This window comes from Oculina patagonica, chromosome 14 (assembly GCF_052425735.1).
Source record: "Oculina patagonica isolate OP01 chromosome 14, crgOcupat, whole genome shotgun sequence".
NCBI classification, from domain to species: domain Eukaryota; kingdom Metazoa; phylum Cnidaria; class Anthozoa; order Scleractinia; family Oculinidae; genus Oculina; species Oculina patagonica.
The window spans coordinates 1,319,413-1,604,192 of NC_135771.1; the positions used below are offsets into that span (position 1 = coordinate 1,319,413).

Sequence of the window (284,780 nt, forward strand, 5' to 3'; positions counted from 1 at the left end):
TTTTTATTCCGCTTATAAGCCCTCCTGGATATAAGCCCCTCCGCTTAAAAGCCCACACAAAACCCCTTACGAAGTTGTACCAGATAAGCCCAGGGCTTGAAATTGGGGCCGGAATCTTACGGTATACCAGTTGGAGTATTTAAAACTTTACTCAGTAAAATATTAACGATTTATACGCCAGTAGATATCATGTATCAAGTGTTACCTTAATAACTCGTTGCGATAAATAAATGTTGAGCTTGGCTTGTTTCACATGCACGTGTACTTGACGTTCAAACTGTTGTTAGTGTCGTCTCAATCCTATTGCAACAAAACTGGACATGTTGGCGAATCTGTCCACTCCATGGCAAGCTTTCCAACTGCTGTGTGTCTTCAAGGGAACGTTTGTAAACTCTCAGTTTTTGTAATATTCCGACCATAGCTTGGAGCACTTCGTCGCAACGTTCTTCAGTCTCGAGTGAAGGCAAGGTGAGATAAAAAGTTGCATGCATAATTAACCGATAATTTACAAATCTAAAACTCATAAATACTAATCAAATTCAATGCATCACCCCTGGGACGTATGAGAGGAAAACAAAGAAACAGCTTGGAAATAAAAATACTAAATTATCAAAAAAGGAAAGAACATAAAAAAATTGTAACTGTTACAGTTTTTGTGAAATAAAATAAATTCGATGAAAAAAAGGTTGGGTGGTATCACGATCACAGTAAACATGTTAAATTGTACCATTTTGAATTGTACCAATTCAAAATGGTTCACTAGTTTTTTGGATAATTTCGAAACAGGTATTAAACATAGCGGAAAATAAAATGATTCTATTGAAATCCTGTGTCGAATTATATGTCTGATATATCACGTTCTGTAAATCGAAGATACCTTTTAAAAAAAGACCGCACTGGTAAAATTTCGGGATGTTTCTTTGCAGTGAAGAAGTCAGGTGCATTTTCAGTTTTTTGAAACATTTTTATAAGTTAAGGTTCGAGTAAATCTTGAAACAACTCCTTTTTATATTTTCCCCGACTAACCTTTACTCTTCATATTCCTGGATGGTCCTTACAGGGGGGGGGGGGCAGGGGGGTCTGAACCTCCCGCCTCCCGTACCTTTTACTCCCGCTTCCCGCCCCTTTTCGTAGCTGTTCTCTCCTGTTTGCTTCATGTCTATTGCGAAATATACGGAACTGATCCCGCTTCCCGCCCTCTCTCCTCCCGCTTCCCACCCCTTTTCTCCCGGGCTCCCGCCCCCTGTCCCCCTCCACTTACAGTTGCTATACTAGACCTCCTTGGTACTCCTTTGGAAACCTAGCTTCAACTGTACTTAAATGTGACAGGGACAGCTTGTGTCACTTGTTAGAAAATGAATTGCTATGTTTAAGGGGTGAAAAGGAATTGGAGCTATACTCACAAAACAAGAATTTGATACCTCTCAGGGCTTCCTTTTAAGACTTCCAAGGAGCATTCGATTTCCCATAACTTATGCATTCAAGTACATGTGCACAATACCAATGTCTCAGTAGCCTGTGTACCCAGGGGGGGGGGGGGTGGGGTGGGGTACTCCGGCTTGTAAATGACGGGAATGATCGAAGGGTTTTTCTTTTGGGTTTGAAATTTTCGATTCTGGGATTTTTTTAGGTTGAAAAATTTGGCAAGTATTTTTTGGGTGACTTAATTTAAATAGGGGATTTTTTGGGGTATTAAAAACAAACTAAAGTGCCTTGGCGCGGCCTTGGCGCATTTATGGTATGATGAATAAACAAACCCGAGCATTCAATTTTTTATGGTTTTCTTTGTGTTATTTTATTGCCCCTCCTGGCAATTTAGGGGTAATGTAGGAAGACTTAGGGATTTTTTAGGGTCCTGAGTTTTGCCTGAGCTGGAGTACCCCCCGGGCCTGTGTACAGCTGTCTCCTTTTAAATTTCTCTGCCTGAGAAAATAGATGACCTTACAATGGCTAGTGCCTTGGTTTCCTTGGTCTCACCATCTGGCCAAAGTTGGGACACTGCCAGAGCTTATCTCATTTTCTGTAGAATAAAGGAACTAACAGTATTATCCCCAAACCCCCTCCCCCCCCCCGCCCGACCTACATCGCAGGGGTTGCTTTCAGCTAGGACCCACTAATACGGCCGGGTGGAGAGGGGAAGTGTAAGAGCTAAGTGTCTTGCCAAATGCAATTATGACAATGGCCATGGCTTGAACCAGAACATCTGAATCCAGAGTCCAACACACTATCCATTAGGCCCAACTTGCCACGTTCCCAAATTTATTGAATGCTTCCGGCCACCTGTGGCTGTCATGTCAGAAGCTGTAAATGTGTTACATAGTTGCCACACATGTCAGTTTTCAACGTTTTCTGACTTTCCCTGATCAGAATAAAATTTCCCTGACCAAATAAATACAAAATATCACACATAATAGTAGTCGCCTCCACTTCAAAAAAAGAAAATATTGCAAAGATCACATATTTGACCCGAAATGTTTCTTCCAGCCTTCGCAGGTTTTAAAACAGCTGAGTTATAATTTCAAGTTTCTCTGACTTTTCTTCAAAAGGTCATTTTTTCCTGACTCAAAATAAATTCCCTGCTTTTCCCTGACCTTCAAGAAATTTATTTGTCCCTGACTGTTTCCTGGCCTGTGGCAACCCTGTTGTTACTATAACATGTAAATCAAAACAACAAAACCACAGAGCTTCCAGTTAGAAATTTATTTACCTAACTTAAGAAATAAAGCATAGTTTGTTCACAAGTTGAAATGACAGAATCTAACAGGGCAGCAAGGCTTAAGTTATTTTAAGCCATTCCTCTTTAGATTATAATATTAACAGAAAAAAAAAACTTTCTAAACCCTGTAAAAGGGTTTGTTAATTTTGTGAATTTTAAATCTATCTAGACCTGCAGATTCCCACCATATTTCAACATTTCTTGATCAAAAACCCTTTAGTACATTGCAACCTAATAACATGCTCAGTTTCAATTTTTTTGTTAAATACAGTGTTTATTATATAATATAAATTTTCTATATACAATGTACAATAATTATTATAAAGGTCCATGCTTTGTATAATATCTAGGTTATACTGACACTTGTCCAAAAGTTAATTTGCAAAACAGCATGTTATCCAGAAACATTTTATGCAACTTAGAAGCTTGCTTAAATTAATGTTTTGCTTAAAAGCTCGGTTTCACTTGATGCACAACACTACAAGTAAATTTTGACTGAATATTTTTCCGCAAGCTTATGTCAATCATACACTGTGCAGAAGAGGATTTCAAGACATGTGACCTTAAGGATAGCTCTAAGAGACGCTGGGGGGGGGGGGGGGTGAATGGGACAGAGATGCTCATTGTCTTGCTTAATGGTGTCAATTCAAGATTTCAGTTTTACTCAGGGTGCTCATTAGCTCGCAGCCATTTTTAGTGTCGACACACAACATTCCTGACACTAAAAACGGCTGCAAGGGAGACAAGATGCTCATGACAGAACGCCAATTATTTTAGCCATCAAGACTCATTTACAGTTGCACATTAAGTAATAAAAAACACCACCATACTGTTTTTGCAGGTTAGACCGACCAAGCATGAAAAATATTTTTTTTAGGGTCAAAAAGCTCAAGCCATGCCCAGATTAGTTTCCTTGAGGGATTTAATTCAAATTTTTTGATGAGCATTCCCATCCCATTCATACAAGATAAATTATAGAGAAACAAAACTAAAAAATTTTACTATACCATCTAATGATTCCAATAGAACCACAAAAAAAAACAGAACGAAATTTTACAAAGATCGCGTTCATGAAAACCTCCTCATGCAGAACATATGATTGACATATAAGCCTATTATAGACTTCACAGTAAAGATATACCTTTGATGGTCATATTACAAAGAGAACAGTGCTTTTTGCTTTGAAAATGAAGGATTAGATGTATCAATCTGACATAAAAAAAAAAAAAATTAAAATCTGACCTAATATCCTACACATACAACCAGATAAGGATTGTGTATGGTGCAAAATATATTTTGTGACAAGATTTTGCCATAAAAACTTGGCTGCTGTCGAGGGTAATAACACTACTTACAAGCAGATATATTAGTTGGTTTACAAATTTTATTGAAAACTTGTGAAATGTTTCATTCTACTTTATCCTGTTTTTCTTACATCTAATCCTGGCAGCAGTGACAACTCCAATAAACAATGCTTGAGTGATACAATGTACTGACAAGAAAGTAACATTCCTATATATTATTTTCAAGATTTCCAAATACCAAGTCTCTTGATTTCTGGCACTCCAAGATAAATTCATATTCTTGGCAAAAATATCCTTTTCTCCCAAATATTTTATATATATAATGACAAACCACAAAAGGAGACCAATTTGGGCATGATTCAAGCTTTTTCTGACTCCTAAATAACCTATTTTTATGCCTAATAATTGGTCTAGACCAACAACACAGTGCAAAAGCGTTGTTTTTTTCTTTTTTCACATTGCCAACTGCTTCTAAGAATTTTGATTATAAAGGTCATGTTTCACTGAAATTCATGATGAAAATTCATAAATATCTTTGTCAGAAAAAAAATACAAAAATTATTTGCAATAGATCCTACTACTTAAACACTAAGTTTTTGTTTCTTATTATTTTGTCCTGATTATCTGTAATTCCCATTGTGCATAAAGTGGTAAAATGGGGTGTTTCTTTTTAATAAGTAATTAATGTACTTGTAAGTAAAATGACAAGTACCAAGCACTGTTCTCATTCTCTAGGGAATTAACGCCACATATTTTAAATTTAAAACAAACCTTTTAAGACCACTGTATGTCAGAGTGGGGCAAAATCCCTCTGGCCTCATTCACGTCCTTTTCTGTAATACCACCGCACCCTGTAAGGTCCAAAACTTTAAGTTTTTTACATTTGTCAGTTATTTCATGAAGGCCTACATTTGTCACCTCCTTACAGGATGATAAGTTCAAATATTCCAACTCTGTGAGACTGTGAACAAGAGAAAGGATTCCGGCATCTGTAATTCTCCAACTTGACAACAAATTTAGGTTCTTTAGTCCTGTCAGATGCCGTCCAATGTGATGGAGTCCTAAGTCTGTTATCTTGGGACAATTTGAAAGATCAAGCTCTGTAAGATTGCTCAGGTTGTTAGCAATGTGCTGAACACCCTCATCGCCCACTCGGTAACAGTAACTTAGTTTTAAACGTTCTAACGTTTTTAATTTCATTATACTGAGAAGATCAGAGTTTTCCACTCGAGTGCAATAAGTTAGATTCAGTTCTAACAGATTGGGGAAAAACTTCTCACATTGTAATCCCTCAAACCAGCCAAGGGGGACAATGGAGTGATCAAGATGCAGAGTTTTTAAATTTCGTGGTAAACATTGTGCCGGCACATTCCTCATGTCGCAATAACACAACCCCAGAGTCTCCAAACTGGGGCATTTTGTCTTGATTTCTTCTAGCAAAGAAGGCGAAATATTTTCATTCTTTTTCGTGGTTCCAATAAATCCTTTTATCAGCAGCTCCAGGACTGAATCGGACAATCGGTTCCTAACAATTTTCCACAATGTTCGTAAAGAAAGCGGCCATGATCGAAGGTCGACGAACTTCCACAAGGTTCGATCACAAACAAGATGATACCACAAGCGACACACAGTAGATGAAGCACAAAGAGTTTTCACATCAAGAAATTTGAACACATGTAGCATGATATTGGCAGGAAGTTTACATATCGGAGCAGTCTGTACAATATTATTTGCCGCTTTCTGTCGCGAGGCTCGTCTTTTGGCTGCTGTGCAAGACGCCATGTTGGTCAGATGGCAGCAGCGCGGGCTCTCACCCCGCCTTCTTCGTCCCCAGGGTCTGCTCCGCTTTCAAGATGGCTGCTGAACTTGTATTCAAACTCTATGAACTTGTATCTGAAAAGGAGGACCATGAGGTTATCCCTATTTAGGTCCCCAAACTAAAATTACAATCTAAAATTTAAAAATTTCTATTGGGAAGAAATTTCTATTTTTCCTCTACTTTCTGGTGATTTTATGTGTATTTCGACAGCAGCTTAATTTTAAAATTTCATAACAAAGAACTGTGCAAATTTTCACTCAGTCCCATTAACATAAACGCACTTGTCTGTGGATGTAAAAAAGGCACATACTTTTGTGTTTTAGCCTGTTACCTGGCTAGTGAGCCCCCAGTCCGCCCCCTCCTAAATCAGCAGATTTCACATTCCTTGGGCAAATTCAATGTACCCCCCCCCCCCCCACGTGAACTTTTTGTCAACAGCTGCTTGGAAGTTGAAAGACGCTTGCTTTCACTTAAAATGGGCTTTTGGCGTAGTTTAACAAAAATGGGGAGTCTATTTATCTTGGTCGATATTGTCTACTTTATTCGTCCCCATTTGCGCTTGAATTTGGAGAGAACAGCGAATTTCTACTATTATTTTGTAAAGCCCCACGAGCATTTAGGTCATTTAGGCATGACGCTATATAAAGGAAGTTATTATTGATAATATTATTATCTAATTTTTCTCATATTTGCAGCATATTATAGATTATACGGATTTTGAGACAAACAATATTGCTAACGATGTTACGAAATTAACAATAAGCGATTGCATAATGCGACACCGAGAAACTAACTTGCACAAAAAAGACATAATAATGAACTACGCTGAACAAAGAACTATAAACTAAAGAAAAAACTGACGAGAATAAATGACTAATTACAGCGCAAACGAGATCACGGAAAAAATGAACGTTTATCCGGGCTACAATGGTACTTGGCAAAACTGAATATTCAAACTCTCTGAAAGCGCGCTACACGTTTTTAACTCTTATGAGTTTTCTGGCTGTATATTTTGGACGGCCATGGCTGAGGGTGGTTTGAAAACCGCAGGGTCCCCGAAATTAGACTTGTCCGTGCAGAAAACACTAGGAAAGAACTGGCCAATGCATCACAAAGAAAGATGCAAATATATGTTTAACAACCAGATACTTAGTGATGTAACATTCGTCATACAAGCGTTACATCTACACCGATGAAGTTTGCTTGAATGGAAAATAACGTGATGCAAGTGTTGTATCTGGCCGAGAAATACATGATTCCTTGCTTAACCGATAAATGTACGGAGTACTTAGCAAAGAATCTGGATTTATCAAACGTGTTTTTTGTCTTACAACGCGCTCAGCAGTATGAAAATAAAAATCTTTTGTGTCATTGCTGGAATTTGATCGATAAAAAGACGGAAGAGGTCTTAAAATCAAATGAATTTCAGAGCATGGACAGATCTTTTTTAAGACAGTTAGTGGAAAGAAACACACTAAGTATCAGAGAAGTAAAGCTGTTCAAGGCTGTCGATTGCTGGGCAGAAGAAGAATGCAAGAGGCAACAACTTAAAGCGGATGGCTCTGTCAAAAGACAAATCCTTGGTGAAGAGATTGTTAAAAATGTACGATTTCCAATCATGAAGCAAGAAGAATTGAGAGATGTTGTTCTTCCAAGCAAAATTCTATCGCAGGAGGAGGCAAGAGAGGTCATGAAATATTTCTTTTCCCATCGGACTCCAACAGGTGCTTTTAATTTCCTGGAGGGCCATAGACTCGGTTCTCTTTTACGATGCTGTAGATTTGAAAGTGTTGCCCCTCATGGCACAATCATTGATTATGAGGATGACGAGGGCGACTGGTTTTTTCTTAAAGTCGACAAAGACATACTGTTACATGGCGTCTCTCTGTTAGGAAATGATGGCAGTACATTTACAGTTACATTAGAAGTACGCCGCTTCGATGATGATGATGATGATGATGACTACGAAGACGGAATAGTTGTTCTATCCCAAACTGGGACCTTTACATCTAGAAGGAAGGAGTGTAGCAATGGATATTACTATGGCTTTGATGTTATATTTGATGAATCTTTTGCTGTTAAAAAGAACATTCTTTATTCCATTCATATATCAGTAGATGGCCCTGGCTATTATCCTGTAATATCTCGAATTGATGCAGTTAACTTTTCGGGGGTGGAATTTCTCTTTGATAACATCACCGATGGAGTAGTCAACCAAAGTTTGTGTGTAGAGCTGATATTCCAATTAGTGAATGATGCTGAATGTGGCACAAGGATCATTTAATATTATCCTGCAATTTTATTGCAGAGAAGGCTAGGGTTAACAAACTTAGAACTTGATTGCATTTTAGCTTCTTTTTAAGCGATGTCAGGTTTTAAACATCATAATTATTAAAGTCTCATGTCATCTGCAAAGGAAAATGCTCATGCGGAGAAAACTACGATGTAAAACCTTGAAGTGCGAATAACTGAACATTTGAATATCTGCCACACCTCGGAACCAGCACGTCACCTTTTGGAAAACCCAAGCCACTCATTCCAGTGGAGAGTCCTTTGCTCGGCAAGATCGTACTTTAAGAGAAAGATCATCGAGGGGCTAATCATTCAACTTAAGAGCCCAACTTTGAACCCCGGGCGTGCTTTTAACTAGCATGATGATGTATTATGCCCCTTACCGGGTACCTTTTATTCGAATTCTGAGATGGTCGCTAGCGGTGAATGTCTGTGTAGTGTTGCACAACAGAATATCCTATCACAAAGGAAACCGCTGCCCAAACTAAAAAAAAATTCGTTTTTAATTCGGTTTGCTCAAAGAACCTTGTTTCCACATGTTTGTATAGAAGGAATACGTAGAAAATCATGTCTGACATCAAGTCGTCATGTCTCATTACAGTATCATTCAACGGATGAAGTAGTTTTCCTCTACCCATACAGCCTTTCGGTCTCGTCGTGTGAGCTTAAAGCTTTGATGTGACAACGTCAACTGAAAAAGCTGTATGTAGACTGCAGAGAAGAAAGAGCAGTTTTCATCTGCGAGTTATAGCTATAGGTACGGCCAAAAGAATTTACATTTTGACACGAGGACTACCTTTTTATGAAAGACATTAAAACGCTAACCTGTCGTTTGGACTTCGCTTAGTAAAACCATTCTCTGCACTCAAAGTACATACCAAGTAACAACTGATAAACTCAATAAAAAAACCGATAGATCAACTTTAATATATAACAAAATAAACTTTTTATACACTATGTACAAGCTTGAATTACCGTATTTTCTCGATTAAACGCCGGGCCCCGAATAAACGCCGGGTCTCCAAGTGGTATTTGAAAATCAACCCCGTAGACAATTATTAAAGGTTGAATATGCTTTAAAAATAATGTCTAATTATACAGTTGTCAAAAATAATGAATAAAAATCATTTCTTAGAAACATAGGGCTTGAAAAAACTCCTGAATTCAAATAAACGCCGGCCCTATAGGGCCAAGTTTGAAATAAACGCCGGGGGCGTTTAATCGAGAAAATACGGTATGTTTATTGTAATGTTGCTAAATAATTTTGCATGTTGCTAAGTTTATTTTTCGGTCCATAACTCTCCGTGAGCCCCGGCAATTGAACAATCATGCAGCGCAAAATCACTAAGCCAAACGATTTAACTTCGTTTGCTCGGTTCGTACCGTATTAAAGTTATGAATTCCTGTTTTTTTTTTCCAGCCACTTAGCGCTTTAGAAAAGAAAACAAGATCCACAACTTACAGTGTAGAACTATTATTAAGTCTACAAATCACCTTTAGCAGAAATATGACCAGCTTGCACAGACTAAGGGCCTGTTTACATGATTCCGGAATGACTTTCATTCCGGAACGAGTTCATTCCATCCCCATACATTTCTCTGTATCTGTTTACATGATACCGAGACGAAAGTCAAGTCATTCCGGAATGAGTTCGTTCCGGTTTTCATTCCGGAATGAAAGTTTCGTTCTGGAATGACATTTCATTCTGGTATCATGTAAACACAGAACGAATTTCGTTCCGAGATGAAATCGCAACTCATGAAACCGCATACGGACTCCACAGTTTGAATTCAAAGCGAGAAAACGTAATAGCATTTACTGTTTAGCCCAAAGGAGCAGCTCTATGGTCAAATTACTCGTTAAAATCGCAGATACGGCCATTAATGGGCACAAAAACATGTTTGCGCGAAACATGCGCCATGTTGTTTTGATCTCGCGCGAAACATGCGCCACCTTGTTTTGATCTCGCGCGAAAACCGCGCACGTGAAAATGCCTTTGGTTGAACCGGCCGACGCTGTCATGTGAATGCAGAACGAACTTCATTCCGGAACGAGTTTCGTTCCGGAATGAAAGTCATTCCGGAATCATGTAAACAGGCCCTAAGTCCCCCGCCCCCCCGACTAAAGCAGTACAATGGCACACGCAAAATTGGAAGGAAACCAAAAATAATGAGAAACTTGAGGAAATGCTCATTCAAAGTTATTTACATGTATATACAACTACCTTGTACTCGGTTAATATGGACAGACTATTACACAGGGTAGAATGATAAATCAATGATTAGGTAATCTGATGCATCTGCGATTGATTCGTCTGCTAACAAGGCTCGAGGCTCTAAATTGAAATGTTTAACAAATAAAACGACGAGACCAACAACACGACAGAACCTATGTCCCATTGTATAACTTCTTTCAAATAGAGAATGCGTCTTGATGAAGAGACCATCACATAATAGGTCCATGTCTGATGAAGCTACTCTTAACAGAAATTGAGAAGGCCTATTACTGGATATAGCAAACGTTTCTCGTTTTGGACTCCCTTTTAAGTCTGTTTTCATATTGGCCATAAGCACTGTACAGGCCCGCAAATGATCCCGGGACCGCAAATGATCCCAAATTGGACCGCAAATGATCCCAGTACCGGAAATTATTTGTTTAAATGATACAACAGAATACTTGGAATGGCGTGGACTTTATGAATCGTCTATGGATGTATTTTTTATAAAAGACCAAGTGCCTCAGGCATAATAAAACGCAACGATTAAAAGCGGTGAAAATAACGCGCGAAATAACAAAATTAACCAGTGTGACTATCTAAGTTTTTCATTTAGAAAACGCACCTAAAAAATAAACATGAATCTTCGAAGACGCCTCTGCTGTCTAATTAGCCACTTCCTGTACAATGCTGCCTTGGTAGACACGAGCCTCCTTTTCCTTGGAAGCGCACAAAATTTCTACGTACGAATTTTGGAGTTTATGACAAATTTTGAAACCGTTATTTGAAAACACATTTTCCTTCACAATTCGTTCTTGCAAATATAAAATGAAATACAGTAAACGGTTACAGCGTCTCTGGGTAAATTTATTTGCATACCGCACGCATAGAGCTGTCAACTTTTGCACGTGCAAATTTCTTACTGTCAATTAATCTGTACTGAAAGCTACGCGAAAATGAAGTCAGTTTTTGAGAGAATTTTTAGTTGCCTGTGTCAGAATTTATTTCAGTGACTTGATGAAGACATTCAAAAAAAAATAACCACAGATTTCGAAAGAGAGTAGCTCGATAACAAGAGTCGGAGATCGATATGATAGAAATCAGCAACAAAACTCAACTTTCTTCCAGACTTTACGTCTAGACATTTATAATGTCGCTATGAACGCTGCGTGACTGCGTCTGAATGGCTATCAGCTTAAAGCATTTCGCCGCAAATAAATCATCCCTTGATTGGAGAGAGTTCATATTTCTGTTGGTTGGATTGTTAAACTTTATGTCACGTTTTAGGTTACTAATCGGAGCATATTTATCAGCTATATTGATACAGTTGTGGTTTTGAATTTACTTTAGTAAATCGTTCAAATACGGTACATTCTCTCGCATTAATTGTTTTTCTAATTCTTGTATTATTAATAAAGAAATGGATTAAATAAATTTAAATCCCCTGTCCAAATTCTTTAGTCCACGCATATCCAACTTTTACGGTTAGGCGACTGTTTCCGGTCGGAGGATCATTTGCGGTTCAATTTTGGGATCATTTGCGGTCCCGGGATCATTTGCGGTCCAATTTGGGGATCATTTGCAGTCCCGGGATCATTTGCGGGTCGGGATCATTTGCGGGCCTGTACAGCACTTATATAGTTAATAAAAGTATTCTGTAAGCTGTTGATTTTCCAGTGGCAAACACCAACTTCTGGTATATAACAGTTAGTTCCATAAATGTATCAATTTATTCGTTGGTAAAACTGTCTGGAATATAAATCTCATTATCATCATTAGACACTTTTCTTTTCGTGGAGACTTGGGCTGCGCTCCCTCTGTTTCCAGGCTGATCTATCGTTCTCTGCTGTCGCTGGCTCTATCCAGGTTCTTAAACCTCTCTCTTTGAGATGAAGTATATATTTCCTCAGTGTAATACCTTAACTCTGAGGTGAATAATGATGATGAACTTTGGCATCGTCCCCGACAACTGTCACTCCGCCATGTTGCTCCACCTCCACTTTGGTCACGTAAACCACCACACCTCGCGGCGACTAGAGAAAAGAAATGTCGGCAAGTCAACAACAACAACAAAAACAAATTGCAGGACAAGAAAGAAGAGGAAATATTTCACTTGAACATCAGGGCTCGAAACTAACGGTAGCCAAGCAGCCACAGGCTAGAAGAAGTGCAGTTTTTCAGGGGTTTTTTTTTCAGGAATTTGATTGGAAGAAAACCATACGTCGAAATCGACTCCGAGAGAACAGATCTTATCAAAGACTGTGGACATGGTGAAATTTCCAAAAAGTAACCTAAAATTAACTCTAAAGATAATGACAACAGAGCCAGTGAAGAGGGCAAAGTGCCTCTGCCCAAACCTAAGTTAGCTTGAGAATTCTGGCTAGTAGAAAATTGGTATCGGCTAGTGAAATCAAAGCTTTCACTAAGGCTAGCTATAGCAAAAATGTAAGTCTCGAGCCCTGGACATGGTTGAACGGGATAGTTGTTGACAGTCACACAAACAGTGCCATTTTGGTAGGAAAAAGTTACTTTCTCCGCCTAAACTCTCGAAATAACCTGGAGGCGTTCCATTGGTTCGTCACGCAATATGAAGAGTGAACTAAAGCAATGCATGACCGTGACGACTATGGGATGTATGCATTTATCACGGCCGTCAGGTGACGCCAGGAGGTAACGTCAGGTGCAAATTCGTTTGTGGGCAGTTGTTGGTATTCTTGTCTTCAGTTTATCTTTGCGCTTCAAAGGCCATCTAACTGAGGGCCATTTTAACCATTCAGTTTCGCATCAAAGTACTTAGTAGAGTACAAATAGAGTTGTTTTATCGTACTTACTGTGACAAGTGAATTCTCACGTGCAGCCGCTGAACCCGAGGGCTCGCTGCTCTCTTGTCCAATCAAATTCGACGGTTCAGCTGGCTCACTATTGACATGTTGGACGGTGCGCCCGAGCTCTGTTTGGTCAGTAAGTTCAAGTGACTCTTCGTCGTCTTCTATATCGTCAGGACTTGTCATGCGCGGTAGGTCTTGTGTCATTTGGCAAGGACAGCGTTTCTTTATTAAGAAAATGACTAAACCTACCACCAGTAATAAGATGGAAATTAACAAGATCACTACCAGGGAGGGCTCTGCTGGGGTGTTTGGGCTTGACTTGTTTCTGCTCTCTCCTAAAAAAGGAATGTGATAAATCAATCAGTCAATTAGTCAATCAATCCACCAGCCCGTCTGTCCATACGTTCGTCAGCCCGTCCGCCAGCCAGCAAGTGAGTTAGCCAGATAATTAGTTAGTCGGCAAGTAGAAGTAAATCCATCAAAAGGAACTGATAAGATTTTCATGCAAGAACAGATCGAGAAAGCAATTATAGCTCAGTAGTATATAAAGAGCCAGTAATCCCAGGTCCATGAATCTTTGATCCCACTGGTTTGTTTAGACTTCTGACATTCACCTGTTCCTTACCCCTGTAAGAAATAGAGAGAACCTACCCCGAAATTCTACTTTTTCACACGTTTTTCCATTTTCGTTCAGTTTGAAGTTCTCTTCACAAAAGCATCTCCTTCTTCCAAGAAATGGCAGGTAAACGCACAAATATTCACATTCACCATTTCCTTTATCACAGGGATTTACGCCTGAGAAGAAAAGAAGTATTATAGAAAGGAAAATATTCTTTACTGAATTAGTTTATCTTCTGTAAAAGGGAGCCTGAATAATTAAGATGATAAGGAAAATATGACATTATCAAAGACAGCGATACGTGTACCTATTCACTGAGAAGGTCCGCGGGTAAACTAACTGTTCCGCTCCCCCGCACTAATTTTCTTAAAAACAGTTTTAGCTATAGAGGTGCGGTGCTGTGGAACAGTTTACCTGTCGACCTTCGGCAAGCACAAACTCTCACTAGCTTTAAATCCGGCTGCAGCAGTTTCGTTTTTGGCTAGAATCAATGTAAATATTAACATCACACGGCATTCATGGAAAGCAGGCATTTCTTTTATTATAACTAATTAATATCATTGTAGACGACTAATGTAATTTAAATTTATTATGTAAAATAGGTATTAAGTAATTTTAAATAAGTATTATGTATTTTAAGTCCTGATGATTTTTACCGTGTTGAAATAAAGATTAATATTATTATTTATTTTATTATTATTAGCTAAGAATTGTAAAGTTTGGTTTGCAAAATGACCCTCAATCAGCTAAAAAAAAGTCGTTGATAAGCTGTGCTAAAAGCTCACGTTTTACAGAACTATTAAAGTAAACTTGCTTAACCATGTTAAAACATGCGTTTTAAAACTCCATCCATTATCATGACTTATTTTCCCTTATGCATCTCCCTCTTCTTTTAGCAGTCAAGTTATGAAGGCCCTTTAGAAAGACCGAACGTAACAGTGTGTTTGGAGAGCGTATTTCTGAAAGGCCTCTATGGACTTTAAGCCCGGGCCACACGAGGTTGAAGAGTTGATGAGAGTTGACTCTCATGAGAGTTTTCGTCAACTATCATCAACTTGGGCCAAACGAGAGAAAACTCTCATCAACTCTCATGGAAAATTTAAACATGTTCAAAGTCGATGAGAGCGCAAGAGAGTCGCTGAGAGTGCATGAGAGTTCCATGCCAAACGAGAGTGAGAGTTTCAACTCTCAACTCTCATCCTCGTTTCGCCCGGGCTTTAGACCATTAGTTGATTAAAAACAAAGAAGGAAACATAAACGAAAAAAACCTGTTTCTAACTGGTATTTCTTTACCCCTTCCTTTTTTCTTTCTTTATCCCAATTTTGGAAAAGCTTACCCAGACTTTTGTCCGTTGCTTAAAATTGAAAACAAATGAGAAGAAAGAAAAGACATTAACAAGAATGGGAAATTGTTTTCGAATTCTTATTTTTTTACCTTTCTTTTCCTTATGTCGATGAAGAATCTTTAATCCCATTGGCTGGTTTAAACCACTGACAAGCACCTCCTCCCCACCCCCGTCAGTTTTGTTGATGCGCAACACTGCACCCTTCTCCCAGTCACTCCAGTAAACAATGTCTTGGAAAGTGTCCAAACCAAACGGCAGATACCCTGAACGGTAAAAAATCACGGTTCGGTTTAAGCCATCCAGTGCAACAGCTTCTATTATCCCGTATTCATTCGCGTCCGTTCCTGCCCAGTAAAGTTTGTTGTCTGATTCATCGAGCGCCAGGCCGTTGGGGATCTGGATGCCACTGGTAATGACCACTTTTCTTTCGGTACCATCCAGTCTAGCTCGCTCGATTTTGGGCGTTCGGCCCCAGTCTGTCCAGTATATGTAACTGTAAAGAGAAATCGCGTGGTTTTGTTAGAGGGAGGCTTAGCCGACCTGTGATTCCACGGCCCCCAAACCAAATTAATTACAAGACTGCCACTATGGCTAAAGAGCAAAGTAGTATTATTTGGCCTATGATTCAACTAGTAGAGCTATATTTTATATTGGCTTGGTCTATAATAAAATGTAAATGCGTTTTCTTCTTTCTTTGGGCTCCAACAGTCATCTGTTTTAAATGGTTTGATATTGTTTTGGTGTTAAAATAAATCTGAATCAACAGTCTACTGAACACAAGGCATCACAAGTAGGAGTCAAACAAAGTCAAACAAGTAAACCTTTTTGTTATGTCGGGTTTTACCGCCAAGAACTATCCACTAAGGAAATCAGAATCATTGCCGCTCTCGCAGTCACTATTGCGTGACGACGCTTGTTGCGTGACGACTGGTCATACACGTAACGCTTTCAGGGACAAATGTTGCGTGACAAACTCAAGGAATAGCTCGATAAATGCCAGCAGTCTGTATGCTTACCCTGCAGAGTGGCTTACGACAATTGCTCTCGGTGAATCAAGATTTTTCTCAATAATTTTCACTTTCCTTCCACTTCGTAAATCGCCAATGTAGATCGTAGATCGCCAATGCATCGCGTCAATCCAGTATAACTTATCTCCGATCCAATCAACAGCCAGACCTTCCACAGAGCTGACGTCATCGTGACGAAAGGGCATTTCTTTACTGACGCCATTATGTATGGAAAACAAGTTTATTTTTTTCCCGTCTGACCAGTATACAAGGTTTGGGTCCAAGCCAAAGTCCAGTGACACGATGTTGTTGGCTCCGACGCGTCTCGATTTTGACGTGTTGACAAGGTCTGTTGTGTAAAGTCCGTTTTGTGTCCCAACCATTAACATGGGTGGCTCTGAATCTGAATTGAAAGCAACAGATTTAAAACTTAAGGATATTGCCTTGATGTACCACCAATTTCTCAGAACTAACTTTAAAAGAAATGTATGGGAATCAGTAAGGAGAATTGACATTCTAAACATGTTTTCTGGCCAGGACTTCCTGCATGTCGTGATATAAAAATTGTCAAACTTGTCAAACTAGTAGTATGTATACATACCACAAGTCGATGTGTTGCTTTTGTTTTTACACTCTGGTTTTGACTGACTGGTGCACGGCCATTGGTTCTCATTACAAACAGGAATGGAGATGTTCTCTGACGAAAAAAGAAAAGAAAAATATTGGCAATGAATTTATGCACACTACTTATGTGTAATATTTAGCCAGGGTAGAACAGAGGTAAAGCTCTCTACACAAATTTTAGCTATTGCACAGTCTCATTTGCAGATTTCCGTACTCAAGTCTTTCTTGCCTTGTCAACATGCTCTGGTAAACTTCTAGGCAAGTTGTTAAATTCTAAAAGTATTTTACGTGAACTACGATCTCACAAGAACATTCTACGGAATGGAATACCCGATTCCCTCTATAGTCATGGCGCGCCTGCAGGGAATCACGGTAGTTGTATTCATCAAATCTTACGCGAGACTTAGCAATATGCATCGTTGCTAAGTCTCGCGCGTCGTCTCGCGCATGAATTCATGAATACAACTACCGTGCTTCCCAGCAGGCGCGCGCTATAGAGGGAATCGGCTATTAACGTCATGAAAATGTATCCACCCTTTTTAAAACGGGGAAAAAAATCCGCGAAACAGTGATCAATTATTAGTGATAATCATTGGTCCTGCCGTTACCTTTGTAATTAGGTTTCTCGGCCTTCTATTAAAAAGCTACTTTCGGTGAAAGAACAAACCTCGAACATCAAGTTTCATCACCGGGCCCACTCGTCTGGCCGCCATGTTCCTCGCAACACACCAATACTCGCCCGAGTCCCCCATCCTAACGCGCTTGATAACCAAATCTTTCTTTGAACGTAAACGAACTCGTCTGCCAGAACCAAGCAAGAACAATGGTTTGCCAATCTTGTGCCACGTGATGTTTGGTCGAGGTGAGCCGACTGGAGGCCGGCACTGAAGGACCACTGTTGTGTTGGGAGTTACCACGCGGTATGACTGAACTGCGCCGAAATTACGGCGAAGAACTACAAGACATTACAAAGATTATGATCGATGTCAGTGACCAGGAACAGAACAATCGACCAGAGACAATGGGAACAGGAACATTGTGTTCTAAGCAAAGGCCTGGGTCACTGTAATTTAGGCAATTTTGTTGCACAGAAAATGGTCCGAGAAAACGAATAAAAACCAATTCAAAATAAAGGAACAAAAAAGAAATAGTAAAAAGCCCTAAAGTATTATGGATGGGTTACTGTATAAAAGCGATGGTTGAGATCGTTGGAAATTTTACTACAAAGGAAATTCTTATCTCTTTTTGTGGGCGCTTCTCAAATTCACTTTCCTCCATTAAAGGAGCTACGTCACGGACAACACCATGAACTTGAAAAAATTGGCAATTTTTTTTCATGTTTGGCGTTTCTAATCCGTCTTAATCTTCGTCAGTCGAAACTATCCTCAATTATTTTCGGTTTCTTATTACTCCGTTTTTGTTTTTCTACACCAGAAAACTACTATTTTGAGGTATCCTTAAATTTAAAAGTAATCAGAAAAAATGGCTTAAAATACCGCGACAATTCTAAAATGGCAAGTAGTTCCTGTCACACTCCCTTAAAAGGAACCGGAATAAACATGCATCTTGCAGTGATCATTTCAGCTTTATACACCCTAATTGGTAAAGACGATCGTCCCTGTTACTCTTATGTGGAAGAGACCCCCCACCCTCCTCCTCCTCAGGGCAACAGAACTGGACGAAACGTATTGCACTGGCCGGGGTAAACTTGTTTTTCATCGGGCCGACAGGGTGCAAGCGGTTAGCCGATGAACCAAGAGCCAAATTAACCATGACCCAAAGTTTAACCATTTTGAAGTAGGTTGCAGGCTGATCTTCAATCAATACTTACAAGCCTTTTCTATGATTATTTTATCAGACCGCACAGCAATCTTTCCCCACACTTTACACTGACACGTTATACTCCTGGTGTTCTTCGGAAAATCAGCGACTGTTACGATCTTTGTCTTCTTCCTTGTCCTACAGTTTCGACAAGACTTTCCACATACTCTAGTGAGTCCATCTTGAAATTTCCTGCCGTTACATTTGATCTGAATCTTGCAGACGTTCTTTGCCACCCAGGTTAGATTAGCTGACTGATTGCGCGTCACGTAATGGTGTATAAACCGTGGTGTTTGAAGAAAAACCGGAGATCGATTGTCACGAGCTTTTGGTGCAACGTTTCCTGAAAGTCAACATCATACAGAAATAGTTCACAGATTTTTCAAAAGGAGTCGGCTTGTTACAGATCTTCTTTCTGTGCATTTAGCAAAGATTAAAGGTATGTTCATTTTAAGGTGGTACTCAACACAAAATTGGCCTTTTCTAGCGAAAGCGAACGGGTCTGACCGAAAAACATTTCAGCTAAAAATCCAGCCTGCAAAGCAGCCAGTGAAATAAAATAAGAAAATTAAAACACGCCTCATCCTCGGAGACCCAGGGGCAGTTAGCCAACTTAGTGGGGCGAAACGAAGGAATAAATCGGGCAGAAATCGTGGCGACGAAAGGTCTCCGAGGATAAACACGCCTGTGTTCTCAGGATTTACCGGCGAGGATTAAATTGTTTCTTTATTAAATTGAATTGACGAAAACAGAGAGAAATAAGCCTTTTCGATTCCCCCAGCAGACGTTTGCGTGACTTACGTGATAAACATTCCACAAGCACGCGAAGCGCAAAACAATTTGTCACGTGAGTCACGCAAACGGAAGACTTAACCCGTGCAAAAAAAGATTTGGAAGACAAGAAATTTGTAACTGTTTTCTGACTATGCCTTTCTCGTTTTCTAACCTTTTTGGGAAAAATCGCTGTACATTTGGGAAATCCAAACAGAGTAACTGTAATGCTTTCTAAAACGTTATACCTAAATAAAAACTTAGCAAATGTTTTCCATGTATTATAACAAAACAGATTCGCTTGATCCTCTGTGACCTTTGAATTGAAAATGCAACTCAAGCACTTTCTCGAGGTGATGCCTTCTGTCCTTCTGCAGATTTTTCTCGGCAGTTTCTCCTATTAAACCAGTTTGTTTCTACACATTTCAGTCATGAAATAGTTCAAGATTGAATTTGTACCCGTCCTACAAAGATCTAGTGGAATGTATAACAAAACATTGTCATTACCCCGTACAAACTACAATGCTTGAAAGTTGGCGTAGAGCCACGTGGTTGTCGATTTAAAAGCGGTAACATAAATTTATAACTGAAAGCAAACAAGCCCTTAAAAACACCTTCACTCACTCACTCACTGCCCATTGTGCCCACTGGCACGTAGGGCAGCAAAAACACCTTAAGGACTGTTTTTTCTCCTAATATAAACCGCCTTATGGCCGACTGAGAGTAGGACAACGTACGTATACTTTTTAGAAAAATGTTGCATCAGCCCGGAATATCATGTGATAAATATGTGATTCATCAGCATAAAATATGTATTTTATTCACTGACCGCAAATAAATCCCGGGCAGAGCTAAAAAGGCTTAACTAAGCTTCCTGACTACAGTAAAAGAAAGTCTTAGCTATCGTTTACCTGGTGATGCGAGACAAACTGCAATTCCTGTTGCGAAGAGAGTCAGCCTCGTGAACACACTCAAAATGTCGCGGCCTGTCATGCTGCAGTGCGCACACAAGCGTCATAAAATATAGTTTCTGCTCGCCTTTTGCAGATGTCGCTCACAAGGCGAGCTTCTTGTTTGGTCGAAACGCAGTATTATGACAATACACGACGAAACCTTCTCATTATATTTGTAAAATCCGCCTGGTGATATTTACGTCTTGAGAAGTAATGCTCAAGGTATTGCTTCTCCATAGTTCATAGAGCACAGGAATGCGATATATTCGGGGATTCCCCTTACATCATCAAAATAAACAAATATGACACTTACTGAATACCTGAGCACAAACAAGAGTAATCGAACCAAGTTCAAATTAAATTTCCCATGTGTATGAAAATGCTTGTTTATAAGATAAATGTCTAAAACGTTAGATACCGTGTCGCGCGATTAATGCTGTCATTTTCATGCGAGAAAGGATTGTAACATCGCATTTAGGTCGATCGACATGTCAGTCAGTCCTTTTCTTTTCAAACTTGTCAAAGGCACCGATACAAATAGCCTCCCACAGAGAAGCCTTTTGCGCTCGTCATGCGTGTCCTCGGAGCTATAAAATGGGGCGGGTAGCCATGGTTAACCCTCGTGGGGGAGGAACGCGTGACGAACCCAACGAACGTCTGCGTAGGAGTCTAATTGTAGCTACACTACAAAGAGAAACGTTTTCCAATGACTGTGAATGCTCTATACCTGTCACTTAGGTCACTTTATGTTTCCTTGTTAACCACGCAAAAAGAAATCTATTCTTTTCCCATCTTGTGAGTTCAATATAACAAATTAGCAAGTACAAGAAATTATTTCGGGATAAAAAAAGCATGGTCATTCTCGTATGGTAATTTATGCATAGGGCTTCAAATATGAAATTGATGATTTAGACTATTAAGTGCATTTTTTATTTCTTGACTTTGGTCATCCCTTATAACAATAAAAACGTGGTATCGACCAAGATTAGAGTCAAATACATATCCAGGGTTCTTACTCTTTTGAGCATTTGAAATTCCATGACTTTCCATGACCTTTTCCATGACTTTTCAATGTTGTCCATGACCTAAATTTGACCATTTTTCTTGTAAATTTTCAAACATTATGGTGATTTCTGGTACGTTTTCACCCTTTTCTTCACAAAAAATAACCTGCCTAATTTATTTTGTACAATCAATACCATTTTCCATGACTTTCCATAACCCAAACTTAAATTCCATGACTTTCCAGGCCTGGAAAAAGAAATTCTAATATTCCATGACTTTCCACATTTTCCATGACTTGTACGAACCCTGAATTATCTAATCATGGAAAACACATTCCGATTTGTAATTATCCTTAAAATTCGACTCTGTTAATTACAATTGCACTTGAACAATGTCACAATGATTAAAAATCGTGCTGTCCTTTTCATGTCTTAAATTCCATTACAGCAAGTTAGAGCAGAGGCAAAACAATTCCAACAGTTTAAGTTCCAAGCGTAACGGAAGATATCTTCGCAACCCTACCCTCCCACGGTCAGCGATGCGCACTCAGGCATGTCACGTGGGTATGCGATCTCTCAGATAAGCAAGAAGAGCCTGGGTTCCTTTAGAAAGTATAGCTGCCCTTGGATTTCTGAACGGGTTCCCTTCCAACTGCAGAGACCTGAAAGAGAGCCAGTATGAAGGAATATGTTAGGTGTCTTTCTTGGTGTAAAGTATCTTGTGTAGCAATATATATTCTTAAAGAAATAAAAAACGCGCCCGTATGCATTGTTCAGTAGATTAAAGATATCGTGCGCGGAAAAATCCGCTCTTTTAAGCTCTATCAAGCACGTGCGTGACGTTAACCGCGTGCTTTAGAGCAGTTTTCAATTGAGTGTCGTAAAACCAAAACCAAAGTAATTACTCTGGCCAATCACAATTTGTGGTGTACTGTTTTCCGAGAGCAGAGTTCGAGAAAAAAACTTTGATCTTCAAACTCGAACTAACCAACCAGAGCGTGGGAAATTTCTTGAACATTACATAAAAAATGCCCGTTAGAATTATATTGCACGTTTACAGCGGCTATATTCTAAACCTTAATACAAAACATTCCTCTAGAGGGACAGTCTTACCTTAACTGGGTAACATTTCCTAGTTGAGGTGGAACCTGGGCAATGTTGTTGTTTTGTAAGTCCAATGTGGAAAGACAAGTCAACGGCAGCAAGTTATCCACATCAATTACTTGAATCTAAAATGATGAATAAAATAGATCAATATACAGTAAAGAAGTTACACTTGTGACCTGCTCTGACCTACAGCCTTAAAGAGATATTTTTGCCTCAGAGAGATGTCGGCTTCAGAGAGAAGTTTAGCTTACAGAGGTGCTCACCTTTCCGTCTTTAAGATTCGATACAGATGTCTTCCTTAAAGAGGTGTTTTCCTAAAAAAGGTATCACCTCAGAGAGAAGTCGCCTAAGAGAGGTGAAGTCTCGGAGAAGTGACCACCTTTGAGAAATAGAATTTTGCTGGAAAGGTGCCAACCTAAAGAGGTGTGTCTGTTTTTTTTTTTGGAGGACGAGGACGCAAATGATTGAAGTACGGTGGGAACCTGCTACAGGGCCCTGCTCTAAAAAGGACTGTTAACACGAAGTTCACTGTAAGAATTAAAATTTCGGTTATTTTTATTTCAAATTTGAAAACACTAGTGTTTAGAAAAACAGACAAGCAAGGCAATGCAAATGTGCAGCACTGTCAAAATATTTAACAATTATCCTGCGAAATCGCGCGGAATATCGCCTGATACTTAGCCGACGAGGCCGTAGGCCGAGTTGGCTAAAATCAGACGATATTCCGCAAGATTGAGCAGGATAATTGTTTTATTATTCAACAAATTGTCAACGAAAAACATTTCGTAGTTTGAAAAACTGTAATTATGCAGCGCTTTACAAGATTTCGGACGAATTTTCGCAACCTACATATATCGCAGGATATCTGTTATGTACGGATGACAGATAACGTTAACATTTTGACCATATATGGGCAGCGCGCGCATCTGTTGAATAATAAGTGACATTAGTAGAAACTCAGCTGTGTTCTATTGGAAATCCGCGAATCTGATTGGTTCTCCCACTGTTTTCTATTCGCCGATAGAAAACAGTCGCGCGCGCGAGTAGCTTTTTAAGTGGTAAATTTTCTTGATTTTTGTCTTCAAAGTGCACAATATTGTAGGTTTTGGACTACAATCCTATAGAGTTTCTACTAAAACAATTAGACTACTCGCCCTCGTTTTCTATGAGCGATAGTCAACTCGGCTGCGCCTCGTTGACTATTTGCTCATAGAAAACTTGGGCTCGTAATCTAATTGTTAAATATATGGAATTTTACCACCACAAGAAGCGGCCTTTCAATAGAAGGCGTGAAATTTACAGTCACTTTACTGATTTTTGTAAATACAAAATTCGATTCTTAATAAAAGAAAAGAATGGGCAGAGTGCTTGACTTGTTTTATGATACAAGTGATAAAATTGGAAGTCAATAAGTATTTGCACAAATAACACCTGATCCCAAAACTGACGCACACCACCCCTACACAAGTCTCACCTGGTTATCACGCGCCAAGATGATCTCCAAGCTCTTCAACGAGTATAGAACAGATGGTAAGCTGGTAAATCTAGTAAATACAAACAGAAATGGTATTCAACAATTCTGCAAGTTTTGACAGACATTAAACGAAACCAGAATTTAATACCAGTTTACTCTAGGTCAGTCATCAAGTATTTCTCTACATTTTGAAATTAGCTGTTTTCAAAATCCGTATAATACCATTGGGTTAGTTGGTACATTGGTCTATCTGTCAGACAGAAAATAGATTGGCTTGTCTGCCTGTCCACCTGTCAGTCCGTCCGTCCGTCCGTCCGTCCGTCCGTCCGTCCATCCATCCATCAGTCAGACAGAAAGACAGTATCTTTCCATTATCACATTTTACCCCAGTCAAAGGGAATTTAACAGACCGTTTAATCCTGCTAAGGGTTAGTAATACATTCCACTAAAAGCTTTCTTGCTTCGTGACAGATACATGTAACAACTAACCGGTTGTTGGAGATATTTATTTCCCTGAGACTGGTCAGCCTGGAACAATTAGCAGGCAAATCACTCAGCTGGTTGATGCTGTAAAAACAGATAGAGGACAGTACAAAGTGAAAATCTACATTCAAACCTAGTGGACAATCAAGCATCAAGGTCTCGTTTATTGAGGGTTGAACGCACAAAAAAATGTATACAAATATAACTTCTATTTTAAGTATTTTGGTATCTTTTTTGGGTTCAAAAAAGCTTGGGCCACGCCCAGATTTGTCTCTTTTCGGGGTTCTTTTTCAAAATTTCTGACGAGCATCCCCACCCCTTTCATATATGGGAGTCCCCCTCATGCTACAAAACTCCAATCAAGCCTGAGGCACAAATAAGCTCATTACCAAATCGATTTTTTCTTTTACCAAAATTAACATCAAGGATTTTGAAGTACCTGAGATCTAATGATGAAAGTTTCGTCAAGCAGCCAAAATCTGAAGGCAGACTGGTAATTTTGTTTAATGACATGTTTAAGTCCGTAAGAGATTTTCCTAAAGAGAGCAACCTAGGAAGGAAAGGAAAGAGAAAACAAAATGCAGTTAAAGACAATCCAACTTAGCTAACGACAAAGACCATCAGTGTTTTTCTGTGATGCATGCTATGATTGGTTTATTTAATGGCCTACAGTATGTCCTGCTTCTCTTGCAGTTGACTTGAAATGTTTTCCTTTCTCCAGAGTGAAAGATATAACAAACACTTTATTAATTAACCTCATGTTCCCAGTCTGTGCTGCAAGATCCAGGTCCTTTTTTTCCTGTTGATTTATGGTAGTTCCATTTGATGATTGGGCCACAAATCAACATAAATAAACCCCATACCTATCTTACAGTGCTGACTTTGAACTTGATTAATAAACGCCTATCTCACCTGGCTGGCACTTCAGTCAGTGTATTCTTGCTGAGGTTAACAGTGGTCACATCTGCTGACATGGCTGCATCCCACACATCATCAGGAATGTTACTTGCCTTTTTATTACTGAAATACATAAACAACAGTCTCCATTTGGCCCAAATTATGTACTGATATTTGTCTGCGGACGGTTAGATTCTGCTGGCTGTCCATAAAGACCTTCGTCTTAGCTCAAATAATTACCTTAAGCAGGGCCATTAAGCCAATGGCTTTGTCTTCTTCACCTCCATAAATAAACTCAAAAGTGGTGTTAAAGAACCCACAACAAAGTTCAGTAAGTGAAAGGCACGAAGTTTCTGATGTCATGGTCTGATCTGATCATTCTCTGGTTATCTTGGGTTGCATGAATGAGGGGATATCACAAGTGGACCAGGAATGGCAGCCAGATCTGACTTTACAAGCAAATGTCATATCTGACTTACACAAATGTATCATAAGGAATCCAGTGATGTGGCTGTTCTGGACACAAGAAGGAAAGCAAGAACAGGGAAGGCCTAGAACAACTTTGAGAAGGTCAGCAATGGTTCTTGTATAGCACATTTACAAAGTTCAATGTGCTTCACAGGTAGAGTTACGGGAAGAGATTGGACATCAGCATATCAGGTGCCTTTGGCAGCCGCTATCCGTCCATGTATATGATCTTGTACCACCACCCAACCCATGGATACATGTGAATAGGCCAGACCACAACACCAGGAACTCTGTGCCTTACTCTTTGCTGTCATACACCTGTCCTGGAATGAGATCAGAGAGGCAGCACAAGACTGCTCTTGCTGCAGAGAGACTGTGGAGGCCTTATGCATCCCACTGGAGTAAAACGAACAGTATGTAACAGCCCTTATCATTCAGTACAGTCATGTGATGGTGTGTGGTAACTGACCTGTAGTTGAGTGTCTTTGTGCTGCTGATTGTGTGTGTATCCAATCCAGTTGGTGTAGCTGGTACCGCTGAACTAACTGGTATTGATGTCACTGCAGGGGCATCTGTCGTATCTTCTTGTTTTTCTTCCTCTGATTAAAAAAAGAGAATGCTAAGCATTAAAGTAAACTTGCATTTATCTGAAGAAACACTTTTGGTTGTGATTGACATTTCAGAAACTTGGGAAGTAGTCAGTTGTTGTCAAAGTCAGATGAAACAAGTAATTCTTGCCAGCTGACATAGTTACATGTCTGGCTTTTGAATCAATTGTTTGGTCAGCTTTAAGTTATCTAAAGACAAATTAAAGTGAATATTGCAAAGATATGAAAGGTCATAAATAAAGGACTTGACTGTCCAGTTATTTTCAATTTTCATCTTTTTTCCATCAACTGTTATTTAGTCAGCTCCAGTTTTGACACCAATTATACAAAACATGTCCCTGATGCTTATTTTTCAATATACTGACCTGGAATTCGACTTCTGAGATGTTTCATAATGGCTTGAGTACCCCTCTAGAGTCAAGACAAGAATAACAAAATAGTTTTGTTGAATATATTCAAAATGTGTATCAAGAAAGTCCTTTATTGGCAACATGCACTGAGAGATGCAGGTTACACTGTATAAGGAAATTTCTAACCTTGTCTGGACTAGCTGTAACAGTTTCAAAAGGTAACAATGGGCATCTACTAGTGTGCATTTGAGCCTTGTGGCCTATATATGACCAGCACTTATCTTTGTTGTCAACTGCAAGAAGTGACTTCATTGTAGAAGGGGCACTGTGACAGTAAAGTGTAATGCCCAAGAACACAACACAGTGACCCTGACCTAGGCTTTAACCCAGTGAAGGCTCATTCCTAAGTCCAGCAAACTTAATGTTAGGCCACCGTGCCTTCCATTACCCACCATTTACTGTATAATAATATATTGCAAAGAAATGCAAACCTTACCATAACAACATCCCGTCGCAAACTCCTCAAAGGGTTTCCATCCAGAACCAGTGATTTAAGATGTTCCATCGCACCCATAGTAAATGGAAGACTGAAAGAAGAAATTGAATGAAAAAGTATACTATGCAATTACATTGTTTCATGTTGCTTAAAAATAACTCCTTCAGAAACATTAGTGGAAACAGTTCTTCATTCAAAGACCGGTGAAATACAGTAAAAACCTGCGAGTAAGAACCTAATTGCAGGGTTCCCCCTCCAACATTAAATTTGCCGGTACATATTTATACACCTGGGTGAAGAGTGGCACTATTACAGTAAAGCATCTAGCAGAAGAACACAATGCAGTGCCCCTGGCCAGAGCTTGAACCTGGACTGCTCGACCCAGAGTCCAGCGCACTACTGTAGATCTTTTAATGTCATTATGTAAATGTTCATTTTTCATTTTCTTCTTCACCCCCGGCTCGAGCAGCCACGCTAATTGCAGGAGGTGAAACACATTGTAAAAATCATTGTGTAAAATAAAGTTTATTATTGTTGTTGTTGTTGTTACTAACCATTAGGCCGCTGTGCATCCCAGATGACATGTAATACTCACCCAGAAATATCATTATTGGCCAAGTCAAGTCTTTCTAGCTTTGTCAGCACAGTGATTTCATCTGGAATACTAAAACATGAAAACATTCAATGTCATTAGTGAAAAAAAAGTTATTCTCATTCAAATAAAAAAGTGTGACTTAAAAACAGTGGTGTTTACTTACCTGTTGATTTTGTTGTCTCTAAAATCAAATATTGACAGTGAACGGATGTAAGAAAAACTTTCCCCATTTAAACTGCTTATTTTGTTGTTGCCAAGATAAAGTTCCTGTTGAAGTAATAATGGAAAAGCACTGGTTTGAATTCCTTGATCAATGGTCAGCACCTTGGGTGCTCAAAATAATTGATGCATCTTTACTTATTGATTGTGATATATTCCTTGTAATGCCAGTTTGTATACAATTCATTTACTGCACCCACACAACGTAATTAATTCATAAATTCATTTTATAGTTGATGATTTTTTGCATTTTAATCATCTAACTGCTCGATAATGTTTCTGTTATGAGGTTGAAATTACATGTAGATGTTGATTTATTTTAATTAATTGTTCAAGTAATGCTCCTTGTCACAGCTGTTTTGTTAGTTTGATGACCTTGTTTTAGCCTTGCAAATATTATGCACCAAAATCCAGTGATAATTCTACAATGTGGCACTGCCAGCCTGTGGGTAGATCCCTTACAAGTGAATTGTGCCATAAAGTTGCAAAAGCAAACAAAGCAACATAAAACCATAGCCATCCATAAAACAACCAACAGCCACCCAAGCCTTGGGATGATCTAACTTGGATGATACAGTGAAGTTGGGATCTGCTTAATATAGACACCTATGTATGTTGGTTAAATTTTCATACCTTCAGGGACTGACAAGAAGTCAGTATTGGTACACCAGTGAGCTGATTGTGACGGCAATCCAATCTTTCAAGATTACTCAGCCTTCCAAGATCTGAACAATAAAATTGTTTCCCCTAAATCACGATACAGCAGTAATAATGGATCCATGTATTGAGGCCTTCTAAGGGGTTTTTGCAACAGGCAACATTGCTCCAAAATAGCTAAAAATGTAGCGACAATCTTGTTCCAGAGCACCAACAGCCAACAGAAACTAGCACTGAAAGGGTGCAATCTTGGGACAGCTACAATGTTACCATCACGAAATAGGCAACGGGTGGGTTGGAAACAAGTGACAAAGCGACATCAGAAACCCCCTTGGAAGGCCTCACATTTCAGCACCCATTTTGCTATCTTCATCATTTCCTATAATGTAGATTTACTTTATTAACACTTGAAACATTGGTCTTAAGGAATGTTTGTTATGCTATTAGCCTTTGGTCCTTTTCATTGTCAACAAATGCCTGATACACTTTTCAGTGTAATAGGGGCAGAAAAATACTTACCTTTAGGAAGTTCACAAAACTTGTTATTGCTAAGGTTCAAGTCTCTTAATGCTGGAGAAAAAAGAAATTATAAATCAGACTCACAAAATAAGTAAAACTGGGTGTGGTCATTCCAATGACATAATTGCGATGGCATTAAGTGACTAGGAGTAGTTCTACTTTTCCCTGGATGGAATGCTAGTTCATCACAGGGTTACCCCCTAGCATTATATTTGCCGGAACCCATTTATATACACCTGGGTGGAGGGAGGCACTATGAGAGTAAAGTGTCTTGCCCAAGAACACAACACAGTGAACCCAGCCAGGACTAAGGGTTAAGCCACTGTGCCTCACATACCTACATTATACCTGAGCAATATTTGGAAACCTTTTACATTGCATCTTCTTTCAGACTAGAAATAGAAGATTATCAATCCTGTGTACCTTGATCTGTAGTTTATTAACAGTTAAGGAAATTAGCACCTGCAAATGCAAGATGAGTCTCAATCTTTTTGGTTTAGTTCAGACTGAAATTTTATTTGTAGGTCTTTTTCTTTACATCATTTTACTTTTTAGTTCTTACCACGCAAGTGGCCAGTCTCAGAAGGAAGCCGCTCCAAGGCATTTTCAGACAAGTCCAAATGCCGCAAACTTTGACAGTTACCAACAGATGGAGGGAGATCCCTGAGCGAGTTGTGTGACAAATCCTACATGAATGAAAAAATATTAATAAATTCATCTTATTTATGTTATGAGTTTTTTTAAAACAGTTGTAAACTTGATTGTATTCACAGCATGGATGAAAAAACTTTTAAAAATACACTGAAACATTTTGGTCAGGACAAGCAAAACAGCTTTCCAACTGCTTTAATTTGTAAGTCTGCATTCAGGCCTAGAGGCCCATCAGGCCGAACTTATCCCAGTTTCTGTGGCATTAAGTGACTAGGAGTACAATGCATTTCTACTCCGACCTCCTCGGACAGCATCCTAGTACATCACAGGGTTACCCCACAGCATAAATTTTGCTAGTACCCATTAATACACCTAGGTTTAGAGAGGCACAATGCCATGTCGAAGAACACAACAAAGTGACCTGGCAAGGGCTAAGACAACTCAATCCAGAGTAGAGTCCAGTTACTAACCATTAGGTCACTGTACCTGGTATTTGTGTAATATAACACTGCCGGCAGGTAATACAGGCAAAACTTTGAAAGACACAGGAAAATAAAAACATTGCATTATGAAAGAACACAGTGTAAATGAGATCAGTAGAGTTCTCCTCACCATTTCTTCTAATTGTCTCATCTGTCCCAGTTCTGTTCCTAAAGTTGTGAGACTATTGTGATCCAACTTTAAAGATGATAAACTGACAAGACTTCCAAAGGACACAGGGAGGGAAGACAACTTATTATGACTAGGGAAAGAAGAGTGAACAGTAACAGAATCAGTTGAATTTGTCTACATTGACATAATTTGAGGGAATTAATATGCTATAAATAAAAGCAACTTTGTTTTTGCAGTTTGTTGTATTTTGTTAGATTAATCTTTTTTAAATATCTCAGTTCTATTATATGTTGCGGCTTAAATTTATCTTTCGTTTAAATTGTTCAAAATGGTTTGATTTAAATTATTTTTCATTTTCTCATAGTCATTATCATTACCTGAAACAAAAGGAAATAAACATCAAACTGGTTTCAAAAATTCAAATCAAAGAAAATTTTAAAGAGAAAGAGAAACTGCTTAATCTAAACTTAATCTTAGAGCGGTTTTCAATTGAGTGTCGAAAGTAAATTGCGTTTGCTTTGGTTTTGCATTACTACGCTTAGTGATTGGCTTGAAAATCTCGCGCCACTTTCTCCGCCAATCAGAACTAAAACCAAAACCAATCGTGACTCGCTCACACACGTTTTTCCCTTGCTTTCGTCGGCACCGTGCATTTCCTTCGAGTTTTAATTGGTTCACTGGATTGTCTGTGTCCTTTGTGATTGGCCGGAGTAATTACTTTGGTTTTGGTTTTACGACACTCAATTGAAAACTGCTCTAACTTTCTTAATCTGCTTAATCTCTGTTCACCACTGAGTACATCCTGGATAGAGAGAGGCACTGCAAGAGTTTTACTTAAAAGTATAAAATGCGGTGTAAATGAGCAAATAATTTTTTTTCCCACCACCATACTCCTTTTCAAAGTTGTTGCATAAATGTTTGAATGTAATTTTGAAATTCACACAACACTGATCAGGGAGAGAAGGAGGAACACAAGGTTTCATTGTTAAAATGTCTAAAATAACTTTTTAACCATGATTGTATCAACTTTTCTTGTAAATGATTGTTCCTACATGTATGTGTAACATTATTGTAATTAAACAGGGGTTTCAAAATGTTTTGAAGTAGGTGTCAGCAACTGAGTAGGTGGCTGTGACAATATGTGACTTGTTTGTTGTGATCTGATTGTTATGACCCGAGTTTTAACTGGCAACATAAATTATAATCAAGTAGCCTGAAGAACCTGGGCAGTTGCCGGCTTGTTTTGAAAACCCTGTTAATGGAAGAATGTACATGTAATGTAAGCACCTCAAATTGAGTCTTTTAAGATTCACAAGCTGCCCAATCTCGTCAGGTAAAGATGTCAAACCATTATCGTGGATCTGAAATAATAACAAAGTAATACAAATATTCAACATTCATTTATAATCCAACTTTACTTACTTGGGTGCAAGTAGTGTGCAATATTTGTATTGTCTGTAATTATTATTTTAATTCAGTTATTCAGCTGCATGACATTCCTTATTCTATAATTTTAAAGGTCTTAAATCAGCTGGATAACAAAATGTCAGAAGCATTTTTTGTCTGAGATTTCAGAAGCTTTTTTTTGGAGGGGGGGGGTGGTACTTTCGGAAATTCACATTATGTTTGCATATTTTGGTTTTTATCAAAATTATTCAGAAATATCAATTTAACTGTTACAACAAAAAACAAAATTTTACTTTAGACATGGGTTAATATTTAATCCAAGTGCCTCAACAGGGGGTAATGAGGCATAAAAACAGGTGAAGTTTTACATTCATTATGAGTGAAGCTTCCAGGATATTCAGAGACATATTTGAGCATCATTTTATGACAAAAATGACCCGAATTACCCTTTTCCTTACAAGTACATGAATTTGCACTTTTCTTTTATTGTGGCTCAAAATGAAGCATGAATACTGTTTATACTCACATCCAAAACCGCCAGGGCTGGCAACTGCACGATCTCTGATGAAATCTCAGTTAACTTGTTCGAAGCCAAGATAAGCTTGGTGAGGTCCACTTGCTCCCACCATTTATCCTCCTCAGTATAATCCAGAGACACGCTCCTGGCCTCAGGCGGTACATCCAGGTTCACTCTCCATACTTTGTCTGGCACCGTTGTCAGACCTCGGTTGGAAAGATTCAGTTGTCCTGATTTCCTTGCTTGGCGCAGCAACGCATCGGAAACATCAGCTGTTTTAGTCGCGGCTGATTCTCGTCCAAATCCAGGATTTCTTGGTCGCCTTTGCATGGCTGAGCTGATACTAAGCCTTAGCAGAAAACTCAAATTTTTCTGGTTCTCTAAGTACCCTTATTTTCTTCGCAAAAGCATTTTATCGACAGTGATAGAGTTCTTCCGCCATTTTGTTTGATGGTCGCCAAGCCCGGAAAGACTAGGACCGAGTGTTTTTAGAAACCAATCAGAAAGCACTTCTACGACAGCGGAAAAACTTTCAAAATTTCAATTTTGTAAATAAAGTTTTACGAAGTCTGCACAAAAACACACCCAAATGGCAAGAACAAAGTGAAACGCGATGAAACTTTGTGTTTAGCATATTTCCTATTAAATTTGCAATCTTAATAAATATCTTGAATTGCCATATGTCTTTAATACTTCAAAAACTTGATTCATTTCTGGAGCAACTTTTTTCCTTTCGAACAACTTTTCGCAAATTCTAGACCGAAGATTTCTGAAGATTGTGCGAGTATTGTTTAAAAGCATGCCAAACGAACGTTTCTGTGCATTTTTCCAACTTTTCTGAAGATTAACGAAATTTAGGGAAATTAGCATATATTTGGGTAATTTTCTTATTTGAAAGTAAGAAAGTGGATTTTGGAGCAACTCTTTTAAAGGTCAGCAACAAGAATCACGATTAGGCATAAATAGATTGTGCTCGGCAACGTTTGAGCAACTTTTAGCGTTTTGAGCAACTTTCTGTAGTACCAGCACCCTAGGGCATCTTTTGCCTTTCTTGGCAACGTTTGAGCAACAAATTGACATAAAACCGATCCAAACCATAAAAGGTCGTTTCATTTCAAAGGATTTTTATCTTTTTTAACTTTTTTTATCTTATTTTTATTATTTTTTATTATTTTTTTTATTTTTTATCTATTATTGAAGTTATGTTGAGTTTAAAGAGTATATTGATTACAACAAAGTATTTATATTTCTCATATTACAACGGATTTTTGGCCTCTTTTAACGATTGTTAGAATATTTAATGAAAATGTTTTAATGACAACAAACAAACAAACACGTTTTGAGTATTTATCTAAAACAAAACGACTCTAGAGAGCAACTTTTCTAACTTTTGGTGGCAACTTTTTGATATTTAAGCAACTTTAGAGCAACTTTTGGGTATGTTGTGAAGCAACTTTTCCTGAATTTACTAGCACAATCTATTCATGCCTAATCACGATTCCGATTTAAATTCACCAGTTCTTGTTCACAAAGCCCGCGCCCCCCTAGAGCAGTGGTCCGCTGGTTTTAAATTTTTAAAATCCGCGATTCCCGGTCATCCTGCGCAGACTCCGAGCCTTGCATTTTATCTTCGTTCAAAACTTGGAGCCGGCCAGAGGTCGTGGTTCTTATTGCAACCCAAAGAGGTCGCAGCTTTTGGGGGCGAAAACGTGATCACGGTAATGGATGAAATAGACAGTGATAACTCATGACGTCAACACACGAAATTGGAAAATCGATTTTTTTGTTATTATTTTGTAAAGCGTCCGACATACTAACTTTTTTTCATCTGCATGTCATTTTTCTCGATTGTGTGTGCACGGAACAGACCAAAGCGATTTATTTAAGTAATCTTCTTTCAACAAGGTAAACAGTTAAAAGTTACACATGGTAAGTACATTTTGTTTAGCTCTACGACGAAATCATGAGTCGATTAAGAGTTGAATCCGTCTTGACAAGCATCTCTTTTTGTTTGTCAATGTTATGACTGGATTTTTTTTTTGCTTTCCTTTTACTGTTCTAAAAGTTTTTTTGTCACTGATGATTTTTTTTAATATGAATGTTGATGAAACTAAAAATAATTCAAAAAAATCACAAATTAAGTTTTGGGGAAAGATTTTGTTGCAGTTGAAGCCCTTAAACTAATAAAAAAACAGACTTTTATTTATTTAACGTCTTGGCGAGTTCGAGAATTGTGGTTGCAATCCACATCCTCGATCTTCTTTGGATAATGAATAATTACTCATTATTCCCACGGAGTCCTTGCTGGTTGTTAAGGTGTATTCATCCGGTGATGACAAGTTCATAATCATACAATCACGAAACATAGCTCAACTGCTCGGTTTTCCGGCTGCCCCAAATTCATTCTCATTGAAGATGATCGTGGAAACATTCCAGCCTGCTCGTTACTTCATAAACCTACCCTCATACCATTTAAAAAACCATTACGTTTCTTTGAATTGGGTGCGAGCTGTACCGGATTAGTAAAACGTTGTTTGCGTCTAGATAAATGGATAGATAAGACGTCAGCGGCTAATTAAAGTTCCCAAATGATATGATAGGTATCAGAGGCGAGGGGCGTAATTTGCGCATCTGTTTATGCGCTTCACGGCACTTTTCGCTTACAAACGTCACACGTTTCATTTCCCGCAGAACAGCTCCGTTCTTTTGCTAAGGTTTCTTCCTTTTCCTTTTGCGCAAGCAAGCAAGGAGGTGTATAGCAGTGAGGTATGTGTATTATTTCTAAGTGGATCAACAGGTGAACTGCTTGCATGCGCTAAAAAAAGTTGTAAAGCTCGCAGCATTGTCTTAAATCCTACAAATCACAAAGAACGCACAAAACCTGAATATCCTGCAAAGACAACTGAGAAAGTGTGCTGGAAATGTTCCAACTGTTTATGTTTCTGATTTGTCCTGCATTCTTATTCACGTTGGCAGCGTACTGAAATAGAGATATTTGCTTTCGCAGCTTTCAAGAAGTTGTTTACTGATTGCCGTATCACCCCACCGTACAAAAGCATTATTAAAAATCGCCCGAAGGCAAAAACACTTAAATCAGGCGAGCAGGATTGCATGCGGCAAACATTACTTATGTATTCGGCAGTGGTGGAAGATTCGATTTTCCTTGTTTTTTCTCGGCTAACAGCTACCCCCAACCCCAAATGTAAACTGAAATGAAAGTTAAAGCAATAAAACGAGAATACTTTTAACTACACAATGCTATAAGCAGCATGTGTCTCAAATTCCAAGGATCTAAAAAAAAACTTGAACTGTGAATTGTCTTCTAACACTGTAGACTTTCACTCACGGAACTGGAGTCGAGATTTCAACACAAAATTCGCGACATTTTTTTGTGGTAAGGGCGAGCTTACGGTAGTTTATCCTATTTTATAGTCGTCAGAAACAAGGATTTATCAGCTGATCACATAAGCTTAAAGCAACGACTTACTGTAGGAATTTTAAGCAAGGATTAGCTCGTTTGGAAATTGTCCTGTTACTGACGGGAGCTCGCAGTTTGAATGAGAATGTTCCGAAGTCTTGGGATACCTCGTGGATATTCAGCTAGGCGTATTATTTATACACAGGATTAACTAATTGACAGTAAAATCAAACAATATCTTTATGTTGTTATTTCAACACGCTGCGGGAATTTAAGTAGTTTGATTTCGAAGCTTTAGGGCAGCACACGACTTAAAATTGCCTCATATGCCCAAGATGTCCTGCTCAGTTGAGATCAATTGCTCTCAGCAAGACAGCTAATTATTGAGCCCCTGTCAGTTATTTGCAGTATTAAGAACATTTTTTCCCAGGATAGTTCAAAAGTAACAGTTTTCTTGGCAACGATTTGTGATAATAGCTAGAGCGGAGAGGTTCGCGTGTCCATAAGATATAATGTTAACTATACCATAAGCATTGGCTTGAAACGAGAAAAAAATGTTCAACTTCATGGTGCCTGACTTCATACTAATAGTGAATAAGAACAAATACGGCAAAAAGCACGATAGATCTTTGTTCGTTTAATGGGAATTCCATAACTGCTCAGAATTTGTCAGCAGTTTGCAAACTTTAAATAACTATTTAATAGAGATTAGCTTCACTCTTTTTGTCATTGACAATATAGTATACTGAATACAAAGACAACTGGAAAATGTTTTAGAATGAACTCACACCAAGAGTATATAAAGTAAGATACTCTCCTATTCTCCTCGATCTACTCATACTCATTCCATGTAAGTTCTTTACGAGACCAGAGAAACTGTGCTGCAGTTTTAAGCTCTTGTATTCATTAGTTGTTAGCCTGAATCTATCCGCTCTATTTTTAGACAAATACCTTTCAAACAACGCCGTCTTTGTTAACTCTACCTTATTGCATTGCCATTTTGCCGTAAGGGGGTTCAGAAATAGTGCATGAAAAGATCTATTTTTAGTGCAGAATGCACTATTGTGATGGTTTGGTGGGTTGGCGTTTGCTAAACCCCTAAACCACTAAACCACTAAACCACTAAGCCACTAAACCGCTAACGCGGTGTAAACTTTTAATCACCAATTAATTAATTAATATCAATTAATTAATTATTTCTGTAAAGGGGGGAGGGGATGGAGAGCACCTGACCGTGTGCCCTTGGTAAATCGGGGAGTCCATTACGATACTTACAATTGAAGAACTCAAGGTATATATTTGTTTCAGAAAGCACTATGCTCTCCTTGTGGTACAATTCTTTCTGGAAAAAATACTTTGTGCTAAACGCATGCGCAGATCAGTCTTCATCACGAACATTGCGTTTTTCTTCTGCAGAAGGATTCGTGTAGACTCCGTGGCCCCAAGTTAAAACCACAAATTAATTGAATTAGACAGTAAGGCGTCATAGCAGATCATGTGAAATATTTCTTGATATGGCAATGCTGTTTTCTTAGAAAAGGTGATCTAGCATCTCATAATTAATTGATAACCTGATAACATCTGTGTTATAATCAATGTCGCCTTCTTTGCAGAAAATAAATCACGTTACCATAAACATCATGTTACATCCGTTTTTGACAAAAACAAAAGTATGTTACATGTTTTTGACAAAAACAAAAGTATCTCGTTTGCTGTTTCAATAACAAACTGAAATTCAAGCTATCGAAAATTAAAATAACAGTGACGTGTTTAGAAATTTTGTATTAAAGCCTAACGTGGTGTGCTTTTCAATGCGGTTGAATTCCTGTAGAATCCGTGGCGTTAATTTAATTAGACTTAAAAGGCATCACAGCGATCTGCGAGAAAAAAACAACAATATCATGTTACATCCGTCACTTCCTTTCCTTTTATTTGTTCTCCATCGGTTGAACTAACCTCCGTTTTATTTTGTAAAACCTCTGCCGCTTTAGTGTTTGAACATGCTTTCGTGACGGTTCCGACATTTCTTGAAAGAAATCTTCACACTACGTGCTTCTCGGCTTCATGCTTGAGTGAGCGTGTGACGTGTTCACAGCGCTTTCGTAAATCGTAATTAGGTATGCAAAAACTTGCACCGGGATTTTCGGCGTGAACACCTGATAACCAGGAAACAAATATCCTAGCTGTACTGCGTTTTAAAAACCCTTTCGAAAAAGATGTTTTTTGATTAGATTTGTTCTTTAGTTTTGAGAATCGTCTTTCGTGCAGTTTAAACCGTAACTTAATTAAATTAAACAAATGTCATCGATGTCGCCGTAAAACAAACAAAAAACAAGAGTTTCATGTTACGGCATTTTCAAGGAAAACAAAAGTATTTTGTTACAAACGAACGAAAGTGTCGTGTTACGTTTGCAAAGATTAACGTAAGGAACACCTAGGAAAGAATACATGTAGCCTGTGAACAGTTTTTCCGAAAGTAAAGTAAAGCAAATAAACACGAACATATATAAAACATCATACTTTCAATTGTTCCATATTGCATTCTGCACTTACCAAATCATCGAGATTTTTAAGTCTTCGAGTAATGCTATATGCAGTGCCTTATCTTGTAAACACTTATAGTCAGAGATTCGGAGATAAACAACGACATTCTCCTAATTGATTATCATATATTTCTTTTTCTTTAAGTTCTGAGAATTTGGTTTTCATCAACACAATTTTCCGTACTGTAGCTCACACTATTTGCATCCTCTCGCCTCAACATTTTCGTATTAAATTTTAATAAAATGTTCACCTTCTACCACCAAGGTTTTTTACTTTATTTTTGACTTTAACAGACTTCGTGGACATCATGGGATTCTAATTTGAAAAATTTCATGGCGATACGAGGACACAAATTGAATTCGGTGAACAACACAGGGCCGTGTAATTTTGACTCAGTATATTGGACTTACATTAAATAAATTCTTGAAGAGCAAACATGCGAAACCTCGTAACGTTTATAGGTCAATGCTTGATTGACAGCTTCCTGTTGGTTTTCTACACTTCTTAGCCAATCAAATAGCCAACAAAGGACTAAATTGATTTTCGATTGATGAAGCAATGGAAAAACCATAAGATGTCAAAAAATAACCAAATAAGGGAGAATAAAGTGATAGCGATGCAACTGGCGAGAGACAAGGAACTGAATAGGCATTTGTTTCTAAAAGTGTTTTGTTCATTAGCTCGAAACACTTCTGAATCAATGGCAATATAGAAAATAATCACCGCAGGGCAAAAGCACTTTAATCGACGAGCAAAGACGCGATCAGTATGTAGCCGGCTGTAGGCATCAAGATTATCGACTGAATGTCTTTTATGTCGTGTAAGCAGCACAAAATGTAACAGCAAAAAGGAGCAAGAACCCTTTACTGACCAAAGACGAAAGTTGTTTAACCTTTTTTTTTTGTTTCATATACGAGCTTTCATTAGGGGTGAACAGAAATAAGAAATAAGAATGCCTTATCTTTCATTTAGTGGTCTCTTATCAACCGCCCTTAACGCACCATGAATAAAGCACAAAAGCTGGGCTCAAGTCTATATCTAAAGCTTGTAATTAGCTTTAAAGAAAAATTGAAAGAAAAAACAATAAAAATTGGTATGCCTAATGTAAAATAAAGGATAACCAAAAATAGACTCTTGAATGTCAGTGGAATGATCAAGCGCCTTGAGAATGACTTCCAAGCCATTTGTGGATACACATGAAGCAGTATGAACAATACAGTGACAATAATTAGGGCGGTACTCTGTAACAGTAGAGCCACAATCATATTTACCACAACTTTGTATTTTTAGTGATATTTACTCGTTATAAAACCACAGAACAAACCACAAGTTGTAAACCACTTACTCAGCCTGCTATTTAGTGAGGTTTCAAGTGCCGTTATGTGATTAAGAGGCAAAGCAAAGCATTGCAAAGCACGCTATTTGGCCTAGTTACAAGTGACACTTGAAAATAAAAATGTAAAATATTTATTGAATGTTAAAATGTTACTTCGATTTACAAACAAGAATGATTTCTGAGTGAATATATTGGACTACATCCTTATGTAAAGTGACTTAAAGCGTGATATCCGTATACCTGACAAAAGTGATAGTCTCGATTTTTGCGACCTCTGTTAACGGATGTTATTCAGTTTTATCTGATCAATAGTCTTATGACTTCCAAGCATTACTTTTGTGTTTTTCTTTGATCGTTTTAAACCATTTTTTATTTTTCAGTAAAGTCTTTTTTACTTTTAGTCAAGTTTCACTCGGCGGTGACAGAGTTAGCGGTAAACTTGCCTCCTAAAGATTCTGACTCAGTACTAATGCTATCGTCGCTGCTAAGTAAATGATTGTTCAGTGACTCACAAGAGTCACTTCCTGTAAAACACCAGTGATGCGTTTCCAGCATTTTTGAACCTTGTCATGACTCAATGAACATTATGGTTTCACAGACTTTTAGTCAAGTTTCACTTGCCTGTGCCAGAGTTAGTTACTTGCCTCCTAAAGATTCCGAGTCAGTACTAACGCTATTTTGCTGCTGAGTAAATGATTGCTGACTCACGAGTCACTTCCAATAACTTGAAAACGCCAGTGTTGCATTTCCAGCAGTTTTGAAACTTGTCATGACTGAATGAAAATTATGGTAACTTTAAAAGCGTCCATTGCCTGTGCCGTTTTCAAATTTGCTACAATTTCAAAAAGCATTTCATACTTTGCTTTGATTCCCTTCGGTCGACTCTTTTGAGATAGCTTACAAGTTCTCATCCGACGCGAAATAAGTCTTTACATTGTTGAGTAGTTGCGGACTTTTGCACAACGTGATCACCAATCACGGTTTGGGGAGCAAGTTATCAAAGTGATAATACTTTATTTCCACACGTATAATAAGCCCGCTTATATCAATAAAAAGTTTACATTATGTCAAGTATTTTCGCCGTTTTAAACTCCCTATTCCGCAGAGTTTGCGCAACTGTTAAACCTCACTGAGTTGCAGTAGAGTTTTAAAGCTTTCCAATGTTTCATAGCTTTTTAATAACAAGAGCAAATTAAATTCATTGAACTTTATCCATTACACTCTCTTAGCCCACTAACATCTGTTGGACGTTTGTGTCATGTGAGCTTGACGAAAAGTAAAAAAATAAAAAGAGTGTTAGAGTTTGTTTGTCACATGGTCAAGTTTGAGCACTCATAGAGCACTGAATTATCTCTTGAATAAGTTTTTTTTTATCATTTTAATTTAGCTTTCCTTGTTTTCTGTTTTATCCACCCGCCTTAGCCTTGATGATCCCTCCGTGACGATGCACTATCGATGCAGCACACAAACAATACCTTCTAAGTATATAACGGAAGTTTGTTGTTGTACACTTGAACTAGATATAACCTTGGCATGTTAGTTATACAGTCAAAAACAACCGAAAATAAACCACTGAATGCCAGTGGGTTAATAAAGCGCTTTTAAAATGAGTTCCGATTACGCTATTTGTGGATACACCACACTACTATGTAAAGCGCAGCATTATGAATGATATTGATAGGGGCGGTGTTCTTTGAGAGAAGAGGTACAATAATGTTTATTTGTCTTTGTTTTTTTTTTTGGATAGAGCGGTTTTCACTTGAGTGTCGAAAGTATTTCTCGTTTGCATTGGTTTTGCATTACTACGCTTAGTGATTGGCTCAAAAATCTCGCGCCACTTTCTCAGCCAATCAGAACTAAAACCCAAACCAATCATGACTCCATCGCGCACGTTTTCCCGCGCTTAGTGCCGGCTACCTGTATTTGCTTCGAGTTTTCATTGGTTGACTGGATTGTCTGTGTCCTTTGTGATTGGCCAGAGTGATTACCTTGGTTTTGGTTTTAAGAAACTCAATTGAAAACTGCTCTATTTACTTGTAATAAAACCATAGAAAAAACAAGATTCTGAGCCACTTCACTGAAGTGTTACGTACCGTAAGAATGCTGTTATCTGCTTAGTTCTGCTTTCTACTCAAGTGTACTTAAAACAACAAACAAATCTTACAGCCTTGCACGCTATAGGGTGGGCTTAAAGTCAGATAGCTTTTGGCAAGTTTTGCAGCTTCGTACTTTAAACAAAGGATGAAATATGTTTCAATCAATAAAAGATGTTTTATTCAATGCCTTATCCTTAGTTACATGACAACTGAACAAAGATGATTTATTGCAAACGTTGTGCACAAGTACCGCGTTTATTAATCAAACTGAATTTCAGTTGGCCCAACAGCCCAGGCTCAACGGAAATTCAAAGTTTCTCAACGGAAATTCAAGTTTCTGACTGACCGTGCTTTACGCTTTTCAACTTTTTTGCGTTTCTCTAATGTTTCAAAAGAACAATTTTTGATTTTTTTTTCCAGTTTGCATGTGACAGATTCGCGCGGTCTAATATAAGATTACAAGCGCCATTAACAAACAACTGATATTGCTCAATCGAGGAAACTGTTCAGTCATATCGTAAGGATACAAGTATACTTGTAACCTGAAGCAATTTCCACGTTGCTTTGTACTTGCGGTCGGAGCCGGTGAAGCGTTTCATTTTCAAGAGAACAAGCAACATCACTTAAACATGTTCATTAGATGATCATTTGTTCTCAATCAGCTTAGATGGTCGAAGAACAAGAGTTTGTACGATCATTAGGCCTAATTAACTACAGAGCAGGACGCGGTTCAGTTCAGTTGGCATTTATGAATTGTTTCTGTACGGTTTTGAAAAAACCCGTTTTGATATCCTTCCAAGAATAATTAATTCTTCAGTTTGATCCACTGCACTCAGTGAGCACAAATAGCAGCAAAACGACTACAAATATCTCACTGGATATTTGTACTAAAAAACCGCAACAGGTTAGTCGTAGTGCACTTAGTTCTTGCAGGTAAAGACGTAAAAGAAGTTACGCGATCGAGTAATTCTACCTTTACTTTAGTTTACACGGGGATTTACATTTACCTTAAAAATTTTGAGAATCATTAAAGGGGCTATACGTCAGGAAGTTTTCGCAGATATTTGGTCTAGACTGTTCTGAAATTAGTGGTAGGCAACTTAACCTATGAAAAACGTTTGCTTCAGTTAGGAAGATATAGCCTTAATTTGTGGATAGAAATCAAACTTCGGCTACAAATATCGATTATTTTTGAAGACGTCCGAAAACAACTTGAAAGTTTAGCCTTAATTTTTCAAGTTGCATTTCGTTTCCATCCGCGCCATCCGCAGCCAAAAACGCTCGTCAACAGTTTCAGTGCTCTAATACTGATAGCAATTTTTAATAATAATGAACCAGTATTTTTAGGTTTCCTACAACACAAATATAAATTTTGGCTGTTCAAAAATCTGTTAAAATTCGTGACAAAGCCCCAGGCCCGTAATATTGCTTCTAGTGACTGAAAAAGACGCCGCTTGGTCAAGATGATTTACAATACTGTGAATATTGACGTAGCACTAATTCCTGAAATATAATATAAAAGAAATTGATAATTTAAGTTACATAAAACGCTATTGAGGGCTTAAAGTCTCAAGATCAAAGGCTCAGGGCCGCCAGTTCATTTCGTCAAAGTTCAGTAAGTTCAGAAAAGTGCGGAGCGCTAAACCTTCGCGTGTGCCAGCTATCAAGTTAGCAACCAATACACCTGTATATAGCCCAGTACTGAAGTGCGTCAGGGCTAAATCGACATCTTTCAACTTTACTGTTATAAGTCTCTCTCGCTCTCTTAGCATCTGACAAAAAAGTACATTCTGGTAGATTGGAATGACCATTTAACAACCGGGAGACACATTTGATTGCAGTGAAGCTATGATTTTGTCTTTTAGATCCATGAAGTTATTTCTTTGAAAATTTTGCTTTAAGTTTCATAGCGAGTATTTGGCAAAACTTTATAAAATAAACTTAACTCAGCCGTGACACAGTTCCTTTGATTTCGACAAGAAAAGTCTGAAAGGTCAATTAGTGCAGTTCTCAATATTTCTATCTTTATACAACTATCAGACAAACCGGAGCTAACCTCTGATCCGCGTAGGCGGCGGGACTGAACTGAAAGTCAGACGAATTAGTATATTAAGTTTTTGTATGATTCGTTTTTCGAAGAGGATAATAGAAACCACTAAGAATGTATGATTTCATATCGCGAAAAAACACATGGGTAGTTTTAATGCGGTGAGACAATCCATTCAGTTATTTCAGCGAATCCTGTTTTTGTAGCCCTTTCATTTTCAAAGAGAATACGCCTTTTATTTTCCTTATATAAAGTTCTGAGAATTTGCTGCCGGTGCACACGAAACAACTTCCACTCTACTGATGATTTTCTTTTTTCTCATCACCTATTCGTTTTACAATATATTCATTTTAATGAAGAGAAATTAAATGCTGGTCATTCTGAAATTAAAGTGTTGTACTGTCAAAGAGAGGTTTTAAAATGAGACTTCTATTATTGGCATTATTGAAATCTTGACACAACCGAAAATTACTATGTAAGCGTCTAATGTTCTAAACTCGGAGCATTATTTGATGTAACTGAAAGCTTGTGAATACTGTACACAAAAACAATATACGTTTATAATGTCACACTGATAGCCCTCTTTTCTCCTGTTTCAATTCAAGGAATGATATTTTTTCAACCTGTCTTTATTTAGTAATTTCCTGCGCCACAACAACATGCATTTACATTTCAACATGTACTTAAAAACAGACAATCACGAGTTCCGTAGAATGGGAATTCAATGTATGACCTAGACCAAAAAAAACAAAACATATGTACTGAATGCCTTGATACACCATTTTAAATTAAAACTTGCCTCGACTCGTTTATTCAGGTTTAGTAGTGACTGAAACTTTCAACAACTCTTAGTCCACTGAGAAACGCGATTCGCATTTGTCCTAGAGAAACACATGAACGGAGAACATTCCAAGCTACATAGTTCAGAAGTGGCGAAATTTATCTCAAAATTAATCTGTGATAAGGTTATTTTTTGCCAAGTTCGTTTCAGACCCGGGGGGGACCTCTTTTTGTTTAGGTTATTGTTTTCGTGCGCTTTTTGTCTGAAATAAGGTATAGATTTTGACCATTTTGGACTGAAATAGAAGACAGCAGTCTGGCTGTCGAAAGCTAATAATTTTTAAAATATTTTACCAGAGAACGCTTTTTATCTTCTTTGAAATAGATATAATAAAAATTTGCAATATCACAGCGACAAACCGATGAGTGGCGCCGGATCTCTTGAAGACCTCAATTAATTTTTTTAGAAAAAACGCCCATCCAGATCAACACAGATGCTGCAAACTGTTCAAGTATATTACTGCTTCTCATAAGTTCTTTTCATTAGTTTAGTCCAAACTTTACAAAACCCACCATGTTTCAAATTTCATATTGATCTTTTCTTAGCACATTGTTTTAACCTTTGGCACTGGGCCCAGATGTGTGAAAATTGAATTCGATCATGAAATAGTTACGCTAAAATCAGTAAAGTATCTTTCGTCAGTTTAAATCGTAAGCCATAACTCGGCGATAAAGGGTTAGCATTCCAGAGGATAAATGTTGCAGATTAAAATAAAAGAAACACAAAATACAAGTAAACTACACAAATGCTAAAGTAATCTCGGTTCTACTGACTGTGTCAGTGTATTGTTTGTGACAAGTTTTGCCGAAGGGTGAGGTCATTCAAGCTGTTCACAGTTGCGGTTTTCTCAGCTTGGCATTATTGATTGAGGCTATGGCTATTTATCAACTGTACGAAGTCCAATGTTGGATTGTCAAAGATTTCGCACGAAAGGATATCAAGCGGTGTCTCTCCGCGGATGTAGGTATATATTGCGCTTTGCTTGGCATCACACAGAAACTGTAAACAGGTTATTTATATAGCAGTTTTGTTTCGTTCGGCATTCATGCGTAGGTATTCTGGAATGATCACTGTTTTTGATCTGATGTAGAAGATTCAATCTGCCATTCATAGAGTGTCAAATCTATTAATTAAGGGGAAAGCAACTCCATCTAGCCACCTGATTGGTGCAGCGAGATTTTGATTGACAGTTATCGGGTGACCTCAGCTAAGGTGAGCTACAGCCTTCCGCTGTGGTACAGTACTGAAACTTGATTGCTCGATATTAGTAAATCCGAAGTTTATAATCATAAAAACATGCCCGCAACTTTGCAGAATTCACTGACACACCTAATGACAGATTGACACGTCGCTGTTTGCGTCAACCAATTGGTCTTCTAGTAATAAGGCAGACAGTATAGGGTTTCGTTAATCCAGACAGGCTTATCCATTCGGTTTTGGTAAAATCTCAAGTTGAGATTGAAGACTCTTCAATTGAAACTGCGCGACAGACTTTCGCCAGAGGTTTGCTGAAGAAGAAACTTAGCCAAGGTGAGAGAGAACGCACATACTCCATACTATCAGAATTAACTACTAAAGCCTCTGTTTACTAAAATGATTTAAGAATCCCGCCGCGATTCTTGTACTTATGAATTTGCGTGCAGCTATGAAATGCGGTGTACACCCATGCTTACGACGAAAGATATGGCTAGCTGAGGAAAAGGATTTAACTCGCAATTTAAATTAAAGCACCAAATCAAGCAAACTTACAGCTTTGAATTCGCCTCTATGGCAAGACAACGCAAAAGAGAAATAACATCTACGGGACTTTGTTTATTCGTGTAATAGGTTAATGATTTCCGCGGAGTAAAGTAGATTTTCAGGCCTTCTTAGTCGAACTTTATTATCAAAGAGCCCGGTCAAAGAGTCGTACCGTCCAAACACTATATACCGCGGTGGAGTGTAAGTTTTCCTATAAACAACTTGAACTCGCGTGTTTTATTGAAGTTTCAAGGATAGAAGATACTTAAATGTAGATAGCATCTTAAAATTGGATAATCGAGATAATAGATATGCAAACAAATAAACAAATCCCTGATCAAGTTTGATAGATAATCGGTGGCGGGAGAAATGACAACTATTTGGCCTGCACGCGTGAAATAATTAGCCTAAATTTACATCTTCAGCGCTGCCGCGTTTGAAAATATTAGTTGTGTATCAGTGATTTTCAAACGGACCCGACAGCGTTAAACATCAGACCTTATAAGACCATGTGTATTAATCACAAAACTACACAGGGACGAGGGTGTTTCAGCTAGACGCGTAAAATGATTCGATAAGCTGACTTCAAGTGCTGCTTGAGAGAAAACGTGATGCTATGAGGGTACGTTTGACTAACGCTCCTTTTTGAAAAATATAGTTCTCAATTGAGTGAACATTATCGCGCACGATTTCTCAGTTTAGTTAAACAAAAGAAGCTTCAATTAACATCAAATATCTTTTACAACTCCCTCGGGCTGCTAACGACAGACTAATCCAGAAATAACCAAAGTCTTGTGTCGTTAAGGGAATGGCCACTCAATGGAACGGCGTAACAGAATCACGACTTTAATGAGTCCTTTCCGTTCACAATTTAAAGTTGCAATTCTTTTCAATATGGAAACAAAATTAAACATTTCATTCTTGGGAGTTGGGCTTTGTCAATCAACTTGCGGATACAGAATAAAATTGACGGAATGAGAAATGAGAAAGGCAATCGAACTATCAAGTGTATTTTGACAGCTTAGCGACACTTTTATTATTAACCTTCAGCATATCAAAGGTTTTTGAAATTTGGAAATTTTTTACTTTTAACCAGTGTCTCATGTATACTATTGAAAGATATTTTAACCTCCCCAAACTAATTTCATCACTTCGTTTCTTTTGCTTTCTTTAGTTCCTTTTTTATTAACTTGGCAGAATTGCTTGAACTGTCAACATAAAAGTCGCTAAGGTAAAAAAATCACGAAAGAGGTGATATTAAACCAGTCAAGAATCATTGAGAAGAATTAAATACGACGATCTTAAAAAAATTAGTCAAATTCTTTCATCTGTAAATCCTTCATCCTTTCCATACAAGTTATATGTCTTTTATTTATCGATCATTCATCAGCTGGATAGCCCTTGGCATTATGGCATTAATTCGTTTTTATGTGCCATTTTTATTGCCAATAGATTTCTTCATCCAGTCCGCACCGCTTAACTTATCCATATCAAATCTAGAAAGTCATTTCTTAATATTAATCCACACCAAAAAGAAAGAAAATAAGCTGAAGCCCATTCAGCGGTAATACCCGGTCACACCAATGTGTAAGGACACTCGCTCTGCTTAAGGAGAATGTTTTTCTGCATTATCTTGTGAATTTTCTTACCAATTTACCCATTTTACACAGGCAGTAAAATATCGTGCTTGAGGAGTAGCACGAAACAACGACCATAATCGGATCTCGGGAAAACGATATATTCCCAGCGTCTGCTTGTGAAACGCTGATTGGCTAGAATGGTATCAGATTCATGACTTTTTTTTGTAAAATAAACAGCTTATCGACCCCTGACTCGTGCACTCTATTTTTGTATCTCTGCAGCAACAGAAAGCTCCAAGTTCATGGTGTGCGTGAATGTTATAAACCTCTTATATTTGGGACCAAATTGGATTCGTACCTTTTCTTTTCAGCATTCCAGTTCGTAATCTAATTTTTCGTAGTTTCTACGAACTAAGCTGTATTAAAAATTGCAAAATACCATCGCAGAATACCTGAAAAATAACTTTTCCTTCCGTCCGAGAATTTCCTATTTTGGTTCTTAAAAAGACTAAACAAATTAATTCCATTCACTTCAGTTTCTGAATGTCTCATCCTCAATCTATAATAAGCATTGCTTCAAGGTATAAATCAATTTCATTTCTGGATCTATAATAAGGGCGGGACTCGGCACTGACTTGTATTTCCGTTCGTTTCTGTGTAGCTTCCGTCATGCTCAGCCAGTATTCAACCGCAGGGAGGAGGCGGTTGATATTCGTGCTCCCGCTTGGTTTTTTGGCCAAGCAACAAAGCAACGCAAAATATTTTCCGATTAGAAGCAGGAATTTCCTTTTGGCTCCATACTTTATCCGGAAACGTTTTCAGTTACCATTAAGTTAGTTAGTAGGGTTTTCCGCTTTTTAAGGCAAATCATCTATCTTAGTTGGAGAAACTTGTCAGATTTTGCGGTAAAGAGCTAAAATTATAGTGGAAATCCTTATTATTTTGGGAGTTTTACAACGAGATTAGCCTCGCTTAAATTCGGTGCCGCGCAAGTTAGGTAATTTATTACAAATTGTCTTTGCTCGCTAACAAGACGTTCTTTAGTAGTACCTTATATATCTTGTTATCACCGGTAAAAGGCTGGCTAAAAGTTTAAGAGGTAAGTTAGCAAGTCATTGTTGCTAATGAATATCCTTCAAAACTTCGTTGTGTTGTGTTCTTGGGCAAGACACTTTACTCTCTGCTCACAATGCCTCTACATCCAGGTGTATAAATAGGTAATGCGATGCTTGGGGCTACTTGCGAAGGGTAACTGATGCCATTCAAGGGGGGGGGGGGGGGGGATTAGTCCTGCTAGCTGCTTCAGGATCCAAAAAATGCATCAAAGAGGCATCCGAAAGGCAGGTGGTGCCGGAGAGAAGTTCATTTCAAAGATCCATATTCCGCCTCTACACAAAAGAAGATCGGGCGGTACTTGTTCAGCGCAGCGGTGATATGAGCAAAGAAATGTCCAGCGCAAATCCGCGGTTATTTTGAACATCTTATGTCGGCTAAAAAAGGATCATTTTTGTGATATTTCAAACAAAAAGAAAATGCAATATTTGATTGGACCAAAAGCATAAGACCCTCCTGTTTGAACATAAAAATAGTCTCAGCCCCCTAGGACCTCTAGTCCTTTGCCTTTTCAAACAGTGCAACCAAGCTTGTTGGTGCCACGCCATACTCGACAGAAGAATATCCTTGATACCAGAAGTTTTTCGAGGGATAGCCTTTAAGCAGGAAACGGAAATCGCTCCAAAAGAGCCTCTGATACCCAGGGTAGGCAAAAAACTGATCTATATAAACGCCCTTGACCCACTAAAATTATAACTTCTAACAGAAACCATAATGGGTTTCTGCTTCTAAGAAACAGTATTGGAGGAACTTGCAATTGTTAGAGGATTAACACAGATAGATTGCATTTGAACGCGTTTGAATATTCATTTGTAACACTTAACTGAAGAGAAAATTCTGCTTAATTTTATTGAGTTACATAGTTACTGTAAAGTTTGATCTTTTGCTGAGCATTTTTTGATTTTTCAAAATTAAAGTAGTTTCTCGGAGTGTGATCAAAACTCTGTTTTCTCCTTACACCGTACTGTCAATACGTTGTCTTGGAGACACGAAATGAGAATAAAGAGAATCATATCTTAAATCTAATATCTAAAAAATCAGTAACCGAATTAGCAACCAGTAAAGAGAGAGAATTAACATATAAAGCTCAGAAGACGATGGAAACATGATATATTATTACTGACGATAAAAACTACATTAGACACACGTGGGCTTACTCGCTACACCACGTTTCATGATGAGGGAAAGCACTTTCTTGTTTATAAAACATCATTTGTTACAACGTCCTTTACCAATGCAGTTTTAGCTGAGCTTCACATTCAATTTGCATGTTCTAATTTTAGCTCTTCATCCTTTTCATCCCAAACTAGTGTTTTCCTGTAACGATCACTGTCACTGATTCAGAACAGTTTTAGAATAATGACGTACTTCCTTTCAGTTTTTCATTTTTTTCTCCGCGCTGAACACACGTGCTTTAAACGTTTGCAGTTTCATCCGGAATTCCTCTTTTCTTTACTTTTCTCCCTTTTTTGGAATAGATAAGCTGACTTTTCAACCAATTTCAATCTTATGCAGTTTGCCTTTTCATAAAAGCAAAACTGATGTTGGCTGTTGGTATTAATTGGAAATCCACAAATAGTGGCCTGTCCTTGCTAAAATGGTCAAGAAACTGTCAAACAGTAGTGTGGTTACTGACTGGTAGGAAAGAAGTAGCCTAAAACGTGAAAAAGTCGGGCCGACGCTTTCAGGTTTGACTGATTTGACACTTACTTGGAAGAAAATTTCCTAAAACCCATTGATATGCCAGTTAGTCCATATCTTGGAGAACGAATTTATCCCTTTCCTTTGTTGTTCAAGGGACATTTTGTTGATAAGTTATTCTAACATAGTTTACACAAAAACTTAGAAAACCTCTCGTGACACTGCTTCTGTCACATTGGGTAAACTCATTACTGAGACCAGTGCAGGTAAAGTACAACATATCATTCTTTGAAGAGAAAAGAGAAAAAAAGCATCCGTTGATTCCGTGAGATGCTCTGAGAATGCACACGTCAACAGAAATCGAAGAAAGAGCTGACCGAGAATAAGAGAAAAGCCCGAAAAGTCGAGAGCTAAATTGTCCGGTTTTTGGGTTATTCTAAGCCGTCAAACAGCGTTCCCAACATAGCCATCAACTTAAAAATTTCAGAGATATATTTCTTTTTCTTTGTACACCTGATATACAGTTAGAAAAGGTGCATTTTTTTGGAAAATTTTAGTAGCAAAACACTATCGGTATCAATGTTCTCATAAGCGTCTTCGATTTCATTATTTTGTTGTAGCCAGTTGCGGTCAGAGAAGGCAACAAGATGGTTTAGAAACTTTTTTTATTGTACTTAATCAGTGACCTTATTTTTTCACTAATTAGAGAGAATCCGCGACCCCCGGGGTTTATCATTTTTCTAAAACTGGTTAAAGACCCATGAACACAGTAGCACAATATGTTACATTGTTAATAACCCCCTGATTATAAGATACCATTGAGAGGCAGTAATTAAGAAGGCAATAATGACAATAAACCATAAAAGGAAAACCACATCTCCCGCAAGGCGAAATAACGGATAGCAAATTTGACAAGGAAACTTCCAGAGGAAAAGATTGTTAGGAATACTGTCTGACTGTCAGATTTCATGGATTTTGTTTCTGTCTGTTTGTCGGATAGCAAGCAGAAGCGTGTGTATTTTTGTTATTTTAAACTTAAAACTTTTTTAAAAATAGAGTTCACTGATTGTTCTTTTCACTGGATTATTATTTTTTATAGTAGTATGCCCTGAAAGAATCATAAGTTATTTATTTAAATTGAACTTTTCCAATTAAAATACCGCACACACACGCTAATAAGAAATGGAATTATCAAAATGATATTATTCTCGGTTATTGCGCAGATTTTAATTAGTTTCCCACTAAGCTCGGGCCGCTTCTTTGTGTCTTCAAAGGTTCCGAACTCCGTCGGTTATGAGCCATTATTTTTTAGTCTTTTAATGCTTGATGTATTTTGACATTGTTAGACTAAAACGTTTGAACTCTATCGAGTCGAACGAGAAACGGTGCGATGTAGAAAGATGACCGTGTTTCTATGCTATTTTACCGTCTCGTTTGTTGTTTTTTACGGGATGTCGAGCACTTCTTGTGACATGATTGAACATTGTTTTTTATTTGTCATGAAGGCAATGCCTCGTAAGCTTTATGTCGTGTGCAAATAGTGACATCTGGTTAAGTACTTGATTGTTTGTTTATAAACTTGCTCATTAAGATACGGCACTCGGCAAGAAACATCCTCAGGCTATAAGCACTCAAAAATTTGAGTACCACCACCTATTTCCCCTCTATGTTTTACACATTAACATCTGTACTCCGAATTTTGTACACCCGTTCAAAAGAACTCTTCTACTAAGAACTTTAACAGTTCTTACAAGTCAGCGGACAGCTGGTTGATTAAGCAGGAAAGAAAAATACAGAGTAAATGTTTTCTTTTAGGAACTGAGATTTCGATTATAAAAAAACCAGACCAGCGCGCGGTAAACACAGAAAATTCGGATGAAATTACAGTCGAGTAAATTCCTCAAAGACTACCCTCGGGGTTTGACCCATGCTTTGGCATTTGGGACATTTTAATGTTTCCTAAATTGTTCCATAAGTCTAAAGGCAGGACTGTTATTTTTCACAAGGTAACAAGCCCTAGCCGGGGTGTAACCGCGCGGGGAAAAGCTCTTTAAACACAAGCAACATCGTCGAACAAACGCGCGTTTTTCTTCGAAAATTTCTAGTCTAACCTTCGATTTTGTATGGTCTGCTCCATTTTTTCAAATGATTAATGATTATTAAGGTGAACTCCCAGTTGTAACAGTTAGCTCTGTACGTGATGGTTTGTCCATCCGCTCGTGAGAACAATACAAACTATTTAAGCACTGAAGCGCTGATAGACATGTGATGGGCTGTCACATTGATGTGCTTATCTCCAACAAGATATCAATTTATTGCTGGCTTTTACTCGAACGCTGGCTGGCTTACAGACACGCAATTGTATTGAGGAATAAGCTGTAGTGGGATTCGCCTCTACGAAGTGCATATTCAAGTGAGTTTTACGATTTCAGAGAGCGTAGTTCGCTGTCGCTCTCTCTTATCTCAATTATTCCACCGTCTTAAGATTGTCGCCTTGGTAGCGGCCTTCAATTACATGAATGTTTGTATAACGCTCCGGTCTCACTCAACCCCGACTACAACAAAACTTCAATGTGACATTTGTTTGATTCCTCGCAAATTTTTCGCCACAAATCAGGGATTTGCAAGCTTTTGAGCGTTGTTTCAGTATTGAAGCGTTGAATGAAAGCCGTATGGTTTTACATAGCCGAAATTCCATCTTTATAATCCATGAAATACGATCTAATTTAATTATTTGTTGACCAATGCAATCAAACAATTTGATGCAATTAATTTCAAGGAGAAATAAGAGAGCCGTTCGGTGAAGCGCTGGGGGCAGACTCGTGACGTCACGCATACCGCCAAATGTCCTTTTCTGCGAACAATCACAGATAGAGCGAATGCGCTTTGTCAGAAATGGGATTGAATAGCTCGCCAATGGTGAAATAACAGTGCATCTGTTCTCTCCCAGGCTTGACCAGGAGAATCAATGAAGTTTGTGGCGTTGTTGGTGTGTGTGTTTCTGGTTGTGGACTTGTATTATGTACCAGGTAGGTGAATATTTGTGATCTGCTCGACACCGTTGTGGCCTTTAGGGTTTGATTTGATCATGTTGTCTGTTCACCGTGTTTACTTATAACATGAAAGATGGTTTTAGGTGACAAAACATCTACGAGGAGTGAAATCTCTAAAAATGCCTTGAGCTACTGTCTAAGGCATTTCTTAGCGGATTTCTGCTTCTTGCGGTCGTATTTTTGATCAATTTAAATCCACGGTAAACATGAGCTGTTTGCCTGGTCCCTTTTGAGCATGTTTCGCACTGTGCTTCGGAATTACTTCAATTTGTGGGATTAAATCAAATCCACGGTCAAGAGAACTGTATTTTTATGATAGTAGGTTGTTTATTAAGCCTTTATTCATGCCTTAGAAGCAATAGTTCGTGCGAGAAACACTCCTCTTCGCTTTGTTCAGCATGTGTTTCTCGATGTGTCTGCCATTAGAAACTGTATATGTCCGTGTTTATGCTGATTATATTCAATCTATTCTGACAGCCGAAGCTCAGAGAAAAACTTCAAGAAAAGGATCTCGTACAAGAACCCGAGGACGAAACTCCAAGTAAGTGAACACTGTTAGTCTAATCTCTCTTAACAATGCTGTTTCTCTCGTTAAACTTGTCTTACTATGAACACGATTTTTGGCTTGCGTACAGCTCAGAGAATTTAATGTCGGTAATTCTATACCGCGACAGCATGGCCTTCGAGATTACTAGATCTCATGGAGGGGCAATGATTATTTTCTGGCCATCAAACCGAACCGGTAGTTCATTTGAAATCGACAAGTTTTGATTTCGTTGTTCGTTTCAGGGTCTTTTAAATTCTATGCAGTGTGCTTCGTGCTGTTGCGTTTTTGTGCAGTGCCTCCAAAGATTGTGTTATACACTCGGCTGGCTATCTTTCAACTTACTTCATTTGTCAGATGCTTGACACAGAAGTTCTTTGTGTGTGAAATCGCCGCTTTACGAGGCATATTTCATGGTCATTGTTCATTAACAGTTTTTCTTTCAAACACGGTTCAGTTCATTTTCATTCAAACTTCATGCAAATGAGGTCAATATTTTCCATGGTTGCCGTCTCGGATTTTGGAAAAGGGCTTCCAGTTGACGAGCGATGTCAAGCTACATTGTTTGCTGTTTATCTGTTTTGCTCGATACGGCTATATTTAGAAGACCACCATCAGCTTCCATTGTGGAAGCGAAATATCGCATCTTTTATCTTCGTTAGTGCGTTATGTTCATTTCAAACCTTTGCAATTGAGTCAAGTATGGATTTAATATTCAACACAATAGTTAATTGTATATGTTTTGTTCGTCTCCTTTGAAGTCATTGTCACTTACTGCGAGAAAAGCGAATAAAGCTGTCGAGCAAAATTCATTTAGGCTTTGTCAAGTGTGACTGAAAAACACTTTCCTACACGTAGAATAACATGCAACAGAAGTTCGAAGATCGAATCAATTTGGTGTCAAATTTGCTCTGAAACTTTCCTGAAATACGCCAACGTTTGCACGAAGCATAACTAATAAGCTGTCCTTTATCACTACTTGCTAAGGCCATCAAAGGGAAAATCTTTCAAGTGTTTTGCAAAGGAGCCGCATTCATTTTACTGAAGAAATGTGAAGTGGGTTTTGCTTGGGTACAAAATGCGCGCAAGCGGAACGGGAACGGTTTGAAAACGAGCATAACATCTAAATTGCAGTTTTACATCCGTTTTGGCAAAGCAGTTCATCCCTCTAACAAAAACACGTTCATCACGACATTTTTTGTTTACTGCGGAAAATGAGGAAAAAACACCCTTTTTGCTCGCAGCTTGGACTTTTAAAGTAGATCGATTCGAAATGCGTTTTCACTTATTTGAAATTTAACACTGTACTATATCACTGAGGTTTTCATGTGCTATTGTTCACGTAAAACCACTGCTAATGAAGGGAAATCAATATTGTGTGAAAATTTGATGAGAAAAAAGCTGTAAATAAAATTATAATGCTATTTAGGTCTGTTGAGGATAACAAGAGTTTGTTTGTGTTGAAGTTGAGTGGTAAGAGATTGAAACAATTTTAACAAAAATCACTGACTGCAACATTTGTCAGAATCTCATCGGACTCTTTCCCTTGAATACCGCTGTATAAAATTTGATTCTTGCAGAACTGAACAGAACAGAACATTAATTATTAAAATGCCATATTGCAAAAGCTAAAATTCCGATGTATGTTAATTTTTAAGTCATGTATGTTATAAAAAAAGCTCCGATTTTGGAGCGCGCGAAATTCGCGCGTTAAAAATCTGAAAGGCGAATATTTTTGTGTGTAATTCACTTCGTCCAAAGTAAATCATTTTTTAGCTCTGATATTAAGGTTATACGATATGTTGACATTATGGATGAGCCACACACACAAAGCACAAAGATTTTCATCAGTTAAGATAAAATTCAATGTCAATTTTCGACCTTGAAAGATGGGCATCGAAAATGAACTGGAATTTTTTCATGTCATGTTGATTCCTCCGTAGGCCATAAAGTGAATTCCAACAGGGATCAAACATAAACTTACATCTAAAAGCATGATGAAGCAGTTAAAGACCGGAAGACAAAGATTCAAACTTCCTTGTTTAAAAATTTCCAGTTTGTTTTCGTCCTCCTCATTTAAGTTTTTTACGGGATCTTTTTAAACATCCTGTGCTGCAGTGAACTTTATAATTATACAAAGCGTTTTTACTGAAATATCCGGTGCTGGTTATTCACTCACCTATACTCTGCGCTCGCAAGCCTAATTAACAGAATAATTGCTATCTTATATACAAATCTGATAACTTTCTTGTAGCGGCTTCGATTCATCTGCTCAGCAATTATCATTTCAGCTACAAGAAAGCTAGAGATTGGGGGCAAAACACCTTGCTGTATTTTCTTTGTGGTATTTATACTGTTCTTAGGCGGGACGTGACCTGATTACCACAAAGTAAAGTCTGAATCCACAAAAACCTTAATTGTTTTTCTTTTTTTAAGCCTGACTCCGGTTACAACATTAGATTAGTTTAGTCTACGTGTTCTTGCCTTTATGAAGACTTTTTTTACGCCTTTACATAAACGAGCATTGAATATGTCATAAAGCACTGACGACCCAGCTAGCGTGGAAGTACAAACTGTGTTCCTATATTGGGCGTGGTAATAGCATTTTATTTTAGTATTTTAACACGTAATTGTTTTCCTTCAAGCTTCACTCAGTTTTCGAGCCTAATGGAAAATTTTAATAGATCAAACTGAGTGTTTTTTCTCATCTCATACCGTTTGGCATGCTGTTTTATTGCCAGTAAGTAATGACAAATTATATGGAGCTTAAAATATATTAATGCCCATAGTACTTGAGTCGTAGCGTGGTTGTAATTTTTTTAGTCTGTGGATGAAATCCTTTAGTGTGACCATCCATATGAAAGCTATTGAGACATACTTTTATGTAATACCTTTTGTTTTTCGCTTTTTTGTCACTGAAAATTTCCAAAAATCTGTTAAAACTTCACTTTGGCACCGTAAGATTTTCTATAAATGGAGTTGTACTTTAGGAAGAACTCTTCGGGTCAAGGATGAAGTCAAATGAATCTTATCTCTCAGTGGAGCTCTCGGATGTGTAGGATTTGATAATTTATTATTAATTTGACCACAAACTTAGTTTATCCTTCCCGCATCCTAATGCAAGGCATCCCGACTGATCCCGCAAAATACCGATAAAGTAACCGCCGGCCATCCGCTACTAGCCAAGTCACGTAGCGCTGTGTAGCTCAGAATAACAGTTAAATACTCGGTAGAATAGCTACCAGTCTGGTAACTGGCGAAAATGTAAGTTGTCGTTTGACTATTAAAGCTATACTGATCATTTAAATGAACCAAATGTTTCAGCAGATATGATTTCATAGATTTTTCCTGTAGATGTGGTCCACTCTTTGTAAAACGCTAAAACAACAGCCTAAACATCGTCAATTTTGCCTTTGTTTTGTTGGCGAAGATAGAATGAAAATATTTTCTTAAAGATCTTGAGTCTGTGATGAAAATGTCGTCGGGTTTCCGTCTTGTATTGCGCGGGAAGGCAAACACCCGAAGTGTTTCCGTTCTTCTTGTTATCCAATCAGGAAAGTTTACGAGCAATTTCCGAACACACGACAGTTGTCACGTCATTTTGGCGTCATAACGATACGTCTGTTGCTTAGCAACTTCCCTGACAAAATTGAATAATAAGTGAATCATGTGAGACAGATTCCGACTAAACAAAAAATCTTTCCAGACTGTTTGGATTAAATTTTCGCAGCTAACCTTTGCTAATCTGGAAAAAACAGAAGTATGACAATTACATTTTTCCGTTTAGAAACTGAGGCAATAAAACTGTCATCTTTTCCCATCTCAAGTTGTACATAGTTTTAGCCGCGTCATTTCTCGGAATGTGTCTGGAACATTAGATTTGCGCTATTTTGTAAATCCCTTAAGACACAAGGTTTCAATTGTCATTATTTTCGAGTAAATTTACAGTAACTTTTTTATGCTGTATGGGGGATTTTATTGTGTCAGAGTTCGTTATACATGCATAAGTGAGCAAGACAAGTCAATCATGTGTTTTTGATGTTTTTCTTGGAAACAATTCCGCTAAAAGTTGTCGTTACAAAATCCCTTGCTAGAGGAAACTCCACTGAAGAAATACCAAGAAAACAAAAGGAGCCTTGCTCCTCTCCAGTGAACTTAAAATCGAGTACATGTATTTGTAGTCTTTCATAGAATAAAAAAAAGACTGAACGAAAATGTTTCTTGGGTGTGTGTTGCTAGATTTTTAGATAAAATATCGTTTAAAAAGAAAAAAAAAATAGTTTCCCATTACGACTTATGTACAGTTGAAGCCTTTGTTGTTCAATGGATGGATAACGCAATCCAAACGGGACTTAAAAAACCTGCCATGTATGCTCTCCTCTGGATCATGGATAGTGATTTATCCAGCTAATGGCGTTATTGCTCCTTTGAAAAACCGGAGAGGACAACCGGGTCCATTGGGTTTCAATGGGAATTACAATTTAGAATTTAAACAAGAGTGAGAGTGCTTTGAAACGAAAATGACAAAGTGCAATTTTGGAAAATCTTGGAAAGTGCAATAGTACGACATGAAAGTACTGCTTAGTAGCTTATATTTAAATTTAAATGGTCACACACTGGGGTTTTATCCACAGACGTAAGAGTAAGAACCACCTTGTACAGCACAATAAACAGTACCACATGAAAGTACTGCTCAATAGCTTTCATTTGAATGGTCACACACTAGGGTTTTATTCAGAGACATATAAAGAGTAAGAACCACCTTGTACAGCACAATAAACAGTACCACAAGAAAGTACTGCTCAATAGCTTTCATTTGAATGGTCACACACTAGGGTTTATCCAGAAACATAAGAGTAAGAACCACCTTGTACAGCACAATAATAACAGCCGAGTACCACATGAAAGTACTGCTCAGTAGCTTTCATTTGAATGGTCACACACTAGGGTTTATCCAGAAACATAAGAGTAAGAACCACCTTGTACAGCACACTAAGCACTACCATGAAAGTACTACTCAAGAGCTTTCATTTGAATGGTCACACACAGGGTTTATCCAGAAACAAACCCCACAGTATCACATGAAAGTACTACTCAATAGCTTACATGTGATTGGTCGCACACTAACTTGAAAAGGGTTAAGAGTATAAACTCGTACTCGAACGTGCCTTAAAACACGAGTTCACTGTTTGCCTTGTTATGAAGTTTAACAAAGGAAAAACGCTTCTGTTTCTATCACTGTACTGATTTGTGGGAATTTGCACGGGAAATTTCTCCAAGAAAAATGCAAGTTAAAGAAAGACAGCACTCGGACAATTTGCCTGGTTTTAATTTGTATTAGTGGGTATCTTGATTACTAACCTACAATAGAACCTGAAGAAATAAAAAAGCTCTTGAGTAAAATATAATTAATGACCTTAAAATGTAACGAGAGCGGAGAGAACAGTGAAAATTGTGGTAACTTGGAATGATAGGGGGAAGCAATCAATTTTCACTTCACAAAGGAAATTGCAAGTGTTTTTTATTACAAGACAAAGCAGTTCACTTTAATTAATTTCCCCCATATGTTTTTCTTCGTCTTTGAGTAAAGCTCAATTTTAAGAGTTGTACGCTTTACGAAGAAAATCGAGACTCCACAAATGTTTCTCGTATGTCTTTATATCAAATCCATTGGGCGGGAAATACGCGAATTGTAGACTCAATGAACGTTTAAACACAGAAACGACTGATAACCTTTAATAGAAGAGTTTTACGGTTTATTCGACTGTTTTGAGGTCTTTTGATAATCCTCTTCCGTCCTTTGGCGGTCAAATTGACCGGCAACTTCAACCTCCTTCGTATCACGCGGCCAAGGTAATCTGGCGATACACAAGCAAATAACAACTAAATTGTAACAAACAGACGAAGAGGCAGCTGTAAGGGAAACAGTATGTTGAGGTTTATTTTAGGTTACATTTAACCGCACTGCCTTAACGCAGGCAAAGACCACAAATAACCCAAAGAGATTTGGAAAGACTACCACGTCAAGTTTGCAATGGTTTTTCGTTTATTGCACAGTTTTTGTGCTATATCGTGCGTAATTTCAAAGTATCTGTCCATTAAAAGCGACAAAAATATTTTCAGACTGTTTTAAAATTACTTAAAACAAACTCTTCCGTGTATAGAAAACAATCCAGTTTGTTTGTTTTTGAAGTCTAAATTGTCTTCGAACCAGGTGATTAAAAACGCATATAAAACGATTAACGCTTGATCTGTACAGCTCTGGAACATTCTCAAAACAACTTTCAATCTTTATCTCGACTAAGATCTGATGCAGCAATAATTATCTTATACACTGTGAAACTCTAGTCTCACAACTAAAGTGGATTTTACACACAAGTCTGTTTTAACTTAAAGGAAATCTGTCACCTTGACACTTTAAGCATCCGTTATTACTTAAGGATGCCAAATTCGCGGCAAATTTTCTTTGAATCGCGTAAAAAATTTCTATTGTCTTTAGATTACTGAGTATCCTCTTCATTTCCGTTGGAGGAAAGAGTTGTTATCTCTCATGGACCACACTGTAATGGTTAATGTACGAAGAATCTTGCTCGAAGCGATAAGAAATCTTCTCAGCTTTCATCTGAAGTGTTTACGTGTACAAAGACCACAGACGTAGAATTGAAACAGAAGAAGAACGTAGAAACGTAGAATTCTTTCGTCCTAGCGGCGCAGCTCTCGGGAACAGCCTACTATACCCTGTAATCTTAGAGCAGAAACAAAATCGCTTAATCAATTTAAGAGATTACTTACTCTTTATTTTACAAATTTGAGACACGGCATTCACGGAAAGCAGGTTTAGGTATTGTAGTTAAGTAATGTTTAGTTAAGTTTGCCTGAAGAATTTTAACCGTGTATTAATAAGTGAAATAAAATAAGTAAATTAAAAACAGACAAGCAAATAAACAAACAAACAGACAAATAATTTGAGTAAATTTTTTGGAGAGGCTATCTTTCTTGCGTGCACATATGAACAAATTCTTCGTTTCGTAACGTTCAAAGAGTTTCTAAGCCGTCTGTTTCATGTTTTGTCTGTAAAAACCTTTTTCACTGCTAATGCTTCTATCGACTGTATATGCGTGCAGTTTCGTTTTTTGGCAAAACACAAATCTGCACAATCAAATTTGAGAAAATTCTCGTCGCGCCGCAAAACTGATCCTGTTAGCTAAAAAATAATTTTTTTTTTTTGACAAAAAGCAGTGCTCGGCTTTGCTTTGTCGTCTTTCTTTCGCAAGCGTGATTCGCATCTCTTTTCTCCTGATATAATCAATACATAATCAAGTTAAGGGGCATATGGGCCATAGGAAACAAGGTAGTGATTACCAAGATGAAATTACCTTCATCATGATATTTGAAGAAAGTTTTTCCCGTCTGTTCTGAAGGAAACGTATTGAGACCTGCTTCGTACCCAGACGCCTCTCTCTTGTTTGGGGAAATGGGCGCACAAGGGAGGAAGGGAAGGCGAATGGAAGAGAGACCTCATCCTTCTCCTTCCCGTGGTCCCTCGCGCTTCGCGCTCGCTTTGTTATTGCAGCAAAAATGCGAGGCGCCTGAGGAGGCGGCTGTATTGAGACCATAAAGGAGAAATTGTATGTCGACGTTGGGGTTTTTGATCTTATCAGTCCAAAAAAATGTCACTGTTTAGAATAGTGATAACAAAACAATGGTACGTAACAGTACCTCGGGTATTTGAATTGAGGTGAGGCAGAGGGTTGGGTAATAGTCGTGGAAAGGGTAACTTAGCCGGCAGGGGCTGGCGCGAGAAACGAAAGGATCTGGTCTTCATGTATGCAGTCCATTCTCGTTCCCATAGCCCTTTCGTTTCTCTTAGCCGGCTGGGCCCTTGGCAGGAGAAAACGAAGGGCTCTGGGGACACAGGATTTCCCGTCCAAGATTCTAGGACTTCCGGTCTTCATGTATGCAGTCATGACGTTTCAAAAGAATGTATGGAAGAGTCGTTACGTTTAAAAAATCGAATTAATTTAAAAATCCTGTGTTCCCAGAGCCTTTCGTTTTCTTGTGCCAAGGCCCAGTCGGCTAAGAGAAACGAAAGGGGACGAGAATGGTATACAGTCGTGATGTTTTTTTTAATGTGTGAGAGAGTCATGGCGTTTTTGACTTCCGTTCAAGACTTTTTTGTTTCAAACAACCGATACAAAATGTCGAATTTGTTCAATGAACCTACTGCTAAGAGCCCTTCGTTTCTTGTGCCGAAGCCTCCCCAGCTAAGAGAAACGAAAAGGGCTCTGGGGACGAGAATGAAGGAAATATAAAGCTGAGTGTAAATTCTCCATTCTAGGTACCCGGTGTGTGAGCTGTACTCTGGTGGTGAGCTATGCAAGCCTTATCTCGACGGTCAGCAGGTTTATGTCAGCTTAAAGACTGTGTCCCAGGCTGCGCAGGGCTCCAAGGTGAAAAGCAACTATGACATGTTGGCAGAGTTCGTTTCCCAGGGATGCCGGGATTACGTGTTGCCAACGTTGTGTAATTACGCTTTTCCGCCGTGTGATATGTCCCATTCTAAAGCCAAGCCGAGGAAGTTTTGTCAAGATGATTGCCTGGTTTTGAAGAATAACATCTGTAAGTTCGATTTCGAGCGCGCTCGTAAAATCGCGCGTAAATTTCCGTACGTGTCCAAGCTGTTGCCTGACTGCGCCAGTATGCCGGCTGTGGGGGATCCTGATTATAAGAGCTGTATCAGAGTGGTCTCTCAAGGTACGTATTACAGTTTATTGTTATAAAAAGAAACTCTTTAAAAAAATTGGGTGGGATCGGGATTCGGGCGTAAAGAAGGGTGAGATAGCGAGGTTAAAGGGACATCGTCAGCGTTCTTACCGTGCTGACCTGGACACTACTTTTCACGTTTTGAAAAAAGTCCACCGTGGACTTTTTCAAAACGAACCTTCAAAATACGCGTAGAGAACCTTGAGAAATCTGCTTCAATCTTCTCAGTGTTTTTTTTTTCTTCTAAACTTTCCCATTAAGTGAAACACTGAGAAGATTGAAGCAGATTTCTCAAGGTTCTCTACGCGTATTTTTGATTTCGGGTTAAAATTTCAAAACGTGAAAACTAGTGTCCAGGTCAGCGCGGTCTGAACGCTGACCATGTCCCTTTAAAGGGGCTGTGTTACGCAATTCTAGGTAATTTCGGCACTGTCCAACTGGTCATAGAATTAACTGAAATGTCACGATAACGGCTTAAAACTGTAGAAGAACTTAAAAGAAACACAGAAAGGCCAAAAACGGTAGGATGGGCAAAATTCGAGAAGATTAAAATGGATTGCTTTCGGGTAAACGTGAAAAACGTCGGCCCGACATTTTTCAAGTTTATCTAAATCTGTATGAAAATGTCATTTACAATGCTCGAAAATCATCCTTGTTTGTTATGTGGCCGTGATTTTGCTAATAAAAGACTTTTGTTCTGCCACTTTAAAGTTAAGTGCTCTTAAGTAACGAAAATAAATAGAATTACCTAAAATACCGTGACCTAGCCCCTTTAACCCTTTCAGTGCTGAATTTCTCCAAAAACTGGGTTTTTTTCTACCGTTAAACTGAATTTTTGATGGTACGATCCTGAATTTCCCTTAACTTTGCTTAAAAAGCACTTTTCCACAATGCAGCAAGATTTTGAGGAAGATTCCATTAAAAATTGTACAAAAATGTACTTTAGTGCATGCGCATAAGCCAAAATTTGGACAAAAGTCGACTTTACTTTAACAAGAGAAAAAGGCGAGCCCTATTGTGGACCCACGTTAAACTCATTGACTCCTGAGACTAAATATTGGAAACAACATCAAAACTAAAACTGCCACTCGGTAGCTTTCATTTGAATGGTCACACACTAGGGTTTTGTCTGCAGTTACAAGCACCTTGTACAGTGCCACACGAAAGTACTGCTTATAAGGTTTCATTTGAATGGTCACACACTAGGGTTTCATCCACAGACTTAACAGTTAGAACCAACTTGTACAGCATAATAAACAGTACCACATGAAAGTACTGCTCAATAGCTTTCATTTGAATGGTTACACGTTAGGGTTTCATCTACAGACTAGAGCTAAGCCTGGTTTTCACTAGCGACGCAAGCAAAAGCGCAATCACGTAAAAAGGACAGCACAAGCATAAAACTGCAATGCGCTTATGCTTTTGCTTGACTCGAAGCCGTTTTCACGGTGAAATAAGAGCTGTTATTCTTGCACTTGTGCTTACGTCGCTAGTGAAAACCAGGCTTTAGAACCACCTTGTACAGCGTAACAAGTAGTACCACACGAACATATTGTTCAAATGCTTCCAGAGACAGGAGGTTTTATTCGTGGAGTGAAGGCCGAAGAGAGGACTTCATAACGCTAATTGACGTTGTTTTTTGCTCATGAACAGTACCCAAGTTCAAAGTGAGTCTGGATAACAACATAACAATGTTTGAAAACAAGCCGGTTATCTTCAAATGCAGACTGAGCAGTAAAAAGGTACAGGTTAACATCACGTGGTACAAAGACGGCCGGCCTGTCAGTGAGGCGCATCCAACTTACAAGGTAACCGCTTTCCGTTGGGGATCGCGGCTCAGGATTCGACGGGCTAAAGCGAAGGATGCTGGGATATTTCAGTGCAGGGCGAAAGGTCCCGGAGGAACAGCTACCGCGCAGGCGTGGTTGAAAATCAATGGATATCTCAACACTCCTCCCATCTCAAGTACAGTTTTTTCGATTATTTACCTTTTCTTTTTGCTGCTTACGATTTCCAGTCAAATTCTCCTTGTCTCCTACACAGACGTTCTTTTCGCTAGTCACGCGTTCCTCCGCAACGTTCGATTACGTGACAAGCACAAAGAGCGTTCGCGTGGAAGGCTACAAAATTGTTATACAGTTGAATCTCGATAACTCGAACCCTCAATAACCCGGACCTCCCGCTAACTCGACCTTTTCCGATTCCCATCCAGGTCGTTTTGTTTCTAATTTTACCTTCGATAACTCGAACTCCCGATATCTCGAACCTTTTTCGATTTCCCTTAAAGGTTCGAGCTATCGGGGTCAACAATATTTTGTTCAGTTGGAGTCGCAGTTAACCCTGTTGTTGCGCTGCTTGGAATTTTTTTCTAACTTCCGTCGGGAATTAAGTGAGTTTTTCAAAGCAAACGTTCGTGAAAGGACTTGAAGGGTTCCAGATCATCAATAACCAATCAACAAACTTCATGCTCCAAAAGTTATCACGTCAGTATGACGTCATAAGGATTCGATGTCACTTAGCAACCTCTCTTACGAAACTGCGGACTCATCTTAACTTTCAGAAAAGGAATTCGTTATTTGAGATTTTGCCCAAATAGTTTACAGTCCAAATCCCATCTTTAAGAATTTCTATTGTGTTGTTATTTTTCGTCTTCTAATAAAGTTATCATTCTCTTAAAACCATTTGTTTTTTTATTATTTTCACAGTTAAAAGTGATCCGAACTCTGAGAAACCAGGTAGTGTATTTTAAAGAACATATCAATATTGTAAATGATAAATGGCAACAGCAGAACGCTGGAGATGAGAAATGAAAGTTTGATAGTATGATAGAGGTCCCAGGGAAGTATGCCAAGTCATTTTTTCTGATTTTTTTTTTTCAACTTAATAGGAAACCTCAAAATAATATATTTCTTATATAGAAAAACACCAATAAAGAAAAAAAAAAACCAAAATGATTAAGGATGGTTTCGGCTGACGAAGGTTAAGATGGATTACAAACGAGAAACTTTCGTCCCACCGCTTAATAGATTTTGAAATTAAATCGCGCTATTAACAGATGGCAGTGATCATTTAAGATCCAGTGTTTCCTTGTTTTGTTTTATTCATTTGTTTTGTCTTTTCTTGTTACAGACATTAGCCGACCAGCCACAGGATCTTTGAGGTAAGTGTTACAACAAACAGTACAGTAACAAAAAAACAAAAGCTCTAAAATATCGTCAACCGCAACAGCAACTAAAAATTACAATAGAACAGCAACGCGATGATTAGAAAAAAGTTTTTAATTTGCGCAAAATCATCGTGAAGTAGAAAGTAAGTGGTGTCCATTTTTGAAGAGACTAAACTTGCACTTACAATTTTAAAGGAAGTTTTCTTCGACGCATTCCGATTCTTATCAAACAATCAATCAATCAATCAATCAATCAAGCGATCAATCAATCAATCAAAACTCGCTAGCATCCCGAAAACTGTGACGTCAGCCCGTTGTCATCCTCGCAGTTTGAACACCGTCTCAGACAACTTGAGCAGTTGCGTAAAGAAAGACTGAAAAAAGTCAGGCTTGCCGGGACTCGAACCCTGACTTCTGCGATACCGGTGCAGCGCTCTAACCAATTGAGATAACAAGCCAATTGGGAGTTGGTCATTAAATTGGTTCGTAATATACCCGGTGAAGATAAAGATTAAATTATGAATATATGAAATCATATATTTGAACTGCGGATGAAGAATAAATGAAGGGAAGACCCTCGCAGTTATGAACACAACTTAAGCAGTTGCGAAAAGAAAGCCTGAAAAAATCAGGCTTGCCGGGACTCAGGCTTGCGAGGATTTTCCCTTCATTTATTCTTCATTCGCAGTTCAAATATATGATTTCATACATTCATTATCTCATTTAGCAACCTCTCTTATGAAAACCACGGGCTCACTAAACTTTTTCGGGAAAGAGCGCTCAACAAAAAAGGTTCTTGTTATTGTAAGTAACGAGTATTTAGCATTGTGGACCACTGAACAGGATGTAATCGATTCTTGTTCTTTTACAGGACCCTTCCACCATTCCAAGGCGCGTGTGAGTCTTATCGTGGAGAAGCGTGTGCAAATTTCATTGGTAATCAAAGCATCTGGGTTCCTTTCAAAGGACGACATCAGCAAGACATTGAAAAGAAACTGTCAATGGCACTTACGGTGATTCGAGCTGCCAATCAGATGTCTGAAAGGTAAGCGGCACTCACAACGGATAGACAGACAGACAGACAGACAGACAGACAGAGAGGCAAACAGGCAGACAGACAGACAAACAGACAGGTGGGCAGACAGACAGACAAATGATAATAATATTTAAGATTTCTATGGCGCAAATTATCATGTAAATATGACCAAATGCGCCTTACAAATATATAGAGGCATATATATAGGCAGGCAGACAGATAGACAGACAGGCAGGCATACCAACAGGCAGGCAGGTAGGCAGACAGACAGACAGACAAGCAGACACAGACAGACAGACAGACAGGCAGGCAGGCAGACAGACAAACAGGCAGGCAGACATTTGTTGAAACTCCACGTGTTCTAGTGCAAATTCATGAATTCGTTTGGTTCTTTTGTCGTTAACTGTTCGTTTATTGACCAAGAAGTGCGCGCGTTGTCTTTGAGAGGGAAATTATTCAAGATTTTTGGCTTAAAATACCTTAACGCGTATGTTCTGTGTAGTTGCAAATTGAATACTGTACGCAGTTTATCATCAATTAGAAGTTGATAAAATAAATTAACCGCCTAACGATTTTGGAAAGCTGACGTTTCGAGCGTTATTCCTTTGTAAGTGCAAAGGATTTGCGCTCGAATCGCCGTCAGCTTTCCATTTCACCACGGCTATCCTGTCCCTGGCGTTCGGTTAGTTGGGAAACAGCGCGAAGAACGGCAAGTGAAAAAAGGAGGAGGGTTTGCCTCTTAGCTTAACGAACGCCTGGCCGTGAACAGCCTTCACCACGGGTCCACGGCGGTTTACCTTGTCAAGTTGATAATAAACAAAGTGGCTTTAATCAGGCATTATTTTTTTACTGTGCGAAGGTTGACATTAGCAACTAATCAGGTTATTCCGGTTTGACAGGTGCATGCAATTTGGCATACCCGCCATGTGTTTTCATATCTTCCCAACGTGCGATGCTCGTACCCAGGACTCCAAGCCTCGTCTGTGCCGTGAGGACTGTTTTGCTCTGTTTGAAGACGTTTGTTTGTCGGAGCTGCAGTTCGCGCAGATGGATCCAATGTTCAGCGCTTTACTGCCAAACTGCTCCGCCCTCCCCAAACGTGACAACAAAGACCATTCTTACTGCACTTCGCTTGGAATACCGGGTAAGTGGAGCGCAAATGTTATTACAGTCGGAGATGGACAAGTCTCCTTCACACGTTTTTTTGAGGGGATGTGTCTCCAATAAGCCTAACAGCTAAACACTATGTAACTCAACGCGCGTTGCGTGACATCCAAGAAAACGTCTGCGAAGGAGACTAATGCTGGATTTCCACTGATGCGTAATTTTTTACGCGCGTGAAAAATTTAGAGACAATGTATGAACGATTTGCGTTCACGTTAACGCAAGTCGTTCATACATTGTCTCTAAATTTTTTCACGCACGTAAAAAATTACGCGTCAGTGGAAATCCACCTTAAGGATGGACAGGAGTAAGCCATGCATTGTTTGTTTTGGCAAGTCTTCTTAGAAACACAGAAAAGTTTGTTCAGTATTGTTCAGTGGAAACACAGTGGAATCAAGACTTCTCGAACACGTCACGTCATGTTGCTTAGCAACTACAGTGAAACCTCGATATAACGAAGGGCCAAGGGACTGGCAAAATTTGTTCGCTATAACGAGGTTTCGTTATATCGAGGTTCTTTCTCATACAGTTTACTATTACTGGAGCGAAGAATGTCATTCGTTATATCGAGGACTTCGCTATATAGAGGTTCGTTAAACGAGGTTCCACTGTAGTAAGATGTAAATTGTTAGACTTTCTGAAAGTCGTTTGCTTCTCGTTTCCGGTTTGGTGTTAGAAGACCCTCGCGCTCGCTGTTCGCGCCTCAACTTGTAGGAAGTCTATTAAATTGCGGACTCATCCAAGTCTCAGTTTTGACATTTCTACAAGATAGCGGTGGGAATCCACGACAACAATCTGTAAAGTGTTCTCAACACCCTGCAAGGCCGCATCCTTAGAACATGGCCAATCCAAACGTACCAGTATTATATATTTTCCTTGCCGCGGCGAACAGTTCATTTTGTAATGCTGTTTTCCCTTTATTTTTCAGGATTGTCAACTCCAGCCACTCCTTCACTTCCAGTTCTGCCTCGTCCTGGGATTCAAGGTGAGTAAAACCTTACACTGCTGAACTGTTCTGTCTCAGAAAAATAGAAATAAACCTAAACCTAAAAATCTGTTTAAAAGCGCGTTTGGCTGCGGCTGGCTTGGATGGAAATGGATTGGAATTTGAAAACGTTAGCCAATGTTTTCAAGTTGTTCCGCGCGCCTTAAAAAAAATCGATATTTATAGCCGAAGTTTAATTTCTATTCACAAATAACAGGAGCCCATTGGGCTCCTGCAAATAAATAATGTCATATCTTCCGTTAAATGTTCAAAGATAATGTTTTTCATAGGTAAAGTTGCCTACCACTTATATCAGAACAGTTTAGACCCCCAAAACTCCGAAATCCCCGTGACATAGTCCCTTTAATATTGTCATTCTTGTGATTTGGATTATTGTTGGGTACTTTTCAACTACGTGTATTTTTAAAGTTCCAGATTGTTATAACGGCACCGGAGAAACATATGCTGGCCGACAGAACGCTACCAAATCGGGACGCCCCTGCCGTACGTGGCCGTACATGGACCCCCCTCACAACTTCTGCCGCAATCCAAAAGGACATGGTGCGATGCCGTGGTGTTATGTTGGTCCGGGTTACGAGAAGGAGACTTGTGACATTAAAAAATGTTCTGCGACTGGTAAGTTTAAATCTGATTTCTTTCCATATATCGCAATAGCTATTTTCTGCTTTCAAGGGTATGGTTTTGGAGTATTAATGAGTTAATACTACAGTTAATCTGGACCAGTTTAAATAAGTCTGTATATTTTGTTCTGTAACATGGTATCCATTTTAGTTATTCGGAAAGGAGATACAGTGGAACCTCGAAATAACAAAAGGCCAAGGGACTGGCAAAATATGTTCGCTATAATGAGGTTTCGTTATATCGAGGTTCTTTTCCACATGTTTTACTATTAGAGGGGGGTGAATAGAAAAACGGATCGACGGATTTTGACTATATTTTGGCCCGGATTTCGGATTCAGAGCATATTTTTAAATGGATTTTCGGATCCTTCAATAGAATTTGGTCATTAAATTACAACGGATCGACGGATTCGGTCATTAAATTGTGACGGATCGGCGGATTTAAATTACCCCTATTCACTCCCCTCCTATTACTGGGGCGAAGAATATCGTTCGTTAAATCGAGGTTCCACTGTATATCAGTTTTAACAGTTTGGTATGGGATACAGTTTTACAAATTGCATCAATGAAATTTAGTTCATTTGGTGATTTTGTGTAACAGCGACAAAGTTACTGTACAATTTAACCACCGCGAAGTTAGAAATATGGTTTTGAAAATTAAATATAGCATTTCATGGTTTGGTACAGCGTGAAAGTTTCCAATTGCCCAACGGTACAAGTTACCCAGTTCTCCTGGGGTTACTCCCTCCCCTCTCCATCCCCACCTACCCACCCAGGTAAAAGTATTGTTTGACAACCCATTTGAAAACAAACCGTTACTGACTGTCACATTGTACCCTGTTTAGGCCCTTCAGGGAACACAGGTAAAAAACAGGCGCAAAAACAAGTACGAACCATCTATAATCTACGAACCATCTACGTCATTTCCATTATCATGGCAGTTTTGATTGTGGCGTTCCTGTCAATCATCGTGTACTTGAAGGTTCAGCACAGAAAGAGCGCACTGCCGCAGAAGGACCACAACTCTTCCGGTTCTATCTCCAAGAGTACCCAGAGTACCTTGCAGCATCCGAGCTTTGATTTGAAGCAAAGTATAAGTGAGATCAAGTCGTGCGTCTTTAATCAGGTCAGTTGTGCTGCGGTGTTCTTTATAACATGCGATCAGGTGTTCTTTTTTTCGCGGGTAAAAGAGAACGCCTGATCGCAGGTTGCGTTAAAGGGTCTATGTCACGGGGATTTCGCAGATTTTTGGTCTAAACTGTTCTGAAATTAGTGGTAGGCAGCTTTACCCATAAAAAACATTATCTTTAAAAATCTAAAAGAAGATGTAACCTTGATTTGGGGATAGAAATCAAACTTTGGCTACAAATACCGAATTTTTTAAAGACGGGCGGAAAGAACTTGGAAACGTTAGCCTCACTTTTTCAAGTTGCAATCCATTTCCATCCGAGCCATCCAGAGCCAAAGACGCTTGTTAACAGTTTCAGTGTCCTAATATAGCAATTGTTAATATAAATGGACTATTATTTTTAAGTTTCCTACGACACAAATTTAAATTTTGGCTGTTCATTATTTTTTTCCGTGACATAATTTAAGTTCCCAGTTGCGTTAAGTCGTATCGTGCATGGGTAAGCAGTTAATAGATTCGTTGGTACGTTAGGAATAGTTCGTAAAGTGTTATCGATCGGGTAAGGGTAGTTTTGAAAAGAACTGTTGCTGGTGACTGTGGACGTTTCGACAACCTGAGTGGAAGTCATCTTGACTCTAAGAGGAAGTCAGGTTGTCGAAACGTCACCAACAAAAGTTATTTTAGGTTGCGCACAGCATCAACTTTTTATCAAGAGACACCGTACATAGTAGATATATTTTATTGTCCAATATAACAGAAACATTTGATTCCATCTTTAACAGAACCACGAAGTAAACCACGGCAAAGTGAAGTTTCTTGAAAGTCTTGGTGAAGGAGGATTCTCTAAGGTCTGCAAAGGTGCGCTGATAAAAGTCGACTCTAACGACGCAGACGTGGAAATCGCCATCAAACGCCTCAAAAGCGATGTGCCAACGGCTGCCTTAGAGAACTTCAAGAAGGAGACGTCCATTTTGGCCAATTTACAGGACATTAACATCCTGAGTTTGATTGGTGTGTCTGCTGGAGAGGAGCCACGGTTCATGGTATTCGAGTATTGTACTGATATGGACCTTCATCGATTCTTAGTGGACAACGCGTCCAAGCTATCGGGCTTGATACCGTCTGATATCTCCGAGTACGATCTGTTATTGGACTTCTCGTTACAAGCCGCGTCCGGCATGGACTTCCTTGTGGAGAATCACTTCGTTCACTGCGATATTGCCGCCAGAAACTGCTACGTGACCGAAGGCAACATCTTAAAAATATCAAATCTTGGCATCGGAAGCTACAAATACCCCTCGGATTACTCCTGGGTACACAGTAGTGCGTTACTTCCGGTGAGATGGATGGCACCGGAAGCGCTCAACACTCTGCAGTTTAGTCACATGACAGACGTGTGGTCATACGGGGTCTTACTATGGGAAATGTACTCCTTCGGTTGCCAGCCGTACAACGGGTCCACAAATCAGGAAGCTATTGAGCAAATACGTAATCTGCAACTTCTGTCATGTCCGGACAGTTGCCCCGCCCGGATGTTCGGGTTGATGCGGGAGTGTTGGGAAGAAAACCCCTCGGATAGACCGCAGTTTACCGAGACTTGCTCCCGACTCCGTGAATGGGCGGGTGACTCGATTGCAGAGAGCCATTAGTGTCAGGAAAACGCGTCATCAATTGGAATGGCAGCAAGGAGAGAACGTTCAACAGGGAGCCCATCTTGTGACGAGCGACATGTGGCTGGCGGTCAGACCGGTGGACATGTACAGCGCAATATTACTGTTGGAATCATTTAAGCTCTCGGGTATTATCAAAGCAAGAGAGCCAAGTATTTAACAATATTTGCCGCCATGGCAAAAATTTGACACCGAAAGCAGCATGGGTGCACTAGTGAAAAGATAGACTGAAAGGTGTACAGGAATCTAATGTCCAATTTAATTTTATACTCTTCTGCGAGGAAAGAATATTTACCAAAAATGTTCAGTTTTCACATCGAATTCATAAAGGATCTAAAAAAATTAGTTCGCACACCGTGACTAAGTCTCCTGCACAGCAATTGTTTGAGTTGTCACGCGATCTTTTCGTCACGCGATCTTCCTAATTGAGGGGATTGCGTGATGAACCAAATCACGGCTGCGTGTGAGACTTAGCGTGACTGTGAATAACGTTTTTTCAGGGAAAAAAGCAAATGCTCGAGCTTATTTCCAAGATATATTTATTTATACTATTGTAAACACAAGGTCACCAAGACGCATGTTATTTTAACTTAAATACAAAAAATATTACCGTATTCGCAAATTGTTTTGAGGTGGAGTGAGAATTTCTACAAAGAGGTAACATTGCCGCTAGAAAAAAGAATGCGTGATTTATGTCCGTGATTAGAAGTTATATTAATAAGTCAATTTAATCAATAAGCATGAAGCTGTCAATTATACATGATTGACAAGTCTGTTGCATAAATTTGTATCATTGGTATGAATGATAAGCGAGTAGTGAGAGGTAGTTGTTCATATATCGAACAGTTTAGTCAGTATTGTATTATATTGTTGTTGTATTTAATTGCAAGAGAAGTTCACTTGTTCGAGGTTTTTAGTAACCAGTGCTCGTTACACATTCCTTAATTAGTTGATAAAAGGGCCCGTGGTTATCATGAAGTATTAGTTTTAATGATCTAGACGATTAGATGTACTCAAAGCTGCTCTTTCTTCTTGAAAATTTACTGCAGTAACAAGTTAATTTCTGAGACTATGTTGTATTCATATAGTAATATCAGAATGGGGTTAGAGCGGTTTTCACTTGAGTGTCGAAAGTAATTCGCGTTTGCATTGGTTTTGCATTACTACGCTTAGTGATTGGTTTAAAAATCTCTCGCCACTTTCTCAGCCAATCAGAACTAAAACTAAAACCCATCATGACTCACTCGCGCATGTTTCCCGCGCTTCGTGCCGGCTACAACTATTTGCTTCGAGTTTTGATTGGTTCACTGGATTGTCCGTGTTCTTTGTGATTGGCTAGAGTGATTATTTTGGTTTTACGACACTCAGTTGAAAACTGCTCTAAGCGTTTCTTATTTTTTTTATTTTTTATTTTTTTCAACTTTTTTCTCCTTTGGTTTAAAAGTATGATACTCTGGCAGGTCCAAAGTAACATGCCGCCAAGAAGTGCACTAAAAGAGGAACTGGCTGAGGGTAAATTTTGAAGAAGAACAAAGCAGCTACAAGTCTCAACCAATTGTAACGTGAAAAAAACATTAACTACTGTACAAATGTATAACTGCATGTGAAGATGTATATCTGGTTTCATACATGTTATAAATAAACCAACATTAATACAATCCACGATGTTGTCATTTGCGCAGTTTTGTTAGAAAGCGCAAGTTCGCCCAAGTTCTCGTTTATTCTCGAAAAACCCACATACAAGTTACTCCCGTCACCGAGCTAAAAAAAAACGTAGAAGAGAACAACGCGCTTGAAGTTCTCCTGATTTCTTCGAAGGAGCTTCGACCACCCCCCTTCTCCATCCACTCCCATTCTGGAAGAATTCTCTAGTTGGCACTACAAAAATTTAATAACAACAAATTCAAAATAACAAAACAAAATGCCTGCTTTCCATAGCCTGCAGAACAGGCGGTTTATTTTGCGGGTCGAAGCGCGAAGTGCGAGTTTCTATTTTGCGGGTCGCGTGGGGGCGATTTTTTTTCCCTCGCGCTCCGCGCTCGTGGGGTCGCGCTTCGCGCGATCTCGCAATAACCCCGCAAAAAATAAACCGCCTGTTCTGCAGGCTAGCTTTCCATGGAGGCCGTGTCTAAAATTTACTTAAAATTTAGATATTACTTTAAACTGTGCCGACTTCATTTAGCTTTGAAATCGGCCAGTGAAGATGCCTGTCTTAGGTCTACAGGTAAGTTGTTCCACAACTGAGCTCCACTGTATTGCTCTAGTTACATTGTCTCGACAGTCGAGCGCCTCTTTTCAATGAAACGTAATCAAGTGCATTTGAATTTTCGACTCACGGTCCTTCTCTTTGCCGATTTTCGGTCTCGTTACTTATTGTGGCTGGACAAGTTTTAATTGAATTCGTATGCTTGTAATGAAATTATGTAACAAAACTGTTATTCAAAAGCTGGCGGAGTTGGTGAATTTCAGTCATATCAATAAAAGTTGGATTGATTTGATTTGAATTTTTTTTTTAAAAAACAAAATTTATAAGAAATAAAAAACTGGAACAGATGATAGCAAAATGGCTTGGCTGCCAAATTTTTCACCAACTTTTTGCTCGTTCTTTTTTTATGTGAAAATAAGCCCGGGGAAATAGTTTATTTTATCCCGGAACAAACTAAATTCTGCTACTTGATTTCTGACGGTATTCATAGTTTGTAAATAAAGTAACATACTTTAGTTGCCAAAGATCTCACTGAGAGCAAAATTGTTGAATACTCAGCAGATTGCTTTTGCTTGCCATACATACATATACACACTGATTTTTTCAAGTAAAGTACCGGTAAGGAGTTGTAAGGGACGGACCAATTTTTTTGGAGGCGGGGGAGATCAATTTTTTTTTCCGGCTGCATCTTCTTGCAGACAACGTTTTTTATGTCTGCAAACAATTTATTTGGGCTTTTAACAATTTTTTTCAGGATTTTTGATCCCCTCCGCCCTCCTGGTCCGTCCCCAGGCTAAGTTTTTTTTTACAATTTTTCCTATTTCCTTGCGCTTATCAGAATTTCCTTGTCAACTAAGGACTGCTTGTCTTTTGCTCAAGGTAAAGCTTGTCGTTACGGCTGCTGTTGTACTCATTCCTTTGGAACTCCAACCGACAAATAATGCATCCCGCAGAAAGGCTAGAGAGGCCTACCTGATACACAGAGGCCAAACACTTGCGCCTAATGGTATTAACCGTAGAAATGAACATTGACAATTTCATCATTTTTGGTTTTTTCAATTTTATTATTATTATTATTATTATATATCTTGTCACCGTATATCTTTATATAGCCTGTATTAGTTAAACATTAACCCACACTGTATTATCCAAATTCAAATTTTAGAGCCGTTATTTTCCTTATACTATAGTACTGGCCCTGAAGAAGACTAGCTCTGCTAGTTGAAATATTGGCCAATAAATCTTGCCGGCTCCTGCCGTTGTACCAGCCTTGCAATCAATTTGGTATTTCGAGGATATAGAAGTGTCGAGAAAGTGTCTAAAAAACGATTTTCAATTTCTATACACATTTCTATAAAAAACTGATTTAAAATTCCCGAGAAAATTTGGCAAATTTACGGAAAATTGAAAACGTGCAGTACTAAAAATCGATTCTGCTGCTGAAAACTTTGCTTGTAATAAATTTGGAAAACAAAACACTTCCGTGGATGTCAGCCAGCTCTGGGAGCATTTCGAAGTGGTGAATAATTTATCATTTATTTGCTCGTATAAAAAAGACGAGGCACGTCAAGTCCTTTTGAAAGGCTTCACTGCCAAGGTCACAGATCTCGGACGGGCGAGCACTTTTGCTTTTGCAAATAAGTAGCGCTAAGATCGATTCTTTAAGTTTATTTATCGATTCTTTGATAATTTTATGGAAACGCTAAAATGTATCCTGTTGCATCAATAGAAAGCAAGTTATCTCGATATATCACAGTCAAATATAAGAAATAACTAGATTGCCATTAGTCGACAAGTGCCGTATGGAACAGGTGCACGGTAGATAAATATTTGATAAATTGGAGAAATAATCACTAATGAACGGAGAAACGTGGAAACGAAATAAAAACGTCAAGAATTGTCATGCCCGGGGGAAATAACTTGTCAGGACAAATAATGTTTATTTAATACACAGCCTACTGTCAGAAATTGGAAACAGGTAAAATGACAATTTTGGTTTTTGTGAATTATAATGATATATCGCAGAAAAAATAAAAACAGTTAAAGGAAGAAACACGACGGAAACGATAAAACAAACAGTAAGAGCACAGGCGATCGAAATTTAAGGACTTCAGTCTCGTTATATCTAGTCTGAAGAAGTGAAAGCAGTTTTTGTAGAGAAAAGATCAGAAAAGCAAGAGTTTTGTCAAATTTCTTTGTTATGTACTTTGCTATCGGTTTGGGCCAGCGATGGAAAACAAAAATGAACGTATCGACTGATTTTCAAACAAATTTCTATAGCCTGCGAACAAGTGCGATATAGAGCGAAACAAAATCGGCAAGGATGCTTTTTTTTCGGCCCGCTTCACTCGCCGATTTCTTTCGCCATACACCCCTCTCTAGGAAGCCTATTTGAATGCTTTTGTAGGTCAGGTCGGGATCAGAACGTATTGATTTCTCAACAAGGATCTGGTAAATGTTAATATTCAAAGCTTAATTAATGCAAAAATGTTTTTTTTTTTTTTTCAACCGGATGTGGTATCATGCCCAGGAAATCACCGACTTCCCTCCCACAATGGTGCTTGTTTCAAGAATTTCAAGATATTTCGTTGAGATTTAAAAAATCTTCATCGCAGACTTACAGGCGCCTAATATAAATTGGAAATCATGCAACAAGGGCACATGGACAAGAAATTGATACGCGCCAGACGCAATTTCGGAAACTTAAAAGCGGCCCAAAAGCCTGAGGGCACACACTTTATCTTGTCACTTGTGATGCAAAATAACGATCCATTTAGAGAAGGCTTTTTGTTTGCAGAAATGTTACGCTAAAGTGCGGCCAGAGACAAAGCAAACTGCACTTTGCGTCAACTTGGAGACGTTGAAAAGATAAACATAAGCTGATTAGCAAGGAATCCTATTCATTCACTCCGGTAAAGGGGCGTTGCAACTCCACTCTCACTCGCCGAAAAGGAATATTTCAAAACGCTAATTAAAAAAATATTCTTCAAAGTTTGTTTTTAAAAGTTTGCTCGTCTCGTTTTTCAATAACAGCGTTTACGACAACTGTCACTCAAAAAACTGCAATCTTCGCGGAAACAAAGTAATTTTACGTTTGGCAAACTTATTCCCTGTAAAAACCTTTTTACACAGTTAAGTAAAAACAGACCATTTTCACCGCATTCTGACACGTAGAAACCCAAACTTCCACAGGCATAAGGCTGGAACATTTGATACTTGTCGCTATATTTTCCGACAATTTTATGGCTGTTTGTCGTAAACTTTGACAGTGCTGACAGATTGGACCGGTTACTATGCCAACCTGTCAGATGTCTCTCGGCTTGGGTGAGCGCCTTTTATTCTCGTTGTTGACTCAGGAGATAAAGCAAGGGAAATATGGAAAAACAAAATGGGTTTGGTAGTGCTAATGGACTAAATAGACAAAATATTTCAATGTAAATGAACGGAAATTTCGCCTTTGTCTCGTTGTTTGCTGAAGCAGCCAATGATATGCAAGTGACAGAGTGAATTTGACCTTTCAGTCTGTCACAAGATCATGTTTTCAGTAGCTAGCACTAATCCCATAATAATCCATTGGCGCTTTGCTAAAGATCACATGCGCTCCTTTGTTTCTGCAAAGTTCGGTGTATAATAAGGCGGGCTGTTAGGCATCGAGACTTGTGCGTATAATGGCTCTGCCTTGAAGGGTCCAGAATGGGTTTTCGAACGTTCAACTACCTATTTTGGGGATTTCATCTGTGGATTTTGTCTGGTAAGTCGAAATTGGCCAGGCCATGTACTGTACGCGGTGGAAATGTGTTTGTTTGATTTTGTTCGTTCGTCAATTTACAATGCAATTACAGGAGTATGAATATTTCACCACCTATTTCGAAAATACTGCATTACTGGTTTGGAAAGTCGCTTTTTGGCGTTCAGCGCGTGTTTGAATGGAAGGATTTAGAGCATAGTAGTGTCTTAGTGCTTCTTAGTGCTTTGTTTATCACGTTAAAAAGCATGATCAGTGCTTTTACCCCAACATGAACGTACATCTGTTATGGCGATCAACATACATGCTAATCATATCGTCTTCCTCTTTTACGCTTTGTAGGAAGCCTTCTCTCGGGACTACAACACAAGCGATCGCTCGATTCTTCTAGGTAGGGTCTGTGGAGTGCAAACCGTTGTTTTGTTTTTATATTAGTTCTCTGTTTGCTTGTTTAATGTAAGAAATAATTAGACTTGACGTGGTATGCGCCTCTTGTGAATGAACCATGCAAATTTCGCTTTGTGTGAAACAAGTATGGCGAGAAAAGTATTCAGAACACGCTATCAAGAATAGGCTTTCACGCGCGCGGTAATCAAAGTGAATGTGGTGCTCTATTGAAATGTCTTCGCTGAATGAAACTTTTATTAATATCCAACCCCTTGGTCGCGATTTCCTATCGCATTTCTTTTCACTCGTGCAGAGAAACAGCGGCGAAGCTTTGAAAGTTAATAGCGGCTTACAATTCGCTCGAGGCCAGCTGGGTTCATGCACTGATTGAAAAAGTTCAGACGGTGTGTTTGAAATTTTAGATAACCGTGCTAATGGCTAGCTGCTGAGAGTCGTAAAACAGCAAAAAGCGACTACAATGGTGCGGTATCTGGATTGTGTTGATTCGAAGTTTGTTCATTTCGCATTGTTTTCATTGATGGACTCTGTGTTCCTTTCATTCTCTTCTAATCGGCGCTGGATAATCCTTCTTATATACATTTTCCATTTTGTTTTGACCTCAGTAAATTAGAAGGTCAGAAGAGAGGTGGAAATGAGTATTCCACGTGAAAAAATTGTGTGTGTTTAAAATTTAGATCCTTAGTTAGTTGATTGTATTGTTTGATTCAGCTCTCTGAAGCATTGAGCAGTTTGTTTTAGAATGTGCCGCTCGGAAGACTTCATTGTTCTCCTTTGAAGTGTAAATGCGAAGAACAAAGACAAAAATTAACGTATAAGTCGATCGGGACAAGAAATTTGCATGTGATAGTTGGTCTGTCCATTGTTTACATGTTTAGTTCTTGTTCGAGAAGGTTAAATCGAGAACTTTGCTCTTAAATCGTCATTTTCGCGTCGGTATTGCGTGGCTCTTGGGCCGATCTAAAGCAAAAACGTAAATTGCACTTAAAAGGTTAAATAAATATCGATGCTTCGAACTTAGTTTGAAGCCCTTAGAACAACACAATGTCTGGATCGTTGTATTAAATTCACGCACGTATTAAGTCGGGTCTTTTTTTGCTTGTTAATTTAGACGCAGCAGAGCTTAAAATGAAAATTCGTGACATGATGATAAATGTTCATTTCACTTAACAGCAGGGAGCGCGATTTGGAACATCCAAGAATCATTTGCGGCTGTTTGGACTTTGTCATGTTACCATATAATTTCATGAAATGTAGACGTGATATTCCAAAATGGTGTTGATATGAATACCTTTCACACTGAGACATTCTGTCTGGGTATCAAAATTAAAAGCAGTTTTGATGCTATGTTCTTGTCGGAAACTAATTATTTTTTGTAAAAAAAACTGTACAGTTCAAGGAATTACTGGTGTTATGTTGAATTTATCCCCTTACTTTCACATGCATGTACCATAAAGTTTTGCAGTGTAGTGCATAATATTAATGTCTGTTAGGAGAACAACATCCTACAAGTGGCCTGTCAAATTGCATCAGTTCATGATATCCAACTTCGATTGCAATACAGTTGAACCTTACTATATCGAACTCTTCGCTATCTGGAACTCAAAAAATCCATTTCCCTTGGATTTGCTTTTCTGTCATTTAATTACTATCAGCTATCTTTCCTGCTTTCTCGAACTATTTTTCGTTTCCGTGAGAGTTCCAGATACAGTTGAATCCTGATAACTTGACCCTTCAAGGAAAATGATTCAAGAGGTTTGAGTTATTGGGGGTTTAATTTATGGAGGGTAAAATTAGTAAGAACATGCATGACCTGGAGGGGAATCTAAAAAGGTTTGAGATAGCTGGTTATTCGAGTTATAGTGGGTTTCAACTGCATGTATTCGTAGTCTAGGAGACTAGTCAAGCAGGTTTTTCTGTAAACCTCTCAATCATTCTCACTTCTGACATTGCAAGAGCAGCAAACACTGTTCAGAGTCAGGATTGCAGAAAAAAAAACATTGGATAAAGAATTTCTTATAAGTCATTTTAGTGTGTAATATCGCGGTACATTTTACACATGATTTGCATTTTGACTCACTGGCCGTTCCCCTTCTTGCTATCCAAAACACAAAAAAATATACAGCAAAGTACACACTGAAATGTCTAATAAGATGTTTATTTTACTTTTTTATGATGAGTTACATATTGCTTTTAAAAACCTTCTTAACAACCTTGTGTTGCTTGCAGCTCTCAGTTGTCAAACCACTCAAAGTCATGTCCAGGTTGCAAAGGTATGAATTTCTAAACTTTGTATATACCACACAAGTGAATAATGCTTTTCCTGTGTGCTGTTTGGTTAACTCGAAGGTGATAAGCAAAGTACTATTTACTTCTAAGCAGCTAAAGAGAAACAAACTGCCTTCCCGCGTCACTTTCTTTACCGAAAGTGGTGTTTTGGTCCGCTAGTTATTCAACTTGTGTGGTAAATACTAAAACAATTATTCACCATATTTTTACGTAACGTGTATCTGCCACTAAGGAGAATTGTGCTGTTCCAGAAAATGTCCATTAACCCCTGAGTCCCAGGGAAGGTTTTTTAGTTTGAATTCCTCACCCCTTTGGTCATTCCAGTTAAGCCCCATACTTTCGTTTAAATTTTTGGTTTTTTAGACCCCCACTCCCTAAGAATTTCCAATTATTATGACCTTTCATGGGGCGGGTATAGATATATTTTCTTGAGCTGCACTTAAATAGTTTAATCTTGTGACTGGTTGTTATACAGTGTTAATATTATCTGCTGTGTTTTCTGTCCATTCATGTAAAATTTGTTATTGTAGACTCAGTGTTCAGCATTAAGTTTGTTTTTCATTTTTGTGGCTTCATTTTTGTCATCCTTGAAAAACCCCAAGCATCGTGCTTAACATATTTCATTGTAAATTTATGAGCCCACATTTACCACATTTAATGATATCAGGGAAAGATATCTTAATAAACTGAGTTAAAAGTCACAGTAATAGTAACTTTATAAATCAGTAAATCTCCCAGCACACATCCATTATACATGTACATAGGGGGTGGGGCAGGTGCCGAAAATATCATAAGCGCAGCATAAAATTGGTTCCTCAAGATATTCCGTCTTGTGAGTGAGTTCAAACATCTTCGAAACTTCCTTGGAAGTCTTTGGGAAATTTTGTTTATCTTCGGAAAAGTTTGAAAAATGATCGGAAATATTCGGCCCCTCAAACAACAATCGGAGAATCTTCGGTCTGGAAACTGCTCAGAAAACAAAAAGTTGCTAGAACAGAAAAAAAGTTGAGTGTCATGTAGAATAATATTCTTCACTATTTATCACCGAGCTTAAAATCTACCATCTTTATTATTTACTACAAATTTGATGATTTCGACATTGCTGATCCTAGCAGTATGCAGGACGCGTGTCACTTATCAACCTAGTAAATGGCCTAGCTCACAGCGAGTCTCACGTAGCTCAGTTGGTTAGAGCGCCCAACCGATATCTGGGAGGCCATGGGTTCGATTCCCGTCGGGGACTCAGATTTTTTTCTTTTTCCCACGCTCGTGTCATGTAGAATAATATTCTTCACTATTTATCACCAAGCTTAAAATCTACCATCTTTATTATTTACTAGAAAAAAAGTTGCTCCAAATATGAAAACTTGCCAGGTATTTTGGGGACAGTCTTACATGTAGCCCCTCCACGTTCCAAAACGCTCGGCTGCCTCTGATGTAGTGTTCAAAATGGTTCAAATGTTGAAGCAGCTACTTGATTTTTTTAATACTTTGCCGTAGCAGTTTCTTTTCCCAGTGAAACACCAGTCAATGTTTGGTTTCTATTCTAACCCAACACATGGACTGCTGCTTTCCTGTTATTTTCCATTTCTTGCTGAAATGTTTTGAAAGTTACCAGCAGAAGATTACTTAAGTTCTTAACACCAGACATTCCCAGATATTCAGTAGCCTCTACCAAACATTAATGAACTAAGTTTTGATGAAGATCACAAAGCATGTTACAAGACTATATTTTTCCTTCTGTTTTACAGCACCAGTATTTGACAAACCTCTTCAAAATCAAACAGCAGTGGAAGAAGACAGAGCACAATTCAAATGTTATGTGAGTGGTTCTCCCAAACCAGATATTACATGGTACAAGAATGGAAGTATAATAAGAAACAAGAGTGGATCGTTTATCATTATTCCCAGGTATGTACTGTACCCTTGTGGGATGTGGCTGAAGTTGTGTCTGACAGATCCAAGGCAGTAGATTTAAACCCCCACAGAAGGCCATGTTTTGAGAATATAATTCACTGAAGAATTATGAAATGAATTTTAATCAGCGATTTTTAAACTGTAAATTTAATTTTCTTCTTGCTCAGTGAATAAGTGCTAGGCATGCCTGGCCCCTGTTGTTGCATAATTTGTTGACTGACCAGGAGGGCCGCGATGGAAATGTTTTAGTTGAAGTTGATAATGATCCTAACCCAACACTACACTTGGTCAATTTACCTATATTGTTATATACAGTATTTACTCGAATAAGCGCCGCCCCCGAATAAGCGCCGTAGTCATGATGCGGCGCTTATTCGATGAATTCCGTTTAACTAAAAACACTCCTACAAAGCCACTCTAAAACATACTTGGACATTTCTCTCCATCAAAAGCGATGTATTTTAGTTCAAAGTGACTGTTTTACCGCTCGCCCATTAGTTTTTCTATCCAACATTCTATCTTACGATAGGTAGTTCTGTAAATGTTGCGAAGTTTGCCAGGATAGCTAGGGCCACTTTTCTCTTCAGCAAGAGACGAATACTGACAACCAAAAACGTTATTTTCAATTACTGTAAAAGATTGGATTCTTTGTGGCGTCCAAATTTTAAATAAGTGCCGCCCTCAAATAAGCGCCGCCCCCGAATAAGCGCTGCACTTGAGGCGCTGAAAATTTAATAAGCGCCGCGGCGCTTATTCGAGTAAATACAGTAACTTTTTTCCGGCTTAATTTGGTTGGATAGTTGCGAAATTTCATTTGTGATTAATAGATAATCAGTAGTGAGATATATAATGTGACAAAATGGCTGACTTGGTTAGAACAACCTGTCCGGCCCTACACCCATAGCTTGCTGTACTATTTTTGAAAAAAACTACATAAGTGGAACTGTATGGTGATATGATAGCTAGAAGGCATACCTCTCTCTCTGCCCTCACTTGCCATAAAAATACAGTTGAATCCTGATAACTCGATCCTCAACAACTTGAACCTCCCGCTAACTCGGACCTTGTTTAATTCCCCTTTAGGTCATTGTCTTACTAATCTTACCCTCTTACCGAACCTTTTTTGATTTCCCTTGAATTTTCAAGTTAACGAGATTCAATAGTAAAGGGAAATTGGTGAATCCTTGGGGCAATCCAACACTGCTTGGGATAACATGCGATGGACTAACATCGCATCGCTAAAGTTACTTGCCAACATACATACATACGTACATAAACTTTATTTAGGTGTCAGGGTGTTTAGCTAAATAGCTATTTGGGGACACTAACATAAATATACAAACCTGATTAGCTGCTAGAATAAAATATACTGTATGGGTTTGTGAGTCATATTTGTTTGCTGTTCTGCATATTAGAGATTGGGGTTCAAGGCTTAAGGTTCGCTATGTGAAGTTGAGTGATGCTGGAGCTTACACCTGTGTGGCAAACAATTCACTTGGAACAGTGAGAATGCAAGCTTTCCTTGTTGTGAATGGTATGTTTACCTCTAGTACGCTTAGTCCTTAATTATTTTATTAAAGAGAAATGATATTTTATTATAAAATCGCTCATCTTTTATTTTATCAAAATATTCTGTCAACAGTCTATCTTACACTGACGTTCACACTGCGAAACTTTCCTTTGGTAGACAGAGAAAATAACTAAAGTGTAAATTGAAAAAACTATGATCAATGTAAACGTTCAGACAAGGATTTACATTGTGATTTATATCTTGATTATCAATTTACAAACTGTTATAAAAAGTAAATGCCTACTTAAAATGCCTAAAATTTTATTTTTTTAGAAAGTGTTAAACCTACAACACCCCAAGACAAATCAACACTTGGTAAGTTTACTCAGCTCATAAGCTCTGATATCAACAAGCACATTCTCCCTAGTTTATTGTTTATTTTTTATAGTGTGAGTTACGAGAATTTGATAAAACATCAGCTGAGACTGTCTTCCTTTAGTAGATATACACAACATCATATATTTGAACTGCATTGAAAAGATTTAGTACATGAAAGACCCCTTTTTCCACTTTATTACCCAGAATGTCAGGATTATTACAAATTGATTCTTAAGTGTCTGTCAAATGCTTTATTTTACTTTAGTAAAATTAAACTCCAAAATAAACAAACAGGAGACAGCATGACGCCGTCTGTAACCCAAAAGCCCAAGCAAATCTTCTTGGCCACACAAATAGCCAGCACGCCATCCCAAGTTCTTCTTTTGTGTTATGTTAGTGGTTTATAATAAGAACAGTAGTGGTATATTAGTGTTATTGGTAGTGATTTCAACTTAGCTAGCAGATTAAAGCCTTCTCATCACGCTAGAGAAGCACCATTTTTACAATTCTGCATGTTTTTGACTGCAGTCAGTTTAACAAAGGTCAAGTTCTGAATTCCCTTATTGTGCATAATCCCTGTTTTCAAGTAGGGAGCGCACGAAACAAATGAATCTTTCATTCCTTTATAAACGGTAAAAATACACTAAAATATTTATGTTCAGTTTATTGTTCAACATATATCATAAGCAGTATGTTTGCTGCTGGTCTGACACATTATTGAGAGAATTTTATATTTTGACTGTAGAAAACAGATCACCTTTGCCCTCTGATCCACCTTCCAGGAGGACAACTACTTCATTTTCTACACAAGGTACAATGTGACATAGTGATAATTGGTGTCAATAATAAATTGTTACATTCTCTGTTGAGTATGTACTGTGGAACCGCCATCCCATTAATAGTAAAATTTATGGAAAAGAACCCCGATATGATGAAACCTCATCATAGCAGACATATTTTGCCAGTTCCTTGGGCCTTAGTTATATCCAGGTTCCAATGTGTTTGTGTTTTTGACCAAGTGCGAGGTCAACAATAGCTGTTTTATTGCAGTCATGTAGAGAAAGAATGAGGCCAATATCCAGCCATCTTGACTGATTGTTAACCAATCAGTCGTGCCATCACATCAATTTAACAAAGAACTTGTCCAGCAGTGTGTTTCATTTCTTTACTAATCATGGATCTTTTTTGCAGATGTTTTGCCTAAATATTCAAAACAATCTAATCCCCAACACAGTGGGCTTGATCAGGGAAAGGAAAAACCAACAACGAATGATTTGTAAGTGAATGTCAAAAATATTATACCCTTGCACTTGCAGTAAAGAAGGCGAGGGTTAGTGGTGCTACTTGGTGTGGGTATCGTGTTTTTTGAAGGTTAACCAATGGGCAAGCAGTTTAGGGGTTTTTTTCATATCATGTTCTTTTGAGGAATTGTTGTGGACGTTATTTGAGAATGAGCTGTTATTTAAATTTTGGGCTAGCTTCTGTTGAACTGGGTAAGAAAGTTGAAGTAACAGCTAAATTTTTATGTTATGATATCTGGAAAGTTTGAGTGTGAGAGGTTTAGTTAAGTTTAGTTAGCTCTGTAAAATCTGTTGAAAATTTTGTTAATCATGTTTAGTAAATTTAGTTGGAATTGCTGCCAGTGCTATGAAGACGTTATCTGAATAATCAGTCCAGTGCATTATTGGATTTCATTTTTGGGGAATTTTTTCAGATGGTTTTTACATAACAATAGTCTTTATTATACATTGTAGTCACTAGCTGTCTTCTCATTGGCTAAGAGCCTACAGCTAATTCTGGGAATCCGCGCAACCTACAGATTTGTGAATAATCTGCTAGCAGATTATTCACTAATCTGTAGGTTGCGCGCGCAATGCATGATTTCCAAGAGCAATGTGTCAGGCAACTGGCGGCGAAGGAAATTTATAGTTCGTCGATTCACTTCTTCAACCGAGAAATAGTTTGACCAAAGTTCTAAAATTGCTGACAATAAAGTCTCGGAAAACATCGCAAAATGACTAACAAAAATTGGGAAGTAACTATTCCACGATTTAGTAGGACGACCAGCCGGAATTAGCACAAGTTTTGAAACAGGTTGAAATCGTTTGTCATTGCTTCCTTTTCCAGAAAAACAATGTATAATAAAACAATTATTAGATTCGGTTTATGTGATATTCGGAATAATCAAGGTCTCTGTAAGTGTTATCAGCCTCAGCCTTCGGCTTCGGCTGATAACACTTACCTCGACCTTGATTATTCCGGATATCACAAAAACCTCATCCAATAATTGTTTAAAATGTAAACAATAAATGAAGGACTCGGTGCAAAAAGGGAGGCCGTGATTTTGGCTTGAAATGAACATTGCCAAAACAACTCCAAAATTCGCGTGTGCGTTTGTTGACATAAGTGAACAACCCTCCAAGTTAAGACCATTTTAGTCGCCATGGCGACTAAAATTTTGGAGCTGGCGACTAAATTTGAACCAAGGTCGCCGGCCTGGCGACTAAAATTGAGAGGAATGATTGAAAGCATCAGCTTAAATTGGGGACTAAAATTTTTCACTGGCGACCAAAACTTGAGTAGTTGGTGGCCAGTGGCCACTAAGGAAAAAAGTAAACTTGGAGGGTTGGTGAAACATTGTAATGAATTTATTTTCTGTGGCTTTTGCTCTGTTTCCGAGAAATAACTCGTGCAAAAACTAGGTTTTTCCAGTCGACATCTTTAGTACTTTCTTTGTTCAAATGGAACAAAGAGACTTCTAAAAACGCCGACTTGAAAAACCGAGCTTTCTGCATACCTGTATGTTATTCCTGTAAAACAGAGCAAACACCATGGACAATAAATACAGTACAATGTTTTGCATACATAAACAAACTCACATGAGAAATTTGGAGTCGTTTTATCGATGTTCTTTTTTCGGCCAAAATCACTGCCACCCTTTTTGCACTGAACCCTTCAAATTCTGTTTCGATTTGTGTTAATTTTGTTTTATGCTTTTCTTTCTCAGGGAAATACCCACACCTCCTGCTCTTCCAGAAAATGGCACTTGTGTCTTTTATAATGGAACTGTTTGCTCAAAGTACTTGAGGGGACAACTCATCTACATACCAAGTTATGAAAAACTTGAAAACTTTGAGATCAAACTCAGCACTGCTTATAACAACTTACGGGGCTTTAAAGAAATCAGCGAGCATTGTCGACCTTTTGTAAAACCCTTATTGTGTCATTATCAGTTTAAGAGTTGTGACAAAACATCACCAGTTCCAAAGCCACGACATATTTGCTATGAGGAGTGTGAAACGCTTCGTACCAAGATTTGTAGAAAAGAGTACATTAAAGCAGAAAGGCATTTACTGCTGGAAGTCTTGTTCCCACAGTGCTCGAGCTTGCCTCGCAGAAGTTCAAAGGAGGGCAGGAATTGTATAAAACTGGGAGTTAATGAACCGAGGACTCCAAAACCAGTTGCTGAACCACCTAGGAAAGGTTAGTATTGCTGTTCTTCTACCTTCTTTCTCTGAGAGTCAAATTTTGAGTCAATGTGGTTCAAACTTTTGAGTATGTGGTTGAAACCTTAATGTGCGACCATTCTAATTCCATGTGGTACTGCTTGTTACGCCAGCAGTACAAGGTGGTTCAAACTTTTTTGTCTTTCGATGAGACTCAGTGTGTGACAATTCAATTGCGCAGTACTTTTTATTTTGTACTGTTTGTTGTGCTGTACATTGTTCTAACTTAATAGTCTGTGGGTCAGTGGTTGACACCCTAGTGTGTGTGACCATTTAAATGAAAGCTTTCGAGCAGTACAATTGTGTGGTACTGTTTACTTTCTGTACAAGGTGGTTCTAACTTTAAGTGAATAAAATGCTAGTGTGACCATTCAAATAAAAGCTATTGAGCAGTACAGTGGAACCCCGATATAACGATCTTCGATATAACGATATTACCGATATAACGATAAATATGTTATGTCCCGGCAATAGTAAAATGTATGGGACGGAACCCCGATATAACGATTCCTCGATATAACGATATAATTTTACTGCTCCCTTGGCATAGCGTTATATCGGGGTTCCACTGTACTTCCATTTGGTACTGTTTGTTATGCTTTGCAAGATGGTTCTAATTAACATTTAGTCTGTGAATGAAACACTAGAAAAAGTGTGTGACCATTCAAGTGAAAGCTACAATAATGTGTATTGAGCAGTGTTTTCATGGTGCGTCTGTGAAATGAAACCATAGAGCCTTTTTGGAAAGAAAGTCAGAAGTAACTTCAATTTCTACCTGTTGTGTAAAACAAGTACAGTGTAGTAATTCTTGAACTAGAGTCTCACCAATTTTGATTTTGTTTTACAATTTCAGCTTCACCATTTACTGGTTGCTACACTGATAAAGGAGAAAATTTCCGTGCAAACGTGAGCGTCACAGAAAAAGGCCTTGTGTGTCAGCGGTGGAATTCTTCAGATCCTCATCACCACATTTTATCAACAGAAGATTACCCAGAGCTTGCAGGCGGACACAATTTTTGTCGGAATCCTGGAGGAAAAAAGAAGAAACCTTGGTGTTTCACTACTGATGCTGACACCAAGTTTGATTTTTGTGATGTTCCAAGTTGTGGTGAGTCAACTTGTTATTAACCCTGGCCACACCATGCTAGAGCAGTTTTCAATTGAGTGTCGTAAAACCAAAACCAAAGTAAACACTCTAGCCAATCACAAAGAACACAGACAATACAGTAAACCAATCAGAACTCGAAAACGTGTGTGAGTGAGTCACGATTGGTTTTGGTTTTACTTCTGATTGGCTGAGAAAGTGGCGCGAGATTTTTAAACCAATCACAACGCGTAGCAATGCAAAACCAATGCAAACGCACACCAAGTGAAAACCGCTCAGATAAGTAATTGTGATTTCACCCAATATAATTTTCCAGTGGTAAAACAGCCAGGGTTTCAATTAGAACAAGAATAAAAGTATATTGAAAGTGCCAAAAAGTTCATAACAAACCAAACGTTTCGGCGAACGAAGATTTATTCTTTTAAACTAGGGTTTCAATTAACCCAGTTAATTTAGGTTTCACCTACACTGGGAGTTCAAGGGGGTGAACTTTGCCAATTAATTCAATGCAATATAGATATACGGAACATAAGGAAATATTAATATTACCGTAGAGGTTTCCTTTAACTTTGGAAGTAGAAATGGCTAAACTGTAGAATACCGGGCCACTAATTTGTATCTCATTGAATTTGAATGGTTCCTTTTGTTTCTACTATGCTTCGTTCTTAAAGCGTTCAGAGATATGTAAATAAGTGGCCCGGTATTGTAAAATCGCTCCCTAATAGACGGAAATTTGTTATTTAGGCGAAGGTACTCACCACGTTTTTAGTTTGCTTTCCTGAAATTCACGTCGCACCAGCTGATATCACGTGACTTACCTTATTTACTCGAAGAATACGAAAAGGACTGGGAGCTAGTATGTCGAAGATTGAGCTCGGAGGTGTTCGCGCCAGTTTTTGTTTGGATAATAAAAGTCGGAAATTTTCCGAGTGCTTCTACGAAGAGCTTATCAAACTTCAGAAGCTACTTTATAGAAGTAATTGTTAATAAAAACAGTTAACCTTGAGCTCGCTGGTAACAATATGATTTGATTTTTCAGATGATCCGTCCGCCATGTCGCAGCCAGTACAGGTAGTGAGCATCTTGTACACAATCATTCCATGCATGTTGTTCGCCATTGTGTTCTCTTCAGTTGTGATCTTCGTCTGCTGGCGATACCACAAACAGATAATCTACCAAGCCAGCCAGTCAGCGGCAACTCCTCTTGTACCTGTTGTTGGTAAACCGACTTATCCAAAGGTAGGCTCTGCGTTATAATAATCCTTATGAAGGAACGTATAACTCCGATGGCCATGAAGTTTCCAGTCTTTTCCTTACCAACTAATGCAATGCAATATAGGAATCCGCAACACGAAAAATATCCATATCTCAAAGTTTGCACGAAACTTTTTTTACTGCAGTAGAAGCCTACAGAACAGGCGGTTTAGCAGGCAGTTCGCGCTCGCCCTCGCGCAACGTGTTCGTGTTCAGTCGCGTTCGCGCTCTGCTCTGTTAAAACCGTCTGTTCTTTAGGCTGCTGCAGAAGTAAAAACATAACGAAGTCTTACCGTTCCATGATGCCCTCTCGACTTACAACTGTCTTAGGAGCTTTGTCACGTTACTTAAAGACATTTTTTGGCGAAGTACAAAATTGCCTTCGACTCAAAATGATATTTTACTAAGGATCAGTAAACACCAAAGAGGTGATATTAAACCAAGAAGAAACAAGAATGATTCAAGATCGGAAAGATTCAGGTGAATTACCTACAACAAACGTGAGAATTTGCTGCGATTACGTCTTTTTAGTATGTGCCCTCAGTGAGGAAGCTCCTTTAAATCTAAACCAGCTGTTAATTATATTCCGTTTTTAATTTGCGTTCTTGTTTTAGATCAAAGAAATGCGCCGAGAGACTGTGAGATTTCTCAAAGATTTGGGTGAAGGGGAATTTGGCAAACTGTACAAAGGCGAAGTTGTGGAAAAAGTTGAAGGCGTAGAAACAACAAGACCAATCTTGGCAAAAGTCCTGCGAAACAGCTCGGCCGCGAGTAACCGGGAATGTTTCTTTCGCCAAGCGGAGACTTGGTCCAAGTTTAGCCATCCTAACATCATAAGCATCATTGGCATGTGCTATAGTGGGCCTCCCACGTGTACACTGTATGAGTGCGTGGAATATGGCACTTTATACGAGTACCTCGTTGAGAACTCGCCTCTGGAGAGCCCTGTCGACGATGACGACGATCCAGAAACTTTAAGTTACTACGATCAGTTACAAATTGCAATTCAAGTAGCTGCGGGCATGAATTACTTGTCTCAACATAATTACATTCATGGAGACTTAGCCGCTCGGAACTGTATGGTAGGGCCTCGTATGACTGTTAAAATTACGGACGTGGCGTTAGCGCGGAACCCTTTTTCAAACGATTATCATCGTACTCCTAATAGGCCGCCAATGCCCCTTCGTTGGATGTCGCCTGAAGGGATACTTAATTACAGATTCACTGTAGAGACAGATATATGGTCGTACGGAGTGGTGCTCTGGGAAATATTTTCATTCGGTTGCAGGCCTCATCACGGGTGCACGGACGAAGAAGTCATGGAGCGAATAAGAGAACATGTTTTGTTACCGTGCCCAGGAGACTGTCCGCCCAGAATTTTCGTTTTAATGAAAGAATGTTGGGACATATTGCCTCCAAGCAGACCGCGGTTTAGTACGATTTATACACATCTATGCACGCTAAGATGGGATACGAACGGACCACACCCAACACACGATACATACGATACAGAATGCTTTCATGTCGACGTATGATTACAGAACGCTGTACCTTAGCGCTAGTCTTCATATGGATGTATTGTGTATTGTGGATACGTATGGCCAATGGAACGCGTTAAGTTTTAGACCTTATTGGATATATGGACGTGTATGAAAGGACAGACCGTTACATGGTAGCGCGAATCCAGTGATCTTAACGAGATTTTGGTGTTTACAAATAAGGCAATTGTGCGCGTTTTTCGTGCGGTCAGATGTAAAGGGTTTTTTGCATTATCGTGAACAAATCGTGTCCCAGTAACTACTAGAAAGTTTTTGAAAGGAAATAAAGTGTTAACACGGATAATACTGAACAAATAAATATCAAGTTCACACGCAGTGAGCGCAAATAAATTCAAAGAATGTATCAGAAATTTAGTAATTCACAGTAGAGGAACGAAGCTTCCTCGATAAAATACAAACAACATTCTGACTCTTAGGGACTGACCATTATTTTTTGGGAGGGGGGATGAAAAATATTGAAAAAAATTGTTTGCAGGGCCTAAAAAGACAAAATAAATTGTTTGCAAACACGATACGTATAACAAAAGATAGTAAGAATTTCGAAAATAATTGTTTGCAGAGGTGCATAAACTAAAACAAAAAGTTTGCAGAGGAAAATTTTTCATCCCCCCCCCCTCCAAGAAAATAATGGTCCGTCCCTTATGCGGTCTGGAAAAGTGCCATTTATTGCAAATCCTCGGAATCGCTTTGGAATATTTTCCGAATATTTTTGTTCAATCAGAATATAACATAAGGACTCATCTCTAATTGCCTTAGCTTTCTTATTTTGCTCTATAGAAACATTGTGACAAAACCTAACAAAGGTGTTCTAGTACCCAGATCTCACTCTTCGTGTAGCCTGCGTCGGAGGCACCTGTGTATTTTTTGGGCGCGCATTTGGAAATGCGAAGTCGCGAGATCGCCTTTCAAATTCCCAAAAACTACACAGGCGCCTGCTACTCTGCTATTCTTCGAGAAAAAAAATGAGGAAATCTGGATACCACATTAGCCGCCATCCAGACTATTGTAGCTTAATATTGTGCTGACATTTAGTTTAGTATCCTTGAACCGCGAAAAATCTACAAAGTCTTGACGATTTGCAATTTATTAGAGCGGTTTTCACTTGAGTGTCGAAAGTAAATTGCGTTTGCTTTGGTTTTGCATTACTACGCTTAGTGATTGGCTAAAAAATCTCGCGCCACTTTCTCAGCCAATCAGAACTAAAACCAAAACCAATCGTGACTCGCTCGCGCACGTTTTCCCGCGCTTGGTGCCAGCTACATGTATTTGCTTCGAGTTTTGATTGGCTCACTGGATTGTCTGTGTCCTTTGTGATTGGCCAGAGTGATTACTTTGGTTTTGGTTTTACGACACTGAATTGAAAACTGCTCTAAAGTTGGGAAAGACAGAGTAGTTAGACTATCAGATTATGTTGTAGTTCTTCAAATATCAAAGTAATTTCTTTAATACATGTATAAAGCATAACAAGAACGAATGAAAATAAATAGAATGTTACTGTTGAGTTGAGTTTTGCTGACTGACCGTGTTTCCGTTGTCTAGTAAGACATCGCCCGGCAGTACCAGGGACGGATCCAGACGTTGGACTAAGGGGTGGGGAGAGAGAAGGAACACTTTTGAGTGTGTACTTCCCAAAAAATTAGCGAGGGGGCCGAAGTCCATTCTTGTCCCCATAGCCCTTTCGTTTCTCTTAGCCCGATTGGCACGAGAAAACGGAGGACTCTGGGGACACAGGATTTTTGAATTAAATTTGAATTTTTTTGATTGGCTGTTTAGAATAAAGAATTCCTAAACGGAAGTCGAAAACGTAACGACTCTCTTATGCATTCTTTTGAAACTTCATGACTGCATACATGATGACCGGAAGTCCTAGAATCTAGGACTGGAAATCCTGTGTCCCCAGAGCCCTTTGTTTCCTCGTGCCAAGGCCCAGCCGGCTAAGAGAAACGAAAGGGCTATGGGACGAGAATGGCCGGAGTCATTAAAAAATGTCTTTTACGTTTTCTTTTACTATAAATAAGGAGGGGACCTGGACCCTTCCCTAGATCCGCCACTGAGTACGTTTATCCTCGTTCCTCATTTCAGGAATACGGAGACGAAGATTGCATGACGAGTCCAAAGAACGTCTGGGAAGGAGGCCGGGATAGTAATGGTTTGCCATCTTTGATCTCGTGTGGCGTGAAACTCCGAAATTCAAAATGCTCTATCTTAAAGACGGCGAATGCTATCGAGCTAAAAACCTTCAACAAGATAGGGTATATATTTTAAGGACCTCTCATAGCCAGTCAAGGAGGAAAACTCGGGGGTCTTACAATTCAGTGACGTCACGTGAAACCAAGAATAGATCAGAAGCCCCTCATCCGAAAGACGTAATATGCATTGTACAGTACTAACCAGTAATGCAGCACCTCCGAGGGTGATTTTGGTATTTTCTCGTTTTCTTGGTACTGTAAGGTTAAGAAGATTTCCAGCTACCGCGGGCAGACAGACAAATGAAGGCCTCTCAATCCGGAGTTGTGGGAGTGAGGTGGAGGAGCATAATCTCTTAAAAATTTTAATTTTTTCGCGCCAAGCTAGCAGAAGAGAAAGCCCATGTGTCCTTAAAATAATCCAATATCTCTCATTCCTTTGAAATAAACTTTGTCCTCCCAAATCCTGCAAGTGGATGCCTCCCCATGCAAGCCTAACTGGACACCTTCCACATGGAAATTTGTTTCATTTTATTTGATGTCTGATGTCGACAAAGCATCTAAATACTTCTCAAGAATTCTACATGTTCAGCGTCACGCTATACAATTAACGTTGTTAGTATATACCACACAAGTAAAAAGTGCTTTTCGCGCACGCTGATTGGCTAACTCGGAGGTGATTAGGAAAGTGCTATTCACCTCCGAGCAGCTAAAGAGAAACAAATTGCCTTCGCGTGTCGCTTTGTTTATCGAAAATGTTTTAGTCCGCTAGTTATTGAACTTGTGTGGTTATACAAAAACAATTATTTACCTCAGTGTCTGTGAACGTGGTGGATATCAACACACAAATTCTCCTCGCTAATCTCCTTGAATTAATTTTAACAAAGTGGGAAGATTTGAAAACAGCGTAAAGTTCATTTTCCCTCCAGTTATCAGTTCTATTATTGCTAATCTGTTTTGATACTGCGAGGAGAAATTGGATGTTATCACTATTAGAGACGGTCCATTTTGTTTTTGAGAAGAGCCGGGGGGGGGGGGGGGGATTGGGCAATTTCCCCACCTGTCACACCCTCCTCCACCCAAAAAATAACAACTACATGTATATAAGCACAGTGGAGGAAAATAAGTAAACAAATCGCGCACGACGAACAGAAGGAAAAAATAATATACCAAACAAGCCTCTTGCGATCCTGTGACTGAAAATGTTCTCGCAGTAACGTGAAGAAATCAAATTATCGGCAGAGGTGACGAAACAAATTCTTGCAACAAAGCATTGCACACTCCCCTTCCCCTTAAAATAAAATGATCTGTCTCTTAGAGTAGGTCTACACAGACCCGTTTTGATTTGTTATATCTCAGAAGGGCCCTAAACCACAGTTGCTCTAAGGGCCCTTCGAGTGACTGTGCCTACACAAAATGAAAACGTCTACATGCAGACATCTCCTATTTAAACAGAAGACGTCAGCAAGCAGGCTAGTGTACCAGGTGCAATCAGGAACAGAAAAGCCCCAGGGGTACTATCCGAACATATCCGTGCGGATGCGTTGTGCACTTCCTGAAACCCTTACCCTATTTTAGATGAAAAGATGTGATTTTCTCTAGCCCATTTCAGACCTGAATAAAAACCTACATTTATATTTCAAGACCAGGCCCTACCCATGTACTGCTTCAGTTTGCGTAAGCATTTCACAAGGGCTTCAAATTCCCAACGTTTCGTCTCAGGGGATAAATAATAACAATTAAAAAATAGTTTCTTTCATAAATTATACCTAATTGCTGATCAGAGTGCACAAACTCTACCCCATTTCAGACAAAAATGTTCAAAATCTATACTCTATTTCAGACCAAAATGGCTCGAAAAGCACTCTCTTGCGCCGCACATTCCTATATAGCTTATACGAGGGAGTACTCCATGGGGGAGGTCATGTTCTTTTTTATTATTTTGTCTCTCCCCCCCCCCCCCTTACTCCCTGATTACACCTGCTATGCTGGCTACCAGTCTATTCCACTTGTGTAGAAATTAAAAAAAACAACAACAATTGTTTGCGCTGATTTGTGGCAGTGTGCACTGCCTTATTGTGAAGCACAGACATACTAGTTATGCAACGCTTTCGAGTGGTATACTATGGAATATCCCACGAGTCACTTGTATTTTCTCGGTATACACACGAGCCTTTAGGCGAGTGTGTATACCAAGAAAATACAAGTGACAAGTGGGATATTCCATATTATTATTCAACGGCGCCGCGCCCATATGGTCAAAATGTTAACGATATTTGTCATCCGTACATAACAGATATCCTGCGATATACGTAGGTTGCGAAGACGCCCGAACTGTAAAGCGCTGCATAATTGCAGTTTTTCTATGTGCAAAATGTTCTGATATTTGTTGAATAATAAAACATATCCTGCCTCGGGAATATCGTTGATTTAGCCAACTCGGCCTACGGCCTCGTCGGTAAGTATCAGGCGATATTCCGCGCGATCGCAGGATAATTGTTAAGTATACCACGAGAAAGTGTTGTGTAACTATTTTATACCATGCCATAGAAAATACGCCTTCTAAATTTCGTCCAGAATACAATCGCAGCGCACGATGGGAAGGTTGGGTTGAATACCGTCGAATATACAACGGCTTTCCTGTATTCTGATTGGCTGTATTTTCTATGGCATGGTATAAAAGATAATATATGTCTACCTTGAAGTACATTTATGTCGTACGGCAGTAGAACAAACATAATGAAAGAGTCACCTCGTTTTTTCCTGGATTAACCCAGGAAAGATTGATTAAAAGTTGACTCTGCTAGGAAGGTAGTAAGGAAGCTGACTACATAACAATATTACTCATTGTTTAAATACCAGGCATAATAAAATTATTACACTTAATAATTTATGCATTTCAAAACAGGCCCTCCACATATTCTCCTGATAAGACAACGATTTTGCAATTAATATTATTGGTTTCACTTTGGAGTTACTTAGATTTCACTTACAGATGTAACTGTCTAACACTTGAAAAATTTAAAACTGCACTAAAATTTTTGCTTGCCTTTTGCGACTGCAATAAAACACTGGTCACATTTGAGTGGTCATTAAAAGTTTAAATGCTTTACCACGAAACTGTATCAGCATGAGAATTCACCAGCATATTAGTATTATTGATGTCTAGAATAAATTATGTCAAAACAGCATCTTTGACAGATAATTAATAACTTTGATGTAGGACGGGGGGGGGGGGCAAAGGGCAGGGGGGTGGAAACCCACGAATAAAGGGGGCAAGAACTCAATGGGAATTTGGGAATTAACTTATGGGAAATGGGAACTTTAGCTCCCCCCTCATTTAAAATTGTCAGAATTGGCTGCCTACTTACAAACAATTTACTGAAGTATGTGTTGTTCTGAGGATATTAAAAAATCATTGTTTAAAATCAGTTCTTACTACACTACTCTGGATTATTTTTGAACTCAACTTGCAAATCACATTAAGATTATTTTGCTCAGTGCAGGCACCTCTCGCGAACAGACGGTTTTTTCTGGTACCAAAAAGTATCTAGATGAATTGCCATTTTACTGTTCAATTATTCCCACTCAAGATTCATTCTATGTACAGTTTGTACATCATGTGCACTGCACTACTATTTCCTTTACGGTTACTTCAAAGTATCTTCAAATCATTGTTCTAATATAATGGTTTGGATCCTTCCTTCTCAAATATCGCCCAGGCATCATTTAACTCCATAAAAATTGCCTGTGCTAGTGGCTCCTCTGGTTGGCCAACCAACTGAAAAGGAGAACAGGAATAAAATGTTGAGCCAGGATATCTTTTTTCTTATAATAACAATACACATGTACAAGCACAAGGGCCATGCTGGGGAGACAGCTGCCCCTGGTCTTAATAGATTTGGAGAGCGTCGAAATTGTTGACAGGTCAACGGTGTGGAAACAACATTCTGTGCGAGATAGGAACGCTATAAACGAACACATAGCGTTACCAAACGTTTACAATAGCATTAAGAATTCATAGACTCATTAAGAATGCTCTAGAGACTTTTGTTACACTCAGAAAGTTCATTTAGTTTTTATCACACATTCGTTACATATTTTAACAGGACGCCGTTGAACATTTGCATTTTTATCTTGCTGAAGAAGGCAACAGTAGTGACCGAAACGTCCAAAACAATATTTTTAGCCAGCGTCAACTTGTTAATTCGAATTTTTTAACATGCCTGGCTACAACCCGAACATTTTTAAAAAAGGTAAGCCTCAAGCCAAGTGGCCCATACTTAAAGAGCTTATCCTGGTTTCGGTAGAATAAAGTGGATAGGAGATTTCTACTTCCCCCTGGATGGGATGCTAGTCCATTGCAGGATTAGCCTTATTTTGCCGGTACCCATTTATAACCTCAGTATATAAGTAGGTTTATAAAATAAACATAATAATACACGGTTGCTTGGAGATCTCCATGCAACCTTTATACCCAGATGGGTGACAAAAAATGAATGTCATTAATTAATTAATGCCTTTCGCAAAAGCAAATTGTTAGAACAGACATCAAAAAAATTAATGCACATTATTAATGAGGAAAATTTCAATTTTGATAAATAGCTACCTTGTCAGGATGAACTGAGAGCACAGCTTTTCTGAACCATTTCTTCACCTAAAATAAACAATTCTCTTGTTAACATGCGTAGTTCTATTAGGCGGTGAGGTAACAAACTATAGGGAAGTTTACAATATAGTGGCTTGCATGCAAACTTCTTAGAACATTTTTCTTGCGATATGTTACAGGTTCTAAATTTTAAACAAATTCTTTCTATAAATTGGAGCTAAAATTTTTGGTGAAAATGGCCTCAAAGGGTTAGTATATAATCTTACTAGTAACAGATTATAGCCCACTGAACCCTGAATTAAATCTGAATTCGTTCTGATAAACCCTTCTTTCAGTCATTAAAATAAAAATTAATAAAGCCCCATCCCTGATCATGTTCAAATTCATGTTTCAGTCTGAATGGTGTTGTGCTACCAGTGATAACCCATCAGTATAGCACTTTGAAACAAACACAAAACTTTAACCATCTTCCCCCTCCCCCTTGTCATGACATAGATGAAGTACAGTTTGTACGAGCAAATGAATATGTTACCTGTTCCGGCTGAACAAGATTGTGCATTCCACATGGTTTCCATCTATCTTCCTCTTCCCACAAAATAAGATGAAGAGAGCAAAGTAATGCCCGGATGTTGCCTCTTTTACCTTCAGCCCACTCATTTACCTTAAACGAAAAAAGAATTATTTGTTAACTTTGATTCTTTAATGTAAAACTGTTTGGGAACAAATTTCATACTCCTTCAAGATGTATTGAAATCCACCAATCACGGCTCACTAGCATGACAACTTGTGGGCTCATTTGCATGAAACCAACACTAGCATGCATCGGTTTTGATTAGCTTATTTCAAACAGCACGTCGAAGACAATGTCGAAAGATGGAGGCAACACATGTAACACTGAGAGCAGGTGTTAAGTACCCGGTAAGTTGTTGTACAATGTAAAAAACTCAGATGCATACAACACTTTATATCACCTTTATATCAAAAGAGACTTAGCCAATAATAAACATGCCAAGATATAGGTACATTATAAAGAACACAGACATTGTATTTGGCCAGTGACAAAGAAGGTCGGACAGTATTTTAGACAGTTTCAAAGAAAGACCAGAAAAAAAAGACAGGGGTGATTTTTAATTAGCAGGACCCCGTTGATAACAGTACGCAAGTACTGAAGGGCTATCCTGGATAAACATTCGATTATTATTATTATTATTATTATTATTATTATTATTAGATGGGGCTGTGTTCACAAGCTAAGGAAATTAGCTTGGCAACCATTTTGTCACTGTCTGTCACACCATTTTTATTCCCAGGAAGATTGTGTGAGAAAGGCAGTGTTACCTTAGCCTTGATGGGGTCATCAGGCTTGTTCTGTTCCTTCTTCAGTGAGCTTAGTGTTTGTGACTCTGTCTCTTGATCACTTGTAGCTTTAAAGCCGTGTGCATTGAGAATGTCGCTAAATTCATGTTTGCCAACAGGTTTAGGTGCTGCAAAATGAATTCAATGCATAATTTAAATGTTTGCCATGTAGTGCCACATTATGTCATTAACTAGCAGTTCTACATTAGATAGAAACTTGAGTTTGTGGCCTCTTGAGCATACTGTTATTAGTAGAATGTTGACTGTAAGTCATCCAACTAACCAAAATGGTCTTGGAAATAATAATGTGCTCATTGTGTAAAGTTGAAACCCACTTCCACGTGATTTAATTGACCACCCCTGTGTGGCCTACAACATGATCATCTGATGTTAACAAGTGCACTGAGAGCTGTAGGTTGAGCTGAAGGGATCACCTATCGTCACTTGCATCTAAGCGTGAACACGAGCCGCCGAAACATAATCTTATTAAACATAGCATGATTGGTCATTAAAACGTTTGAAGTTTGGCAGACCATAACAGCAACTTTCCCGCCAAAAGTTCAACACATTCCGGTTTTGAAATGGTAGCAAGATTGGATCTAGAGACTTCTTTTAAAACATAGGCACGCTAAGCGTGCAGGAGTTATTTTTTTCAATTTATGGGGTGGCTTGGGGTGAAACTGGGTGATTGTCCTGTTGGGATGGTTTATGCCATGGGTTGAGCTATTTGTGTATGGCGCCCCACAGAGTCACTTTTTTGCACAAAATTTGCTTGCAAACAAAATAATTTTTACATGCATTTTGATACATCAGAACTGTTTTATTTAATACGGAAATTGTCATCATTTAATTAAAAAACAAAACTAATTCAATTGTCAAAATGTCACAAAATGGCACGTTCTTATTCTGTTTAAAGCGGTTATTTTGTTGCTAGCTTTGTAGCAACCGTAACGGGTTACTTTTGTTTGTTACGGAATACTTTTGGCTTTTTGCCAAACACTGTAACATAATACCGTTGTTTTTCTCACTTTTGTAACATGATACCTTTGTTTTTTTTTAAAACGAACGTAACACGATACCCTTGTTTTTCTCGAAAAAGCCACGTCTTCATATAGACATTGAACGAAAAGTACTATAATAAACGAAGTAATAAACGAATCAAATAAAAAAAAAAACACTCTCTTCGGAAAAGTTCTTTAAAGCGCAGTACACCTGGAGTATTTGTTTCCTGTCAAAACTGTTCAACAAAGATTTTCGTTCATTCACAACGTAAATTCTATTCAACAAACAAGAACTAATTGAGTTATCAAGTTGTCACGAAATGGCACGCTCTTATTCTGTTTTTGCTATCGATCGTAGTTGCTTTTAACAGTAAAGTTACTTGTACCGGTTCATTAAATGTTTGAACAAAATCTTTTACAGTTGATTTCAGTTTACTTTGGCCGCCCGCTTTGCGAAGTTTGTATGGAAATTGGAAACTTTGTTATGAAGTTGCCAATTACGGTGCGAGTTTGCGAATCAAATTGCAAACATCGATACAAATTTCCCGACTTCGGCCCGCAGGGTTGGAAACTAAAATTCCGGAGCACTCGCCATCTGGGCGAGTGACCTTCAAATTGCACTCGCCCAGATCAGTTTTCACTCGCCCAGCCACCGTAGTGGTCGATCACGATACAGACTACAATAAAAAGACGCTGAAAATAGACCTTACTCCACAATAAAAACACGAGCACACTTCCATTAAAAGTTGAAACACAGTTTAATCTGATATGTATTCCTAAATACCTGTAGTTTGCAAGCAAATAGCTTTGATGGAGATTTCAAAATGTTGGTAAGCTATCGACTTATGGACAGTGTAGATTATTTTAAATTGGAAAGTAAAAGTTCCGCTTATTTTGAATAATATATTGAAAATCGTACTCGCCAAACCGGGCGAGTGATCCGTGATTTGAACTCGCCCGACAGTTTTCACACTCGCCTGGGCGAGCGGGCGAGCGCTTATTTCCAACCCTGGGCCCGACTGAACTTTCCAAGTTTGGTAGTTGAGGAGAAACAAGACATGTTGCTCGAAAGTCATGGCGATTTCTGAACTCGAAGATTTTAGAACTTGTCAAGGAAAGTAGCTTGAAGTGCAAGACAACGTTTCGCATCAGCGATCACGCAAGTGATTTGCCGATAAATAAATATCATGCATGTAAAAATATGGTCAAATTTTAACTTTTTTGTATGAAAACACATATTTAACGATTTCTGTGAGGCATAATCTTCACTGTCTTCAATTTCAAGTCTTCTGCGTTTGTAAACCGGATGAAACTGGATGGTTTACCCATATGTAAAATTGATTTTAATCGAAGCCGACGCGACGCGACGCGACAGGGAAAAACTAATTTGTTCGAGATAACATGTTTACGGCTCGCTGAACATAAACGTTTTTTTATTTTTATGACATTTGTTTCCAACAGTTTAGCGTAGCAAAGCCCTTTTTGATAACATAACTACAGCAGGATTTAATAAATTCGGGCCGAAGTTGGGAACTTTGTATCGAAGCTCACAATTTGATTCGCAAACTACGAATACGTTTCAAATCCATGATAATTCACAACCTACCAATTAATCTTTCAACGAAAACGAACTGCGACACATAATTTCGTCAGGTTACTTCGCCTTTATAAACTGCAATTTGATTGGTTCTGATAGTACCTGAAATCTGATTGGTGTGACAAACAAACATACTTCACTGACCCACTGACCCACTGAGTCACGGAACATCGCGACGACTAAAGAGCTATTTTGAAAAAATAACTCAAAAATTGATCCTGATCTGTGTCGATATTCATATTTCGCAGGTTTGCTTGAATCACTTCTGGTGTAAAGTTTTGCCTGTACTCTTGCAGTGTTAAAGGTGGGCATTTTCAGTGCGAAAGTTTGCATTACTGTCTGCTAAACTTGAAATGTTTGACGACCAATCATGCCACGTTTAACACCCAATAAGATCATGTTTTGGCAGCACATGTTCATGCTTAGATGCAAGCGAGGGTAATATTTTATATGAAGGTGAAGGTTTGTAGATTTAGGAATATGAGAGAAGTACTGTACATTAATGTGAAATTTATTATACTTACCACTCCATTTTGGTCCGTAATTGCCAAAGACCCCAGAAGAACCTGACATTGTGTAAGAGGGTGTGTAGTTTGGCTTCTTTTGTACCTTGGGTGACCCATTTGGTTTAGCCCCAGACTGCCATGAGGGCTGCTGGGCTGGGCGAGACCAAGAAGGATTGGCACTAGTACCAGGCCCAGGCTTTTTCTGTGGTTTTGGTGAAGTTGATGCTGCAGTAGCAGAAGCCTTTGGTAAACTGGAGCCCAAATTTCCAAAGTCTGAGAAAGGATCACTTGGTGTGACCTTCACCTTGTTCTGTGGCGCAGGGCTGTAAGGCTTTCTTGGGGGAGTGGGTGAGGGGACTTTGGCTGGTTGAAGCGTCGCTGCTGGAGAGTTACCCCAGTCCCCAAATAAGTCAGTGTTACTCGTTGTCTGGGGCTGTGATGTGGCGTTAGGAACCTGGGAACTGCCAACTCCAAAAAGGTCTTTGCTTGTGTCTGAGGAGTTTGTTCCAAATGGATCAAATGTGCCCAAGTTCGTTCCACTGCCTTTAGAACCAAAAGGTTGGAATGTTTCTGTACTGCTACTTCCCTGAGCCGATTTAGCACCAAAAGGATCAAATGTTTCAGTTTTACCCCCAGCCTGGTTACCAGCAAAAGGATCAAACTCGTTCGATGACTTCTTACCTGGGGTTTTAGAGCTAAATGGATCAAACAAATCTGGGGAAGTGGGTTTTACTCCTGCATGATGATCAGGAGAAGGAGATTTAGTCCTTGTAGTTTGGAATGGATCAAATGTTGGAGCATCTACACCAGTGACAGTGAATGAAGTCACATTCTCCCTGCTTGAGCTAGAGCTTCGACTTCCCATCTGATTGAAAAACTCTTCATCCTCATGTAGTCCTGGACTAAGAACATCATCAGCACTTTTATTTCGTTTCATTCTTCGCTGAGGGCTTTTTTCTGTCCCGCTGAACAGGTCCACGTTTTGACTGTCCTTACTCCCACCGGGTGATAAATTGAGCAGATCAACTCCCATATCGTCCACCACTGCTACATGTGAAGCAGGATCTGTAGTCATTCCTTGGCTTTCTTGACCACTTCCTAAGTTAAGCAGGTCTAAATTGTTCGATGAGCGTGGACTGTGTTCACCAGAGACAGGTTCATCCGAATCGGAATCGTCATCCAAATGAAACAGATGAACATTAGGATCATCTTCAGACTTGAGGTTAAACAAGTCTTCATTGAATTCATCGCTCGAAGGTGATTTCAAATTAAACAAGTCTAAATCATTCTCCACATTATTTCCAACTCCTTCTCTCTCAGAGAAGAAATCATGAGTCTGTGCTGCTGATTGAGCGACAGAGGAGTGCTCTTTATTGCGCAGATTCTCAAACTCATCGTCGCTGCCACCAATGGTTCCTTTGTTTGCTGTTGATTTAGCACCTTCTTCCTGCCAGTTAATTGATGACAGGAAGTTTTTGTTTGGTTTACTAGCTGTTATCCCATCTGAGCTTTCAGACGCTGAACTCTCAGGTGGTACTTGAAGTACTTCATTCTCACCATCCTCTTCTACTTCATTTGATTTTGCATTGAAAACCATGTTTGATTCTCGATCATCTGCATTTACTGTGAAAAGGAAAAAAAACATAAACCTTCAAGCAAATGTGACATAGAGGTATAGTTGAAGATGACATTGTCACCTGGTAGTAAGAAGCGTTAACTTACAGAGTGCTACATCAAGGTTATACAAGGCTTGAATTCCAGTCTGCCCTTTAGACGAGCAGCTCTCAAATATTGTTTAACCTGAGGGCGCAGTTGCATTCCTGTTTTATTTTACTTAGTTATCCCACCTCCCCCCCCTCCCCCCACCCACCCCGCTTGCTGGTAGGAAAATCTAGGTACTTGTCCTGGACACATGACAGGAATTTCTTCGAGCTCTGTTGTATAGAAGAACTTTTAAAAATATTGTGCCAGTTATGAATATGTGACAGATAACTTCTCAAACTCATTGATAATTCATCTTGAAAGTTAAAACAAAGGAAATCATAACCATGACAGTGGTTTGGATAGCCAGTCTTAATAAGCATAAATTTTTACGATTTTATTTCTCTGTTTACTCCCAAGTTTTTGTTCTGATTGAGAAGATACATCAAACACTTGAGATTGTTTTATCAGCCGTCCAAACACCTCAAATTTTGTCAAAAATACTTGTATTTTCAACTGTCTTCTCAATGTTTGGATATCTGATGAAAAACTGATGCTTGTGTTTGACCTATTACATGAAACAGAAATCAAACAACACAAAACTAACCTAGAATAGAATAATAATTACTTGATATATAAAGAGTGGTGTGCGGACAATTTTTAAAAGTACTTTTGTAAATAGTTATTTTAACAAAAAGCGAACAGTATGGACAATAACACATGTAATATATTTCTTTTTACTAACCAAATTCCTCCTGGCATTCCAGGTACTCTTCTTTAGTAGAGAAGCAAACTTGTGGAAAGAGTTTTTCCACCTTGAGTGTGTCCCACGTGTGAGTTGTACTGTTCACTTCCTCTGCGTCAACACTGATATCCAGTGTAACATTGAACCGTGCAGTGAACTTACTTTCATCATCTTTATTGATGTCCAACTCTTCTCTGTACAGATTAACAAAAGAATGTTTTGTTTTTACAGATGAATCCCTATAACTCGAACCTTCAAGGGAAATCGAAAAGGTTTGACGTATCAGGAGTTTGAGTTATCGAGGGTAAAATTGGTAAGAAAACAACCTGGAGGGGAATCGGAAAAGGTTCGAGTTAGCAGGAGGTGCGAGTTATTAAGGAATCGAGTTGTCGAGACTCAACTGTATTTATTTAGTATTTAAACAAGCTTTTGGGAAAGATATAGACAATAATTTTGTCTGACAGGTATGTGCTGATATCACTGGGCAAGGCAACAGGTTGCACTAGCATGGAAATAGTTAAATCCTAAGATAAATTATATAATTATATTTTAATTTAATTAGTGTCCCCGATTAGTAGGCCCTATGGCCAGCTAGAAGACTTGACACTGAAATAAAGTTGTTGTTGTTGTTATTATTATTATTATTATTATTATTATTATTATTATTATTATTATTATTATTATTATTATTATTATAGACCTTATGCAAAAATGGTTGTCATTCATTTCTGTTGTTTGGTCAGGTTTCTTAAAACGCTGATGGTGGCACTTAAATATATATGAAATATTATGTTATTCTGAGAAGTTTCAGTGTTTTTGGTTAAATGGCTGCAAAGTTAAGACTCATTCAAATTTAAGAGATTTGTATGGAAAAAGTCAACACGGCCTGCCTAGCCTCGTTTTCATGTTTTTGGCAATAAAAATCCTTATCAAAGTTAAAGTTTGTAAATATGTTTTTTTAAGTTCCTGTTATTGTCAACATTATTATTGTATTTAGTTTTTTATGTTTAATACTTACTTTTTAGGCGAGGACGTAGTCTCGAGCCTAATGTTATAAAGCGGATTTCGCGGTTTGGGTTTACAACGGGCGATGGGCGATGGGCGATGGGCCATGTGATGATTCAAACCGAGGGGGATTGGTAACTAAGAATATGGTTTGAGATTTATTTTCGTCCGCCATCTTGGTTGCTCGGTCGTGCATGTGAGAATTATTCGCAGCCAGAAGCCTTGACTTGAAGAAAGATTAGTAGCTGATATTTTTTGTGCTCTGCACTTACAAACATATTGAGATATCATAGTACACAAAAACCTTATCGACACACCGATAGGTCGAGGGACTAAACTAAATTGTGGTTTACGAGCTGGTGAGTGCTGCTTTGCCTTTCAAGATTGAAGTTGAACTGAATATAAAACATTGAAAGCACTATAAGCACGGCTAAACATCAGAATTGAAATACTTGTGATCTGAACTACTGGCGGCATTGTAACCTGAGCTTTAACTGAACTCGAGAAGTGCAGAAGAAGTATACTGCCATAACTGCTGAGGTGAGCTATCTAAAGTTTATATTTGCTTGTACTTCATTGAATACCGTATTGATGAATAACATAATAGTCAAAGTGTTTATGGAATCGAAATAACGATTTTAAAAGATTAAATATCTGCCAGATGTTGTTACATTTAATTTGCTGGAATTTATAGATCACTAAGCATTGAGAGTCAGCTTCCTTCGCGATCCCTTCTGTCAACAGAATGTTTTCATACAATACTAGTTGATTTTAACATTGATTTTAAAGATGGTGTTCAAAGCAGCAGTAGATATAAACAAATGATTGTAAAATATGGATACTAACAAACTTATTTCAGGCTTTACTACTGATAACAGAACTACAATTGATCACATTTATACAAATCTATAAAAAATTAAGAGTCCAAACTGGTTTTCCTGAGACACATTCAAGTGACCTTAAAGCGGTGTGGTTAGCAACCAAAAAAGAGTATATACATTTGTGTAGGCTATAATAACTAGTAAATGATTTAAGAAGCGTAATGTACATGTAGAAAGATGTACATGTAGAAAAAATTGAGTGAATTCAGTACCTAACTACTTATGTTGCATTATTTAAATTGTTGTAGTTAATCAGTCTTGGTATCTAAAAAAATATGTGTATAACAATTATTAAATTTTTAACTATGGATTCTTTCTTTTATTATGTTTACAGAACAGAAATAAAAAACAACAGAAAACATCCAAAATACAGTTTTCAAAGAATCCACTGACTGCTTTGTTTTGTCCTAATTGCTTCAATATGTTTAATCTGCACTTTGTCAAGAAGCAGCATGAATGTGTGAATGTGGCTATTGCATTGGAACTGGTTACACTGGAACTGGTTATTAGCCTCTATTCTGCCTCTATGCAATACGTACATAATAAAAAGCCCAATCCTCACTATGAATGGCAGATATATTTAAACAAAACACAGCGAAAACCATGTAGCAATAACACCAAAGTTAAAAAAAACTGTGTAAAACATCTCTGGATTTGTTACAGAAAGATCATCAAATTTCATCACTGGCAAACCACTGTATCAACTCTACTTCCTAGACTCCACACGTACTGTATCAAGATTTTGGACTTATTGGACTACAGTAAGTCCAACAAACAAACGAAGCCCCAAAGGTCTATTCTCAGTTCTTTGTCTGGAATTTTTAACATACATGTACTGACTTGCTTTATTGGAACATCCTCGCCTTAGTATGCATTGCATACCGGTTATTTAAGTATTTAGCAATATTATACCTAGAATTTCTAGTTTATAACAACTAAGTTTATCCTTTTTTATCATTTTCTTTTTGATGGAGAGTCACCCAGAAACACTGAAAACCACGGCACATGAGGAGCCTGGGGCTAGTGGATTTTGTGGTACGGCAAGTGGACTCAATCCAGTTTTACTTCCACGATGGGCAAGTGAAGCATCATAAACATTGAGCTTTTTTTTTTTTTTGAGATTTTTGGGGGCTAGTGAAAATGATGTTTGTCTAGTGTATCCTGGCTGTAGCTTGCCTGAAGGGCAAGCTGGAAAATTCAATTTCTTTGCACCCTGAATAGCCAATCAGAATATAAGATTTTTAAAGCACTGTGATTTTAGCTGTTAATTACATAAGCATTCCACTTTTTTAGCATCTCCTATAATTGATGTTCCTACCGTGAGTATTTGAGTTTCTGTGCTGATGTTTTGATGAATCCAGTATGGAACTGTAACATGAACACTCTCATGGACGTCATTTTGCCCTGAACTTTTCCTCCCAGTGTAGATCGGCCATGATACACCACAATTGTAACGTCACCTTGTAATGTCAGATTCACAGGAAACGACACCTTACCATCACCAAGACTGTACTCCCTGAATACAATGAAACAATATGGATTTGTAATAACTTTATTACCTTATTGTTACTTATTTTCGCGGGAACTTAATTTTGCGAAACTGGAACGGGCATATTTTGCGAGACTAATTTTTCGCGATTTGGCCAAAAATACGTAATTAACATAAAACATACAATAGAACATGTTTGAAATTATTTTTCGCAGGTCTTTAATTTCAAAATTTTCAACAAAATCGCGAAAATTAGTAACAATAAGGAACCGGTATTAGTTTCTCTTTGGGAGGACGTTTTCTGTAAAAACTGCCTTAAGTAGTTGCGTGTCTCCAAATACCCCCCCCCCCCCCCCAACCTAGATTGGATGCTAGTCCATCACAGGGTTACTCTCTACCATTTGCCAGAACCTATTTATACACCTGGGTGGAGGGCACTGTGAGCGTTAAGTGTCTTGCCCCTGGGCTTGAGCCTGGACTGCTTAATATGAAGACCAGGCTGCCACAGAAAAAAAAAGGAATCTGTATTTATTTAATTTAGTCACTGCATTAATTAGTGTAATTTAAAATATCCTACCTCATCTTTTCAATCTCTTTAACTGTTGTAAGAACTCTCTGCTCTCCATGATATACCTCAATAAATGGACGACAACCATTCCTGAAACAATACAAGATATATGAGGTGGTGTATATAACTGTCATTGAAAAAAACAATCCAAATTAATCACCGGCATGAACCTTTTGCTTCGCAATCCAACAAATTAACCATTAGGCAACCACACTCGCCCTTAATTTAAAAACCATAATTTGGAAAATTCAGCATGCACATAATTTACAAGCGAATCCCTACTATAAAGCGACCACCTTTGGGGAAATGGTTAAAGTCCACTTAATAGAGGTTGGCTGCTTAATAGGGGTTAATCAGAATGTAGTGTAAGGCGTGATAGGAACATCACTTTATTTCGAGGAAATCAAAGATCATCACTTAGCTAAGTATCAACGGAATCACATCAAGACGGTAACAAGTATGTGTTTGAATGTTCTTTATCAGTCTTAACGTCTTATTTTGGACTCCTTCCTGTCAACCTCATTGGGACAGCCAAAAGGTCACTACAGCCACTTAAAACAAGGTGTCTGCTAAATAAGGGTTTTATTTACAGAATTTAACTGGCAAGACTTTCAGGATTTTAATAACTAGCCGCTTAATAAGGGGTGATTGCTTAATGGGAGTCTGATTAATAGGGGTTTGACTGTTTGTAGACTTTAGACAGTATTTGTTCTCAAGATTGAGTAAGAGACTTATCATACCTTGCTTTGTTGAATGCTGGGACTGGGTGCATAGTAACAGACTTGATATACACTGAATACTTGTGAGGTTTCAAGTCCTGGTTATTGATCAGTTGTGTCACATATAGCAAGTAGCTAAAGACAAAAAAATATGAATTAATCAAAGATCAAGTACAATTTTTTGGTCCAACTGCACGTATAAAGTTAAAATTGATAATACAGTGTAGACGAGGTTTGTAAAAGAAATTTACCAATGCCATGCAAACTAATGTTATGTCTTAAGTTTAATCATTATAATACTATACACTGAACTCAGCAAATTAAATTTACTTCTTACAATATGACTTAATTGTCATGCAGACAGGCTACAAAGATTAAAGAAAATTTAATCATAAACTTCTGGAATTTTCTAAGTACCGGTAATAGACAAAACACCTCGCAGAACTAAAATCAACCAGTAACAAGAACTAACAAATTTTGAGCTTGGAAATATTGCAAAAATAGTTCCCTTGTGAGTAAAGAACATACCGCTCTTGTGATGCAGTGAGTGATACTTTGTGCCCAATACCACAGCGACGAATACTGAACATGTCGGCTGCCCCATTTGGATTTTTAAACAATTTGCAGAAAACAAAAAAAGCAGCTACAACAACACCAGATGCCTCTCTACCATCCTGTCACAAAAGAAAAGTTTAAAGTAAATAAAAAGCCAATCTATTAGACAGACAGCAGATAGTCAATGAGGTGCAGCCAAGTTGGCTACTGCTCATAGAAAACAGGAGTGAAACATTTTTTGTTTTAGTAGACACTCTAAAGGATTGCATCCAAAAACCTACATTTTTATGTACCAGTATTTTAAAGCCACAAATTGCAATAATTTTCCTATTAAGAGCAACCAGCACACGATTGTGTTCTATCAGGGAAAAGAAAACAGTGCAAGAATCAATCAGATTTGTGGATTTCCAGTAGAACATGAGTGAGTGTCTTCTAATACAGGCTAATACAGGATACACAAGGCAGAAAGGAAAACCTTTGGGACTATAAACAACTTAAATAAAAGAGTTCAACCGCAAGAGCAAAGAAAAATGTGCCAAAACGTCAAATGGAGACATAAATCTTCCAATGTTTTAGCTGTCACTTGCTCCTGACCATTAACACCTTAACTTACAATGTGCTGATCAAATCTGCTAACTCTATGCTTTAACAATTTGACTATAATATTTAATTTTTCCAGAACTTCAAAATTTTGTACCTGACAGTGTATGACCACCACATGTTTCCTGTCTGTTTTTAACCAAGAATTGATTTTTCTACACAGGGATATCAGCTTCTCCAGTGGCGGCAGCCTGTGACCCACCAGGCAGCAGTTTATCACCTTAAAAAGAGTGTTGACAATCAATACACTACTCATCCAAAAGAAGCTATAACATGTCACAGTATTTTTCATCAGTTCTGACAAACATTAAACTAGTTAAAACTGATAGAAAACCAAAACTGAAAGACAGAGAAACTACCAATGAAATGTACATGTCAAAATATTAGAGGATATTTTAACACGATAAAAATTTAAAGCTGAGTAGGTTGTGAGGTCGTGTATAAAATAAGCAAAAAAAAATGAATTAAAATACTAAAATATATAAAATACAATAAAAGTATTATAAAAATCAATCATATATAAAACTCCAATCTCTGCGGCGCACGCTCGAGGCGGTTATGGTGTCGAATTTAAATTCTTTAAAGGATAAAAGTGAAAATTGGAAATTACTTTGATATGATCAGTTGAGGGCTTGCCACGGGGCAAATTGACTGGCTGTAAACACAACTTTGCCTGGCTGTTCACTGATACTTTGCCCAGGTGCAAAACCCTGATGCCCACCTGCTCCAAACCTTAATGAATTCCCTGTAAGGTTATTAATTTTTTTTTTCATTAAAAATCTTTTTAATTAATGCACCAATGTGTCCACTGTGGCTATGTCTTTTGTGTTTTTCTATTAGGTCTATGCATTCAAATCATTTCTGATCATCAATGCATGCATACAACTGTACAATGGCATACCCTATCACCAAGCTTCTCTGTCCTGTAGGTTCTGGGTGATACATTGACCACAAGGTAGTTCTCAGGGTATTTTGCTTCCAAGAAATCTCGTACATCATCAATGTTGTTCTTATAGGCTGATTCAATCCCGTCTGCTGGGAAAGACATCACTGAAACAAGAACAAAAACCACCAAAAATGAGATCACTAAATGCAATAATGACAAAAAATAACACAAAACAAAGACCTGTTGGGAAAACATTACATACCCATGATTTTGGATGTGATGTATGACAAGTCCAAGTCATTCTTAACATACCTAATGGAAGACCAAGGATTCAGAATATAAATTTAAGAGTAAACCTTGTACTGAAAATATAGCTTCATTTACATTTAAATGCAAAGTTTTGAAAATATTAATCATTCCTACCACATATGTTGTAACCCAAGGTTAACTCTATGTTGTAGTTCAAAAGGCATTTCAGGTCAAATGAAAGATATTTCAACTCAACTTTTTTTTTTCAATTATTTGGTTAAAGGGCAGTATCAAGAGAAGTCTTCTAAGTTTTTGTGTAAACTATGCTAGAACTGTAAGGGTACACTCACTGTTCATCAAAAAAACTCTTGCACAATAAAAGAAAGTCATAAATTCATTCTCCAAGATGTGAGTAAAATGAAATCAATGGTTTTTATGCAATTTTCGTCCAATTAACACTGTCAAACTTAAAAATGTTGGCCCGACTTTTTCAAGTTTTCAGCCGCTTCATTGCTATCCACCCGTAGCCACACTAATTTTTAACAATTTTTATGACAAGTACAGTGTGTTTTACCAAGGCCAGGCCACTATCAGTGGATTCCCGATTAATACCAACACCTTCACTGGATTTTCAAGTAGCACTAAATGTTGGTGACACTGCCCCTTCAATGACGACAAAGTTAGACTGTTGCATTAGTACCAAGTAGAGTTCACAAGCTGTTGAAATGTTTATCAGCCTTACCCCGCAACTGACTGCATGACTTTGTTGGACATGTCCTTAATGTTGCTGAAAAGGCTGTTGGCACCTTTAACAACTCCACCAAGTAATGCAGAATTTCCAGCTGAAGATGGTGCAGGAGGACCACTAGTGCTGCCTGAAAATTCATCAAAATGTTTTAACACCTAAACCTCTCAGTGATAACAGACAGACACCTCCATTAAGCAGCAATTCCCTAGTGGTCAAGGATCATTTCTTTAAGGGGTAAATCTTGGTGTTGTGGAAAGTATTGTTAGTTACTATGCCATGGTTGCTGAAGGTATTGTTTTTTGTCTTTTAATTGCTTTGTTTTACGTCATTTGGTGATTGTGCCATCCACAACACCAAGAAACTGCCCCTTCAACTGAGTCTAGTCATGGATGATACAAGAAAAGTTTGACCTAAATGTTTTGAATTTGTAGTTTGTCATTCGTCTCATTCTACCACAGTGTTAACCATCCTTGTGTTCCTTATTAGCATTACCACACTGACCTACTATTGGTAATCGCGCAATCTGATTGGCTACACAGGTGCCTACTATCGATCCGTAGAAGGCTCTCGGAGCGCGCGCTTAGTCTTCGCTGAATTTTATCAATCAAAACCTTCAATAAATCAATTCTAGCAATATTCTGAGTTTAATAGATCGGTCAGTGGGTTATGCTAACACAATTAGACGGCTCGCTCTCGGTTTCTATCGGCTGATAGTTGACTCGGGGCTTCGTCCCTCGCCAACTATCAGCCGATAGAAACCTTGAGCTCGCCGTCTAATTGTTAATTAGTGTTATTCTACCTATGTACATGCACAGCCTAAAAAGTACCTAGTATAAATTATGATGACGTGAGTACTTTAAAGAATGCTGGAAAAAATTTCCTCAAACAAAAGAGCTCTTTTAAATGATGCCAACTTTGAAGAAACACGTTCTTAATACCACAACAGGTCCTCAACATCATGATTATTTGTGACACTGTCATGTACATGTAAGGGATGAATTCTAGCACAAAAATACCAATTACCCACCTTGAGGGGATCTTTCACCAGAAGCTTGTGGCATGTCATCTCTCTGTAAATGCAATTAAGCAACCAGTCAGTTTCCAACAAAGAGCAGTGTGTCAGTGTGTGTAGTGATCAGCTAAATAAGTTTGTTGTCTTTTCCAGCATCGATTTGAACAATGCTGTATTGACTGTCTGTTGTAGTGGTTCCGATTAGAGCAAGCACACAGTACCGCTCAAAAGTAAGTTGACAGTCTCGACTCAATCCACGAAACTCAATTCTTGTGTCACAAAGAAGCAAGGATCAATATGCGAAGGGGTGTTAACTTAGTTTTAACTGGTACTGTAATAACCATTGGCAATTATTGTTCATTTGGATTTTGTTTTCTTATCTACCATCCCTCTTTTCCCTTTGTAAGGTTCATTCAGTGTGGCAGGTGCCTGTAGGACCTGCATGGGGCTGTAATGGCTGCAGGGCTCGACTTTCAGAAAAAAACCTTGGGGCCAGCTGGCCCCTAAGTCTTCAGCTTTGGTCGCCAGCACACATTTTCTAGTCGCCAAAAATTTTTCAACAATAAAAGCAGTATTATTTCAAGGGCAGATAAAATACACTATCTTCATCTTGAGAAATATAAATTTGCCGTCTCCCGCTAGATTTCTTTTTTTAAAAAAAAATGAATGAGAGAATGTATAGTGTATATAAGAAAAACCGTTTATCGTGCAAGCTTTGAGTCATTTTTTTTCTTTAAACAACAAATATTTTTCAGAAAAAACGGAAGAAATTACGTGCGCCACAGGGTTTTCGTGCTCATTGATGTGTAACGACTACGCGCCAGAGTTACGTGTGTTGAGACTTACTCAATTTGCATGCCGTGGGAATTGGAGGTTTTTCCCTGATTTGTTTGATTATTGTTACAGGCTACAAATTTTTGTTATCGATAAAGCAGTTTCATTGAGCTAGAAATCAACTCCGAGCAGTCCGATAGCTTTTCATGATCTTTCATGAGCCGGGCCGAGCCGAATATCGGCAATGAATGAACAGGCAGCGATGCGTAAAAACCACGGGAATGCCTCAAAACTGAAGCGGGTTGTTTTCATTCGAAATTGAAGTGCGTTGCACGAAAGACAAACATAACTTTAGTCTTTAAGTCCATTGACCTTTAATATCCTGAACATGGAAAACTTAAGAATAGCGATGACAAGAATATAATATTTCGTTTGTGTTCGGGCCAGACAAGGCGAAATCCGATATTCAAATGCAAATATGCTAATGCGTGTGTTGTTTACGATTCAACAGCACACTCCATTATTCTTAAATTCCCATATTCTTCGGAACCACTGTTGCCAACCACAATATAAAGCTAAAAACAAAATAAAAGAACATCGTGACTCATTATGAGAAGACACGCGCGGTCAGTGTAATTATCCAAAACGCGACATTCCAAAATGGACTTTAATTTCCAATCTTGTTTAACAACTTACGGAAAGCTTGTAATGTTAAATCCAACGTGAGAATTCTTGAATACACTAAGACCATAGTTCACACTTTCGAACGGTAAATTTGTTTATTTAGCAGAACATTTCATTTTAGAAACTATTTTTTAAAAATGTGGCTTCCGGCTGGCTTCCTGAATGTACTCAATGCGAGGAAAGATGTCGATTTCACTTTGCGTTTCGCCACTGCTTGTAATTTTAATAAGTAAGTAAATAATCAGTTTAAGATAAAGGGCAGTTTCAATGGATTTATACGTAAAATACGTAATGAAATTCTTCGCCGGTTTGAATGAACATTCAATCTGTTCATTAGGGTTCTAAGGAAATAACAAAAACCTAAAAATCTTAGTGGCCAGATTGGCGACCAAGCATTGGAAGTTAGTCGCCACCGGATCGAATCCAGTCGCATTGGCGACCCCACAGGTCGCAACGTCGAGCCCTGGGCTGGCTTGTGGGATTACTCACTGCGGGAGTTGCATTCTGTCTAAGGGCTGGCTGAATTGACATCATTTAAATCCCATTTAAACTTTTATTATCATATGGCCAACAAATAGCACCAGAAATTTTTACACAAACATTCTCATGCCACACTTAGTTATCACTCTTCACTTTTTTCTTCTCTCGTGTGAGATAATATAACTTACCACCTTTCCCTTGAGATCGACATCCATAGCAATTGCAATGGCTTCAAGCCCTGTAAGTACTTCCTTGATATCTGGTCTGTTAACTGGGTTCACTTGAAGCATGTATTCTATGTATTATAACAAAAACATAGGTTCATTCAGCACTGTATAAAATTCTGCAATAGACCTGTTTCATCCCTTCTAAGAGGGTTTGCTATACTCTTAATAGTACAGCACTAGCATGGATAATTAAAAAACTCTCCAGATCCCTACCACTAGGGTAGACCTAACCTTTAGGATTACCGGTAATTGAACCAATTTTCGTTCCCTTGGAGCTGTGAGAAATTAGAATTCTATTGTAATTCCTGGTTACTAACAGTTAGTAAAATATATTTATGTCAACTGTTAGATAATGTTCACTTACTGATAAGGTCATGGAACACTGTGTACTTGGTGTCACTTTCTGGGATTGTGTATTTTGCATTCAGTATTCTCAGCTTGGCAGAGTCTTCAAATGGGTGTTCCATAAAACACAGAAAAAATAAAATACAGCCAAGAGCCTAAAAGAGAAAATAACAACATATTTACACATTATGTTACATCTTAAATATAAGATCAAAGGGCAATCCTTCAAATTAAAACTACATTATTGTATAGGATATGGGCTTGGATAGGCCATGCGCTGCAAAAATCAGGCACTGACACCACCAAGCAGGCCTTTAAGTGGAATCCACAGGGTAAAAGAAAGGTGGGAAGACCTGCTAAGACCTGGAGAAGATCAACTGAGGAAGAGTTGAAAAGCTAACATCAGCTGGAGCGCAGCAGAGAAGGCGGCAGCAAATAGAGCTTGATGGCAAAGCATTATCGATGCCCTTTGCTCCACGAGGAGCCTAAAGGAATAAAGGAAAGGAAAGAATTGTATAGGATATACATTTTGTAAACTTACCCAAATGTCAACTTTTTCAGTGACTGGCATGTTACTGTACAAGTCGACCATTTCTGGTGCACGGTACATGGGTGTTGTGTTCCGCTGGAGCTAAACATACAATCACATGAAAAACAGTAGCTTTAACTAAATGTGACTAAAAACTATTTTAGGTTAAGATCATGTTTGTAAAAAAATATATATTTATCTTGTGATTTCTAGCCATTTGAAAAGTTGAAGTAGCAGGGAAAGTGTTCACGTAAATGTTTGTTTGCCCAGAACGAATGATCAGTGGCCTAGATAGTGAATATAAGTTCAAGATGTTCACGCTATTTTCCGGCTGCCACATTGGTGTACCACCGAGGAACACCAATACAGCAGCTCCATACTGGGCTCTGTAAATTTGTGTTAATTGTTATGGAGAATATGTTTGGGATAATGTACTGACCTAAAACAGGAAAAATGACTTTTGTTTATTTCCTACAATATCCCATTTTCTTGACTTCATTCACTAATTGGTTTTTTGTTTTGTATTTTTGTTGCGTGACAGTGAAAATGATCTATAGGGTCACACCTAGATTGGTCTCCTTTAGGGGCAAAATGGAACAAGCTGACGAAATGATGGGAGTGAACTTCCTTAGGGGGGAGGGCTCTCCCATAAGAAAGGGAAGTGGGCTCATCGGAAATTTAGATTAAACCCCTAAAGGAGACCATATGGGCGAGCCCTCCCCCCTAAGGAAGTTCACTTCCATCATTTCGTCAGCTTGCTCCATTTTGCCACTTCACCAAACCCAAAAGTTTCCATACCTAATCTTCAGCAAGACTACGTTGGAGTGCTGTCCAGGAGTCATCAGGAATGTGCCGTGTGGTGGTGGAGCTACCAAAGTCACAAAGTTTGATTTGTCCTCGTGAGCTGATGAGGAGATTTTCAATCTAAAAACAAAATAATTGTTACACCTTTAAGTGGATAATACAACAAATGAAGCCTGATTACACAATAAAAAGATTTCTACACAATTTCTCACTGAGTAGAGTGATATATGTTGGCTCGTAGATCTACAGTACTGCTCAAAAGTAAGTTATCACCTCTCGTCTTGTTTCTCGCAAGACGAGTGTCTCATCTCATGAGACGAGATTCGTGAGAGGGTGGTAACTTACTTTTGAGTGGTACTGTACTGTACAAAGTTCCTAGCTCAGAAGCTGTTGATTTATGCATAGAAACCCCACACTGTACATAAAAGCTCTGTTTAGTCCCTCCCCACCCCCCGGTCACCTCCAAGTTGGGGTTTAATAGAGGTTTTACAGTACTTACACAAGAGTATTAGGTAGCTTATTATTCCTACTGTTATGATGTGTTCCTGGGAGGCGCGGTGGCCTAATGGTTAGTGCGCCGGACTCCAGATTAAGCGGTCCAGGTTCGAGACCACTCTCATAGTGCGTCTCTCCACCCAGGTGTATAAATGGGTACCTGCGACATAATGCTGGGGGGTACACTGCCTTGGACTAGCATCCCATTCAGGGGGGAGTAGAAATATTCCTAGCTGCTTAATGGTATTGAAACTGGGATAAGCTCCAGCAGTATGGGCCGCATAGCTCAAAACTTCCCTCATGATGTGTTTTACCTTCAAGTCCCTGTGAATAACTGGTGGAGCCTGTTTGTGCATGTGAGCTACAGCACGGCAAGTTTGATAGAACATCTTCAGTACTTGTTGAGGTGGGTATGGCTGGCCATATCTTTCCTGAATCAGCTTAATCAATTCTCCTCCTGTTGAACAAGTAGAACATTAGCTAAAAAGAACAAGCAGTGACCTTTCTTTTTCAATATGGTTCAAGACTTCTGTACACATCTTATCACAGTTCAAGTTTAGTGAATATTGAAACTTGAGTTTTTAATCGACTTTATATGAATTTTGCTTTGCAGTTCCACATATTGTCCAGTATTCCAATGAATAAAAATGGAGAAAATGTGTAGAACTTTGTAGTAATCAAAACCCAGTTGTAACACTTTGCTGTGGTTTCATTTGTTTACTTTTACTATTACAGCATACTTGTAAATGTTGTGATACTGTAATTCACTTTGAATTTTAAATTGCCCTTTATAAGTTTTAAGTCTCCTAGAAAATTCTCTCTTTTCCTTTATGCTTCATGATAAAATGAAACTACCATCTCACTTAAAAAATCTTACCACTACAGAGCTCAGTTAAGATAAGAAATTCAGACATTCCATGATCAGTTTCCTTTTCACTCAAAGATGCTGCGGAGTAGAACTGCACTATATTGGGGTGTCCACGGAGACGTTTCTTAAGGCTGTTAAGGAGGGCAATGCTTTTATATATTAATTTTCTTAGGTACTTTACAGCAAATAATGGTGTATTGGTTTTTGCATTAGACTGTTTATCACGAAATATCCATATCCCTCTCATGGAAGATTTTCTTGGTTTGAACATCCCACCCCTCTGAACTCCAGTTTAGCTACACACTTTTCTTCAGAAGACTAGATTTTGCTTTTGAAAGCCCCAACTCACCCTCTTGGGGTTGGTATGGAAATTTCCTGGAACTGCACAATGACCTCAACAATAAATTTGTGTTTGTTCTGCATGTGCTTCTTTTATTACTTAAGTGGTTCTGATGACTACAGTTTGACACTGTGAGTATTTTTTACATATAAAAGGATACAAGAATTGTTATTTCATTCAGAATAGCTTTGTTTGCTGCTTCATCACCTGCCATAAGTCGCTGAAAGAATTAAAAGGTATAAAAAGTACCACGTAAGAAACAATATCTAACATTATTATTCAACTTAATTTAGCAGCAAGAATGGAGTTAGTGATAAGCCCCATTTATTTATTTACATTTATTTATAGTCAAAATACTCAGTGCATGCCGCCTAGAATTCCGCAATAGTTTTGATAAACAGCGAACGGATTTCATTATTCATTTCAAACATTCAACTTTATTTGAATACTGTAGATCATCCAACCATGAACACATGAACACGTGAACCTGTCAAAAATTAACCAATCAAATTGGTTTATTTTTGACAGGTTCACATGTTCATGTGTTCATCGTTGGATGATCTACAGTATTCAAATTAAATTTGAATGTTCGAAATGAATAATGAAATCTGTTCGCTGTTAAACAAAACTATTCTGGAATTCTAGGTGGCACGCGCTGAGTATTTTGACTGTAAAACATTATTTCATATACAGTCAACTCTCTCTAAGACGGACACCGTCTGGACCGGCCCCAACTGTCCGTCTTAGAGAGGTGTCCGCCTTATAAGGAGTCGAGGTAACGTGACACCAGAAATTTTGAGAAGATAAAGCTCGACAGCTATGCTCAACGAATGCACGTCTGTTTTTTTTTTGTGTGTGTGTCTGCTGGCGGTTTCAGAGTGTCCGTTGTCCGTCTTAAAGAGGTGTCCATCTTAGAGAGTATATTATTATTATTAGAGAGTTTTGTTACAGTAAAATGACTGAAAAATGGCAGGGACCCACACTAGGTGTCCGTCTTATGGAGGTGTCCGTCTTATAGAGGTGTCCGTTAAGAGAGAGTTGACTGTAATCAGGGCTGCAAATAATTTTTTTCACTTGAAAGGACATATGTCCTTACCTACTAAGACACCATCTTGGTCAGACAAAACAACATTCTGGTAGGACAGATTTTTATTCATCGTTGCCGTAAAATGATTTACGATCAAAAAATTGTCCGGGCATCATGTCGGACCACACTTGGGATTTAGTCGGACATTAGCAAAGTTTGGTGAGCCAATGTCTGATGACTGACTGTTATTTGCACCCCTGTATAATAAAGGAGACAGTCTACCCAAGAGATCAGGACTGAATCCCTCAGGAGACCTTGACTTTTTCAAGTCTTCAATTATGAGCACTACTTGAATTTGTAACATAGAAGTCTAGAGTTCAACTTTTCAACTATGCTTTATTAACTGCCTGGTCATCTTCTTACCAGATGGGATTTTCAACAAGATTATGCACACTTAAAGTACATTTTTGTTCAGTTAGTGTCCTCGGTTAGCATTTAGTGCCAGATACACTGACACCAAGATTATGTGATTTATTAATTCATATAGAACGAGGAAAGTTTTTATCAAAACAATTTGACCAGTGACTTGCTTTGAACTTCTACAAGCAAAACACAACTTGGCTGCTCTTTAATGATTATTCAATTAAAAAAAGACTTAAACTCCTGGTCTTGCTACTGGGCAATAAAGCAAGAAGATTCTAAGAAATCAGATTTACAGATTTACAAAAGAACACAGGAGGTTTCTTTTAATAACAAATATCGACTGAATCCAAAAAATCAGTTTGTTTGTAAATGCCGTACGAACAGAATTCCATTTCAAATCCTGTTTGGGTCCGTTTTTATCTGGAAACAATTAAAGCAGTAAAAATAACAAAGAAAACTCTTGAACTTTTTACACGTCAGTAAAACTTCATGGTGATCTATCAATCTCTCGCATGATTAAACACAGTCATGCTATTACGTGGAAAAAATCACCACCTGTAATCTACGCTTGTAATTTTCTCATTGATAACAGACAGAATGCAAAAGTAATCTATAAATAGTAAGAAAGAGTTAAATTTTACCTTAAGGGCATATTCTTTTCCCGTCGACGTGTCCTGAGCAACGAAAACAAATCCGTACCCTCCTACAAATATTAAAGATAGACATATAAATAATGGCGTAAATTATATTCGCAGTTATAAATCTGGCATTATATTTGTGAACAAAAAAGGGTGAGAATATTAAGTATTCCATCTTACTGATAAGATGATAACCTTACCTTCTGCAATTACACGTCGAACCCTGAGTTGTACAGGACCCAACTCAACGTACTGTCCGACGAAGTCGTTGCCCGACTTCCCTGTTTGGCTAATGTAACTCAATGCTGAGCGAAATATCTCTGCCATTTTCCGTGTCGGTTGAATCTATGACAACGAATTCGCAGATGAAGGACTTTCTTTCTTGGTACTTTCTAATCTCACCCGCATTTTTAACATAACGGGCCGTATATTGGGCGCAGAACAATATAACTAGAATACTCAAAGGAGCGAAAAGTCGCCATTTTGCATCACATGAACTCGATCGTAATGCGCATGATCATGGCTGTGTTTAGTCTGTAAGTCATTGCGCACAGCGGTAATTCGATGTAAAACCGTAGACCGCGTTAAACCTTTTCAGCGGATAACTTGTTAAAATCAAGATGGCGGTCAATTCGATTTCATGGAAGATGCCTTCCAAGTTTAGTTTCTATTCTGCAAAATCGAAACGGAAAATCCGTGTTAAGCCATATTTAATAGATTTTAAAAGGTTACTGGAATCAAGCATCACTGCAGTCGAAGGGGTAAATGGATTTTCTACAACGACACTGTTTTTGAAAGCGATCAGATTTTTCGTTACTAGGGCCCTTGGCTATTGTTTACATGTCATTTGATGCTTATTTTCAGGTGTCGAATCAAGAATTACTTCATGCTGTAGTAGCGTTGTACGATAACTGCCTTCCTGAGATCACACCTGAAGTCTTGTATCCAACAGTCTGCGGGAAATGGGCGAAAACATTAGTACTACTGAGAGATTTCCAAGGTGTGGAATTGTGTCCCCAGCTACCAATACATGTCGCATTAATCCTTTAATTCAAATGCTCAGAATACGAATTCTCTTTACTGATTTCCATACATTTCTTTCAGTGTCTGTTATGAGAACTTGATACCTTCTTTCATGACTCTTTTCTATTCCAAAAACTCATCAGTTTTTAGTTTTTTTTTTCAATTTTTACATTTAAAATTACTCTTTGCCTGTCATGCACTCCTGAAATCTGTCTATGTATTTTGAGATAAACGCTGATGTATAAGCTGCACCGGTTTATCCAGCACAATAAAATAATTTATTTTGATTATCTCAACCATTAAAACTTTAGATGTTTTACGAGAGATGAAAGGTCTCAGCCCAGAAGACAACGGGTACCTGGATGAGAATGAAGACAATGTAACCTCAGTTATCCAGAATGAACCACTGAAGGATGATCAATCACCTGAAACTCAATCAATGTCTTTACCTGTCAACAAAGTAGAAACTTCATCTGATAATAAACAGATAAAAAAGCTTAATAAGCAAGTGTCATGGGGCGATAAACAGGATGCAAAAAATGAAAGCTCAGACTCTGGTGATGAAAGTTCCCAAGAGGACGAAAATTCAGAAAAGTTGAACATCACTTGTGATACATGCTCCCTGGAGATTAAGAGTTGTAATTGCGATAGTGGAGTGGCACTTGACGATCAGTGTTCAAAAAAAGAGAAAGACAGTAAAACAGAAGAGATGGAGAATGAGGCTAAAGAAAAAGAGAATGATGTTGAACCAGGAAAATTTGATGGAGTTTTTAGTGACACTGATGACAGCGAAGCATCTGGTGAAAGGTAAATGAGGGGGACTTTGGGGTTTTCGGTTTCTCGGTTTTGGCCAATTTTTAGATCGGTTTTTCGGTTTTTGCAACAAAAAACCGCGGTTTTTCGGTTTTGGTGTCTTCTTCGGTTTTCGGGTTTTCCTTCTATTAGCATATGGTTTTCAGTTTCCGGTAAAAATACTAGCGGTTTTTCCGATTTGGTATTTGCTCTGGTTTCCGGTTTTTCCAATTTGGCTAACAGTTTCTCTGAGATTATGCTGATAGAAAGAAAACCTGCTTTATGTTTAACATGCAAGTTAGAGCAGTATAATTTAGCATGTTAATGAACAAAAATGTCAAGACTCTTTAAAAAATTACTTTCTTCGTTCTTTCAAAATCTCGAGGTACCAATAAAGGTTAGAGCTTCGGAATTTGGAGTGTTATGTTCCGTTTTCGGTTTTGATCGAAATTCACTTCGGTTTTTCGGTTTTGTATGATTTTTTGTGCGGTTTTTCGGTTTCTTACAGGCCCCAATGCCCCCCTTGTAAATGAGGCTGTAGTGGGATCTTCAATGTAAGGACACTTTAGGACAGTATTTTAAGGATTTACTTAGTGGAGGGTGCAAATGAGGTGCTTGTTTATGACTAGATGCATCCATTAGTGTCCCTGGGTGTCAAAACGGGTGTGAAAGAAAAGTTGAAAGTACAGAACTTGTAACAAAGTTCCCATCTGTAAGTTCATGTTCAAAAATTATCCCCTTATTGAAGGTTTCTAGGAGAGACCAAAGTGAGGATGGGTATATTGTTAATTAAAGAAAAGTAGTCCCCAGAGTGAAGGTGAACATATTATTGCTTGAAGAATAAGATTGGAGGAGGGGGAGAGATTGTTGGAGAGGACTTGGAACTTTTTGAATCAAAGAGGGGCCTAGATCCCCTGGGTCTATTTGCTAGATCTTCTGCTAGTGCCTCCCTGTAATGTAGCTGATGACTTCCACTGATGCTGTCAACGGCCATTTTAGAACTACCTTCACCCAGTCTGGATGATCACTCTTGACAAATAAAACATATCACTGTTACTTGATGGCTTTGTGTTATTTTGTTGTTTGATTAGTGAAGATGAAGAAGAGGATTTCTCTAAAGGAGCTGAAGATTTTGTTGATGCAGCTAAAAAAAGAAGAGCAGAGAGGCAAAGTGATAATGGTAATAACCTTTTGTAGAGTTGAAGATTTTGTGTGTAACAAAGTCTTTGAAATTGTGGGAAACATATAAAAAAAATTTTTGAATCAGTTTCAGAATCTTCACTGGGTATTGAATCCTTGATCATTGGAGCTGCGACATTTGAACGTTCATACAGGTGAGGTCAACAATAGCTGTGCATGTTTATTTCAAGTTTAAACCAACACAAATTTAGCTGCTACAAAGAACTCGTGCATGTTTTATGTACCAGGTTTTCTTGTTTTTTACTAGCATAACACGTCACAATCCATCAGAAAAGGTTATACAGCTTAACCTTTTAGGAGTCAGAAGAAGGTGTCGGAAATCTGGAGTTGGGAAGTTTCTCCTTGAAGTAAGTCTCATCTCTGTTCAGTTTTTGTCATCATCATATTACACTTCAAAAAATTATTTAAAAGTCAATGATGTTGTTGTGAAATACACAAACAGAAGATATTGTATTTACCTTCACCTATCTCTTACATGTGACTGCTGTCACATTTGACCTCCAAAAATATTTTATTATGATAAATAATTTTCTTGACCAAATCAATGTGTAAATATTCCAACGTCGCATCATGTTTTTAAATGTTGCAGACTCTGAAAGACCCAACCATTATTGGTTCTTACGATACTATTGCTGTGTATGCTGATAATGACGCTGTCGATTTCTTCAAGAGGAATGGCTTCACTGATGATGTTGTTCTTTGTAGCAGATTCAGGTGAGGTGAAAAAAGCAAATTCTCCTTCCTTACTATTCTTCTTCACTTAAAGGTTGGCACACACAAGAGGACTAGTTGCCTGGACTTGTTGTAGAGACTAGTCCCTGTGACTAGAAACACACACAGTACATGCGAAGAGACTAGTCATGCTTACTAGTGTGTGACTATTCGCAGGGATAAGTCCCCTGTAATGTTTACATAAAGGGACCAGTCACACTGACTGACCACTCTGGGTGTTGATTGGTTGATTCAGTTTTAATTGGGGTGCAGGGACTAGACACACAAACAGTACACAGGAGGGGATAAACAAAATTTCATGGGACTAGTCCTACAAATTCAAACTGGTTTGAATTCACGGGACTTGTCGCAGGGACCAACATTTGGTTGCTGCGACTAGATTTTTTGTTGAAAATGGGTAGTTTGCCTGGACTAGTCACAGAGACTAGACATAGGGACTAGTCCCCTAGTGTGTGCCAGCCTTTATGCTACAGAGCAGTCTTTACTTGCCTAATACACGTACAAGTGGCGAAGCTACAAAACTACATGTATGAGTCTGAATGAGTCAGTAAGTGTAGTGATCATGAGCTGGCAAGGAGAAGTACCTGAGGCTTATGAGAGTATTCCAAACGTGATCCTGTTAACAGCCTAACTCTTTACTTATTAGCCATTTTATGTTTATCAGTGAGTTGACAGATCACTGGATTAACAGCAGTTTGATGTGTTACCTTCCTCCTTTCACTGGTGAGTTCTTGTTAATACTTTGATGAGAAAATAATATTACATATTTTTATCTCTCACCATAAACTAATTTAGCCTAAGACAACCACCCTCTCCCCTGAAGAAAAGCTGACTGACTCATGCTCTGATATTTTGTTGGGGAGGAAGCTGAGATACATAATACACATACCATATAAATTTTGAAAACAAGCCCTGGCCTATAATCCTTGGGGTTGGGAGGGAGGGGGGCTGGGTGGAACATTTTGCATCCTGAAAGGGCTGCCATTAAACAGTTGAACAGAGTGATTGGTCAAGAGGCCCATGCCAGCTGCGTGTCCATCTTACTAATACAACCAGATTTTTGTTGTCCAGTAATGATGTAATTCTGTTTGCAGGTTCTGACTTTTCTGGTTCATTCAGAAGTGAGGATGATCTGAAAGCTATGGACGATGATATAAGAAAATGGTAAGATACCAAAACAGAAATGGTTACAAAATTTTAATTCAACCTCCCTCCTCAAATTCCATCCATCAGAATTAAAGCATTTAGTCTTGTTCTTCTCGAGCATCTCTATGATTACTGTAAGTATTAGCTCATGACGCCTTAAGATTCTGCTGTTTTTAAGAAGCAAGGTATTTTTTGTAGGAGAGAGAAAAGCCTTGAAGCATACCAAGCTCAGGCTTCATGTATGGTGAGGATGCAGCATGAAATAAAGACTCTAAAAGCTATGGTAAGTTGAGATCACATGTTTAATTCTTGAGTATCATCAAGAGAGGTCCCTCATCCTCTCTTGGTATCATTTAATGACAAAGTATTAGTTATGGTCAGTTATCTCTGGAGCAGAGATCCATAGGTCCAAGGAAGGACACCTCAATCCCTATGTAAAGCATACAATGAACCCCTTAAGTACCTTCAGTTAGAACACATCTTTGGGCACATTTTTAATAAATTTGGTACCATCCTCTCTCTTGGCACTGTCAGATAAAGGGCTGTGTACAACATTTTACATACATTCTTTTTTTTAAGGTTGACACACAAGAAGAAGCTATAAGAACCCTGACAAGCGCTAAGGAAAGAATTAAAAAGGAGAAATACAAATTAGGTAAGTGAAGTTAATAAAATGCGTCTTCCTTGATAATTTATCTTATTGCATACTGTATCTTACATATCAGTGTTGACAGTTTTGAACATTTGTATTTTCTTTGCAGAGAAAGAATTACTAGCTTATAAGATGAAGGGGAAAGATGGCTTCTTAGCTGATGATAATACTGATGGTAAGCGAAATAGACTTGGTGTTGTGGAAAATATTTAATATTATCGCATGCCATAGAGAAAACAACCAATCAGAAGGCTGCATAGTCGTTATATATTCGGTAATATCTTACAGGTTGTGTTCAACATTTTTTCCCGCCAAAACTGCGACACGGAAAAGGCTCGCGCAACTTGGATATTTGCCTTAGTTTACTAGTTTTCTCACTATCTTTTACGCGCGCGCTGATTGGTGTAAACTTGAAAGTGATTAGCAAAATACTTTTCACCTCCGAGCAACTAAAGAGAAACAAACTGCCTTCGCGTGTCGCTTTGTTTACCGAAAGTGATGTTTTGGTCCGCTAGTTATTCAACATGTGCGGTATATACTAAAACAATTATTTACCTCAGTGTCGGCGAATGTGGTGGATATTTACCTCCACTTCGGTGAATAATTGTTAATTATTGTTGTGCCAGTATTCGCCACATCCATTTAAAGTTTTCGACTGTCTTTTTCTTTGTTGTTGTTGTTTCAGGTGATGATGACTTATATGAAGCACTCGCTCAAATGCTCAGCAAAAAACACGTGACCGACACCGAGCTGGACTTGGACCTGGACGCAATTTCCCATGGAGACTTTCGTGACGTCCCCCAAGGTTATTTGGCAATCTTTTATAATATTATCGCGTTTCCTATGGCAGCAAGCGTATGTAACAAGATGTGACTTCAACGTATATTTGCCTTTGTATTATATATATATCCCGTTCACTGAAACAAACTTGACTCAGCAAAATATAAGTAACAAACCGATGTGACAACGTTGAGAGTGCTTGCGTTATAACAAAAAATATCGTCGCCCCTAACATTAACATTACATGGCTTACACTTCACGTAAATCCATGCAATGAAGAAAAAAGCATAAACCTTCCTATCAAAAGTTTTATGCTCGATGCTTTAAGAAACGTGATAAGGGTTGAATGACTACCTTTCTTATGTAGGCCATGCATGCTTTCACTTGAAGCCGATGAAAATCAGAGCTAGAAAAAAGATCTCACTTCAGAGGCAAATCCAGAAAATTCAAAAAGAGGGGGCCGAGGAATTGTGGCGAGAAGACTTGGGAGCGCCGCGGCACCCTCGCCCCCCTCTAAATCCGCCCCTGCCTTTGCACATTTCTAGCAAGTCGACTTATAAGAGGCCCAAACTATACTGATAACCCATTTTCCCACAGTTGCTGTAGCAAGTCGCATCAACTCCAATCAGAGAATCACTCTAGCCAATAACAAAGAACACAGACAATACAGTAAACCAATCAAAACTCGAAGCAAATACATGAAGCCTGCAAAAAGCGCGGGAAAACGCGCGCAAGCGATTCATGATTGGTTTTGGTCAGGGGGGGGGGGGAGAAACTCCCTTTGTTACACGACTGAGGGGTCATGGCGGTGCCGGGCAACCGAATGTGCGCAGTAGCTATCGAATGGTTGCTAAGGGCACAGTGAATAGCTTGACAAAGTCATTGTCTAGTTCGCATGTCTTGGTCTTGACCGTGCACAAAACGCAATAGCTATTTGCATTTTTTTGTTCTTTTGAAGTTTGCCGGACATCACAACAACAAACAGTGATAACCGTGTCCAGTTTGGCAAAATAAGGGCTTGCGAATTATACCAATTAAAAAAAAACTCCAATGATTCTGAAATGATTTACCATTTTTTGGTTGTTAAATTTCAACTGTGACCAATTTTTTGCTTGGTATTCCACGTCGCCGAAACATCAGGTGAGAAATCAGTGGCGTGAAACATCAAACGCAAACACCGCCACTATTCGCATTTCACACGCATGCAGACATTGATATTTAAATCTATCTGAGAAAAAAAAAAGTTTTTTTTTTTTTTTTTTTTTTTTTTTTTTAATTGCAAACACACAAAAGCACATCACTTACAAAAATACAAAAAAAGTATGCCCACTACTCACTACTTATTGTACAAATACTTAAGCTGTGCACAATACAATACGACACTTGCGCTTCTTACAATACAAAAAAAAAGTTTGGGTGACTTCTTTCTTAGCAACGGCTTGATTGATATAGACTCGCACCGTTTCCAGGCACTGCTATGTCTCCAAAGAAAAGTGCCGACTTTCTTTCCCCCCCCCCCCCTGGTTTTGGACTAGTTCTGATTGGCTGAGAAAGTGGCGCGAGAGTTTTAAACCAATCACTGAGCGTAGTTATGTAAAACCAATGCAAACGCAAATTACTTTTGACACTCAAGTGAAAACCGCCCTATTAATTGAAGTATGCAGCACTTACATTAGCAACGCGTTTGAATACAAGCTCACTTATTTTACCAAACTGCCTTTGCTTGTTCTTTCAGAGGATGAAGAGTTAGTTTCCTCGTTCATCACAAGTCGCAGTGAAAAACACCTTGTTCAACAGATCAAACGCAGCTTAATGGCCACCAAAAACTACACTAGTATCACAGTTAACAGCGTGAGAAAGGTAACATAAATTAAAAAAATGTAAAATTCTGAGGCCCCATTAGGGGGGTCCGAGTATCCCGTATCCCATTAATTTTTGGCCTAAATATCCCGTATCCCGTTAATCCCTGAAAAACTTTGAAGTTCGATATCCCACAATCTCTTCCCTATAATTTTTTCCCCAAATATCCCGTATCCCTAAAACCCCTAATGGGGCCTCAATTCAAGTAACAAGCTTTCCTACAATACGCGATCAAGCCTGGTTTTCACAAGCGCCACAAGCACGTGGATGAATTGTTTTCCTTTTCTTTACACTCGCCCCATGCTCGCGAACTGGATTTGGGCAAATTTTAACTGGAAAAATTGGATTTGGGTCACTGGGACTGGGAATCACAAACAAATAAACAATAGAATTGGGACTGGGATTTGTTAAATCGGGAAAACAATAGGCTGGGAGATGGGATTTTATATCCCCCCCTCCCCCCCCCCCCCACTCTTCAGGACCCTCTTTATCAGCAGTTTCGTGGGGTGGGGTTGCGGATGGTGTCTTTTTCAAATGATGTAAAAACAAAGGATTCAAAAGAAAATAAGCAATACCCAAACCACATCACGGTAGCTATTAAATGTGCTCGTTTAATTAAAAAAACACATCAATTTTATCAAATGATCTACAAAGATAAAATGTCAAAAAAAATTTCGAAAAAATTGGAGCAGAGGGCTTCACTCGTAGAAAACATAGGCACGCTAAGCGTGCAGGAGTTATTTTTTCAATTTATGGGGTGGCTTGGGGTGAAACTGGGTGATTGTCCTGTTGGGATGGTTTATGCCATGGGTTGAGCTATTTGTGTATGGCGCCCCACGGAGTCACTTTTTTGCACAAAGTTTGCTTGCAAACAAAATAATTTTTACATGCATTTTGATACATCAGAACTGTTTTATTTAATACGGAAATTTTCATCATTTAATTAAAAAACAAAACTAATTCAATTGTCAAAATGTCACAAAATGGCACGTTCTTATTCTGTTTAAAGCGGTTATTTTGTTGCTAGCTTTGTAGCAACCGTAACGGGTTACTTTTGTTTGTTACGGAATACTTTTGGCTTTTTGCCAAACACTGTAACATGATACCGTTGTTTTTCTCACTTTTGTAACATGATACCTTTGTTTTTTTAAAACGAACGTAACACGATACCCTTGTTTTTCTCGAAAAAGCCACGTCTCCATATAGACATTGAACGAAAAGTACTATAATAAACGAAGTAATAAACGAATCAAATAAAAAAACCACTCTCTTCGGAAAAGTTCTTTAAAGCGCAGTACACCTGGAGTATTTGTTTCCTGTCAAAACTGTTCAACAAAGATTTTCGTTCATTCACAACGTAAATTCTATTCAACAAACAAGAACTAATTGAGTTATCAAGTTGTCACGAAATGGCACGCTCTTATTCTGTTTTTGCTATCGATCGTAGTTGCTTTTAACAGTAAAGTTACTTGTACCGGTTCATTAAATGTTTGAACGAAATGTTTTACAGTTGATTTCAGTTTACTTTGGCCGCCCGCTTTGCGAAGTTTGTTGGGAAATTGGAAACTTTGTTATGAAGTTGCCAATTACGGTGCGAGTTTGCGAATCAAATTGCAAACATCGATACAAATTTCCCGACTTCGGCCCGACTGAACTTTCCAAGTTTGGTAGTTGAGGAGAAACAAGACATGTTGCTCGAAAGTCATGGCGATTTCTGAACTCGAAGATTTTAGAACTTGTCAAGGAAAGTAGCTTGAAGTGCAAGACAACGTTTCGCATCAGCGATCACGCAAGTGATTTGCCGATAAATAAATTTCATGCATGTAAAAATTGGTCAAATTTTAACTTTTTTGTATGAAAACACATATTTAACGATTTCTGTGAGGCATAACCTTCACTGTCTTCAATTTCAAGTCTTCTGCGTTTGTAAACCGGATGAAACTGGATGGTTTACCCATATGTAAAATTGATTTTAATCGAAGCCGACGCGACGCGACGCGACAGGGAAGACTGATTTGTTCGAGACAACATGTTTACGGCTCGCTCAACATAAAAGTTTTTTATTTTTATGACATTTGTTTCCAACAGTTTAGCGTAGCAAAGCCCTTTTTGATAACATAACTACAGAAGGATTTAATAAATTCGGGCCGAAGTTGGGAACTTTGTATCGAAGCTCACAATTTGATTCGCAAACTACGAATACGTTTCAAATCCATGATAATTCATAGCCTGCGAGCAGGCTCTCTATTTGGGGGCAACGTGAATATTGAACTCTTCGAGCGCCGAAGGCGCGATCCCGCGAGTGCCGAAGGCGCGAGTCGGCGAGCGGTAGGAACGTCATGTATGGGGAACTATTATGTCCCCAATATATAATTAGCACTATACTCTAGTGTCTTGATGTACTCTATTTCCTTGGTTTACTCTAGTGTCTTGATGTACTCTATCACTCTACTCGCTTGATGTACTCTGATTGCTTTATGTACTCTAGTTGCTTTATGTACTCTACTCGCTTTATGTACTCTAGGTGCTTGATGTACTCTGGTTGCTTTATGTACTCTGATTGCTTTATGTACTCTACTCGCTTTATGTACTCTGGTTGCTTTATGTACTCTACTCGCTTGATGTACTCTACTCGCTTGATGTACTCTAGGTGCTTGATGTACTCTGGCTGCTTCATGTACTCTACTCGCTTGATGTGCTCTAGATGCTTGATGTACTCTGGTTGCTTTATGTACTCTACTCGCTTTATGTACTCTAGGTGCTTGATGTACTCTTGTCGCTTTTTGTACTCTAGGTGCTTCATGTACTCTACTCGCTTGATGTACTCTAGGTGCTTGATGTACTCTGGTTGCTTTATGTTCTCTACTCGCTTTATGTACTTTAGGTGCTTGATGTACTCTGGTTGCTTTATGTACTCTACTCGCTTTATGTACTCTAGGTGCTTGATGTACTCTTGTCGCTTTTTGTACTCTAGGTGCTTCATGTACTCTACTCGCTTGATGTACTCTAGGTGCTTGATGTACTCTAGGTGCTTGATGTACTCTGGTTGCTTTATGTTCTCTACTCGCTTTATGTACTTTAGGTGCTTGATGTACTCTGGTTGCTTTATGTACTCTACTCGCTTTATGTACTCTAGGTGCTTGATGTACTCTTGTCGCTTTTTGTACTCTAGGTGCTTGATGTACTCTACTCGCTTGATGTACTCTAGGTGCTTGATGTACTCTAGGTGCTTGATGTACTCTGGTTGCTTCATGTACTCTACTCGCTTGATGTACTCTACTCGCTTGATGTACTCTGATTGCTTTATGTACTCTAGTTGCTTTATGTACTCTACTCGCTTTATGTACTCTAGGTGCTTGATGTACTCTGGTTGCTTTATGTACTCTGATTGCTTTATGTACTCTACTCGCTTTATGTACTCTGGTTGCTTTATGTACTCTACTCGCTTGATGTACTCTACTCGCTTGATGTACTCTAGGTGCTTGATGTACTCTGGCTGCTTCATGTACTCTACTCGCTTGATGTACTCTAGATGCTTGATGTACTCTGGTTGCTTTATGTACTCTACTCGCTTTATGTACTCTAGGTGCTTGATGTACTCTTGTCGCTTTTTGTACTCTAGGTGCTTCATGTACTCTACTCGCTTGATGTACTCTAGGTGCTTGATGTACTCTAGGTGCTTGATGTACTCTGGTTGCTTTATGTTCTCTACTCGCTTTATGTACTTTAGGTGCTTGATGTACTCTGGTTGCTTTATGTACTCTACTCGCTTTATGTACTCTAGGTGCTTGATGTGCTCTTGTCGCTTTTTGTACTCTAGGTGCTTGATGTACTCTACTCGCTTGATGTACTCTAGGTGCTTGATGTACTATAGGTGCTTGATGTACTCTGGTTGCTTCATGTACTCTACTCGCTTGATGTACTCTACTCGCTTGATGTACTCTACTCGCTTGATGTACTCTACTCGCTTGATGTACTCTAGGTGCTTGATGTACTCTAGGTGCTTGATGTACTCTAGGTGCTTGATGTACTCTGGTTGCTTGATGTACTCTACTCGCTTGATGTACTCTACTCGCTTGATGTACTCTAGGTGCTTGATGTACTCTAGGTGCTTGATGTACTCTGGCTGCTTCATGTACTCTACTCGCTTGATGTACTCTACTCGCTTGATGTACTCTACTCGCTTGATGTACTCTACTCGCTTGATGTACTCTAGGTGCTTGATGTACTCTAGGTGCTTGATGTACTCTGGCTGCTTCATGTACTCTACTCGCTTGATGTACTCTACTCGCTTGATGTACTCTACTCGCTTGATGTACTCTACTCGCTTGATGTACTCTAGGTGCTTGATGTACTCTAGGTGCTTGATGTACTCTGGCTGCTTCATGTACTCTACTTGCTTGATATACTCTGATTGCTTTATGTACTCTACTCGCTTGATGTACTCTAGGTGCTTGATGTACTCTAGGTGCTTGATGTACTCTGGCTGCTTCATGTACTCTACTTGCTTGATATACTCTGGTTGCTTGATGTACTCTAGGTGCTTGATGTACTCTAGGTGCTTCATGTACTCTGGTTGCTTCATGTACTCTACTCGCTTGATGTACTCTAGGTGCTTGATGTACTCTGGTTGCTTTATGTACTCTACTCGCTTTATGTACTTTAGGTGCTTGATGTACTCTGGTTGCTTTATGTACTCTACTTGCTTGATATACTCTGATTTTTTTATGTACTCTACTCGCTTGATGTACTCTACTCGCTTCATGTACTCTGGCTGCTTCATGTACTCTACTCGCTTGATGTACTCTTGGTGCTTGATGTACTCTGGTTGCTTTATGTACTCTACTCGCTTTATGTACTCTTGGTGCTTGATGTACTCTGGTTGCTTTAAGTACTCTACTTGCTTGATATACTCTGGTCGCTTTTTGTACTCTAGGTGCTTGATATACTCTGGTTGCTTTATGTACTCTGGTTGCTTTATGTACTCTACTCGCTTTATGTACTCTAGGTGCTTGATGTACTCTGGCTGCCCTATGTACTCTAGCTGCTTGATGTACTCTGGTTGCTTTATGTACTCTATTTGCTTGATATACTCTGATTGCTTTATGTACTCTAGTTGCTTTATGTACTCTACTTGCTTCATGTACTCTACTTGCTTCATGTACTCTGCGCGCTTGATGTACTCTGGTTGCTTTATGTACTCTAATTGCTTATTGTACTCTACTCGCTTGATGTATCTAGGTGCTTGATGTACTCTAGGTGCTTGATGTACTCTACTCGCTTGATGTACTCTAGTTGCTTGATGTACTCTACTTGCTTCATGTACTCTGCGCGCTTGATATACTCTGATTGCTTTATGTACTTTAGTTGCTTTATGTACTCTACTTGCTTGTTATACTCTGGTTGCTTTATGTACTCTACTCGCTTTACGTACTCTAGGTGCTTGATGTACTCTGGTTGCTTTATGTACTTCACTTGCTTGATATACTCTGATTGCTTTATGTACTCTAGTCGCTTGATGTACTCTAGTTGCTTGATGTACTCTACTTGCTTCATGTACTCTGCGCGCTTGATGTACTCTGATTGGTTCATGTACTCTACTTGCTTGATGTACTCTAGGTGCTTTGTGTACTCTACTCGCTTGATGTACTCTAGTTGCTTGATGTACTCTACTAGCTTCATGTACTCTGCGCGCTTGATGTACTCTGGTTGCTTCATGTACTCTACTTGCTTGATATACTCTGATTGCTTTATGTACTTTACTCGCTTTATGTAATCTAGGTGCTTCATGTACTCTAGTTGCTTTATGTACTCTACTTGCTTGATATACTCTGGTTGCTTTATGTACGCTACTCGCTTTATGTACTATACTCTGGTTGCTTGATACACTCTGGTTGCTTTAGGTACTCTATTCGCTTGATGTGTACTTGGTGCTTCATGTACTCTACTTGCTTCATGTACTCTACGCGCTTGATGTACTCTGGTTGCTTTATGCACTCTAGTTGCTTGATAAACTCTGGTTGCTTGATGTACTCTAGTTGCTTGATATACTCTGGTTGCTTTATGTACTCTAGGTGCTTGATGTACTCTGGTTGCTTTATGTACTCTAGTTGCTTGATGTACTCTGGTTGCTTGATGTACTCTAGGTGCTTCATGTACTCTAGGTGCTTGATGTACTCTAGGTGCTTCATGTACTCTAGGTGCTTGATGTACTCTAGTTGCTTGATGTACTCTGGTTGCTTTATGTACTCTACTCCCTTCATGTTCTCTAGGTGCTTCATGTACTCAAGTTGCTTTACGAACGCGAATTTTAGAAATTTGCGTTAATTTACGTCGCGTTCACTTTTGTTAACGTTTATTTCCGCAGCGTTAATTAAATTGAGCGTTTATATCCACTACCTTCATTTCCATTATTTTGCCCCCAATTTCTCGATACAGGCCCACGTTCTTGACTCCTTTTAAAAAGGTCTCCCTCCTCTCACTCGCGTTAATTTCCTTTATTGGAAAGTATTTTTTTTCCTTCAATTCGCGTTAATTTAATCGCGTTAATTTTAAATACCTTAAACAACACAAGCGATAATCTTCTATACATGTAATAAACAAATATTCCTTGAGCACGCGTTGAATACGAGATAATAGGTAGCCAGTGCCATTAGAAGAAGTAGAACATTTCTTTTTCCTCCATTAACGATCAGAATACAAAAAACTTATTTGTCAATCGCAACAGTCTCATAGCTTGCAGACGCAGACGTTTTTCTGCTGTCGCTAAAGAGGTTTTCCTCGGTCATAATGTTGTCTGAGAAGATTGTCTCAATGTTAACTAAAGCAAAGCGTTGAAATGGATAATTTTGCTCTCGGTGTTTGAAGATTTTGAAACACATTTCAAAATAAATATTAACGCTATAAAAACATGACGTTTCGGCAACGACATGTCACCATTATCAAATATAAATTTTACATGGTACAAAAAGATATTTATAGAAAAGAAAGTGTAAAACTAAATTACAATAAATGAGGCGTGGAAAACAGAAAAATGTGCATAACTAAGTAAACAGTTTCGCTGGAATGGAGTCCTTTTGAGTGTTCAGGAATGGTTTCTACTTCCTAATTAAGAGCATTTTGTTAATTAGGCACTCAAACTTTCCGCGGCATTTCTTTCGGATGGCAAATTGGCTGGGAAGGTCGAGCAGCTTTTAAATGTGTTGTTCTTGAAGGTGTTTACCAATTACGGAGTATCTGCGCTCCTCGATGCGCAGGTGAAGGTGGCGGCTCGTGTAGCCAATATAATTCGCATCGCACGAATTACATTTAAATTCATATACTACACTTTGTTGGTTTACTAGAGAGGGCTTTGTTTCCGTGAACTTTAAATCTTCAGAGATTTTCTTGCTTGTGAAGACTGGTGTTATTTCACGATCTATTTTCTTTCCTAGGTCACACAGTTCTCTTCGTACGTAGTCACCCGATTTTTTGATCTTTGAATGGCAAGGTGATGCATACAGGGCTGTCCGCTGGGGCAATACAGCTTTCGTTCTGGTCTTGAGAGGAATAAAATCTGTTAAGGACAGTCAATCACTCTCCCGGGATATTTCAGTTTCAGGAATGTGGTCTTTAGTTCCCTACATTCTTATGCGAAGAGATCCGGCGAGGAAGACAGGCGTCCTTTGTTGGTCTTTTTCCTGTAGACAGATGTGTTAAGGCGGTTATCGGTCCTAATGATTACCATGCCTACAAAGGGTAACATGTTGTTAAATGCCGTTTCCATTGTGAATTGGATTGCTGGGTGCGCGTCATTCAAGATTGTTACGAGATCAGTTGCAGAGGGAAGGTCAGGTACTAGTGCGTGTCATCGACGTATCTCTTGTAGAATTTGGGAGTTTTGTTTTCACGTGCTAGTTTCTCTTCAATGGAGCACATAAAGGTGTTTGCCATTAATGGTCCCAATGGTGATCCCATGGCAACGCCGTCTATTTGTTCGTACAAATCGCCGTTAAACTGAAAAAGTTGATCGTTTGTAGCAATTGTAAGCGGCTCGATAAGGTCACCTTCACTGATGTAAAGATTATGTGTGTTATTAAACCAGTTCCCATTGAATTGTATGTGTGCTGAGCGTGTTATCTGAAGATAACGTGTAAGTTGTTTTTCTACAGCGAAAGGACCATAGGCGTACGGGCAACGTTTGCCCAAAAATTCATAGTTGCCTAAATTTTTACGAAACAGTTGACAAGAAACGAGGGTCATACGATGCGCTAACATAGGCTTACAAATAAATGAATTCTTACATAGGAATCTATCATATACGAGCTTATAAATAATGAGAACATTGTCCGTTTTTGTTCGTTCTAACTCAGTTTCCAAAAACAAATATTAAAAAAATAGAGGCGGCCCCAAAATATGAAGCGAAAGGGGACGAGAAACATTTTTTTTTACTTGGCCTTACTCACACGTTATCGCCCCATCAGGTGCTGTGGAGGTAAGTTTTCAATCTGCGCAACGCACTGAATGATCATTCTGTAGCACACAATGTAGCAGGTTTCACTGCATGGATATGAACCACGTAAGGAAACTCTGAATTTTAACAAAGAGATAATTCTCTTGCATTGTCTATATCATTTCTGAAACAGTCATGTAGCCTAATCCGCGCACACGACGAACCTCGCGCACATTTTCTGCTCGACTTTCAGAATCTCGCCGTCGATTTCTTTATCAGGTGTTTCACTGTGACAGATATTTGCAGTACAGTGCCCAACAGTAAACCAAGTAAAGGTTAAAATAGATAATATCTATCTCTTCGAAAAAAAAAAAAAACTTCTTTAAAAACTGGCTGTGCTCAAATTTCTCTTGCTGCCTACTCTTTCTCTGAGTGGCCCCAAATTTGGGGGGAGGGGGCTGCAACTCCCCTTCCTCCCTCGGCCCGTACGCCTAAGGAAATGACGTTTAGAACTTACATATTATTTTGGCGTTTTAATTAATGACCATTATGGAGTAAAAAACACTGTAAAACTGAACTAAACTGCGCTTAAACATTTTCTTACCCTGTCAATTACCTTTGACAATATTTAACGCTGCCAACAGACTACCGTGAAATACTATCAAAGTTTGGAACGCGCAATGTATTTCTGTTTCACGTTTATGTTATGTATAATTGAAGAAAGGTTCACCCTGTGAAAAGCATAAACCCTGAACGATAAAAACGAATGGCATTCTGTGAAGTCAGCATTGGTGCGCAGAGAAATATTCTGTTTATTTGTTAATTGAGATATTTTCTTCTTTTGGGGCATAAGAGCAAGATTTATGCAACCTGTCATATCATATTGTTTATTATTATTCAAACATCAGTTAAATACCAGAAAATCTTTAGCCTCCGTGGCCGGCGTTTAAAGGGGAAGGAGGAGGGGAGTTCGAGTGCGATGCGCGAGGTGCGAGAAGAGAGCGCGAAGCGTTCTCACCTTGCACCTCGCGCATGGCGCAACTCCCCTCCTCCTTCCCCTTTGAACGCCGGCCACGGAGGCTAGGAAATCTTTCGCGCTAAAAAATCATATTTTCACACGTGAAAATAACATGTTATTTCACATGTGAAGATATCGATTTCGAAACATTTTGTGACAAGTTTGGCCTGTTTCAATGCTGAATGAACCAAAGTAAATCGATATTTGGTTGAATATCTCCGTGCAACCATGTAATATCCTCTTCTTCTGTCACAGACGTCGGGGATGATTTTTTTTTTAGATTTCCCAGTTAAAACTTGGGTCTCAAATGCTTTTCACGGGTTAACGTTTCTTCAATCAGGTATATATTGAAATTGCATGGTTTTGATACTTCGTCTGATCTACATCTAAAAAAGAATCCTCTGTAAATGAATTTTTTTAGCCTGGGAATGTTCCTGAAAATTTCGCCATTTGTAACTCCGCCTTTGTGAGATATCGACAATTTAGTGTTCTCTCTAAGAATGTAAGCTTGAATATTGCTTCTGGTCCGATCTCAAAAGCATGCAAACTCGCTCGAGAACCTCCTCTCCTTTCTATCAAGGTCTGCAAGGCTGGGAAACCATCCTTGAAGTTGGAGGACTTCCTAACCCGTGGTTACCCATAGTTAAGATAAGGTTTAAGTTGTTATGTGGGTTACGGTATACTGTTGTAGAACAACAAATTAGAATGGAATACCTTTTTTAAAAGGTAAAAGCGCTAGGGCGTTCAAACGAGAGATTTTATACACAACTAAAATAAACATCAAACTTGATGCCCTGTTATTAAGAAGTATAGGTGTAAAAATATGAAAGTCATAAACCCATCCGAGAGCAATAGACCGGACTTATCTTCTGCTGATTCATGGGTACTTTGCAGTTTACAAGATCAATCAGTTCTAAAGCATAGTGTGTCTGTCATGTTCCTGTCTTATCGTAAGACCTTATTCTCTTACTGATTAAGCACACACATTTCACTTCACATGAATTCTTTTATTTAGAACATTTCTCTCTTGAACAAAATAAGGTAAGAAACTGTAACCTAGGAATGCTAAAAACTGGAACTATATCAGATTCAACATTTCTAAAAGTTCACCACATTATGCAAAGCCAACCTGAAGTTAAAGTGCAAACTACCCTTCAATAAGACATGTAAGTCTGGGAAAAGTAGTGAACGTTTGATAAAAGTACAATTAGTAGTATAAAAAAATCCTATGAATTTGACATAATTGTAATAATATTAAGAATAAAATATATGAATAAATAAAAAGATACACCTTTTTACAATTTTCAATCAATGAAATTTTCCATGATAAACTCATCATTCAGCGTTTAGTGTTTCCACTAAAATCACAATAACCAGGACGGTCACAAGCTAAGAATTTTGCACAAGAAATCACTTAAATTCGTTGCCACATTGTCAGCCAAAGAAAATACTCAAAGTAATTAAATTGCATAATGCGACGTGCAAGCAAGACAAAGATTTGTTTTTCGTTCATTTTGAATATCATTTACAATCTGAAAGAGCTAATCAGATCGAGTAAAGCCAGAGGAAGGATATGAAATCGGTAGAAAGTAATAAGGGGAAGGGTGGGAGAAAAGCAGTGGTTAACAATTCTCGGCAATAGAGCCAAAGACGGGGCGAGTAGAGTACATCAAGCAACCAGAGTACATCAAGCGAGTAGAGTACATCAAGCGGGTAGAGTACATGAAGCAACTGAGAGTACATCAAGGACCTAGAGTACATCAAGCGAGTAGAGTATATCAAGCACCTAGAGTACGTCAAGCAACTAGAGTACATGAAGCAACTGGAGTACACAAAGCACCAAGAATGCATCAAGCACCCAGAGTACATAAAGCAACTAGAGTACATAAAGCAACTAGAGTACATCAAGCACCAAGAACACATGAAGCAACCAGAGTACATCAAGCAAGTAGAGTACATCAAGCAAGTAGAGTACATCAAGCAACTAGAGTACATCAAGCACCTAGAGTACATGAAGCAACTAGAGTACATCAAGCACCCAGAGTACACAAAGCACCTAGAGTACATCAAGCAACTAGAGTACATCAAGCAACCAGAGTAAATGAAGCACCTAGAGTACATCAAGCGAGTAGAGTACATCAAGCAAGTAGAGTACATCAAGCACCTAGAGTACATCAAGTACCTAGAGTACATCAAGCGAGTAGAGTACATGAAGCAACTAGAGTACACAAAGCACCTAGAGTACATCAAGCACCCAGAGTACATAAAGCAACTAGAGTACATCAAGCACCTAGAGTACATCAAGCAACTAGAGTACATCAACAAGCGAGTAGAGTACATCAAGCAACTAGAGTACATCAAACACCTAGAGTACATGAAGTACCTAGAGTACATCAAGCGAGTAGAGTACATGAAGCAACCAGAGTACATGAAGCAACCAGAGTACATGAAGCAACCAGAGTACATGAAGCACCTAGAGTACATCAAGCACCTAAAGTACATCAAGCGTGTAAAGTACATGAAACACCTAGAGTACATCAAGCGAGTAGAGTACATCAAGCAACTAGAGTACATAAAGCAACCAGAGTACATCAAGCGAGTAGAGTACATCAAGCGAGTAGAGTACATGAAGCAACTAGAGTGCATCAAGCGAGTAGAGTACATCAAGCAACTAGAGTACATAAAGCAACCAGAGTACATGAAGCACCTAGAGTACATCAAGCACCTAGAGTACATCAAGCGAGTAAAGTACATGAAGCACCTAGAGTACATCAAGCGAGTAGAGTACATCAAGCAACTAAAGTACATAAAGCAACCAGAGTACATCAAGCGAGTAGAGTACATCAAGCGAGTAGAGTACATGAAGCAACCAGAGTACATGAAGCACCTAGAGTACATCAAGCACCTAGAGTACATCAAGTGAGTAGAGTATATGAAGCAACCAGAGTACATGAAGCACCTAGAGTACATCAAGCGAGTAGAGTACATGAAGCAACTAGAGTACATCAAGCAAGTAGAGTACATCAAGCGAGTAGAGTACATGAAGCAACCAGAGTACATCAAGCAAGTAGAGTACATCAAGCGAGTAGAGTACATGAAGCAACCAGTGTACATGAAGCACCTAGAGTACATCAAGCGAGTAGAGTACGTGAAGCAACCAGAGTACATAAAGCACCTAGAGTACATCAAGCGAGTAGAGTACATGAAGCAACCAGAGTACATAAAGCACCTAGAGTACATCAAGCGAGTAGAGTACATGAAGCAACCAGAGTACATAAAGCACCTAGAGTACATCAAGCGAGTAGAGTACATGAAGCAACCAGAGTACATAAAGCACCTAGAGTACATCAAGCGAGTAGAGTACATGAAGCAACCAGAGTACATCAAACACCTAGAGTATATCAAGCGAGTAGAGTACATGAATCAACCAGAGTACATGAAGCAAGTAGAGTACATCAAGCGAGTAGAGTACATGAAGCAACCAGAGTACATGAAGCACCTAGAGTACATCAAGCGAGTAGAGTACATGAAGCGAGTAGAGTACATCAAGCAAGTAGAGTACATGAAGCAACCAGAGTACATCAAGCGAGTAGAGTACATGAAGCAACCAGAGTACATCAAGCAAGTAGAGTACATCAAGAGAGTAGAGTACATGAAGCAACCAGAGAACATCAAGCAACTAGAGTACATCAAGCACCTAGAGTAGAGTAGAGGAGAGTACATCAAGAGTATAGTGCTAATTATATATTGGGGACATAATAGTTCCCCATACATAACGTCCCTACCCGGCGAGCGAAGCGAGCCGCTGGGCGAGCGAAGCGAGCCCGCGATTAACACAATCATTCTCCGGCATTTCTTCCAAAGATTGACACACGAGAAAACCGTTTTTTGCTAAGGCTAAAATGTAACTATCTTGAGAGACAAATAGATCTCTTAACCTCTGAAACAATGTGTGCGTTTTGATTTTCTTTGGGCTTTAAATCTTAGCCACCAGTACAGACAACGCTGCGTGTTCAAAGACGTAGCAATAAAGACTCGATATTCTCCATCAGTTAATGACTTTTTATTTAGCCTCTCAACTGTTTACACCCATTTTGCGTTAACACCCTTTGACATTGCTTACAATTCTACTGATTATTTGATTCGCATGATGGAACGCCGGATACTGTTCCAATTTTATGCGGCGGCCTACAACTGAAATTCAAGCCTCAATTTGCAAGCATCATCAATCTGACTTTTTTCTGCCTCATAGTAGTCGATACCGCCACGATGGATTCGGGACATGAAATTTCCGTTGTTTGCCTGCAGCACCACAGTTCCGTCGGGTTGGTTGTGAACTGTGAAATAGCAGGCCCCATCAGGGACATCCTTCGCGGCCTCAATTTTACTGATGCCCCCACGGTAGATTCTGGACACATATTTTCCGTTGTTTGCCTGTAGCAGCAGTTTCCCATCACTCTCAGTGGCAAGGAACCTTGTGGCAGGATCTGGGTTGTCCTTTGCCATCTCGATGAAGTCGATTTCCCCACGGTTAATACGACTGAGATACTTCCCATTGTCTCCTTTGAAAGCCACACCAACGGGGTTGAAGGCATCTACAGATATATGGATATAAACCAGCGTTAGGTTTGTTTCTGCCTGTCAGGTCGCCTGCAACATTTTCCCTCTTTCTAAGGGTCATTTTTACATAAGTACAGGCACAATATATTTATTTGTAGCGCTGTACTAGAGGGTGAACAACTACAGTTCTTAACTATGTCTTAGCTAGAAAGAATTGAAGGTACAATCTAACTAAACGATCCAATATCCGGGAATTATCGCACTTTGTTTCAATATTATCGCACTTTGTTTCAATATTATCGCACTTTGTTTCAAACTTAAAAGATCCTAGCAAAGCTCGATAGAGACTTGCCAACTCTTAGCTCTGTCTTAGTTCTGTGGTTGCACTTCAAGCTCTAACCTGTTAAGACAACAGCGCAGATGAGCAGCCCAAGAGCGACAAGACACTTCATGGTGGATAATTCTGAAAGAGAAAAACCGACTGAGACTAAAGGACGATAATAAGAACATTTTTACCAGTTGGCATCAAGAAATGCAGACAGCATGCTCGTCCTCTTAGAACTACTGTTTGTCCGCTTGATACGTTTGCCATACCGAACTGCGAATCTTTTTTTTCCCGAGGTTTAAGTCAAGGTCTCGAACGATAGTCACGATATTTCAGGAAATTCTATTTATTTTTGTCTGTTTAGAGCTGTAAACTGCAAATTGGTAGAGCAAAAGTCATTTATTGGTAAAATCACGGCCACATAACAAACAAGGATGATTTTCGAGCATTGTAGATGACACTTTCATACAAATTGAGATAAACTTGAAAAAAGTCGGGCCGACGTTCAGTTTTTCAAGTTTACACGAACGCAATCCGTTTTAATCTTCTCGAATTTTGCCCATCCATGCCCCCTTTTGGCCTTTCTGTGTTCCTTTTGAGTTATTCTACAGTTTTAAGCCGTTATTGTGATATTTCAGATAATTCTATGACCAGTTGGTCAGTGCCGAAATTGCTTAAAATTGCGTGACATAGCCCCTTTAACAGTTGCCGGACATATTTGTTTAGTTCAAATCCCTTCATAAGAAAGTTACGTCCTAAAAGCTTGTTTTCTTCAACTGGAATGAAACTCTTAAAATGACCCAGTTGTTGCTACCTTATTGTGTGAAACATCGCGACAAAAATGAGTTGGGCAAAAGTATGATTAAGTTTTCGACCCAGACTTTCTTCAAGCATAAAATGTTTTCCAAAATAATTTGCTCACCAACCTCAAGTCTCTTTCTGTAGCTCGACGTTCGTCAGATGAAAGCTTCTTCAAGTGAAGTGATGTTCCTTGAATTATTTGCACTTTTATGAAGCTTTAATCAAAACACATACATGTAGAGGCATAACTTACTATGGTAGAGGCACTCGCACAACTCAGAAGTTGCTATGCTGTGTAGAATGTTTTCCGACTTGTGCGTAGTAATGCCACGGGCAAAAAGTAATGAGAATAGAGCGGACACATCTTCGAAAAATTGATTGAAAGTAACTCTACATCCTTAAAAGTCAGTTCTTTTTTATTTGAATTAAGCTTTTAGTTTTAACTGATATTACAAGAGTTTGAATAAAACTTTGATGTCTCTTCCAACTTTAGCTAACTTTGTTCGGTTTGAAAGAAATGCTTGTTCTTTTGTTCTTAAATTCTCTATTCTCTTCGCCCCTCGGTACTTTTCCATACACCTAAAAATAAAGTCACTTTGCAATTTCAATTTTTCTTGTGGAAAATAAAATACCAGAGAAACTCCTGCTCTGTGTACCTAGGTTACTTATGTCTTTTTCAATTTCTTGAAAAATTAAAATATCTGAGAAACTTCTGCTCTGTTATTGTGTACTAAACTTAGACAAGTCGTGTTTTAATCTGCATGTCAAAGAATTAATTTAGTCTTAGTTAACGGATCTTTCAAAATGCACGATAAACATCTGCTCCGTGTACTTTGTTCAAAGCCACGTCGATTTTAGTTGGTCGAAAAAATTAAAACACCGTTTTTACTGCGAAATTAAAAAGCCTGAGAAACTTCTGCACTGTGTACTAAGTTCAGAGTCACGTCGTTTTTAATTGGTCGAAAATAAAAATACGAGAGAAACTTCTGCTGTGTGTAACTAGGTTACTCGCGTCTATTGTGCACTAAAGTTAGACAAGTCGTGTTTTAATCTGTTAAAGAATTAAATGTGAAGCGAAACTCCTGCTCGTTTTTAATTGGTCGAGACATTAAAATAAACTTTAACTGCCTTTTAAAATACCAGAGAAACTCCTGCTCTGTGTGCCTAGGTTACTCACGTCTTTTTCAATTTCTTGAGAAATTAAAATATCTGAGAATTTTCTGCTCTGTTACTCGCGTCTTCGACGAAATGACGAAATTCCGACAGCGAGATGCGGACCATTCTTAGTTGCGACATGGCAAGCTTTTACCAAACTACCTTTGCTTGTTCTTTCAGAGGATGAAGAGTTAGTTTCCTCGTTCATCACAAGTCGCAGTGAAAAACACCTTGTTCAACAGATCAAACGCAGCTTGATGTCTACTAAAAACTACACTAGTATCACAGTTAACAGCGTGAGGAAGGTAACAGAAATTAAAAGATGTAAAATTCTAGGAACAAAAAATTAAAACTGTTGGAGCGATCTGTGTTTATAATGAAATTAAAAAACGTTTTAAACAGATTTAAAAAAGTAAAAATTTCTAGGAACAAGCTTTGCTACAGTACGCGATCAAGCCTGGTTTTCACAAGCGCCACAAGCAAGTGAATGAATGTTTTCCTTTTCTTTACACTCGCCCCATGCTTGCGAACTGGGATTTGGGCAAATTTTAACTGGAACTATTGGATTTGGGTCACTGGGACTGGGAATCATAAACAAGTAAATAGTACAACTGGGACTGAAATTTGCTAAATCGGGAAAACAATAGGCTGGGAGATGGGATTTTATATCCCCCCTCCCCCCCCCCCCCCCCCCACTCTTCATGACCCTCTTTATCAGCAGTTTCGTGGGGTGGGGTTGCGGATGGTGTCTTTTTCAAATGATGTAAAAACAAAGGATTCAAAAGAAAATAAGCAATATCCAAACCACATCACGGTAGCTATTAAATGTGCTCGTTCAATTTAAAAAAACACACATCAATTTTATCAAATGATCAACAAAGAAAAAATGTCAAAAAAAAATTCGAGCAGAAGGCTTCACCCGCAGAAAAAAATCCTGCACAAGCAATGAGCGTAAAGAAAAATACTGCAAGCTGAAAATTCCCCACCCCTCCCATCACTTTTCTTATGGTCAGTCCCTTTTGTCACCGTGGAAAAGAAAATTAATTCATAATCACTTTAAATGTCACTTAGCAATTTTAATTTTTCTTGTTAAAAATAACACAATATTTTCATTGCTCATTCAGAATTTCATTGTCTAAAACGCCTTTGGATAAAGCCGACAAATGCTGCTTAATCCTCTAAAAACTCAACAAGGATTTGTCAATGGAAGTAATTTATGGAAGTAATTTATCTTTTCCTCACCAAATATATCTTTTAAATGACTAATAATTGAATTAAAACTCTTTGTGAATATTTCTCCAACAAAATGAGGTGCGGCATTTGCATTTTACAATTCAATTTGGCAACACCTTTCACTTGAAACACAATCATTCTCCGGCATTTCTTCCAAAGATTGACACACGAGAAAACCGTTTTTTGCTACGGCTAAAATGTAACTATCTTGAGAGACAAATAGATCTCTTAACCTCTGAAACAATGTGTGCGTTTTGATTTTCTTTGGGCTTTAAATCTTAGCCACCAGTACAGACAACGCTGCGTGTTCAAAGACGTAGCAATAAAGACTCGATATTCTCCATCAGTTAATGACTTTTTATTGAGCCTCTCAACTGTTTACACCCTTTTTGCGTTAACACCCTTTGACATTGCTTACAATTCTACTGATTATTTGATTCGCATGATGGAACGCCGGATACTGTTCCAATTTTATGCGGCGGCCTACAACTGAAATTCAAGCCTCAATTTGCAAGCATCATCAATCTGACTTTTTTCTGCCTCATAGTAGTCGATACCGCCACGATGGATTCGGGACATGAAATTTCCGTTGTTTGCCTGCAGCACCACAGTTCCGTCGGGTTGGTTGTGAACTGTGAAATAGCAGGCCCCATCAGGGACATCCTTCGCGGCCTCAATTTTACTGATGCCCCCACGGTAGATTCTGGACACATATTTTCCGTTGTTTGCCTGTAGCAGCAGTTTCCCATCACTCTCAGTGGCAAGGAACCTTGTGGCAGGATCTGGGTTGTCCTTTGCCATCTCGATGAAGTCGATTTCCCCACGGTTAATACGACTGAGATACTTCCCATTGTTTCCTTTGAAAGCCACACCAACGGGGTTGAAGGCATCTACAGATATATGGATATAAACCAGCGTTAGGTTTGTTTCTGCCTGTCAGGTCGCCTGCAACATTTTCCCTCTGTCTAAGGGACATTTTTACATAAATACCGGCACAAAAAATTTATATGTAGCGCTGCACTGGAGGGTAATCAACTAGAGTTCTTAAAGCGACACTGTCACGAGCTTTACTTCAAAAATTTAAGAGCCTAAAGACGTTTAAAAATCTACGAATAGTGGTCCAGTTTACTGAAGCTATAAACTATAGGAAACTAGTGATATTTATGTGATGTCATCACAGGCAGGAACTCTTGATCTCAACTTCTAAAAGTCAGGCTGATTTTTTTAAGTGCTGCCCTTGTGGCCTGAAAAACAGCTTAAACCTTACAACGGCTCCCATCTTCCTTCAACACAATTTGCTTTATAGACCTTTACATCTTCACCTTGATGGTCATTAATGTGCTAGATGCATTTCGTGTAAGAGCAAGAGAACTTTGCCAATTTTAGCACTTTTAACTGAAAAGCAGAAAAATCCCCGTGACAATGTCCCTTTAACTATGTCTTAGCGTGAATGAACTGAAGGTAAAATGTAACTAAACGATCCAATATCCAGGTATTATAGCACCTTGTTTTAAACTTAAACTGACCCACGCCATCTTTTCTTTACTGTAGTAAAGATATTTCATGCCATTTACTGATCAAGATATACACGTATCAATTCGCAAAGATTGATAGAGTCGAGACTTGCCAACTCTCAGCTCTGTCTCAGTTTTTGTAGTTCCATTTCAAGCTCTTACCTGTTAAGACAACAGCGCAGACGAGCAGCCCAAGAGCGACAAGACACTTCATGGTGGAAAATTCTGAAAAAGAAAAACCGACTGAGACTAAAGAACGATAATAAGAACATTCTTACTAGTTGGCATCAAGAATGCAGACACCATGCTCGTCCTCTTTAACTACTGTTTGTCCGCTTGATACATTTCCCATACCGAACTGCGAATATTTTTTTTAAGATTTCAAGATTTTCAAGATCTCGAACGATATTTTTTCTCTTTTATTTTGTTGTTTGGTTTGCATTAAAAGTTGCCGGATATATTTGTTTAGTTCATATCTCTTTATAAGTAAGTTACGCTCTAAAAGCTTGTTTTCTTCAATCGATGACCCAGTTTTTGCTACCTTAATGTGAAAAATATCGCAGCGAAAATGAGTTTGGCAAGAGTATGATTCAGTTTTCGACTCAGACTTTCTTCAAGCATAAAATGTTTTCCAAAATAAATTGCTCACCAACCTCAAGTCTCTTCCTGCTTGACGTTCGTCAGGTGAAAGCTTCTTCAAGTGAAGTGATGTTCCTTGAATTAATTGCACTTTTATAGAGCTTTAATCAAAACACATGCATGTAGAGGCATAACTTACTATCGTAGAGGCACTCGCACAACTCAGATGTTGCTATACTGTGTGGAATGTTTCCCGACTTGTGCGTAGTAATGCCACGGGCAAAAAGTAATGAGAATAGAACGTACACATCTTGAAAAAATTGATTGAAAAGTTACTCTACATCCTTGAAAATTCTTTTTATTTGAATTAAGCTTTTAGTTTTAACTGATATTGCAAGAATTTCAATAAAACTTTGATGTCTCTTCCAACTTTAGCTAACTTTGTTCGGTTTGAAAGAAATCCTTGTTATTTTGTTCTTAAATTCTCCATTCCCTTCGCCCCTCGGCACTTTTCCATACACCTAAAAATAAAGTCACTTTGCAATTTCAATTTTTCTTGTGGAAAATAAAATACCAGAGAAACTCCTGCTCTGTGTACCTAGGTTACTCACGTCTTTTTCAATTTACTTGAGAAATTAAAATATCTGAGAAACTTCTGCTCTGTTATTGTGTACTAAACTTAGACAAGTCGTGTTTTAATCTGCATGTCAAAGAATTAATTTAGTCTTAGTTAAAGGATCTTTCAAAATGCACGATAAACTTCTGCTCCGTGTACTTAGTTCAAAGCCACGTCGATTTTAGTTGGTCGAAAAATTTAAAACACCGTTTTTACTGCGAAATTAAAAAGCCTGAGAAACTTCTGCACTGTGTACTAAGTTCAGAGTCACGACGTTTTTAATTGGTCGAAAATAAAAATACGAGAGAAACTTCTGCTGTGTGTAACTAGGTTACTCGCGTCTATTGTGCACTAAAGTTAGACAAGTCGTGTTTTAATCTGTCAAAGAATTAAATGTGAAGCGAAACTCCTGCTCGTTTTTAATTGGTCGAGACATTAAAATAAACTTTAACTGCCTTTTTAAAATACCAGTGAAACTCCTGCTCTGTGTGCCTAGGTTACTCACGTCTTTTTCGACAGCGAGATGCAGACCATTCTTAGTTGCGACATGGCAATCTTTGAAATTGAGACAAGAGACATGTATACATACCCTAACAGACCCTAACATAGCCTGCGTAGTTTGGAGTGAGATCGCGAGAAGGCCACGCGTGGCCCTCGCGCGCCTTTCGCGTTTCCCATACGCGCGCTCGAAACTACACAGGGACCTTATACGCAGGCTAACCCTATTAAACTGGGGCTCGTTAACACCTTCTCAAGTCACGAGTCTACTGATTATTGACCATTATTTGATTCCCATGATATTGTTCCAATTTTAGGCTGTCCACCATAAAACGAATAACGAAGTTGATGAATTCGTTAAACACCGAAAAGACCTTCCGACACCACGACGGCGACGGCAACGAGAACGTCGCCAAACAAAAGTTTAATGGGCAGTACAATAGCTCTGCACGTGCGTTCTCCAGCTTTATCCATAGTGGTTCATTTTTAAGTTGTCCTCTGCAAAACAACAACGTGAAATGACCAAATTCTGCGTAGTCTGGAGAACGTCAACCACGACGGCAAATTATTCATGTTTCTCGATTGAATTTGATACTGTGCTTATAATTTAGCTAGAGATAAGTTCAGACACCAACGAACGCGGTAAATAAATTAGGATAGTTTAAATTCATTTTTCAGTTGATGTTTTCGTCAGTGCGGCCGTCGTAGTTTCGTAAGGTCCCTGGTACTAAAGAAACCTTTCAGAACAAAAAGAAACCCAAGTTAGGTTAAAAGAATTTGTGACGTTCAGGGTTGCACGAGATAAAAATAATACACAATGAGGGATAGTTGTTTCCTGACTAAATAGCTTGAATATCAAACCCGAGGGGGTGGGGGGGGGGGGGGGGAAAGAGGTTTCCACATTATATGCCCTATCCCTCACACCACTGTAAGCTCTATCTTCGTTCCCGGTCCCCTTGATCAGCGGTCGGAAAACGTTTGGAAAATAACACCCCCTCCCCTCCCCAAAAAACCTCGGACGCTAACAATCCTTCCGATAACAAACCCTTTTAAATACAGTGTAAGTCCATGTGCTGCTATTTTTTCATAACTCTTAAAGAAAGAATTATACGTTTTCGTATCAGCTTGTTCTCTACCCTTCCTCCTTAGACTAGCAATGTTTATTTAAGACCATTTAACCAGTTACGGCTTGTTTAGGGTTTTATATCATTTGGTGTAGGACTATCAAAGAAACACATTTCCCCAAAAACGTTACAAGGAGAGGTCCACAACCTGTTAAAATTGTATTTAACATTAGCTGTGGCATCGGCGACTTCAGAGCGTACAATTTTCTACCCGCCGACGTCTAAAAAGCAACCCAAAAAGCTTCATGAAGCAGGATCTTCTGATCTGCCTAGTTATGCATTGTCACAAATTGATTACGTACAAACCGGGCACTGTGAGCGACATATAGGAAAATTTGAGTAGGAGGATGCGTCCCTCGGGGAAGAGGTGGGGGGTGGGGGATATGCGCTTGACTTGGAGTACGATACCCCCCCCCCTCCAACTTTCAAAACGCTCCGCTGCCTCTGACCTAGATGAAGTCAATTCTACTACGTTGAACACGGCCGAAGTATTTGCCATTGTCACCTCTATTTAAACCAACAAACTAACAATGGTTTCCCCGTCACCAATATACTGTATCTCTCTTATGGGTAAGATAAATCTGAACCACGCCCATAAAACGATTTTTTAAAGGGAACCTCCACTCTTACGACAAGTTAACGTTGAGTTGTTTGCAATAATGCCTTAATTCCAAATTTTTCAGGACAAGGAAGAAATATCATCAAATAGCAACAATAAGTGGAAAAGATTTTCCCTTTTATATTTCCTGCGCGCCGCCATTTTGGATTTTATGACGTGTAATGGTTGCTGCAATTGTTAGAAATCGCGTCATTAAATCCAAAATGGCGGCGCGCGGGAAATTTAGATGCGATACTCTTTTCCACTTTTTGTTGCTATTAAATGTATTTTTTCTTTTGTGCCTGTAAATTTTGGAATTTAGGCATTATGTCAAACAATTCAATGTCAACTTCACATAAGAGTGGAGGTCAGCTTTAAATGTTTGGTGAATTTTTACAGGTCGAGTCCTGTCACATCGCTTTCATGGAAACAGGTTTTGACTCCAGAACTCAAAGACTTGGTGACCCTGTAATCTGCACTCAGCTGTACTTCTGTGGAGGCGTCAGTGATGAACAAATCGAGAAAATTATGAAGCGAGGGTTTAGCAAAGAAGGTACTGTGTAGATCACAAGCTATTTGCGACTTATGCCTTAAATGCTTTGATCTTTTTAAATTCGTGTTTCGTTGCAGTTCTTTGCTGGCCTTTTCCCGTATTGCTTTTAACCAAATTTCCAATTTCCTTTCAGATTTCACTCGTGGTCCGTATGGTAAAGGTCTTTATTTCTCTATGCAAGCCAGTCAAGCGGCGGCATTTTCAGCGGTAAAGTATCCCACACCCCAGTATTCCAAAATAAAATTCCTCAAAACAGATGCTGAATCCTCGTACTAAGAAGTTATTATTTCTACCTTATGACAGAGCTCATGTAAAATCATGTTATCGTTTTGATCCTTTCTTTTCAATATCACAACTAACTGAGCCTTTTTTGTGTGTAATTACATCGCGTACGTGGTGGCTGGAGGATCTAAAAGGTCAGGACAGACTGGGCGAAAAGTCGCAGTGATAGGTCTCTGCGACAACTCTCTCCATGTGTACTGCTTCGAAACAAGGCGCTTGTTCGGTGCACATCCAGCGAATTTGGAAGAGTGGCAATGCGAACTAGTTTTCCAATTCAATATGGCGAAAATACATGACGCTCTCTCATTGGTTAATTTATATTTTGTCGCAGCGACCTGTCGCAAAAGTGTGGACACGCTGCAACAACGCTGCTTTCGCTTATTTTGTCGCTGCGATCATTCGCACGAATTCAAACAAGCGACTGATCACAGCTACAAAATTCTGTCCCAGCGAAAAAGATTGTAGCAGAAATGCACCAAGTCACACGAGGCAACATGTTGCAGCGACTTGTCGCCTAGTGTGTCCCGACCTTAAAAGTTAAACTGACCTAATCATAGCCACGCCAAGTAATCATGAACGTGTTCAGTTTACACGGGGGTTAAAATAAACTCATGGTTGGGGTTACACTGCGGGAACTGTCAAGTCAAAATGCCTCAGTCAGCATTTATGCACAAAACTATTTTTTTTTTTAAATTTCTTTAAATAACTTTAAAACGGGTCTAAGTTTTGGGTAGAACGGGACATTGGTTAGCATGTTATACAATATTGAGCGCCAGAATGGGGTTCATATGATAAATGAGAATTGGTCAAAATTTTAACTGTCAGCTGTGAAATGGGCTGAAGAAATCGTTGAAAATGTATCTGTTAACTGAGATTCAAGCACCCACAATCAGACCCTCGATATTTTCTGGACAGTAAATGGATTTTGTGATATTTTCTGTGTTTTTTTTCAGCCGGGTAAGCTGCTGTTATGCAATGTTGGACTCGGTTTGACTGAATCTGTTGTAGTGCAGGATCGTGGAAGGTAAATTTATTTCTAATGCTTATAACGTTGAAATTGCGGACACAAAATTTAGTTTGGTTGAAACCTGCACTCTTGTTTAATGTACTAACTTTGTTTGTTGTGTTGTTCCCAGGACTCTTCCTCCTCCAGGTTATGACTCCATTTTGGTAAGTGCATCAAGATAGCTGTTACGCATGCGTTATGTGTCGCGACTTGTGCCAGTCTCGTTCCCAGATCCCGTGCCCCCCTAGACCTAGGGTGTTCCACTATTAACCGCGGTCAAACGTCACAGGCAGCTTTTCTTCCTATTTCGGGAAATTTCGTTCATCTTGAAGTGTTGGTATGAGCAAGGATGGATAAAATAGTTGTTGCAGGTAAACATTTTCCCATTTCCACAGGTAAACGAGACTTTTTACTTTTTAAATGTTCCGTATCCGAGCCAAAGTGCTTTGACAAAATGGCGCCGACAAGTCTGCATATCGCTATTTTCAAACACGTAGAACTTTTTTAGTTAAGCTCAAAAAAACTTAGTAAATCCTCAGGAAACAGGTTATGTACCAATCTTTGTACTGTGAAAATCAAAAACTTATCTTTAAAGTACTTTTCTTGTTTTTTGCATATTTCTGTCGTTTGACCGCGGTCGGAGTTCCACTAGACCTATGGGAACGCGAGGTCTGGAAACGAGAATGGACCTGTGCGATTCAGAGAAAAAGAAACGACGAAAAATACACGCTTCCTGTACAGACTCAGATGACGTAAAACAATAGAAACAAAAGACAGCCAACGATACTGACCAAAGTACAAAGACTCAAAACAATCGTTAAACAGTGTGTTCTTCTGTACCCGAAGAAAAAGCCAAAGTAGATCTTTTCTTCTGACTTCTCAAACTTATTAAATCAGAACCGTGATTGTAGTTTGGATGTGTAATCTCAACTAGCATAGATTTTTACAATTTCATTTCTCCGTTAACGTTTTTTTCCTTAGTTTCGATCGAGAAGTTTTATCAAACACTCGAGAGAGTGTTTCATCACATTTCCGAACTCTCCAAAGTTCGTCAAAAACACTCCGCTTCGCTTCATATTTTCAACTCTCTTCTCGCTGTTTGGAAATTGTGATAACACTCTCTCTCATGTTTGAGTATTACATCCAACTTACAATCAGCCGGATCTTTGTTCTCATCGAGGTTCTTTCCTTTTATCTTATTAGACTGGTGGTCGCCCTCAATCGCCTGTTACCCCAGGCCCCCCGCAGCAGGAGTACGTGGTGTTTGATCCGTTACAGGTAAAACGTAACGTCTTTCTCTTTTAATTCATTTACTCAGTGTCGCGTTACACATCGTGTTGTACAATAACATAATTCATTAATACACTTTTTCCTCTTATTTTTCAGGCCATTCCAGTTTATCTTGTGGAATACTCAACTTCTCGATGACAACGTCGAGCAAACGTTTAGCAAACTACAGTCCTACGTGTATCTCTTAAAATAGCAACCTCACTAAGAAACAAGAACATTAAATTGATGCTGAGTGTTATATGGGAGTGATACAGTGTAGAGAATTTATCCTAGAATATAGCAAAGAAATCACTGACTTTGCTCAAGAGAGGAAAACGGATCAGAATGGTATGCATTAGGCATTCCGCTTTCCACTCTTTTATTGTGCTATGTCGGCAGGCAAATTGGTGTGTTGTATTATAAAAATCTATGACCCCGGGTCTATGACTGAAACATTTTTTTGAGAATTCATTCATTACAGCACTAGACTCGAGGGAAGGAATGATTTCTGGATAAAACTGCTAGCGAAGGCTAACGAAGAAGGAGGTTGCTCTTAACATGAACTAACGCGTTTGTAAATAACTTCCAATCGTAGTTCTGTCACATTTTGTAGAAGTTTCTCTCCAGTAGCACTTGTATGATAAAAGGAACAAGACCCTTCTCTGGTTTTCGCATATGTAATGGAGAAATGGTTTCGAAGCGCAGGCAGACGACCGATTACAATCTTTTTTTTACGACATTCAAATTATGGTTGGATACATAATTGTGCGTTTTGTAATTTTTATGGTTAGTTGATCGGTGACACGTTAAAAAATATCGTGTTTTATGCACGGTTTAAGCCAAAAAACCAACAACAACAACGGAGTAAAACAAACTTTTTAGCTGGGCTTCTAAACCATTGTACCCCGCTTTTTTGAACTCGAATTGCGTTAGCGGACAAGTTGTCGGGCAAGATGACCTCACCTCGTGACGTCAAGTTGACAGGACAACGTCGGGACACTCTCGAGTGCTCGTCCTATTATCTGATTGGATAATTAGAATCGGAACATCTTCGAATCCTACGAAAATTTTCCAAAACAAACTTCCCTCTCTCCTGTTGAACTGTGACAGAAAGTGGTTTTGATATTTTTTTTTTATATAAAATATTTTAAACGTTGTTCTTTCAAGAATTAGACACCATAGACTGCTATGGTTTCCCCACCTTTTTAATGTAAAATTCAATTGTACAGTACCTATTAAATTGTCACAAACTCAGAAATGTGCTTGGTGTGTTTGTTCTTGTATAAAAGCAATACAGGTAGAACTGAACTTTTGTACACAAATTATTTTTCAGTAACCCGTCGTTTGATTTTGGAAAAATCTCACGATTCATAAAGACGTCCAGAAGTTTATTCGCAAACTTGTGCGAGCGGCGGGGGATACTTTTTTGCTAGAAGGGAAGACGAAATACCTGATTGGAGTCGATAGGAAACAAAAGGGAGCCGAACTGGAAATATTTGTTAATAAGTGACTTGTAATGGAAGGGAGGCAAAATTAATGAAAATTTTAGAGATCCATTTTCTACTCATTTTAGTACGAATACGACAACGGTGATACTGGTGAAGATACTGCTTATTCGATAGATCCCCCCCCCCCCCCCCCCCCCCCGGCTCCATAGGTTTACAGTAAGGCAAGTATGCAGTATTGCGTGACGAGACGCAGCCGAGGCGTGTCAAGATCAGAATCGACGGTGTACACCTGGTATAGCATGGTGACAAAATATAAAGTTGTGTTCCCTTTATGTATGCCGGAATGTGGCACACAATCCACCAAATTCGAATTTGTTAAGATCCGGCTGATCTGTTATTCACCTCGCTTGGTTCGAGCGGCAAACCGCTTGAAGGAGACGGCGACTGAAAGCAAGATAGTGACCTAAAGGTGCGTTTGATTGCTCGCAGGCTACAAGTTCTAGAATAATAACCAGTGTGTAGAGTCGAAGCGAAGGTAAGTATAGAAGCGTACGCATTTTAATTACTAGCTTGATTGTTCGGGTGGTACACTCTTTTTTATGTAAGAATATTATTTTTCCAGCCCAGACTGAATATTCTTCTTTGCCGATTTTATTGATAGGCGAAAATATCTGTGAAATCAGATACAGCAATGTGAATCTGCCACCCACATTTATGATCATCACGGGGAACGAAAGAAATTATTGACCGAAGAACTGACTGATCATTGAATGGAATACTTGCACCAGTATTCAAAGATCCCGTTGAAGTCGAAAATTGCTCCACAACTGTAAGGGTACCTTTTTATGTGCAGTCATTTTAATATAAAGGGTGGACACAAATTTGCAAGGCAAATTACATGTTCGAGTTTTTCGATCACTGAAAAATCAGTCAAGGGTAAAACCTTTTCTCAGGGTAGGGGGGGGGGGGTCCTCACAATCGGTTTTTTGTCTTTTGTTCGTTGTAAATGTCTTCTCCGTAATTATTTATATTTTTTTTTTCAACAACATTTTTTATTTTAGCTGGAATCAAGAATCACGGCCCTCAAATTAAACAGATCAGACGTCTTGATTGGAATACACGGGTCACTAGATATATGGTTTAGCTGTTTCCACGTGTCACGAGCTATTTTTTACAAAGTCACGCGTCACGCATAACCCCTTTACCACCGTCGTTTTTGAAGTTGCTTTTATAGCGTTTCAGGTGCAAAATACTTTTTATCGTAAGAACTACAATCGTTTCAGAACCGCATAAGCCAGCAGCATTTTCTCTGAGGTAACAGGAAGAGCGTACCACTTCTATAACAAGACCTATGCTTTTCAGGATTTTCATGCGCATTACGTTATGTCATATTCGACAGGCAATGTTTCTCTCGGTGAAATAGTTGCGTGACAGCCCACAAACATCAATTGTCACGTAAAGAAAACCAGGTAAGGTAACTATTTAGTCTCCGTGGCAACCTTTGTTTAAGTTCGCCACGCAACGTCACCTTCTCCACGAATAACGGCTGCTAACAAGGGGACTATATTTAACATTTTTCGCAGAGTTGGATAAATAGCTCCAACTAAGACTATAAGTATAAGAAATGTAGTTTGTTTCAGGTGATACCGTGCTAGAGCTTAGCAAAAGCTAATCCTTTCAAGGAGGCAAGCGTGGCCGAGTGGTAAGGGCGCTGTTGTTGTACAATCCGGAGGTCCCCGGTTCAAGACCTGTCCTTGCCACTAGCTGGATTTGTTTCTCGGTTGTCCCGTGTTCATCCTCGGTCACGCTTTGTATATAGCCAACTGTCTGCCCCTGCCAGTTGGGATTTACCTTGTATGTTCATTAAATTTTGTTTCTCTGTTTCAGTGGCATGCCTGTAACTAGCATCCGAGAGATATGAAGCTAAGTGCATGACCACTATAAACACTTTTTTTTTATTTTTTTCTCGCAAGCTGTCTTTCACTGTCCTTATATGTATTGCTGTTAGTTTCATCTTCAGAAAGAAGTGATCCAATAAAAATGACATCTCTCTCGCCATCGTCACTTGACCCCAGCCAACTTCTCCCCAGAGAAGCACGTGAACAGTTTCGAAAGAACAACTTGACACACATCTCGTGTAGCCAGTTTTGTGCCGGTTATCTTCAATCCAACATCGCTTGTCTGCCATCCAAATATGGCAGATGACTTTGAAAGACTGTGTGTTGAAAACAGTTCCCCTTTCCCTCTGCTCTATCGCAGTCAGCCGGGAGAGGTCTCGGTGCCACCACTTGGCCTCGGATTCAGATGTGAGGTAAGGAGATTTAAGATCCAGTAAAGCGTGTGGGAATAAATCATCATAAAAAACCATAAGTATGAATCTCGCGCCCCTCCCAATCTCTTTACACCCCTCTCCCTTCTAGACTGTTTACAGCTCTCTATCTATTTTACATGTATTTTTTTTTCGATTGACGAGCGCGTGGAACTCGCCCATAGCCCTCGTCCTAGCCGGATTGGCAGAGAAAAGAAGGGCGGGGACATAGGATCCCGTCCAGATTCTAAGACTCCGGTCTATGATGCAGTATGACGTGTCGAAAGAATGTATGGGAGAGTCGTTACGTTTGACTTCCGTTTAGGAAGTCTTGTTCCAAACAGCCAGTAAAAAAAATCGAATTAATTTAAAAATCCTGTGTTCCCAGATCCTTTCGTTTCCTCGTGCCAAGGCCCAGCCGGCAAGAGAAACGAAAGGGCTATGGGGAGAGAATGGCGCGTGGAAAGAACAGCGAGATAACTGGTCGCCACTGCAAAACGGGTGGTGCGAGGGGGCGGGGGTTGGAGCGAAAAAAATAGAGGGCCCTCTATTTTTCTTTCGCTCGCTCCCGCCCCCTCCCCGACGCATCGCGCTTATACAAACTACGCTCGCCGATTTTCTTGCCTTTTTTGAAGGGTGAAAAATAAAGAGGCTGTGGACAGTCTATCTCCCTTCCTTTCTAATAGTCTTTCATCGCAGCTACGCTTTGCAGCCTTCCACTCGCGGCCTTTTCCTTCGCCCCATCACCCACCAAGAATCGGCAGTGATTTGTGTGTTTTTAAGCTAACTATCATGTCTTGCCATGTTTTTCTTTAGGACAGACCTTCCACTTTATGCAGTCAGTGAAGATGGCATTGTATCCAGACACGTTGACAATGTGCTAGAAATTCCCTGGGAAGGCATGGTCACGTTCTATTTTGGTTGCAGCTATTCATTCGATTACATGCTTGTCGAGGCACAAGTACCCTTACGTCATATGATCGAGAAACAAGATGTCCCGGTATACGTCAGCAAAATACCCCTACTCCCCCAGGGGTGTTTTTCGGGAGACATGGTGGTAACTCTGAGGGCAATCCCACGGGAGTTTGTTCAAAAAGTGGCAGATGTCTGCGTTCCACTCGAGTTTGCTCATGGCGCTCCTATTCATATAGGGGCTCCCACAATTATCGGAATAGAGGACCTTCAACATCCTGCCATCGGTGATGGGCCCATCGTTGGTGAACACGACGTACTTGTTTTTTGGGGCTGTGGAATATCTGCGACCGACGCAATTGTGTCTGCTAGTACGTATGCATGATTAATTTTGTGACGATAATGATGATGATGATAATGGATTAATTATACAGCTCATTTTTAGCCTGTGTACAGCCGTCCCGCTCCGCTCCGCTTTTTTGAGCGGAGCGGGACGGCTGTACACAGGCTACTCATTTTCAATATGTATATGTTCAAATGCACTGTACACATATTGTACCTTACTACACACAAAGGCCAGACCACAACACCGGGAGCTTCGTGCCCTACTCTTTGCAAATAGTGTGTGGGTTCTTAAAAGTCCCCTGCTAAAAAGACTGAAGAAACAGGAGTCAGGACCTACAGTTTATCGTCCTGCAGATGTAAAGGTGGATTCCGTTACTATCATGCGATTTTACTTGGATAACATTCCCTTAGTAAATGATATCGAAATTCGACAGAAAATAATCAAACAGTTATATAGAACAGGTGTGATTTGACACTAGTTTTCCAAGTAACTTTTTTTTTCCTGGAGTAATTGCTAACTAACCACATCTGCCTTTTTTATTACTTTTCTAGAACCTCATATTGCTGTTAGTTTTTCACCAAGATGTGTTGGCTCGCTGTTCATCACAGATCACAAAGTAACTGACTATTACAAAGAACATTCACCACAACACGCTGATCTCTCTCCAAAAGTGATTTTTCTTTCTGAGTCACCACAGTTCGCCTCTTTAGTGTCTAAAGAAGCAGTCAATCAAATCGTAGAAAGAAGAAAATGAATTCACATCGCTCAAACACGAAGAATCGACCAATGGTTGCAAAGAACCTGGTGATTATCTTCTGAAATCAGCCATGTCACTTTCTCACGCCTCATCGGTTGTCATAGTAACGTGGCCTCGAAAGGAAAATGCAGTGGAAGTTTCCGAAAGAGAGTTTGCGGCCGTGACCTGCATTGTAAAAGCACTTCTTGCTCAAGAGAAAGAAATAAGAGTTCTTGTAGCAGAGGGCAATGCTTCAAAGTGGCAAAAGTTTCTAGCCAAGTGTGAAGCAGAAGAAATTTTCACTAAACGCATACCAGTTATGTCAGTTGCCATGACGACGAGTGATTGGTCACGTGATGTGTGTTCAGCCATGCACAAGGTAGTTGACTACCTGGGACCTAGTTTCCGCTCCACCATCCTCAATTCCGTGATTTTTGTAAACGAACAAGGTGAGAATTTGAATCGTTTTTAGTCAACTTGTAACAATATTTTCCACTGCCATTATCGATATAGGTAGATGGTAACACGATGAATTTTTAAGCTAAGAAGCTCGTGGGTCCTGTGTAAAATAAATAATATATTGTAAAAAAAAAATTAAGTGTAACAGTATCATTGTATCATTTCCGTAAATTTGTTTAACCAAAATCATGCAATGAGCTTTTGCAACAAACAGTCACCTGGTACAAAATCCGCCATACTGGAAGGCAAGCTATGTACTGAACATCCAAAACAAAAAGAAGTCAACTTAACTGATCAAAGTCGCTTTGTTTTGAATACTGTCACATTCTTTTCCCCGTCCCCCAGTGTTTTGTACCATGTGTTGCAAAAGGCCTTTAATTTATTTGAGTGATTTTCGATTGAGTTCGTAAAACCAAATCCAAAGTAATCATTTTGGCCAATCACAAAGGACACAGACAATCCAGTGAACCATTCAAAACGCGAATGTAGCCAGCGGAAAGCCCGGAAAAACGTGCGCCAGTAAGTCACGATTGGTTTTGGTTTTACTTGGTCGAGAAAGTGGCGCGAGCTTTTTAAAGCAATCACTTAGCGTAGTGATGCAAAATCAAAGCGAACGCGAATTACTTTCGATACTCAAGTAAAAATCGCTCTAAAACCAATTAAAATATAATTGATAAATATTTACGTATTTACTAAGAGTATAAATGATTTTTTTTGTCATTTTTCGCAAGCTCCCATAAAGTATCACGTGCTCCTTTTCCTCAGAAAGTGAACCTATAGATCTTTTCGCCAGTTGACAATCAAAAGTAACCCAATTAACCACTCCCGACATATTAAATGTTTTGGAATGGCTGTGCCTATCACATTTAAGTTATTTTACTTTGCGAGACACCTTCGTGACACTTAGCATTTCTCGGACGAGTGACTTCAAAGTACGGAACTTGAGACAGTGTACGGGTTGGGCAATTTATTTGCGTTGGACCTTTGAGCTGGCGTTATTTAGATTTGCTTCACCGCGCTGATGAGTTCCAATAAGGACGAAACAGCTGTCCGCGGTTGCAATCCTGCTGTATCGGTTCTCGTCGTGTTGGTGTCTCGCAAAGTCTACTATTCACGTAGCATGATCAGCCTTGCAGTCTTGTTTGTTATGACATATTAAATACAATCTCTTTTTTTTTTCTTGTTTTAGGAAATTTGTCCGTGCAAAGCTCGCTCTGTTTGGGCGAGAATTTGAACAGTAACGTGACAAGCAATAGAGATCACGTGATGGAATATGATCGACAGATGGAAAGTATCTGTTGGCTTAACCCCAGAATGGTTGCCACGGCAGCCTACGTTCTCAACACGTGCCCTATTCACTGTCGGTACGTCAGGCGTGGTCGAGGGAAACACATCATGAAAACAGAAAACGAGTTTTTTGTTACACGAAAACAGGTAACATGGGTAATAGTAACAGCCTTATTTTTTGTGCGAAAATGCATGACAAGAATTCAATTCTTGAAAATTTCCGGTGTTATGTTAAGCCTGGTTTTCACTAGCGACGCAAGCACAAGCGCAAGCATAAGCGCAATCACGCAAAAAGGACAAATTTTGATCCTTGTTCTTGTGCTTGCCGCAAGCGCAAGCACAAGCATAAAACTGCAATACGCTTGTGCTTTTGCTTGAGTCGCAGCGTTTCAGTTCACGGTGAAATAAGAGCTGTTATGCTTGCGCTTGTGTCGCTAGTGAAAACCAGGCTTTACACAAAGCGCTTTATTAATAGCTTTCTTCAGGAGAAACTGTGCGGAGTTCTGTTCCACGGAGACCCTTAACCCCCCCCCCCCCCTTACCGTTCCAGGGCCGTAGCCAGGCTTTTGGCATAGACGAGGCAAAATGTCAAAAGCCCAAAGCACGAGCCAATAGAGGGGTCTAGGGGGGACGCTCCCCAAAAAATTTTGTTCAAATGGGAATTATTTTCCCAACTAAAAGATTTTGCTTTTAATTTTGGGTTACTGAATCTAGACGAGGCAAGTTCCTCGTCTTGCCTCTTGCTAGTTACGGCCCTGCGTTCCCGTCCATTTTGGAGAGATTATGCTCCTTGTATAGACTGTTCACAGCCCTCTTTTTTCGTAATTTTTCGAGAACGGTTTCTTTCGCGCGTTTCGCTCGCTTACACCCCTCTCCCCCACGCTTCGCGCTCGCTTTTTTTGAGTTGAAAAATAGAGAGACCGTGGACAGTCTACTCCTTGTAAAAATGTGTAAACGTGTAAAGCATCATCGGGCGCAGGCTATTTAGGGTATTAAGGGTATTAGCGTAGAGTATTCAAGGTATTGAATGGTTTCTTATCCTGAGTTACCTTATTTGCCATTTTAAGCCGGTTGTCTGGTATTAGTTGTTCTTCTGATTTTACCGTGTTTCATTCGCTGCCTTTGACTTACAGGTAATCTTCTGTTACTTTGCAGATGGAAAGCCTTGGATTCGAAGTCTCAGATGTCGATGAATAAATAAGCATTGATACAGCTTCAATAACTGACATGTTTTGCAAACGGACATTTTTTTGCGTGAGAAATGGTGCCGATTTTCTTTTTTAAAAAAAAAAAAATAGCGTCGTACGAAACAAACAACAAAATAACGATTTGAATGAAACCAGAAGTGATTTAAGTGGTAACGATATATTTTTATTAAATATGCTATTATATTACCGATATTATTATAGAAAGGAACCATATTGTTTTGTGACGAAAAATAACGCGTTGATGTCCTCCTTCTACCGATAGATAAAGCCTCGAGCCAAGTAGGCCATAGCTGCCGGAGCTTATCCCGGTTTCTGTAGCATTTAGCGGCTAGGAGAATTTCAACTCCCCCTGGATGGGATGCTTATCCATCGCCGGGTTACCCCCCCCCCCCCCCCAGCAATATTTTACCGGTACTCATTTATACACCAGGGTGGAGAGAGGCATTGTGAGAGTATAAATGTGTCTTGCCCAAGAACACAATACAATGACCCCGGTCAGCATTCGAACTCGGACAGCTCGATGAGGTCTCTCGACCTTCTCTCGAGATCTTCTCGACCTTTTTACCTTTATCTTTTTTGACAGCAATTATGTACATAGTTTTACATATTTAATAAAAACAACGATGTCTTTATTCATTTGATAAGGAAATATACACATAAGCTTAGCTTATTATGTTCTAAAATGCTAAAAATCTATATAACATTCTATAAAACACAAGTTTTTTTAAAAAAAAAGTTGTAGTGGATACAAAAAGGTAAAAAAAATTATCATTTCTTGCTTACAGCACTAAATGAAGCGGTGTTGTCATAGATTTAAACTGTTATTCTGAAGGTCAATCGGTCAAACCTTTAACGTCTTTAACCGCTTGGATACGTTTAACACAAAAAGCCTCATAATTTACAGGATAACTGACCGTACTTTAAAAACTTTCGATCGAACAAAAATTACTAAAAATCGAAAGCTTGGGTTCCTTGTCTCCAATGCATGGCTATTAATGCTTCAAAACGTCTGGGAAGCTGGCGAAGTTGGTATAGGGCAATAGAAGTTCTGAGCAGATGATGTGACAGGCACACTCTGTGCTGTATAATTTGAAGTAGTGTCTGAAGCTGTCACGCTCTGCATACTTCCGTCACGAGGTATCTTCCAACGTCGCCGGTAAATCAGGATCACCAAGATCGAAACCAAACTAATCAAAACTAGTGAACCAAGCACTGCGCCTACTATGGGAAGAGCCGGATTCTTGTAGCTGTTAGGGCAAGCGGTTTTTTCTGAGCAAGATCCATGACAACAGATTTTGTCAATCGGACATTCAGAGTCGTGATCGCAGTGACAGCTATCCGTGTAAGAGCACACGTCATCACAGCACTTTTCACCGTAATCACACTGGTAATCCTTAGTACAGCTCCGACCGACACATCCTGATTGTGGGGCGCATTGACTGTTACAGCAAGTCTGTCCAGTGGAGCAATCACTACTGGTGACACAATAACGACCTTGGCAACTTGAAGGCACGCACACATTCTTGCAACAAACTGAACCCCAGTCGCACCGGGGGAAACAGGCACTACCATCGCTGATAGTTACGAGTGAAGAAGCGATCAGCATAACTATTATTCTGTGTTTATCGAGAAAGATAGAAGCTTGTAGTGTGTTAAACGCAGCCATTTCTCTCTGATTTTTCTTCTACGCACGTAGTCTTTCGCAACTTCCGGTTTAATATCCTTTCGTCCCCAGGGCCACTCAAGTCTCTTGGCCGTACTCGGCAAATTCAATTTAAATCTTGTTCCCGTCTGAAGGGGACAGGGGGCCAGAAGCAGTCAGAAGAATCCAGAATTCGAAATTAAAAGGAAGCACCAAAACCCAAAAGCGAAGTACCCAAGCTTGAAACGATGCACCCAGGACTAGAAAACAAAGCACTCGCAAAGATCGCGTTTCACGGACAGCCCTTTCACAATTCACGAAAAAAATAATGTTGACATTTCACGCTTCACGGAAAATAAAAGAAAATGTTTGCGAAAATCACGGTTGACGGCTACTATGGAAATCACGGTTCAAGAGCATAAAAAATAGCCATTTCACATTTCACGGGAAATAAAAAGGGCCGATCACGGGTCACGAAAATACCCTTTACTACCCTTTCAACCTCAATAGGAATAGAACTGATAAAAGACACACACTGTGGCGACAAAGCTGACGCTACCTTTTGTTAATTTTTTTTTAAAGTCAAAGGTCTTTACGACATTCTTTTTTATTTAAAACGGTGGTTAATTTAAGTTGTTATTTTTTCCAAAGCCATAAATCGGGGCTGGTCTGACACAGCGCTTACACACTTGTTGAGCGTCCGTCTACCAATTTAAAACTTCGAATTCTAATTGTAAAATCACATTAAATCTCCAATATTTTTTATTTCTCTAAATTTTACTAATCCTTTGAGAAAAATAAGCTCCTCCCAAAAAATCCCCAAAATCACCCAAAATTCACAAAACACCGCAAAACATAGATTTGTCAGAATGAGCAGAGGATTTTTGGATTGCTTGAAATTGATTACCGCTAACGAGTTATTTGCATTAAACCCACATTAAACGGTGGGAAAACGGCGTTCACCTGAACCTTTGCCTTCATACGAAAAAAAGGAAACTTTTTTGTGAACTAAATGAAACGCTCTCAAACAAAGTTAACCTCGCTTTACGGACACTTTTCGGTCACTGCTTTTCTTTGCACCGCATATTTTTATCAGTTGTAGTGAAAGTGTCCTTATTGCACCCTGTGAGAAAAATGTAAACCTTCTACAGGTTACGTAATGCGTTTATAATACAGTAGCATAATTACGTGTCTTGCTCGACAACTGTCTTTTTACCGGTGTTTGACCGGCGTAAACACTTTCCGGTAAGTGCGAGACGTAAGCCTGGTTTTCACCAGCGACGCAAGCACAAGGATAATAGCTCTTATTTCTCCGTGAAAAAGGCTTCAACTCAAGCAAAAGCACAAGCGCATTGCATTTCGATGCATGCACTTGTGATTGCGGCAAGCACAAGCACAAGGGTCAAAATTTGTCCTTTTTGCGTGATAACGCTCGTGCTTGCGTCGCAAGTGAAAACCAGGCTGTAACGTTTCTTCAGTCTTGAACTAAAGTTACAGTCAAGGTATAAGCCATCGTTCTGTTGTTTTTCTATTGCTTGTTTTAGTCTTTGTATTTATAAAATATATGTCTGTGACGTATATTCCCACAGCCCGATATTCCCGATAATACGGACATTTTTGCGCGCCCCGCGTCCTTTTCACTTCCCTTTGGTGTCCGCCCTCTGTATGACCTATATCAATGCTACTATTGTTAACGGCTACTAATTTGAGCGAGTTGGGCAAAAATCGCTAAATTTAGTGCTCGCTAAAATTGGTCTCAGTCAAATTTAATACTCGTTAAATTTAAGTAGCTCCCTCCCACCCCAAAGGGAAACAAAATTAAGCATAGTCGACATGAAAAATTATTTTAAAAATAGATACCGGTAACTTGTTTTTTCCGGCAATGCAAACAAGTGTTCGTTCAATTCCAAGTGAGTTTGTTCTTTTACTGAACATTTATTTCCATCTTAGCTATACGTTCTTTGAAAACTGGTTTACAAGATATCACTAACTTTTTAATTTTTTCGGAAAATCGCTAAATTTAATAGTCGCTAAATCTTGCTCTGAAAAAATCGCTAAAATTAGTAGCTGCTAACAATAGTAACCTTGAGGTAAGAATTCCCGACCGCACAAAGCAGAAAGGACCAGAAAGCTCACTAATGAGTCTTCTAACAACTTCAGTGGTCACCAAGGTGAAACACACGAAGTGTTTTTATTGTAGAAAAATCCCCCGAGCAAAAAAACAAAGAACATGTTGATCACACCAAGAAAATACATATGTATAGAATAATTTTAAAAGCGTTGAAAACGCCCTTTTAGAGTCAGTCGTCTAATTCCGTTATAGCGAACTAACTTGTTGATCCGAAGCATGTCGATGCAACCTTCTCAACCCATGGTGCCCACTCAGTGGCTTGACAAGGAGCTCAAGGCAAACAAGACTGATTTAGCAGTATTAGACGCGACCTGGTTTCCCGACAAGAACGCTATAGAGGGATTCTCAAAGTAAGTCGCCTACATGTTAGAATGCAGATCTGTATAGACTAGGCGTTACCCTTTTTCTTGACAACTGAAACTCACCCAGTTGGCAGCAAATGTTGAAAGCTTTGCTTCTTTTTAGTTATCGTCGAGTTTAATTCAATCGCATGATTGAAAAGCCCTTGTCATTCTCAACCGACCGCACGAAGTTAGGCGCTTTTAAAATTGACGACGGAAACCGTAATGTTGTCTTGAACTCGTTCGAATTTTAAATCTCAGCAATACTGCAATGTATTATAAACACACGGATTTAAACAAAAAAAAGTGAGCGTTAAACAAACAAGCCCCCGAAATTTAAACATTTATAGCTCGTTTAAATACTGCTGTACACGTAAACAACGGAAAACAATTGAAATATTATAATATTTGGATTAAAATTTAATGCAAAAAAAAGTAATTGATTTTCCTAAGACGAAAGCTTGAACTTTCGTTCATAACCAGCGATCAGCCAAGTGGCCTTAAACATTAAAGGCACGGAAAACTTTATAATTTACCAACCGTTTAATCATCGTACATCGAACCTGACTCAACAATTATATTTTATGGTACAAGGCAAGGGGTTCTCAGGCCGCAGGCAATTTGTCGCCCACACAATGCACAGTATTGAAGGCAGAACCAATTAAAATGCTTTATCATTGGTCCAATGCTTTGTTATTGTTCTGGATATAGGCCGCTATAAGTTTACAGATAAAGATGACCAAAGGATCTACTCTATCTTATTTCTAAATTAGCGTCTAGGTCATTAAATTGGTGATGTTTTCTGTTTACGTCATCTAAATTTTCGTAATAAACCAATCTTCAGGATATCGGTCTCTGTCTTTTTTGTACGGACCTTGGTCTGCTCTGACAAGATAATCACAATTCAACAAATTGTCACCATGCGCAAGTGTTACACACGTAGTTTGCCAAGATTCGTGTAATTTCCCGGAAAGCGCTACACAGTTTATGCAGGGAGGCCTGAACTTCCCGCTTTCCGTACCTCTGTCTCCTGGCTCCCGCCCCTTTCTTATTGGTTTCCGCCTGTCTGTGCTATTTCTAATGAATATTTAACAATTAGACGGCAAGCTCGAGGTTTCTACCGGCTGATAGTTGGCGAGGGGCAAAGCCCCGAGTCAACTATCAAAAGCCGGTAGAAACCGAGAGCGAGCCGTCTAATTGTGTTAGCATAACCCACTGACCGATCTATTAAACTCAGAATATCGCTAGAATTGTCTTACCGTATTTACTCGAATAAGCGCCGCGGCGCTTATTAAATTTTTTGCGCCTCAAGTGCGGCGCTTATTCGAGGGCGGCGCTTATTTGAGGGCGGCGCTTATTTAAAATGTGGACGCAACCAAGAATCTTATCTTTTACAGTAATTGAAAATAGCGTCTTTTGATTGTCAGTATTCGTCTTTTGCTAAAGAAAGAAGTGGAGCTAGCTATCCTGGCAAAGTTAGAGGAATTCACAACATTTAGAGAACTACGTGTTGTAAGAATGTTGGATAGAAAACTAATGCGCAAGCAGTAAAACAATCACTTAGAACTGCAAAACATCGCTTTTGTTGTTTTAGAGTTGTTTTGTAGTGCTGTTTTAAGTTAAACGGAATTCCTCGAACGAGCGCCGCATCGGTACTGCGGCGCTTATTCGGGGGCGGCGCTTATTAACTTTTTTGTCCCAAATGCGGCGCTTATTCGAGGGCGGCGCTTATTCGGGGGCGGCGCTTATTCGAGTAAATACGGTATGTATTGAAGGTTTTGATTGATAAAATTCAGCGAAGACTAAGCGCGCGCTCCGAGAGCCTTCTACGGATCGTTAGCATAACCACACTGACCTACTATTGGTAATCGCGCAATCTGATTGGCTACACAGGTGCCTACTATCGATCCGTAGAAGGCTCTCGGAGCGCGCGCTAAGTTTTCGCATAATTTTATCAATCAAAACCTTCAATAAATCAATTCTAGTGATATTCTGAGTTTAATAGATCGGTCAGTGGGTTATGCTAACACAATTAGACGGCTCGCTCTCGGTTTCTACCGGCTTTTGATAGTTGACTCGGGGCTTCGCCCCTCGCCAACTATCAGCCGATAGAAACCTCGAGCTTGCCGTCTAATTGTTAAATAGTAGGCACCTGTGTAGCCAATCAGATTGCGCGATTACCCTCTACCCGCCACCTGTAGAGTTCCCGCGCCCTATACTCCCAGGTTCACGCCCCCTGCCCCACCTCCCCCTTCCACTTATCGATCACTAAAACAATTATCCTTCTCAATCTTGCGGAATATCGTCTGATTTAGTATCAAGCGTTATTACACGCAATTTTCGCAGGATTATTTAACAATTATCCTGCGAAATCGCGCGGAATATCGCCTGAATCAGACGATATTCCGCAAGATTGAGCAGGATAATTATTTTATTATTCAACAAATTGCCAACGAAACACATTTTGCAGATAGAAAAACTGTAGTTATGCAGCGCTTTGAACAATATTTCGGACGAATCTTCGCAACCTACGTATATCGCAGGATATATGTTATGTACGGATGACAGATAACGTTAACATTTGTTGAATATTCGCCAAGAAGAGACCTTGCGCTTTGCTGATAAGTAAAAGGCATTTGTTTGATTTCTTCCAAAACACAACATTTACAAAGATAGTAGAATAACTAGAAACATTAAGTTCCCCAAATTAAGCTCTGCAGTTGTCGCTCAGGTAATAGGGACAATTCTAATAGACCGTTAACTTGGAATGGAGTGATTGGTTGCACTTCAACTTAATACCCCAAGTTGAAGATTTCCTTTCTTCCTGACAAATTTTCTGGAAGATGCAAGTAACAGAACTTCAATGAATACATTTTTTAATCACTTTCAGGCAGCACATCATGAGTGCTTCATACATGGACATGTTCCTTGGAGTAGAGTTCACCCCTTTGTACCCTCGGAATATTCCAGATGCTCCAACCTTTCAAATGAATGCAAGAGGCAGTGCAGTGAATAACAGTGACCATGTCGTCATTTATGAAAACACTGGAATGTTTGGATACTTTATGGGAGGAAGAGCATGGTGGATGTTCAAGGTCTGTAGAATAAGTGAGGTGCTGGACTCACATCAAACCCAGAGGGAGTAGCTACAGAAAATGGCTTTATTGCCAACGAGACAGCCGAGCCAAGAGGCGAGGCTGTCGAGGCGGCAGAATCATAGAGCCGTGTGCGTATGGGTGTATAGGCAGAGAAAATCTTAAGTCGTGCGTAAGGGACTTTTTTTTTTACCATATTTGGGTGTAAGTAAACCCCATATTTGGGTTGTATTGTTCTTCCTAACTGGTTCCCAGTCTCTCACTCCTTGCTAGAGAGCAAATGACCAAAATGACGTCCACGCGGCTCGCTGTTAAAATTTTCAATGTGGTCATTCATCCCTTTACCGATAAATACACCTTTAGGGAATTATAAATCGAAAGAGAATACCCTACAGAATATTCGACCGCCGAAAAAACGAACATCAAGGTCTTTAAAGCAATGAAATAATCTTTCGACTTTGGGGTCCTTTTATTTACGATCGAAGAGAGACATGAAAATCAAAAGCGAACTGTTGACTTCAAATAGAGTTTTCTTGACTTATGAGAATGCTGAAGTCGGGTAAATGCTTCCTTTTAGTGTTCATTGTGTTTATAGTAATTTTTTGACCGATGATTTATTCCAAATCAAATACCGTTTATATTTTATTTGGCACGCATTTTCGCTCCGCGTAGGAATAACATCAATACAAAGCGACGCTCACTAAAATTACTGCATGTCATACACACAAGAAAGTCAAAAGTTTATTGCTTCAAACGGCAAATGTAATGTTAACTTGAATAAAAATTTTGTCTCCAAATAATAGCTAATAATCCTTGACCGTTCAAGTTTTGTTTTCTGTTCAAATTTCGCATGCGAGACCACAGGCGGCCCAAGCGCACTATTTGAATTATTCATAAAGTTTTAGCGAACGTGACCCTTGCCTTTGAGCGGTGTTGTGCGGACAAACAACAAAGAATACAACAAGGCAATAAGGTTAGTCGATGTTATTAGCGAAACATTACATATTATTCCTTTTGAAAGAAAATCGTTGAGTTTCCATACAAACCCTTATAAATCGCATCTTTGTAACACAACACCGCTCAAAGGCAAGGGTCACGTTCGCTAAAACTTTATGAATAATTCACATAGTGCGCTTGGGCCGCCTGTGGCGAGACTGAAATCTGACCCGTGCATTACTGTCTCTGATTACTGAAAATTATTTTTAAAAAAGCATCTTTATAGCAGTTTTGATTTTGGGATTTGATTTATAAGAAGTTCTTGAAATGCAACTATCCCTTTTGTGGTTAAACCTCATTTATTGCCTACATTTTGTGACATTTTAACGTTGAAAAGAATTTAAAGATTTGTCAAGAGTTATCAATCTGTCAAACCCGTAGCCTGCGTAGCAGACATCTGTGTACGTTTTTTAGTGTGTTTAAAAGAGTGCGCGATCGCGAGAATACGCGCGCTGGAAACGACGGCGCCTGCTACGCAGGCTATCAAGCCTGTGTCATTTATGAACACCAGAGAAATAGCACTTTTTTCGCATATTACCTAAAATACAATTTACCATATTTTGGTCATTCAAATATAGTTCCATCAAAAACCATTCAATATCTGTTCTTATGAACAAACATGAGTATTTCGCTCGTTGGCACTTACCGATAGGTACAACTAGTAGCAGTAAATACGATTGTTAAACAGTAGATTTGCACTTTATTCCCTGGGGAAGGGGTGTGTCTTCCACTTGACATCCTGACTCTTAAGTTTTGGAACTATAATGTGTAACTGTATTTCAGACTGATCAAGTCTTGGAGAGGCCAGACAGGGATGCAGGGGGGTGGGCTGGGGAGAAATGTTACAGGGTGGTTTGAAGGGTTTTTGTGATAAGAATTTGTCATCCTAGACATTCAGTGAGACTGTTGTGTTCTGTTTTTTAATTACCTTATTATAGGAAATTAACGCTCTATGAAATTTAAGTCACGTTATTTTCAAAGACCTTAATTTAGGGGAGCGTTGTTTTCCTGTTTGATAGATAGTATTTTTTAGGTATATATTTATTTTATTGTGTAAACTCCCTGCTTTGTTCCACCTCCTCATCTGTATTTTTCCTTGAGCACCACCCCTTGGAGTGGATGGAGCACAGGTTCCAATCACTGTACTAAACAAATTATTTCAGTCACACAAGAGCTACAGTGTACAGGGACGGCGGAGCAATTTTCCAAGTGGGGGGGCGGGGGAGGCTGACTAGTGACTTAAAGTGAGGGGGGGCTTAAAAGACTCTTAATTAAAAGTCTTTTTTTTCGGAAATTCTGGGGGGCTAAAGCGCTCCCCCCCCAGCCCCCCCAGCTCCGCCGTCCCTGGTGTAGATACAAACATGACAATTTCACTATTTTATAATACAAGGTCTATGTAATATTCCACGCCAACAAGAGGTACATGGTGATGATAAGCCACACACCAGGGCCAGATTAAGCTTATCCAGGATTAGCGCATATTTTGATTTCAGCTTTTCAGTAAGATTTTCTGTTTATATTTTCTGTCCAGTTTTACCATCGACTAAACTCAAACTACACAAAATGTAAGCAATATAGGGTAAACACTTTTATATAAGAGAAATATTATTGAACCTTCAATTAACTTTTTATCCTGGGTTAGTGTTAATCGGCTTTCGAACGACCTGGCTCAGAATAGTTGGACTTCCTTAAATTGTTTTTAACTAATTTTCACAGCTGTTTGGTCATGAGAATGTTTCAGTGCTGGACGGAGGACTAGAAAGGTGGATTGCTGATGGATATGAAACAACAAATATGATGGCCAAGAAAAGGGTATATTTACAAATAACATTCAAAATATTATTTACAATAAACGGTTCTATGATACAGTCGTTAAAATGAAAAGCAAAATATGTTAAATAATAATAATAATAATAATAATAATAATAGTTATAATAATAATAATAATAATAATAATAATAATAATAATAATAATAATAAAACCATAGAGTGTGACCATTCAAATGAAAGCTATTGAGCAGTACATTCATTCAGTACTGTTTGTTTTGTTTCTAACATTTGAAATATATTTCTTTCACATTTATAGGAAGGAGATTTTACATCAAAGTACAACCCCAAATGGATAAAAAAGTTTGAAGACATGCAAGAAAACCTTACGTCCCATAAAGCACAAGTTTGTGACAGTCGTGGCCCTGACTTGTTTAATCACTCGCCTAATGGTAAAACGCTGCGATATTATGAACAATATTTAGGAATATAAGTGTCAGTGTTTCATTTATAATTACTAAATTGTGAGCAATGATCATTCAGGTAGAGGATGGTAAATGTGAGCTTAATAAAGGATAAGAAATGTCTTAATTCCAGATTGTAATAAACAACTGATTCACACATTCAAATCAAATATGAAGAGCCATACAATGTTTTTGTTAGTTACAGTGAGTGCAATGTTTGTGTCAGGTTCAACTTTAGAAACTTTGTTCGGATGGTAAAACATCACAGAGAGTTTTTGTTTTCTTTTAGATCCAAAGACTGGCCACTACCCTGGTGCAGTAAACATTCCATTTCCAAGCCTGTTTAATCCTGATACGAGGACTCTTAAGACTGTTGAAGAGCTCAAGAAAGGTAAAAGTGTTCTCAACAATAATAAGGTAGCAATAGTAAATGCTGGAACTTGACTCTCTCTGTTCAACACACAGTGCTTAAGTTAACTAAACAAAAGCCTTTTTTTGTCTCACAGTTTACGCTGATGCTGGAATTGATCTCAGTAAACCAGTGATTGGCATGTGTATCGGCGGCATGTCATCTTGTACTTTAATACTCACTGCTCATCTCTGTGGATGTCCTGATGCGGCACTCTATTATGTAAGATGAACAAGTACAAAATATCATGTGTGAAATAACATATAACTGTTGACAGATTTGCATCACAAGTTATTTTAAAACACCTGTATGATGTGATGCAATTGCACCAAAAAGACAGACATGAACTTGAAACCATTATTACACAACTAAGATAGTTTAACTAAGATTCACTAAAATCTTTGATTGGGGATTTTACTTTGTATCGTATTTGTTTGTATTCACAGGGAGGTTTCACAGAGTGGAAAGGGCGAGCTGACCCAAGTCAAATTGAATGATGTTCCAACTGACTAAGCCAGTAGAAGATAATGAGTACCATATACTGTCACCTTAGTAGTTGTTTAATTCTGTTGAATAAAGGAATGGTTTTGATCAGGCTTAAAAATTTTAGGCACACTTTGTCTTATTTTTCCTTAATCTTTAAATATGGGTCAATACCAAGGAGTGGATGCATGGTGGCCTAATGGTTAGTGCACTGGACTCTGGATTGAGCGATTGGGGTTCCAGCCCTGGCTAGGTCACTGCCTTGTGTTCTTGGGAAGATTCTTTACTCTCACAGTGCCTCTCTCCTCTCCTGCGCACCAAGTGGGAAAAGAAGTAGAGGACGACCAAAGGAAAGATGGCAGAGAACGGTGGAGAAGGAATGCGCTGAGCTGGGACTAAAATTATCGCGGGCCACAGCTGCTGCTGTGGCCAAGAAAAGGGACAGATGGCAAGCATTGATGTCCGGCCCTTACCCCCCACCTGGGGGCAAGGAACTAAGAGAGCCTCTCTCCACCCAGGTTTTTGAATGGGTAGGGGCGAATTTGCTGCTGGGAGTAACCCTGCGATGGACTAGCATCCCATCCAGGAGGGGAGTAGAAGTACTCCGAGTCGCTTCATACGACTGAAACTGGGATAAGCTCCAGCCTGATGGGCAACCAGGCTTGAAAGCAGACTCTTTTCTTTATCAATACCAGGAGAACATACTATGTCTCCTTTTGGTGTAATTCTTTAGGGGTTAGAAAGATTTTGATTACCGTATTTATTTGAAAAAACGCTGTGGCGTTACTAAATTTTTCACGATTCCAGTGCGGCATTTATTCGAGGGCAGCGTTTAATTATTTGATTTATTTCTTGCAAACAACAGCATGGTAACATAACATTTGAACTTTGAAAACAGGAACATGTTGTAGTACTTGTCTCAAAAGCCATTTTCAATACCATAAAACATAAAACATTGTTACCATCAAGGAAAATAATTATTTTAGGCTTGCTCAAACTTGATATTTTATGGCATTTGCTTTTTGAGTCTATAATACCATTGAACGCTACATCGTGATGCGGTGTTTATTCGAGGACGGCGTTTATTAATATTTCTGCTCTAGAATGTGCTGTTTATTCGAGGGCGGCGTTCAATTGAATAAATACGGTAGGCATTGGGCAATTCCAGAAAATATCCATACACCACGACGGACGGCTTCAATATTTTAAGCCCCCCTTGCCTTCGGAAATTCCAAAATGCGTTACCCCCCCATGCCCTCGGAATTCCATAATCCTTAACCCCCCTCCCGTACCCACCCCCTGGGGGGGGGAGTACAGCTACATGTAGGCTAATGGGTTCTTTTGTATTACAACCATTTGAATGGCTGGTTGTTTTTTGTTTGTTTGTTTGTTCGTTTTTACTTAAAGAAGATTGTCATTGTAGATCTTGCTATTAAATTATAAGCTCAATTAATACATTTATAAGCAGGCACTATGTTGTCTGCATAAATCTGGTAAAGATGTTCAAATATTTTTAAGTTTTCTACCACAGACCTTTGATGCAAAACAGTCTAGTTTGGTTTTTACGTCATTTTGTTGTCAGAATGGCCTCAAAAATTATACAAATCTGTACTCACCTGCGTAGCTAGGCAAAGTTAAAACAGCTGATCATGAACTATAAGTTACTTTAAACAGTCTGCTAAGATCCAGTCGGCCGCCTTCTTTCGTTCAAGTTTCCCAGACAAGTTAAAAAACTCGCGAGAGACCATTTTGAGTCAAAGAACAGCCCCAAAACTAGCAAGAGGTTGTTACACTGAATGTGGGAACAGGCTTCAAATTTTACGGTCTTTATGGTAACTCAACTTTTAAAACCGCAAAACCGATCCTGCTGTTGAGAGGAGAAGCGTTGCGTGACGATGGAATCAGAAGGAACCACGGGACTGTTGCATTGAGCAATGACGTCTCAGGTGGGGTGGGGAAGGTTACTCAAAAACACCCTCAAAATACCCATTAAATAAATAAAAACAAACAAAAAATGCATCTAATTTATAAACTCCAAAAAAATCCCCTTTGTCAAACTTCTTTTTATCTCTGTCACTTTCTCCTTGACCATATGACTTACATACCCCTCCTCCCACAACTCTCAAGCTTGCAGTTTCGAACGCCTTGTTGATTTCATGATCATGTCGTCCTTACAACTTTACCCGCCTGTGGTGTCCACAGAATGGCTAAACAAAGAACTCCAAAACACTAAGGGTGGCTTAGCAGTTTTAGATGTGACATGGTTTAGCGACAGGGATGATACTTGCATGGAATTCTCAAAGTAAGGCATCCTTGTATTTTTGCTTGATTTAATTTGAATTTCGATTTTGATATTGAGCTTTTCGGTTGCAAGATCTTCATTTGATCGCAGTTGTGGCTGCCACTGCTGCTATAAAAGTGCAAACCAGTTAAATATGTTTTTCAGTCATGTCACATAGTTTTATGCAAGCATTATATAAAACTATGCATGCTGGAGCTGAATGGGTCGAGATGTCAAACCTTCAGTTAGGAGTTTAATATGTAGTCGCCTTCAACTCGGCGGATTCTTAGACGTTCTATGAATCACTGAGAGTAATAACTGATTTCATTAACTTGATTACTTTCAGGAAACATATCATGGGTGCTTCATACGTGGATGTGTTCTTTGGAGTAGAGCTCACCCCTTTGTACCCTCGGAATATTCCAGATGCTCCAACCTTTCAAATGAATGCAAGAGGCAGTGCAGTGAATAACAGTGATCATGTTATCATTTATGAAAACACTGGAAAGTTTGGGTTGTTTATGGGTGCAAGAGCTTGGTGGATGTTCAAGGTCTGTACATTAGTGCACCTATCAATGTTAAGCCCGAGAGGGAGGAGGGGGTGGGGTGTTGGTCAGGCATGGGGAAGGGATTTTTAGATTTTCTTTAAAAAAAGCAAATTCCCCACCCCAGGACATTATGTAATTGGTCAAAATCCCCACCCAGGGGCAAGGGAAGGTGGTCAAATGTCCTTCAGACCTTGTTGCTGGGCATCACATATGATCAAAATCCCTAACCTGGGGACAGATCTCATGATCAAATTTTTGTGGTTAGCATCACCCCTCCTCCCTCGGGCTTAACATTGATAGGTGCATAACTTGCACATTTGAATCTGCAAGCAGGGCTTTCATCACTTTCCTAAACGTAAAATTTTTCTCTTTCTGCAGCGTGTTTTTCATTATTGTTTCACTTTCACAGCTGTTTGGTCATGAGAATGTTTCAGTGCTGGACGGAGGACTATAGAGGTGGATTGCTGATGGCTATGAAACAACAAATATGATGGTCAAGAAAAGGGTATGATCTGAAGTCAGACTACCACGTGCATGGTTCTTTTTTCTGTTTCGCTGACATGCTATCAAGTAGGCGTGGCCCGTTCACCCCAGGCCATTAAATTTTGCTTTGCTCACAGATTTTTTCCACCCTGCCCCATTCAGGAGCCTGTTAGCAGGCTAGCACATTTTGAATAAACCCAAGACTTTCTAGACCATTTTAAAAGTGAGACTGAGATGGTGATGGGAAAAACTTTGAAACCGTGAGTGAGACCAGTGAAATTTGACATAAATTCTACAAGATGTAAATTTTTTTGAAGGACCAATCACCAACTATTCAAGTGTTGATTAAGTTGCAAGTATGCTGTGCTCACTAACATGTATCAGATTTTTTCACATTTTGGATTCTGTTGCACTACTTTCTGTATAGAAATAGAGGTTGCTAACTCTATCAACCTTCTTCCTTTATCTATGCTTGGGACTGGCGATACCAGACCAAAGGACCCCAGCGGATATGTGTTGTATGAATTTGGAGATGGTTTAGACCAATTCTACACCTGGCAGAGTTAATAAGAAAATTGTTACTGACAGTGATTGTAATACTAATTGTTTTATATTACAGGAAGGAGATTTTACAGCAAAGTACAACCCAAAATGGATCAAAAAGTTTGAAGACATGCAAGAAAACCTAACTTCATGTAAAGCACAAGTTTGCGACAGTCGTGCCCCTGCCTCATTTAACCACTCGGCAGATGGTAATGTCGAAAAATTATGAACATATCTTTAACAAAAGGGTTTGATTTTTTTGTTGGGCATCCCTCTTAGGGTGAAAAGAAGTAAGATGCCTGAATCTTATGATGCTTGACCACTCATTCAACTTACTGAGGGAGGGGTACTACCAAATTTAAATACCAATCTGTCAGGAAATGTCATTAAATGGAAGCAGGCTTTCCTTTCAGCTGCAGGGTTTGCAATCTGTTAGTTGTGAGAATCTGTTAGCAGTGAAATCTGTCATTTTCCCTACAGTTTTAATGGTAGTGTCATGGCTAGTGTCACATAATTCAGCAGCAATAAAGTTGTTTTCAGAAATGAAAATGAAATGAAAATTTTCAAATTAAAAATAAAATGAAAAATTGTTCTTTCAGATCCAAAGACTGGCCACTACCCTGGTGCAGTGAACATTCCATTTCCAAGCCTGTTTAATCCTGATACCAGGACTCTTAAGACTGTGGATGAGCTCAAGAAAGGTAGGTTATTTCCAATACAAGTAGCCTATATCAGCAATCAATAAAACTCACCGACAACCAAAGTTAATGTAAATTACAGTGGTAGATCTAGGGCAGGGGCTCAGGGGACCCAGCCCCCCCCCCCCTAATTTTTGATAAAAGGCATTTTTTTAATGACTCCTGCGCCATTTTTTTTGGGTGTACACAAATTAACACACACAAAAAGGCCCCCCTTCCTTAGTTCAAGGTCTGGATTTGCCACTGCATTTCACTTACAGTTGATTTGTAATTAATTGTTTGATATATGTTCTAAGAGTTTTATTGTCTCACAGTTTACGCTGATGGTGGAATTGATCTCAGTAAACCAGTGATTGGTATGTGTGGCGGTGGCATGTCATCATGTGCATTGGTACTTGCTGCTCATCTCTGTGGTTGTCCTGATGTGGCAGTCTATCACGTAAGTTGTACAGAATTGGCAAATATAGCTTAGTGTACTACAGCTAGGATATTAGCTCTGAGCTGCATGCTCACGAAATAACTGGGGACTGGAACTGACAAGCAGACAGTTTCGTGAATGGAGTAATCAAATATATATTAAAACTCACCCTCTGTTATCCCCAATGCAAAAATATATGAAACACAGTTTCTCAAACATTTTACCAATTTTTCCAGTTGACTGATCAATATGAGTTTGAACTAAATTAAAATTAAATTCAAACTGCATTGACTCCTAAGGTGGTCTGGGAACTCTAAAGTTTATTTGGTCACATTAAGCATTGATCTTAGATACCTTTTCAAAATGTTTTTGTTTCATGATCTAATTCTCCCAACTAGTACTGTAACATACATGTAAACTAGTAGGGAGAATGTATATGTTGATAGCAATGTTTCAAGGGTCAGTAATGCAGTAATGTGATGCCCATAGTCATGTGCTATAGAAAGTTTGACTCAGGAAAGTGGTCACATGATTGTTTTCTCGTTTTAATTAAAGCATGGTATATATTTTGACTGATTTTGTTTTCTATATTTACAGGGAGGTTTCAGAGAGTGGAAGGAAAGAGCTGGTCCAACCCAAATTGAATGATTTAACCAGTGGAGGTTAATTTACACAGTTCACTTCTCTCTTGTGCATTGCAGTGTGGGTCTGGTGTGATGGGCTATCGGCAAATAAGAAAGCAATGGCAGGCAACAAGTGTGCAGGGTACCTTTCATTTGGTTGCTAAGGGGGAAATAAAAATGTCAGCCATTCCTTTTTACCATCATGCATACAAATTTGTCAAATAATTTGCGAGGATTTGGCGGCCTGACAAAATGTTTACGGTGGCTAAAAAGTCATTCAGTGATGGAGTAAGGACACAGGGCTTGTAATGAATCCATTTAGGTGCAATTTAGCTTTCCACAGCTTTTGCTGGGTAAAACAGTAGTAATGTAAGGTAAGTTAATAAAACAAAGAAAGAACATTAAATTTGTGTTGTTTAATGAGTTTAATTTTAAAGTTTCAGAGAATAAAACTTCTTACAACAGCTTTGTTGTACCTAACTGGTAAATATTTATTTTTCACCAAATTAATAACAGTTGTATCATTTACTCAATATTAACCCTTTAGCTCCAAATTCACAGCATCTGAATTTTCCTCATAATATCAAACAAACAGAAGATCTGTTCAATATGGTACCTAGCATACAAGCAATGTCCAGCACTATACAAGATGTATGGAGACCAGTGAAGAAAATTAAATGTGTTGACATTAGAGCTTTAAGGATTTGAAAAGTTGTCAAGTTCAACAAAGTTTGTGAATACTGCATACTGTGTCCACCCCTGTAAAGTGGTACAACACCTACTGTATCCACCCCATTGAGTGGTAATGTTGGAAGACTATCTGCCCAGCAGTCTTAATTCACATGCATCCCTGGCATGCTGAAATAGTACTTCCTACAATATGCATTACTCTTAATATATGCAGGTCACAACTTTTTCCGTCATTATTAATATAACTAACCATTTGAGGAGTAGTTTATAAACTATTTTTTTGTTATAAAATTATTTTTTTTTCAAATTTTGAATTACATTTCAGCCAATGATATAAATTAAACACTATAGTGTACGAATCATTTCAAGTATCTAGCTCATATCTTTTCTTTGATTTTTCATCATATTTTCCAAATTTAATTATAAAGTCATTGCATATTTACAAGCAGTAATAAATTATTTATGATAGTACTGGGTCCTCTGTAGAGGATACAATATAAAATGCTTTATAAACAAAGCTACTGGTACATGTATGTCTATCTGAGTGGATATAAATTAATTATTATCCATTCTCTACAAAACCTATGGTAAAACTCAAACATCATACAATAAAAACTTCAACCTGGACAATAAACAAGCCCCTATGCAACATTTTTTTGTTGACATATTTTTTTGCTATGCAAACTTGCAACACAACATTTTATTATTTTTTCAGAGCAATAAATAAACTCATAAGAGGTTTCCTTAATCTTTGAATTTTTTTTTGGCACTCTGACATTTCTCTATACTTTAACTAATTATTTCTTATCTGGGTAATAGAGAACCCTTATCTTTTCTTAGGTTTTAACGTGAGGCCAAGATGGTTAGATGTTTTTTTTTCTTTTATGTAACACTCTGCACAATTTGCAAAGCCTGTCTTGAGAGCAACTACTTGGTGCAGTGTTCTCCTAATTCTGAACACATCGTGACTGTTCAATATCTCGCCAGTCTTCTTGCCATGGCAACCGTCCTGTAACTCAAGTTATGTGATCTTGAGCAGTGGAGCTGGTGAATGCCGTGCAAACTCTAGCAGAGTGGAAACAGATTCTACCTCACTTGGCAGGTTCTACAAAAGAAAAAGAAAACCAAAACTTATTATTGCTGTACTTTAGGAAGATCTTGCTTCTTTTTAAATATTATTCTTGTAGATGTAAATATAAAATGGCAATAACAATGAAACATTTACTACCTTGACAAGAATGCAGTGCAGTGGCTCCCTTAATGTCCTGTGATGTTTTGTCATCTCACACAGCTTACGGCTGTTGTTGACCTGGTAATAGAAATAAGAAATTAGCTTATAAACTCCTGAACAATAAATTTAAACCTACAATTTTTATGTAATGTGCAGTTCCAGAAAATATCCATACCCACTCCATGAAGGGCATTGAAATTCTGAGGGGTTGGTGATCTCAAAAGCCAAAATTTTTAAAGAAAGGTATACAGCTTAACTGGAATTTCTGTAGGAGTGGGGGGATTCAAACCAAAAAACCTTCCGTGGGAGGGGTATGGATATTTTCTGGAACAACAATCTCAAAAATTCAAATAACACTTCCATTGATCCTCACCTTTATAACAGGAATTGCACATTCCCAGCAGTATGCCTCAATCAGTCGGCAGTGTACTTGGATTCCAGGATCAGCCCGTGGATTTTCTACTAACAGGCACAGCCCAATTGTATCCAGGTCCCTATAATAAGTAAATTATGAGAAAAGTATTAGAAACTAGTTCATGGCAGTGCAAACAAATTTTGAATATGCAGTTCGGTTTATTTTCAGTATGTATGCAGTTCCATTCAATATCCACAACCAAATATCCAAGGAAGGTCACTTGAAATTCAGGAGGGGAGAGGGGGGTTCAAAATCCAAAAGTCAAAGACAGAGATTGGATTTTGAATTTCAGAAGGGGAGGGGGTTCGCATATATCACTGAAAAAAACGCAATTAGTCTAGCCATAAACCCATAGACATAAATATGACAAAATTATCGAAAGAAAGAAAAATTAAAAAAATAATGACAAAGTATTTGACTTACACTGCAAGTTCATTAGCTGCATCATGTACACCACACACCAAATGTCCATTAGCTTGGGCTTGATGAAGAACCTCTTGTAATGCCCAACGTACTTTGAGTCTATGCACCATATCACTGTAGTAAAAGCAACACAATGAGGCATTAATAATTTATTCGCGTGATGAAACCGTCAGCAAAAATTTAGTCAGCAAGCTCTGTGATTAATAATTGATTTTTATCACGCGCTTTTGAACATAACACATTGAATGTGAGCAAAACAGAGAAATCTAATGATATAAGTCTTACAGTATAATTCAGTAGCCAGTTAACTGTAAAAGCGATAATGCACAGCTTTAAAGCAAAAAAAATGTAAGTTTTATCGCGATTATAAAATATACTGAGTACACGGCACTGTCTCGTGACCTCGGCAGCAAGTGAAGCAAAGCGAAAATTACTTACACGTCATCTCGATGTATGTTGCAGTTTACAGAATACTTTCGATTTTGGCTTTCAACGACTTGAAAAAATAAAATTTTCTTGGTCTTGACCTTATCCATTTGAAAATAATTGTTTCTAAACCAAAACTACAGATAGATACTTTACAGTATTTGCATTCGATGAAACGTTCGAGGTACGTTTAAATGGCAGTAATTTTCAAACTTCTTTCAATGAGAAATAATACATTATAGTACATATACTGCTAGAAACAGCGCATAAATGCAAATTAGAAATATTTAAATAGAATTTTACAATTGGAAACGCCTGGTACAGCCCATTTCACAGAATTGTTCGACTTTGTACGTGTACAACATTGAGAGATCTGTGCCAGTCACGAGTCATCGAACACAAAGTGCAACTGAACATCGCAGCTCATCACATTTTCGTGCTTTTTCTGTCGAATTTCGACGTAGTTTAAGTTATATCAGCAGATATTTGCTGGCAGTGTTTATGCCGTGGGTAGAAATCAAGCAAATTAGAGTTTCTATGAAGATCAAGATTCCCGGGAAAAATTATGTTACCGGCTTCCCACAAAAATTACGTCACCCCTAGCGACATTAAAACAAGATTTGAGGGGAACTTACTTCATTTTCTCTTCACAAAACTCGTCTGTTTCGTTCTCAGTGGTTTCTTGTGTCATTCTTGTCCTCAAGTAGTTCAAAGATATGATAAAATCCTCCAAAAACTCCTCCAGCAACTTGTGAACAAAGACTACAAACACACCTCCTTGAATGAACGACCGCGTGAAACTCCCAAACGCTTTGCTGACTGGCGAATTTATAAAACAAATCACGTGTTTGACAACCCGGATGCGTCAAAACAGCTACTTACCAGGGGAGAGTAGTTATCGCTTGATATCAATCGCCGATATCGGAAGAAAACACGGCTAAAACCACATTAGTTTTAACTGAATGAACTTAAAAGCAATCTATAAATATAAAATCGCTTAAACTTGAGCGGAAAAGAATCTATTTGTTTCCCGCCAGTGGTAAACAAGGCAAACGCCCTACCCCTTCCCAGAAAGAACGTTTTCGCTGAAGACCGAAAAGCGGAAAATTCCCTACAAAGGACCGGAAAACAACTTGCGTCAAAGCACGGCAAAGTAAACAATATGTTGAATATTTCACGGGCAAGCCCATTCTGGCGCGAACAAATCGATTTAGTGTTCTTCCATGAAAAACAAACATAGTAAAAACTAGCCTTTTTAAGAGGAAAATGCAAGTAAAAAGGAATATGAAACACCGCTAAAATGATTTATTCTTTTAAATCTTAAACTGAATGATGATTTTAATTCAAATTCCTTAAAATACTCGGAAGTGAAATTAAACTTTATGACAGCTTTAAGAACTTCCTTAAAAATTCTGTTTCTATTATAGGTGATTTAAAAACTTATTGGAGGTCGATTTTATCTTCCTTGCCTGTTTCATGATTACATACAAACATCTCCCTAAAAAAACACGAAGTTTAACGTTTAGAGACTAACGAAAACGGAAGAAAACTGATATACAAATATAATTTCAGTATTCCAAAAATAGGATATTCGAAAATATTCTCCAGCTCTTTTCAGTTACTGTGACGAGTTAGCTCCGGAGACTATTCTAAAAATATAAGTTGAGCGTTTAAAATATAGCGCCAATTTTCCTTGGAAATCAGCGCGCGACTTTTTTACCGCAAAATTACTGAGAAACCGTATTACACATAATGGTATAATGTTATAAATAATATGGTTTATTTACTTAACAATCAGATAGGGAAGTAGATTTCACTTATTCGTACGTGAAATGCATTGTAATACTGCTACTAATAAGATCTTCCGTAGTTGAACTTCTTTCAGCATTGCATCCAGATTGTATTTATAGAACTTTTTTTACTCAGTCATTTTATAAGTAAAGTGGCTCAAAACCTCCTTATCAATAGAATTTTTTTTCTTTCAGTGTGGACCGCATTTTCTTGTCTATGAGCGGGCGGGTAAGTCGTTTTTGCCGTTTTAATAGCAGTTCTAGTTTATTGAAACAGGCTACATCAAGATGGTCGGTCTAATGGCCTGGTGAAAGCACCCATACGGGGCTCGACTAGGGAGGCGGTCTTCCTTGCCATATGACGGATGAGTCAAAACTTAAAGGAAGCATGCAACACGTACTGTACTTTAGGTTCTGTTCTTGCTATTTTTCGGGGAAATAAAAAGAAACGAAGCAAAATGGAACGGAATGAATCGAAACGGAACTAAATTAGGGATTTAGAGTCATTCCGCATGTTTAAGCAGGTGTGGGCAAAACCATAACTGTTCAGAAACGATCAGAGGTTTTTAATTTTGAAATCAGTAAACACCCGATACAAAACAACCTTTCTGTCTGTTTGGATTTTATAAACCCACAGGGACTTTGCTTCTCCAGAACGTAGGAAATGTCATTTTATAGAGCCTCAGATCTCAATGATTTGAAGGGCTGGCGGACAGCCGGCGGTTATTATAATTAGTTCCTGTTTGTGAAAAGAAAAATCTTTTGACTCCTCTAAATAAAAATTCCAGACATTTTCCGTGTTTTTGCTGCTTTTACTTATATTCATCTCGGCCCATTAAAACTAGTTCACAGAGACATGTCTTAATTTTCTTTTTTTTTTAATTTGTTCAGTTTCTTTTCAGTTTTCACCGCCACTTTCTCTTTTATTTTGTTTGTGTAACATTTCTCTGCAGTTTGGTATACTTAAATAAAGTTGCCAATGGCACTGATCTCTTATGGATCGCTTTAATTTACATTGCCATTTTGTAAAACTGAACATGATAATCGGAAAAGGCTACAGCAAGGTAGATGGCCCAGTAGTTACACATGTTTTCCTTTAAACTCAGTGCCGGAAAAGATGACTCGAAAAACTAAAAGGAGGCATGAAACACGTACGCTACTTTTTAGTTATTCTGGGTGTAACGAAGTGAACGCGCTAATTAAAACAAAACGAAACTCACCAAGTCAATAGATGAACCTAACAGCTGGAACGGAACCAAACAGAATTGATGCTATAACACGTTTCTAAAGTAACTCAAAAGAAAACACGTGCCCCACGTGCAGACCGATTTCCCAAGACGGTCGAAGGCTTTTATAATTAAAACATCCGTAGAATTCAATAGTATGCCATGGGCTTACATTTGTTGAAAGGGTTTTTTTTTTTTTTTTTGGGGGGGGGAGGGGGGGGTGTACCATTGGAAGTCGGGAAGGAATGTTATGGCTGCAAACTTTAAGGTTAAGACAAGTAACCGTATGACAAAACTCTCCAAAGCAACAGAAAGATATGAAAGATGAAACACGTTCTACAGTTATTATATGAACATCATGTCTTTGAGCATAGGGGGGCTTGGGCTTATATTCAGGGGGGGTAGGCTTGATATTGGAAGTATTTGAGTTGGGCCTTTTTGCCTTTTTTGTGGGGGGGGGGGGGAGAATTATTATGGTAATTTAAACCACATTTTTCAAATTTTAAACGTTTAATAGCATTGCAAATATGTCATGGAGAGTGATCTTACTATGGGAATTTCGTTTCCTCCTATTGCCTCTCCGGTCATGTAACCCCAACTTTTTACATTGTATTTTTTACATGACAAATTATAGTAAGACTTAACTTACGGGAAACCATGAAAGCAGCACGTGCATGGGTAGGTGGTTATGGCAGTTTTGGGTTTCCATACGCAGTAAATCAAAAGTAAAAATAGTCTTGGGCCAAGACCTTTTTTTAGGCAATCACGTTCGCGAAACTTTGCTGTGAAACGATCATAATTCGTGTTTCTACATAATCAGTTTCTTGTGGTGATAAGAAAGAAATAAAGAGCACATAACTTTATTGACACTGGGCACGATTTAACTTACAAACACATTGGGAATCATTCCAAATTGTGACGCATAATCCTCAGTGAAATGAAAATAATAATTTTTTTTGGTTAAAAATTCCAGGAGAGTAATAGCTTATTGTTATTTATTTTCGCGGAAATGAAACGGGAATATTTCGCGAGACTTAATTTTTGCGATTTGACCAAAAATACGTAATTAGCATAAAAAATACAATAGAAATCGTTTAAAATTAATTTTCGCGGGTCTTCAATTTCGCGATTTTTAGAAAATCGCGAAAATTAAGTCCCGCGAGAATAAGTAACAATAAGGTAATTACTCAAGAAGGAGACGAGGGTGGTAAAGAATGGTGAAGATTGGAATCGACTGCAAACTCACACTTTGTCCTGACAAAAATCAAACGTTCTTGATGTAAAGCGCAGTGCAGTTGTATTAATTTTAAAGTGTTAAAAAATAATGTTGTCATACCATCGGGTGCTCTACGTAAGGTTTTTAAAGCTTCTTTTTCAATTCTGTTACCGCATTGCGATACAGGACCTATTAAAAATAATCAACTTAAAGTGAGGAAAAAGACGATTCAGAACTTTTTATTTCAGTATTTTTTCTCAACCCACTCAAATTCGTCTTGTATTTTTCTTGTGTCTTTTTCCCTCCGTTTCTGTTTCTTTTTCTCTTTAGTCCTTTTGTATGTTTCCTGTCTTTGTGATTGTAAATCCTCGCTGTCGCTGTCACTACTGCTTTTCGTGTAATGTTTCTCTTTAGTTTTCTTTTCTCTTCGTGTTTTTGTCCTATGACTGCGTTCCGTTGCTTCATTCTGTTTTCTTCTGTCTTCTTTTGAACGTGTCTCTGAATTTTCTTTTGCTGTGGATTGTCTCTTCGTTTTATGTTTTTGCCATCCATCTGATAAACTTAGCTCATTGTCACTAGTTCTACTAGTCCTCTTTCTTTTTCTTTTATATTCATAACTGTCTTCACTTTCTTCACTGGATCTCGCAGAGTCTGATTCACTGACCTTCTTTCCCCTCTTTCTTTTTCTGTCTTTTCTGCTCTTTGAATCATCATCGCTGTAATATAAACAAGTTTGCTCCTGTTATCAATTTGATTCAAAAGATTACAGTTCTAGAACATTTTGTTTTGCTCTCTGGTTTATCTTTTCCCATCCCCACCCCCTCCTCAACCTTTTGCCGCTCATCCATTTTTTTCTTACGCACTGTCAATCAAACAACCCATCCATCAATCAGACGGCAAATGAGTGGGTGGGTAGTTCAGTCAGTCAGTCAGACAATAACTTAACGTATATACAGGAAGATACTGCGTTTCTTCATCTAACTATCAACAGAGCCTAAAAACATATTTGATACCACTGTTATACAAGTTCTCAACATTGACAAGTTTGTAAAAGAACCAAGAACAGCCGTATTTGCTTTGAGAGGGCAGACTCATGAAAAGTTTCCATAACCACCTAGATATGAAAACATGTAGAAAACATCTCGTAGAAATCTCATCAGCAAAGTGTTGTTTCCATTTCATAAAATACAACAAAGAACCGCTGCAATAAGATGAACTACCACCTTACCGTTTTCCGTGTTTCTTTTTCTTCTTCTTGGATTTCGGAAGTTTCTCTTCACTAGTTTTATTATCAAACTCTTCTGGATATAACTCTCTGTAACCACTGTGCCCCCATCTGACAAAAAATAATCAAACTCTTCTTATAAAGAATGTTCTAAAAATATTTAAATTCTGTTTTAGTCTTTTTAATGTTTGAAAATTTTGTCATAAGAGTGGGACAAAGAAAACAATCTGAGACAAACCTTCCAGAATCATTGGCTTCATAATTAAACAGTTGTTGTGTCCAGAAGCTACTTTTGGGCTGTTGATCAGCATCGTCATCATCACATCTCATTCGTCCTGCAAACCTGGTAACAACACAATGGAGACAGAGTGTAGATTCAGTAGAATTAAGGTTCTCGGAACTCACAGTAGTAGAGCTTTGTTGAAATCCTGGGTGGGAGGAGGGGGGGGGGGGGTAGAGTCCAAACCCTTACCCCCATTTACTATTTTTTAGCAGAAAAGGTTACCTTTTCATCATGATATACATTACTTTTCTTAAAAACTGGTACCCCTTTCACCTAACTACAGTAACCCTTGGATAAAGTTATCTTTTAAAATATTTATAAGATTAAATTTGGAAAAACAGTTTATAATAAATACAAGCGAAAATAACGAATGACGTTTCGGTGACATCCTGGCACCATTATCAAGTTAAGAAGTTCAAATGCGAAAGAAACTTATTTATACTAAGATAAAGGTGTGATATTGAATAAATTAAGATCAAAAATAACTGTTCAATGTTTATGTTCATTAATGAGAACAATGTCTGTTCAAGCCTAAACAAATGACCTTCGCGCGAATTGAGACCGACTGAGTGTTAAGGCTCGGTTTCTTCATGCGAATCCACAACATTTCATGCATTAAGCAATCGAACTTTCCCTGACATTTCCTGTAATTTGAGATCATCGCCAACTTTTCGGCTTCTAAAACGATCGACGCCCCAAACAGAGAATATCTACCGCATTGTTCTGCTGTTCATAGACCAGAAATCAGCGGACATAGTTAGGAAACACTTCTCGGACTTGAGTAACAAACTTGACCACAAACTGCAGCCGGTTTTTAGAAGCTGAAAAGTTGACGATGATCTCAAATTACAGGAGTCAAAACCACCTGTAATAAATCAACAGTGCGTTGTTTATAACTATGTGATCTGTGTAATGCAGAATACGTCGGTTACGCCAGCCATCACCTTTATAAGTGCATTGAGGAACACCGACTTTCCGCCATTGGAAAACACCTTCAAAATGAACACCGAATTGATATATTGGCGACCTGAACAACAATTTTAAGATCTTAACTTGATAATGGTGTCAGGATGTCACCGAAACGTCGTTCGTTATTTTTGCTTGTATTTATTATATTAAACTTTTAAAATATGTGGATGAATTTGATGTTAGATGCTCTTGTTCAAGCTATTTCAATAGCCATTTCAAATACCTAAATGAAAGTTTTCACTATCTTTTTCTAAACTTTAACTTGTGACATCCCTTCCCTTTATGTACCTCCAGCCTGAAAAAGGTGTCCCTTTCAGCAGAGATTCTGTGTTATGCCATCCAAGGATTTACCCCCTCACTCATGAGTTAGTCATAAGGCAGAGTTTTACTTAGATCACTTATTCAACTTAAATTGATAAATTCTTAGAGTTTATACAATGTACCTCTTAGAATTATTTGATGGTGATCCATTCCTTTCTTTCTTTCTATTACTCATTAACTCATACTGCTTCCACATTTCACTTTCTTCTTGGATCTTGGTAATAAAACATAAAAAAAACAAGTAATAAATTATACAAATTATGTTGAAGATGTTATTGACTTGCATGCATGCGATGGTAATTTTGGTATGTTTTCTGATGATTGTGAATAATTATACCAATGCATGAACTGAACACAAGTGAGAACTTGGATCCAGCATGGAACCAATTTCCTGAAAAGATCGAGATAGAGCAGCTTGAAATCACTTGTGAAGACTAAAATTAATTCTAATAAATTAAGCTACATGTAAACTTTCAACTATTTTAATATCAGTCTTCAGCACACAGTTTAGCTGATGCAAGTCAAGAAGTGATATTTCAGTTTCGTTGCATTATATGTTCCCAACTTTTGTAAATATTGTTGATATTAACTGTAGTACACATTAAATTGTAACAAATATATTATCTGTACCTTGTTATGAGCATCCGTGTGTCGAATTACGTTCTTTAACAGACCTTTGTCTATGAACTTTCTTTGAACCGCCATCTTGGAATAGGTATAAGGCCTGGTTACGAAGCTTCATCCTTCGCGTAACGCTCTTGCTTCTGCGTGACGAACTTGATACTGGCCTTTTTGTCCTTGATGAACTTTTAATATTTAACTTCAAGTACCACATCCAGATCCCAGACCCTATGGCCGCCCGCAGTGCTGCTTATTCACTAATGATGGAGGCAAAACCAGAGCCATTCGTGATAGCCAAGCAAACTCCACCGCCATCAGCGATGCACCGTCCAAGTAAACGCGTGATCGCACTGGTTGTTTTTGTGGGAATTGTAGCTGTCATCATGGTCATATTACCATACGTTATCAAAAGATCAGAAGAACCAAAAAGAACAACCAACGCAACAGAAGAACCAAAAATCAACGCAACAGAAAAACCAACGCAATCTCCCTGCACGGGCGACTGTACCATCACATTAGTGGAGAGTATTCCTGTTAATGTGAAGTTCCCCCCTGGGACTATTCACAATCCAAGCATTTACAATGGATGGATGAATCTTTTAAAGAGTGCAAAGAAAACGATCGACATAGCATCGTTTTACTGGACATTACGAGGAATCGATACAAATACGACTGACCCCAGTACTCAGCAGGGAGATAAGGTGTTTGAGGAGTTAGAGGCTGTTGCTAAAAGAGGTACTATTGCAATTTATCAAATCTAATTAACTTTTAGCTGCTTTCTTCCTTTGTCTCTGGTGTTAATCCAGTTATTGTTTTGTAAAAAGCTATAACAGTGATAATATAATAAGCTTTAAATTAATATAATAATAATTACAATTTTTCAAATATAATAATAATACTTATAATAATAATGATTAATTATAATTTTTTACAATAAGTGATAATAAGAATAATTTGCAGGGACCAGTACTCGTTGACTCACAAAAGCTAGGGGACCATTCATCATTTATGCCAGGGGGTGGGCCGGCAAGAATAGGGGGTGGGTCATGATAAATCCAGGACACTCAGAAGAGGGGTCATCAGGAAATCTGCATACAAAGAGGGGGGGCTATCTGTTTTTATGTGTATTTTTGTTTTATTATTTTTGATAAATACATGTAATTTCATTGTTGCTTTCAAATAATGGAAAATGTTGAGAATCTCTGAAACGTAATAGTTCATACATAACAGTTTAAAGCTAATGCAGAAAATGGTCAAGGTATCACAAAATGATGTTTCAATATTACGTCCAGATCAAGTTTAGCGAGGTAATTAACGGTTAAGCTTGTACCAGATTTTCCTTTGCATTGTTCTCCTCAGCATAGTTCTCGCTCTCTGAGTACTCTGCACTTCTGTAATGCACAACAACGTTTTCATTCACTATCTTCACCAGATTCATTGTCTGATAACATTTTCTGGGTCTTGCCTAGGGACTATGTGTAGAGCACTTCTTTCTGTTTGTTTAGACACGTGTAATGACCCTTCAGACTTTAGAGTTAGATATACAGCTCTTAGATTTTTAGCTTCTGGAATTCACCAGTGTGACAAGCTCAAGGAGTGTCACAGTTACATTTTTCAATGTGTCCATTTTGGGAAGATTCTTTGTCCACTATAGTAAGATAAAGCATATGATCTTGCCTAGTTCTTTTTCCATGGTGAATTTTTTAGAAAACAAGAAATATATTTTAGTTCTCACTGATTGCAAGTGATTATTAAATAACTATTTTTAGTACGAATTAAATCAGTGGATAGCGTTGTTGGCACCCTCTGACTGCCTACTCAAACTCGAGATATCCTTTGCTGTTCACCTGCGAGCAACTTGCACAGGAAAATTGTAATCGTTGAGGGGAATAAATGAGTTAAAAATCATTCTTTAAGGATTATTTTAATTTATTTTAATATTTAAATACTAAAACGGCGAGGAAAGTATCCCTGACTAGCCACCTCCACTTCGATAAATAGTTGTTAAAAAAGGCTAAATGTGTTTCTCTGTGTGTGTGTGTGTGTGTGTGTGTGTGTTTTGGCAGGCATGGGAAGAGGGGGGGGGGGGTTATCTATTTTTCACATTGCATGTAGAGGGGTCATGACCTTTCTTCTTTTCCTTAGAGGGGGGTCAACAACTTTTGTTTTGCTTGAAGATAGATCTTGCCGGCCCACCCCCTGTTTGTGTCGCAGGAGTAGCTAGCATTAATCCTTCTCTCAGTGTAATTTCCCCACCCTCACCCTTAAGCTTGGAGACATTCATTCAATGATCTATCTTCAAAATGCATGTGTGGTGCCAAAGGGCATGGTTTGTGCTCTCAAATGATAAGAAAAACTGAAGAAGACTGTATTTGGGTAGGGTCAGGCCTAGGTCTACACTAGGGTATCAATCTTTGGATCAAGTCTCAAATAGGGAGAAATTTTCCTATATTTTGATCTGAATTAGAGTGAATGTGTTGCACACCCCCCTGGGGGAGTACCGACAGTGTCTGCAATGGTGTGGGAGTGAACTGTGTTAACAACATTTATACAAACTTTCCAAACTCAAAATTTTATATTTAAACCACTCCACAACAGCCAAATGTTTCACTGTTTCTCCTGCCTCTGTCAATAATAACAATAATATATACCAGGGTATACAATCACTCTAAAGTACATCCATCTTTTCTTTACAAGGTGTCAAGATCCGCATTGTGCAGTCACCTCCAAACAAACAATTCCCAAGCTTGGATACAGTTGTGCTTTCCCAGAAAGGACTGGCTGATGTGCGGTCACTAGACATAACACGCTTGGTCGGCAGTGGAATTATACATACAAAGATGTGGCTTGTTGATGGAAAACACTTTTATGTTGGCAGTGCAAACCAAGACTGGAGAGCACTCACACAGGTCTGGCCCCATTAATCTTAAGATGCTTTATGCTTTTATGATTACAAGTAGTTTTTTCTTACAATTGAAGGCCATGGTGCAAAAAGGGCAGCCGTGATTTTGTTGTGAAATGGACATTGCAAAAACAACTCCAAAATTCGTGTGCAGGTTTGATGACATAAGTAAAACATTGTAATCAATTTATTTTCCGTGGCTTTTGCTCTGTTTCTGAGAAATGACATGTGCAAAAACAAGGTTTTTTCCAGTCCGCATCAATTAGTAACTTCTAAAAACGCTGACTTGAAAACCCGAGCTTTCTGCATATGTTATTCCTATAAAACAGAGCAAAAACCAGGGACAAGAAATACAGTACAATGTTTCGCATACATAAACAAACTCACATGCAAACTTTGGAGTTGTTTTGTATATGTTCGTTTTCGGCCAAAATTGCCTCCGCCCTTTTTGCACTGAATTTGAACCCTTTAATTGTTTAAAACACTGTGAAACAATCCCCATGCTGGAATGCACTCAAAAAGGAAACATTTCTGTCCATGAAGGCAGGTATCCCCTCTCCTTTCCAGGCATTGATCCAGGAAAATTTGCAGCTTTTTTCTGATAAAATGAATGCTGGAGACGGGAGTGTTTGGTGGTGATTGGGGGGTTGGGTCCGGGGAATGCTCCCTCTGGAATAGTTTTAGGTATTGACTCCCTAAATACCACTCACTTGGACAAGATGTTGACTGAAATACAGTGGTAACTGGTCTGTATCTGTGCCTGCTTCATTCCCTTCTTGGTGTTGACAACACTGACAAACTCTTACGACATTTAGATTAATGAGATTGGCCTCATGACCTACAACTGCAGCTGTTTGGGAAATGACATGAGCAAGATATTTGAGGTGTACTGGGACCTAGCACTGCCCGATGCCAAGATCCCAGATCCCTGGCCGAGTAAATACAAAACAAACATCAATGCAGGTTGGTGAACTGGGCAAAAAAACTAGAAACCCTATATAATATCTACCCTAATCTAAAATGCTGGGCGATGGTCTGTGGGCCTTGCAATAAGTACAACTGAAAAACTGGTTTTTCAGTTTTTTACTGTTATGTGTTCACCCTCTATAAATAAAGCTGATTATTATTATTATTATTACAGCAACCCCCAAAACTTAATTATTTTTCAAGGTGGCTCAGTTTGCTGCTGAACTTTTGATGTACATAGTGTCCTTATAACAACAATATTTGTTGCCATAGTAACACCAACAGTGATAAAGTATGTTATGGAGCTCAAAAGATTACAAGTGAAAAAATCATGAAAATTGTTCTTGTGACTTTATCAGGGCTGTCATTAATCTATAATACCTTATGGCAGAGTGCACTTTATAATGTCACTAGCAAAGGCATGAATTGGTGTTACGTAACACTTGCTTACAGAGCAAAATGCTTCAGGTAAAAACTTCAATGTAAAGGCTGCTTAAAAACTTAATGATATCCCTGCTTTGTGATAGCCTGAACCCCCTTGTTCCCCTCCCCTCCCCCAGTCCAGCTTCACCCCCCTCCATAACCCACTACCCATGGCTTGGACTGAGGGTAGAAAATAACTGACATTTTAGGCTAACTTTGGCTTCTTTGGACAACTAATGGTCAAGAAAAAATGCTAGCTAAGCAGGTTGTCAAAAGTTATTTAGCTCGATAGCAAGCCTCCTTTTAATTGAAATGTTTACTGAATAATAAATCATTTGGTTTTTTTAAAGATTCTCCTGCACAGATCAAAATCAATGGATCCAATTTAGCCTCAATATATTTGACCTCTTCTCCACCAAAACTGTCACCTCCAGGACGTGAAGATGATTTGTCAGCCATCTTACGAGTCATTAACACTGCAACAAAGTTTGTTTATGTTTCTGTAATGGATTACTTTCCAACAACCCTCTATACCAAGCACAGAACGTAAGTAAAAGAGTACAGTTAGAACTGAAAGATAGAAACAATAAGCATTTAAGGAAGTCAGCCATTTGAGAAAACTAGCATTTTAATAAAGAAAGTTTTCTGTGAAAAACATGTTAAAGCTGATGAGACATATAAATATATTGCTACAGCCCATATTTTAAAGTGAGTCCACTGAGAAAATAGCCTGTTCAATTAACTGGGCCAAATTTAAAAAACTTGTATCTGTGCCTCTCACTATTTTGTGTATCCTGCATAGGAATGTCAAGAGACTGTTTTGTCTAAAGGTGGTGAACTCATTTATTTGAGAAAAAAAACTGTGTCTAAATAAAGACTGATGATTAATACATTTTAAGTGTCCTCATGTGTGGCTGTATACAATACAGAACTTTAAGATTTATCACTTATGTAGTCTTATAAATGTGATTGCGAAATGCCTTACACTAGTTAGGGCTTTCATTCACTTTCAGGATTGCTCATATTTTTAGTTTCATCCAATACATTTTCAATTTAATCTCCCAATATTATTTCCCACTTGCAACTTAAACATGAACATATATTATTAAGCAAATAAGTAACTGAAACTGACTGATTGTGTAAGATACATATAAATTTTAGCAATAACATTTCAGAACCTTTTTTCAGCTATTGGCCAGTTATAGATGATGCTTTAAGACAAGCAGCATTTGATCGTAAAGTGAAAGTGCGATTGATGGCCAGCTTGTGGAATCACACTCGTGCTGATATGAAGTTCTACCTTCGATCCCTGGCGGCTTTGAATACAGCTAACTATGCTTCAGTTCAAGTGGTATGTACTCTCTTTCAATAGGCAGATATCTGACCAATGTGGACACCTTCCCTCAGTGGACACTAACCTAGCAGACACCTGCCATAAGTGAACTCCCCTAACAAACGTAAATGATTTAACAAACGCCCAGGGCGTCTATTAAATTTTAGGGGCTCAAGAGGGGGTGTTAAATAGATATGAGGCTTTTATTAGAAAGAGGCATTTATTTCACTTGGACTATAAAAACGTCAACAAAAAAAAGAGACATGTAGTTTGCTCGCGGAGTAAGAAAGAAAACAGAGTTTGCGAGTAGGATGCATTCATCGCCATTGCCCACTTCCATGTCCATGTTAAGCAAGAAACTAAATAAATTGCGTGATTTTACTTTATGGAGTGTTTCCTAGTGTTTTGAGGCGATTCCTTGGGGTGAGGGGGGAGGTGTCTTCTAGACACGGGGCGTTTATTAGATGGGGGCGTCTAATACAAACTTTACAACTCAGGGGAGGCGTTTATTACATATGAGACAATTATTACAGAGTGGGCGTTTATTAGATCATTTACGGTACCCCCCCATAAGGCAACATCTCCCCCAAGCAAACACCTCAGCTCCCATAAGTGGACACCTCTCCTAAGTAAAGGTTTTTTGATATGTGGCCACCTCTTCAAGGACGTCTCCCATTAGGCTTAAAGGCTTCTGATAGGTGACCACCTCCCCAAAATGGACAGCTCCTCTAGGGGACATCTCCCATATGACTTGACTTTTTGCTAATTGCTTTTATTATCTTTCTGTTTACAGAGGTTATACTTTGTGCCTCCTTACACAAAGGATATCCCCTATACTCGTGTCAATCATAACAAATTCATGGTCACTGAGAGCGTAGCTTATGTCAGCACATCTAACTGGTCAGCAGACTACTTTTTGTACACCGGTGGTATTGCTTACGTCATAAATGAAACGGAAACTGGCACCACAGTGCGTGCGCAGTTACAAGCTGTGTTCGAGAGGAACTGGGACTCAAACTTTACTTTGCCGGTTTACTGCCAGGATTAAATACGATATTAACTGTGAACAAAGTTCAATAGAGAAATAGCTTTTAAGACGTGGTTTTGCCGTACATTGTTTGTATAAAATTTAAAATTTTTCATAGTAATCATTTACCGTATTTATTCGATTTACCGCCCTGGGCGCTTATTAAATTTTTGGACCTTGAGGGTGGGCGCTTATTCGAGGTGGGCGCTTATTCGAGGCTGGGCGCTTATTAAATTTTCACCATTTTAAGCAAGTAGCATGTTTATTTTGCAAGAAAACAACAATTATAATAACTAAATGTGAAGGTGTACGAAAGCTGAAATTAAATATTCATTAAAAGTTTCAGTAAAAAAGCTAAAAAAACTCGTTTTTCGGGATAGTCATTTAATAGTAGTTAGTCAATTTTAATCTCAACTTCAACAATAATCAAAATTCCTCTTGTGCCTTCAATTTAGAGGGGTGGGGGTGGGCGGTTATTCGAGGCTGGGCGCTTATTAACTTTTTCTACCTTCAGGGTGGGCGCTTATTCGAGGTGGGTGCTTATTCGAGGTTGGGCGCTAAATCGAATAAATACGGTATGTCAAAATAACTTGGTAAAATAACAGAAAAAGGACAAGAATGTAGTATTTTTTAGTGAAACGGAGGATTTAAATTAACTGGCAATGTTTCAATCGCATGGTCTTTCCTCTCGATGGTTAGTGACCGAGAATAACCTGGAACGAAATTCGTTAAAACCCATCTTGCCTCTCCTCTCAGGTCTTATCTCCATTCTCGTCCCCAGAGCCACTTGTCCTTCTTAGCCGGCTGAGCCTGTGCACGAGAAACAAGTGGCTCTGGGGACACATGATTTGATTATCTTGATTTTAACAAAAGGAAAAACTAATCAAATGGACCGTTTTAAAATCACCTTGTTATACGAGAGTTTAAAACGGTTGATTTGATTGGATAGATTTAAAACTCCCTTTGTTAAAATCTAGCCAATCACATCATGTGTCCCCAGAGCCACTTGTTTCTCGTGCACAGGCTCTGCCGGCTTAGAGGGACAAACGGCTCTCGGGACGACCTCAACCCGCATCCCGACTAAAGGTCATATATACATGTATGATACAGAATTAAAGCCTTCCTGAGCTCGTTAAACACAGCCCAAGACTAAGGCTACTTTTGATAAAAGTCCTTGAAAAGCTCTTACAAATATAGAACATCCAGTTAGGTTGATAGCATGCCTAACAAGAGAGTCTTAATGGATGGTATCAGATATTAATTTCAACCAATTACTGAGTCAAAAGTCTGCAATCAACCTTCCAAGAAGGGTGCGAACGGGCGTAAAGGGTTCAATTGACGCAAATTTACCCGTCGGCTGACAAAATGCTTTTGTTTTAGACCAGTAAAACCTGCTAACCCAGCTCTAACTTTGCGTGCAATTTTATCAGTTATGTAGTTGTATCAGAGTTATGGAACAATAAATCGAATATCACTGAGATCGCTTCGACATATTAGAGGGTCAATTTTGAAAGTCGGACTGCGGGTACATCCTTTATTAACTAGAAATTTACGGTCAAGAAATATATGGCGGTCTCGGTCTAAGAAAAAAACCGTAGCAATGTGCGGTCTGGGAAAAAAGCAAAGTATGGCGGTCAGCTGACTGTACGACCACCCCCCTATAATAGAACCTCTTATTAACGCGTGTAAGACCCACCCATGTAATAGAAAACTGTGTTTAGAGCTGAGATCAGCAGGTGAATGATAATAAAGTTCAAAGTTTCAGCAAACGGGTTTGAATTTTGAAGTAGGCGAAAGCTCAGTTTTATTTGAAATCACTTAAATTAATAGCGCTAGTTATATAGTTACTGGCTCATTTTGACCCCCAGCTATGCGATCGCTCTCACATGAAGCGATTTTTAAATGCTCGCAATTCCACGATCGACACTTAGTAACCTAGTGTGTTAAGTGCACCTGGGAAAACTTTGACCAAATATTCTCATCTTGTTGTTTTGTTAGTGGGTTTGCATGGAAACTAATGTGGCCATTAAACTTTTCAATTCAAAGTTATCAGAGGGTACTTGGCTTTATTTGGTACTGTGTATGCACAACAAAATAAGACGGTTTGTTTCGGTCACGTGGACATACCATTATTACGAGGGGGTTTCAACTTTTTATTCAGTGAATGAAGCCCTTGTGTGTGACCATTCAAATGAAAGCTACCTAGCTGTACTTTCACGTGGTACTGATAATTTTTCAATATGTTGAAAACTGAAATTTCAATTTCTTTGTTGTTAGTTTTAAACTTGGACTGCCTTAGGAGTGAAACGTGTGACTAATTGACATGACGTCATTGTGCTTGGGATTTCAAGCTTCATTGGAAAAATGAGGTCAAAAAAGTAATAAAGAGCATGATGTGGCGTTTTTGACAACGGAATTTTACGCACGCCATTTGCGTTAACAGGAACAAAGAATAAGTGTGTCTCTACTTGAGGATCAGTTGAGAAAATCAGCAATCTCAAACATTTGAAGTTGTTTTTTTTCTCAGCAAACATAATATGAACGGAGAAGAGGGGATTCTCAAAGTAGAAAGCACGAGAAAAAAGGTATATTTTCGAAGAAAAACGAAGCGAAGTCAGTTACGTGACTTCACGGTCTGTGTGTGCTTGAGGGTTTCTTTTAAACGAGCACAAAGATAATTGCTCCAACGGAACTTAGCTAATTTTCTGAATCAGCGAGCACTTAGTGTTCTCGAATACCGTAAAATTCTGCCTATAAACCCCTCGGTTATAGGCCCATCTACTTGTAAATAAAAAAAAAAACTACATCCGATTATAAGCGCCCCCTCCCCCAATAAAAAGCCCCCCCTCTCCTAATATCGTTCAAAATATTGAATTGAATTACATTTTTTATAAGTTTCAAAACTTATTTCGATCAACGCTGCTGTAGTTCATTTTGAAACATTTTTTTTATTCCGCTTCCAAGCCCCCCTCCCCCCAGTGATATAAGCCTCCCCGTTATAAGCCCATCCGAAACCCCATTACGAAGTTGTATTAGCCCAGGGCTTATAAGCGGAATTTTACAGTACTTCAGTCTTCAGTGCCTAGCTCAGACTATCAATTCTCTTTACCGACCGCCACACATTTACATTAACAATAGTTCTAAGAATTTGGTGTTTTAATATTAAAACATCTAGTTAATCATTTTCTTTCTTCTCGTCACCTGTCTGCTTTATAATGCGTTGATATTGTAAAGAGAAATTTGAAGTTGATCTTTTAGATTTTAAAGGTTATATTGACTAACTACTAAGGAAAACAGTTATGAGTTTAAACAAATCAGGCACAAATTAAATAAACTACCGAAGTCGACGTTGACATTGTAATCATGATACAAGCCTAAAGTTGTACGTGCCAGGGCATTTGAAGTATCTGAATTCATTGGTCACCTCCTACCCTTTATAGCTTACCTTTTATCAGGCGCGAAGAGTAAACTGCTCATTCGACTGGAACTACTATTTAATTGTCGTTTTCGAACGTCAATGCAATCTCATTGATCTATTTTAAGCACTATGCATTGTTACTTCCTTTTGTTAGTGTGTAGTTATGGTACATTTAAGCGCGCGTACCTCCCCGGCGGATTTAGCTAAACGCACGCCATATCGCAATCAAGGTTATCTTGATTTAACGGGAAGTTATATTGGCGCGGGCAACATTTCGCGACGTCACGCACAATATCTAGTCAAGATAATTCCTTGTAGTTGAGGTGATATCAAACAGCGCTTTTAACGTTCAGAGTACAGAAGCAACATGTCTGGTAACGCGAGGAGAATGGCTGTATTTTTTGTTCTGTTCCTGGTTGGAGGGGCCCTGAGCCAGTCTTGTAAGTAAACTAACCTTTTTCTATTGCTAGGTGTTTCTTGGCAAGAAATAATCAAAGAATGACTTGAAAAGTTTGATGATTCATGTTTAATGCGGAAATATATTAGATGAGAAAAATGTTGAACTTCACTTGGCGAATATATGTTCGACAATTTGTCTGTGTAGTAAAAACTAAACTGAAACGCAAAAACGCAAAAACTAAACTGTAACGTAATTCATTACAATCTTAAGGCTGGTAGTAAACCAGCTATTGTATGCTTAGGTATGCTCCTCGTGTGCCGATTTTCATGGGTTGTCCGCTCTACGCTGGCATACTGGTTCCTAGCAGTCTGGCTCCCGCAACAGGTTTAGTTAAGACAAAACAGGCAAATAGCGCAAGGCGAACGTTATGGTTATGGTAGTAGCTTAAAGTGCTTTAGCTTTTATTGTTGCTATAATATACTGATAAACACTCGAATTGAGGCAAGTTGTATATATACATGTGCTCTCCACCCCACCCACCCACAAAAGCCAACACATCGATCGGCGTTTATCTTAAATAAGAAAACACTCAAGGAAGCCTTTTTGCACTTCATTTACTAAACTGATAGAGTTAGTTGTAGTATTTCAAGAAAAAATGTATCTACTGTTGCTAGTTTTGTATGCAGACAAATTAGTTGTGAAAACAGGCGCAATACAAAATATATAGACAGTTCACTTCAGTGAAGAATTTTTATGAGTGAAATCGGCCAGCTAAATTCGAAACATCTGATCTTGTTGTGAGGCGTAAATTTACTCGTTATGAAGTGCATACGCTAAACTTAATGCTAAAAACGGTCAAGACGGAAAAAAGATAGCATTGTTTCTTTCTAAGTTGTAAATTTACATTATTATAATATAGACTCTGTGTAGAAATATCGTGTCCTTTCCGCGCCATACAATTCAACGGAATTATAATACTATAATACCTTATGGCAGAGTGCACTTTATAATGTCACTAGCAAAGGCATGAATTGGTGTTACGTAACACTTGCTTACAGAGCAAAATGCTTCAGGTAAAAACTTCAATGTAAAGGCTGCTTAAAAACTTAATGATATCCCTGCTTTGTGATAGCCTGAACCCCCTTGTTCCCCTCCCCTCCCCCAGTCCAGCTTCACCCCCCTCCATAACCCACTACCCATGGCTTGGACTGAGGGTAGAAAATAACTGACATTTTAGGCTAACTTTGGCTTCTTTGGACAACTAATGGTCAAGAAAAAATGCTAGCTAAGCAGGTTGTCAAAAGTTATTTAGCTCGATAGCAAGCCTCCTTTTAATTGAAATGTTTACTGAATAATAAATCATTTGGTTTTTTTAAAGATTCTCCTGCACAGATCAAAATCAATGGATCCAATTTAGCCTCAATATATTTGACCTCTTCTCCACCAAAACTGTCACCTCCAGGACGTGAAGATGATTTGTCAGCCATCTTACGAGTCATTAACACTGCAACAAAGTTTGTTTATGTTTCTGTAATGGATTACTTTCCAACAACCCTCTATACCAAGCACAGAACGTAAGTAAAAGAGTACAGTTAGAACTGAAAGGTTATAAGAATTTTTAAGATAGAAACTAAGGGTTGATGTTTAAACAAAATTAAGTCAATGATTCAATAAGCATTTAAGGAAGTCAGCCATTTGAGAAAACTAGCATTTTAATAAAGAAAGTTTTCTGTGAAAAACATGTTAAAGCTGATGAGACATATAAATATATTGCTACAGCCCATATTTTAAAGTGAGTCCACTGAGAAAATAGCCTGTTCAATTAACTGGGCCAAATTTAAAAAACTTGTATCTGTGCCTCTCACTATTTTGTGTATCCTGCATAGGAATGTCAAGAGACTGTTTTGTCTAAAGGTGGTGAACTCATTTATTTGAGAAAAAAAACTGTGTCTAAATAAAGACTGATGATTAATACATTTTAAGTGTCCTCATGTGTGGCTGTATACAATACAGAACTTTAAGATTTATCACTTATGTAGTCTTATAAATGTGATTGCGAAATGCCTTACACTAGTTAGGGCTTTCATTCACTTTCAGGATTGCTCAGTATTTTTAGTTTGATCCAATACATTTTCAATTTAATCTCCCAATATTATTTCCCACTTGCAACTTAAACATGAACATATATTATTAAGCAAATAAGTAACTGAAACTGACTGATTGTGTAAGATACATATAAATTTTAGCAATAACATTTCAGAACCTTTTTTCAGCTATTGGCCAGTTATAGATGATGCTTTAAGACAAGCAGCATTTGATCGTAAAGTGAAAGTGCGATTGATGGCCAGCTTGTGGAATCACACTCGTGCTGATATGAAGTTCTACCTTCGATCCCTGGCGGCTTTGAATACAGCTAACTATGCTTCAGTTCAAGTGGTATGTACTCTCTTTCAATAGGCAGATATCTGACCAATGTGGACACCTTCCCTCAGACAGTGGACACTAACCTAGCAGACACCTGCCATAAGTGAACTCCCCTAACAAACGTAAATGATTTAACAAACGCCCAGGGCGTCTATTAAATTTTAGGGGCTCAAGAGGGGGTGTTAAATAGATATGAGGCTTTTATTAGAAAGAGGCATTTATTTCACTTGGACTATAAAAACGTCAACAAAAAAAAGAGACATGTAGTTTGCTCGCGGAGTAAGATAGAAAACAGAGTTTGCGAGTAGGATGCATTCATCGCCATTGCCCACTTCCATGTCCATGTTAAGCAAGAAACTAAATAAATTGCGTGATTTTACTTTATGGAGTGTTTCCTAGTGTTTTGAGGCGATTCCTTGGGGTGAGGGGGGAGGTGTCTTCTAGACACGGGGCGTTTATTAGATGGGGGCGTCTAATACAAACTTTACAACTCAGGGGAGGCGTTTATTACATATGAGACAATTATTACAGAGTGGGCGTTTATTAGATCATTTACGGTACCCCCCCATAAGGCAACATCTCCCCCAAGCAAACACCTCAGCTCCCATAAGTGGACACCTCTCCTAAGTAAAGGTTTTTTGATATGTGGCCACCTCTTCAAGGACGTCTCCCATTAGGCTTAAAGGCTTCTGATAGGTGACCACCTCCCCAAAATGGACAGCTCCTCTAGGGGACATCTCCCATATGACTTGACTTTTTGCTAATTGCTTTTATTATCTTTCTGTTTACAGAGGTTATACTTTGTGCCTCCTTACACAAAGGATATCCCCTATACTCGTGTCAATCATAACAAATTCATGGTCACTGAGAGCGTAGCTTATGTCAGCACATCTAACTGGTCAGCAGACTACTTTTTGTACACCGGTGGTATTGCTTACGTCATAAATGAAACGGAAACTGGCACCACAGTGCGTGCGCAGTTACAAGCTGTGTTCGAGAGGAACTGGGACTCAAACTTTACTTTGCCGGTTTACTGCCAGGATTAAATACGATATTAACTGTGAACAAAGTTCAATAGAGAAATAGCTTTTAAGACGTGGTTTTGCCGTACATTGTTTGTATAAAATTTAAAATTTTTCATAGTAATCATTTACCGTATTTATTCGATTTACCGCCCTGGGCGCTTATTAAATTTTTGGACCTTGAGGGTGGGCGCTTATTCGAGGTGGGCGATTCGAGGCTGGGCGCATTAAATTTTCACCATTTTAAGCAAGTAGCATGTTTATTTTGCAAGAAAAAACAATTATAATAACTAAATGTGAAGGTGTACGAGCGAAATTAAATATTCATTAAAAGTTCAGTAAAAAGCTAAAAAACTCGTTTTTCGGGATAGTCATTTAATAGTAGTTAGTCAATTTTATCTCAACTCAACAATAATCAAAATTCCTCTTGTGCCTTCAATTTAGAGGGGTGGGGGTGGGCGGACGAGGCTGGGCGCTATTACTTCACCTTCAGGGTGGGGACGAGGGGGTGTTATTCGAGGTTGGGCGCTAAATCGAATAAATACGGTATGTCAAAATAACTTGGTAAAATAACAGAAAAAGGACAAGAATGTAGTATTTTTTATCGTGATTTCTAGGTAGATATTGATAGTAATTAAAGTTTAGTGAAACGGAGGATTTAAATTAACTGGCAATGCTTCAATCGCATGGTCTTTCCTCTCGATGGTTAGTGACCGAGAATAACCTGGAACGAAATTCGTTAAAACCCATCTTGCCTCTCCTCTCAGGCCTTATCTCCATTCTCGTCCCCAGAGCCACTTGTCCTTCTTAGCCCGCTGAGCCTGTGCACGAGAAACAAGTGGCTCTGGGGACACATGATTTGATTATCTTGATTTTAACAAAAGGAAAAACTAATCAAATGGACCGTTTTAAAATGACCTTGTTATACGAGAGTTTAAAACGGTTGATTTGATTGGATAGATTTAAAACTCCCTTTGTTAAAATGTAGCCAATCACATCATGTGTCCCCAGAGCCACTTGTTTCTCGTGCACAGGCTCTGCCGGCTTAGAGGGACAAACGGCTCTCGGGACGACCTCAACCCGCATCCCGACTAAAGGTCATATATACATGTATGATACAGAATTAAAGCCTTCCTGAGCTCGTTAAACACAGCCCAAGACTAAGGCTACTTTTGATAAAAGTCCTTGAAAAGCTCTTACAAATATAGAACATCCAGTTAGGTTGATAGCATGCCTAACAAGAGAGTCTTAATGGATGGTATCAGATATTAATTTCAACCAATTACTGAGTAAAAAGTCTGCAATCAACCTTCCAAGAAGGGTGCGAACGGGCGTAAAGGGTTCAATTGACGCAAATTTACCCGTCGGCTGACAAAATGCTTTTGTTTTAGACCAGTAAAACCTACTAACCCAGCTCTAACTTTGCGTGCAATTTTATCAGTTATGTAGTTGTATCAGAGTTATGGAACAATAAATCGAATATCACTGAGATCACTTCGACATATTTAATAGAGGGTCTATGATACTCTAGCGGCGGCGGCAACAATTTTGATAGTCGGACTGCGGGTACATCCTTTATTATCTAGAAATTTACGGTCAAGAAATATATGGCGGTCTCGGTCTTAAGGGAAAAAAACCGTAGCAATGTGCGGTCTGGGAAAAAAGCAAAGTATGGCGGTCAGCTGACTGTACGACCACCCCCCTATAATAGAACCTCTTATTAGCGCGTGTAAGACAGATTGTCTCGTTAAATGTCCACCCATGTAATAGAAAACTGTGTTTAGAGCTGAGATCAGCAGGTGAATGATAATAAAGTTCAAAGTTTCAGCAAACGGGTTTGAATTTTGAAGAGGCGAAAGCTCAGTTTTATTTGAAATCACTTAAATTAATAGCGCTAGTTATATAGTTACTGGCTCATTTTGACCCCCAGCTATGCGATCGAAACCCTCACATGAAGCGATTTTTAAATGCTCGCAATTCCACGATCGACACTTAGTAACCTAGTGTGTTAAGTGCACCTGGGAAAACTTTGACCAAATATTCTCATCTTGTTGTTTTGTTAGTGGGTTTGCATGGAAACTAATGTGGCCATTAAACTTTTCAATTCAAAGTTATCAGAGGGTACTTGGCTTTATTTGGTACTGTGTATGCACAACAAAATAAGACGGTTTGTTTCGGTCACGTGGACATACCATTATTACGAGGGGGCTTCAACTTTTTATTCAGTGAATGAAGCCCTTGTGTGTGACCATTCAAATGAAAGCTACCTAGCTGTACTTTCACGTGGTACTGATAATTTTTCAATATGTTGAAAACTGAAATTTGAATTTCTTTGTTGTTAGTTTTGAACTTGGACTGCCTTAGGAGTGAAACGTGTGACTAATTGACATGACGTCATTGTGCTTGGGATTTCAAGCTTCATTGGAAAAATGAGGTCAAAAAAGTAATAAAGAGCATGATGTGGCGTTTTTGACAACGGAATTTTACGCACGCCATTTGCGTTAACAGGAACAAAGAATAAGTGTGTCTCTACTTGAGGATCAGTTGAGAAAATCAGCAATCTCAAACATTTGAAGTTGTTTTTTTTCTCAGCAAACATAATATGAACGGAGAAGAGGGGATTCTCAAAGTAGAAAGCACGAGAAAAAAGGTATATTTTCGAAGAAAAACGAAGCGAAGTCAGTTACGTGACTTCACGGTCTGTGTGTGCTTGAGGGTTTCTTTTAAACGAGCACAAAGATAATTGCTCCAACGGAACTTAGCTAATTTTCTGAATCAGCGAGCACTTAGTGTTCTCGAATACCGTAAAATTCTGCCTATAAACCCCTCGGTTATAGGCCCATCTACTTGTAAATAAAAAAAAAACTACATCCGATTATAAGCGCCCCCTCCCCCAATAAAAAGCCCCCCTCTCCTAATATCGTTCAAAATATTGAATTGAATTACATTTTTTTTATAAGTTTCAAAACTTATTTCGATCAACGCTGCTGTAGTTCATTTTGAAACATTTTTTTTATTCCGCTTCCAAGCCCCCCTCCCCCCAGTGATATAAGCCTCCCCGTTATAAGCCCATCCGAAACCCCATTACGAAGTTGTATTAGCCCAGGGCTTATAAGCGGAATTTTACAGTACTTCAGCCTTCAGTGCCTAGCTCAGACTATCATTTCTCTTTACCGACCGCCACACATTTACATTAACAATAGTTCTGAGAATTTAGGTGTTTTAATATTAAAACATCTAGTTAATCATTTTCTTTCTTCTCGTCACCTGTCTGCTTTATAATGCGTTGATATTGTAAAGAGAAATTTGAAGTTGATCTTTTAGATTTTAAAGGTTATATTGACTAACTACTAAGGAAAACAGTTATGAGTTTGAACAAATCAGGCACAAATTAAATAAACTACCGAAGTCGACGTTGACATTGTAATCATGATACAAGCCTAAAGTTGTACGTGCCAGGGCATTTGAAGTATCTGAATTCATTGGTCACCTCCTACCCTTTATAGCTTACCTTTTATCAGGCGCGAAGAGTAAACTGCTCATTCGGCTGGAACTACTATTTAATTGTCGTTTTCGAACGTCAATGCAATCTCATTGATCTATTTTAAGCACTATGCATTGTTACTTCCTTTTGTTAGTGTGTAGTTATGGTACATTTAAGCGCGCGTACCTCCCCGGCGGATTTAGCTAAACGCACGCCATATCGCAATCAAGGTTATCTTGATTTAACGGGAAGTTATATTGGCGCGGGCAACATTTCGCGACGTCACGCACAATATCTAGTCAAGATAATTCCTTGTAGTTGAGGTGATATCAAACAGCGCTTTTAACGTTCAGAGTACAGAAGCAACATGTCTGGTAACGCGAGGAGAATGGCTGTATTTTTTGTTCTGTTCCTGGTTGGAGGGGCCCTGAGCCAGTCTTGTAAGTAAACTAACCTTTTTCTATTGCTAGGTGTTTCTTGGCAAGAAATAATCAAAGAATGACTTGAAAAGTTTGATGATTCATGTTTAATGCGGAAATATATTAGATGAGAAAAATGTTGAACTTCACTTGGCGAATATATGTTCGACAATTTGTCTGTGTAGTAAAAACTAAACTGAAACGCAAAAACGCAAAAACTAAACTGTAACGTAATTCATTACAATCTTAAGGCTGGTAGTAAACCAGCTATTGTATGCTTAGGTATGCTCCTCGTGTGCCGATTTTCATGGGTTGTCCGCTCTACGCTGGCATACTGGTTCCTAGCAGTTTGGCTCCCGCAACAGGTTTAGTTAAGACAAAACAGGCAAATAGCGCAAGGCGAACGTTATGGTTATGGTAGTAGCTTAAAGTGCTTTAGCTTTTATTGTTGCTATAATATACTGATAAACACTCGAATTGAGGCAAGCTTGTATATATACATGTGCTCTCCACCCCACCCACCCACAAAAGCCAACACATCGATCGATCGGCGTTTATCTTAACTAAATAAGAAAATTTAACTGACAAGGAAGCGTTTTTGGTTAACTCTAAAAACTGAAAACGTCATTTACTAAACTGATAGAGTTAGTTGTAGTATTTGGCAAGAAAAAATGTATCTACTGGTTGATAGTTTTGTATGCAGACAAATTAGTTGTGAAAACAGGCGCAATACAAAATATATAGACAGTTCACTTAGTGAAGAATTTTTATGAGTGAAATGGGCCAGCTAAATTTGAAACATCTGATCTTGTTGTGAGTCGTAAATTTACTCGTTATGAAGTGCATACGCTAAACTTTTATGCTAAAAACGGCCAAGACGGAAAAAAGATAGCATTGTATTTCTTTCAAGTTGTAAATTTACATTATTATAATATTATAGACTCTGTGTAGAAATATCGTGTCCTTTCCGCGCCATACAATTCAACGGAAAAGGTTCGAATGATGAAATAATCAGTCGGTGTCGAAACCGATTTGTGGTAGTGAAATAAGATTAATTAAATAAAGGATTTTATTCTTGATTCATTTAATTTGGAGGAAAACAACTTAGGCATTTTTTTGGTTTTCGTGCAGACCGCAATCACAATAAATAACAATATCACTCTAAAAATTTGAAATATAACGTTGATGTTTACGTAATAAAAATCAGGCTAAATACCAAAATTCTTTTTGATAAATATAGCATGTTTTTACCTCTCGAAGGCTATTTCTGGAGGCTTTCACTATGACACTGCTGGACATTAGTGCTAAGATCGTACTTGGGAATCCATATTGTAGTATATCAGTATTTCTAATACAAATCTTCAGAATTTTTCCGCATTACTTATCGCACAATTGCATGGTGTTCGTGACTAGGTTGTTAATCAGACTGTATACATACCGCTGAACCTCTTTTAGAGATGACAGGTCAGAGTGTCATTTATTATACAACGCTGAACTCTGCCAAATATATGATCATTAGCTAGCCTAGCCTCCTTATTTAGCTCTCCTTTGGCATGCGGTCCATGGGGAGTCTTGCCCATTGATCTGAAACCAGCCCGGGGGGGGGGGGGTACTCCCTATAATGGCCTATACGGGGAGGCTCCGCCCGAAAGGGGTACCTTTTTCAAGCTTCAGGTATATAAAAGGGTAGGGATTTCACAAGTTTAGGTATACGAAAGGGTATGGAAATCTGTCATTTAGGTATTTGAAAGGGCCTTTTATTCAAATATTTCGAACAGATGCAATTTATGAGGTCAACCCTATGTAAAAAAACTCCCCTAACTCCACGGTGAAAAAACTGATTTTAAAAATCTATGTTTCAACCACAGTATCTTTAGACAAACAGTTCCGTAGATAACTCAACCTAATAAACTGAAAAGGAATGTTTATACGTAATAAAAGTTATGTAATGTTGAAAACAAGTTAACCACCTTCCGGTTGATGTATATATATTGGCACAGCTTTGAGCGTCTTTTCTTAGACATTCTAAATTTTTTCAAAACGAAGGTCCAATTTATCATGCCAAACGCTTTGGTGTGAAAGGTGAACTTCTGATGTGAAACTCGAAAAGATCGACATTCGTGCTATTACAAGATGTAAAAATGTCCTTATATTGGAGTTGTTTTTATACCGGAAATCTTATCATTTTGAACCCAGAATATTCATTTACTCCGTAGGGACTACTTCGAATATAATGAAATCATTTGACTTGGCAAATCACACATCATAATAAGATATTCGAACAGTAACTTAAAGAAATTAACTGAAAGATAGTGAAGAAAGATGTTTTGAAAATCAGGGACCTTTCAACGTTCTTTAAGGAATTATAACGCAGGAGACACGGCCAAATTTAATTTAGAAGACAAGCCCTGTTGACTGACTTATCCATTTTGTTTCCATTTTTTAGCCTCGATGACGCCATCAGATTCAGTTTCGCCTTCGACTTCGACATCGATGTCACCATCGACGCCAACAATGATGTCGCCATCGACGTCACCATCCATGTCGTCATCGACGTCAACTACCACGTCGTCATCGACGTCACCAATGATGTCACCATCGACGCCACCAATGATGTCGCCATTGACGTCACCAAGCACGTCGTCATCAACGTCACCATCCATGTCGACATCGACGTCATCAACCATGTCGTCTTCAATGTCATCACCCATGTCCCCATCAACGTCACCACCGATGTCGTCATCGACGTCACCATCCATGTCACCATCGACGTCATCAACCATGTCGTCATCAATGTCACCACCTATGTCTTCATCAATGTCACCACCTATGTCTTCATCAATGTCACCAACTATGTCGTCATCGACGTCACCGTCCATGTCGTCATCGACGTCACAATCCATGTCACTACCCATGTCGTCATCGACGTCACAATCAATGTCACCACCCATGTCGTCATCGACGTCACAATCCATGTCACCACCCATGTCGTCATCGACGTCACAATCCATGTCACCACCCATGGCGTCATCAACGTCACAATCAATGTCACCACCCATGTCGTCATCGACGTCACAATCAATGTCACCACCCATGTCGTCATCAACGTCACAATCCGTGACATCATCGAGTTCTCAGCCCATGTCATCATCGATACCCCAATCCGTACAATCGTCAGTATCACAGTCCATGGCGCCTCCATCAATGACGCAGTCCATATCCCCATCATCGTCACAACCAACATCACCGGGGACATCATCTTCTGTGGATCAGGAAGACAAAGGTCAAGGAAAAGGTGCTGCTGATGAAACTGGTACGTAATCCATTATTGCCATATCTATTTTTGTCATAGTTTTGCCATCGAAGTCATAGCCCACGTCTCAGGAAAGGACAGGAAGTTCTCAAGCGAGTGATCAGGCTACTATTTTCAACCTCGGTAATCGTGCCGTTAGCGAACAGCGCGGGAAAATCCGCGGATGCAAATTTGCGCATACCTGATTGGCTGAAAGAACCATTTGACGGTCTCTGATTGGCGGAAAATGCTCAATGGCAATATGTTTCTATTTTTCTTGATGTAAGCCACTTCTGTACTTCTAATGAGTCCTGGGGGCTGTGTGTCATTAATTTTCGCGAGAAGTTCGAGTTATCAGATTCGTCTGTCGGTATGTTAACGAGCCAGAAAAGATGCTAGCGTCCATACGTGGTTCTGTTTGAATAATTTAGATTTTTTTCATCTTTTCAGATCGCAAGACGATTTTGATCCTGCTATCTGTAGCTATTGCAGTGATGTTTCTGGGCATGCTCGTTATAACAGTAGCTGTCTGCTGTGTACTTAAGAGGTAAGGCGATAAATGTTTCGGTTTTAGACATATTTAAGAACTTGTCGTTTCAACGTGTCTCAAAATAACTTACAGGTGTTAGGCCTGGTCCACATGGTCTAAGTCCTCATCATTTTTACGTGCGTAATGATAAGGTTTTTAAAGCTACATTAGTGGCGGATCAAGACCTTGAACTAAGGTGGGGACCAATTTTTTTGGGTGTGTACACCCAAACAGTTTTTAGCTGGGGAGTCATTAAAAAATGTCTTTAACAAAAATAAGGAGGAGGCCCCACCATTTTGAGGGGGGAAAACCCAAAAAAATTTTGGGGGGGGGGGGGGGGGGGGGAGGAGTGATTGAACAAAATGTCTTTACCAAAAATATGGAGGGTGCCCAGGCCCCCACTAGACCACTCCCTTAGATCCGCCAGTGTACATGATGCAGTCGTTTCAAACGTATCTTATCTAGATTTTGTCTAAAGACCTTTCAATATTGGACAGTTGGGATCAACTCGAAAAAGTTCAGAAAAGGTCCCTCCAGAGCTGTGCTGCAAACCCATCGAGGAAGGAGGCATGGGGTATTCTGTACTAGGGTTCAACATGCCCCCAGGCCACAACACGGCAAGCATCGACAGTTTATAGGTTTTATCTGTGTCTTACCGGTATATTCCCTGCCTAACGTTGAGCACTCAGTAAATGTACCAACTGTTTTTCGCCCTTGACATTTGTTTTTTACCTTTAAGGATCCAATGATGACCTTATCATAAGACAAATGGCTGAGCAAGTAAGGATACTTGGCAAGCCCTGTAAAGGACAAGAATGGAAAGTTCCTGCTCTAAAAAGCACTACTTTTTTAATTGCTGTTCGTTCAACAAACTTCATCCGCTATTTATATAAAGTAGCTTCACTCATAAATATCCTTAAAAGTTTAACAAATCGTTTAAAAACCTAGATTATTCCGAGTTCGGTGATATAATCGTTTCTGACGAATGCACTTGTTAGGCGTCACCCTTACCATGGACAGTTCGATACCCTTAAAATCAAAACAATCCGAACTTAGACAACATGGAGCTCTTGGACGCAATGTGCCGTACAGGGCGTAACAAAAAAATCTCCTTTTCAGTCTCCAACCATTTCCTATGGTATTAGTTGGGAGAATTGGGTTCAGTGATCATCATGATCACATTTTCCTTCGTTATTAGTTCCCATATCGTAATGACTAAAAAGCTTGAGAAGAATTTAGCCGCTCATCATAGTAAAGGCTGAGATGGTAAAGTAAAAACCAAGTTAGCCCCCACCCCGAGTGGGGTGGGGGTTAGAGGGAGGTGAGATGTAACGAACTCCCTCATGTTAGTGCTAAGATGGAAATGTAGATGCACTAAGCCTTCCTCCCTCGAGTAGGTGTAGTGTACTCCCCGTATGAAACCGACGGGGATGCTAGTAAGCTTTTTCGGAGATGTTAAAAATAAATGTTTTATAGTTATACTTAATGTTCAGTTTCAAATGGCCACTAAAAGGCTTCGCGGTACCGTTTGGAGCACAAGTAAACTTCTACGAGTACGAAGTGATAACCTTGTTACTTTTTAAAAGACAAACCGAGATTCTGATATATTTGAGACGCAATTCCTTGATTACTGAGATCTCCCCGCCCTGGGGATGGAGAGACGACTATAATATCTTGACTTGTACCAAGTATAATGAATAACATCGTAGTCACTGTATATTCCTTTGTAAATAATTTTGTTGAAACCGTATTGAACTTTTTACCGTAACGTAGCTTAGTGAAGCGTACCACACTTTTTGATCTTGTACCCAGATCTCCCACTGTTAGACGAAACGCGACGAAAAGTGGGACCTGGGTACTGGGAGGCGTAAGTAACGCACCGACGAATTAAAGGTGCGATTGTTGGCTGTTTTGTTGGGTGAGATGTTGGCAAAATAACGAGCAGAAAGAAGCCAAAAAGTTATGAAGAATTTATTTGAAGACGTGTTTCCGGGAGTCGTAGTATTATAAATAATATTTATAAGGGGTCAGTGTACTGATCATGGTAAATAAACTTTAACTTAAAACGCAATTTGCGTGCCTTCATTAAATGAGTTTTGTCTTTAGCTGATAGTACTTCAGACGATTCAGCCTTTGCCATTCTATAACAGCTACAGCAATATTGTTGACAATTAAAACTTATTGGACAAACTTGAAAAATGAAAAGAGTTCTCTGTGAAGTCAATATAAGCTTAGAGGTTCAACTTAAAACATTTTGGATCTTTGGAGATTACACCTGCCGTTGTAATAAGTGAGACAATGTTAAGTCCCGGTATTTTGAGTACCGTAAAATTCCGCTTATAGGCCGTGGGGATTTATTTGTTCTAACGCTTTTTAATGGGGTCATAGTGGTTTTAGTGGGGATGCGTGGGGGGAGGGGGAGGATTCTTGGGTATGTGTCGGGTGAAGGTGTCGGTGGGTGTGTAGGTTTTTATAAGGGGGGGGGGAAGTTCATGGGCTTCTATTCTTATTATGACTTTTGACATTGGGGGGAGAGGGGGAGGGGACCTATGAGCGGAACTTTACGGTAGCTTCTTTTGCCTTACTTTTTAAACACTTCATTTTAAGTTTCCTATTTTGCCAGAAACAGGAACCTCTCGCAAATTGCAACATTACTTGAACAGCAAGCAACTGACACTTTATTTAAAAAAATGTGACATTTTTTTAAATAAAGTGTCAGTTGCTTCCTCTTAAGCAGTGCAACGCGAGTCCAAGGTCTTGCTGACATGATCTGTTTTTACGCATCATGTCTAGTCTGTAGACAGCAGACTAGACATGTTGCGTAAAAGACAGTGCAGTGAGTCGCGATTCCACAGCTTCACCCAACCATCCCAAGAATGGGCTATTGCATTTAATATTTGTTTCCGACCTGTTAAGGAACAGTTTAATTGTTTAGGGTAAGGATAAAAATCCGGGGATTTCCTAAGGGGTAAGGTAAGAAATACAGGAAATCGTTGAAGGGGATGGGTAAAAAGTTGTGGAATTCTTTAGGGGTGAAACACGGAAATCCCACGGAATTGTTAGCTCAGGGGACAAACGTGGTTCTAATGGATTTCTTGAGGGCTTAGCACATTTCTAAAGAATTTCATCGGGGTTAAGGCATTTTCAGTGGATTTCTTTAGGGGTGTAGGCCTTTTTCAACTGATTTCTTTAGGGGTAAGAATAATAGACCTGTCCTCAACATGAGAGGAGGGGGGGGGGGGGGTGCGGATATTAATTAAATGCAATAGCCCAACCTGTCGACTTATTGCCAACAGACTCTAGGGATGGGTGGAGGAGGAGTACCACCCCCTTCGTCACTTTCATCGTCTTCCTCATCCTCAGTCTCCTCTCCGCTACTAAGTGCAGTACCAGTCTCTTCCTGGATGTCACGTGAAGCCCGCCGTGCCTCCTCAGCAGCACGCATGCGTCGGAATCCTAGCTCGCGAATTTGTGCTGCTCTGTCAAAAGCGAGATCCAGCCTGTTGATTTCCATGTTATTAGCGGCTATTTCAAGACGTATCTTAAGATACTCAAGAAGTTGCAAGTATCTCCTCCGCTCAGAAATTTCTTGTTCCTCAGATTCGCGGCGCGGTGGAAGCGTAGCACTTGATTCTTCATCAAGACTGAGTTCCTCGAGATCGTCGTTTGACTTCGGTTCTTCAAAAGACGACAAGGACGCGTTTGATTCGCTACCGGTAATAGGCCTTTTTATGCCTTCTCCGTGAAAAGTTTCCTCTGACGAATTTTCGCTCGTCGCGGATGGCTGCACAACGATAATCCTTGCATTTGACGCGCCGGGCTCGGTACCAGGGTTTCCTGTTTTTTCTAGAATCGGAAGGGCACGGCCAATGACTGTTAAATCCTCAATTGATTGACGTCCTTCACTCAGGCGCTCGCTCTTTGTACCAGCAGTACCGGCATCAAAACTCTTCACTGAAGTAACGGAGAGGTCATCTCTCGGTGTTGATGTAGGAGAGTTTTTCTGAGAAGCCTTGGAGTTGTTTCTTCTCGTTAGTTTAAATCTTCGTTTTCCTTTGGCATTCTTCTCTCGTCCTGACGAGGATGCGCTATCGTGGCTTTCTGTACAACCTGAAAAACAGTTTCCCATTTTCGTGCTTCTTTACAACTTAAAACTTTGTAAAGAAATACGATGAATGAGTTTATTACATCACAAATATAATCAACTTGACGTCGACATTAGAATGTTCTGTGTAAATGCGCGCGCTTTGATTTTTGAATTGTTACATTAATGGAACGACAAACATCGGTAAAGAATTCGAAAAACGTTGAGTATTCATGTACAATGCAAAAAAGGAAGGAAGGAAGGAAGGAAATCATAAACAACAAAAGCACAAAAGACAAAAATCACTGAACACAAACGCTAGCAAAAGATTATTTTTACACAATGCAATGCGATGCAATTTGTTGAATTTTATTTAAAATGGATTTTAAGAATTTACAGAGTGGAGTACAATATATATTTGATGACTGGAATGTTGATGTCGGCTTTGCCTGGCGTTCACTTTTGGATGCAAACTTAGACAGCCCTGTATGTCTGTCTTGGCAGTTACTCATGTCCTCAAACATCGTGCCCAAGCCATTTCTGTTTACCACTCAACCTTGTATCTAGTGTGGGGCGAGGGTAGGAGGGAGGGAGGGGGCCAAAACACACCCGTGGAATGAGGTGTGGAGTCAATTGGCCAGAAGTTTTAACACGACTTGTACTCCCTTGGAGTCGTGTTTCTTCAGTTTTGCAACACGTGGTTGCAACTGACTTTTCACATTATCTGACACTCCAGGTACTGAAGACTCTAGTAAACTGAAAATAGAAAAATACAGTTAACTTCAAAACATGCAAATAACTGGTTTACAAAATACCATATAACTTGTGACCTCGCCTAGAAATACGTTATCTAGGTTGCCATGCAATGCTTCTTTTTACTTAGGTGAAGCTGTGCTGGGCGTTGCCCATTTCATGAAAAATTTTGCCGGAATAAAGCCGGTTCCAGTGGCACTGCTAAATTCCCCTAATAGTGGTTTGGCTAGTCTATGGGGTTTACCATTTGTTTAAAAAACAGGTTGGAATAGAACGGTGCTAATGGTGCTGCTAAATTCCTGTACAAAGCGTGGAGCAAGCTTGGTTTGACAAGTGGTACAGGGATTTACCTATTATGTCGGTTGGAACAAAAGAAGAGGAACACATCTGATGATTTTCATCTTTTTCAGAAACCTTTCACTGGTATGAGCCGTACTATTTGAGTTTTCAACAGAAAATTTCGGTTTTTCATAAAAAAAGGTAAATGCCCCTGTATGACGAAAAATTTAACGGCTGTGAAGATTAATAGAGAGCTAAAGCACAGACGTTTTTGACCCACGGACGGCAACCGGAAAGGAGACGATCTTGTCTTTGACGCGTATGAGCGGCTTTTTGTTTATAAATGCAAGCTTTACGAGCTAAAACTAAGGCTTTCTAATTTATTTTTAGAGGTTAAAGTTCTCCAAAAAATTTAAACATTCGTCTTCTGGTTGCCGTCCGTGGCTAAAAAATGTCTGTGCTCAGCAATTAACTTACCTTGCCACAACAAAAGCACCTCTGTTCACCTTACACCACTCTAACAATGTGCCAGGATCGGTGTTTTCCAGCAGTAATTCACTGAACAGTACTTGATCTATATAATGAAGAAAACAACTTTAATTATGGATTCAGTCGTGAAGAGAATGAACTAATGGCAGAATGAAACGAGAAATGCACTTGAATGAAATTAATAGATGGATGAATGGGATGGATGGATGAGTTATTACACCTTCTTTCAGTGTTACGTGCATAGCGGCTTTCTATCAACATCCATTTTTCGACGTGCTAAACAAACAAGACGGATTAAAATCCGCCAATCACAACCCATTAGGCTTCCGTTTCCATGTAGCGAGGCCTCCAGAACACAAACAAAAGAAATTTTACAAGCATGGTTATTCATTTTTTTTTGTTTGTATCCTTTAGGCCTCGCTACCAAGCTGAATTTTAATATATCAAAAGAAGCCTACAGCATGACCTTCTTAGCTTGTGGGCTCATTTGCATGAAACCAACACCAGTGTGCATCGGTTTTCACTGGCTCATTTCAAACAGCACGTCGAAAGACAATGTTGAAAGGCGATGCAAAAAAGATGGATGTAGAAAGATGGCTATGCACGTTACACAGAGAGCGGGTGTAAATAAATAAATGTTAAATACAATACAACTAACAGGTAGCTGATAGCATAGTACTGAACCTCACACAATCATATGTATAATAGACAGACCGTTTTACAACATTAGAAGTTTCTCTTCAAACTAGTCTTACCTAAAAAGCTAACCCCCTACACCTTACCTTTGTTGCCAGACTGTAGTCTTTCCTTGTCTTGGATTATAAGTCTCTTTAAAGCATAATGTCCAGCAGCACTCTTAATGACATGATCCTTGAAAAAAGTAGAAAAACAAAAGATCAGAAACAAGAAGTATTGAAAAGGAGACAAGGCTTGATCAGCACCACTGGAGTATTAATCCTGTATAGGAACAAAATTCAATAAAGTTAAGATTTTTAAGATTGAGAGAAGTATTACACAAACTACTTAGCCTGTTCCAGGCTCTCGGTAGTTATGGGAGAGCAAATAACGTGGTTGAGCCAGGAAAAAACGAGACTCGCCTTCATCCATTTTATTTTTTCCTCGCTTGCCTACGTTTTTTGGCTTTGCCCTTCAACTACCGAGAGCCTGGAACAGGCTATAGACTACTGGGCTCATGAATCTGACATGCAGGACTGAGGAGATGATCCTGTACAGGAACTAAGGAATGGAGATAAGACTGGGGAACACTGGAAAATAAGCTTTGAAAAAACAAGGCACAGAGTGGAAATTAAACTGATTAAAGCTGTAAATTCTCCTTACTTCATCATCATTTGTGGGATCCAGGTCCTTGTTGGCCACATTGGAAATAGCCAACATGGCAGGCTTCACATCACCTTGAAGGAAAATCAAAAATGGACTTTGGAAATTGCAATGTATCACAAAGTTTGCAGATTTATAATAGACGAAAAACAAGTTTGTTTTCTGCCTGGAATCCCATCTCCAGGACTTAACAGAGCACCCCATCCATCAAAAAATAAATGAAAATGAAACACCACCTGCACCCCTATCAAACACCTCTTTCTCCACCTCTCATTTCTAAGTAACATAAGGGTGGCATTGCAACAAAATGTACTCTTCTTCTTGATATGGCAATAAATTTATCAAATAGGGTATTTGGCTTACTGTCGATTGCATCTACCTGTGAACGCACGCGCTGAAAACATTTTTTCAATTGACGTCAAACGTCAGCGTTTCGGGTGTCAATTTTTAATTTTTAGCCCCCCGAAACGCGAATTTTTTCCCCAAAAATACTCACCATAAAAATTGGGGAAGGGGGAAAATTTTAATAAAAAATTTTTATATTGTTTTTTTTTTATATTCACACATAAAATAATTTTTTTTTAGAAGATTTTTTTTTTTTTTTTTTTCCCCTTCTTTGTTTTTTTTTTTTTTGCGGACCGTTGCCGTACAAACATTAAATTCAAATTTTTCCAAACTCTTTTTTTTTTTTAAAAATTTTTTCCGCCCCCGCCTCGCAGGAACACATAAGTTTAAGGCTGGGGAACAATAACTGTATCTGGAGAGCTAGCTTATTTAAGAACTTTTTCGTACCGGTGCATTTCAGAAGAGCAACCAAGACAAGTTGACAGCCTCCTTTATCAAATAACAACTCTTCTCCATTTTTCTCAACCAGCTCTAACAGAGCGGGAGAAATTCCTTCCAACAATTCTTTTTGTCTCTGCTCTGAATCCTTTTTGCTGTAGAGGAAAAAAACAGGAAAGACCTTCAATAACAATAATGCTAACATTCAAATTTGAAAAACTTGTCTTTTACTGGCAGAAAAAAATACAGACATCTGAAGGAACCACCAAACAAACACAGGGAACCCATTAGATAAGTAAGGGTAGCTACTGCTAGTAAGGACAGCGACACAGCATGGCTGAGTGGTTTAGGGTACTGGCGTTGTAATCCGGAGGTCCAAACTCTTCTACCCTGCCACTAGTTGGAGTTTGATCTTGGTTGTACCAAGTTCAAATCCTCGTCACACTTTGTATATAGCCAGCAACTAGTCTGCCTCCTGCTAGTTGGGAATTTTGGCCATGTTATGTTCATTTAAATGTTTGTTTCCTTTTTTTCAGTGGCATGCCTGCAAACTAGCTATCTCGAAGCTTAGTGCATGAGCACTATAAAAAGACAACAGTTACATTTTTACATTAATTTTTACAAAGAGCGAACAGGGAGAAGAAGCGCGAAGCCGACAGCCAGACGCGCCGACGGAAAAAAGAAGGACGGAAAAAATTTTTACATCAAGAACTGTTTTTTGACATCCCTCACTGAAGAACCCAATGAGGTCTGAGCGTTATTGTCCAATCAGAATAACAATAACAATCACATGATTGTTTATACCTGTTTACATTTCCATCTCCTTTCTGGAGTAACTCTACTGCAGTGGGATGGAAGTGAGCTGGGCTCCTGGGACACAACAGATACATTAAAACCTTCCTGCCATAGGTGTCCAAAGCTAACTCTTGAAGGGAAGGCTGGATTTCCTGTTAAGGAAGTAAAACCAAGGACCTTAATAAAAATTTTTATTATTATGCATCCATGACATTAGGCTCTGTTTACATTATTGTATGTTATTCTACGACTAATAAACTTTTATTTTGGTACAGTCATGATTTTAAAAACATGACTTGAACAAGATGACAGCATATTTAACTGATATACATGTACATGTATATTTTCTTACAAAGTATTGCACAGAAGGTGAATGCCCAGTGGCAATATTCTAAACATGCATGATATAAAAGACAATTCTTGAATACATAAAAATGTGAATCCTACCGGGAACATAATTTTCTTGACAAGCACTGTGTCATCAACACAATCAAATAATGCTAGCAGTACAAGATGACCAAACTCTTCCTAAAAAAACAATAAATACCGGTAAATAAACATTGATATTTTTTAAATACTTTTTCAAAATATCTTGTACAAAGTTTAACGTGAAATTCTTGAGACTTGATGGTTCAAGAAAGAAATATTTGCCACACCATTTTAACACTAATCCATGCTTCTAAATTTTAACACTAAACACTAATCCATGCTTCATAAAAGATAGTGTGCAATATTTTACGCAGTACTTGCTAAGCAGGCTAAGTAAAGAAGTGAATCTAATTCTGAAGCAAATTAAAATAAAACTTATCCATAACAGGCAGTTTTGAGTTACAAAATTAGTATCATTCTTGGTGTGTACATAAATTTTGATGTGTAGTTAGTCAGAGGTTAAAAAAAAACAAAGCCAAAAACATAAACCCAACAAAGTACATACACACAGTAACAGAGAGTGTTCTTACTTTGCAGATTTTCACAAAATAACTTTTAAATGACTTGATCAGTACTTTACGATCCTGAAGGAAGATAGAAAAAGAGAATAGTCAGTAATTCTTCTCTTCTTAATCCTGACTCTCCTCTGGGAGAATAGGGCCATATAGTCAGTAATTACATTGTCCTGAAACCTGGCAATTTTGTATAGAAAGTTATTCTTTGCAACTAGGATTAGAATTATGTATAAAAATAAGTGAAAAAAATCTTTTTTTTTTTTTTTTAATGTTTTTTTTTTTTTTTTTTTTTATTTTTATTATTTACAACTAGGATTAGTGATTCAAAATCTGATAGAGTTTAATTCAAATGTCACTGGTATTGAGTCTCAATTTTCTTTTTGTGATGTTTGTTTTTTTTTGCCTTTTTATTTTTCCGTTGTTACAGAGTCTTGATTTCTTTTTTGCAAGTCTGGCAATAAGTCTCAGGCTTGCAAGAAGGATATATTATTTAGTTTTGCTGCTGTGCTGAAAAGTCTTGGACTTACAAAATGCCACCCACAGAAACATCGAAATCGAAAAACCAAAGTGATGGACCTGAGTTATGACATCCTAAATGTAGTGCCATTCCCCTTTCTCATCAGAAAATTAAAACAACATCTACTTTATCTCACCTTTGTTGTTCCATGCCATAAACAATGCATGCCGACTCGAGCTCCATCATGAGTGTGAAGAATAAGAACTACACAGTCTTTGATTAACTCAATCATTTCCTGGGATAAAGAAATGGCTGCTTTTACATTCAACTGGATGGTTTAAATTTATAACACTTGCCAAAACGGTTAGGTAACACTATTACAGTGCGGCTACTGTAACCGGGGTCACCCAGACAAAGTTAGCTTCAGCCAATGAAATGTCGAGTACAGAACAAAGAAATTTCAACTTCTTCGTTCGCCACGAAAACAGATCGATACAAACTTTGGCCGTATGGCGGCTCTGAATTTTCAATTAATTTCAATTGCATCCGTTTTGAACTTGAGTGGTTGTGACAGCAACATTTGGAAGGTAAATATTAGCGATGTTTATGTAAGAGAAGTTCGAAACTGTGTAAAAACGGGGAAAGAAACGACCGTATCGTTTGTGTCAATGGTGCGTGGCGGAGTTTGCTCGTGACAATTTCAAGTTTTCTCTACGGCATCAACTGGAGTTTTGGTAGCTGTACCATTTGGAAAATAAATACACGTGATGCTAGCGAAGGAAGACATTCTGCGCTGTATAACGTACCAGTGAAAGTGGCGATGCCAACATTTTTTTGCCGTTTGAGTAAATAAAAATAAAATTTCAATTTGTTCACTCGTGAAGCTTATGTTTTTGCGTGTTTATTCAAGCTAGCTGAATTGCCGAAACTTTCGGATGTATACGGCCGATACGCTTTCGGTGGAACTCAACGATCGGACATCGCAGAAAACTTAATTTATCACCGTCTGGTAATGTGCTTCGTTGTTTGCAAATACGCCACGCACTCTGCCTAACCTATGACCGTCGCTTTGAAATTGTCACGAGCGAACTCCGCCACGCACCATTGACACAGACGATACGGTCTCGAATACGGTCGTTTCTTTCCCCGTTTTTTACATAAACATCGCTAATATTTACCTTCCAAATGTTGCTGTCACAACCACTCAAGTTCAAAACGGATGCAATTGAAATTAATTGAAAATTCAGAGCCGCCATACGGCCAAAGTTTGTATCGATCTGTTTTCGTGGCGAACGAAGAAGTTGAAATTTCTTTGTTCAGTACTCGACATTTCATTGGCTGAAGCTAAAAATGTAGAAATCTTTTGTTTCAGTTCTGCTTTGTGATTGGTTAACTTTGTCTGGGTGACCCCGGTTACAGTAGCCGCACTGCATTTCTGAGTTATATAAACACACAGGAATTTTTAAGAACAAGAGAGAAGTGAACAGAGTAGCACAATGTGCAGCCAAGTGCTTCTTGCATTTCTTAAGCATTCTTAAAAATTCCCAAGTGTTTATTCCCAAGAGTTTTTATTTCTTTTCTAAAATGTTAAGAAAGTACTTGTTCTCAAACGCCTGATAAAAGCTGTTACTCATCACATTTAGAACCTTGTAGTAGTACATACCGATCTTGCATTTTCATTAGCGTGTGTGAGGTATTCCAGGAGGACTCTGTGGACTATACTGTGACCAATAACTGATCTACAGAAAACAAAAAATAATGCTGAGTTTGTTATGGTCTTGTCGCTGATGTACTCTATAGACGTCTTCTGTTCTAGCCTGAATTTCAGACATCCCTCCTTGGAGGGATGTCTGAAATTCAGGCTACTTCTGTTCCTGTTTAATTCTGTGCATTTTTTTAACTTGCATTTTTGTGCACATTTCAAGTGAAATGGATAACATCCCCTTCCTGAATTGCACAATCCCAGATTGTCTTGAGAGGAAAAAATTAATGTCGAATGAATGCTGATTCACCATAAAATCAGGCCCGTAGGGTGGGGGGGGGGGGAAGCATGCACATTTGTTGCATTTTGTTTTGTGGATTTCTGGACAAACCTCTTAGTCTAAGACAGTACGTGTGTAAGCATTGCAAAAGACTCCAAACCAAAATTTCTTAAAGTTATAGAATTACCCCCGAGAACAAACAGATTTTGGCACTACATGTATAATGAGAAGTTTTAATCTTTTGGATTGGTTAATTGATGCTCGTCTTGCTTTTTATCCTTGTCCTGGCGCCCGCAGCAATCAGAACTAGCGTTGGTTGGCTGGATAAGCAAGCATGCACATTTGTTGCATTTTGTTTTGTGGATTTCTGGACAAACCTCTTAGTCTAAGACAGTACGTGTGTAAGCATTGCAAAAGACTCCAAACCAAAATTTCTTAAAGTTATAGAATTACCCCGAGAACAAACAGATATTATGTACTTGCTAAGACATGGAACATGTTCAGTAGTTGTTTCTAAAGTATACATAATTGTATAACATGTCAGATAATTTATCATTCTTTCAATTTCTTGTCCACTCATTGATACACCCTGAATGTAATTTTAATATTTGTGTTTTGAAAACTGTCTAAATGCACACACTCATTTCTGAACATTTCAGAATTTTTTTTAGAATAAAAATTACTTTCCAAAGAGCTAATATCAAAGGAAAATGTATCCTACTTTAGAAATGATGTAAAAATGTAGGAAATGGCACTTGAGAGAACCTAAATTTGCAAAATTTCCTGGGACCCCCTAAAGGCTTGCGCCTTCGACGCTCAAGTTAGCGCCTCCGACATTAAAAAATACCTACCAAAAAATAAAAGAACCCCCTCTACAAAATCCACCCTACGGGCCTGGAAATCTTATCCAGAAATGCTCAACTGCTTTACATGAGCTACAATGGAGTTATGCATTTTTAAAGTTACAATTTTTTATGCAAAGCTTACCTGTCTACAAGAGGAAGTAAAGCATCTTTCATATATTTGAGAATTCCAGGTTTCCTGGCTGGTTCAGATTTCAACACTTTTTCCAAAGAGTTTAGTTCTGATGACTGCAAAAAACAACAACAATTTCAACATCCACAAAGCTTAACATGTATTACATGTACATATCACTGTTCCAAACATTGAACTGGTATATCTTTCATAATATTCATTGCGTCAAACCTTCAGTACAAATCATTGGCTGAATTACCTTAAAGAAAGCAAAGTCAGCTCCATAAAATTCCTGAATGAGGAAGGCTTTTTGTGCAGAGTTTGCATAGTCACTGTATATAGTCTCAAGAATAGATGACGCCTCCTGAAAATTAATATATCAAGAATACAGTAAGCTACAAATAATAGATTATACATGTATGTACTCTAACATTTAAAAATAGTTAATTAGCGGCAATCAGGCTTATTGGGGGTCCGGGAGGGGAGGAGGAAGGGGATATTCCCATATATGGGCTACACAGGTATATACTGCTCAACAGGGTATGCTTTTTTGCTTTCCTGACTCTGGAACAGGGTATAGAAGTCAGTCTTTCTCCCTGGAACAGGGAAGGTTTTTTCCTGGAATCCTGATAGCTACAAAACTCCCCTCCCCTTGTCGCTTTATCTTCATGCCACAGATGAAGTCAAGTGAACACTTGTGATATTCTCTGACCAGTGTTTTTTTAATATCTACCGGTATGTATTTATTCCATAATGCATATTGCCTGGAACAGGGTACATATATTCCCAATGTTTGTCTGGAACAGGGTCGCAAATTCATCTTATTTGCTCTGGAATAGGTCTAGGGTCTCAGAGACTCAGCAGCAGCACCCCCCCCCTCCCATCTCCTCCCCAGTATAGATCAGGAAAATGATGTGACTTTAAACACAGTGACACAATGCCAGGCAAATTTTTGGAAAACTTGAGAACCTGATGCAGTTCACTTATGAAATTTAACTTTCTGACCTTGTGCCTGATAAGTTTGCGGACTTGTCCATAAAAACACTTGATAATGACATCACGCTGCTTCTTTGTTCTGTGTGACAAGATCAATTTTCATTAGGTTTAATAAGAGTTCGTCAACACTAACCATGAAAGCAAAAGAAGTGGTGTCAGAAATAGACATATTACAATCTGGTGAAAATAAACACATGACATAAGTAGAAGCAGGAACCCTGCTTTCATTTATAAAATGTTTGCATGGGACTGGTATTGATTTTTTTGATTGGCTAAATTCTTCTGCTTATGGTTTTGATTCTGTTCACATTCTTCTCATTAAAGCATAAGTGTTGGAATCAATGTAACCAAGCAAATTTATACCTACCCATATTTTAAAAACTTTTTCACAAAGAACTTTGAATATTTCGACTTGATCAACTCTCCAAAATCATCTGAAATTAAAGAAATTGATAGAAAAATATTACTGTAAGTTGAATCATTCACTCAAATATACAGCTGTTTTTAAAAAACATCTCTTGCTCAATGTTCTAGAACAAAGTTAATTTTCAAGTCACAATTGCCTGGCCTACTAATTTAAAGGCCCATGTTCATCCATTTGGCTTTGTAGCCGTTTTTTATTGTTTTGAAACCATAATGTCACTTCAAAACAAGAACACATGACTGCAAAGCCAAACAGGTGAACATGGAACTTAAATATCATACACCGGTAAATCTATTTACATGATGATGTTGTACCTTTAAACTGCTCAAAGAGTTTCTGTCTTTGTTCTACTGTGCCAAACTTAACACAAGCCTGAATTACACGACCTGTGTCATGCTTGAAAATCACCTGAAAAAAGAAACAGGTGGTAAACTTAGATATGTCTGAAATGATGCAGATTTTTAAAATGAATAAATAAATAAATAAATAAATATTATAAAATAAATCTAAAATGTTTTATTGACACGTCAAATTTTGTAACTGAGGGGAAAAGTCCTCTCTACGAAATTACGAACACCTCAAGATTACCTACAAAGTTATTAAATATACTTATTAATAAGTAACTAAAAATTACAAATATTGAAACTATATGTATGTATAAAAAGAAGGGGGTTGAGAAGTCATGTGTGTCACAAAGTACAACCCCTTACAGTGAATATTGCTAAGTAAGATCATGTTTATGTATTACGATTTTTAAAATTGATTTTAAGATGGCAGGTTTCCTGATTTGGTTTGCAGAAAAAATTATAAATTAGAGTAAACTTACTTCATGGGAGTGACCAGCAATTAGATTTAAAATCTTTTCTACCAATTCTGATTTCTCAGCTTTGGAACTTTTTTTCCTGATAAAACAAACCAAGAAAAGTAAACTAAAACATTCAGTCATGTTTACCTTAATTTGTGACATACTAGATAATACATTTTAATGCAAAAGAGAGTAAATAAAAGATTTATGTCTGATGGCACGTGAATAAGATAGACTTTATTTATCCCCAATAACTGTCAAGTGTAATCAATGTGTAATTAACCCTTTCTATATCTGTCAACATAATGTCATTACAATCCACCATATGGAAAAAAGATGGTGGCTGTTCATTTTATTACAATACCTTGCAAACCTAACACCACCAACAGAACACAAAGACAGCCAATATCTGTACTTGTACTAACAACATTGTTAATGCAGGTTTTTTTTTGGAGCTTTTCTACGCGTTTTTATGAGCATTTTTAAGGTTTTCATATGCTAGGAATTATAGGTATATGTAACAGTTGCCGTATTTTTTGGTAAGGTGGGTTGTAATAAGGTTTTCACATGCTAGGAATAATAGGTAAATGGAACAGTCACAATATTTTTCGGTAAGGTGGGTTGCAATAACATTTTGTTGCCATCAAAACACACTCTCTTTCAAAAGCTTGAACTTTCAAATGCTTTACTTAACAAACCTTCTTATACTCTCGTACAGCTGTTTGAGACTGTGAACCAAGTCATAGTTATTGTCATCTTGTTTCCGACGGAAATCCTTCCTCTCCTTTTTCTTCATCTGCCAGATGTTGGGCTTGTCATCAGAATCTACATGGCAAATGTGTACATGTGAAATTATACAAGAACTGAAAAGTTCTTGTGTGCTCAATGATTGAAATTATGGCTGTTAAAAGTACAGACCATAAAAATGATGTAACCTATAATGCAATGTAAGGCATACTTTGGAAAACTTGATAAAATACCACAACTTTTCCAAAAACAGGATCCAGGAAGTTGTAGAACAACAACTGGAACATTTAGGAAAACATTTTCCACAAATCTTGCATTTGTGCACTATTTAGCACTGATTTACCAACTAATTTGCTGGTAAATTTTCCATATTATTGCATATGCTCCACACTCTTATAAATACTTATAGAGTAAGACCATGGAAAATGTGGTTTATTTGTTAAATGTGCAGTTCCAGAAAATATCTATACACACCCCATGGAAATTCATTGGAAATTCCGAGAGGGTGAGGGGTCTCAAAAGCCACATTTTTAAAGGAATGTTTGAGGCTTAATTGGAATTTCTTAAGGGGTGGGGAAATTCAATCCAAAGAACTTTCTTTGGAAGAGGTATGAAAATTTCTTGAAACAACACATGTCTACATGTAGATTCACTCTCTTTCAAAGCTTCCAGAATCTAGGCCCTTTCCAGTCTGTGTCTGAATTTCAAAAATTTTGTATGAAAAGAAAGGAAAGAGCATTCACGCAGGTTTAATATATGTATTTGTCCTGCCAATAACAGCATTTTTAGACTGACAACCTTTTCTAGACATTCCCACACATTAACTGCATCCGTAAAGCAGTATAGGTTATCTGTAAGTTTAATTTTTAATCAGCACTGGAACATTTACCTTTGTTGTGTTCTCCTGGGCCTGATGATTTCATCTTTTTAACAAAATCTTTAGTTCCACCACCATCACTTAGTTTTCGTTTCATGGCTTTGCCGCTGTCAAATTTTCCTTTTCCAGTTCTACTTTGTGATTCCTTGTTATTTTTTTGAAAATGTTTATCACTTTTCTTGTTTTCATATTCCTGTTTGGAGTGTCCTTTCTGTGGGCTTTCTTGTTCACCTTTCCACTTCTTTGCTTTGAACTTCTTCTGTTTGTGATCATCTACATTACTAGCTTTCCTTTTTTGTCCCAGTGAAGCATCTCCTTTAAAATCTTTGGAAAATGTTTTTGGCTTAACCTTCAGTTTGATGTCATCACCCTTCCCTTTGAATTTCTTCTTGAAACTCTTTGATCCACTGGAAAAATTAACAAGAAGCATATCCAGATGAAGAGAATTTATCTAATGTAGTAATATTACATTCTTAATTAACTCTCATACATGTGCTTGGACGGATACAGATTGACACAGGCTGACTTCAACATTTCACAAAGGGGAGAGGGGATGGAAGGCAGATGCATCACTTTGATGAGCTATTGCGTTAGTGTCCCAAGAGTATTGACCAGGGTTGTAGTCTTGCCTTGTTTCTTGACTCTACAGCTGAGACACTTTCTCATTGTTTATATAACTTTGCCAAAATTTGCTTTGTACCTGATTAAGCTATTTGCAGCTGATATCATGTTTAAGGGAAAAGCAGAAACTAGAAACAAGTACACCAGTAGGAGAAGTGCTTCTAACAAATAGATCTCAAAATAGAACGACCCAAAAATTATTGCAAAACAGGACGCAAGTAAGATTGACATTACTTAAGCTTAGTTTATCTCTGTTATCTGGTCAAGGAGAGCTATTCCTTCTCGTATATACTGTTATTTATTGTCTAATAAACTGTTTTATTGCGTTCGACGAAGGAGAGCGCAAGCCTAATTTTGCATTTGTGTCCTGTGTCTTTTGAGTTGGTATGCCTGTGTACTGTTATGCGGAACGAATCGAGCCGTAATGCGCGCGCATATGTATGGACACCAGATTGGCCGCCCCGATTGATTTTTGCAGGGGCAAATCTTGGCCGGGAAACTGGTAGCCACAAATGGCCTCGATTTCATGCAAAACAAGATGGCGTCCCAAACGGAGCTTAGAAACATTATTTTGCTTGAAAAAAAAGGGTTAAAAACGTGTTGCCAAAATTTTAATTTTGCCAAAAATGTCATGGAGAACACTAGAAGGTTATCATCCAAGGTAGCAGAGTTCTCTTCAGCCACCAAACGTCATAAAAAGAGTGGAAATCGAGTAAGTCGATGCGTAGTTTCATACGGAGTTCGTTCGTAGGTAAACCAGCGTATTTTCCTGCAATTATATGTTGCACAAAACTACAAATTGTTAGAATTAAATGCATCGAGAGTGGGTATAATACGGATCGAAATTGTTTTATCACTTTTTTGAATTTGTGATATATTGTTATTCCTAGAAACACTAGACGTTTTGACGAAGAAATCGTTGTGTGAATGTAATATGCGTGTAGTGGATTACTGTGTGAATTATGTCTGTGGAATTTTAAATCGAAGTGAAACTATTTTCAGAAGTTTGTGGAAGTTTAAATCTCGTTTAGTGCCAAACGATAACAAGTCAAGTGAAATAAATAATTATTTTTGTGTAAATAATATTTCATTCATTCTATCTTCTTTTGGCTCGTCACACAATCTTTCTCACACTTATCCTCCTCGCCTTTAGTGAGGTATAAGCATAGTAACTAACTTTGACATAAGGCGTACTACAAGTAGGCCGACCATGTCGGTTTTTTTGCCACTGCCTGCTTACCTTGGGTCTATTTTACCTATAGGTCGAACGCACTCCCCTAATCTCTGATTACTACTAGTCTTACTGTTAATGATTCTCGGGTTGTTTACGTGGATTCTTTGTCATTAGTACCCGGGTTTTAGTTTACATTTACACTAACAAAACAGATGATGCACTACGAACAGTCTTGAATAATAGGAGACGTTTGCTAAATAAATAGGACATGACGGCCTTTTCATTCTAATGATATTTGCTGATGTAACTGTGTCGTTGAAAGAATGAAAAGGCGGTCGAAATCCAACATTTAAAGGAACAAAACGAAGAAAATACCTTTTCTTTCGCTCAGCGTCCGCCATATTGAATACCCACGTGCAAAATACCTGAGCCAGCTGTTTTTCTATGTCAGCGTATTGTTTTTCGTTCCCAGTCCACTAGCTTCAACTCCATAAAATTACTCTTCCATAACCTCAAGATGCATTCGATGCGGCGTCTTCGCTTGATTCGTGAAGTTTTATCCCCCATCAAGCAGATCCGTCAAATTCATTTATCAAGCATGTCGTCGAAACCAGTACGTGCTCTGATCATGGGCCCACCTGGATCGGGTAAAGGGACTGTTTCTGAACGCATTGTAAACACGTTTAAGGTGACACACTTGTCTAGCGGAGATGTTCTCCGTTCACAAATAAAAGAAGGCACTGAAGTTGGTTTGAAAGCGAAGGCGATCGTGGAAAAGGGAGGACTTGTACCTGACGATATCATGGTAGAACTTATATTGAACAAAATGAAGGAGTTATCTGGAGGCAGTTGGCTTTTAGATGGTACCTGTCGTTTTATTATGTTTTGCCTTATTTTTCTGATGTTTTGCAATGCTGCATAGACTATATTTACAAATGTACTGTACAGATCTGGGCGGAGTTGATTCGAAATCATATGTTAGCTATTGGACCTAATATTTTGGCAGAAAATATGTTCATATTTCTTTTGAGAGAGAAGTAAATGCTTTAAGCTTTCTACAACTGTTTTTGCAATAGCACAAAATTTACAGTAGTAAACAGACGGGATAAATTAAAATGATGAAGAGAGAATATAAAGGCTCAAGTGCACATCGTGAGGACTGCAACAAACAATATGTACCTCTTGTCTGTTAGAAAGAAATAATGTTTCCAAATTCTGCAATGATCATTGTTTACCAGATGTGTTTTGAAAAAGGGAAAAGGTGTTTGAATTAACATTTTTTGCAATTTCTTTGTTTCTATTCTGGTCGTAAACGGTAACAGTGGCTGGGTTTGTTGCGGAATATCTGTGGAATTGATCGGAAGGAGACATAAAACAATAGACTCTATTCTTATTCCATGAGATGCAAAAATAATTGTTTCAATCAATCACTGTCACTTCTTAACAGAGTCAAATAGTAGTTATCAGTAACACAAGTTGCTATGAAATTTATTTACAGGTTTTCCAAGGACTGTTATTCAGGCTGAAAAGCTGGGCGAGAGGCAGCAGCTTGATGTTGTTGTTAATTTAGATGTGCCCTTTGAGACCATTATTGATAGAATTTCAGTAAGTTTGATAACTGTAATCATTGTTTTTCATTAATTATTGACCTGGGGGACCCTCTTGTGAAAGGACTGGGGATGACAGTGTTTTAAAACTTTTTTTGCCTGCAACCCTAAAAGATACCTTCATGAGTAAAAAACTTAAGCATTTTGCCCTGAACAACCCAAGTGAGACAAAAATCGGCAATTTGCACCCCTAGTTGAGACAATCAACACCCTGTCTCTTCCCTTTCACAGGGAGTCCCACCCCGGGGATTCGTTACTATGGTGGCCTAGTCGTCTTAGTCTTAGTCATCTTAGTCTTCTTAGTCTCAGTCCTATTCATCCCAAGTCGTTTTCATATAGCACATGGCAAAGGGAGACACATGCGAGGTGGGGGACCCATCTATCCCTGCGCTGTACTCCCTGCGCTGTATGAAGACAACTGGGGATGAGTCAGGGGCCGATGCACCTAGATAACTGTTAGTCCAGCAACATTTTAAATCTACCTACACCACCCCCAAAGGAGCTTGGGAGAACCCCTGAGCTGAAGTGCAAGGTTGTTACGAGAGAGTTCTGAACATGTTTTTGTTTCTTGTAGAAACGGTGGATTCATCCAGCCAGTGGTAAGACGTACAACTTGGATTTCAACCCACCTAAAGTACCAGTAAGTCGACAGTATTATAATAATATTCATAATAACTGTACAAGATGTTTTATTAGATGTATCAGTCCATCTCTTTACTGATTTCTTTACTAATTGTCATACTTTTTTTACTAGTCGGCTGAGAAATTGGTGGTGCCAATGGTGGATTTCGGGGTGGATCCCAAGTGGTCCAGGTCCCCCTTTTGCTGACAAATAAATAGCCTGAAGGGTGGAAAATCCCCACCCAATATTGGAACAAGAAAGGGGCCACACTCACTCTGAGGCCTCTCTGTTTTGAGCAAAGAGGGGCAAATTTTCATTTTGCCTCTTTGCCCCCCCCCCCCCTTCTTTTAAGCACCTCTCGATTGGCCACTGTTACATTCCAGAAATGAAAAACACTATAAGCAACGTAAAACAGCAACAACAGTACCTTACCCGAGTCAGAACTGAAACACAAAGGGGGAAGGAGGAGGGATGTGAACCAAAGCCGTACCGAACCAACCTGAACCGAAAATGTTCTGAACACACCTATCCCCCCCTCCCCCCAGTGTGTTTCAGTTCTGACAGGGCAGGCCAAGTCGAAACTGAAACATGCAGCCACAGTGTGATTCACAACTGACATGGCCCGGGCCATGTCAAAAATGTAACATAGTTGTTTTGTTACTGTGTAAATTTTGGATCTGCTTTGGGAATTAACAGTGGCACCATAATAAGTTTGTGTTATTGTATTGGGGCAGATCCTCCCCACATAGTCCACTAAAAGGAGTACCTCTGCTGGGTGTATATCCCCTAAATAGAATGCTAGGCTGTCACAGGTTACTTGCCATCATTTTGTCAGATTGCGCTGACAATTTACTATCTCTTAATTTGAAGTTCAATACATTAACCAGGTTATTTTTGTCGGCAGGGGAAAGATGATGACACAGGAGAGGATCTTGTTCAGCGAGATGATGACAAGGTCAAATTTATATATATTATTTTTGTCTCATTGGGAAAATAAAAATGTCAACCCTCTTACATGGCAGAGAGTTTTCAGTAACTTCAGATGCATAGGGCTCTGAACACCTTCAATTTGTTTTTTATTTTAAATGTTCACCACTGTCTATTTTGCCAACAAATGATCACATGTAAATGCATACTTCCAGCATCATTTCATTATTTACTGTATTTTGTATACAGCCTGAGACTGTGCGGCAGAGACTGAAGCAATATGAAGACATGACAAAGCCGCTAATTGATTTTTACACGTAAGTACAAACTGTTATACATAAAAAGAGCTAACTGTAGCTACAAAGCCCCTGCATGCATTGCTTGCCTATTATTGTCCAGTAAGACAGTAATGCATGCCGAGGACTACAACCTGTCCTTCTGCACACATTGCATGCCTATAATACTAGTGTGATAGGCCTGCAATGTGTGCAAAGGCCTACAGCAACATAGCCCTCTGCACACATTGCATGCTCATAAAACAATAATAAAGGCCTGCAATGAGTGCATGTAGTCATATTTTATGCAAGGCCTCTTTTGATACCAGTCAAGTGCTGGTTGGCCTCCTGCCTAAATAAAGCTAACTTGACTTGACTTGCAAAGAGCTACAGCTACATGGCCCTCTGCACGTATTGCATGTCTATGAAGCTCTGTATTGTTATTGGAGCTTTTAATGAGTCAAAATTGTGTTTAAGTCTGAGGAGCTTGAGCTTGATAACTGCCTGACTTGCACCTGATAATCTCTCATGAAAAATAAATGAGATGCATTCTTCACAACATCCACCTTTATGCTGTGATTTTCTTTATGGCATGTGTTTTTTGGCCTTTTGTATTGCATAAGAAACAGCAGAAACAAGCTGCTTATACCTTTATGAGCTAGTGGTACGTTGAGAGCATTCAGAGGTCTGCATTCAAGACAAGACTGGGATCAATGTGTTCTTGGGCAAAATACTTTATTCTCAGAGTACCCCTTTCCCCAAGTAGTATACATGGGTACCGGTAAATTGTGAAGGTACCCAAATAAAATGCTTTGGCTAACCTCAGATGGTTTAAGCTTGGGTTATTAAACACTTGCTCCAGGGATTGGGTAGCAATCCCTTGGTTGGAACACATTAACCATTTCATGTTGCTATTCAGTAGTGATAACGTACTTATGTGACTTGTTATTTCACTTTATTTTATATTTTAACAGGAAACAGGGTACACTTAAGTCATTTTCTGGTACAGAAACCAATGTGATATGGCCCAAGGTCAAAGATTATCTCGCTGAGAATTTCTTCAAACAATAAGAAATATCAATATCCTGGATGCATTTTCATTCATATATAACATGAATACTGCAGAAAATGTTTATATAATGTACTGAGGTACCAGTACATTATTTTAAAATATGTGTGATATAGGTAGTTATTTCTATGGTATGTTTGATTATTCACATGGTCAACTTGACTTTTTTACATGGTAAACTGAACTTTTATGTGGTCAACTTCAATTTTGACTGTAGAAAAGGTATCAAGTTGACCCTAAAGAAGTGCAGTTGACCAAGTTGACCATGTGAAAAGTCAAACAGACCATAGAAATTAATAAATGGAATATTGACTGGTTTGTCACCTGATAGTTGTTAGTTTAAATATTGTGGGAATGGTATGTCAATTGTAGGTGAATGGAAAACTTTAAATTGTGCATGGAATGGTTAATTCTTCTTAATGACCGGCAAACATTTCTTTTAATGCTAGGTCTAAGAATTAATGGTAGTACATCAAGACAGTATTTTCTGGGAGACTATTTTCAATGTAATTGCCACTTGCCTACAAATGTAACAAAAAATTGTGTCAATATTAGGAAATACGTAATCAATTGGGTTATAGTAGTAGTTAGCAATCTGTATGAAATTGGTATTTTTTAGAGAAATTAAATGCAATTTAATTAATAAATTATGTTACATGTAAATAGTGTGCTCATCTTTCAGTCTTTGAATTAGTGGGAGAGAACAATGACAAACACCACCATACAATAACAAATGTGTTAGTTAGTTTTGTACTTTCAAATGCTCAATTAATGAATAAAATAAGAATTATAATAAACGATTTTGTGACTATTTTACGAAGTGTTAGTTTTGTGTACGCTGAAACCGGAAGGGGCCCTTACCTTAAGCTTATAAACTGAAAAAAGAAAAACAATCTCCGAAAGAAACCTTTTATGTAGAATAAAATTTAGACGCAGGTTGCCTTGAGGAATAAACTTAAAAATAGTTTTAAAAATAGCAATTAATAAAACGTCGCCAAACCTATGAAGAAACTGTCCGGGAAAAGAAAGAGTTTAAAAATAATGTCGGAACTAAAATTTGGGTCAAAAACGTTTGATGTGATCCCGAAGATTAATCCCGAAGATAAGATATCAGACGGGATTGATCCCGAAGAGGAAACATTGGACGATTGATAATGAAGATAAAACTAGTAAATAATAAAGATGGTAAATTTTAAGCTCGGTAATAAATAATGAAGATGAAGTATTCAACATGACACGAGCATGGGACAAAGAAAAATTCTGAGTCCCCGACGGGAATCGAACCCATGGCCTCCCAGATACCTGTTGGGCGCTCTAACCAACTGAGCTACGAGAGACTCGTTGTGAGCTGGGCCATTTTTTACTAGGTTAATAAGTGACACGCGTCCTGCATACTGCTAGGATCAGCAATGTCGAATTCATCAAGTTTGTAGTAAATAATAAGGATGGTAAATTTTAAGCTCGGTAATAAATAATGAAGATGAAGTATTCAACATGACACGAGCATGAGACAAAGAAAAATTCTGAGTCCCCGACGGTAATCGAACCCATGGCCTCCCAGATACTGGTTGGGCGCTCTAACCAATACGAGAGACTCGTTGTGAGCTGGGCCATTTTACTAGGTTGATAAGTGACACGCGTCCTGCATACTGCTAGGATCAGCAATGTCGAATTCATCAAGTTTGTAGTAAATAATAAAGATGGTAAATTTTAAGCTCGGTAATAAATAATGAAGATGAAGTATTCAACATGACACGAGCATGGGACAAAGAAAAATTCTGAGTCCCCGACGGGAATCGAACCCATGGCCTCCCAGATACCTGTTGGGCGCTCTAACCAACTGAGCTACGAGAGACTCGTTGTGAGCTGGGCCATTTGACTAGGTTGATAAGTGACACGCGTCCTGCATACTGCTAGGATCAGCAATGTCGAATTCATCAAGTTTGTAGTAAATAATAAAGATGGTAAATTTTAAGCTCGGTAATAAATAATGAAGATGAAGTATTCAGTATTCATCAAGTTTCAAGTTTCGAACCCATGGGAGACCATGGGTTCGATTCCCGTCGGGGACTCAGAATTTTTTTTTGTCCCATGCTCGTGTCATGTTGAATACTTCATCTTCAAGATAAAACTACTTCTCGCATGAACACCATCGTTGTCAGTGCGTATCAAGCAAACTAACGTTATAACTGCAGCTTGGTAATCGTTAAGCTGAACTCAAAATTTTGAATGAAGGTGAGAAGGAGTAGTTGTGTTACACACCTGGGGACTCCAGAGGGGCCAGCCACCACCAAGTTTTTGTGTAATGTCAGCAAACGACATTAAACAAATAATTCCCTTGTATGTATATTAATAGTTTAAAATGAATTTCAGGTCAAAATGATTTGAACTACAACCCTCGTCGAAAGTGTTGGCACGATTTCCAAATTCATTCCTTTTCTCCCCCCTCCCCTTCTCAATGTTGAGCTCCCTAACATATGCACAGACAATCCTTAGCCACGAAGGATTCAACATTGAAAGGGAAGGGGGACCTCCAAAATGTTTGCACGAGACATCGAGAAACTTTAAGCATAAGGTATTCACATTTTTTTATCTCTTTTGCGTTAATTTAACAAAGAAAACTAAAAATTAAATTAAAAGAAGTTGAAACGCTTAAAGGTGATGTTTAATACACAAGACGATTTTTAACTCAACATTGCTCGCGCAATCAGCTTCGCGCAGCTACGTCAGCAAATTGCGCTAAAAGTTGACGGTGAAGGTGTTACACGAACCAACTCCGACAAATTCGGGCAACAACCTTGTCGGTATTTGAAACGCTTTCAAATCCTGCAACATGTTACCGCAACAAAATGATGCGTTAAAACCCTCTGTCGCGTAACATGGCGCGCCGGACGGTTTTAACGCAACAGTGCTACAGCAATATGGTAATTAATCCGGAACAAAGAAACTGCAAATCAAACTGGTTTAAAATCATTTTGACCGGAAATTCATTTTATACTACAACATGTGTCTGAAAATTACCAAATGTGTTAAAAACTTTTTGATCTTCGATAGATCTAGTTAATTGAATGCCTTTTAAACCATTCCTCGGTGTAATTAACAATTCACCGCATATCAATAGTAAATTCTTGCCGATGAACCACAGAGTAGCTTAGCAATGAGTGCCATCAATAGCTAGCAATCCACTACCGGTCTGTTTGGATACTGGAGAATCGGTTTATTTTGCACGGAAAGAATCAAACAGTTTATGTTTACTCCACGAAGGATTAATATCGTCAACATTTACCTCTAATTTTTGCTCACTGGTTGACAGAAAAGTTCTACAGCTAAAGTACTACATCCAACTTTAAAAAAACCCTGAGGTGAGGGATATTTCAGTTTATTTTTAACTCCAATACATAATATTAAATTCTGCTACTTTACCGACCAGTTTGTCAAGAGCTTACCGGCTACCACTCCGAGCTGAGGTTTTGTGAATAGTATCATTTGGTAGAAAAGTAGACCGAAGTAGTAGAAATAGTGGTTTCCATCGCGAAAGATGCGTTCCTTTTATCCTTCCTTCTTGCTCATATCTATAAAAATCTTTTTCAGTTGCGTAACAAATACAGTGAAAACCCGCGAGTAAGAACCTAGTTTTCCCAGGTTAGCCTAAACAGGTTCTTTCATAAATGGTAGTTATTGTTGCTAATCGAACTTTTAGTAATATTCAGCCTAGTATTTGTATAAAATTTGCATACCAAACAAGTATTATTGTAAAAATGAAGCACTAACCATTCAGAACATGACATTGTGTACATGTACAGTAAAGCCTTGTCCAAACTTATTTTCCCAAAAGTAAACATTTTTAATCCTAAATCTTAAAAAAAAAACGTGTTTTTAAATTTTAGGCTAAATAGGCTCCTATAAAAATGGGGTCTAATTTGCAAATTTTAGCCTAACAGGTTCTTAAATGTCAGGTTCTTACTCGCGGGTTTTTACTCTATCTCAAGCTTGCTCTGGACCTTTCTGGGAGAGTATTGGCCCTCGGTCTGTTCTAACGGAGCTCGCTGCATTCGATCTGTAAACACCGCGCGCTGACATTCTCTCAGTAAGGAGAGTAAGGCCCTTGCACATATTTATTTTCATTAGACATTTATGGTGTCGCTGCCCATTTTTACTCGTCATCTGTTTTTTGACCAGTCCAACAGACTCGTAAAATAAACAGTTTAAAAAAATAAGATGATCCCAAGTCAAACTTGGCAGTGCTAGCCGTTCGCGAAGCGGAAGATGTATAGTACTACAATACCGTATTTACTCGAATAAGCGCCGCCCCCAAATTAGCGAAACCGTCGGATAAGCGCGCGCCGCAGTCCCGATGCGGTGCTTATTCGAGGGATTCCGTTCAACTAAAAAACAGAACTACAAAGCAACTCTAAAACAAACTTGGACATTTCTTTCCATCAAAAGCGATGTTTTGCAGTTCAAAGAGATTGTTTTACCGCTCTCCCTTTAGTTTTCTATCCAGTTTTTCTTTAGTTTTCTGTAAATGTTGTGAAGGTCGCGAACTTTTCTAGGACAGCTAGCACCACTTCACTCTTCAGCAAGAGACGAATACTGACAATCAAAAGACCCTGCGTAAAAGATTAAATTCTTTGCGGCGTCCAAATTTTAAATAAGCGCCGCCCTCGAATAAGCGCCGAAAAAAATAAAATAAAATAAAGGTTAATACGGTAAGCAAATTTCCGTCACGAGTTGAGTATTGTTTCGCTCACGGAATGTAAATCATTATTTACAGTTTTATTAGCAAGCGATCATTTTCAGAGTCGACGTGTTTCATGACAAAACTTTTAACAAAAGCAAACTTGGATCTCTATCACAAGTAATAAAAAATATCATAATATATCTTTTTCTGGCATTTCTGTCAGGGAAGCCGCATAATAAAAGCTACTTTGATCGGGGCACTGATTTTATTGTTCAACCAACAATTAATTTTTAGTTTATTCCTGTTAGAACCCCTCAACGTTTCCTAGAGTGGTGATTTAAAAAATTGATTTTCTCAAAGTCCTTTGACAATAGAGGGCGACTTGGTGCAAGTCTATTTAAAACGACGCTGTGACTAATCAAAATCTTTTAAGTTTGTAGTATAGTAAAAAGTGTAAGAAGAAGGAAAGAAAAAATTAATGAATCCAGTAACGATATTACTTCCTCTCTTCTTCTTAATATATACTGAGTTAAAATTGAAAAATTGTTTTTATGCAAATATACTCTTTTCACTAAATAAATAGCACCCTCTGGCTTTATTGTAATCAGTTTAGTTTTTATTTTAAGCCAAGGTAATGAAATTCATGGCGTTTTTAACACTAATTTTTTGGCTTACATATTATGTATTGAAGCAGTATACAAGAAAAAATAATCTCAAAATAAGATGCGTTCAAAACCTCTTTCAAGCACTGTAGTCCAACACCTTAGGCGGGAATCAATTGCTTAGGCCTCTTTAAAAACAACCATTCGTGAACAAAAGAACTGATAAGATGACATGCATATATTAATAATTTTAAGAATAAAAACGAAATACGTGAAAAATACGGTACAAATGTAAATGTTTCAGGATTGTTTGGCAATTCAGTCGTTCATTCTCCATTTCACTACTGGAGGAACACGCCGCAGGTAAGTCTGGCTTATTCTTTGTCCATAATATTTTCCATTTCCCAATTTGTAGTAGTTATAATTAAAGCGGTTGTATATTCTCAATTCAAATCATTTCCTCGGCTACTGCACCCTTCTATTTTATTTAAAGGGTTAAATCGAAATGTGATGAATTTTTTCTGTCTTTCATTTGAATGTTCAATCCGGCGCATCAAGTTTTGTCAGAGCATAGAACACAGCTGGGAATATTTTGTCTTAAACCGTCAGTCTAAAGTTTTGTCAGTAGCTGACCCAAGCCTTTAATTAAATAATATTTATCATGATCGCATTTTAAAAAACCGAAATGCAGAACAGCCCGACATTTTTTTTTTTTTAAAACTGAATTGAATGATGTTATCACGGAAGGTTGGCGTGTGATGGTGTTTTTCTCCTAAAACACATTATTTTTAGTACGATCCACAACAAACGGCGGAAGAAAATTGAAAACTCTCGATTGTAAAAATACCCGGTGAGAGCAAAGGAAAATTAAATAAACAACGATTCACGACGGGAATGACAGCAGAACTAAGAACTGTGATATCAGAAGAGAGAAACAATATCGCTTAAAATCTACACTGATACCTCTAGCCTTTCAGTCCATCAAATTATTCTCTCTGTTAAATTATAGTCCAAGCCGAAAGTCAAATATAAAAGCAGTGCAAGAGCAGCTGTGTGTACATCAATCAGCTTGCCTATAAGTTTTCACACAAATTACCTTAAAGAACACAAAACAGAGAACTACGTAGTATAGAGCGGTGTTTAAGCTCCATTAAAAAGAACTAAAAGATGCTAATATACCATTTACGCTATCCTTTTGCCAACTGACTTACCGCGTCGGAGCTTTTAAACGTGTAAACATTACAACTTTAGTTCTACACCTGATTCTACATTCGTCCAAAATACTTGCTCGGAAATCAGACGCGCGTCAGTACAACATCACGGCGTTTGCCTCAGAACTCCCTCAGCTGAATGCATCATGGCCTGTTGCCATCTTAGTCTTTCACAATAGCACCGAAGGTCCCAAAAAGGACGACTGAATTTATTCTGTAAGTTGGTTAGTCATTCTGTAAGAACTTATTCTGCACGGGTCGTTGACTAATTGGGAGGGGGGGGGGGGGGGGGTGTCCTCAGGAACCAGGGAGCGAGCCGACGGAGATGCGTGAAGGCCGTTTTGAAGTTTGGGCTTGAAACTTTTGATCTAAGGACTAGAAATTTTGTGGAGAATTTCTTCAGGGTGAACGAATTTGGGGAGGGCTTTTTGGGGGTTGACAAAAAGCGTAACCCAGGGTTCTCATTTTTACGTCAAACTATTTTATCACTTCCTTTTCAAACGTAGACTACATGTAAACAACAAAGAGAATCCGTGAGAGGTCATGTTACAGAAACACGAACTAGAAAACATATTTTTTTATTCTTTTAGAAAGGGATTTTTGGCGCTACGTTTTGGCCACTGGACTGTTCAGTTTGGGGTCTGGTTTTAGCCTAATAGGGCCTTTTGGGGGTCTGGGGTGATTTGCACCTCTCATCACTAGTATACTTGAGTACTCTTTAAGCGCGCGCTACAAATAACCTTTTTTTTTAACAAACACAACTTCACTTTTAACAACAGCATTATAACGAGAGTCTAACTAATTAATTGATGGCCCTATTTACCGGGAAACCAGAAAATACGTCCGAGACGCCGTATCGTACAAATAGCTAGATAGATAGGGAAATAAGCATAGTCAATATATAAGACGACGTAAACGCTTCACGACCTTTACAACTTTATGCGTTTGGGAGACGTGTGCAGGAAACAGAAGTATTGCTCATTTGAAATTCTTAATACATCTTGACAAATACGGTACGCTCAAAATAGACAAAATAAATTTCCTGGTTCAATGTCCGAAAGTTCCATATGGGTACTAGAGGTTTTTTTCTCGCGAGCCGCCGACGGAATGCTTCGGGCCGGACTTGATAGAGACCCGGAAACCGCGCAACAAAAGCCTCTGACACCCAGGATGTCCTTTTAGTCAAGGTGGCAAAAGACTGTTTAGAGAAATGAAAAGAACATCCCTCTAACTCTAAAGCCTGGTTTCCCCTAGCGACGCAAGCGCAAGCGCAAGCGCAAGCGCAAGAACGCAAACAGTAAAAAAATGACCATTGTGCTTGTGCTTGACACAAGTTCAAGCATAAGCATCAAAATTCAATGTGTTTGTGCTTTTGCTTACGTCGAGGCCGTATTCACGGTGAAATTATTTATAGCTGTTATTCTTACGCTTGTGCTCGCGTCGCTAGTGAAAACCAAGGCTTAACTCTTGATGAATTTGAATGCAAAGTAGAAGCTTTATGTCTTTTAAATCTCTTTTGACGATCATAATTTTATAAGTGTTATTTGTTTTTCTAGATAAATACGGATATCATCATTACTATTATTACTTTTATGTAAAAGCTAATTTATTTTTTAGGACAGCAAGGTTATTAGTTTTTTTTCTTGTTAAGTGCTACTCTCGTAAAAAAGCTTATCTTATCTTTCAGTATACAAACTACTTATAGAAGAAATTGATTTCCGCCTTAATTTCCATATGTATGAAGGAAGCATCTAAACCTGTATTGATTCTCCCTGTGGGTATTTCTATTCAAGAACCTTTGAAAGAAGGGCTTGTAAGACTGACGGAGAGCTTATTAGTCATATTAGAAATCGTAAATAAGTTGTTGTACAAAGATTTGAGGTAGGGTTAGGGCGTTCAGTTCAGCCTTATGCTTTGTCAGGCAACGTTCTACCTCAGAACAACAATAAGAGAGAGATTTAGAACATTGTTGATGTGTAGTCGAATCGTCTGTCTAAATAGGACATCTGCTTCGCGGTCTTGTGATTTTGTTTAACCACTCCACTCAGTCCTATTACCATTATGAGTTGTCCTCGACTCATTCCAATAACTATCAGAAAATAAATTATGTACGGTACTAGGAGATATGGAATTTATCGTCTTTCGATCATCATCATCATCATCATCATCATAATAATAATAATAATAATAATAATAACATTTATGTCCATAATATTCGCTTTATAAAATATATACTATATACAAGGCTAAAAAGAGTTAAAATGGTAAAATTAATATGATAAAACCAAACGTTTTCGGCTGTTTGCCATCATCAGGGTTGAAGAGACCGTCCGCACGCATGCATTTATATCTTATGTAATTCCCGTTGGGAAAAGTTTACTGACATAAGAAATGACTTGTTTGTTCAAACTGGGGCGGAATTGTTGGATCATTAGACCCTCAACGATTCTACGCTTGTGGAATGTCTGTGCTGAAGAGAGAACACGCCAGGTGAAAGAATGCGATGGGTTTTCCCGCAGGTGTTTTGCAGGTTCAGAGGTGTGAGCAGGATTTGAATGTTCCGCAATTCGCACTTCTAAATTTCGCACAGTCTCGCCAATGTAGTCAACCCCACAAGAACAATCTCCTTTGTAAACAACTTTGGATCTGTGAGTGTTTTTGTCTTTGTTATTAAAGAGGCTTTTGATGCGCCTTGTTTGCCACAGGATTACAAAGATGAAGTTGAAATTAGTAAACTTGTTGAGTTTAGCAATAAACGTTTTACTAAGTTTTTCGTTTTTGCCGCAAAACGGGAGCTTGATGAAAACTTTCTTACGTTCTTCGAAGAGAAAATCTGGAATGATGTTGTCGTCTTGTGATGAGTCGGTTAGGAAGTTGTTGATTGTATGCGAGATAAAACGTTTCGGATAACCTGCTTCGATGAAAGAAGTTTCTAAAGTTTTAATGTCCTTCTCAAAATCGGTGGAGATTCGTTTGGCTCTATGGAGTGCGCCAGTGATGCAATTCCTTTTCCACTTGGTAGGGACCTCAGATTTCCAATGTGTTGGTAATTTCCCCGGTTTCTTAAAGACGCTGCAATTGAACTTGTTGGTGTAACTAAAGGCAGTATCAAGAAAGTGGTCGGGGTTTTCTTCGACAGTGAAAACAATGTTAGGGTGGTAGCGATTTAGGCGTTCAAGTAGAGCATCAGGCTCGCCCTTTTTCTTCTTAGAGAAACAATCATCAACATATCGATCATAGAATGGTGGGTTGAAAGGTCGGACTACATCAGCTTCTAGTTTGGCCATGAAAATGTTAGCAAGGACTGGAGATAGTGGGTTGCCCATGCCGCATCCATCGATTTGTTTATAAAGCTTGTCGTTAAAACTGAAAACTGTATTCTTGGTGACATTACAGAGAAGACGTCTAAAGAGTAACTTTGAGCTGAGTTGTGGTAGCTTGTTGTTGGTGTAGATTTCATTTATGATGTGGTCGATGGTTTCATCGAGCGGAACTTCAGTGAAGAGAGAGGACACATCATATGATACCAAGACTTCGTCATCATCAACAGTTCTATTAGTTAGACGCTCAGCGAAATCGGTGGTAGTTTTGATGCTGTATTCATTCTCAGTGAGAGGGAGTAAGTAAGAGGCTAGGAATTTAGCTGTTTCGTAATAAAATGTTCCACAAGTGCTGACAATCGGTCGAAGTTTCAGATTGTCCTTCGTAATTTGCTCAGGGTTCTGGAATTTATGGGTTTTGGCAGTCCCATAAAGGAAAGCAGGCTGGTTTGATGTCGGCTTGATCTTATCCAAGGGCAGAGATGACTTGAAGTTTCGGGTCAGAAAATTTTGAAAAGATTTAAGGTCTTTTAGTGTGTTGTCGTCAGTCTCAACGTATTTACCGTTAGTTATGCCTTCTTGGATCATAGTTTCAAGTTTGTTGACGTAATCAGCACGTTGCATAATGACGACTGATGAATCTTTATCGCCGGAGAGGACCACTAAGTCGGGATCAGATGTTAGTTTTTGTAAGACTTTGAAAGTGTAATCAGGAGTGTTGTGAATGTTTTGATTGAAGAGGTTAGAGTGGACGCGGAGGAAGTGTTTGAAATCTTCATGTTGGCAATCAGGAACGCTTGAGCTGACTTGGTTCAGAAGAAGTTCAAACTCCGACAGGAGGTTAAGTTTCACGTGCCGGTTCTTGTCGATGAAACTGTGGTTGAGGCCAAAACGTAAATAATGTAAAGTAGCATCCGCGATGACTTGACTTGAGAGGTTAATAATAGGTACTGAAAAGTCCTTCGGCTGATGTTTACTTCTCAGAAGTTTGGAAAGCTTTTTGTTCTTAGTGCAAAGAGAATCAAAACGTTCACGACGGAGGGATTTTGATACCATGCGATGTATAAGTTTGAAGGCGCCTGTTCCATGTTTAGACACGAAAGCCGTCCGGAAGGTTAAGAGGTCAGCATTGACACGGCGAAGCTTGAGGCTATGCTCTTGAAGGTTCGCTTTAAGGATGCTCTTTACAGCGGTGTAACGGTGATCCTCTGATGCGAAATTTCCATTCACTATGGCGAAAGTTGGTGTGCAGCGGTTCCACAGTGCTTTCTGTACAAATCCAATGCTAGCAGCGGTCCTTTGAAGTTTAGATGTTAGGTACTTCAATGTTTGATATGAAAAAGCGATGCCTTGAGGTAAAGGGATGTCCATAATATTCGCTTTATAAAATATATACTATATACAAGGCTAAAAAGAGTTAAAATGGTAAAATTAATATGATAAAACCAAACGTTTTCGGCTGTTTGCCATCATCAGGGTTGAAGAGACCGTCCGCACGCATGCATTTATATCTTATGTAATTCCCGTTGGGAAAAGTTTACTGACATAAGAAATGACTTGTTTGTTCAAACTGGGGCGGAATTGTTGGATCATTAGACCCTCAACGATTCTACGCTTGTGGAATGTCTTGTGGAATATATTTTATAAAGCGAATATTATGGACATCCCTTTACCTCAAGGCATCGCTTTTTCATATCAAACATTGAAGTACCTAACATCTAAACTTCAAAGGACCGCTGCTAGCATTGGATTTGTACAGAAAGCACTGTGGAACCGCTGCACACCAACTTTCGCCATAGTGAATGGAAATTTCGCATCAGAGGATCACCGTTACACCGCTGTAAAGAGCATCCTTAAAGCGAACCTTCAAGAGCATAGCCTCAAGCTTCGCCGTGTCAATGCTGACCTCTTAACCTTCCGGACGGCTTTCGTGTCTAAACATGGAACAGGCGCCTTCAAACTTATACATCGCATGGTATCAAAATCCCTCCGTCGTGAACGTTTTGATTCTCTTTGCACTAAGAACAAAAAGCTTTCCAAACTTCTGAGAAGTAAACATCAGCCGAAGGACTTTTCAGTACCTATTATTAACCTCTCAAGTCAAGTCATCGCGGATGCTACTTTACATTATTTACGTTTTGGCCTCAACCACAGTTTCATCGACAAGAACCGGCACGTGAAACTTAACCTCCTGTCGGAGTTTGAACTTCTTCTGAACCAAGTCAGCTCAAGCGTTCCTGATTGCCAACATGAAGATTTCAAACACTTCCTCCGCGTCCACTCTAACCTCTTCAATCAAAACATTCACAACACTCCTGATTACACTTTCAAAGTCTTACAAAAACTAACATCTGATCCCGACTTAGTGGTCCTCTCCGGCGATAAAGATTCATCAGTCGTCATTATGCAACGTGCTGATTACGTCAACAAACTTGAAACTATGATCCAAGAAGGCATAACTAACGGTAAATACGTTGAGACTGACGACAACACACTAAAAGACCTTAAATCTTTTCAAAATTTTCTGACCCGAAACTTCAAGTCATCTCTGCCCTTGGATAAGATCAAGCCGACATCAAACCAGCCTGCTTTCCTTTATGGGACTGCCAAAACCCATAAATTCCAGAACCCTGAGCAAATTACGAAGGACAATCTGAAACTTCGACCGATTGTCAGCACTTGTGGAACATTTTATTACGAAACAGCTAAATTCCTAGCCTCTTACTTACTCCCTCTCACTGAGAATGAATACAGCATCAAAACTACCACCGATTTCGCTGAGCGTCTAACTAATAGAACTGTTGATGATGACGAAGTCTTGGTATCATATGATGTGTCCTCTCTCTTCACTGAAGTTCCGCTCGATGAAACCATCGACCACATCATAAATGAAATCTACACCAACAACAAGCTACCACAACTCAGCTCAAAGTTACTCTTTAGACGTCTTCTCTGTAATGTCACCAAGAATACAGTTTTCAGTTTTAACGACAAGCTTTATAAACAAATCGATGGATGCGGCATGGGCAACCCACTATCTCCAGTCCTTGCTAACATTTTCATGGCCAAACTAGAAGCTGATGTAGTCCGACCTTTCAACCCACCATTCTATGATCGATATGTTGATGATTGTTTCTCTAAGAAGAAAAAGGGCGAGCCTGATGCTCTACTTGAACGCCTAAATCGCTACCACCCTAACATTGTTTTCACTGTCGAAGAAAACCCCGACCACTTTCTTGATACTGCCTTTAGTTACACCAACAAGTTCAATTGCAGCGTCTTTAAGAAACCGGGGAAATTACCAACACATTGGAAATCTGAGGTCCCTACCAAGTGGAAAAGGAATTGCATCACTGGCGCACTCCATAGAGCCAAACGAATCTCCACCGATTTTGAGAAGGACATTAAAACTTTAGAAACTTCTTTCATCGAAGCAGGTTATCCGAAACGTTTTATCTCGCATACAATCAACAACTTCCTAACCGACTCATCACAAGACGACAACATCATTCCAGATTTTCTCTTCGAAGAACGTAAGAAAGTTTTCATCAAGCTCCCGTTTTGCGGCAAAAACGAAAAACTTAGTAAAACGTTTATTGCTAAACTCAACAAGTTTACTAATTTCAACTTCATCTTTGTAATCCTGTGGCAAACAAGGCGCATCAAAAGCCTCTTTAATAACAAAGACAAAAACACTCACAGATCCAAAGTTGTTTACAAAGGAGATTGTTCTTGTGGGGTTGACTACATTGGCGAGACTGTGCGAAATTTAGAAGTGCGAATTGCGGAACATTCAAATCCTGCTCACACCTCTGAACCTGCAAAACACCTGCGGGAAAACCCATCGCATTCTTTCACCTGGCGTGTTCTCTCTTCAGCACAGACATTCCACAAGCGTAGAATCGTTGAGGGTCTAATGATCCAACAATTCCGCCCCAGTTTGAACAAACAAGTCATTTCTTATGTCAGTAAACTTTTCCCAACGGGAATTACATAAGATATAAATGCATGCGTGCGGACGGTCTCTTCAACCCTGATGATGGCAAACAGCCGAAAACGTTTGGTTTTATCATATTAATTTTACCATTTTAACTCTTTTTAGCCTTGTATATAGTATATAATAACATTTATAGTGCGCAAGTTTCATAAAGTGTTCAAATGCGCATTACAAGATTAAAAATGGAATAAAAAAAGGTAAAAGCTAAAATTACAATTAAGAGTAAACTTACAATGAATTTAAAAAGCTAAAATTACAATTAAAGGTAAACTTACAATGATTTTAAAAAGCTACAATTACAATTATTAAAAGTAGAATACATTACTGACCATCCCACCAGTGAGAGCACAGAGCTTTATTCAATGATGTTGCCCATTGGTGAGTTCCGCGGCTCATTCACCGTGGGAAAGTGATCTCGCTCAAGCTGGTCACACAAAGCACATTTTTAAGAAAGGAAAGTGAAAAGGTTTTTCATGATAATACAACTGATTTAAGTTTAAGGGAAATTCGTGCACAGAATGTACTAGCTGACGGCCCGGTCTCACAACTGGCTTCTTCTTAACTCAAGAAACATCGAGTCGCAAAGCGGTAAAAACGACGGCTTAAATTCGCTTTTAAGAAGAAAGAAAACGTCTGGGAACATGTAAGTAGCTGAGTTTTCCGCACGCACACGTCATGATAAACACGTGGGAACCTGGAAACCTCAAAATAATAGTTTTCTAAGGCAGAACTGAAAACATCAAAGAAGTGCTAATCAAGGATGGTTACGGTTGAGAAAGATTAACACGGATTACAGGGGCGTAACCAGTTATGCTGCTTTTTTTGGATCAAGACTCTCGAAACCGAACGACCTTCACCTTCATTTTGTGCTGATGTTATGTGTATTTTACAGCACCTAAATTAAAATATTTTAAAGGAAGGAATTGCGCCAGTTTTCACTCATTCCAAAGTGAACCGTGAAATTGTCTTTTCCGGCGCATGCAATTGTGCGTTTGTCTGTCGCCTGGCTAGTCTAGAAGGATCCCGAGTTTGCAGTTCAGTGCTAGATGATCTCATCGCGAACGGGTAGTTTCGAAATATATAATGCTAAGGTACGTTACAAATGTCTTTCTATTTCATCTTGAAAGCGTTTCAGCCTGAATTTTTTTAGTCGTACCTTACGGTCTTTTCAAAATACGAGCGGGTCGAAAAATTTGTAGGCCCGAGCCTACGGGCCTGAAGGCTAGCTACGCCCCTGGTACAAACAGGACAAACTTGAAAAAATTGGCCAATCTTTTCAGGACGCGCTATCCGTGACGTGACTAGCTGTAACTTGCTCCTTCAAAGAACGAGCGTGATGGTAACGAAACACTCAGTATGTTCCGAACGAGCGACTGGGACCGAAAGCGGACATCAAAAAATCTTTTTGTCAGTAATGTTACTTTTTGGGCCGTTTGGATAAAGAATTTCGTTAAACAGTTCGTGTTGGTTTTAAACTATGTGCATAACGATATTTACTGTTTATAATTATATAAACATCGATGTTAAACTCTTTTTGTTATTCAAATTTTTACCACAATTACCCAATAGATCTCAGGTTGTCAAGGCAAATATCGCCATTGAAAATGTTGACGGTTTTAAAATAATAGGAAATTCTATTTTTACTGTTTCGGCAGTGATAACGATTGAAAACAATTTGTTATGCACGGAATTTAAGATCGAGGTTGAAAAGCAAATATCACAATCACGAAAATACTTTGCAAATGAAACAGAACAAAAGAAGAAATTTTTGTAATTGTTAGTGGAGGTCTAAATGAAGAAATATTGGTTAAGCTCTTTTCTTTGTTGATAAAAAAAGAGAAGACAATATTTTTACATCTGGACTAAACAAGCATGATTAATTAGATTTGTCATATGTTTCTTACATATAAAAAGGCCAGGACTTGCGCCAGCGGTTCAGATGAAAGCAAGTGCACATTTTGATTTAACTGGTCCGTGCGGGAAGCAGAAAAACGATGCTTCTTTTCGGCTGTACGTTGTTCCACTTTTTAGACTTCTATTATTTTATGTGTCTTGAGAAATGACTACTTTAACAAGAGGTTACTGTTCCTTTTATTGTGCCACGCTTTAAGTTTTATTTCACATTGAGCTGGGAAGGGCTGAGAAGTCTAAATGTTTCCAGTCTGGTGTTTACTTTGTAATCAAGTTTTCCGTTTGCACTGGATTTAGAGAAAAATCGATGGGCTATCGACTTAGCAAGTCACCATTGTAACATTGAAATATAATCACTAATACATGCTTTATATTTTACCAGGAGCAACTGATAACTCTGACGGAAGGTAAAAATGGCGCCATGTGACAAGAAAGCGCGAAGAAGGCTTCGAAGCATGGACTTGCTCAAACTAGCCTTGATTGTAATCACTTTCTCGGGTGTTTATTTATTTATGATGGTACATCGGATAGAAAATCCATTCATGCAGGCGGATCTGTCGCTACCAGTAAACTTTGAACCTGACTTGCAGTGGAATGACTCGTACATTGAAGGAATGGGCAAAACAGAAGAAATTTCCGATCACTTGGAAAATGACGATACTTTAAATGATCTGTTCAACTTTCACAAAGATTCTACAAAAGAAAATACATCTTCATCTCAACATTCATTCCAGCGCAAATCCAATTTCAGAAAACGACGAAATTTATCTAAGTCCAGGCGCATCTCCAAAATGAGGAGTGAATTAAACAGGCGAGAAACTTCGGATTCTCGGAACCTGTCAATTTCCGAGCAAAAACTGGCGCCGACTGCGTCACGACGTTTCTCCGACGATCATCGGAAGTCGGTGGAGTCAAAAGTAGCACATCAACAGTCATTCGAGTCTCAGTCGGATCCCGAACGACAGCCTGAAACAACAAATTCTTCCCGAAGGTTTAACAATGATCACCCGACGAATCTTGGAAAGGAACTTTTTAAGATTGGGTCGAGAGAGAAAGAGCAACAGTCAGAGTCATTACACTTATCCAACGATGACATGAAACAGTCGGAACCATTATATTTACCAAATGATGAATTAAAACCCAAGCAAACAAAACGCCAGGAATCAGATTTTCCTGAATCTCATGCTGAGTCGCACCAACAAAAGAAGCACAAAATTCCGTCTTCAAGCCATGCAAATAACTCCAAATCCAGTAGAAATTTCACGACTTCTGATGGTATCGATGGTGGTAAATTAGAAGAAAAATTCAACGATCGTTCTCTAGCGGATAATCGAACTGTCTACAGTAAAGATACATCATTTCCAGATGCCAGCATTAAGGGATCTATAGCTAAACCAAAATTTTCAAATACTCAAGACTTTGCACTGAATCAGTTGCAAAAAGCAAGTTCTAATATTGAACAGCACTCAAGCAAAGCTGCTTTGAATCCCCAAGGTAACTGGCCTCCAAAAAGCTTGAATAATAAGCAGGATTCCGAGCCGCTTCCGAAGACATCTTCGGGGAAACGAAGAAGCCTCCTTATCTTCGGCGACGATCGTTCCGGAACAACCTTCGTGACTAAGATGTTTGCTGCCGATCCTCAAATGTTTACAGTATATGAACCACTATGGGTTACAAAAAAGTGGTTCTCACAACTCAAGTTAATGGATTATCACACAAAAGTCAAATTCACAGTGGATGTGGTAAATGCCTTGTTATCTTGCCAATTCACACGTTCAAAGGCAGGTAAAACCTTTCTTGGCTACACGTCTGAATCATGGGTTGGTCCTCGCGTATTCGAGAAAAACGTTTTCAGGACTGCTCCGTTTGCAAACAAAACAAAATCAGGAAGAAGAACTTGGCCTAATCTTTATCGCAAACCGGAATTCGCTGAACAAGTTTGTCTAAACCAATTTAACCACAGTGTAGTCAAAGTAGGACAGATTCGCGTTCCAGGTGAAAGTCTTTCAGTGTTTATTCCGCGTGTGTTTCGAGAGAACCCAGACACTGATATCCGAGTTCTTCAAATCGTACGCGATCCGAGGGGAAGTATCAACTCACGAATAAGGGCTGGCTGGATTTCTGATTTCACTTACACGGAATTTCCCAAACTAGCGGAAAAGTTGTGCGCCAAAATCGAATCAAACATAGAGTTTGGTAGAAGCTTAAAAAGTGAATGGCTGAAAGAACGATATATGGAGATCAATTACAGAGAGATTACTACAATGCCTATTACTACGGCTAAGAAAATATATAAATTTGCTGGCTTTGAAATGACAGACAGTTTGATTGATTGGATTGTCAAGAGCACGAATCCGGAACAGGATCAACTGCAACAAGCCTTAACTAATCCATATTCTCACGTCAGAGATTCTAGCAAGAACAACCTAAAGTGGCGTAAAGAATCTCCGATAAAACGCGTGCGAATTATCGAGAAACAATGTAAGAACCTGTTAGACTTACTTGGACTCGATGCAGTTGCTGATGAAATGGAAATATTATGTTCTTAGAGTTCTTAGCTGCAGTTATTAGATAACGAGCGGGAGAAACCCCCCCTCCCCGGGGGGTACCCAACAAAGTTTTATACAGGGAGGCTCCGCCCCTTGGTCCAGACCCTTGCCCTTTTATATACTATTTTTGACAGAAAAGGCAACCCTTTCTTATACCTTCCGTAGAAAATGATACCCTTCTTACATATCTATAGTGGAAATACTGTATCCCTTTTCTAAACTTAGAGAAATCAGCTTAAGGGGCTCTGCTCGAGATGTTTCAAAATGAGGGCCATTTAAGATGGGTTCCGCTCAAGGTTCGAGCAATAAGTGCTAAAATATGGAAAACTTCAAATTCGTTTTTCTCTCGCGGGGCAAGCTTGAGAGCTAAAATTGCGATAGGTTCTTCTTAACTGAATTAAAACTGTGCTCTTGCTATGAGGTCTTTTTTGTAACTTTCTCTTTGCCTTTATTGCTCGAATATTCAGCCGAAACCGTCTTAAAATACCTAAATTGCACTTCTCCCTAACCTTTTGTATTCTTCAGCTCGTGAAATCCATACATTTTATATACCTCCAACCAGAAAAAAGGTACCCCTCTAAGGCGGAGCATCCCAGTATAGTTCACTATAGGGAGTACCTCCAGGGAGCAAATCAAACTAATTTCAATCATTAATTCCTCTCTTCTCAACGACAAAGGAGAAAAATGTGCGTTTATCTTAAAAGGGGAAAGGACACAGTAATATAGTTACTAATATAAGCAACTATTATTGTCAAAGATGTAGAAAGAAACTGAAACCTAACAACTGACTGAGGATGGTTGAGGTTGTAGAACATTAACAAGGATTGCTAACGGCGGACTCGAAAAAAACGTTGTGAGGTTCTGGTGGCGTCTTAAAGTAAAAATCGAACGCTATCATTGATTCAATATACGAATTGAGTTAGTACCGGTAAAAACCGAAAACAAAAACAACAATTAATGAAATCGTCCTCTCTATGAAGCTCTGAAATCAATTCGAAGTCAAACGGACACACATTATACTAAGTAGAAAATCATAAAAATTGGAATGATAAAATAGTACAAATAGTATTTATTTATTTTTAGATCGTTTTAACAGATTCAATTGTCGACAAGGTATAAGAATAAAAATAAAGGGAAACATTTTTGGACAACTTATGCTCCAAAGTTGATTTCAAAGCTTGTGCTTTACAGGGTTAAAGGGGCTAGGTCACGGAACTTAGGTAATTTTCTTTAATTAAAAACTCTAAACTTCAAATTGGCAGAGTAAAAGTCGTTCTCCCAAACTTTCGCCTATTTCTCTAACTCGGTAGAAAAACGAAAAATGTCATGAACTAGCCTTGGCCCGGGCTTTCAAAGTTTACTAATCTTCAAAAAGGCTTATTATGTAGTTTTTAGGGTTGCGTTAAATTGCACCAGAAAGTCTAAATAATTATAAACTAAGTTCCTTATAAGTTAACCTGGCCTAAGGTAGTTGCCGACTACACCAAAGACCTGAATATGCAACAGAAGGTATCTCTCTCACCCGCAGAGGCCTCTTTTATTTTTTTAACGGGCTATGGCAAAGGGGAGACGTTAAAAGTAAACTTGTGCGCGGAGCCTCGCGCTCCCCCAGTTTTCATTTTTCGTGTTTTTTTCGAATTTTCCCCTCCACTAAAAGAGTCTCTGCGCCTGCTGCGGATCGGAGGAGTGAGAGTAGCCTGCGAACAGGCTTTCAGGAGATTTCCGGAGAGCGCTCGGACGGTGCGAAGCGGCGGAAAACGGCGCAAAGCGCCGGCGACGAGGCGCGAATGCCTGTTCACAGGCTTGAGTGGGATTTAGAGAAACTGAGAGAAGGCGTGGAAACATGATCCTGGTCCTCCCGACTTTGACAATCTTTTCACAGGCATCAATATTTTACCAGGTATACGTTACGAAAAAAAATGAATGATTTGCAGGCTTGGGATATTTTATAAATCAAATCTTTATGAAAATTTCTCTTTCCCGTCAGGGGACTGGAAAGGAACAGTCCCATAACTCCCTGGGTGCAAGGTAATTTTCAAAATGGCAGACGAAAAGTAAGCTTTTGTTTCCGAATATATATGAACAGTAAAATTGATCTGATTGATGTGTAAGAAATGGCGGAAAAATTCTATTCCGTAGTGCTATGTGTTCTAGCTGCTGCTCTTGTTCGTTGGTGTGTGTCCATTAGTTCATATTCAGGTAAGATTGAATTTTTCATGTCCAGGATCGAATTTTCTAGTCAAAGGCTGATGCCCCGCGCCGGGATGTTTTCAAAATGTACTGCGGTTTTGTTGGATTGCTTATATTTGTTTACAGGGAAGGGAAAGCCACCGATGTTTGGAGATTATGAAGCGCAGAGGCACTGGATGGAAATAACTTACAATCTACCAGTTGATGAGTGGTAAGATCACCAACTGAGATTAATAGCAATCTTCTATCAATGTTAAGCGCTGCCGCCGCAGGAGGGGGAGGCCGGGCATATGCCGGGCATTTGAACTAAGCTGAGACTGTCTGTTCAAATGCCCAACCCCAGAGCATTTGTGGATGTTCAAAAGAGTCACTAAACTTCAATAAAATGTTGTAAGAAAGTCCATTAAAACGGTGAAAAGTCCCCACTAAGGGGCATCCCCTGCCCTATGCCCGGCCTCCCCCCCAGCGGCTTAACAACGCACCTTGACAAAACCGTTCCAGATGCGGCACTGAACATTAACGGAATGAAGTTTGTAAGACTCGATCGAAAAAGACGAAAGGGTGGTGGTTGTGTACTTTATTACGCGGAACACTTGAAGGCAATCCACCGAAAGGATTTGTATAATGATGGTCTTGAAGCCATCTGGTTACAGGTTAAATTCCCAAGTAACTCTGTATTGTTCTCAGTTATTTATAGGCCACCCGACGCGTGCGATTTTTTCGACCGCATCGGACCTACGCTCGAAAAGGCTTGGCTAAAATCATCAAACATCATTTTACTGGGAGATTTTAACTGCGACCTTTTAAACAGAGGCAGTCTGGAAATTCCTGCGAACACAAATGCAGAAAAACTCTGCTCTGTTTTCGACCTGTTTGGGATGCAAAACGTCGTACAAGAGGCGACAAGAACAACTATTACGTCGCGAACTCTAATTGATCTTATTGTCACTACAAGAAAAGATCTTATTAGCATTTCAGGCGTCTTTCCATTGGGTATCTCGGATCATGATCTGATATACGCAACTATACGACTAAAGAACAAAAGGCCGCCACCAAAACATATCAGAACAAGGGATTATAAGAAACTGGACCCAGAGAAATTTAGAGGCGATATTGAGTCTGCACCATTCCATGTTGCATCAAAATTCGAAGACGCAAATGACATCCTTTGGGCTTGGCAGAAGCTTTTTACTGACATCTGTGACGACCACGCTCCGTGGAAAGAAGTTAAAATAAGAAGTTCATGTGCACCATGGATAACAGGTGATATTCGATTTAAAATGAACAGACGATACAAATTATTCAAGAAGGCAACTACGACCAAATGCCCCCTACTTTGGCAAGAGTACAAAAAGGTCAGAAACGAAGTTACTTCGGATTTAAGAAAAGCTAAAGCGTCACACTTCTCTAAAATGTTTAAAGAAGTAAAGAACATGACCCAGTATTAAATGGAGTCAAGTCGGAACACTCGCAGGTTTCCTTCGGCATTCCCCAGGGTTCGGTGTTGGGACCGACTTTATTCACGCTATTTACAAACGACCTTCCTGCTTCAGTCAGCTCTGGGTCCTTGTACATGTACGCAGATGACACAACGGCGTACTGCATAGGAGACTCGATAGACATCGCTATTGCGCAGCTAAACAAGGCCCTGAAGGAAGTATACACGTGGTGTCTAACAAATCGCTTAACACCTCATCCAGGAAAGAGTGAAGTGATGTTACTCAGTAAAGGAACCCTTACAGGGCCACATACACCAATACAACTAGGAACCTCAATTCTTAGATGCGTCACAAAAACGCGCCTGCTGGGTATAACTGTCGACCGCAATCTAAGCTGGGTACCTCATGTACTAGAGACCAAGAAAAGTTTTGCTAATAAACTGAACTTACTGAAACGATCCAGATTTCTCCCAAAGGGCGTGCTAAAGGATTTTTATTTTAAAGTGATACTACCTTCTGTAAAATATGGTTTAGTCTTATGGGGATCGTGTTGTAACTCTGATATGCTAGACTCTATAGAAAGACTACATTGTAGGGCGGCAAGAATAATTTTCAACTTGCCCAAGGACATGCCGTCAAATGATGTGCTCAAATATGATCAGTGGTCTACCTTTTCCCTGTATTATAAGCTCGATATCCTTAGGCTATTTTATAAGGCAAACAACGGCAGCCTGCCCGAGCCCCTGACGAAATCGATACTAGACAACTCCAGTCATGGCTATTCGCTCCGAGGAAAACAACTATCTTCGATACCAAGATTCAACTCGCGATTCATAAAGGATTCACTCAGATACAAGGGATCTGTTCTTTGGAACATTGTTAAATACCACAATCAACAGAAGAGTTTTTCAAGTTTTTTAGAGCTAAGAAAGCATGTTGTAAATAGAGCATATTTTAAAGATTTTAATTTTAACGCGCTGTCGGCTTCAACAACCCGCCACAGACACAGTGATTTTATATATAATTAGTTTTTAGTTAGTTAATTGTAATCATTTAGTATACATAGCAACAGTCTAGTTAGTATTTAATTAAATAATTAATTTTACTGTAAATATAAGAATTGTAATTTTAATCTTAGCATAGTTAATTTAAATACACGACCCCACAAGCTTTTAGCTTTTACTATTATCGTGTCAAAATAAAGTTTTACCTTACCTTACCTTACCTAACATTGATAGGTGCATTAGTTAAATTAAGGCAGTCTAACAAAAGACAGTCTAAGTTAAATTAAGACAGTGATTATTAAAGTAAAAAGGTTGTTGACTGAAGGTTAAATTATCCCAAGGCAAATAAATAAATTATGTGTATAAGGGGTATTTAAGATGTTGATCCCAAGGTGCATTACAAGCAAAGCTCACGCCAAAGATTTGTCAAGTATAAGCCAAGATTATAAAGCATTTTATTGAGAAAAGCAAAGTTCCACACCGATTTGTAGCCTGAATTTCAGACATCCCTCTGTGCTCGCCTACTCGCCAGAAGGGACGTCTGAGCACATCTGGCCCTAATGCCGTCCGGTGAAGTCACTTTAATTCATGCAGAAAAGTTTCTGTCGAGGCCATGAAATTGTGAAAGAAAAATGTGTATGTGAAACAGGATCACAACCCCTTTGCCACCCTCCTGAAAGTACTTTTTAAAATTAGTACTATGTTGTGAATGCAAGCTTTTAACAGTATATAATTCCAACTGTATAATTATTTGTTGATCTTCAGGTACACTAATACAACCAACAATGACTTGATGTACTGGGGATTGGATTATCCCCCATTGACTGCTTATCACAGTTGGATTTGTGGATTTATGTAAGTACTTTGACAAGGCTAATAAACTTCAGAACATGACCCAGTATGAGCTACTGCCTCCAGTCTGTTTCTCCAATCAAACACTACCGTCTCTAATGCCCGTAATGGGTTTTATGGGTTTAATATTTCTTCCACCCACATTCTAACTAGATGAATTAAGTCTACATGTTAGACCTTCCAATTAACAATTGTTTTGTTACTGACTTCAGAGCCAACAAGATAAATCCAAATTGGGTGGCACTTAACAAATCCAGGGGACATGAAAGCCATGAACATAAGCTGTTTATGAGATACACAGGTAATCTGATATTTTTTTTAATTTTTACCATATTCAAAATTGTTTTATTTTCATTTCATTTAATTTATTTAATAAGCTAAAACAGCTAATGTCTACTAGTAGTAGAACTAGTTTAAAATAATTTTGTACTTAATATACACTGTCTTCATTTTTTCACAGTTCTTATTGCTGACTTACTGCTATACATTCCTGCAGTCTTTGTATTTTGTTTTGTCTGCTTGGGAAGGAAACCAGCCTTAAATAAGGTAACAAGATTATTGTGAACTTTGTACAAAGAAAGTTATTAACACACAAAAGTAATCCTCCTGTTACCACTTTGTTTATGACTTTTCTTTATGACCACTTTTTCTTTTTTGTTGGAAGTGAAGCTCTAATGGTCAACCATTTAATACAAAAATTCAAACACCTACACCCAGACTTTGGTGGCCCTTTGGGAACCAGAAATATAATAACTTTAAGAAAACAATCTTAAGTTATGGACTGTCAATGCACGTTAATTTGGAATATTACTTGGGAGGCGTGGCAGCCTAATGGTTAGGGTAATGGACTCTGGATTGAGTGCTCCAGGTGTGAGCTCTGGCCAGGGCGCTGTGTTGTGTCCTTGCACAAGACACTTTACTCTCATAGTGTCTCTCTCCACTCAGGTGTATAAATGGGTACCGGGGATGTGGGGTGTAACCCTGCAATGGACTAGCATTACATACTCCTAGTCACTTCATGCTACAGAAACCAGAATAAGGTCCAGCCTGATGGGCCACAGACTTAACGAATATCTGACTAATACTTAGTCATTGTATTTTTTTTTTACTTTCAGTTGCCATCTTGTTATCATAAATTTCTCAATCAATTATTTTTTTGTTACATTTTTCAGGTCCTTATTGCAGCTGCTATATTATTCTATCCTGGACTAATTCTCATTGATCATGGCCACTTTCAGTATCCTTTGTTCAGTAGTGGCTAAAAGGGTATTTTTAGCATTACTAACTATGATGTGAGGAGACAGAGTAATAAATTGTTAATTTACTTATTTTCCAGCGAAGTAAACCAAACTAACTTCTATAACCTTTAATTAATGAATTCTTCTCCTTAACAGTTTAATTCAGATACAATGCAATAAGTCTTGGATTAGCGCTGTGGGGAGTTATAGGACTGGCTTGTGATCATGATCTGCTCGGCTCAATTGCTTTTTCACTGGCTTTAAATTACAAACAGATGGAGCTTTACCACGCTCTGCCTTTCTTTTTCTATTTGTTAGGAAAATCATGGAAACAAAATTCATGGTAAGATTGTTTTAAAAATGCCAAGTCTTGTGTTTGTACCAAGGGTGTTAATCCATCGCAGGTTACCTCATGTTTCCCAAGTTGCTATAGTGGACTATATAGCATAGGCTGCAGATCAGAGAGGGGAGGGGGGAGTGGTTTGCTCAGTGACTTCAGTAGGATCGTTTGAACTGCCTAGTTGTACGTTGTCACAAATCCATTACAGACACACCGGACACTGTTAAAGACATTTTGAAAATTTGAGTAGGGGGATGCATCCCCCTCCTGGGGGGGTATGCACTTGGCTTGGAGTATGATGGGACCCCCATGTACAGGGAGCCTCTGCCTGGAAGGGGTACATTTTTCAGGCCGTAGGTATGTGAAAGGGTAGGATTTTAAGGAGTTGAAGTATACAAAAGGGATTAGGGAACACTGTCATTAATTACAATTAAAAAAAGAAAATAATATCTTGAACAGACCCACCAGATGGTCTATTTAACTAAGGGGTTATTCAAGTGAGAAATTATAAAAAGAGATGCAATATCGTAACAGATCTTTGTTGATTTTTCACAGGATTTCAAGAATATTTAAGATTGCCAAACTAGGAATTGTTGTTGTGGTAACATTTATCTTGTGGTAGGTATGAATTACTATTCCTTAAAGATTTTGAGTTTTCAAACAAACAGGAGAAAATAATTTTGATGTCATCTTTTCTTGTTGCATTAATTTCTAGTTGGTTGCCATTCTTGACTGGTTTACCAATGATTTTACAAGTTATCCACAGACTATTTCCATTTGCAAGAGGTCTTTTTGAGGTAACTATTAAATCACAATAAATTTAACCAGAACTGTTCACTTTCTTACAGGGGCTATTTGCATTCCAAAATGGTTGTAATGAAAAGTTCTAATCATGCCAGGAGATCATTTATACAATAGAATCCCAGGGAGGGGGGATTGCTATTGGTAGATTAGAATGATATCTTTTCTGTGAGCTCCAGACCTTTTTAGCCTTGCAAAAGAAGTTGAGACTCTGAGAAGGCATCAAAGAAAAAATTCAAGATGATGAGAAACCCTGACATTTGGCTTAAACTTTGCGAAACACATTTTTTGAAGGACCATTCACCACCCCTAATCCTGATTTCTTGAAATCTACAAGGGAAATGGAAATTGGGAGTTTCAAGAAACCAAGGGTTCGAGAAAATGGGATTCTAATGAAATTGTAGATAAATTTCCGAGATGAGGCCTTTAATATGCAATTGGGACTGAAATTTCACCAAAAACCAAACAATAACTACTGTAAGTTGTAGTTGTATTTGCATGATTTTTGTGTGAGCAATGAACACATTTTCTCTCTCCTTCTTTAGGACAAGGTGGCAAATATGTGGTGCTCACTCTCTGTTTTAATTAAAGTGAAAAACGTTCTATCTCAAACACAGATTATTAAACTCAGGTAAAGGAAACATTATAATGTCTTTTTGTAATTAGTCATTGATAATATACTCACAACTGCACCATCCTTGTTCTCCTGGGGGAGGGGCAGGGATGGCACAGTGGTGAGAGTCTCACCCCCCACTAATTTGGTCCGGTTTGATTCCAAGACCCATATTAGATGTGGGTTGAGTTTGTTGTTGGTTCTCGTCTTTTTTTCATCCAGTTTTCCTCCCTCCACAAAAACAATTTGTTCTGGTAACAGTGGACAAATGGTCACACTGTGGATGAGCTGCTGTAAAATATTATTTATTTGTACTTGTAAAGTAAAGATCCCAGACAGGGCTCAGCCCTACTCTCATTCCATTATAAGCAGTAGTAAATATTAAAAATTATTTTCAGAGAATGTACTCCCAAATGATTTGAATATCAGTGTTTTTAGTTAACTCTCTGATCTTCTTTCTTCCCATAGTACCTGGTCAACACTCACTGCTTGTTTACCTTCATCCTTGAATTTGTTAAAGAATCCAACAATAGATCGTTTTGTTTTGGCTCTGGTAAGATTTATAGTTCAGCTGTACAGTCATGTACTTTATGAAATAAACTTCAAAAGACTGTGATTGGCTATTCAGGAAAATATATTCTGTCACATGCTTATGGTGGCTTGCTGTAATTTAAATTTCAGGTGAATTCTTCACTGGCATTTTTCATTTTTTCATATCAAGTTCATGAAAAATCAATCCTGCTAGCAGCACTGTAAGTAAAAATATACTGTTCCTTAAATCCATGCGTATCCAATCGAACGTTCGGTAATCAAACCCAATTGTTCGATTGGGTATAGTAATCGAACATAATCAAAACTCACAATAAAAATTTGGTCTATAGAACAAAATCGAACGTTTGATTACCGAACAGTAGACAATCAAACAAAATCGAACGTTGATTACCCAACAGTCGAACTCCTGTTAGTTTATATTGCGGACAATATTTGGACAGTGCACCGTCCCCCTCATTAGCCCTGTGTGATTTACTTAATATCAAGATGGATTCCAAACAAAATAGAGTCGGATTGAATTCGATCGAGTTTGATTGAATTCGATTGATTCGAAAATTGAACTCACAGCAAAATGGATGTTCGATTTTGTTTGATTACCGAACCCAATCGAACGATTGGTGTTTGATTGGGTTCAATTGATTTTCAGTCGATTTTGTTCGATTGGATATGCTGGGTTAAATGCACACAATGTATGTGGATGTCTTTCCAAACAAGCTAAGGTTTGATATATATTTTAATTTTAAAATACTTTGTTGAATCTTTTAAAAGTCCTTAACTTTATTTATACTGAGACCTATACGTGATTATAAATTTACTCTTGTTTTCAGTCCCGTCTGTCTGTTGCTACACTACAAACCTTTGGAGTGCATGTGGTTCTTAGTCATCTCCACTTTTAGGTTGGTAGAAATCAAATTTTTTTAATTTCAATTAAAAAAAAATTAAATTGTTTGGCTCTTTTGGGTCATGTCTACACATCATTGGCCTCTTATGCAGTGTTTTTTTGTGGCTTGCCCAAACTTTCCTCTCCACAAATATTTCATAAGGGGGAAAGATTGACAAAACATCAAGATGATATCTGTAAAGGAGGCCAACCAAACATTTGCAAGGTTAATATTTTTGTCATAAATTTTGAAGATCTAAATAAATGTACAATATCCAGTTTGAAACCAAAAATGTCTTCTGTGGAGGAAGTATGGATAATTATTTTCTAGAACAACACAATTACCAGTGGTGGGAGGGTAGGGGGTCTTGAACCCCCCTCCACCCCTTTCCTATAAAAGCAATGACAACCATGGAAAGGGTGTGGATATTTTCTGGAACAAAATAATGTAATGAGAAAGATAAATCTACCATGCTAGGTCCACAATGCGTGCAAAGAGATTGAAAACCTTTTTTACACTTACAGCAGAACTTTGTAAATGTTACCTTGCTACCTTAAGTTCCTACAAGATTAAAACTAAATCAACGTTTTTTGATTGTAGCATGTGGCCTTTACTGTTGAAGGACGGCCTTTCTCTGCCTTATGTTTCCTGTATGTTGTTGTTCTTTGCTGTTGGTTATCACGTATTTGATCTGAGGAGCACCAAACCACTAAAACAAGCTTTGGTAAATATGTTATATTAACACGATGTATGGTTCTCAAACTTATTAATACTAAGTTGTGGTTTTAGTGAAATGCAATGTCTTTTCTTATCCACTTATGTCCAGGATTGAATGCAAGTTTTCTTTAATAAGTACGTCATGTTTGACAGTGTTATTTGGCATTTCCATATTACTTTATATTTGACAAAAATTTGGTGTGTTTTGGTGAACTTTTATGCCTGGCCTACCCGACCTCTAGTTCAACATAGATAAGTGCATTAGTTATAAGAAAACTCAGTTTACAGCTTCTAAGTTGTTTTCTTGTTCCCAATCTTTTTCAGTTCATTCTGTCAGTGGTAGGAGCCCTGGGTCTACACACAGGATCAGCTATTGTTCAGCCTCCCAGCCGGTACCCAGACCTCTGGCCAGTACTCATCTCGCTGTACTCCTGTGTGCATTTCTTAGCATTTTTCTGTTATTTTAATTACATTCAATTTACTTTACCATACACTGTAAGGCCTGTAGCAAAGGAAAAGAAATCCTAAATAGCAGATTTCCCTTCACTACACTAGAACCAAGTAGGCACAAAATTTTGATTTTAAATTAATCTTTTCAGGGTTTAGCTCTGGGTTATGTTTACATTACAGGGGTGTGGTAGATCCATCCAGGAGGGGTGCAGCACCAAGTACCGGTAATAAAGTTACTAACTATTTTCGCAGAATACGTTGTATTAGAAAGACACAGGTCATCTTGGGGGGAGGGGGTGCACACCCCCTGCACACTCCCCCTACATGTACATGTAGATCCGCCCCTGCATTAATTGAATCAGGATTAATCATATCAGAGCTTTGCCAGAGAGTATAAATTATGTAGTAATTAAAGGTAGCAGGGGCAAGGAGGTCCAGATCATGTTTCATGCAGCAAAAATCAGTCAATTCACATTTTATAGTACATCATGTGTTGAATTATGTCTAATTGACAACATTTACAAACCCAAGGTGACCTGTCTGAGCCGTAGCAAAAGTGACAACCCTCACTATTTTTATGTAAAATTTAAGACTTCTCCTGACCAATATTTCACAGATGTACAAGAGTGAATGAAGCTGCCATTATTTTCACTGCTTGTCTTTAAGATGAAAAGGATAAAATTTCTTGTAGACAAGTCTAATATATTACTTTTTATCAGAACAGAGTACATGACTTTGTACAATTGATTAATATTATAATATCACCTTTGGATGTAGTAAGGGTCATCAAAAACACAATCAGATCAGTTTGATACAACTTGTTGTATGTTATTTTTTATTGGTTCTTTCTAAGCAAGATACATTTGCAAAAAAAGTTATTAGTTTCTTATTAACTGGAAGTTACTTATTAACTGGAAGTTAATAAGAAGCTGACATTTTGACTGTTAGCCTTTCGTCTTTGCTCTGACGAAGGTCTAACACTTGAAACATTAGCCTTTCAAAATTTGCTACAACTACCCTGGGTACCAGAGGGTTTTTCTCGCACATGGTGGATACTTCGGCGGCCGAGTGGCAAAGCCGCGAAAAAATAGGGGGGGGGGTCACAATAGAGACATGATCGACACCGGAAACTGCACAAGAAAAGCCTCTGGCACCCAGGGTTAACTTCCACCCATTTGATAATCAAATATTACTTTCAAAGGTTCACTACTTTGGGGATTTGCTTACAGCTATGACTTTTTTGTCTGTCAATAGTTTTGGAGTGTCTTTACTCTCAAAACTCTATGGTTTATTACTTTGATATAAATAATGTACTTATTGTAACTGCTCAATAAGAAGAACAATCTACCCGGTAATAAAAGAGTACTTCACAAGGAACGTTGTTGTGGTTGATCTTTGAAGGAAGAATCAAAAAGCATTACAACACTCAAACTGTAAAAACTTCAATATTATTACAGTTTGGGTCTTGCAAGTTTTAATTCTCAAGTGATCAACATCTTTCCTGTCCTTACAGTAGTCTACAGGGTTCATTCTCTTCTTCACAAACCATTTTCCAGGACTTTTCCAGAACTTTTCAAGCACTTAGATTGATTTTTCCAGAACTTCAAAATTCACATTAACCCATTCACTCCCAATATCTTAACGTCTATTAATTCTCCTTGCTGTCTGAACATTTCTTATAACGTTGGTTTCAGAGAATTCAGTTTTTACTTTATGTTAACAGATTTCCAGAACTTTCCAGGATCAGTAGTCTTTTTCTAGGACTTGTCAGTTCTGGAAAGTGCCACAATAAAATTCCAGGTTTAATTTCCAGGACCCGTACAAACCTTGAGTTTAAATTATATATTGTCATGCAGGCCAAAAGACTATATATATAGAACATCATGAACTAGGTGATATTTGTCTTACTATATGGGAGGTATTGTGGCTTAATTGTTAGCTCACTGGACTTCAGATCCAACCGTATGGGTTTAATTTGGGCCCACGCTGGGATCAATGGATTCAGTGTATTTTTGACCAGGACACTCTCAAAGTGTGGGTACTGGCGCATTTAAAGATGATTTCCAGTCCGTACTGCGCAGACTCAGGGTTTGTTTTCATTTTTGTTTTGAATTCGTTGAAACGTTACACTTCGGTGATAGCGTACATGAAGTTTTTTAGTTCGCCATTACGGATCGTTTCGTTCAAGAATTCACGATGAGCTAAAACGTCCATTTGAAATACTGTCGAGCTTCTTTTACTCATTATTATTGTTTTGCAAGGATATCTGGCGTTAATAATGAAAAAAAAAGGTAAGTTTTGTCCCGGAATTTTTATTTTTGCTAGTAAACATTCTTCTGTTTGTGAGGCTCACAAACATTGCAGGCGGAGATTGCGCAGTACGGACTGGAAATCATCTTTAAGATCCAGCCTGACTAATAAATAACTAGGAATTAGGAATAAATAATTTATTCCACATATTATTATATAACAACTTCTCTCACTTCTGTGAAGTTTAGGATCTACATAGACCCAAAAGATCTACAAAATCTACTTGTACCCAAAAGATCTACGAATCTTTACATGTATGTACCAATTAACATACTGATTTGTTCACAACTTTGTCTAAAAGGTACATATAGCAAAAATCATTAAATACAGTTGAAATATGTAAACAAGCTAATACATTATTATTCAATATATTTCCAAAATCTACCTAATTAAGGACTTTAAATAATGTATTTTTAAAATACTTATTACAAGTTGCATTAACTGAAACGATTTCAGTTCTTTTCCCTTAATTAAAATATAAGGGAAACTATAACAATCTACATCTACATCTACATCTACATCACTTTTTTTACCCTCGGATTTGAAGAGTAGCTTATACAGCTAATATCTCCGAGCATTTCACAGTAAGCACAGTACAAGGGGCAAAGACCAGACCACAACACCGGGAACTCCATGCCCTACTCTTTACGATGAGTGTGTGGGTTCTTTTACGTCCCCTGCTGACCATGTAACACTGAAGATGCAGGAGACGGGGCCTACGGTTTATCGTCCTTATCCGAGAAGACTAGAATATCTAACCATTTGCAGATGTTATTGCAAAGGCAGCATATTCTCCTCAGTTATTTTAAGACCCTGAGTGTTGGTCCGGTCTGGGACTCGAACTCGAGACCTCCTTACATTTTATTTTAATTACCCCACATTAATCACATTCATTGTTATTTTGACACCCTGTTATCTTATGCCTATTTAATGTTTATAAAATTATTGTTTTTCACTATAATAGCAATAATTAGACTGTCTTCAAACACGGCAGTTCTGTATGTTGAATGTCACAATATCATGAGCACAAATTTCTACAAGGAGAGAAAAAGAGTATTCTAAATATATTAAATTTCTAGTATATTAATCAAGTGTCATTTTGTAGCAACTGCAGTGTAGATTTCTTTGAAAATGGAATTGTTGATCTTCATTGTCCAAATATGATAATTATCGTTGTCAGATAAGACAACGTTTGATCATGATGACATGGACATGGGCTTTACCAATATTCTCAATTATGCAGATGCAGATATTGTGTTGATGAATATGACTCACAATGAAAATAATGTAATGCCAACAATTGAAGTGGTTTATACCCTTGCACATCAACTTACCCTCTAGTTTGTCTAGTATGTGATTCTCTTCTTGTTGAAGTATCATGGACTGAACTGCTACCCAGTCACTGTCATCCAAAGGAGAAAGTGTAGCAGACCTCTGAACATAAATCAGATCAAGAAAAACATTACCCTCACTGGTAACTCACACAAGAGACCTTTGAGAAGCTAGGGGACAGATATGGCAGGGTGACAAGAGCACTCACCTCCCACCATTGGGCCCCAGGTTCAAATTCCACACCCCGAATCATATAATGGGTGGAGTTCGTCCTTGCTCTGATGGTTTTTCTCTGTGTTCTCCGACCCAGTTTTTCTCCCTCCACTAAGAGCCAACACTTCTAACTTGGGAATACACAACCCACATGCTTCTAGCTTAAAACACAACTGAGCATACAATCTGCTTGTTTTGTTTTTGATTTTAATTAAAAATAACAAGTGTCAGTCATTCTTCTTACCTTTCCAGGAGTTATTTTTAGTGCTTTTGCAAGATTTGTCCTTTTCACATTGTATTCAACCATTACATATCTAGCCAAAAAAAAAAAAAAAATTAAACCAAACAAAAATATAACATTAAAAATGAAACTTATTTAAAACATGCCTCAGAGCAAAAGGTACAAGGATTAGTTCTATCAAGTACTCTTAAAAGTCTGACGTTGAGTTACTTTAGAATGAATTTATTATTGATGGATAACAATTAATTACATAATAAACAAACAGAAATTATATATATAATTGAATAATAATAAAAAAGGAAAGTCATGATACAAACTTGTTTGCATTGATGATTCCTTCAATTCGTGATTTTATAGTCTTAATCACATCCTGCAGGTTGAAAAGTGTTGATAATTTGATGAATAGAAATGTTCTCTGACCATTCAAACTTCAAAGCAAACATCTCAACTGTCTGTTCAAACATTTGGTACCATAAGATTGCATTTTATTTTTCTTCAGTGAATTGCTTTCTTTATTCAATTTTAAGGTGGCTCGTACCAGTTTTTCTTATGTGGGAAGTCTGGTGACTAGCGCGCGCGTCACGCTTCATCCATGGATATCCACGAGTCACGCGTGAGACTTGAAAAGGAAAACAAACATGGCGGCCCAGTGCGAGGTTGCTTTTCCTCAATTGAAGAAAAAATTCCGCGTTCAACTGAAGTTGTTTCAACAAGAACATTTTAAGTAAACTTAATGTTCGTCAATCAAATTGTTTTCGGATCTCACTGCTCGAGTTACAAAAGCAAATTCGCATGTGCCTGATGTGCTACGATCGATCTTGTCGGAGATCGTGAGTCAATTCCACTTTTTTCGTTTCAGCTTATTTGAGTTCGCTGTCAAACACATGATTATTCAGACAAAGAAATACTTGAAAGTAAGACCTAAGAAGCTTAAGCACAACTGGCGCCAACTGAAACTGGCTAAATCCCATGAAATCCTGAGCCGAAAAGTTTCGCAGACAAAGCGAGGGGAAGTCCACGCGTGTTGCGCGCGTATGTGCCCGCAAAGATCAGCGGTAGTCAGAACTGAGCATGAGTAAATGCCAAACATATAAAATCGAAATTTTGAAGTGCGCGGAAACGCGCGTGGGAATTATCGAGTTCGCGAAGGCTTTAGCAAGAAAACTAACCCGATGACCCCTATTTTTTATTGCCCTAATATTTTCCTTTTATGTAAAGGAAACGTCAGAAAAAATCTAAAAAAATTCTACGAAAGGAATTTTTAACTACTTACAAATTGCCCTTTTTTGCATTTGCAAAAAATCCGCTTCGTAGAATTTTTTTAAAATCATTATTAATACAGTTTCTTTTTCAGATGCCAAAAGTTATCATGAGAAAAAAAATTGGGGTCATCGAGTTAGTTTTCAAGATATAAGCACCGGAAGCTGAAAAAGGGTCCTGAAAATCATTGGCTATCGTTGCCATGGTAACCACTGATGACGTAATTATTGGTATTTTGGAACAACAACACAATGGGTTTTTTAATCATACAAAAATTTTGTTACGATCTTTAATTGATTTTTTGGTCATTTTCTTCCAAAGGTCGCACAGTCAAAAACCTGAAAACTGGTACGAGCCACCTTAAGTTCATTTTTTGGATTATTGATGATTGATTTTTATTGGGCTATTCTGAGCCCCAGGTTCTCAGAATGGGCACAGGATAATAATGTGTTATTTTGCAAGGTTTTTGGCTTGAATCCCCTTACGCCACTGGAAATCCCTGTTAAGCCATATATACCCTCCTTTAAAAATTTTGCCTTTTGAGACCCCCCCCCCACACACACACACACCTTGAAATTTCCAATGACCTTTCATGGTGTGGGAATGAATATTTTCTGGAACTGCATGCACAATGTACAAGAATATCTATGAACTGTCAACATTAATAATAAAACATACTAACCTGGAAGTGAGTATTAGGGTTTGCAATGAGCACAGCCTGTAAACAAATGTGAGAAAAAGAGTTAACTATTTTAACTACCAATCTATACAGAGGCCCTGCCAGGGGGGGTCCCCGTGTCGCTTGTCTAAATTTTAAAATGTGCCGTGTCGCTGTTTTATCAAACTTTGCGTCGCTGTCGTTACTTGTTCTTGTCGGAATTTAAGTTTTTCCAAAAGGGTTGTCGTTTGCCGCAATTTCATTTTACGTGCTGTCGCTACTTTTTGGACCATGTCGCTTGTCGGAATTTACCCTGGCAGGGCCTCTATACAGGGCCATAAGCAGAGGGGTGTGATCCATGGGTGCATCTGCACCCACTCACTGGCCACAAAGGTCTGCCTAATCGGGATGTGAGAGTTAAAATGTCTCTCAGAATGCAGGAAATGAAGAATTAATCAACTTTATTTTTCAAAACTTCCCGGGGGAGAATACCCCTGGACTCCAGAAGATGCTCATGCCTCTGGCCCACCCCTTCAAGATCCTGCCTACGGCCCTGCTATAGCCTGCAGTTTCTTTACTACATGTATTTGTTATGACTTGAAGATACTAAGACATTTTTGCACCTCTGTCTCCAAAATTTCAGAAACTACTTCAAGGCCAGCTGCTCGCATAGTGTCTCCAGTTTCAACAAGATCAACTAGAAGATTAAAAAAGAAAGAAAGATTAAAAAGAGTTTTTTGTAAAAAAAAAGATAATTTCTTTATGTGCAGTTTAAAAAAAATATCTATACCCACCACATGGAAGGTCATTAGAAATCAAAAGCCAAAATTTTAAAGGAAAGTATGGTGCTCAACTGGAATTTCCAGTGTGGAGGGGGGATTCAAATTTATTTAAAAAACCTTCTGTGGGAGGGGTATGGATATTATCTGGAAAACACAAGACAAAGAGATGAATGAAGACACACTACTCACCAATGCCATCAGCAACTCCAAGGTTGCAAGCAACCTAAAATGCAATCAAATATTATTTTACTACCGGTACTAGTTATAAACAGTAGCTTGTACCTGCCTCAAATTCTTTCCACTTCTTTCTTAGCGATTTAACAAATACGAGGAATAAAGGATACAATAATATAGCCTAATATATAATTAAACTAACTCGAGCTCCACTTTTCACACAGTGGATGAACATTGAAGTTGTGTACGGTATATAGCTGCAGTTAAGTTTTGTTTTTACTTTACTTCCAAATTTGGGTATGAATCAGTTTACTCAGTCGCCTGCGTGCTTGCACACAATTCCAGCAAGTACGTTTTTAGATAATTTAAACCTGGTCATCTTTAAAGACCAATGGCAAACAAACACTTGAATTAAGCCACAATCAATAAAAATAATGAGCCCATGAGGTTCAGCAATATAGGAATACAAACAATTCACAATATAGGAAATCATGCTTACCTCGACTGATCCACTGACATAATTTATTTTCGTTGTGTTTTGAGGATCAAATTGCTGTGTTAAAAAATAAAATTAAATGTATATGTTGTTGTTTGAAATAAATTTTGGTATTAACAACTTAAAAGTAGTAAAATCTCTTTTAATCTTTTGTCAGCAACATTAAAAACTCAGATTTATATAATACCCGTAATTTATTTTACTTACAGCAAAGTACTTTCTTGCTACATTTGGAAATGATGTAACTATTCTCTTTCCTGTGGGGAGATTATAAATAAATTATAAATATAAATAAAACAATGAATGAATGAATAAATAAACCATAAAAAACATAAATTAATTTTTGGTCCTCCCTTGTTTGATTTTATCAAGTTTCAATTCTACTTTTCTTTTAACATGCAAAATGATGCAGTTTGCTTGGATTAGGGGCGTTTACGTTCTCCTTGTATAGCAATTTCATTACACCACTTTCAGTGTTATGTACATAGCGGCTTTCTATGGACATCCATCTTTTGATGTGCTAATTAAACAAAAAAACATGGATCGAAATCTGCCAATCACAGCCAACTAACATGACCTTCTGACCTTGTGTGCTCATTTGCATGAAAGGTGAATGCAGAAAGAAAGCTATGCATGTAACACTGAAAGGGCATATACTAAAACCCGAAACAACGAAACGAAACCACCGAAACGAAACCACCGAAACCACCGAAACGAGCGAAACGAAACCGCCGAAACAAACGAAACGGCCGAAACGAGCGAAACGAAACGAAATCACCGAAACAAGCAAAACTTCAAGATTTTCGCCACTTACCGTACTATACACCCCGTTTAGCCTACTATACACTCTGATTACACTACCAATCTTAGTTCAATGAAAAACCCATGAATATCTCGTGGAAACCCCATGAACCCATTTTCATGGTCATGAAAATGGAGATTGTCAATTTCATGGTGTTTCTGAGCCCATGAATTTTCCGTGAAATATGAAGTAGTATTTTTCATGACCCATGAAAAAAGATTTCATGGCCATGAAAAATGTTGAAAATTCCTAAGTCAGATTTCATGGGCATGAAAAATCCATGAAATCAAAATAAATGAAATTCACAACCCATGAAAAAACTTTCACGGCCATGAAAATTGGTAACAGACGGAAGTTGGTTTTCATGGCCATGAAATTTCAATGAAATGTAAACATATATATTTCATGACCCATGAAAAGCTCTAATATTCTGTAGATTTTGAATCGTATATTTTCTTGCACTGGGTCACATGTACACCTGTCATATGAAAGTTATTTATGGGGCATGCACACAAACATTAGTAATATTCCCATGAGTTATCCAAGAATCTTTGGACACAAAAATAATGGTAAGAAACAACATATTAAGAGGAAACTTGCGTATTTAATTTGCTACTTTTAGTGGTGAGCAAAATTTCACTATTGTGACCATATGTCAACTAGTACTGGAAACAAGTTTCAATTCACAAATTATCCAAAAAATCTGTTCTCTTAAAATGCTGATTGACCATCTGACCAACATGATGAGCTATATTCATATGAAATTTCTATGAAATCTGAAGTGACCTGTAGAACACACCAAATTAAAGACTGATTTTATGGGGCATGAAATTTCCATGAAATTTAAACTTACAATTTCATGACCCATGTAAAAGCATATATTCTTTTGGAGTTATGAATTTCATGGATCGTAAATTTCCATGAAAGTATTGCTTATAATTAAGACATGACACCATGAAATATTCTTAACGCCTTCATGAATTATGGGTCATCAATTAAGAAAACTACAACAGCTGAGCGGTATCTTGGCTTACATAAGTTTGAATCGATGAGCTTTGTTTGTATTCTATTGAAAATATACATATTTTTGCTGTTCTGAACAACCTGCATTTGTGTAAAATAATGCCAAATGACACCATTTAGCCTTGTGTACAACTAGTTTAATAAAATCACACAAGTTTCTTTAGTTTTGGAATCTATTAAGTGGCAAAACAGTCTTATCCTGTTTATGTTGACATTCTCTCTTATATTGCCCATAAGCACTGCCTTCGTCCTGAAATTAAAAAGATAAAGATAATTGATTTCGGAAGTTTGTTACCTTAGTGTTATGAATAAAATGCGGCTGTTACAGCTATAATTGATTCACCATTTGGATTTGCATTATTGCTCCTGTGCGAGTGTCTGATCTAGTACAAGAAACTCACCATCCTAGCCTTTGATGTTAATTTAACGCTTAAAATCGTTTCTAGCATCAATAGGTTTAACAAATTTTATAATTTAAGGCGCAAAGATTTCTGTTTACCTGCTGAAAAACTGCAGGGATTGGCCTGTAAAAGTTGTGTGGACTGCAGCACCGCATATTCTTGGTTGATCATTGTCTTGCCAACGAAAATCCAAACTTTTCAACCTTTCAGAATTTGAACCGATTGGAATAACCAAGGGCATCTTGATTTGTGGCTACATGTCCAGCTTTATAGTACAAGCGTATTATAAACTAAGTAAAACACTGTGTTTCTCTTCTGAAAATCGAGTACAGCAACACTCCGCCATGTTGAATCCATCCCATGATGCTTTGGGAATTATGTTAAAATGGTACTTTTGACCAGCGGATTGTCATTCCAAAAGTCGTTTTTTTCTGGCGGTAATGTTGAATCGATCTGTCTCTGGCAATTCTGTTTAGTTGTATTTATCATGAGATTCCCTTCAAAATTGCACGTAAAAGATCAAGTAAGGATCGTAAATGTTTCAGAGAATGGAAAGCAACTACGGGCAAGTAAGTATTAGTGTAGTTCAAGAAGAAGACCATCAAATCCTACCCAGCGATAGAGCACTTAATTACGTAACTGAAGTTGATCGTCGACTTAAGCTTACATTTGTAAAACAAACTTTTAGCTTATATCAGCACTGATTTTTTGATATATTTATTCAGCTGAAAAACTAAAAGAAAGCTACTGCTCCTTGAATGTTTTGAACACTTGTAACTTACGAAATTCGTATACACAATCACTGGTGATGCGCTTTTCTAAAGACTTACAAGTAAGATTATTACCGACCTTGTATGTTGCTTTGTATTTTATTACAGCTTTTGAACTTCCAATGAAAGCAGGATAGCTTGAAAAAAACAGAGTTACTCAATGAACGCTAAGTGTAAAGAATGTTATGTTATGTTAAAACAAGGTTATAATTTTTTTTTTATATATATGAATCAGCTGTAGAATATTTGTGAATTAAGTCTTACGTCTGTTTAGAGACCCTTTCTTTTCATGTTTGACACATTTGGTATGAGCTGAGCTTTTAATTGCAATGCAGTTGTATTTTGTGTTATTGTTATAGAAATAATACATTGTTGTTTAACATTAAACATTTCAATGAGAAAATGAATGTAACTTGTGAAACAATATCTGACTGACTTTAGAGAATTTTGGTATGTTTCTTTGTATAATTTTATTGTTTATGGACTATATATTGATGGCATATTCATGGGGTGCAGCAGTGATTATTCACCCCATGAAAGTAACGGAGGGCCGGATTTCATGGGCCATAATAATGCTGTGAAAAGGCCATGAAAGTAGTGGGAAAATTTTCATGGGCCATTAAAAACTCCCCGTTCAGGGGTTTTTCATGGGCCATGAATTTTGTATCCCATGAATTTTCACACCATGAAAATCTGGTAGTGAGTTTCATGGCTTTGCTTTCTAAACCATGAAAATCTCATGAAATTAATTAATGGCATTTTCATGGATTTTTAATGACTTTTCTTTTCAGACTAGAAATTTCATGGCCATTAAACGGGAGTTTTTAAGGTGATTTTCATGGCATTTTTAATGGTAATTTCATGGGTCCACTCCATGAAAAACCCCTGAATTTAAGCCATGAAAAAGCTGTTAAAAAGTCATGAAAAACCTGTGATTTTCCCATGAAAATATTCACAGGATTTTAATGGGTTTTGGTTTCCTAGTGTTAGCCTACTATAAACCCTGGTTAGCCTACTATACACTCCTGTTAGCCTACTACACACTCCGGTTAGCCTACGTTTCACTTAGGTTAGCCTACTATGCACTCCGGTTAGCCTGTTTACGGTTAGCTCTCAATAATTGTAATGGGTTTTGCTTGTTTCGGTGATTTCGTCTCGTTTCGCTCGTTTCGGCCGTTTCGGTTGTTTCGGCGGTTTCGTTTCGGTCGTTTCGGTGGTTTCGCTCGTTTCGGTCGTTTCGTTTCGGTGGTTTCGTTTCGTTGTTTCGGGTTTTAGTACATGCCCACTGAAAGCGGGTGTATTGTACCTGATTTTCACTTCTTTATACAGTACTATATTATAAAAAAATCCCTCCAATAAAAATGATAATAATATGGATATCCATACCAACAAGTTCCTCTGCACTTGTAATGTTTGATGTAACAGCTGCCTGTTGGTAAAAAAAAAAAAAGAATTGACTGAAATTACCAGCTCATTGAATATCTACAGTAAACTTAACTGACAACAATCAGGCAACAGTAAGCTGGGGATGTGAAAGTGATGAGGCAAAAGTTATTTGGTATCTGCAGAAAGAAGGTGATCTGTGGAGTTAAGGAAATTGACTTCAGACTGACAAGGTAAAGGTCACAACCACAAAGAAAGGGCGACCTTTGACTGCTGATCAGAGAGGATTCGTAAATTGTCCCATTACTAACCTGTACTGCAAGTTTACACTTGCCAAAACCAAGCTTTAAAAGTTCATGAACTGAAATAAAAAAATGCTGATCAATAACCAAAAGTCTTGTTTAAGTATTTACAAAGTGTTTACAGTGCTTTAAGCATTGACAGCTGACAAAAAGCGTTGGCTTCTTTTGCTTTACTTTGCTTACAGACGTCAGCTACTTTTTCCACAAAATTGAAGTAAAAGTACTGTTTCAAAAGGTTGATTACTCTGCTTAGTTGCCTACTTGTCTGAACTTTAATAATGTAAAACCCCTGCGTTTATTTTAGGCGAGTGCCTGTAATGTTGTAAAGAGGAGTTCATCCGTATAATAAAAATAATTTATTGTAAAATAAGGTAATGGCACCTTCTCCTCCACTTTCTGCTACAACATCTTGTCCAGTGATACCCAAGTCAATTCTGATGAAAAAGTTTGTGACAATCATAATAATTAGAAACTCTTATTTATAACTGCTGCTTTTGAAGTTGAGAAAAGAGAAATTGACCCTAATTTCTTCAACCCACAGATTTTAGTGAGCTTAACACTCGTGCACTCAGGCATGAAGCAGATGCGGTAGCCTAATAGTTGGCATGTACTAAAACCCGAAACAACGAAACGTAACCACCGAAACGAAACGACCGAAACGAGCGAAACAACCGAAACGGCCAAAACGAGACGAAATCACCGAAACAAGCAAAACCCATTACAATTATTGAGAGCTAACCGTAAACAGGCTAACCAGAGTGCATAGTAGGCTAACCGGAGTGGGTAGTAGGCTAACCAGAGTGTATAGTAGGCTAACCGGGGTTAATGGTAGGCTAATTGGAGTGTAAAGTAGGCTAAACGGGGTGTATAGTACGGTAAGTGACGGAATTCTTGAAGTTTTGCTTGTTTCGGTGATTTCGTTTCGTTTCGCTCGTTTCGGTCGTTTTGTTTCGGTGATTTCGTTTCGTTTCGCTCGTTTCGGCCGTTTCGTTTCGGTGGTTTCGTTTCGTTGTTTCGGGTTTTAGTATATGCCTAATAGTCAGTGCACTGCACTCCGGATTGAGTGGTCCAGGTTCTAGTCCTGGGTAGGACCGTCACTGTGTTGTGTTCTTGGGTAAGACAATGTACTCTCACATACATGTAGTGCCTCTCTTCATACAGGCATATAAATGGGTATTGGTGAAAAAAAAACCTTCTGGGTTTAACCCTGCAATAACTAGCATCTCATCCAGGTGAAAGTAGAAATACTCCAAGTCATTTTATGCAACTGAAACCAAGATATAAACTCCAGCGCAGTAGGCCAATTGCCAGAATGCCAACTTTACTTTATCTACTCGGGCTTCAACCTTTTTCAAGTGACGGCAAGAGATGGCATGAGTATTGCTACTACCACCCCCTCCCCCCAACCCCACCTCCCATTTTGTGAAGATCCCCCAAAAAATTCACCAAAACCCTTTTATACCTCTGAAAGGTGAGAAGCACTCTGGAGGTCTATAACTTTAGCCACTTGGCTGCCAGGTTTTCCACATGTACAAATCAGGCTTTTATTTAATTTGTTAACTGACCTTCCCTGACTAACATAAAGAGCAATGTCCGCAGCTGGGAGGAAGACAAGAGCCACTGGAAAAAACAAACAAACACAAAACAAAAACAGTCACTGTGGTAACAAAAATGAGCAATAAAATCTTGACAGCCTTGACTTGCTGGGCCTTGAGCTATTTTTGTACAAAATGTTATGTACATGTAGATTGATTTAATTTTAAACACAACAATTTTTTTAAGCTAAAAACCTACTGTTGAGGGAGGTACAGAGAGCCAAATCTAAGCGTGATTTCTTGCGATACTGAAAGAGAGAGAAGGAATGTTTCACTAAAATCATCAACTTTTTAACCCTTTAACCGGCAGATTTCTGTGACTTTCTAACGGTTTTTTCTGGGCTTATATATTCTGTAGAACTTCGTGATTGCATATAAGAAGTTCAAGTAAAAATGTGTGCTGTTTCGAAACACCGAGGGCTCAGATTTTTATTGTGACGTCAGTAGTCGGCAGTTGCTTCTTTCGTAGGCGAGCTGTTGGGCTTGGATTTGGCTCGTTTTGTGTTTATAAGTGATTTTTCGAGTCATTTTTCACTGCAGAAGCCCCCAGGCTGGCATCATTAAGCTAGAATGGTGGGTAGAGGCCAGCATCTGAAAGAAACCAGAGGTGAGAGATGATTTTGTCTTGATTGGAACGCCAAAAATATTCGAATCGAAAGATGGCGGTTCATGAGTAAAGTTGTCTCTCTGGCCGTTCTGTGGGTGGCTTCCGAGACCTGCCAAGGCAATTTGGACGAGTTCTGACTTCAAAAGAATGCAATCGGTGCAACATTTTGCCGGCAGGATTGGGTGGCTCGACACTTATAAAAAATATATGGAATAGAGGTAGGTAGCCTTTCATGCCGCCGCCATGACTGTTTTTCCCAGGCATCCCTATCGGTCACCAATGAGGAAATTACAGGTTTGCAAGCATAGCTCTAATTGAATAGTAATTGCCGAGTCTGCTGAATGATTGATGGGAAATTTCCTTGGTGAACGGAAAGGAATAGGGTTGACGTTTGCTGCAAATGTATATTTTTGAAGTCAGAATTATTTTTTCATTAAAAAAAATGGAGGCAAAGATGTGTGTTTTTTGTTGTTGTCCTGTTACGTAGAAAACGGGCATTTTCAGATTTGCTGCTGAACAAACAACCATATGCAACAGAAATCAAGAGTTGTAGTCAGTTAGTTGGCTTTTAAAGCTATGAAAATTATCACTTTGCCATAAAAAGCAGTCATTACTATCATGTGCCCAGATATGTAAAAGCTAGAGATTTTTCAATCACTGCTGGTGTTTATCGTACACATATGTACGATTGCCGGTTAAAGGGTTAAAATAGAATATATGAGGCAAAGAAACAGCTCGGGCATTGCCTCAAAATGGCTTCAAGTCTTGGATGCAACTTTCAAATCATGAACAGGATAATCATTCAACTAAAGCATATTAATGCTAATAGTGTCTTTGCATTATCAAAGTTAAATGTTGTTTTATTTTTTGTACTAGTAATCTTTACCCTTATAGCTACTGGAGTAAATTTGCGATGATCATGAAAGAAACATTTTCAAATTAGAACTTGCAAAAAAATTATACCACCATGATAATACAGTCAACTCTCGCCTTGCAGGCACCTCGCTATTACGGACACCCTGTTATTATGGACAGAAGTTGAAGTCCCGGCGAATAAGAATAACTGAAAATTACTCTCACTACAGTACAGACTTCCATTATTATATTACGGACACAAAATTGTGGTCCCAAAGGTGTCTGTTATAGAGTGGAACCCCGATATATAACGATCTTCGATATAATGATATTCCCGATATAACGATGATTATTATTCAACAGATGCGCGCGCTGCCCATATATGGTCAAAAAGTTAACGATATCTGTCATCCGTACATAACAGATATCCTGCGGTATACGTAGGTTGCGAACAATCGTCCGAAATTTTGTAAAGCGCTGCATAATTACCGTTTTTCTTTCTGCAAAATGTGTTTCGTTGACAATTTGTCGAATAATAAAACAATTATCCTGCTCAATCTTGCGGAATATCGTCTGATTTTAGCCAACTCGGCCTACGGCCTCGTCGGCTAAGTATCAGGCGATATTCCGCGCGATTTCGCAGGATAATTGTTAAATATTCTACATGTATGTCCCGGCAAAAGTTACAGTAAAATGTATGGGACGGAACCCCAATATAAGGATCTTTGATATAACGATATAATGATGAGAATTTAGAGGACCGAACATAAAATCTTTCCCGATATAACGATATTATCAGTACACAGTCACAAGACATAACAATAAACTATTATTATTATTATTATAGAATTTAATGCAGTAACATTAACATAATCGAGTAATCTCTAATGTTTCTGTAAACAGACTTGTACGATGAAATACGAAAATGATACTGTGTTCTAAGCCTCCTATCAACTTTATTCCCTTTATCCTCCTTTAATATGCAGTAAAAAGTACTTGTTAGGTTGACCCCGATATAACGATATTTTCGGTTCTTTTACGGCCATATCGTTATATCAGGAGTTTCGATATAACGATTCCTTGATATAGCGATATATTTTTACTGCTCCCTTGGCAAATCGTTAAATCAGGGTTCCACTGTATAGGGAGTTGACGGTACCTGTATTCCAGCTCTTTCCAGCATAGAAATACACTGATCATAAAGTCTTCCCTTCTTTGGAACAGCCATCAGCATACGTCTTTTTAGCTGCTCATCACTGATATGAAGTCTAAAGAAAGAACATAAAAATGCTAGTGATGACAATTAGCCTCACCTTTTCAATCATACTGTAAATGATCTAAAAAATGCCTGGGGCGTCTATTAAATTATAGGGGTCCTGGAGGGGGAGGGGGCATTAAATAAACATGAGGCGTGTATTAAAGAGAGGCATTTATTTCACTTTAACTGTAACAATGTAAACAAAGCAAATACTGGTACCGAAAGCAAAGCAACTACCATAATCTTTTTATTTCACGAGAGTGGTTTAACGAGCTACGGCTCCTAAGCTCTTCGTGGATAAATATATTATGTCTATGTCTATGTCTAATTTAGTTTGTTCACATAGTAAACAGACAACTCTCTTTCAACGGACACCACTATAAGATGGATACCTGATGTTGGTCCCATCCCTGGCATGGGAAGCAGGAGGTTCAGATCCCCCTGCCCCCCCTTCACCTCCCCCTCCCCCCAACAAACATAATTTTGTAACAAGACTCAGTGTTGTGTGACACTGGTCTGCCAAGACCCAGACAAGAGGAAGGTAGTGGGGGCAGGGGGGTGGTTGCCCAGGAAAATAGGTGAGAGAGGGGTAGGGAGTGCAAGAAGAAAGGGCTAAAAGCAGGAGGAGCTGGGGTGGGAGTGGGTGGGATTGGGGAAAATTTACCAACATTTTGCAACATCACGTAATAGCATGCAGTAAAATAGCACAAAAAGGCAGGAACAAAAGAGTAAATGGCATGCATGGGGAAAGGAGGATTAAATAAACAAAAATGTTTTCATAACTGGTTTCTGTTTATTTGTTTTATAATTTTCAGATATATTAGAATGTCTCTTGAAGTTTATCTTAGGAGGTATCATAACACTGTAGCAATGCGAAAGTTATGTACGAACTTCCTCTCTAGATCTAGTACCCACCTCTCCCCCTACTCCCCGGTACCCGCACAACTCTCTAATGGCGTGGTGCAACTCTGTTAATTTGCCGCGTTATACAAAGCAACAGAGAAAATTAAAACTCTCGACTTTGGTTTTCACCCCTGTTAACACCTTTGAGGTCTCTAAAGGCGCCCGCAGCCATTTCTCAGGACACGTGTTCATGTTTATATAATAAGTAGTGCCGTGGAAACACCGAAATTAGATAAAACTCACGCTAAAATAAACGAGCTAGGGCGACGTTAAAACACCTTACCTGTTACACCGTTCCTCAGTAGATGAGTCTGCTTGAATGCTTGCCATTTTAGGAATGAAAACTCGCTTTTTCACAAACTAGAAATTATAAAAACTCGCACCGAGTG

General features: G+C 38.6%; 23 protein-coding genes, 1 non-coding gene and 2 pseudogenes across 35 annotated transcripts in view; 15 read left to right on the forward strand and 11 right to left on the reverse strand.

Moving 5' to 3' along the window:
- Window positions 1–2,681: 2,681 nt before the first annotated feature.
- Window positions 2,682–5,805, reverse strand: LOC144638422 (F-box/LRR-repeat protein 12-like). Its single transcript, XM_078497620.1, has one exon. It carries the CDS (start codon window positions 5,800–5,802, stop codon window positions 4,795–4,797), a length of 1,008 nt encoding a protein of 335 aa, XP_078353746.1. The 5' UTR covers window positions 5,803–5,805; the 3' UTR covers window positions 2,682–4,794.
- A 1,256-nt stretch (window positions 5,806–7,061) lies between these two features.
- Window positions 7,062–8,123, forward strand: LOC144639057 (BTB/POZ domain-containing protein 6-like). Its single transcript, XM_078498319.1, has one exon. The coding sequence runs from the start codon at window positions 7,062–7,064 to the stop codon at window positions 8,121–8,123; it is 1,062 nt and encodes a 353-aa protein (XP_078354445.1).
- A 3,721-nt stretch (window positions 8,124–11,844) lies between these two features.
- LOC144637736 (uncharacterized) lies at window positions 11,845–21,333 on the reverse strand. Its single transcript, XM_078496813.1, has 9 exons — window positions 20,274–21,333; window positions 18,602–18,934; window positions 17,438–17,725; window positions 16,748–16,843; window positions 16,156–16,549; window positions 15,229–15,632; window positions 13,826–13,969; window positions 13,178–13,509; window positions 11,845–12,379 (listed from the first exon to the last, which is right to left on the reverse strand). The coding sequence occupies exons 1-9, from the start codon at window positions 20,353–20,355 to the stop codon at window positions 12,266–12,268; spliced, it is 2,187 nt and encodes a 728-aa protein (XP_078352939.1). The 5' UTR covers window positions 20,356–21,333; the 3' UTR covers window positions 11,845–12,265.
- Window positions 21,334–21,473: 140 nt separating this feature from the next.
- LOC144637738 (leucine-rich repeat-containing protein 40-like) lies at window positions 21,474–33,103 on the reverse strand. The gene is made up of 17 exons (XM_078496816.1): window positions 32,389–33,103; window positions 31,743–31,816; window positions 30,456–30,585; window positions 29,755–29,878; window positions 29,193–29,243; window positions 28,650–28,741; window positions 27,961–28,064; window positions 27,798–27,866; window positions 27,203–27,293; window positions 26,722–26,767; window positions 26,218–26,347; window positions 25,296–25,403; window positions 24,823–24,933; window positions 24,390–24,467; window positions 23,901–23,970; window positions 22,433–22,548; window positions 21,474–21,981 (listed from the first exon to the last, which is right to left on the reverse strand). The coding sequence occupies exons 1-17, from the start codon at window positions 32,707–32,709 to the stop codon at window positions 21,876–21,878; spliced, it is 1,821 nt and encodes a 606-aa protein (XP_078352942.1). The 5' UTR covers window positions 32,710–33,103; the 3' UTR covers window positions 21,474–21,875.
- A 1,904-nt stretch (window positions 33,104–35,007) lies between these two features.
- On the forward strand, window positions 35,008–74,544 carry LOC144637732 (tyrosine-protein kinase transmembrane receptor Ror-like). 5 transcript variants are annotated; one of them, XM_078496808.1, is made up of 14 exons: window positions 45,920–46,191; window positions 48,264–49,080; window positions 53,686–53,764; window positions 54,266–54,329; window positions 62,671–63,086; window positions 64,749–65,060; window positions 65,801–65,830; window positions 66,225–66,255; window positions 67,133–67,306; window positions 68,197–68,441; window positions 69,390–69,446; window positions 69,876–70,082; window positions 70,933–71,213; window positions 71,999–74,544. In XM_078496808.1, the coding sequence occupies exons 3-14, from the start codon at window positions 53,704–53,706 to the stop codon at window positions 72,863–72,865; spliced, it is 2,745 nt and encodes a 914-aa protein (XP_078352934.1). In that variant the 5' UTR covers window positions 45,920–46,191; window positions 48,264–49,080; window positions 53,686–53,703; the 3' UTR covers window positions 72,866–74,544. The 5 variants fall into 5 exon arrangements, with proteins under 5 accessions (XP_078352933.1, XP_078352934.1, XP_078352932.1 ...); XM_078496807.1 differs by lacking the exons at window positions 45,920–46,191; window positions 48,264–49,080 and adding an exon at window positions 35,008–35,145; XM_078496806.1 differs by lacking the exon at window positions 48,264–49,080.
- Window positions 74,545–78,676: 4,132 nt separating this feature from the next.
- Window positions 78,677–94,259, forward strand: LOC144637733 (inactive tyrosine-protein kinase transmembrane receptor ROR1-like). Its single transcript, XM_078496810.1, has 12 exons — window positions 78,677–78,843; window positions 79,180–79,228; window positions 81,472–81,515; window positions 83,283–83,442; window positions 84,864–84,982; window positions 85,292–85,333; window positions 86,082–86,147; window positions 86,528–86,612; window positions 88,344–88,819; window positions 89,696–89,950; window positions 90,987–91,186; window positions 91,816–94,259. Exons 1-12 carry the CDS (start codon window positions 78,786–78,788, stop codon window positions 92,734–92,736), a joined length of 2,475 nt encoding a protein of 824 aa, XP_078352936.1. The 5' UTR covers window positions 78,677–78,785; the 3' UTR covers window positions 92,737–94,259.
- On the forward strand, window positions 82,700–82,774 carry Trnai-gau (transfer RNA isoleucine (anticodon GAU)). The gene has a single exon. It is a non-coding gene; the product is annotated as a tRNA-Ile (tRNA).
- Window positions 94,260–97,641: 3,382 nt separating the features above from the next.
- On the reverse strand, window positions 97,642–123,301 carry LOC144639397 (cyclin-G-associated kinase-like). The gene is given in 24 exon segments (XM_078498712.1): window positions 97,642–98,727; window positions 99,556–99,603; window positions 100,088–100,216; window positions 100,894–101,039; window positions 104,034–105,638; window positions 106,462–106,655; window positions 109,666–109,863; window positions 110,414–110,494; window positions 111,145–111,258; window positions 111,652–111,797; window positions 112,376–112,498; window positions 113,180–113,328; window positions 113,427–113,476; window positions 114,156–114,288; window positions 115,189–115,231; window positions 117,300–117,406; window positions 117,703–117,838; window positions 118,225–118,314; window positions 119,011–119,136; window positions 119,826–119,968; window positions 120,389–120,503; window positions 120,880–120,939; window positions 122,811–122,872; window positions 123,008–123,301. Coding segments are annotated over 24 exon segments (4,227 nt in total). The 5' UTR covers window positions 123,135–123,301; the 3' UTR covers window positions 97,642–98,625.
- Window positions 123,302–123,409: 108 nt separating this feature from the next.
- Window positions 123,410–157,803, forward strand: LOC144637734 (uncharacterized). 3 transcript variants are annotated; one of them, XM_078496811.1, is made up of 20 exons: window positions 123,410–123,568; window positions 123,672–123,807; window positions 124,142–124,637; window positions 125,714–125,802; window positions 125,890–125,956; window positions 126,070–126,169; window positions 126,412–126,536; window positions 127,219–127,277; window positions 127,649–127,718; window positions 127,899–127,983; window positions 128,280–128,355; window positions 128,462–128,527; window positions 129,038–129,157; window positions 130,868–130,992; window positions 153,844–153,997; window positions 154,131–154,204; window positions 155,233–155,303; window positions 155,416–155,449; window positions 156,489–156,563; window positions 156,672–157,803. In XM_078496811.1, exons 1-20 carry the CDS (start codon window positions 123,428–123,430, stop codon window positions 156,711–156,713), a joined length of 2,205 nt encoding a protein of 734 aa, XP_078352937.1. In that variant the 5' UTR covers window positions 123,410–123,427; the 3' UTR covers window positions 156,714–157,803. The 3 variants fall into 3 exon arrangements, 2 of the variants coding, with proteins under 2 accessions (XP_078352937.1, XP_078352938.1); XM_078496812.1 differs by lacking the exon at window positions 130,868–130,992 and adding an exon at window positions 147,463–147,587; XR_013567796.1 differs by lacking the exons at window positions 154,131–154,204; window positions 155,233–155,303; window positions 155,416–155,449; window positions 156,489–156,563; window positions 156,672–157,803 and adding an exon at window positions 147,463–147,587 and having other exon boundaries at window positions 153,844–153,867.
- On the reverse strand, window positions 144,483–151,039 carry LOC144637747 (uncharacterized). Of its 3 annotated transcripts, none has more exons than XM_078496823.1 (3): window positions 150,683–151,039; window positions 145,402–145,464; window positions 144,483–145,036 (listed from the first exon to the last, which is right to left on the reverse strand). In XM_078496823.1, the coding sequence occupies exons 2-3, from the start codon at window positions 145,451–145,453 to the stop codon at window positions 144,630–144,632; spliced, it is 459 nt and encodes a 152-aa protein (XP_078352949.1). In that variant the 5' UTR covers window positions 145,454–145,464; window positions 150,683–151,039; the 3' UTR covers window positions 144,483–144,629. The 3 variants fall into 3 exon arrangements, with proteins under 3 accessions (XP_078352949.1, XP_078352950.1, XP_078352948.1); XM_078496824.1 differs by lacking the exon at window positions 150,683–151,039 and adding an exon at window positions 146,253–146,264; XM_078496822.1 differs by lacking the exons at window positions 144,483–145,036; window positions 145,402–145,464 and adding exons at window positions 148,859–149,405; window positions 150,192–150,254 and having other exon boundaries at window positions 150,683–151,020.
- Window positions 157,804–158,285: 482 nt separating the features above from the next.
- On the forward strand, window positions 158,286–165,937 carry LOC144637739 (uncharacterized; annotated as a pseudogene). The gene is made up of 6 exons (XR_013567797.1): window positions 158,286–158,537; window positions 160,030–160,313; window positions 161,127–161,593; window positions 162,120–162,753; window positions 163,953–164,197; window positions 165,206–165,937. The product of XR_013567797.1 is annotated as an uncharacterized LOC144637739 (transcript).
- A 3,015-nt stretch (window positions 165,938–168,952) lies between these two features.
- On the forward strand, window positions 168,953–176,718 carry LOC144637945 (thiosulfate sulfurtransferase-like). The gene is made up of 7 exons (XM_078497030.1): window positions 168,953–169,381; window positions 172,263–172,467; window positions 175,180–175,275; window positions 175,550–175,682; window positions 175,984–176,085; window positions 176,201–176,325; window positions 176,550–176,718. Exons 1-7 carry the CDS (start codon window positions 169,248–169,250, stop codon window positions 176,598–176,600), a joined length of 846 nt encoding a protein of 281 aa, XP_078353156.1. The 5' UTR covers window positions 168,953–169,247; the 3' UTR covers window positions 176,601–176,718.
- Window positions 176,719–178,705: 1,987 nt separating this feature from the next.
- On the forward strand, window positions 178,706–182,586 carry LOC144637544 (3-mercaptopyruvate sulfurtransferase-like; annotated as a pseudogene). Its single transcript, XR_013567738.1, has 7 exons — window positions 178,706–178,888; window positions 179,214–179,418; window positions 179,825–179,920; window positions 180,518–180,650; window positions 181,041–181,142; window positions 181,454–181,578; window positions 182,155–182,586. The product of XR_013567738.1 is annotated as a 3-mercaptopyruvate sulfurtransferase-like (transcript).
- LOC144637545 (growth arrest and DNA damage-inducible protein GADD45 alpha-like) lies at window positions 182,587–186,184 on the reverse strand. The gene is made up of 5 exons (XM_078496619.1): window positions 186,001–186,184; window positions 184,940–185,053; window positions 184,475–184,595; window positions 184,099–184,179; window positions 182,587–183,975 (listed from the first exon to the last, which is right to left on the reverse strand). Exons 1-5 carry the CDS (start codon window positions 186,054–186,056, stop codon window positions 183,892–183,894), a joined length of 456 nt encoding a protein of 151 aa, XP_078352745.1. The 5' UTR covers window positions 186,057–186,184; the 3' UTR covers window positions 182,587–183,891.
- Window positions 186,185–189,820: 3,636 nt separating this feature from the next.
- Window positions 189,821–193,122, reverse strand: LOC144637742 (uncharacterized). The gene is made up of 5 exons (XM_078496819.1): window positions 193,026–193,122; window positions 192,518–192,609; window positions 191,061–191,165; window positions 190,826–190,933; window positions 189,821–190,313 (listed from the first exon to the last, which is right to left on the reverse strand). The coding sequence occupies exons 1-5, from the start codon at window positions 193,098–193,100 to the stop codon at window positions 189,842–189,844; spliced, it is 852 nt and encodes a 283-aa protein (XP_078352945.1). The 5' UTR covers window positions 193,101–193,122; the 3' UTR covers window positions 189,821–189,841.
- Window positions 193,123–193,246: 124 nt separating this feature from the next.
- On the forward strand, window positions 193,247–200,546 carry LOC144637740 (5'-3' exonuclease PLD3-like). Its single transcript, XM_078496817.1, has 6 exons — window positions 193,247–193,751; window positions 195,714–195,925; window positions 196,734–196,881; window positions 197,658–197,853; window positions 198,496–198,658; window positions 199,434–200,546. The coding sequence occupies exons 1-6, from the start codon at window positions 193,247–193,249 to the stop codon at window positions 199,686–199,688; spliced, it is 1,479 nt and encodes a 492-aa protein (XP_078352943.1). The 3' UTR covers window positions 199,689–200,546.
- Window positions 200,547–204,713: 4,167 nt separating this feature from the next.
- Window positions 204,714–207,133, forward strand: LOC144637748 (5'-3' exonuclease PLD3-like). Its single transcript, XM_078496825.1, has 3 exons — window positions 204,714–205,059; window positions 205,759–205,921; window positions 206,701–207,133. Exons 1-3 carry the CDS (start codon window positions 205,019–205,021, stop codon window positions 206,953–206,955), a joined length of 459 nt encoding a protein of 152 aa, XP_078352951.1. The 5' UTR covers window positions 204,714–205,018; the 3' UTR covers window positions 206,956–207,133.
- A 3,576-nt stretch (window positions 207,134–210,709) lies between these two features.
- Window positions 210,710–216,726, forward strand: LOC144637741 (uncharacterized). The gene is made up of 4 exons (XM_078496818.1): window positions 210,710–210,855; window positions 213,281–214,147; window positions 214,577–214,673; window positions 215,395–216,726. The coding sequence occupies exons 1-4, from the start codon at window positions 210,783–210,785 to the stop codon at window positions 215,402–215,404; spliced, it is 1,047 nt and encodes a 348-aa protein (XP_078352944.1). The 5' UTR covers window positions 210,710–210,782; the 3' UTR covers window positions 215,405–216,726.
- Window positions 216,727–216,867: 141 nt separating this feature from the next.
- Window positions 216,868–218,964, reverse strand: LOC144637743 (uncharacterized). The gene is made up of 2 exons (XM_078496820.1): window positions 218,562–218,964; window positions 216,868–218,528 (listed from the first exon to the last, which is right to left on the reverse strand). Exons 1-2 carry the CDS (start codon window positions 218,782–218,784, stop codon window positions 217,939–217,941), a joined length of 813 nt encoding a protein of 270 aa, XP_078352946.1. The 5' UTR covers window positions 218,785–218,964; the 3' UTR covers window positions 216,868–217,938.
- A 342-nt stretch (window positions 218,965–219,306) lies between these two features.
- On the reverse strand, window positions 219,307–233,704 carry LOC144637737 (pumilio homolog 3-like). Its single transcript, XM_078496814.1, has 19 exons — window positions 233,554–233,704; window positions 231,396–231,790; window positions 230,458–230,584; window positions 229,781–229,856; window positions 229,269–229,362; window positions 228,898–228,964; window positions 228,540–228,609; window positions 227,794–227,898; window positions 227,547–227,650; window positions 226,241–226,316; window positions 224,774–224,872; window positions 224,136–224,189; window positions 223,624–223,704; window positions 223,186–223,328; window positions 222,391–222,536; window positions 221,599–221,672; window positions 221,043–221,130; window positions 220,249–220,345; window positions 219,307–219,495 (listed from the first exon to the last, which is right to left on the reverse strand). The coding sequence occupies exons 1-19, from the start codon at window positions 233,577–233,579 to the stop codon at window positions 219,369–219,371; spliced, it is 2,049 nt and encodes a 682-aa protein (XP_078352940.1). The 5' UTR covers window positions 233,580–233,704; the 3' UTR covers window positions 219,307–219,368.
- On the forward strand, window positions 233,582–237,739 carry LOC144637744 (GTP:AMP phosphotransferase AK3, mitochondrial-like). The gene is made up of 6 exons (XM_078496821.1): window positions 233,582–234,041; window positions 234,677–234,783; window positions 235,360–235,425; window positions 236,312–236,362; window positions 236,584–236,651; window positions 237,584–237,739. Exons 1-6 carry the CDS (start codon window positions 233,696–233,698, stop codon window positions 237,678–237,680), a joined length of 735 nt encoding a protein of 244 aa, XP_078352947.1. The 5' UTR covers window positions 233,582–233,695; the 3' UTR covers window positions 237,681–237,739.
- Window positions 237,740–241,002: 3,263 nt separating this feature from the next.
- LOC144637862 (uncharacterized) lies at window positions 241,003–257,081 on the forward strand. Of its 2 annotated transcripts, none has more exons than XM_078496950.1 (2): window positions 241,003–241,040; window positions 253,783–257,081. In XM_078496950.1, exon 2 carries the CDS (start codon window positions 253,814–253,816, stop codon window positions 255,947–255,949), a length of 2,136 nt encoding a protein of 711 aa, XP_078353076.1. In that variant the 5' UTR covers window positions 241,003–241,040; window positions 253,783–253,813; the 3' UTR covers window positions 255,950–257,081. The 2 variants fall into 2 exon arrangements, with proteins under 2 accessions (XP_078353076.1, XP_078353075.1); XM_078496949.1 differs by lacking the exon at window positions 241,003–241,040 and adding an exon at window positions 242,504–243,324.
- On the reverse strand, window positions 246,524–248,863 carry LOC144639058 (uncharacterized). The gene has a single exon (XM_078498320.1). It carries the CDS (start codon window positions 248,861–248,863, stop codon window positions 246,524–246,526), a length of 2,340 nt encoding a protein of 779 aa, XP_078354446.1.
- Window positions 249,150–251,489, forward strand: LOC144639059 (uncharacterized). The gene has a single exon (XM_078498321.1). The coding sequence runs from the start codon at window positions 249,150–249,152 to the stop codon at window positions 251,487–251,489; it is 2,340 nt and encodes a 779-aa protein (XP_078354447.1).
- Window positions 257,082–257,988: 907 nt separating the features above from the next.
- Window positions 257,989–268,403, forward strand: LOC144637864 (dolichyl pyrophosphate Man9GlcNAc2 alpha-1,3-glucosyltransferase-like). The gene is made up of 15 exons (XM_078496953.1): window positions 257,989–258,148; window positions 258,266–258,350; window positions 261,348–261,437; window positions 261,647–261,735; window positions 261,895–261,980; window positions 262,607–262,671; window positions 262,839–263,015; window positions 263,568–263,630; window positions 263,728–263,809; window positions 264,359–264,444; window positions 264,895–264,979; window positions 265,108–265,178; window positions 265,806–265,874; window positions 266,460–266,583; window positions 266,901–268,403. The coding sequence occupies exons 1-15, from the start codon at window positions 258,064–258,066 to the stop codon at window positions 267,102–267,104; spliced, it is 1,461 nt and encodes a 486-aa protein (XP_078353079.1). The 5' UTR covers window positions 257,989–258,063; the 3' UTR covers window positions 267,105–268,403.
- A 1,110-nt stretch (window positions 268,404–269,513) lies between these two features.
- The window catches only part of LOC144637867 (uncharacterized), a 15,292-nt gene continuing 25 nt past the window's right edge, over window positions 269,514–284,780 (reverse strand). Inside the window, exons 1-16 of the mRNA XM_078496956.1 lie at window positions 284,675–284,780; window positions 283,390–283,498; window positions 280,968–281,016; window positions 280,739–280,793; window positions 279,555–279,607; window positions 279,183–279,232; window positions 278,875–278,917; window positions 274,700–274,749; window positions 274,496–274,549; window positions 274,012–274,045; window positions 273,664–273,737; window positions 273,065–273,100; window positions 271,440–271,492; window positions 271,126–271,195; window positions 270,671–270,770; window positions 269,514–270,370 (exon numbers count right to left, since the gene is read on the reverse strand). The exon at window positions 284,675–284,780 is cut by the window's right edge and continues 25 nt beyond it. Coding sequence (XP_078353082.1) covers window positions 270,318–270,370; window positions 270,671–270,770; window positions 271,126–271,195; window positions 271,440–271,492; window positions 273,065–273,100; window positions 273,664–273,737; window positions 274,012–274,045; window positions 274,496–274,549; window positions 274,700–274,749; window positions 278,875–278,917; window positions 279,183–279,232; window positions 279,555–279,607; window positions 280,739–280,793; window positions 280,968–281,016; window positions 283,390–283,498; window positions 284,675–284,721 — 930 coding nt within the window. The 5' untranslated portion in view covers window positions 284,722–284,780 and the 3' untranslated portion in view covers window positions 269,514–270,317. The remainder of the gene's footprint in view (window positions 270,371–270,670; window positions 270,771–271,125; window positions 271,196–271,439; window positions 271,493–273,064; window positions 273,101–273,663; window positions 273,738–274,011; window positions 274,046–274,495; window positions 274,550–274,699; window positions 274,750–278,874; window positions 278,918–279,182; window positions 279,233–279,554; window positions 279,608–280,738; window positions 280,794–280,967; window positions 281,017–283,389; window positions 283,499–284,674) is intronic.

Coding starts and splice junctions, on each gene's coding strand:
- LOC144638422 (XM_078497620.1), bottom strand. CDS start 5,802: ATGGCGTCTTGCACAGCAGCCAAAAGACGAGCCTCGCGACAGAAAGCG.
- LOC144639057 (XM_078498319.1), top strand. CDS start 7,062: ATGCAAGTGTTGTATCTGGCCGAGAAATACATGATTCCTTGCTTAACC.
- LOC144637736 (XM_078496813.1), bottom strand. CDS start 20,355: ATGACAGGCCGCGACATTTTGAGTGTGTTCACGAGGCTGACTCTCTTC. Junction 17,726..18,601: donor AATAATCATAGAAAAGGCTT/GTAAGTATTGAT, acceptor AATGTCTTGTAG/TTCTTCGCCGTAATTTCGGC. Junction 16,550..16,747: donor AAGCAACACATCGACTTGTG/GTATGTATACAT, acceptor CTTTCAATTCAG/ATTCAGAGCCACCCATGTTA.
- LOC144637738 (XM_078496816.1), bottom strand. CDS start 32,709: ATGCAAAGGCGACCAAGAAATCCTGGATTTGGACGAGAATCAGCCGCG. Junction 30,586..31,742: donor CTTAAAAGACTCAATTTGAG/GTGCTTACATTA, acceptor TTCTTTCCCTAG/TCATAATAAGTTGTCTTCCC. Junction 27,867..27,960: donor AGAGACAACAAAATCAACAG/GTAAGTAAACAC, acceptor TTCATGTTTTAG/TATTCCAGATGAAATCACTG.
- LOC144637732 (XM_078496807.1), top strand. CDS start 53,704: ATGAAGTTTGTGGCGTTGTTGGTGTGTGTGTTTCTGGTTGTGGACTTG. Junction 54,330..62,670: donor ACCCGAGGACGAAACTCCAA/GTAAGTGAACAC, acceptor TCTCCATTCTAG/GTACCCGGTGTGTGAGCTGT. Junction 66,256..67,132: donor CCAGCCACAGGATCTTTGAG/GTAAGTGTTACA, acceptor GTTCTTTTACAG/GACCCTTCCACCATTCCAAG.
- LOC144637733 (XM_078496810.1), top strand. CDS start 78,786: ATGGGTTTTCGAACGTTCAACTACCTATTTTGGGGATTTCATCTGTGG. Junction 78,844..79,179: donor TCATCTGTGGATTTTGTCTG/GTAAGTCGAAAT, acceptor TACGCTTTGTAG/GAAGCCTTCTCTCGGGACTA. Junction 85,334..86,081: donor CCAAGACAAATCAACACTTG/GTAAGTTTACTC, acceptor TTTTGACTGTAG/AAAACAGATCACCTTTGCCC.
- LOC144637734 (XM_078496811.1), top strand. CDS start 123,428: ATGGCGGTCAATTCGATTTCATGGAAGATGCCTTCCAAGTTTAGTTTC. Junction 127,984..128,279: donor TAAAGACTCTAAAAGCTATG/GTAAGTTGAGAT, acceptor CTTTTTTTTAAG/GTTGACACACAAGAAGAAGC. Junction 153,998..154,130: donor GCGAGGGTTTAGCAAAGAAG/GTACTGTGTAGA, acceptor ATTTCCTTTCAG/ATTTCACTCGTGGTCCGTAT.
- LOC144637747 (XM_078496823.1), bottom strand. CDS start 145,453: ATGAAGTGTCTTGTCGCTCTTGGGCTGCTCATCTGCGCTGTTGTCTTA. Junction 145,037..145,401: donor CTGCGCTGTTGTCTTAACAG/GTTAGAGCTTGA, acceptor ATATATCTGTAG/ATGCCTTCAACCCCGTTGGT.
- LOC144637945 (XM_078497030.1), top strand. CDS start 169,248: ATGTCGATGCAACCTTCTCAACCCATGGTGCCCACTCAGTGGCTTGAC. Junction 169,382..172,262: donor GCTATAGAGGGATTCTCAAA/GTAAGTCGCCTA, acceptor AATCACTTTCAG/GCAGCACATCATGAGTGCTT. Junction 176,326..176,549: donor CTGATGCGGCACTCTATTAT/GTAAGATGAACA, acceptor TTGTATTCACAG/GGAGGTTTCACAGAGTGGAA.
- LOC144637545 (XM_078496619.1), bottom strand. CDS start 186,056: ATGACACAAGAAACCACTGAGAACGAAACAGACGAGTTTTGTGAAGAG. Junction 184,596..184,939: donor GCAGCTAATGAACTTGCAGT/GTAAGTCAAATA, acceptor TACTTATTATAG/GGACCTGGATACAATTGGGC. Junction 183,976..184,098: donor TGCACTGCATTCTTGTCAAG/GTAGTAAATGTT, acceptor TTTCTTTTGTAG/AACCTGCCAAGTGAGGTAGA.
- LOC144637742 (XM_078496819.1), bottom strand. CDS start 193,100: ATGGCGGTTCAAAGAAAGTTCATAGACAAAGGTCTGTTAAAGAACGTA. Junction 192,610..193,025: donor ACACGGATGCTCATAACAAG/GTACAGATAATA, acceptor TTTATTACCAAG/ATCCAAGAAGAAAGTGAAAT. Junction 190,934..191,060: donor GAAGCCAATGATTCTGGAAG/GTTTGTCTCAGA, acceptor ATTTTTTGTCAG/ATGGGGGCACAGTGGTTACA.
- LOC144637740 (XM_078496817.1), top strand. CDS start 193,247: ATGGCCGCCCGCAGTGCTGCTTATTCACTAATGATGGAGGCAAAACCA. Junction 197,854..198,495: donor CTCTATACCAAGCACAGAAC/GTAAGTAAAAGA, acceptor ACCTTTTTTCAG/CTATTGGCCAGTTATAGATG. Junction 198,659..199,433: donor ACTATGCTTCAGTTCAAGTG/GTATGTACTCTC, acceptor TTCTGTTTACAG/AGGTTATACTTTGTGCCTCC.
- LOC144637748 (XM_078496825.1), top strand. CDS start 205,019: ATGGATTACTTTCCAACAACCCTCTATACCAAGCACAGAAC. Junction 205,060..205,758: donor CTCTATACCAAGCACAGAAC/GTAAGTAAAAGA, acceptor ACCTTTTTTCAG/CTATTGGCCAGTTATAGATG. Junction 205,922..206,700: donor ACTATGCTTCAGTTCAAGTG/GTATGTACTCTC, acceptor TTCTGTTTACAG/AGGTTATACTTTGTGCCTCC.
- LOC144637741 (XM_078496818.1), top strand. CDS start 210,783: ATGTCTGGTAACGCGAGGAGAATGGCTGTATTTTTTGTTCTGTTCCTG. Junction 210,856..213,280: donor AGGGGCCCTGAGCCAGTCTT/GTAAGTAAACTA, acceptor TCCATTTTTTAG/CCTCGATGACGCCATCAGAT. Junction 214,148..214,576: donor AGGTGCTGCTGATGAAACTG/GTACGTAATCCA, acceptor TCATCTTTTCAG/ATCGCAAGACGATTTTGATC.
- LOC144637743 (XM_078496820.1), bottom strand. CDS start 218,784: ATGGGAAACTGTTTTTCAGGTTGTACAGAAAGCCACGATAGCGCATCC. Junction 218,529..218,561: donor TACAAAGAGCGAGCGCCTGA/GTGAAGGACGTC, acceptor AGGATTTAACAG/TCATTGGCCGTGCCCTTCCG.
- LOC144637737 (XM_078496814.1), bottom strand. CDS start 233,579: ATGGCGGACGCTGAGCGAAAGAAAAG. Junction 224,190..224,773: donor TATGGCATGGAACAACAAAG/GTGAGATAAAGT, acceptor ATCTTCCTTCAG/GATCGTAAAGTACTGATCAA. Junction 222,537..223,185: donor GGAGATGGAAATGTAAACAG/GTATAAACAATC, acceptor TTTCCTCTACAG/CAAAAAGGATTCAGAGCAGA.
- LOC144637744 (XM_078496821.1), top strand. CDS start 233,696: ATGCATTCGATGCGGCGTCTTCGCTTGATTCGTGAAGTTTTATCCCCC. Junction 235,426..236,311: donor TCAACCCACCTAAAGTACCA/GTAAGTCGACAG, acceptor TTTTGTCGGCAG/GGGAAAGATGATGACACAGG. Junction 236,363..236,583: donor TTCAGCGAGATGATGACAAG/GTCAAATTTATA, acceptor TTTTGTATACAG/CCTGAGACTGTGCGGCAGAG.
- LOC144639058 (XM_078498320.1), bottom strand. CDS start 248,863: ATGGACATCCCTTTACCTCAAGGCATCGCTTTTTCATATCAAACATTG.
- LOC144639059 (XM_078498321.1), top strand. CDS start 249,150: ATGGACATCCCTTTACCTCAAGGCATCGCTTTTTCATATCAAACATTG.
- LOC144637862 (XM_078496950.1), top strand. CDS start 253,814: ATGGCGCCATGTGACAAGAAAGCGCGAAGAAGGCTTCGAAGCATGGAC.
- LOC144637864 (XM_078496953.1), top strand. CDS start 258,064: ATGGCGGAAAAATTCTATTCCGTAGTGCTATGTGTTCTAGCTGCTGCT. Junction 261,438..261,646: donor AGTTGGATTTGTGGATTTAT/GTAAGTACTTTG, acceptor TACTGACTTCAG/AGCCAACAAGATAAATCCAA. Junction 263,810..264,358: donor TTGCAAGAGGTCTTTTTGAG/GTAACTATTAAA, acceptor CTCCTTCTTTAG/GACAAGGTGGCAAATATGTG.